Source organism: Catharus ustulatus, chromosome 4 (genome assembly GCF_009819885.2).
Source record: "Catharus ustulatus isolate bCatUst1 chromosome 4, bCatUst1.pri.v2, whole genome shotgun sequence".
Classification (NCBI taxonomy): Eukaryota; Metazoa; Chordata; class Aves; order Passeriformes; family Turdidae; genus Catharus; species Catharus ustulatus.
The window spans coordinates 56,610,747-56,829,607 of NC_046224.1; the positions used below are offsets into that span (position 1 = coordinate 56,610,747).

The 218,861-nt window shown below is 43.2% G+C and overlaps 2 protein-coding genes across 2 annotated transcripts in view; one reads left to right on the forward strand and one right to left on the reverse strand.

The window, feature by feature from the left end:
• SVOPL (SVOP like) overlaps nucleotides 1-4,740 on the forward strand; it is a 12,652-nt gene extending 7,912 nt beyond the window's left edge. The window contains exons 7-12 of the mRNA XM_033058861.1: nucleotides 420-622; nucleotides 1,156-1,267; nucleotides 1,665-1,746; nucleotides 3,217-3,306; nucleotides 3,666-3,779; nucleotides 4,680-4,740. Coding sequence (XP_032914752.1) covers nucleotides 420-622; nucleotides 1,156-1,267; nucleotides 1,665-1,746; nucleotides 3,217-3,306; nucleotides 3,666-3,779; nucleotides 4,680-4,691 — 613 coding nt within the window. The 3' untranslated portion in view covers nucleotides 4,692-4,740. The remainder of the gene's footprint in view (nucleotides 1-419; nucleotides 623-1,155; nucleotides 1,268-1,664; nucleotides 1,747-3,216; nucleotides 3,307-3,665; nucleotides 3,780-4,679) is intronic.
• Nucleotides 4,741-50,594: 45,854 nt separating this feature from the next.
• On the reverse strand, nucleotides 50,595-186,027 carry TMTC1 (transmembrane O-mannosyltransferase targeting cadherins 1). The gene is made up of 20 exons (XM_033058459.2): nucleotides 185,522-186,027; nucleotides 184,940-185,389; nucleotides 172,213-172,390; nucleotides 170,518-170,591; nucleotides 169,199-169,375; nucleotides 134,277-134,358; nucleotides 133,228-133,331; nucleotides 122,522-122,711; nucleotides 110,494-110,615; nucleotides 97,441-97,605; nucleotides 89,120-89,233; nucleotides 74,279-74,422; nucleotides 67,862-67,970; nucleotides 62,907-63,009; nucleotides 59,822-59,957; nucleotides 58,499-58,643; nucleotides 58,258-58,395; nucleotides 57,747-57,869; nucleotides 56,503-56,580; nucleotides 50,595-55,784 (listed from the first exon to the last, which is right to left on the reverse strand). The coding sequence occupies exons 1-20, from the start codon at nucleotides 186,025-186,027 to the stop codon at nucleotides 55,644-55,646; spliced, it is 3,279 nt and encodes a 1,092-aa protein (XP_032914350.1). The 3' UTR covers nucleotides 50,595-55,643.
• Nucleotides 186,028-218,861: the final 32,834 nt, after the last annotated feature.

Sequence of the window (218,861 nt, forward strand, 5' to 3'; positions counted from 1 at the left end):
ACAAATATTATCCCCTAGGTAGTGCCAGTATTGCTGATGGCCTAAGCCTTGGTCAGCAGCAGGAGTTGGCTGGCATCGTCTCTGTCAGGCATGGAGGAAGCTTCCAGAAGCTTCCTATAGAGGCCACGCCTGTAATCCCCACTCACTGCCAAAACCTGGCCATGCAAACCCAATACAGAGCTGAACTATGAGCTGGGGTGAAGTTTACTGAGAAAGAGCAGTGCCTGGACATAGGTAGGAGGGGAGTGCCAGGGACAGGTGAACGCCCCAGCCACCTCTCTGCTCAGGCTAAGGGGTTCCATCATGCAGAGCTGGTACAAGCAGCAGCAGAGACTCCAGGGCACCCAAAACCTGCTGCATTTTAGTTTCCTCCCCCTCCCCATCACAGCTGCACCTCACTGCAGCATTTCTCCCCACAGGCTTGGCATAGCTTTCGCTTACTATGGTGTCATCTTGGCCAGCGCTGAGTTGCTGGAGCGGGACCTTGTCTGTGGCTCTGCAGCCCCACCGCTGCAGGACTCCAGCGATGACTCTGAGGAGAACCACAGCCCCTGCCACTGCCACTTGTTTGGGCCCGCTGCCTACCAGACCATGATCATCAGCACAGTCGGGGAGATCGCACGTAACCTCTTCCCCATCCTTGCCCTGCCATTGCCCTCTCATGATGCTCACTGTGAAGGCTTGAGCTGTGCATGCGCTTGGTGACAGGGGCTGACATGAACTGGGCACTGCTGGCAGCTTCTGGGCTATAAGCCATGGTGCTGCGGCTCCTGGCTCAGCAGGGCAGTCAATGAGGCACACCTCAGGCCCTGGTGCTTGGCTGGGTTGAGGTCAGAGGGAGCAAAACCACCCACGCCTGTGCCGCTCTCCCAAATGTGCCTTCCTTGCATGGCTCAGGACTGTCATTGGTGTCCTGCCTCAGCACAGGCAGTTTCAGGGAAGCACAGGCTTCATCATCTGAAGAGAAAAGTGAAAAACAAAAAGATCACAAGCTTTGGGTGCAGGAAGATAAGGTTCATCCATATTACAGGATGTTTGGTAGGCACTGGGAATGCAGACAGGTATCTTTGAGTCACACTGTGTAAAGTCTGTTAAGACAGACAATTATTGCAGTTAGATTGTCAAATGTTTTATGATTTCCCTTTTTATTTCCAGTAAATCCTGTCAACATTCTCAGCATCAATCTCCTTGGAAGACGTCTAAGCCTTTGTATCACCATGGGATGTACAGCTCTGTTCTTTCTCCTCCTTAATATCTGCACCTCAAGGTACTCTGGCTCAGACTATGGGTCTTGTTCGAGCATATGCAATGCCTCTAGTATTCTCATGTCACCAGTCTGTCAGGCCAGTAATTCTTGTAGGTCTGAGAAAAGCCTCTGACTGGCTCTCCTTTTCCTGGGAAAGCTGTGGCAGCAGATTCTGTGGTGCAGTGGTGTGCAGAGGGATTCACTTGTATTACTGAGCCCACATGGTTTTCCCTAAGCATCCAACACACTGCTTTCTAGCACAGTCCAGAAAACGAAAAAACATGTGTGAACATGCACCAGAAAGAAGTTTTATTTTTCATTAACTTTTTCCCCTTCCATCCTTTCTTTCTTTGTTTCTGGCATCTCTGCTGATGCTGCTCAGTGGCATTAACTCTGCTCCACATGGCTTTCTCTCCAGTGCAGGCATGGTTGGCTTTCTCTTCATGCTGCGTGCCTTGGTTTCGGCCAACTTCAACACCATCTACATTTATACGGCAGAGGTGGGTTCTCCTTGAGGTATGTGAGCTGCTTGGAGTCTTCAAATACCATTTGTGTATACCCAGGAATGCTACCTGCTCATTTAGGACCTAGTTAAGAGTCACTTTCCTTGAACTCTGTGTCTCTGGCATCTTGTTTTCATATTCAAGATTAGAGAAGGAATCAGAAAACCAGCTTGAAAATGACAAGAATAGATGGAAGAGGAGTGCCCTACTAAGCCAGCTGTAACTCAGCTCCTATAAAACACTATTTTTGAGGATGTTGGGTACCACTGTCTTTCAAAACCCACAATCTTTCCCCTATCTAACCCCCACAGAGAGTAAACAGACTACCACTAAAAGGAACATTTTCCAACACTTAAGGGGCTGTATGAGCTAGTATATGGGGTTATAGATATGATTCTTTTCACTTAATGGAAATGATTGTCTATGTTCTGTCCGCAAAAAGTTTTAATCCTTTATAGAGCTTTTGTTTCATACAGCGTTGGAGCCATGAGTTCTGCAAGTTAAGTACAAATTGTTGGGGTTTTTCGTTGTTCTTTTTAAAAAAAACAATTGTATAGAGTGAAATGGATTTCCTTGTTAATTGACTAAAATGATCCAAAGCAAACAGAAGTAGCTCCCTTGCACTTTTAATAGTGCTCTGTAATATTTAAACTTGCACCTGTCTTTAATATCACAATTTTAGTAGTTTTGAATAAGCTGCTGTTGATGTAAAGACCGCTGTTTTAACACCCATACCATAAATCAATTCTGCTCACAATTTAATCCATGATCAAAATCTTTCGAGCCAAGTGCCTGGACTCTTCTTGAATTAACTGACTCAATTTTCTCGGTCCAGTAAAGTATTTAAACAAAGGCTTATATGACTATACTTGCTAAAATCTGCTGATATTAAGAGGACTTAAAGATCAGTAAAATTCATATTTAAGTGTTTAATTGACATAAGTGCTTGGGAGGTGTGAAAAATAAACTAGACAAAGAACATTATTCTAAGCCTGGATATTTCTTACTGGGATCTGTTTTTCTTCCTTCCAAACAAAGGTACTGTTGATAAAAATGAATAGGCAGACTTGGACACTGCAGACAATATTTTTTCTTCCTGCTTTCCAGATACAGGGCCCAGCAGTATAAACAGAATTTTTCCTTTAGCAACCAACCTAATAGCCGTGATTTTGATCATAGAGCCAGGAGATAAAGTGGTCGTAATGGTGCCAAACAGATGCTAAACAAAGGGGGATCACATCCAGCTTTGATTTGCCCTAAAACTTTACTTGGGGAAAAAAAATGATAGATTTGTAATGGCTCAAATGAGGCCCAAGGCAGCTTTCATTTCTTTTCCTATCTTACCCCACTAGCTGCCCTTGGTAACACAATGGATCTCTCTGATAATTTTTTTTCAAAAGACAAAGAAGAGTACAGGTATTGTGGATTGCTGTTGCACTAATCCAATTTCTTTCTGGCCTGTTTTAGGTTTATCCCACCACAATGCGAGCACTGGGGATGGGGACAAGTGGGTCATTGTGCCGAGTGGGAGCAATGGTGGCTCCATTTATATCACAAGTAAGAGCATGCTTGATAATGTTGGTCAACATTGTGCTGAACACTGCCATCAAATACAGAGAGATGTCCCTGAAATTCACCCAAAAAAAAAAAAAAGGAGGATGTAATCAATTCCCTCCCAACTCCGCATACCAAGAAGCTGGGTGGTTTTTGCCAGATGTTGCTTTGAGTAACTCTCCTCACAGACTTCAGCTCACTGGTATTTGATACTTTGAAAGCTCTTAAGGTTCACAAGATACTGGTTTTTATCTATTGTGGAGTCTCTCTGTTATTTGTGACCCTTTGTCCACTCTTAATTGCCAATGAAGTGCCAGCCCCCCACACCAGCAAGCTCCTGTTTGATGCTCTTTGTCCTGTAGGTTCTTATGAGCGCTTCCTTCGTGGGGGCCCTGTGTCTCTTCTCCTCTGTGTGCATCATCTGTGCCATCTCTGCAGTCACACTGCCCATCGAGACCAAGGGCAGGGCCCTGCAGGTGGGTACCTCCACTCCAGGAGCTCCTGGGAAGCTCAAGGCTCTTAGGGACTGCTAGGGGATGATGCAGCCAGAACCCAACTCTCCTGAGGTTTCACAAGCCTGATAGGCACTCACAGGGATGTGCTGCTGCAGCACCTTCAAGCGCTGTTGTCCCGGTTGCCCAAAACTTGTTTCTCGTGAAAGAACGAGCCAAGCTGCCAACCCCAGCCACCTCATTGAAGTGTGTGGGTTTTAGCTTGTGCAAGCCCCTCTTTATATCTCTCTCCAATCCTGACTGGAAGATGCAGGTACATGCTCTGCTCTGCCTGTCCTGCAAGGAGAGAGGACCACAGATGCACAGAGTACCTAAACTACCAAAGTAATTTTGTAAAAAATTCAAGGCAAGAGTCCCCCACCTTCATCAGTCCACCAGCTAAGCACTTGTGGTCAGTGTTTTCTATAAAATAATCAGCCAAAATACTAAGCCCAAAGATTCAAGGGGAAAGTTTAAATTTAGCAGTGTCCCATGTGTAAATCACACAGTTTAATTAGAGGAGGTGGTGAGCAGCCCTGTGATTCCAAGAAATTCATTTATACCAGCAAGGAGATTTTCATGGCACGCAGCAGCATGGTCACACCACTCTGCACTCTGACCAGTGTAGACTACAAGGCCAGAGGCTAAGAACAATCCACATTCTTTAGCAGCCTAGAGCATGGCAGATGTTTGATCAAACCAGTTTATGCAGGCTTCCAAACTAGACTTCAGAAAACCCAATCCTACAAACACAGGGATTGCTTGCCAGAAGTGAGACCTTTTGGATATAGCCAAATACATTATTCTCCACTGTATCCATTTCTGTTGGGTTTTGTGTGCATTTTATTAATTTTATGTATTCTTTTTTTCTTACCCCCTTTTTAGCAAGTAAAATGAGAGCGAATATTTGATGTTGGATTGGGTAGGAAAGAAAAATAAACCCCCTGGAATCGGTCACTTCCCGTGAGCTGCATTTGATGTTGATTGCTTCTTCATACTGTTTCCATTATTAAAAAAGTGCAACTGAACCGTGTAAGAGCCATGATTTATATAGACAAATGGTAAATTTCTCAAGGACCTTTCCCTTCTTATGATTCAATAAACAGATGTTTTCTACCCTTGCTATGAAGTGAGATGAAGACTCTTTACTTCTAGTGCTATCAGTAGTGACACTGCATACATGATATTAAAAAAAAATAGGAACATCTCTAGGTGAATTGAGATAAAGGGGAAAAAAATACATAAAGTAGATACAGTCTCTGCCATAGCAGCTTGAAAAGATACAGTATTTTCCTCAACTTTTTGTGCAAATACCATCTGCATGGAAGTAGTAAGATTTGGCTCTCAAACCACACTACAGTGATGATTTCTGATCGTTGTTGGGGTGATATTTAAGACCACAAAATTAAACGTGACTCAGATTTTTTTCTTATGGATTATTTAAAGAGGGAGAGTTCCAAGCAGTTTCCAGTAGACAGGTAAGTAACTGGACACAAAGTGCAGTCTCCTCAGAGTTTTCCACCTGAAGAATAACTTAGATGTGAAGTTGGATTTTTAAGACTTCAAGTGTTGTGGTGGCAGCACCTCTTTATTTTTTCAATTCTCTGCTACAGTAGTATGCACTGATCACACCTATGTTGCTAGAATGTTCTCTCTCACCATTTTATTCTGCTCCTTAACTTCTCTTTACTGTTTTCTGTTATTCTGGGATAGTATCACTTACAAGCAACTCTCTTCCAGTAGTAAAAACCCAAACCAAACCAAACAACAACAGGAATATAAAAAAGCAAGCAAGCAAACAAAAAAGACTCTGGGCACCCTAAAAATCATGAACAAAAGTTATGTCAAAGGCCTGCTGCAACCACAACTGAGTATTTTTTGGGAGTATCCACTATATTTTAGTGTGCAGTGCCACCCTATGTCAAAGACAGGTAGGCAGGGTCTCAGTGGGTGAGAGGGAAAACTAGGTTTTTTCCTCATGACACACGTACACAGCAGAGAGGCACAGAGTCACTTCAATGCTCTATGCACAGCACCACATCAGGGCCTGATTCTGTTAGTCTGACTGTCAATTTAGTCTTGCTGGAAAAGTGCTCTAAATTTAAGTACACCACTTGCTGAAGGCTCTGCTTGATACAACAAAAAGTCTGCAAAATCAGCTCACAGAATTAGGAAACATTTGGTAAATTTTAAACGGAATTTTTAAAATCAAAATCTTTCATATCTAAAAAGTGCTTTCAAATCATGGAAAGGTCTTCATTATCTATTTATCCTTTAAAAAAGAGGGGACCTTCCATCCAGAGCCGGTCCTGACCATTTCTGAAAGGTCGGTGAGTGGATGACGGGGAATAGATGGACTCACAACTCAGCTGGAAAATGTTTTCCACAGGTCCTGGAGGTTGATTTGGCAGGTGGTCCTGCAGGATTTCTCCCAGAACAAAGCTGCCAGCAACTACAACTCTGCCTGCCTTTGGAACCCAAAATGCCACCTCTGAGCTGACTCCAAAGACACTGGAGGAATAAGATTTTGCTTATTGGTCACCAACCATTATAGCCTCCAGTCGCACGGGCCAACACTGGGGTCTGACTTGTAAAATCACGAATGTCGCAGGATTTCTCCCAAACCAAAGCTGCCATCAGCCAAGACTCTGGCTGCTCCTGGAGCCCCAACACATGTGTACCTTCTCCCTGGGCTAGTAAATCAGCTAGGCCTTGCCATTGCAATTGGGCGTCCTCATGTAAGAGCTTTTCAAAATTTGTTTAGCATATGCAGAATTTTTCAGAGCAGCATCGGTCTGCTAGGGACCAAACCCAATGATTTAGCATCACAAAATTTTTAGTATAAATGTTGCATAATTCAAACATTCTTAAGGAGCCAATTCCTCCTCCTTTTTGTTTTAAAAATAAAATACATGTCTCTTGTTATGAATATGAAGGGAACATTAAAGCAAAACGTTAGTACATTAAAACATTTAGTAAAACAACAAGCTTAGATTAGGCTGGAATAAGTCAGGTAATGTATGTAATTAGCAGTACATGTGAAATTGAAACCAAGTCATTATTAATCCTTTAAAATACTGTACCATCATCCAGAGTCTGCAACAGCTGGGAAACCTCATTTTCAGTGAAGACATGGATAACCATTCCTGGGAAAGGTTTCCAAGTTTATTTTAAAAGTAGGTCCATCTGTCATAAATTCAAATTGCGGAGTCAAAGTGACTTGAATATAGGTTTGATGCAGAAAACACCTGGGTCTGCTGGCAAATTTCCCAACCAGGTAGATCCGGGGCTTGGCCAGAGCCCAGGCCTTACTTGGAAGGGTGTCCCTAACAGCTCTCTAAAAAAAGTCTCTTAATAATAGCAGTTAGGAAATGCCCTAAACACAGCAAACTGTGAGAATGACAGAGATTGTATCTGATTACCAAAAAGTGGAAGCAGCCTTTCCCTCAATAGGTGGCAGCTGAAACCATGAAGAAGAAGGAACAAGAAGGAAGAAAGAGACAATCCTCAAGAACATCCATCTTGTCCTATACTTATTACTGTATTCTAAAACTCCAAATTCAAAACCTTTCACCAAGTGAAATTACACACTTCTATTTTAATTACACACTAGTGATTCTCACTCTATCACTCAAATTTGGAAGACTTCTCCAAGCTCTCAAGTCAAAAGCGGTGCTCTTTTGAGGGTCAGTGTCAGAAAGCACAGAAAGATTAAAACTCCCAGGCTTCAGGGTTCCAACACAGGGAACAGCTACAGAGCCTGTCCAAGGACATGCATCTGTAGATAGAGAACAAAAGAAGAGGTCCCAAAATTACAATTGTGTAGATAATTACACAAATTACATTAAATTTTATGAAATAGCTGGCTATAAGTAAAGTAATAATATCTCATGAATAATTCCCATTAAAAACTATCAGTGAATTCACATTATGAGATTAAAAAAAGAAAGCACTAAACATCTCACAATCAATAACAGCTATAATCTGGAACCATTACTCCCTCCTCTGTGCTATCTATAGAGGATAAAATAGCAGAGATCATAATAAATGATTATGTCAAGTGACTAGTGCAAAGCATTGTCACCTGTTGAATCTGTGAGGAAATCAAGGGTTCAACAAACTGTATCTACTTATATCCATAAGCAGGTATTTATCAATATTGCATCACAGCTGTTTCACTCAGATCTGTCTTATCTCTAGAAGAAAATAACTATATCTTGCAAATTAGACAAGCGTATTTTAACAAAATTAATAGAACTCAGCCTTAACATGATTTCAAAATAATAGATCGTAACATTACTCAAACCTAAAAATACTGAAGCTTAACTTTGCTTACCTTATCATTAAATTAAAACATAACAGAATACATAAATATGAATTAATAAACAAATATAAATTAATGTCTTTTAAATATAAATTAATATATTTAAAAGTTCTAGATACAAAACAACTTATTCTGACTCTATTATCACAAAAAGGTACTGAAAATTTGAACAATACATAATTAAAATGCCACCAACATAAATTTTACTGGAGGGGTTTAAAAGGTGCGACAAGTACGTTGATTCCATGTAATTTAGTTTTGAGAAAAGCTCATAGTAGCTGCAAATATTATTGAAAATTGTCAGTTGTAATAAAGTTTTTCCTGATAAGTGTAAGTTTACTAAGACATTTTAAAGTGCAGTGTTTTCTAATTGCTGTTGTAAAAAGCCAGCATCATTATAACTTTGTTATGGTACACACACACAATTTTTAATCTCTCCAGTAAAAACTGTTAAAAATCACAGTCCACTAAAAGCACAAGGTCAAATTGAAAAAAGTATTTCAATATGTCTTTGAGGCATTCAAAAAAACGACGTGTCCACACTAGGTATCCAAGGAGAACAGCCTCTGGCATGCTGAAATGGTGTAGGAAGGGGAGTTGCTTCAGATCCCCAAATCCGGAGCGGCTGGAGAAGTTGGCGGGAGCCCCAAAGAGAGTTCTCTCTCTGTATAGGGCTGGGAGCCCTGGAATGGGTTCAGAGAGAGGGGCCCACTCTGTGCTGGGGGAAGCTGATACAATATGCCCAACATAAGTATCCATATATTTACTATAGCGACTTCCTCAGCAAAAATCCATGCCCCCGCTTTTCCCAAGATTTGAGCTCTTTAAAGTCACAGTTTGGACTTTCTTCCCGCTACCATGTGTGCGTCCGTTCACTCGCGTGCCATTCCATGTCCAAGTCTCCCACAGGATATTTTTCACAGCTCTTTTTGGCCTGTGTCGCTGCAATTAGTGATGATCACGTCTTCCCACAGTTCACAACCGCTGTCTCCCTCCACTCAATGGCCGTTGTGTTCCCGCGATTCATTGATCGTATCTACGTTCCACGATTCAGTGATCGCTGTCTTCCTGCAGTTCAGGACTGCTGTCTGTGCAGGTGCACGCTGCTCCCGGGAGTTTCTTCAGTTTTTCTGCTGTCAGCAGCCGGGCCATGGCCCTGTCTCTTCCAGACTTTGTATACTGAGTTCCATAGGCTGGCTTGGCTCATTTCACATCAATTCTCATGGCAGCATGCTGTTTGCTATTATGCCAGCCAGCCATCAGATATAACAATAATGGCAAATAATGATGGGCACATTGCAAAGTTCCAGCAGCAAAATGTCCCACGTGAATGTTCCAGCCCACCTCTGTACAAAGACCTGGTGTTTAACTCAAATTGGTTAGTAACTTTTTTGCTGCTCAATTAATTGGTTAGAAGGTGCTTGTGTGTGTATGTGCTAAGATTCTCTCTTTGCACAGGTGGCTACATTTTTTCTTTGTGGATTCTCATGGGATAGAATTCTTGTTTTTGCAGGTAGAACCTGTTTTTCTCACAAGAATAGATTGCTATGCAAACAGATTTTCCTTCTTAGAATTCACTGCTCATGGGAACTCCACAGGTTAGCTGTATATTCAGCTGAGTAAGGCCTGATTTTGTAAGGCCTTTCTTTTATAAAGTTTTACCTATATGCAACACTGGAAAACTGGTAACAATAGATCAGGAAAAGGCTGAGGTACTGAACAACTTTTTTACCTGTCTTCAATGACAGCCTCTCTTCCCACAGTTCTCAAATGGATGGACAGCAGGGTGGGGACTGGGAAAGCAAAGAGTTTTTTCCGTGAAGAAGTAAAAATCAGGTTTGCTTGACTCAAAGGGCCACACCTCTAGAAACAGAAAGAAAAGAAGGCAGTGGTTGTTGCTGAGCTGATCAGAAAACTTCCTAAGTCCCACACATGGGAGATCATGTATTTCCCATGGCTGCAACACGCTGGTGCAATGCTTTCTAGAAACAGGGAGGTTTTCATCACTCTTCCCAGCAAAATCTGGTGTTACAGACTCTGCACCTGGGTATTCCAATAAAACGCCAAATCTGCTTTTCCAGTACAGATCATTATACCCTCAGATCTCTTGGGAACCCAGTGCAAGGGAACCACACCAGCCCTGTGACTGAAAAACACAGTATTTCATATTCTCTTGTATAGGTAAGAAACAGACATGGATTTTGTTTCATTCTCCAGAGATTACTTCAGTGTTTAACGTGGCAGTCCATAAGTTCTGAGCTCATCAATCTGATGGATGATGAGCTTGGAGAGAAATGAATCTGAAAGCTTTGTACAGAACTTTGGCATTTTTCATCACATGTCATCTCACAGACACTTCTTCATCTTAAAATCCTTTGTACTCGTTTTTCTGCAGAAAGTTTCCAAAGGATTCAACTGTCTGAAGCCACAACGGGCACTGCAGAATAACCAGTGTTTCAGGGGCCCTCTGCATTGCTGTTACATTGCAGTTCTGTTTCATACTTGACTGGGAAAAAAGGCCAACAAATTTGTTAACACTGCTCATGAATATCCACATTATACTCTTCTGACTAATTATCCTACTGGCAGAACTTCACTGCAAACATTTCAGATCAGAACTAAGATATTCAATTTTTATCTTGGCAAGGGGATGATTGAACCATGTTCCCACAAACCTCTGCAGAAATTTTAAATATACCTCAGAGCAACAAATATTGCAATGATGAAAATTATCCCAGTCCCAAACAGTTATGTAGTCTGAATGGGATATTCCTACTTCATACACAGGATTTCCTGTGACCTGTGGAGGCAGGGCTATCGTGAAAAACTGCAGTTTGGTGAGAAGAGATAGAGACTACTAAATGCTGTATTAGAATCACCATATAAAATATTACCAAAGGTACTGTAGGTTGCTACCTCAAAACTGCTTTCAGCAGTGGGGTGAACCTACAAGAGAGAGGATTTCATCTTAGCAACATACACGGGATACTTCTGAGTCTCTCAGCAAAAAAGCTGTGAAACATTTTGTCTGTCACAGACTAAAAACTTCCAAAAAGCTAGGAAGAAAGACAAAATGCCCTCCTGAGGATGAAAAAGATAGTTAAAGATGTATTTTCTCAGTGTCAGTATAAAAAGTGTACTAAATCTAAATCAGGACTGTTCCAAATTATACCCCCACAGTCCAGGAGAGAGAGAAACCCCATGTATTGAGGCATTGGTAGGCAAAAAGATAGCAAAATTTAATGCTAGTCCAGGATACCTCCCATTATTTCACCAGCTATTTTAAGAAAATATATTTTATTACTCATGCTTTTTATGAGGGTCTCTTTTATTTTTTAGAAGCTGTGTTGAGAGAATGTTTGCTCTCAGGATGCTAAAGTTGTTTTTGAAATGGCTGCTCTAAATTGTCTAAGGTGGAACAGAACAGGAACTCCTTCTGTCTGAGGAGTGAACAGCTTTAAGATACTCATATTTCTCTTAATGCAGATGGACAGGCTTTCAGCAGAAGCAGACTTCAAAAAAGTGTTTGCTGCTATATCATCTCATTTTATAATCAGAGATTGCTTCTTTGCTTCTCAGAAAATATAAAGTAGGCAATCTAGAAGGAAAAGGTTAAAACTCTGGGGTACAAAAGCATTTAACACCAATACATTGTTTGTGAGGCATTTGTGAGGTTTCTCTTTGGCATGCTCGACTGAAAGGATGAGAAGCAATGGGCACAAATATAGGAACTCCCAGTGACACCTAAGTAAAAGCTTTTTTATCACAATAGTGGCCAGACACTGCAACAGAATGCCCAGAATTGTGGAGTCCCCATCCTTGGAAATATTCAAAACCTCACTAGAAGCAGCCCTTTGCAACCTGCTTCAGGTGACCCTACCCTGAGACTTCCAGAGGGGCTTTCACACCTTGGTGGTCCTGCAGTGCCAGGGTGATGATGGTCAGCCTGGCCCCAGGCAGCCAGATGTCCCAAACTCACTCTCAGGGAATTTTCTAAGGCACTGATGGACATCAGGCTTTCCAGAATATTCCTGTGACGGTTGGTAGATAAGGATTGAAACCAAAGTTAGCTCCAGAACAGCACATTGTGTATCACCTTGTCTAGGTATTTGATGCAGCTGTTTTGGCTCAATTAATTCCAACTTCAAGATGAGACAAAGGTGGAAGTTCAGATGGATTCTAGATTAAGATGCTCTGAAGACCAAAAGAAGGCTCTGAATGCTTTGTGATCTTACTCTGACAGCCAGTAGAGGGAGAAAAGAGAGAAAAAATGGAAAGTCATTCTTGATTCTCTGAGGCTGAACAGCAATTCTCTATCATATAGGCATCAGGACTTCACAGCCCTGGGGTCAAACTTCTTCTGTCAAAGCTATTGTAACAGATAAACCCATATGATATTTAGTTATTCTTGTAGATATTGTAACCACAGTAAACATCCTGCTATGTAGCTAATGTAGAGGACTGAATCCAGTTGTAATCTGTCCTGGCAGCTAACCAATGACTCTGGAAAACTAGATTCAGCACAGTATTCCATACACCTAGAGCTGCATTTGTTGCATTAAAGCCTGTGTTTTGTTTAAACATTTTCCCCCTAACAAGACTGTAAAATTATCAAATGTACCTCAGGCATTCACAAGGATTTTCTCTGATACAAAAAGAAAGATAGCACTCTCAGGTGTTTACTTCCAGCAACTATCCCTGGACTGAAAGGGGTGAGGGGAGAAGATCAGCCCCTCACCCCAAATTTTAATTTTCCACATTTGATGGTAGAGGGGAAGAGTACTGTTCTGAAGCCCAACCACTTGAAAAAGTGAGGACCTCATGAGTGGCTTGCTCATGTGCAATACTGATACAAGTGACCCTCACAAAAGCTAAATTTTCAGGGCCTGCTCCAGCAAAATGCATCACTTCTAACAGAGTTGCATCTGTATGCTGCTTTTTAAAATAGCAGCGGATTATAAATATTTCATTTACTGATGAAACAATAAATTGAAAGATATTGATGGACAAAAACAGGAAAATAATTTATAGTTCAATCTAAAATTAGATCATCCTTGTCTGTGTCCAGTTTCAAATATAGTTGTCCACTTGGCTCTGGTCTGATTACGCCCCAAGGTGAACAGGATCTAGGTCACACTGCTGCTCCAAAGCTGTTCCATCATGAAACTGCACCAGACTTCTCCGATAGTCCCTCTTCCACTCCAGAACTCCATTTTGGCAGTTTTAATAGAGTTCTGCCCTCAAAACAATACTTTCAGAAGTGCATAAATGGTGTTGAGTCCCAAGTGCAATTTTCAGAGCTGAATGTATGGCACATAAAAGCCACTCAATCAGCCCTCAGTGACGTGGAGTCTTCTATACATAACTGCCTCAGGAACAGCCCTTTGGAAAAATTTTGCTAAGGCTTGAGCCTGGCTTTTGATTGAGATGTTCGTGAAACTTCTGTCTGAGGTTTGTAACTTGCCAGGCACACTTCGTCACTTCTACATAACCTTTTCTAGAAGTGCAAAATGTGCACCTTCTGCAAGTCTGTGGGTAGAAGGGTGGGAAAGAAAAATATGGTAGAGATTCTCTCTCCTTATTCTGTTACTTTAACGTGCCAGATTCCCCCCTGTTGAATTTCATGGCAAATGAAGAAACATGTTGTGCACAGTTGAAAACTGCAGCACAATCAAGGATGGAGAGAATTCTTCTGAAAGATTAATAGAAACCTTAAATGAGTACCAAGACGTGCCCACATGGTGGCAGCAGAGGAGCGAAGTGAGGAAACGGCTGCGGGAAGCCCGAAGACAAACAATTAATAACCCGAACCGAAGCATTTCTTAGTTAAGGGTACGCCTAAAAGCATGCACCTTCAAAATTAGGGCTGTGGTCCGATGTGCCAAGCATGTGTGACTGCCCAAACCCAGGCGGGAGACTGTGAGGTCTGAGCACCACGGCAATAAACCAGCACAACTTCACCTGGCACTACTTAGCAGTGCCCTAAGGAGGGAAAGCAGACGTCTAAGTTTGCAGAACACCATGCCACCAGCATAGAAGCACATCTACTGAGAGGGTGTTGAGGCACTAGCACAGCTGCCAAGGGAAGCTGTAGATGCCTCATCCCTGGAAGTGTTCAGGGTCAGGCTGGATGGGGTTTCTAGCGACCCCATGGCAGAGGGGGTGGAACAAGATGGAGCTTTAATGTTTCCAAACCATTCTATGACTGGTTCTCCATCCTGTGCCTCACAGATTTCCCTAACACCCAGCAGCACCTGGAAGCAAGGCACAGATTTCAGCTGGAAACTGAGCAGCAAAAGCAGTCAAAGGGCAGCAAGGACTGCCAAGATTTTCCTCTGTACCTAGAGGTACAAACACAGTGAGATGGGCAGCCTGCCACATATATTAGCAAAGTGGCATTTCCCCCTAAGGAGTCTGTGTTATTGCTTGTAACTCTGGGAAATAAAAATCTCAACTTTAGGGAAACCTGCAGCTCACGTGCCTTTGCTCAAGCAGGATGGAAGAGTTGATGGGGAAAAAAAAAAGTGCTGCAGGGACCTGCTTGGCTTCACAGCCTCGTGTGGAGAACACAAGACAAGGGTGGTCCAGACCGAACCTAAACTGTTCAGCATCCTCCACACAACAGGCTGGCACAACAGATATTCCCCAGCTCCTCACCACATGCATGGCCACTCTCATCTCCTCTCTCCCAGGAGAACTCTTTCATCTGTCACAGGTCAGAAATAAAGAAATATGAGCTTAGTAAAAACAGAGGTGGACAAGAAAAGCCTTCAAACCAGCAAATCATGCTTTTCTAGTCTGAGAAATACATGGTATAACTGAGTCTATTGTATCTCTTAAGAAGTTACCATCTCTGCTTTCCCTCTTGCAAGATGGATGAGTCCATTCTTCCTTCTGCCTCACCATTTAGAAAGACTCCCACAGCCAACCTGGATCTCCAGCAGTCCCCAGATTTCTCACTGGCAGTGGGCCAGGTGGATATTTCCAGCCAGGTCACCTGTGAGCAGATCTTCCAGCAAGTAACAAGGGAGGAGCAGGATACAGCATATACTTTTGCTAACTTTCATGGGTTTTTTTCCTTGGAGGAAAAGAATGCACTGAATTCCACCTGAGCAAGAGAAGGGAGTGATAGAGCAAGATGCTCCTCAGGCTCTTCACAGGAGCTGTATTTCCTGAGCAACTGCTGGGAGAGGAGAGAGACATTTACCAAGGAATTTGGGCCAGGACCCTGCAATTATAGCTTGCTGTAATGAGAAGACACCTACCCATAACACACTGATTTCCAGACTCAGATTCAAAGTCCTTAAATCTGACACAATTCCACCTGGCTGGTCAGAGGCAGCAGTAATGACCCATCACCCTTGTACATAAATGGCAGCAATACAGGGTGATAGCATTTCTGTAAGATGCCTTAGACAAGGAAGTGAAAAGATCTGGAGTTTCAATCTATTTGTGCTTTGGAACCACCTGGGAGATGCAAAACAAGGCTGGACATAGCTTAGGACAGGGTAGTTCAATTAACATCCACCTCACTAAGTGCTTTGAAGTTTAAAAGGCATTTTGAATGGAAGAGAAGCCTGTTCCTCCCAGCTCTGCTGAAGCCCCAGCTGATTTCTACCTTACATAACCACCTCTGGCAATAGACTGGATGTAAGTTAGCATTTACTAAGTCAGAAACCACTATTGTCTCCAAAACTCCATGCTGAAATTATTTATGCTACCCTTGACATGCATGAATTTCAGGACTTGCTAGTCAGCAATAGATTTTTGCTGGTTTTTTTACAGAAATATGGCACTTAATAGGTCCATTTAGGACTAGCAACCCAGCAGCTGTGAGTTCCTCTCGAGCAGGCAGACCCAGCTAATTTCAAAATGGATTGCTCTGCGAAGGAAGCATAGCACTTCCCAGATCACAGAAATTGTTTGCTGGCCCAAGTCTCATATAAAATAGTCTCTTGGTGAGAAGCTGAACAGTTTTAAAAGGTGTCAGAGAAACCATTAGGTGATAAAAATTCACAGAGCTATTTTGCAAGAGAAAAAGCATAAATAAAAAGGGTATAGTTTCTCTCCCAGACTTTCCCATGAGTCAGCTGCATTCAAAGAGATGTGCCACAGCTAGAAATGAGCTAAAGGCAATTAAAAACTTTGGCTGCCTGTGTCAAACCTTCAGCTTGTACTCTTGCACTTTAATCAGAAAAGCTGCAATTACATAAACAGTGCCACTAAATTAAGGGAGAGCAGAGAGTGCAGCCAGTATAGATCAAAGCCTGTATGGGTCTTGAAAAGGAAATAGCAACTGATCCTTGTTGGTGTATAAGAGCATTCATTCTGCATCCAAAACAAACATACATACAAAGAACTGACTCTTGCAGGAAATGTAGATGCTGTAACACAGCTTCCAGCCAGCACAGGCTATTTTACTTCAAGGATATACTGATCTGCTTTTGATTTTGTAAGATTTTAGTTATGCCAGTGTCACAGATTCTTCTTGGAGGCCTCTCAGTCCACAAACAAATGTGATAGGCTACTTAAAGAATAAAAAGGAAGAAATCTGAGCCCCAATATTAAGCACAAAATATTCTAGGGAAAAATAATCAAAATCCACACCACTAATCTTCATCCAGCACTAGCTAAAATGTTTAAAATCTCTGCTTATAAAAGCAGTATCTTGTCATTTCTTGCTAAGCTACTTTTAAGGAAAGAGAAAAAAAATTCACAAAGGGAGAAAAATTAATCAGGAGAACATCCCCATTGCAATTAAGCAGAACTTCCCTCTTTGATAAGACAACCATCTTGGTACAGTAACTGCAAAGAGAAGGACATTTCTGTCAGCATCAGGACGACTACTTGAGGAATTGTGATGAGAAATCTATTTGGGATTTCATAGTCCCATTTCTGTGCCATGAAAAAGTCACACACAGCATTTAAGCAAATCTAACTATTGCCAGCAGAAGCCCTTCTTCTCTCACACAACTTTAGTATAAAACCTCCAGGTCCCATGGACCCAGAAAGCCAGGTGAGTTTGCACTGCAGCTTGGGCTGGTAGAGGGTTTGGTGGTCAGGAGAACCTCCTGATTTTGATGTTGACACTACAGTCACATGCCATACAAGAGTTACAGCTGGTGCAATAAACACTTACTGTGCCCTCTTTAAGCCAAAAATCATCAGTGCTTTGGGACTTGTGCACGAGGAAGGGATCATCTGAAGGGATGAATCAGGAGCAACATTTGCAGTGTGGTAAAGCTGCTTTTCTGCAGAGAAGAGCTATTCTGAAAAATTTAAAAAAGCAGCAATGCTGTGCAGATTAATTTTTGATTTACCCTTGCTTCAAACAAGTCTAGAACTAGAGAAAAGAGCTCATTAGAGTTCACACTAATGGGAATTACTTGTCATACTTAAATTATGTAACTCGCCCCCAACATCTATGCCTCCTTCCTCCGTATTGCAGTGCCTCTCCCTTCAAAAGATGCAAATAATTCCTGGTTCTGCTGTTCTCTTTTCCTCAGGGATATATTTAGAATATAAGAGCCAGACTCACTTGTAAAAAGGTGGAGAGGGAAAACTCCTCTGCACAAAGAGCTGCACCTCAGCCTGGCCTGTGTGTGATTCTTTTCTTACCAAATGCCTCTGTATCAAACAGATGGTCCAAAAGGAGACCATGCAACAGATCTTCAGGGACAAAATAAACAGCAGATACCCTACATGCATTTCAATTCTAGCTCTGCACTGGAAGTCCAAATTATTTTACATGATAACACTTTCCTTAGCAGGTCAGTAATTACACCCCTTGCACCTGGCTGCCCATTTCTAGGTCAGAAAAGAAAAAATGTTCAGAGGAATATTAATTGCTGTCCTTCAGCTTTGCAGAAAACTTCCCTAACCCTCTTTCTCCAGTGAAATTTAAGGTGTAAAGTCCCCTGTGGAAAGTCAGGGGGTTCTGTCACCCCCACAAGCTTGCCTGAGACCCTGGTTTCACCCTGCAGCTCTGTCCATCTCCCAGGGCAGGAGAGCACTGCGTCTAGGATGACACTGTCACTTCACTGGACACTTCACGCTTTCCAAATGTAAGAGGTGTTGAGTGGCACATCAGAGTCCTGAGAACAGGTTTCCTTCTGCCTAGCTCCTCGCCACCAGGAGCAGGCATGGTAGCTCATCCTGCCCCCACATCTTGGAAGGTTTCAGTCAGGATGCTATTCCCCTAATGCCACACACATTTTCTCAACGGGAAGTTTCCCTGGTCTGTGATAAAGCACTACATTACAAACACTAAGCTCCTCTATTTGCACAGCTGAAGACACATTGGGGAAATCACATCTCTAAGCCAAAACCTCAACACATTTGTTGTCATGATGGCAGAGCAGTTTTTTTAAAGGTGGTTATAACACAACAAGTCAGTCATCAGCAACAGCAGCCTGACAAAATACTGCAATTTACAGCACTGCTAGTTCAGGGGAACTATTATTTTGGTAAGGATTGACTGATGTTTTCTGAGTTGTGCTAGGATATAAGCTTTTCTTTCCAAAAGCAGCATAAGATGAGGATAGGAGAAAGAAGGGTTTCTTCTAAGCAACAAATAAATCAAAAGTTACCCACATGATCTTTTAACCATTGCACCAGAACGCCCTGGTGCAAGGGCAGGCTGAAATTTTTCAGCCATTTAGCAGCAGATGGTTGCCAGGTTCACTTGGTTACATGACATCACATTGCTTCATGACACACACTCCTATGTTTATATTTCAGTATTGTCATGGACCATGATGAGCAACACAGAGATGGAAAAGAGCTTGCTATCTTCTATTTAATGAATGGATGTGTATGTAGTGCACAGTAGTGCTGAAACCAGAGGAGATGGATGCAGGCAGAGGTTTCCTGGCTTGTAATTCATTGATACATGCTGATTGGGTTGAGCATTAAAATTCCTCTTCACAAATACACTTCACTTCCAAGTCTAGTTTTTAGCTACCAGTTCACAGGAAACTTTGAGTCAGACACATACCTTCCTTCCCCTAGGAAGGTAAGTCTAAATCCTTTCACTTAAAACAGAGAAAAAACAACCACTTGGCAACAGGAATCGTGTCAGTATGGCCTCCCTAATGTGAGAGACAAGACTAACACCTTGGCACAGATAAATCTCTCTGAAACCTGAAGGCATATTTACCATGGATAAGCCAGCACACTAAGTTCCAGATCACTTCCTTTCCAGCAAGACAACACTGCAGCCAGAGCAGTCCATCTTAGCTCCCTGTGCCACTGCAGCAGCTACTTCCCTTTGTTAAATCAGGTTATCCCGGAGGAACAGGGCTATCAATTCTATTTTGACAGATGAGCACCACTTATGTACAGGACTTGACATTAGCCATGCACCCAGATGCTGAAGGACAGTATTTCCTGGGCACCTTTCAGGAACTGGACAGATATGAGCACTACAACACCACAAGGTTTACAGTAGCAAAAAGAAGATTTCTGAAGCAGGGTGCTCATGTCTGGACTTCAAAAGAGGGAGGGGTTGGAGGGAAGCGACCCAATTCACAAACATTTACCCAGTACACATGACAACTTCTTCATTGAGGAAAAATACACAAAAGCCCCAGACTGCAATACTGGCCAGTTTGTCATGCCTGTCAAACAAATAGATGTGTGGCCACCAAGAGTTTCCCTGAAAAATGAAAAGGAGAGGGCCAGAGTTTGGCACAGGGGCTGGTCAGATGGGTTTCTCCCCTCCACACACTGAGGTGCCCCAAGGAGACATTGGCACCACAAGGTATCTGGCCATGCTGGGGTCACACATGCCAGAGGCCCTGGGCAGTGAGATATCATAAGAGTGATCTCATCTCCCTTGAGTTCATTGCCCTTTCCTTAGCCTCCATCTTGCCTTTGCCTTTACCAAAGTTTCCCAGCTTCCCAATAGAAGAGACAGCCTGGCTCCCAGGTGAAAAATATTTCACACACTGCAGACAACATTCAGGGAGCAGGAGAAATCTCTCTTGGCAGTGCTCCCAGGCTGTCACTGCCCTCAATCAGTCACAGGTACTCTTCTGTGTCAAAGTAACCCATACTTACTGCCAGCTCCTGTCTCTCCCCATCCTGTTAAGCATCTCACAGCAGTGTTTGCTTCATCTCCACCACCTGCAAGCAGGTTTTTGTCACAGATCTGCCTATGCTGGAAAACAAATTCCCATCAACCCCAGGTACAGCTTTCCTCCTCTTCCTTCTGTCAGCCTACTGCTTTTCTTGCTTCTTAGCTCACTGCCTCATCTCTCCATCCCACCAAATATCCCACATCAACACTGCAGAACAGATGAGACATAGCTTTAATAATGTATACATTCCCTTGCTGTACTTGCTGGATGCCTGAGAGCACTGTTTTAATGAATCAGAACAGGCTTTCTACTAATCCCATTGTTTGGGGCCACAGCACAGTCAAACTAAACATATTTTGAAAGTTGTTTTTAAGATGAGACCCTCCAAAGAGACATGGATTTGGGGACTTGAGGGAAGACACTTTCCTCAGGCAGGTTTGACCCAGGACATCACTCCTTCGGCGCAGAATCCTCCCATCATCAGTGCATATAGTTAGAGAGTTCTTAGAAGAATTGTGGAATTTTCCAGGAGGATATGGTGAAATCCATGTGCTTTACAGCCTCCTTATTCATATGCTCTGTGCTCATGCATTGGCTCTGTTTAGATCACATTTCACTTCTGCTTAATGTTTGTCTTCAGTTCCTCTCCTTCCCTTCCCTTCCCCCAAGTCTTGCCCCAAGTTGTGCACAGCAAACTGAGAGGGTAACTTCTCTGAGCTCTGTCCAACCTTTGCACTTTACACATACACACACATATATAAAATCTAAATTACATGCAGCAGAGGGCAAGAATATCCTGGGGTTTAGACAATGGGTTCAACTTAAAAGCTTTTTTTTGAATTCCAGCTCCTGCCATCTCAGATATTAATTTACTACCAGTGCAGAGGTGCATATTGTGTTAGTGCTGTGCATACCAGTCTTTATGGAGGTAAAAAAAAAAAAAAAAGAAAAAAAAAAAAGAACAGGTCTCTAGGGACATGCCTGCTCATTTCTGGTTCATTAACTTTAATGTCATATCACAGCTCTGACAGGTTGTGAAGACAGGTAGAATAGGTGATCTTTGCTATTCTCTAGATCATGTCTAGCCTACACTTACACCTTAAAGTCACATTTCTGATCCTCACATTGTGTTTTAACCAGATAATAGGAAGCAAGCCTGTTCAAAGGCTTGCTGTTCATTTCACTCTTAGCATCACACACTAGCACTGGGCCCCTTGTCAGAGTGTTATAATAATCATTAACCCTGGCACAGCCAAAGGGACTCAAAATGGTACCTGATGCAATGGGTTTCTGCAGCTCCAGGCCACTTCCAGGAGGAAACCCATCCAAACCACTGTGTGTGTGCACACAGCCTTCACAAGCAGGGGCTTGACATCCTTCACATTTGACATGGTTTTCTTATCCCCGGAACTGTTCTGTCAGACATTGGGCAAGGAAAAAGGAAAACTAATACATTTTTTTCTGTCTAAACCCCCTCATAATTCAGACAACAGGCAGAGTCAAAATTTCACTTTTAACATCTACTGCCAAACAGCACTCATGCTTTGACACTTACAACCTGACATCACAGGGACACTTTTGGGAATACCAGTGAGGTCCCTGTGCTCTTGGTACTGCGCTGACAGAGAACCTTAACTTGTGCTCTAAATTTTTCTTGGTATTCTGATCAACACAGGGAGTCCAGAAGTGAATAAGTCATTCACCTTCTCAGCCACCAGACCCCAACACTTATGGAGCCTACACCAAATCCACAGATACTGATGAAACACTCCAGATCTATCATTGGGGTATCCCATAAAACAGAGATGAAGGTTCAACAGAGGCATGTGGTACCTTATTTACCAGGTACACATCAAAGTGCATACTCCATCTCTGCTGCCACACTGCCAACAGCACAGGACGCTGCACAGGAAGGTTTAAGCTGCTGGAGGGCAGCTCTGGAGGTATGTAGACCTGTGGGAAACAGCAATCCCATCTGTTTGCCAGGATTGACAAGATGGCTTAGAAATGTCCCTTGTTTGGAGGCTAGCAGGATTTGTACAAGCTGGCAACATGTCCTGGATAAACAGCTCTTCACAGATTTTTCAGGGAGCCAGGTTCTGCAGGTAAGAATAATTTCCTGATTCTTTCAGTCAAAATGGTATTAATAAAGTGTTTCCATTACAGTAAATCTTCATTTTCCAAAGAGTTTCCAACCATCTCAAGTAACACCAGCAAATTAAACAGTACATAAATAACCTGTATCCACCAGCTTCCACTGATCACAAGAGGCAGAAGAAAGGAAAGGAACAAAATTGGAAGTGAAGAATATATTTACTTTCCTCAGAAACTAGTAAAGCAGAGGATGAATCTGGGTGGAGGGGAGATAAAGTTTAGCAAAATTAACCCACTAAAATATTGTCATTGGTAGAGCTGGTTCAGAGAAATCTACTGAGAATATTAAGGTGCAACACACGCCTCTGCTTCCCCTCCTTCAGCAGTGCTCTGGGTCATGCCATGGGAACTGACCTATTTACAGCGGGCTCCCTCTGCCCCTTCTGTGTGCCCCAGGAAAAGGCACAACCATTTAATAAGAGCAGCCAACCTCTTGAGCAAAAGTTAGCACAGATGGCTTAAGCTGTTTATTTTTCTACTTCCCGTTTAAAGTGTCAGGTTCCAGACAGTGGTTATTAATTAATCAGAGGTCAGTTCCATGCTGAGACCAATCATCCCTCCCAACAAGCACCTGCTTTAAACAAACCAAAGCCAACAAAAAAAGAGTTTAAATAATCAATCATTCCTCAGGGATGTTTCTGTACTTGCTTTGGTGGCAGTGCAAACTGCAGAGGTATAAGGACTACCACCCATATGAAATGCCTGGGGTGAGCACTGAATTAGCTCGCTGCAGTTTTGGATACATCAAAACATGGAAGAGTATCTTGGAATGATCTCAGACAGTAGCTTAAGGCAAAGCACATTCAGCAAATAAACATTTTTATAACAGCAGCACTGCTTTGTGGCTGTTGTGGTGTAACCCCAGCTGGCAACCAAGCCCCACGCAGCCACTGGCTCCCTTCCCCACCAGCAGGATCACGAAGAGAACTGGGAGAGTAAAAGTGAGAAAACTTGTGGGTTGAGGTAAAGGCAGTTTAAGGGGTAAAACAAATGCCATGCATGAAAGCAAAGTAAAACAAGGAATTAATTCACTATTTCTCATGGCCAGGCAGGTATTCAGTAACCCAGGACAGCAGGACTCCATCATGGGTAACAGCTACTTGGAAAGACAAACATTTCCTCCACTTCCTCTTTCTTCCCACAGCTTCATATGCTGAGCATGCTGTCACAAGGTGTGGGATATCCCTTGGGTCAGTTAGGATCAGCTGTCCTAGCTGTGTCCCCTCAGAACTCCTGCTTCTCAAGCCTCCCACAGGCAGGGAGTTGTGGGAAGCAGAAAAGGCAAACCCTCTCTGGGCAACCCCTGCTCAGCAGTAACAAAACCATCTCTATTACCAACACCCTTTTCAGCGTAAATCCAAAACACAGCCACTTACTAGCTACTTTCTATTGAAAAAAAATTAACTCTACCCCAGCCAAAAGAAGCACAGTGACATATGGGAATGGAGAAGGTATCTCATAATTTTCTGAGCTAGGGTTTGAAATTCACCTTGGAAATGTGCGTGTGCACATGAAAAAGCAAACAGATCTATGCTGATGGTGCTGCAAGTCTGATGCATTTTAATCCGAGAAATTTAATTGCTGTGCATTACTTTTGAAGCCTAAAACTGTTGCCCAAGCAGATGTGCTCATTCACACAGCAGTGAGGAGCACAGGTAAGAGAGAAGAAAGGTGATGGGGGAAGATTAGATGTGGTTCAAATTGCTAGAAAGGCAAAACAGCTTGCTTCCACAAAACAGAAGAGACAGACTGGACACGTCTTTCCAAACTCCAAGTTTCTCTGATCTGAGGGATCAAAGTACTAATTTGCTTAATGGTGCCAAGGTAGCTCTGCTCTTCACACAGAAAACTGTCCACTCGTGTCAGCAGCTGTGCCCTTGCCTGGGAAACAAGAGAGCCAGGGAGGTTTCCTTTTGTCTTTAAGCTCAGCTCAGAGCCCAATTAACTGCGTGGGGCCCTGGGCATGTGTCAGAGGTGGAGGTGGGGAGGTGAGCAGTGGTAACAGCAGCACCTGTCAGTATTAGTGCCTAACTAGGGGAAGAACCAGAAGAGAGGTTACAGAAGCATTAACAGACTGAGGAGGGGGTTCTGGTTTTGTAGAGCAGAATGCAAAGGGGCACCTAGATAGCAACAGCTAAGACAGTATCTCATTTTTACAGGTTTACACTGGGAAATGAGTACAGTAATTAGATCACTACTCATGCATTCTTCAATACTCGAGATCTCAAACAGATCTCTTCTTACTAATGGCCATTGCTCTTCAGAACAGATTTATTTTTTTTACTAGAACACCCATACTTTAAGCTTTACTTCTCCACCCTCACCCCAACACCCTAACAGACTACCAGATGATGTTTTCTGTGTAGAGTAAGTTGAGAGAAAGCCTTTCATGGCTGCCACAGCCCTTTGAAGGAAGGTCACTGTCACTGCTGAACCTCAAGATTTTATGGGACAGACAGGAGTGTCACCACAGAAGTTGCCTGTAAAAAATACCAGAATGGGATGTGAACCTTTTCCTCTTGAGGGCCATAAGGCATAACCTTTCAAAACACAGTGTCAGAAAATATTTCCCTCTTTAAAACCCCCTTGACACAAAATCATTGTGTCATTCAGCTTTGAGCACATGCATTAGGCTGCAGACATGGCCAAAAGAGAGCTGGCTATATGTGTAACTGGAATGGTGGGCTTCCTCAAACAGAAGAATAGTTACAGACGCCCACTGTGACCACTACAAGTCACTAGTGGCAAATGCCTGCTGCCTGGACCACTCTGGTCAGAAGAAATCCCTGCCCTTACAGGCAGCCCCTCCCTCAGGCTCCTTTGTGCAAGACACAATGTAATGCTCACAAAACTGCAGGATATGCATATCCTCTGGGTAATAAATCAGTTGGAGTGTCTCACATAACTGAGAGCCAGCACCGAAGAACCTTGTATTCATAAGTGTTTTAACAGTTTAAATTTCCAGTCTATGCTTTTTCTTCTATGTATAGGGGATACTTGCACAGCTTCACTTTCCTCACAATGTCCTACATAATCAAGTTCAACAGTTCCTTAGTCAGACAGGTTCCTCCTCACACTCAGCAGAGCTGTAGGAAAACCTCTCCCTCCATTTGGCTCCCTCTTTTTGACTTGCTGCCTTGTCTCTGGCAAACAGTTTTGGACACACACCACAAATTGTCCTCCTGCGAGTTGGAGTCTGGGAAAGAGTATCCTACGCAAACTTACATAGTTCCAAAGCACAGCCATGCCATGATTAGGACTTCATATCATACAAGTTTGATTGCAAAAGCATTTCTAGGAAGGGAAAGGTATTAGGCTAGCTGACATAACTCCAAGTGTTATCAGAAAGCCCTCCAAGAGCATGAAGAGCACCATGTAAAAATCCCTTGTCTGTCTGCAAAAAAACCCCCAGCATTAATGTGAGCTCTCTCTCACCTAGTAACTCTTTGCTTAGTCCAAATCCTTTGCACACCATCATTTGGCCATGACAATTAGACAGATTTCTTTCAGTCCAGAAAATTCAGGACTTCAGAGGGAGTAACAGATTTTAATGGGGCTACAAGTCTCCTGTGGCAGCTGCAGCACAAAGCAAAGAACAAAGTCACAACGCTGCATATTTAACAATTGGTTCTTATTTCCTAGGGATAGCTATCAAAATGAGAGAAAAGGCAAAAGGGATTGTAATGCCCTTTAAAAAGAGAAAAGAAAAAAAATCAAAGATGGGATACTGGTCCAAATCTATTTTGGTCATATTATTCATGACTTCTGAAGTTAACCTTTCATATGGTTTAGAAGTCTATTCTGCCACATGAATGAAAACTTATCTCTTACCCTAACTAGGCATGATAAGGGAGGAAGAAAGGGAAATGGATGAAAGTGCCAGAAGATTTTTAGTAGAATAGTTTAGTATTGCTATTTTAGTCCCTCAGCTCTGCCACATTCAGACCAATTACATGCTCTGTGGTGCTCTCCAGGTTTGTCTGCTGTTTGTTGAAGCAGGATACTGGCACCCACCAGCTTTCCTAACTCTCTTTGAGGAATGTGCCTGGTTTTCTAACACACACTGAAGCACCCATGGATTCATTAAAAGCCACACCACAGATGTTTGCAGATTTTCATAGGGGAGTTAAAAAAGCCAGAAGAACTTGGATGCTCACCTGGTGGCATTTGTGTCTCACAGAAGTATCCCAGTGACTCCATGACTCCTTTCCAATCTGGAAGGATGACATCCATTTCAGGTTCATCTCAGGAACTTTTGGGGCATTGATAGGTTTTGTCCAGGAAAGAATAAGAATGTAGAGCATTACATTCAGCTTTAACATTAAGTTTTAAGAGGACTTTCACCAGGTACTTGAACAATTCCTATATGTAACCCTCATTGAAACCTATGGATCACAGCTGAAGACAGTCTGAAGAGTAAAACCTTGAAATACTCATTGTAAAAGTTCTTCTGGAAAAAAAAGTGTGTTCAATTAGATGACAAACCAATTAGGAAAACTACCACATTCATATGTTACCAGGCCAGGCTTGTTCATTATAATCCTACAAAACTCAAATTCTCTTTAGCCTTGTTTCAAGCTTCAGCATTTTGCCCTTACTGCATCTCCACTGATAGGTACTTCCCTTGTTATGCACACTAAATTGTTTTCTGGTTACTTTCTGACTCTTTCAATTTCCCAGCCTCTTTTTCCCCTGTCATAACATCATCCTAAAGTTCTAGCTCATTCTGACACTAAAGCCTAATTCTGTGTTTTAGCTGCTGGGTAAAAGTAATTTACTTTAGAGACAGGCACCCACAAACTCCTGTTATTCACCAGCTCTAGAGCAGGAGCGGGGAGAAGGGAAGGAGAAAACAGGCTGTTTTAATATGTTGGCACACAGACACTGGAATCTAGTTTAATATAACCAGTCTTGAAAAACTGCCAGCCATAACAAATGCTATTACACAGCAGCGAGTCTGTGCGCTGGAGGATGCTCCAGGGAGCTGTCTGTGAGACTCCTATTGAGGCTAAACTTTGACTGATGGCCCCATTTCTGATAGCATTTTCCTCTGTACTGCATGTAAATAGTTATGATAGCTAAACTGCTGTTTTCAGCTATAATATATATAATTTTAGAATTTTTGTGTGCTTTTACAAATAAGCTCTTGGAGGAAGATAGTTGTGGAGTGCTTCAAGATCTCCTTAGCATCTCCTCTCTCTTTCCCACTCTCCTGTCCTTTCACTTCCAGCTCAGAGTTAACTGACATGCTAAACTGTAGATTTGGTGGGTGGTAGGTGTTTTCTTGATGAAAATAATATGCCTAGCATGTTCCATCACCCTAACAGTCTTCAGCAGGAAGCAAAAGAGTGTTGTTGTTCAAGTGTCAGGGGAAAAAAAAAACTTCTTCCCCATATCTGAGAGCTGCAATGAACATGCTGATAGCCCTCAACCACACTCTTTCAGAAGTTAAACAGGGCCTCTTCTCTAGAGCAGTAGCCATCACCATTGCTGTGATGTTAACAGGATGAGGGGCTACCCAGAATAGTTACCATCCAAAACTCTCTCCAGGGGCATCACCTAATTTTGAAAATATTTGGAGAAACACATACACTAAAATTCACCCACAGTCCTCCCAAAAGCTGGTGCTGCACTTCTCTACCACACTTTGTCTATCAGCAAATCAGTGTGGATACCTACAGTGATGAAGTTCATCTGCAAACACAATATACTAAACCCACAGAGAGGCACAATGAAGGGAAATGAGGGAAGGGAAGGAAAAAACCCACAGTGCAATGGTGTGAGGAGATGCTGGGAGAAGGAACACCTTCAGAGCACACCAAATAAAATCTCTGCAAGATCAGGTTGAGTTTTTTCTCACTCCTTTCCTATTACTTCCTCCTTCCCCATTTACCTTTTATGCCAACAAGTTCCAGTTAATTCCTTTTGTTTCCAAGTTGCTGCTTGACACAGCACTTTTCCCCCTACATGGTGTACAGACCCTTTAAAACAGGAAACAAAAAGCATTTCCTCCATGTATTTTAAAATGGATATTACCTTGATGTGCTCCTGCTCCCTGCCACACTGCATTTCCAAAGAGATTTTACTTTATGCACAGCATCCCATACACATGCAGATGAGAGACCTCCAGAAATTTTAACTTGCTAGTAAACAGCATTAAAGTTCTCACTTTCTTTTTAATTTAGCTTTCTTTTAATTTGTGAATTGTGTTTACCTAGACTACTGTCTCGGTGATAGGACTGCACCTCAGCAGGATGAAGGTGAGGAAAATAAAGCCTTCTGCATGGAAGTTAATACATTTTTTGGCATGAAGATTCACACCCAGACCCCTCAGCGCCATCCATTCCACCTCCAAGAGGCAAATCGTGTTCCATCATTGTCTCAGAGGATATGAAGGATGGGGACTCACCTTTGAAAACAAGCTCACAATATAGGAAGTTACAGGTCACTTATATGGACAAGCGTCCCTAAGGGGGTGCCCAAACATCACAGTTCATTTCTCTGTAGTCTCTCACTGTTCTCTGAGGCCCTAAAAGGGCTGCTCTCCTGCTGGATCAATGCAGCACACTGACACAGGGATTAAGGTCTTCAGCCAGGCTTACAGCCTGGGCTCTGCAGCTTAACTTAAGCCTGCCAACACATCAGAGCCGTGCAACTGAAACTGGCCCAAGTGAAAGTGGGAAATTTCTAAGACTGAATGTCTTCAGCTGGATTGTTTGTTGTTACCTGGGACTTTTCTTCCTCTCTGACTCTCTTCATAAATCCCAAGAAACTCCTCTTGGCAGTTCAATGATGATATTATTGATGGATACTTTACAATAATCTTTTCCATGCCCTTCAGAGACAGTCAGAGTACCCAAGAGCACTCTGTGCTTCCCACATAACATGATGAGCAAGGAGCAGATATAAATCCCTGGGGCTCTTCTAGCTTCACTTCTGATGTCCATTCTGTGGATAAATGTGTGCTTCAGTGATAAAAGCATTAAGACAAGACAGTAAGAGCTTTTCACAAAACCTGGCAGCCCGGCCCATGATTGAAGACAGTCTAGCAGGTCAATAAAGTGAGTGAGAAATGGGTTTCAAATATTTAGTTTTCTTATTTTTTAAACCTATTCCTCCTCTGCCCCAGTATTACTGGACTTGGCAGAAGCCTGAAGATCCTGATATCACTAGCAAGAGCACAGTTATTTACTGGAAAGGCCAAAATGATAAAAAGCTTAACCTACATACGTCATCTCTCTATATATATATAGATATAAAATATTTAGGAACCCATTCTGATCAGTTGCACTATTTCTTAGGGTTCAGCATTCAAGCTGGTACAAGCCTGCAAGAGCTCTCAAAGTGTACATGATCCCACAGCAGCCCTGTTATAACCTTGGAGACCCAGACAGAGACACAGGCTAGAAGCAAAGAGGGATGAGCTGCTGGGACTTAGAGGAAAGCAGATTTGCTTGCACATTTGCTCTGAGTTGTGCCTTAAATCAATGCTGGGAAAAGAAATAAACAGATACCAGGTTGGTCACATACCTGGGCTAAAAGACCTACCAACCTCAAATACTGACTGTTGAGGAAGAAATACAACTTTTTTTAATTAATCTTGTGACCAGCTCTTGAGAGCTTTTGTCTGTGAAGTCCCTGATTCTCCAGAAGCACAGGAGAGCAGGGCTTGCCTATAGCTTCATGTACACACAGTACATTCAGATTCAGCACTTGTTAAATAAAAGACCAAATCAACAGGGAAATATTTGGAAGCATCTGGGTGGTTATAACAGAGCAGGAGGAGAGAAAACATGACCACTAATGAGAACTGTGTGTCCCTTTAGTGCCAAGCATAATAGGGTTGTTTGCCCCCCAAGACAGCCATTTTTTAAGTCATACCCTCTGCGGAACAGCTTAAATTCTGTGTAAGTGCACTGCCTCCCACACCAAGGTTTATGAGCTCTCTGCTCAGATGGGATGCTGACACCATGCCGTGTCTCTGTGTACCTGCAAGGGATACAGAGAGTGCAGGAAGGGAAGGGCTGAGCCTCCTGCTGGGCAGAGCTCCTTCCAGTCCAGAAGGGAGATAAAGAACATTTGCCTTCTGAGGAAGGTGCTGTGGTGTGAACAGCTCTGTACAGCAGCGCTTGTGAGAGGGAGCACACAGGGCAAGACTACGTGCCTGAACCCATTGAAGAGAGCTCAGGCCAGCTGAGTTACAGGGGAGGTGCTCTTTGCTTCAAAAACCTCCAATGCTCCTCCACCACAGTCTGGGTTAAAAGCAATGAGTCAACCACGCAGTTTTACACAAGGGCTCCTGCACACAGCCCTTTTGGAGGAGGTGGTCCCTGTGCTGGCATCAGGGAACAGCAGGGAACACCAGTGTAGTGTGGGTGCTGCAGACTGGAAGGTGGTAAAGCCCAACAGGCTGAGCCACAAGAGCTCATCTGTAGGTTCATCTGAATAGTTGCTTTTGCACTCAGGTTACTGAGCTTGTCATGGCTTTGAGCTCATCCAGAGATGAGCTGCTCAGCTGAGACAAGCCTGCTTCAGGGTGAGCAAGAGCCTTTTGCATGGTTCCAGTCTCTGCTGATCAGCCCCCGAGCTGCCAGTGATGTCCCCACAGTTGTTGGCTGTGCTGCACTTCCCTGTGGAGAGAAATTATCCCCACCTCCTGCTGCTTACCAGTTCGGGAGGCCTATTTTTATCTCAGTGGTGTGATGCTGTGGAGCTCCAGCATGGATGCCAGTGGGAAGAGGAGGAAAGCACACGCTGCCTGCTGACCAGTTGGTACTGCACAAGGCTGCGAGCAGCGCCGGTAGCACATCCCTCCTCAACAGATTGCTTTTTAAATCGTGAGCAACTGCAGGCTCCAATTTGTTGCCAAAGCTCGTGTCAGCCAGCAACTCAGGGGTACTTTAGCCTTTTCATCATCCTCCCTCCTACACAGTATTGGATGTGGAGGAACATTTAGATGCTTAACAGGCAGGAGAAGGCACATTAGTAGGACGCGGCTGTTTGCTGTGTTTTAGAAGCAGCAGCAAGTTGACAGTATCCCATCCAAATCTACAGCTCTGTTTAAGCAAAGTATGTTTGTAAGAGATTCAGTCAAAAACATGGAAGATAAAAAAGCAATACCTTATTTCAAGGATGGTAAGGGAGATAGAGAGCACAGATTAAGCAACATACCCAAGTGCAGAGGAAACCTGCAACATCAGTGGTAACAGATCCCTGCTCTTCTACTTCCCGTAACAGGAAGTCAATCATATAAAGGTGAGATAAAGGAGCCAACTACCTGTATATTGAAACTCTGAGTCCATATCTCACTGAGAGAACCCTCAGGGCTTTGAACCAAAAGTATGTGGGAGCTGTGTGCACTGCCACAGCCTCCACCTTTGAGAAAGATTGACACCACCAAGTTGAGCAAGTCCCTGCCCAGAGAGCCATTTCAGAGTCTGTGGTCAGCAGTCAGTTGTGTCAGATCCAAGGGGATGTCCAGCCAGCTCCCAGCTTATCTGTGGGGACGGCCTGGCTACCATACAAATGATTACTTGTTTTAGCTTAGGAGAACATTGTCCTTTAGCATCTGTGCTAACATTTCTGTTAGGTCAGTGTGGGACTAAGGAAGATGTCACAAGGAAGAAAGGCAACTGCAGCACAAAGCTGGGGAGTTCAAGTGCTCATCTGACCCTGAGAATGGATCCACAGCACGTTCTTTTCTTTAATATATACTTTAATTTCCTGCTCCTAACTGCAGCATATTTTATTCAGCATGCAGGGGAAAAAAGATTAAATGTATTCCTATCAGCTGAAGTCTTCCATTTTCTGCTGGCAGCAATAGATAAAATGTAGGGTGGGCAGAAACACAAACACTGTCTAGGATTAGGTTTTTCTTCTTAATATATGACGAGGGACAATCACACCTATTCATTAACATAGCTGGTTGTATATGTGCACATGCAGGGAAGGAAGAGGGATAAGGCTCTGGAATACAAAGGTTTTGCATCAGCAGTTTCTTAGTGCAACTACTCTGAGCCAAAGGGAAACATTTCTCTAGAATTACTAATTAATTTATTTAACATGTAAAAAACTTGACTTGAAGCTATGTCTAGAACATTTCTGAAATCCCTCAAATCCCATCAGATTACCCAAGATGAAGTGGTGGACTTCTCCATTTGCCAATGAAACTATAAAGCTAAATTCACCATGACCTGGGTAGGCTCAGAAGGAAAGAAACTTTTGGAGAATAAGAGAGAGAGCTGGTGCAGGGAAGCAGTATGACAGCGCTGGGTTCATGTGGAGTACTTCAAACAGGTTTTTTCCCTCCAGTTCTCTGTATGAGAGCCCTCCAGTTTAAGAACAGGGGCCTCATCTTTTTGTAAGATGCCATCGCATTCATGCAATCAGTGCTTATTCACTAGCAAATGCTACTCTTTCTCTGGCAAAATTTATCCTGCAGACTTCTGAATGTAGTGCTAATTATATCTAGATACATAAATGCACAAGTTCAGTTTAGAGCATTTTCCCAAACTCTCCTGCCCATCAAAGCATGGGGATGGTAGGCATTTTTGCAAGCAGCTACTTTTTACTGAGAAAAGTATCTGTCCAAAGTTTATACTCAATTTGAGGGTCAGAAGTGTAAAACACAAGTCTTATGCTCCTGAAACTCCTAATTTCAAGTAAGCTTTGTTTAGGGGAAAGTTAGGAGGAAAAGGAGGAAGTAGAGACTTGCTGGAGGAATCCACCTAGATTTTTTTTCCTTCATCTTAAATTGCCTTAAAAAGCCAAAGACAGCTCACCATTCTTCAGCAGACCCATCCAGTCCAGGAAAATCCTCATCCTTGAATGGATCCCTGGTTTCTTTGGGCTAGCCCTGCCAACACCCCATCTGACAATGCTGTAAAGTGTAAATGATCCATTTCCCATGTCAAAAACATAAGGGCCAGCAGAACCATCCTAGGAACCAAGTGATCTCATTGGCCTCTGCACTGCTGCAGGTAAGAGAACTGTTGGAATCATATTTGTCCAGAAAAGCCCTCCTGCAGGATCTGGGAATAGAGCTACTCAGCAGCAACCTGCAATGAAGAGACTGATTTAAAGGCTTGGTTATCATTGAATAAGCACAGGCTGAAACAAAATATGATTAGTGTGCTCTTTAGTGTTACACATAATTTATAAGTCTACCATAAGATTACAATATTGAGCAGAACTCACATTTTGGCTTGACATGCCTCAGTCAGAATTACTTTGCTTTTTATTTACTCAGCTGTTCTTACTGACTTGCCTTGTGATTTTGGGGAGATTAGTCAGTTCTTCAACAGTGCAATAATAATTTTATAAAAACAATATAAGTCATAGTTTACCTTGACAAAAGAGTGCCATGAAAAAGAGTTCCAAGCAAGTGACAATGGGAAGTGTTTCACTGGAATCATAGATGGGTCTTGGGAAGTGCAAGTTCTTTCCAGTCCCTTTCCCCAAGTGATCCACAGATATCCATGTGCAGCCACTTTCAAGAGCACTCACCTCTATTTCCTTCCCATGGCAAGAGTCCTGGCCTCCCACAGAAACAAAGCCAGCACAAAGGATCCTGGCAGTCATCCCTCTGGGGCAACTGAAGTAGTGATTTATCTCATAGACCTCATTGTCAAGTACAGCTGCTCATGTCTGCTGCAACTACCCAGCTTGGCTCCCATCTGGTTGGGAAATAAATTTGAGGTTAGGTCTGGGCAGAAGAAGAAAATGTTTTTGAGAGAAATGTAATTTCAAGCAGCATCAAGGAAAATGTTGATGTCATAACTTTAAATGAGGATGCAGCACAGTGGTCTTCACCTGTCTCATCTGTGACTAGGGCAGAGAGGAACAAGCTGCCTTTTAAGTGCAGCTTGGATAGATACTTGTAAATGAGAAGGGGCAAACAATCCCACAAATTATGATCAACGTCCAAACAGGTCATGAAAAGAAATTTTAAAAGGTGCCCGGACCCCGAAAAGCAGATTCCCTACCTCTCCACTCAGTTGAGAAGACTACAGGGACAGATTCCATGGACTTCCTGAGACTGAAGTGAAGTCTTCACTGTGCAAACACAAGTCACTAAGGTTTTGCAAAAGCCTAGCGTGAGTCACTTGAGCTTCTTTCCCATATGTATTTCTTCCTCTTCCCCACTAGGAAGAAAGAGTCATCAAGGTTTTTATAGGCAGATATATTGCTGGGCACTAAGAGAGTAAGATGTTGAGGACACACAGTCATCTCTATTAGATTTTAAGACTTTTTACTGCCAGTAGTAAGAACCAGGTATAAAACATACTTACTTACACTGCAAGTTAGCTGAATGAAACCAGAGTTACTAGATTTCATATCTCATCCTTCAATCTGTGCTACTTATCAGTCATTTTGCCTTGCTGCCAACACTTTTATCTGTACATATAGATTTGTTTTGAGAAATATTACAGGGTCAAATACACCAAAGTCAGCACTTTTAATGGTATTGGTTGGGTTTTTTTTACCTGTTCTGTTGACTCTTTTAGAGGTCTATGATGGTCTCCTGCCACAGTCCAGTGCAAAGGTTTATTGGACATGTATGAAAGCAAACATATTGGAGCTACTTACAGACAGCCATTGAGCTTCCCAATTCAGCAGTCACACATCCCTTCTGGCTCTTCTCTAATTAGTCACTTATTCCCAAGACTGCTGAGCAAGAGCTTCTCACTGTGACAACCGTGTTGCATCAGTTCTGGCTCTGATAGCAGATAGCCCAATTAAATTTAATGGATCCCCTACAAGGAAGACCAGACTGTTCCCATCTCGAAAATCAGTGCTCATGGAGAAAGGGCAGAAGAAAGGTTTTGCAGAGGACAAAAAGGTGTGAATATTATTTATAGCTGTGCCCCCAGCCTGAAGGAGCAGGGGAGTGCACAGCATGGGGAGAGGAGCAGAGGGGGCCTGGGAACATGCTGCTCACACTCACAGCCACACAGTGGGCAGGCTGATGACAGCCCTGTCACACTGGCAATCTCCAAGCAGCTTCAGGGCAGCAGTGAAGACAGCCTCCTCAGCCCCACTAACATGCTAGAACAATCATTGGGGAAAAAACATAGGTGTCTGCAAGAGAATCAGAAAACTCTCCATACCTTCATAGGCAAATTTCTTGTTTTCCTAGACAACCTCACACCATGGATGCAGCAAGGCCAAATATGTAGGAGAGAGAAAATTTGTCTGCTCTGTCTGGAAGAAGTGGGGGTAGGAAAAAACAGTAAATTAAAATTTGAATCCTAAGGAGGAGTTCCTTCAGGGAGCTAGTGAGGCTCAGGTACTGAAAGAGGATCTCTCCCACCCTTCATCCTGGTTCCCTGCTCCCAGCAGGAAGTGCAGGCAACCAGAATAGAAAGGATGTACCACAAGTATGGATATGAGTGATAGAGCACCTGTGAATCACTTTTCATCCACACAAGTGCACAAAAGGGGACTTGAACTGCCTCAGTGCATAATTCTCCTAAAAGTTACAGGAAAGAGCCTCAGACCAAATCAACTGAGCCAAATTTAATTTCTTTACCTAAGGGGACATCCTGCAAATGCAACATTGGTGCAGTTAATCCTGAACCTTCTCTTCCTGCCTCCTCTGTAAGAGGAAGAAAATAAGAGTTAACTCTGACTTGGGTCAATACGTTTGGCTTGTCCATCAAACAAAGTTCCCACTCTGGAAGGTAAAAGTTAGTCGTCTCCTCAAGCAGCAGCTGCACACACTCATGAAGGTAGGAAGCAACAATAGCAAACTGGTCCCCAGGATCAAGGCTCTCCTCTGTAAGTGAGGTTTTCAAAGGAAATATCAGACTGACAGAATTAACAAGACTACTTGCTTCAGGCAGCAGATGTTAGTCATCTCATTTCTCAGCGAGACTAAGAAGAAAAAACACTTGATTATTCACCTCCCTTATTCAGCCAAGGCAGCTCTGCTACAAGTAACTACTCTGTTTTAAAGTTAACTTATCATAATGCAGCAAGATTATCCAGAAAAATAAAGCCAGCTATCGAAGAATAGCTGCAGATGATGTGGAAATTGTCAGACAGAGCAAGCATCTCCACCAACAAATGAACAAAAGTGAGCCAGTCTCTAAACTCTCTGAAGCTGTTCTCCTCATCCCTTTGAAAATGTACCAGCATAGTATTCTCTGAATTCAGCACTGGTTTGGGAGCTGAGAATCCACAGAGATTACCTGCAGGAATGAACAAGAAGCTGGATTTTAAGGATGAGAAATGTCATCCTGTGGCTTTAGCTAATTTAGGTTTCTAAAAAAATCCAAAATCAAAGAGACTTGGTGATTTTCTGATTAGAAAGTAAGAGCAGCCAGAATTAATCTACCATAATTATGCCACATGTACATAAAATTAATCCAAAGTTTCTTATAGAGGAATTTCAAGTAATCTTCAACACACAGGGTGAATGTCCCTCTTTGCACAAAACACAACTCCAAACCAAACCATTGACTTCACCACTATCACAAGCAAAGTCTCTCTAGAACAGTCTACATGCCCAGGTTAAGGACAGAGAGAGCAGCTGCGTGACTTTTCTTCCTAATGAGAGCATTTAGTTTGCATAACATCTGAAGGTCCTGTAATTGCAGCTGGATAGGAAGATTGCACTTTATTCCAGAGGAGCTTTCCTGTAGGAATCTGAATTTCTGATGGCAAAGCTGTGATGGAAAGCATCAAGGGAAATGCTCCAGGATGCTGAAAGCTCTCCCATGAAAAATTCCATATCCAAAATTGTCAGCCTTGTTCCCCCCACTTAAATCGTTCTTTCCAATGGAAACCAGATTTCTTTTTTGCAAATGTAGTGCTAATACTCATGCAGCGCTTGCTAAACACATGCAACTAAATTACCACCACAAAACAGATTCACACAGACCAAATGAATAATAGAAAAAGGGAAAAAGTAGACCTCTTTGCCAAAGATCACTTATCAATGGCAAGCCCCAAGTCAGTTTAAGTCACTTCCCTAGCTTATTTGGTAAAAAGCAAAGAACACCAGCCCCTGATCACTTTACTCTGGTTTCTGTTTGACATGCAGGTCTGTAAAGAGGTAACCAGAATTCAATCCAAATATTTTCACTTCTGAGTATAAGATTGCTTTTCACTTCAAGAATAAATACCAAGCTCTGTAAAAGTGAGCATGGTACCTGGAAGATGATTTTTGAAAAAAGGTAGGCTATTACAACATGCTTTTTTTTCATCCAAGGAGGAAGAACATCTGGAAATACAGAAATTAAAAATAAAATAAAAGGAAAGTGAAGAACATTTCTTTTACTAAAGATTTTCATATTGATAAAACTGAAGCAGATTTAAAGTGAGAAATGAAAAAATATTTCTTTCTGAAAGTGTGGGAAAGAGATGCCTCAGGTCAGCAATTTTTCATTAATGAATTTCCAACAGAACTAGTTACATTTATTAAGAATCCATTCCAGCAGGATTAAACACCCACCAACAAACTGTCCTTTCACTCTGCCTTTCTTTGAACGTTTGTCTTTTCCAGTGACACTTAGAGCAAGATTCTCTCACAGTCTCCTGGGAAAGAGCAAAGCAGAGTCAAAGCCAGATCCAGCAGCAAACACTTTGTGCACTCCAGTGGCTCTGCAGCAGAACCTGAGCCATGGTCCCATACCCAGCCCCGAAAAGGCAGCAGGCTATTTATGGAAAAGCAAGACCTTGGACCAGGATGTGGGACCTCCTGTGCCAATAGCACACCTGGCCATCGTAATGGGCAAAGCCTCAAGGCTGCTGCAGAATTCCTTCCAGAGGTATAGAGTACCATGGTACCAGACAGCATATTTTAGTGATACAACACGCCTGTTTCCACAGGATGGCTAATTTAAGTCTGAAACAATTAGTGCTCACACAGCTGGTTTTGTTCTTCCTCACAATAAATAGTAACTGCATCATAAATGCAGCCCAGGCTAAGTTCCACAGCAAAGTCTTCAAACTGCAGCTGCAAAGAAAGAGGGGATTCTCAAGACTGAAACACAAACTTCATAACTGTGGGCTGGGGAAAAGCTACATTTTGGAAGAGTTTGGGCAAGACTTCTCTTGGTGAGCATGTCACATTTTTCATCAAAACAGTCTGTTGGCAATCTTGGTCTGACTGCTCCTTCCTGTGCAGGGCTACAGACAGGTCTGCAGGGGATGATGCTGCCTAAGCTTTGTCTTAAGGCATTTCAGCTGTCATCTTTCCTGCAGCACTCAATGCCTTGCACCTATGAAAAGTCAGTACCCTTTATGGACTGTCCTTGCAAGAGCTTTTCCTCCAAGCTTGGGAAGTATGTGATTTTTCATTCATTGATTTTGGTTTTAATCCTGACTGCAGGTTCAGCAACAGAGCAGCAGCAAACCAAAGGTCTCCATATCCTCAACCATCCCTAGATTTAACATCGCATTATGGTTTAACCAAAGTAGGCAATTAAGCAGCACACAGCCAGCCACTCACCACCACCACCTCTCCCCACCTCTGTTGGAATGAGGGAGGAAACTAGGGAAAAAATAAAGGAAAAATCTGTGGACAAGAGCAGTTGAAATTAAAAATTATAATAATAATTTTGATGAAATTGAAGACAGCAAAAAGAGAGAAAGAGAGGAATAAACCCCAAGACAGACAAGTGATGCACAATGCAATTGCTCACCACCACTGACCAATGCTCAATCTGTCCCTCAGCAGGGATCAGCAGCTCCCAGACAGCTCCCCCAAGTTTATATACTGGGCTCACTATTCCATGGTATGGAATATCCCTTTGGCCAGTTCAGGTCAGCTGCCCTGGCCACCCTCCCTCCCAGCTTCTGATGCCTCTCCTCACTTCTCTCTTAATAAGAATTAAGAGATACTGGTACTAGGAGTGGAAAGTAGTATCAGACAGCCCATGCACAGGGAGAAGCAGACACTTTGGTATGGAATAGGAGTAGCTTGGGAGGGGGTTGACACTGTATTGAAAAAAAAGGCTAATTCTATTGTTTGCAACATGCTCTCCACCTTCCCTTTACCCTCAGACCTGTGCTGGACTTCAAGAAAAAGCTATTCTGAGATGAGCCTAGTGGCTACAGGTTTCAAACACAACAGTCACAGCTCCCTCCTACAGGAGTTAGAAGGTGATGTCTAATTGACAAAACATGCCCTGCAAAGAATCAGTGACCTGGAAACTTTACAATTTGCAGTCTTGTGCATCACAGATGGTTCCGGCAGGATTTTATTGAATTGCTCCCTTGAACAGTTCTTAGTGCAGAGGTTTAAGTGCAGCTTCTCATTTTATTATCTTTATGATATACTCTGCTGGACCTTCAATGAGCCAGTGGCACTTCATGAGTCTGGGATAAAGCCAGGCTAATTAGCAGAATGAATCTTTCCCTCTTCCACTAACACTGCAACAGCCCGAGCCTGAAACACTCAGACAGCACAGAAGACAATTTAACAAGCAACTTGATTTTTAAGAAAGTCAGGCACACTAAGGAGAGTTGTTATTTTAAGGGGATCAGGAAGAAGAGGAAGAGAGTTTCTATGAAATCAACAGGGTCACTTGCTTCTAAGTCCTTATGGATGGTCATGAAGGTGGGCTATATCCACAGCCAGCTTTGTTTCCATCAGAAACAAACTGTGATCTGGTCCAACTCTGCTGGCAGAGGGGCTGGGAAGATATCCCTGCCAGATTTAATCCAAGGGGCACAAGGAGTTAATTTAAGGGTGGGCTAAACATACATTTATCCAAACAGATCTCCCAGTGGTTCACCAGGCTAGATCCCATAGGGAAGGTCTTGTCTTGGATCAAGAGGAAAGACTATCTGACTTTCACTACCTGTAAAATATTAGAGGCAGTACAAAGAAATTGAGGAGATGGAACTTCAACCAAAAGTTCAACCACACAAACAAGCAAATATTCCCAGAGGATGAATTGCATGACTAAAGATCAACATTATTACCAACATATCACCATTGTTGAGTCAAAGTGCAAAGGCAGCCAGTATGCACAGGAAACATTTATTAGCCCTTCAGAGGGACAACAGGCCACAGTTCTTTGTCTCATCTGCAGTTACCCAGTAACTGTGTGCTTGTAGTGCCATATGACCAATTTTGAACCTAGAGCCAGCCTTTGAGCTGTGTCTCCAGCACATTACTGGCTATGCTAACACCTGAGAAGCTGATCTGGACATACAGCCAGCTAAGCAAGGCTAAGCTCTCCATTTCTTCTCCTACCCAGGGTGTGTAGGAGTACAACACATACTGGAGATAAGACAGACAAGGGCACATAATTATGCACAGTTGAAAGTCATTTTTGAGACACTCATCACACTGGACTAAATGCCAGCACAAATATGAACACGACCCTCAGTTCCAGCTCCCCAGCTCCATTTGGGTGTTTTCTCCAGCTCTTTAGATTCATACTGGAAAACACAAAATGCTTTCAAAGGCCAGATAGATTTGCTGTTTTCCATTACAATCAATTACATTAAATTATACTCAGAAACCCTCACACCTCCAAGGCACCCGGACTTAGCACTCTTCCGTTCAAATAGAGGGACACGTATTTAGGGTCACATCCAAACTGGTACTCTGAACATAATTTACTGAAGGGTCTCGAGGTGATTTTGTCTTCTAGCACACTACAGGTGCACAGGCTAGAAGGAAGCAATGGTAAAGGCAGGTTTCTGCATGGCTGAGCTTGGTGTTTTCAGCCCAACCACAGACTGGGAATGCCATGCAACAGGGGCTGATAACTGATGCCACTGCCTCCACCTGATAAATTTTATCATCCCCTGCTTGGCATCAGACTGCTGGGCAGGGAGCTGCAAGCAGCAAAGAGCTGCCATGAATTTGTTCAGCACTAGTTGGGTCTTCACGCTTTCTCCCAGCAGCAGTAGCTCTGTGCTGTGAGATTGACACCTCCAGCCCCAGGTATCTCATTCCCGTGCATCCTGTAGGGCCTGAAAGCTTCTTTGTGTGAGCTGACACTGATACAAGCAGACCAAAAGATAAAGGGTACAACAGATCCCCAGCTGCAGCATGGCTTGTACAGAATCTGTATTACAAACAGACTTTGTGTCTTACTGCCTTCCCACACAGCATTTTCCTGCCCTGCAAGCAGAACTGGGGATCTGCACTGCAGGGAACACGCAGCCACTGCTGAGAGTGGTGTCCCCTCCGGTGCTGACTGGGGCTTACGAGCCCTGGGAAACACTTCAGGGTGCCATGAGGAAAACTCAGTTTTGGCTACTACAGCCAAACTACAGTCACCTGCTGTTAGGGACATTATGCTCCAAAGCCAGGGGGTGCAGAGTGAGCCCACCTTCTCCAAACAGCAGGATGCCTCGGGAATGTTACTCTGTGCAGGAAGAAGGCTTGGAACAGCAGCCAGGGAGAGAAAAAGGGATAATATATTATTATGTGGGGTACTGCAGTACGGGAACACTGGCCAAGACACAGGCACAGGATACTATAGCTATTCCAAACACAAAGGGCTTAACACTCAGCTGAGAGACACCCCAGAGAACACACAATTTCCTTCCCAAAGTCTTACTTAAGAATCCCAAAACTTTCAGTTGTCGTCCCACAATGGGCTCATATTCAGCCTCCTAAGATATTACATGGCTGCTCCAAGCTCATTTTTAATGAAGTACATTTATGTCAGCCTTCCCTTTCCCTCCTGTGGGCATTCGGCATATGCAGAGCCTTATAGCTCTGCTTTGCAAAGGGTAACACCCACTTTACAGCCCCGTGGTTTCTGCTCCTTGCAGTACTGCTCCCAATTAAGAGGCACCTTCCTGGCTGCAGATAGTGCCCCTTTGAAATCATAATCACTAAGGATCCCTAGGAAAGCCATAATAGGTTGGGTATTAGTTAATACCAACACCTCAGCTTTGATGGCTATGACAGAAATAACACCATCTCTTTAATAACTTGTATTAGGCCTGTAATTATCTATACAGAAAAATACAAGCCACCAGTGGGGAGTCACTAAACCTGTGCCCAGCTATAAAAGGCTCTTCCAATAAGCCATGTGAGCTGCAGCACTTAATATCATGCCCCTCTTCCCCTTCATGTTCAAAGTTGTACTTGATGAGGAGATAACCCCTGATCAGTCCTGCACACTGCTTCAGGAGCACAACAGCAGCTCAGATTTCTAGCTGGCAAGCTTTCAAAGCAGACTTTTCAGAGAGCGGGGCTGATATGCAGCACTCAAGGGGCACTTCACCAAACTGGAAGGGCTGCATTCAGCCAGAAAAAGTGCAGCTTGAGGTGCCTTCTGCTTCTCCTTCAGGGGATGCAAGGGTCAGTCTTGCTATTATAACATGGCTTCTGAAGGAGGACTTTTATATTTAGACCTTTGGGTTTGCCATCCCAGATTAAAAGACAGTATACCTTCCTGCTGAATCAGTGTCTGGAAATTGAACAGAATTGCTGTGGGTGGAGAGGAGAAGGCAGCAACAGCCGGGCAGTTTGGATCCCTGTAGTGCTAAACAGTGGAAAAAACCTCCCATACTCTTACCTGCCATGTGCTGGGCAAGCAAGTCGGAAATGCAGCCACCTGTGAGAAGATGCCTGGTGAGCTCTGGGCCATGGTGCTTCTCACAGGAGTATCCCATCCTCTGGCACAACCGATGCCAACAACACCACACCAGTGTTCAGGTGCCACCAGTCCTCTGACACACAAAGGGGCCTGCAGAGTTACCTTGTCCAAACTCCATTGGGCAGGAAAAGTGACATTTATTTCTGCTCCAACAGCCCCAACCTTTGATGCTGCTCAGTGACATGCCAGCTTTTCTATAGAAGCCAACACAACCTTGCTTGCTTCTCCTATCATGGGAACCTGCTCATTCAGCTGTTACCATTTAACCTCAACCCCACAAATCTAAGCTCTGTTTTTAGTGTCCTCTGATCTGGCTTTTAGTTTGGCAGCCTGCCCTTTCCCATACACAACCCCCATTTTTTCCACAAAGAATATAAAAATGAAAGCCATTTTGCCAACATCAGCTGCAGCACTGATTTGAAAATATTCACTCAAGATATGAATGTGCCAGAGAGCAGGGAGGCTCTCAAGCTACTGCTTGGTTGGAAAAAAATATTCATGCCAGTACATCCCAAGGAGAGAAGTGACATCCTGACCAGCAGCCTACCCTAGGGCAGGGCAGGTCTGGCCCTGTTCATGTTGTTAGGACCAGCAGAGTTTGGCACTGAGCAAACTCCTCTACTGCAACCCATTGCTCAGGGGGTCTGTCTGAGCAAAGGTATCAAAAGGCTCGAGTGTGTGACATCAGGGAGGAGGTGGGAGCTGCCTTCTTTCCAGCCTCCTGGTAGCATTGCCCATGACAGGTTCCCTTGCCCACTGCCTGGAGTCTGGCCAGTGAAGGTCCCATGGTTTCAAAGGTGGTGGCACTGCAGAGATGGAGGTGCTGCTGTTAGAAATGCCAGGGCAGGTCTGGGGAAGAACAAACTACGCATCCATCTCCTGCTCACATCCATAGTCCCACCTGTAAAAGACTGTTCCTGCCTTTGTTATCCTGAAGCTCCTTGTAAAGCCCTTGCTCAGCAAAGTGCTGACAGCATTCTCAGTGCTGTTGCTTCCCTCTCTCCCCAGGAGAGGAGGAGGTTTGCAGGTGGACAGGACAAACCTGCTGTCCAGAGGAGCCAGGGCAGGCAGGCTGTCACTTTGCACACCATGCACAGCACAGAGCCCTGCACCAGGGGCAGGTTCCTGCCACTCAGATCTAGCTGGGGTTGAGGGGTAGCTCCACCTCCTGCAGGACAGGAGCAGTGCCCTCAGCCTGTAAGGATGGCTCTGCTCACGACAGGCTCCAATATGCTCACATGAATATTCACAGCAGCAAAGCAAAACCATCCCTCATGTGCTCCAAGGTCCCTAGCTGCAGCAAAATGCTGATCTGCACATCCCTGCAGGGGCTGGTCCTCTGACAAGCAGAGGAGACCTGAAGGGGTGCTTGAATATCCCATTTGGCAGGAGTCACCTTCTCTTGCATTTTTATTTGTGAAAGTGTCCTTTCCTGTATCCATTACTCTGTTCCTGTGGCAATGCCAGGAGACCCTGCCATCTGACTCACCCTCAGACACCTTGCCCCAACTGCTGGACATAGACTTTTCCAGCCTAGAAGTTTTCATCCCTGTAGGGAAGGCAGATGGGCTGAACCCCACCCCCTGCAGAGGAAAGGGTGCACAAATAAATGCATGGATAACATACTTCCAGGGACACATCCTTAACTCTGACACCCGGAACTTGCCTCCATAGGCTCTGCCTTTGCCTCCAGAAATACTGGAAGCAGGAGTTAATCCAGTTTGCTTCTTGGTGGGCAACACTCTTGTAGCCCTTGGTGAGCTAATTACCCAGGGCTACGGCTAAGGGGAGACCAGTGGCTTTCCAGTAGCTACCTGAGAAGGAAACAGCACCCTTGTAAGAGGGGCACACAAGGACACAAGAATCTCACAAAGCAAGCACAGGTAGAGCCAGAACACAAACCCTGAGGGGTAAATTTCTGGAAATCAAAGCCTAGGACAAGAATTAAACCAAGTGTGCTACTTCAATAAGAATTAAAGGCATGACTGAGGGGACACCGAGTCTGCAACCCTGCAGTGTTGTCCTGCCCTGGGATCTGGCGCTGGCTTTCAGTAACAGGACTTTCAGCCAGTTTCACATTAGTAGCAGAGCAGAGGATTCCCTGACCTCCAGCTGCAAAAGCTGGATGCTCTTTCAAATGGATAAATATGTTTCTTGTTTCATCTGCTATCCATCAAGCCACTGTTGGTACCTGGGAAGCACAGAGCTGCCAGGAGAGGTGCCAGCAGATTTCCCTGCTGCCAACTCAGTAGAGAGAAAAGGATAGTTTATCCTTCACCTTAGCACTCACAGAGCCTCCATGCCATTTTTGACCTTGAAACACCAAGCTCAGCTTTGGTTACCCTGCAGTCTGGGTTCCTAAAAGACGTGTGAGAAGCCTTAAAAGCAAATGAGAACCAAGTCTTTTTGGCCCCATAAACCCTCCTAATTTTGTTATTGGTGCATTTAAGGAGATAAGCAGAGGTCTACATCCAAGAGCTTTATGGTGATTTTAGGCAGCCACATGTAGTTTAAATTAACACTAGATAAGCAATACCCATTACAGTTTTTCTGCATATTTTATAAGCAATACAATGTCACAGTTAAAGTCAGTGCAATCAACTCCAGCAGAGTTTCCATTCAGCATTTCTTTTAGCAATTCAGTAGATAGACCCATGTCACATTTGGGCTATGGGAGTGGTGAAAAAGATATCACAACAAAGTTCCTTCCATGCAATGGAGAAGTAAAATGCCCTTTATTTAAAAAAAAACCCTACACTTTTATACAGTAGTTGGTAGAGCAAGCATAGACATAATTTCATTGGTGTGAAGAAGGCAACACCCCTTGTAAACGTGCTTTTATGAAAACATCACATCTCTCACATATCCAGCAGGCATTTAATCATTGTTATAATTATTTTCTCTCATGTTTCCCTTTGAGCAGCCTGAGAAACAAGGCTGCTTTCTCCCTGGCGTCCAACAGCATCCACAGACCTACTATCAGGGCAGTTACAGAATGAACAGGTGAGCAGTAGATCCCATCTTTACCAAAGGCATTTACCCTCCTCTAGGGATGCAGCAAATGCTCTAGTTCAGGGTGGGACAAAAAAGTCCAGCTGCTGAATTATTGTTTAATTATTGAATTAACACCATGCTATTTCACCCATGCAGCCTCTGGAGATGGCAAGTCCAGGCAGCCTGGCAGGCACTCACTTTCACTTGTGGCTGTCCAACCCTGAAGCGTGGCCTCAAGCATTTTGAATCAAGTTATCAAGGGTTCAGCATGAGCCTTTGCTTCAATGCTTTCGAGTAAATTAAAATTTAGTTTTTTACCACTCAGGGAAAACCTTATTTTCATTTTCTAATCACTTCCAGCCACAAGTAACAGACCCAGTAGTGGCACAGCTCAGCCTTAATCCCAGGAGGCTATTTACTGGAAATGGAAAGCTCCCATGCTTCCCAGCAAAGTCTGACACCAGGACTGCCTGGCAATGCAAATGCTGCACTAATGGGAGCACAGCAACAGCACTGGCAGCATAACAGTGGAGAGCAAAAGCACCGACTAGTTTTGCATGGAATAGAGGAACAGGGAGGTGCCTCATTATGAAGGTTAATCTTGCACATTGAAATTGTTATACCATAGCTACTTTCTCATTATTCAACATTAGTCCTCAGAAAGGATGCTGAAGTTGAACAAGAAACAGATGCAAAGATGACTGGTCTGCAATTACAATATAAAGGATTATAAAAGGGCTGGCAAAGAGGACCCTTATGTCATTGTCCCTGCCCATTAGGAAGTCTTTAGCAAGGCTTGTGAAGCTGGTCTTGCATTGAAAGTACAGAAGCCAATGTGACTACTAAGGGTGGTGGGACAGTGGCCAGGAAGCAGCACTTGCAGGAGGCAGTCTCCTCCTGCCTCAGAAATGCTTCTCTGCATGGCTGCTTAGATGAGTGGGGTCTTTTGAAGACAAAGTCATTTATAATTGGTGGCTGAGACACTTAGAAGAGCCATGGTAGCATGGAGATTTGCTCACCCCGAACCACACCTGGAAAGCAGTGCAAAAACGACTTTCCTCTCCTGAGTGACCAGCATTCAATGACTTGGGGATGAAAAGAAGATGGCATCTGCCTCTCCTCCCCTTTCCCAGAGAAGAGAGTAGCACACAACAGCACAGACCTGTCAAAGCTGCCCTACAGGCTCCAACTCTGCCAAAAACTAACTCAGGTGCAGAGCATCCGCTGGGCTCTCCCAGTCAGTGGGATAAACTCCACACACGACTCCTCAGACTACACAGAAGACATGAAAAAAGAATGTTTTTCAGTGAGACAAGACCCCACATGCTCAAATGCATTACCTCAGGCTCTTCTGGCAGGTAGGGAATTAATGAGACAAATCCCAGGTGCCACAGCTTTCTTGACTCCAGATTGCACTCCAAGATGAAGGCAATTATATGGAGATAAACAAAAACAAAGAAACTGCAACTCTTTATAAGAAGCTGATGTGTGCCAAGCTGAGGTCTCCTGTGAGGTACTTTCATGATGTGTGTGTACAGCCATAAAGAAAAAAAACCATATTTCAATTTCATCCAGTAGCCTAATTATTCTTAATTAAATGCAACTGGGACTAACAAAATTAAGTAACAAGTGTATGTTTTAATGACATCATTAGACTACTCAAAATTTATTTTTAAAAGCTTCTATGCCTTAAATGTTTTGGGATACTTAATCTGTGCCAGTGAAGTCATCATGAAAGATGCCTCTGAACTCAACTGATCCAGTCCTCAGTCTTGGCTTTGGTCTGAAACTCACCCCAAGGACACACAGCTTTTTTACATGGCTTCTGGCACCACTGTGCCTTAGGAATGCGGACAGTGAGCATGGGGACAGTTTGACTTAGGGACAGCTGGGTCTGATTAATGCTTAGATGCTTCACTGAACTGTGCAGTTTGGAATAAATCTGTGGCAATCCCGTGTATGTTTTCTAGGGAAAATGCCTCCAATCCTCACCCAGTAGGGAGTGATGCACACAGTGACAGCCCTGCAAGATCCCACGCTGGGTGCGGGAGCAAGGGAAGGGCTGCTCCCCTGAGCCAGCCCAGAACACAGCCATCACCACCAGGATCACACAGCAGAAGGGATCTCAAACACCTGGGACACAAAGAAAAAAAGAACGGCAGTTTCTCCCACCAGCTGGAGGTCTGCTTCTCCAGGTTGGGGGCTGTGGGACAGGGCTTGTATCAGGCCTCTGGCTCCCTTGCCGAGAAGACGACAGCAGCTCTTACTCAATTCCTGTCAGCTGCCCTGTATCTGCACCAGCTAGAAATCACTCTGTTAATCACTCCTGTCTGATGTGTTTCTCATGCCAACAGGAGGGGTCCCCTGCCTCTCCCAAGCCAAGGCTGGGTGGGATAAGATCACAGTTCCCAGCCACACAAACATAAGCAATACAATGCTCGTGATTTAGGAGATATACTCAGCTCTGGCGAGAGCCTGGAATAATTCACTTGAGACTGGATCCAGAGTGACACCATTCCAGCCCTTCTTAACTTTGGAGCTGATGCCCTCTGTGTAGGCTGGAAGGTGATGCTGTTTGATTAAGGTTAACAAGCATTAGAAAGCTCACTCAGTGCACTGAGGAGCCCTCACCTTCTCGGCTACCCAGACCATCAAACACTCTATGACCTCTGCAGTAACCAGAGGGACTCACCCCACAAGGTTTTGGGGATCCTTGTGCAACTCCTGCAGCACTCCAGGCTGTGGAGGGGCTCAGCTACCTGCTGCCCTGTTCAAACCAACCTCTCTCTGGCCTCAAATCACTTGACTGCTGCAAAGCCCAGGCAATTTTCTAAGCCATTGACCTGGACCAAGCTCTCCCTAGTCCTTGGTGCTGACTGGCTTTTCCAACAAGAGACTGTGGTGATAATTGCTATAGCAGCAAGTCTACTAGTGAAGCAGAAAATAAACAAACTTTATCAAGGTAGTAAATGATGGAGAAAACGCCATTCCCTTAAGTGGTGAGAGAAATAACATCAGCAGCAGCAGCAGGACCAGCACCATGCTGGAGCAGGGTGGGAGGAATGGCAGTTAGCTGGTTATCCCATCTCTTGCCTCAGCAGGACATATGTTTTTAGCACTGGCTTCATTACCAGGAGCAAGTTACTCTGAACATCATCATTCTCTTGCCTGGCTTGAGCCAACTCACAACCTATCTAGTGCTTATTTCCCTCTCTTACCTAAAAGACAAATTATCACATGGGCGTAGAACAGGCCAGGCAGGGAGTTATGACTGCATGAACCACTGCAGGGGGATGTGCAGAAGGGTTTGACCTGGTGTCCCAGGGAGAGCAGTTCTCAAACTCAGCAGGACCAAGCTGTTTGTCTGCATAGCCAAGGGACCACAGGGCAGCCTGCATAGGGAATGGGTCACTTACCTCAGCAGCCAAGGAGGGCTGTGGTGAGTAGCATCTACACAGAAAGGATGCAAAAGCCTCCCAGTCCCCACACAGCTACAGCAAAGGCAGCCTAAAAACCACTCACCAGGGCAAATACATCAAGCTCTGGCAGAACCTGTGATAACTGACTGGCTATTTTGACCTTTTTGGTACCTCAAAAGAGCAGATTACACCAACACTCGCTGCCATAGCCCCCACAGTGGGGCACATCTCCCCACAGATTGTTCACAGGACTCACATTAAGGGAGGCACAGGAGCAGAAAAACGTCCTGCTCCCCCCATAGCTCAGGAAAAGCAACCAGTGCTGGAGCCCAGGCTATGCTCTGCCTCTCACAGGAGGAATAACTCAGCTAATGAGACCTTTTAATATTAATAGAATGAATCAGTGTTAGCAGCTGAGGCTGCAGAGCTGCAATACAGGTGGGTTTGGAGGCTCTCCAGCCATGTCTCACCTGGGGATCCCTGGGCTCTGATGTTTGTAGTTTACTGCCTGTTTCCATGGTCAGCAGCAGGATCTAATGTTCCCCCCTCATCACAGCCACCAGACCTGAGGTGCCTCAGGCCTTGCAGAGGAGCTGAGTGGGCACTGGATAGAAGCTTCATTGTTGGGATCTGGGAGAACTTCTGGTGTACAGCCTGACTTCAGAGCCTGTGATTCCTCTTCATGCTACAGAGCATTTTGGACACATAAGGATAGCAGGAAACACCATGGTGTGTTCAGGGATTTTGATTCTCTTTTGGGTCCATTTTTAATAGAGGTATTTATCACCATTACTATCCCAAGTGAACTCAAATGCTGGAATCATGCAGAAGCATCTAGGAATGTGTGCCAGGAAAAAGGGATTTACAACAAAATTAGTTTCATTTTAATCTCAATTTTTTCTCTTTGCACTCTGTAGATTGGATTGACACATTCCTGATAGAGGCATAAAGGCTGACATGAAGAGCTTATGTCAGCATAAAATGTCCAATCATCAAGACTGTGAGCAGCAGCCCACATCTTTTCTCATGGTCAGGCTCCAAAAAATGTCTGCTCCAATATTTTTATATGCCCAGACTCAAACACGTATGCTCCACAGTTGCTCCTACATGACCAATAATCTGGACTTCAGGGGAAGTAAAATAAAATGTAAGTCAAGTAGAATAAGAAACTTCAGCCCTTCCACCTCCAGCAGAACTTGTTCATGGCTGGTCCTCAAGAAAAAAAAAAAACCAAAACCAGGCACAGCACCTACTTTTCATACTTTTTATATAAAATAGACATTTACATACATTTTCTTTTGCAAAGACTTTGAGCATAACTCCTTGATGTGGAATCTAGCCATAAATCCCATTGTGAAAAAAACAAAGACTTTGCAAATTCCTGCATCACTGACATACATCCAGCTGCTGCTAAGAGTAAATTAATTTTTGAAATATTTTTAATCCACGGGCTGTTTTCTCATGGTTTTGTTTTTGTCTGTTTTTGTTTTCCTTTTTAAAAAGATATGCACAGCCAATTTTAAAAAAATAGATACAGAAATAAGAACCATATGAACAACAGGCAATGCAAACAACTTCTGCATGAGAGGAACACGCAGCGTGACATCCACTTCGCGCAGAGATTTCTACAGCAATACAGTTGTAGAAGCTGTAACTTTTACAGAGGATACCACTGGGGGTATTTTCCAGAAGAAAATAATTTCAGCAAGTCAGTACAAACATGGCAATGAACTTTTGCACAAAGTTATCAAGGTTACCTGAAGCAACTTTGCCACATTAAAACACCAGTGAATGCCAAGCGCTTTTTTTTTCTTTTTCTTTTTTTTTTTTTTCTCTTTTGCTGCTGGGTTTAAATGTACATGAAAGCAAAATGGTGCATTTTGAAATTGCTGCAACAGACTGAAGGTTGAGGGAAAAGCCCTCTAAGGGCTAATTTTTTTGAAAGATTGTGTATGATTGCATATATGAAAGATAGAAATTGAGCACTTGGTCAACTCAATCACATAAAGATTGAAGAGACTTAAGCATACACCAGCTGTTTCAATGAGCTGGAGGACAAGTGGGGCAAAGGACCATATAATAATATTCTAAATTGCTTAATTAACAAATTAGACTGAGAATTATCTTCTTTCATCAAATATTGTACACCATATCTGGCCTGGTTTCTGTATCTGGAGAAGCTTTCATAGTTCTTAGACCATTTTAGGGGTGTCCAGCCTCCCCTGCAAATTAGGCTCTTTATTTTGAATTTTTTATACTTCTTTCTGCCTCTGTACATGCATGCACAGCCCCCTGTCCTCCTTGAGATCTCTGGAATGAAGGCCATTTGCACCCCTGCATTCACTTACTGTTTGGGCAAAACAAACTGCCTACACATTTGCAGGAAAATCTAGTCCAAGGAGTCCATGAGAGAAAGAAAATGCCCCACACTGCATCATTTATCCTGGGGGACAGAAAAGGGATGGAAGCAAAGAATGCTGGAATGTAAATAAGCAATAAAATAAAATCCATCAGCTGCAAATATTATTCATGGGGAAAGGAAAAAGCAACACAATTATTATGTTTCTCATTTAGGATTAAAATGCACAGTGAGTACATGAGAGTCCTGTCTAAGCAGCTTCCCATTAATTCTCTGCTTTAAAATTAGTGAGCACTGAGGTTTAGCCAATGCAACTTGCAGAGAGCATGAACTCTCCTGCACCAGGCAGATCTTCAGCCATTTATTAATTTGCAATCTCTGCTAACCATGCTGGGCACTGGAGTTGGCAGAAAACAATGTGTTTATAACTCATTATTTTAGAAGCTGTGCAATGCTAGAGGAAGAGAACATTTCCTATGATGTATTAAGATAATATAAAGTTATCACAAGGTAAGTTGCTCAATTTATCTTCCACAATAGCATTCCCTTTTGGTGGAAGTAACCCATTTCATATTATACTCTGTTCTTCTTTGCCTGCAATAAACCTCTGACATGATTAATGCCCTGAACAAATACAGGGCTTCAGCATGGGTGCCTACAGGACAGGGAGTCAGCTCAGAACTTCACAAGGGTTTAACTGCTTTGGTAGCCCATGGTCTGAGTCATTCTCCAAATCTGCTGCCAGTTTGCAGCCTGTCATCCTGCATAGATGGGGTATAAAGTGCTGGTTCAGGAACGTGGGCTTCATTATTGAGCTCTCCTCTGTCCCAAACTACCATAAACCCAGCTCCAAAACGTGGAGAGCTGCCCTGCTTTACACATGAGTGTAAATTGATTCAACTGGCATTAAAGTCCCTGGATATATTACCTGCCCCATTCAGGCAAGTGGATATGTCTTGCCTGCCAACCAAACCACCTCCCTTACTGGGAGCATGGTCTCATCTTTCTCCATCTTCTGCAAGTAAGACAGTGTTGCACAAATGGTAATCAATCCTTCTCCAGGATCTGGGAGGGGATCCAAAGCTGTGCTGTACTTCTACACATACACCAGTTTTAGGGGGTCAAGATGGCTTTGATCAGGTTTTAGGACAAGCAGGAGACAGGAATTTCTACCAGGTCTCTCAGGAAAGACAAACCAAGATTTATGCTGAAGTTAAAAACATAAGTCTTCCCCCTCATGAAGCATTGCTATAAAAAATACAATTTCTGTATTTGAAAAAATATGTTTCATTAGCCACTATTTAAAGCCACAAACTGCAGCGAGGCCTGTAGAATATATAGTATTTATTTAATATACCTTTTTGAGGCAAAGTTGATAGCTGATACACATTTTTAAAGGAGGCCTATCTCCCCCCACACTACCCCCCAGGGTTCTCCTGGCTGTTAGAGCACTCTGCAGATGCCTCTTCCCTGGGGGGCTTTGCACAGTACCACTGGCAGGGCTGCAACAAACACTGTTCTGCCAGCCCCCAAATTCACTGCACCACAGCCAGCCTGGGCACAGGGGGCTTTGGGAAGCTGCCCCAAAGACAGGCTCACCTTGGGGACAGGTAGAGAGCTTTCTGGTCCAGGTACCTCTGAATATCCCAGTAAGGAACCATCTACAACCTTTCAGGGCATGCCAGGGAACTGACTGCAGTCAGAGGCCATTTAAGCTTTGGTTTCCCCATCCCATGGGACTGTGCTGGCATGATGCCACACCTCCTCCTGGCCATCCTGGCTGCCCAGGGGTGTGCAAAGCTACTCTCTGCAAGGCAGCCAGCAGAGCACCTGCACTGGGGACCTGCAGAAATGTCAGTTCAACCAGTCCACAGCCACAATAGTCGTGTGAAAAAACAAGGGAGGGTTGTTGACCTAGCCCCAGGAGATTAAACCTGCCCCTGCCTCAAAAACTCAACAGTAAAATAACTTATTCTGATCCCAGTGTTCCCCCTGGGAAGCTGGTTTGTAGGGAGAGAGCCCAAACACTTGTGGTGCCACATCTTCCCCCAGCAATCTTTCTATTCTGCCCAGCTGTAGCTGGCTGGTCTCCTTGGCCAGTGGGGACTAGTCCAGCCTGGTCTCAGTGGGTGCACAGCCATGGCTCTGGCAGGTCCATAAACCCTTGCAGGGCAGACAACTGCACCTGGAGTCCCTCTGAGCTCCAAAAGCAGTTGGAGTCACATCAATAATTCGTCAGTAATTTGACCACCACCTTCAGCAAGACACCACACTCTTCAAATGAAACCAGCCAAACCTCCAGCACATGGCTGAATCATCCTACTGAGGAATTTGGAGCGTGCTGAGGTGCCATGGCCAGCTAAATCTGGGCACCACAGGGTTGCCTGCCACACAGGCTTTTCCTCACAGCTGTGTTTTAAGGCATTGCACACCTAACTGGACTGTACTAATAATGCCAAACCCTTGGGCTGCTGGCCACAGTCAAGCCTGAACAAAACAACTTTTCTGGCAGTTTAGCGCTGCAAGATGACCTACCCTGATGTCCAAAGCCAAAGGCATGAAGCAGGATCCCACTAACAATTCCTGTGAACTGGTGCAAACCCTGCTGGAAGCAGCAGAAGTGCTGCTATTGCAGGGCCAGTGTGGTCCAATGCGCTTGGCAGCCTCTTGCCTTAGAATGATGAGAGGGAATTATTCCAGCATGCCTCACTGGTTCTTCCTTTTTCTAACTTCAGACAATATGAGTCACAATGCCCAACCATGTAGCCAGCTGTGAAGGATATTGCCCCATTCGTATAAAACAGAGAAAATATATTAATTATTTGAATATTATAAGTTAAATAAATAAAGCTCAAAAATAAAAGCCCCAGTTCTGAAGTGAATTTGTTTCCCCACATCAGTATTTAAAAATATAGATTTATGACGGATCAGCTACAGCTAATTTTCTGTATCTCTTAGGGGAGTGGTGAGAACACTTTGACCAAGTATTTTGTCAGTGTTACCACCATGACAAATGGGCTTTGTCCCTGCACACCCATAAAAGAGCCTCCTTCGTACCTTTCCAGGCTAGGAAATGTTCCCTAATCCCTCTGTGGCTTTACTTCACCTCCTATATTGATTAAATATGTTGGTTGTTTTCCATACTGGGGACTGAGCAGGAGAAAAAGTAATCCTGGAGCTTCCCATTGCCTTTGGATGCTTCATTTTTTTTCAGAGTAATAATTATTTGGCCTGGAGGGAGAGGTCAAAGGGTAAAGCTATATGATATTTGACAAAAGTGACATCGTGAACCTGAATTACTAAAAAATTATTGTCTAATGAGTAAAACATTCAGGCTAGGTTTTCCCTCAAAGGATCATCTGTCCTACTTGTAGAATCATCCTTCCAGGGTGATATTTAATTAGTTTCCCCTTTCTTTAGAATGACTTTCAAGTCACATTTAGAGCTGTAAAAGCGACCACCATTTCCTCAGCATTAACCCCTTGGACCTTTTCTATGTGACCATTGTGACCATCTTTCCTGTCTCTGCAGCACTTGCAATGAAGCCCATCAGTGGTGCTCTACATGGATGAGGTGAGCCTGTGTGGAGTAACAGGAGGTGCTACTTCAGCCCTGCTGCAATGAATGAGTGCTTTGTCTTCATGGTTTCCCTGTTGACAACCAAGATATTGAAGGTTCATGTCCCACCACACTCCCAGTGTGACTAACTTGGGCTCAGCCTAGACAAAAATCATGATTAAAGGGTTTTCATTCATGCTTCAGCATGTCCCACATGATCCGAGTGACTCCTGTAACTTTGATTGAACCTAAGCATGCAGTCGACGTTTGCCTTCCATAATTCTGAGTCCTATCAAAGTTCTTTTAGCGTCACTCTGAGCAACAGGCTTCCACCATACTCTTCTCCAAGGGGTATGAGTGTCTTTCTGCTGGTGACTGATTGCTATGTTTGGTCTTTCTCCTGGACTTCTTGAAACCGTTTCTCCAAGCGATCCAGTTTGGCCAGATTCTCCTTCAGCAGCTTGCTATTTGGAACCAGTTGTAAGGCTTTCTCATAGTAGTCACGGGCAGTGATGTAGCTCCCCTGCAAAGAAAATGAGAGTTAAGTCTCATTCACATTCCATACAGAAAGTTAATTTCAAGGGTAAAGTTAAAAACATAATACAGGGGAAACAAGAGTTAAAAAAACCTGACATTGCTGGCTTACAAAAATACTTCTTTATGAAATAGATCACCAAGCACTGTTAACTACATGTGATGAAACTCAACAGCAAGAAATAGCTTTTACATTTTTCTGTAATGTTGCACCAGAAGAGTTAATTTTACTCAGCAACAGGATAGCTTAAGGACATCACACAATGTGACTCCTTAAGACCAAATCATAATGATATGCTAAAGTATTCAAAAGAATAAGCAACCACAGGGTACAATGTCTATTTCCATAATTTCATGCCAGCATTCTGCATTAGATATCTTTATTAAATTAATTAGGTAGAGAAGAACCTTAAAAGTCAACTCATGGTGACATTTTTCTAAGGTAGGTCAACAACTGAAGCAGGAAAGCTTTAGAGAGGAGCAGGTTGTTCCTTGCAGCCTGCACTCTGACAATATGAGATTTGCTTTACCAAGCAACCTGGCTGAGAAATCTGGCTGGAGTGAAGAGACTTCCTTCCTTTTTGGATAAAATATGTCAAGGGACTTGCTGTTCAGAAACATGCAACTCTTGGCAGTCTGAAACCATTTAGCTTTTTGAGCCATAGTCTCTGCACCTGGCAGCTTAAGGAAAACCAAAACTGTCATACCTTGATGTGCTCGATGCCCCCCATATTCATCCATGCCTGTGCTTGGTCTGGGTTGAGTTCCACAGCCCGTTTATAGCTCTAGAGAAACATGAAGTATTTCTAGGTTAAGATTCTGACTCTTCAAACAAAACCAGTGCTGGAGGGGAAAGAGAAAAGCAGTTTCCTCTCCTGAAGCCATTCAAAATGCAATTCAAATTCCTCTCATATGCAATGCACAAAGTGAATTTCAGTTTCTTTCCAGAAGAGGCGTAGAATGTACTGCTTCATGGCTCAGTTCATCTCACAGGGTTTCCCTGCCAATGTGTGCTTTCCCTGCACTGTGAGAGGAGCCACACTTGTGACTCTGTCCCAGCCCCCTGCACCACTGGGGTCTCCTGCACATCAAGGTTCCTTAGGCAGTGCCAAACAAACACAATGCCTGCCAACTACAAGCTAGGTGGTTGCTCTTTATCTGCAAGGCTTTAATTTGGAGCTAGTGGCAGACTCTGGTACAGCCACTTGTGTGGAGGCTCCACAAGGACCTGAGGCCAGTGCTTTCCCTCCCCACTGACACTGAGTGTGGGAGAAGAAGCAATTAGGACATTCTGGAGTCTGTCAAACAGCACTGTTTTTGCACTGTCACAACAGGAAAGGATTTTCAAATCAGGATTAAACATCTCTAGGAATATTGAAAATATTCAGAACAGTCCAAATAATTTTTTTCTGAATCAGAGAATAATGGAATGGTTCAGGTTGAGAGGGACTTTAAAGATTATCTATTTCCAGTTCCCCTCCTACAGGCATTGACAACTTCCACTAGAACAGGTTGCTTCTGCACTATTAATGCTAACATAATTTCTGAGCTATCAAACATCCTACTTCACAGGGTAAGTCAACCTCTCAGTTACTGGCTTCTGAGGTGAAATGTAGCAGCATGCTGAGCTCTCACAGGACCCCAAGCTTCCAGCTAAGCCACCTGGAGCTGGTCACTGTCAGCAAGAGGGGCTGGGGCTGGATAGAGCAAGAGTCAATTCCACCATAATTCTGTACTTCTCAGAGCAGGGAGAGGTATTTCCATACAGGAATGAGGAAAAAAGCTGCAATTAAGTGTGGTAAAGTTAGCTGCCTTATAGCATTCTCTGAACCAGTGATGGAGCTCCTAAGGCCAACAGCCAAGGGTATATGAACCAGGGAGTTTCACACACACTGAGCAAACTCTATCTTTTAGCCTATAAAACCACCAGTAGGTCTCAGAGCAGTCATACCTCAAAAGCCTTGTCAAGGAGATTCTGTTCTCTTAGCTGGTTTCCTTTAGTGAAAAAGAGCTCTGATATGACTTTTGGATCCTTTGGTTTTAGCTGAAGCGCTTTTTCTATAGCTTCAAGTGCCTGTGAAAAAGCAAGAGGACATTGTGTGCCTTCCATTGAGTGCCTCCACACTTCTCATTCTTTTCTCACTGGTATGGACTTCCAGCATAAGAATCATCTTCCTCCTTCCCTTGTTTGCCCTACATCATTAACACACAGGGAAATGAGATTTTTCAATGCCTGGGGCTGATGGGCAGTGGGGCTGACAGCAGCAGGAGGTGTAAGTGATAAGAAAACGACACTGCTTATCTTCAGTCCTATTATGTAGATAAACTGAAGGTTTTAGGGAAGAAATAATCTACTGAGTATGTGCTGAGGCACGTGACACATCCCCAGAGAGATGGAGTGTAAAACTAAACCTGAGCTCTGTGTGTGAGCCCTTGGAACAGGGTATCCCATGCCATGGTACCTTGGCATAGAGCTCCTGCTTGCTGTAGATGGCTGACAGAAGGCGGTAGCACTCCAGACACTCTGCATCCTCATTAAGGATATGGTTCGTCATCTTTTCAGCCTCCTTCGTCCGCCCCATCATCGCCAAAACCTGAGCCTATAACAGAGCCACGTTATGAAGTGTTATCTGGAAAAGCTCAGCCCTCTGTCCCACCCTGGGCTGCTCCCCTGTGGTGGCCCTGCCCTGGTCCCACGCTCACCAGCGCCAGTCGGATGTCCTTGTTGGAAGGCTGCAGCCCTGCCGCTTCCCTGTAAACCTGCAGCGCCTCTTCGTATCGCCCCGTGTTGTAATACAGAGCCCCCAGCGGGGACAGGATCTCAGCCTTCCGGGATACCTTCAGTGCCCTGGAGTTTGGGAGAAAGGGATGCTTCAAGATGGTGTGAGAAGCAAAGCAGAAGAGCGAGGTGGACTCGTGCTGGGATGAAAAACCAAAGCTCTGCACCATCCCAACCTGGGAAGCACAGATTTCAAGTTCTGGGGAGGGATTGTCATCGTTATCTTCATATCTTGATGTATGATTGACTATGAACCACTGAATATAGTACTATCAAAATTAAGAATGTTACACCTGTAGTACATCACAAGCTGCCTACAAGTTAAAAAGAGTAGGTTCCTACGGTGCAGCTCATTTCAATTATTACAGAGAATTATTTCCACCTGCAGAAATTAATGCAGGTCTCCCACCACACAAGCAGAATTTGCTACCCTACAGGCAATTTGGAACCTCCTTTCCCTGGAATCCAGGGGACTTAATATCCATCCCAGGTATTTAGAGTCACCCCCCTTTGATGCTTCACAGATTTCTGTCTAGTAATTAAGGATGAAAGACATCGGTGTCCCTTCTTGAACTCATCTGTGCTGCAGAACTTGCTGAGAGCTATTGTTAGGGAATGTGCCCACAGCAGCAATCCCTCTAGCCACCTGAGAAGGAGAAGGAGCCATCTCCAAAGTGCCCATAAGCCTGCAGCAGGGGTGGGGATGGTTGACAGTGATGACCTGGGGAATGTGAGCACAAACCTATATGCCAAAAATTAAGGCAAACGTACTCCCACCCAATCCGTCCTGCGGCATGCCAGGAGTCAGAGCCTGACAGCTGGAAGACTGCTGGGAAGGGCCAGAGTTCCTAATGGTGCCAAGAGTTTGGAGCTGAGCTGTGCAGCACTTGTGGCTGTTACTGCAGCAACCACAGACCACCTTCAAGCAGGGTGGGAGTTGTGGTAATACAGCCTGCTCCTGCCACCGAGAAACCTCCAACTTTATCATCAGAGCATCCCCCAGCCAAAAGCAGCAGTGTCCATCCTGGGGGCTTGGGAATAGTCCAGGGAAATCAACACTGCCTGAGCCCATACTGCCTTTCTGAGCACTCCCCCAAAAATAGCCAAATCTAGCTTCAAACAGATGAAGAATGAAAGGAGGAAACCCCATGTGTGCACTGATACATCTGCATATCAGAAACTCTTTAGCAGAGACAAGTCAAACAGGGGCAGGAGGATATCCTCTGTCTCCCACCCCAAATCCTCACCTCTTATACCACACTTCAGCCTCTTTGTTCTGCCCCAGGGAGCGGTGAAGCCTGCCCAGGTTCACCATGGCCACATGGTGAGCAGGGCTCAGGAGGATGGCCTTCCTGTAGTGGGACATGGCTCTCTCAGGAGACCCTGGAAAGGAAAACAGCCATTAAACCAGAAAAAAACCTGTTCATCAGAAAAACCCTGTCTCAAACCCAGCACACAGTAATGTTCTGGCTTTCTTTCTTCTGCTGCTCTATGCATGGAAACATTTTGAGAAAGAAATCCTGCCTCAGCATTTTGAATCTAAATGTAAGAAATTTTGAATCTAAGAGTAAGAGAAATCGCTGTCGAAACTAACACTTAGGTCCCAATATTCAGAGATGATCCTGAGAAACAGATTTTCTAGGGGTGGGTTTTTTGCAAGTTGAGGATACAGTCACAACAAGATGAATCCTGACTAAAGCACCCTCTTGATCATGCAACAGTGGGAACACAACCCCTGTGCTAGGGACAGAGCCCACATCAGAGAAGGGGCTGGGGCATATCTGCCATCTCCTGGTGGAGCACCCTTTCACTCTGGTCCCTGGAGAAACAGGCAATGAAGAATGAAGAACAAATGCCACAGTATTCCCCACAACACCACCAGAACTGCAAACACCACCAGCCCTCTCCAAACAGAGATTATTCCCTCCGCCCCTGCTGTGTTGCTCTGAGCTCCAGCTCAGTCTCTGTGTATTGCTCAACAGGATTGGGAGTAGCTGCCAGGGACCAGCTAATTTCCACTCAGGGCAATAAATCCTAGAGCAGAGGTGTCCAGGTGCCTATTTTGGAGCACGTAGGCACCGTCTCTGTGCTGCACAGGAGCCATTGGGTGGCACTGCTTCACTGTGTGAAACTGTGCAAGGTGCTGCAGCCCATGACATCACCGAGCACTACAACAAAATAGAAGCAAAAAGAGAAGTGCAAGATCAACGCACCTGAACTTTATACCCCAATGCCCAAAGTTCTGCTTTTAATATCGTATTTTTAATTTAGCTAAATAATGGTAAAGTATAAAGTTCCAGCATTTCAGCAATGTAAACATTGCACTTTTATCCCAGGGCTCATTTAATTGGGTTGCAAACTCCAGACTAGATAATCTCCTGATGAAAACCAATATTCAAAGAGCTTTGTCCACCAACAAAGCTTCTCAGTGTTGGCATTTTTTAAACCGATTCACTTCACAATGCATTAAATTCCATTTTGAGCTGGAAAATAGATCTTGAAAACAGCCAGTGCCATGCTGTGGGATTTTGTTTTCATAGCTTCACACATCTAGTTTGATTTTTCTGAGACCAACTTAAAAGATACATGGACACATCTCAGCATCTCCTTTAAGGAAGGGAGGAGGAACATCTGTGGAGAGGTTTAGGAGTGTTCAAGATTCACCCAAGGCTGAGGACGTGCTGTTCAAGCTACGACTTTTTCAAAACATCCAGCAGCAGCCTCAATCTTTCCCCACCACTGAGCAGGCAGATGTTTTTGAAAATTATATCTACAAAACATCCTGGGAAGCAGCTGTGCATGCACTTCAGTCCCTCAGCCAGCCAGAGCCCCCCCTGCTCAGCTCACAGGGGTAATGTGCATCGTTAAGGGAGACACACTGCATGTCTGTGACCACTGCAGAGCTGTCTGGAGCTGTGGCTCCCCAGAGCCAACACTTGCTGGAGGCTTGTTGCACAAAATGCTGCAAGTTAATTGACGTGGTGCTTCACAGCATCTCCCTGTGCCGCCAGCGAAAAGCGCAGCCTGTGACAGGCTCACCACCAGGCACTTCCTTCACGCCTTGTCATGTCTCTAGGAGGGTTATTGACACATCATGCCCCAAGTATCAAAAGTCAGTGGGATTTTTTCCAGTTGTTTGTCTGTAGGGAAGCGTAGGAGTAAACCAGGAAATAATAGTTTTGACTTTGGCAGAGTACACAAGTGCAAAAACCAGAAAGTGCTCTGCACTACATTTGAACCACAAATTTTGGCAGGAATAGGACAGTTTATCTGGGTTGGCAAGCAAAGATGAGTGCAACATCAGAGGGAAATTACACAGGAATTTTTTATTATTTGCAAGCTTGAATTTTGCCAGGGCCCGAATTCAGAACCTGAATCTCTTTTGCTTGTGCCATGATACCTCTTTTGATTATAAACACTGATTCCAGTTTTGTATTTGTTTCACACTGATACTACAGCAGAGTGATGGCCAAGTGTCAGCTCAGAGGCAAAAGAGCCAGTTGCAGACTGACACACCATCATCCCTTCTTCCCAAGCACTGCTGGAGCTGGGCACATGTGATGGGGAAAGAATGAGTGGCAACCACACACTTCAAGCCTACACAATTTCATCACTGAGTCTTGGCTCTGCTCTGGAGGGACCACAGTGAGACAACAGCCAGTTTCCACTAGTCATTTGTCAATCTTAGCCTTGCTTATAAAGCTGTCAATAAAAGGTGGCAATTAAAGTGATGCTTCTGTTGTTGTTATGTTAATGCCAGAAAGTTCCAAGGAAGTTGGATAAGAACCAGGAACCCAGAAAAAAAAGGATGCCCTTACAGAGCTCCCTAAAATCAATTCACCCCACAGTGTGTAAGGTTTTGTTTTCATAGATGATTGTGGTTTAAAAGCCCTATGTGGTGGCACTCAAGCCTTACAAAGAGCTGCTTTGTCACAAAGCGGGGCTGCACGTGCTCCAAAGACCATAACGATCCAGCTGAGTGAGTGCCTGTGATTTGATTTGATGTGGCCATGTCTTGCTGGAAAAAAGGCAGTACTGTCAGGGTGCTGCCCAGCTCACACTGAAGAGGGCAACTGCCTGTGTGAAGATGGTGAGAAACATTGAAGGGAACAGCAGGGCTGAAGGCTCCTGCTGCACAGTGCCTGCACTGATTACAAATTCCAGTGTGCTGTGCCCTCTCAGCAGCACAGGGATATTTATTTCCAAGCTACCATGGAGGCACATCTATTGCCTTGGAAGCTTTTGACACTCTTTTAGATGTGTACTGCTGAATAAAATAAATCAAAGCAAAGAAGGCAGAGAGGGAAAAATCCCTTGCTCCCTCTCACTTACCAGTATCAACCAGGAAAACACCATAGTTGTTATGCAGATCGGAGCTCTCTGGACAATTCTCTATGCCAGCCTTATAGACCTCCTCAGCTTCCTTAAATCGTTCCTTGAAAGAGAAGATTTCTTAGCCATGGCAGAAAGGTTCAGCACCATTTGCTGCACACCTGCATTCTGTGACAAGTCCCTCACTGCACGGGAAGCTTGGGGAATCCACAACCACCCCGCCTTCCAAGAGGCCAAAATTTTACCCCATGGCACAGATGTGATATAGCTGCCATTTGGTATCCCAGAGCAATTCAGACAGCTTTTCCCCATGCCTTTGTCACCTGTGAAACACCTGGAAAAGGTGGTGCCTGCGTAATGCCAGTGAGCCCCCAGCTGGGCACATGCCCAGCCAGGAAAAACACAGCAACAGGGATTGGGTTGGCTCTGCTGAGAAGTATCTGTCATCTGGGAGATGATATGTTCTAATTTATTTGTTTAATGAGCATCTCAGTGACTAACTTTTCCCCTCTGGAGCTCTCCTGTTCTTTCCTTAAGCAAGGAGGAAAATATAAGGAATGAAAGCTTGTGTGATGGCTAGGGAGAGAGTGCAGGGGGATAAAGGTAGTTGGAGAAAGACAGAGGATGGTGAAAGAGTTGTGGAAATCTGACAGATTCAGATTAAAATCAGGTGTTGTCAGTGTGTGAGGTGTAGTTCACTGGGACTGATGGGACATGCCACCATGCTGATTCCCTGGATGCACTGAGCTCTCGTTCTGCATGATGCTGAAAATTTCTAGAAAATACAAATCTTTTCTTTGGGAACACCCTGCCTACCAAAACTACCCTACTGGCTGGGTTCTAGCCTGAGCCATGGGCAGCCTGGTCCTGAAACAAGAATTCCTGAAAACAAGACTTCTTTGGATAAAAGAGCAACTTCAAAAGGTTTCTACTTCACTCCAGTCAGACCGTGTGTGCTCACTGCCTGCACGCTCACCAGCACGGGTGCCCTCCTTCCCCCCTGCTCTCAGAGCTTGGCTGTCGGGTGTGTTTGTGGAAGGAGGCTGTGAACAGAAGAGACAAGCACAGTGCAGAGGGGTGTCAGGCAAGCCTCCAGCACCAAAGATGCTTTTCTCAATTCCTCCCTTTCCACTGAGCAGCACAGCCCTACAGCAACAAACTCCACAGCCTCCTGACGAAGCTCCCAAGCAAAATCAGCCAACTGGCTCTTCACTGAGGAGGCCCTGGAGCTCCACACTTGGGAGGGAATCCACACTGAAATAAGAGGTTGATCCACTCCCAGCTATGGATTCTCCTCAAAGTCTGCAAATGGCAGAGCCCCCTGGGCTTTCCCTGGATTTAAAATCTGTACCTGCCAGCAGCTTTTGCTCCACACTGCTTGATGTGAGGACTCTTTTCTCACCTCCTATTTCAGAACTGTTGAGCTGGAATAAATTGCACTGAAAGAGTATGACTTGATCTCAGAATCACACAGTTTGCCACAGTTAAGTCCCTTCACATTTACATGATAAAGGTCAGCCAGCAAAAAAGATAAGTGTGTCATAAAGCACAGAAACATGTTTTTAAAAAGTGCTTAACTTTGGAAATTTTGGATAAATTGATGTGAATTTGACATTATCCTGCAGAGTCAGGAAAAGTGAAGTGATCATCAGAACTGACTAAATTGAAGAGCAATTTTTTGGTGCATATTTTTCAAGATTTATGTATTACTTTCTTTTCCTCTGCTTTTAATTTTCAGCCAATGAATGCAGCTTTGTATGCATGTATGTCAGCTTATTTTATTTACTGATCATAAACCAAATTTTTAAAGCAAGGAAGGGCTCTGTTAAACTGGATTAGAGTGTTTTATGTCAAAATATTCGCCAATATTGATCACTTTAACACTTATATAGTAGTTGCATTGCTTTTTTGGCACCTAACATCCTGACCCTGCATGCCTCAGGCTCATTGCCCAGTTTAACAAAGTGTTTGCATTAAGCACAGTCAGAAAGTGGCAAGGGTGGAACCTGCTATTCCTGCCAGAGCTTTCCCTCCTCACAGCCTCTCCTTTTCTTAGCAGAAATAGAGCTCTAAGTTCATCAAGGCTTGATTCTCATTAACACTTAATAATGCCACTCCCAGACCTTCATGAAACATTCATCAACCTCACAAAACTCAGAAGGCTGGCATAAAAAATGCATGAGATTTTTATGATATTAAAAAAATTATGCATATGAGAATCTTTCAGTTGAACTCCAGGGTTTTAGGTCTGTTTTTCATAAGGCTCAGTTTTTCAGCTTGGTTATGCCTGAGTAGGCTCTCCTCTGCAGCTAAGTGGGTTAAAAAGTTTTCTTTGCTAAGAAACACATACACAAAATCAGTTGAAGCTAGAGCCTAAAAAGAGCCACCAAGTAGCATGAAATGATGGATGAAACTGAAGCTGGGGAAATGGGAAACTGTGGGGAAGCAGTGTTATAATGTGAAAACAGGCAGCAAAAATCAAGGAAAACTGCAATACATTACAACTGAGTTACAATTCCAAGCAGAAAGAGCAGTCAGAAGGGAAAGCATTTATAAAAGGCACAAACAAGCCAAACTGTTCTATACAATGCAGCAGTGTTTTTTTCCATGTCAGCTCTGGCTCCAGAATCAGCTGTCAAGGAGAGAAAAGGGCAATTACATCAAGTTGCAGGTTATCTGAAACACTCCTTTTAGGCCTATTCCAGATTCACCCCCTTTAATATGGGGGGAACATGCTGTGCAGCACTGACCAAAGCAATCCTGGCACTATTTCACTGTTTCCACATGTTTCCCTTTTAGCCTTGGAGCAAAGCTGGAGAAGAAGAAGTTGTCATGGGCACGGTCATCTCATGCAAGTTATTTTAACGTGGCACTTCAGTCTCTCTCTATCACATCCCAGCAAGAGTGACCCAATGGTGCCTTCCCCAGAGCTTCACCTGATGCCATCCTGTCACTGCCTGGCCTCACAGATACCCCTACAGCTGTGACACAGGCTCTGGGCCACAAGGAGACCAAAAAATACATCCTGCAACTTTTAGCCATTTTGAACATTATTGTTCAGACAAAGGGGAAAACCCAAAACTGAAAAAATGAGCTCCTGTCATCATCCTTTGGGTTGAAGATGCCAAAACTTCTGCCTGTACACCTGGAGGGTGCGATTCTGCAGCTCCCAGCCACTGGCAGCAGCAGGTGTTATAGGGCAGACCCTGCTGTGGCCACTAGGATGAATGTGTGAGGCAGGAGGTGCACAATAAAGTAGGCATCTGCTGTGGCTGAACATGGGAAGGTGTTAAAAGTCTGCAGAAAAATCGCTGAGAAAATTGTACTATCTTTTTTGCCAACCATTTACTCAAGTCACAAGAGGATGAACAAACCATATGTAAGAGAGATGAATTACTGCTGGACTTATTAATGGCATTTGCTTTGGGCAGAAGGTCTTGGGACTCTATAATGGTTTTATTGCTCTGCTGACCTTGCAATTGATCATTCTAATTAATAATTTCAATTAATATTAAAACCAGGTATTACTGCAGAGGACTCATTTCCTATACTTGCAGGAGACAATTGATGGGCTTATTCAAAGCAGAGTTCCCATTCAACAAGGCCTGTCTTTAAATTCATACACTATATTTCGAGATCCCTGCAGACAATATTGATAATATTTGAAATTCTCTTAAAAGAGAAAATAAAATAGAACATCTTTCAGTAATTTACATACATCATAAGTGAGTTTTGCAGAGTGCCTACATCCTTAAAGAAGATTAAACAAGACCTCTGCCTATAGTTTTGCTGAAATTCATCCCCTTCCTTTAGAGAGAGAAGATTTCCCTAACCAGAATAATGGAGAACAGTTAAAGATACCATTTTGCTTTGCCTGTATTCAGCAACCTTTTAAGAAAGTTTCAGCACCCCATGCTATGGAACAATTAGATCTGAAAACTGAAGGAGAAAATGTATCAGTTTTAAAAAGGTTTGCAGAGGTATGCTGGAGCTGTGCAGTTACAGGGACCTTGTCATCCACTCCCACAGCCCCAGAGTGGGACCACAGCACAAAGCACAGCATCCCTCATCTGCTGCTGCAGGTGTGGAGGAAAGGAGGGCTTGGCGGTCCGAAGCGTGGGCACTTACACCTCATGGCTCCGTCTGAACTCAAGGGCTTTGTGCCTCAAGTTCTCTTTTCCTCTGTGGGGACAATATTTCACCTCAGAGGGATGTTGTAGAAATAAATTGTCTAACTACAGAGAGTAGGGAGAGCCTGAGTAATGAGAGTGCGGAGCAGACCTGAGAGGAAATGAGTAATTCTGCCTCCAGAGCACAGCCTGGGCCACGCACAGCAAATAAGGCCTGGAGGCACATGAACAATGAGGTTAAACAAAATATTGAACAGCTGCTCATTAAAAGCAACATAAAGCCAGAGAGCCTTCCCATTTCCCTGCTCATGATCATCTCCCACGGTAATCAAGGGCCATATCCCTGTGTGTGTGTGTGTGTGTGTGTGTGTGTGTGTGTGTGTGTGTGTGTGTGCAAGGGGCTTCAGAGGCCACCTGGTTTCTGGCAATCCTTAGCTTTGGAATGATTTATCATGCAATCTCAAGGTTCTCTGTGTAGGCGTGTGTGCGAGGGGAAGATCTCGCCTCTCCTGCTGTCACAACATTCAAGGTGCAATGGATTAAGACTTCACCACAGACGCAGGGAGCTGCAGAGAGGGATTTACTCACAACTTCAGCAGCGATTTAATTCAGAGCCACACCACGTGGGTGTAATTACTCACTGTGTATGAGCTGCCTCCTATCCTGGAAAAGCCATCTGTGGAGCAGCCTGAGCCCTGTGCAGACAGCCTGGACCCACGCCTGCCGCCGTGTGTGAGTGAGGCACGGCTGGCAGTGCAGGAGGTGCTGCAGCTGGGGCAGCAGTGCATGCACACCGACGCAGGGGACCCGAGCTATCCCTGGTACCTGTTCAGCCAACAGCGACGCCAGGCTCGAGTAAGCATCTGCAAACTCCGGGCCGTACTTAATGGAGTCCCGCAGCAAGATTACAGCTTCCTCCTTCTTCCCTTGGGACCTGCAGGAAGGAGGAAAAAACCAGAAAGGAATATTCCTCTAAGTACATGTTTAGGTTATCCCACTGATTAATACTTTAAAGAGATGTGGAAGTGCCCGGCTTGCCCTTTCCAACAAAGACTAAATGATTCATTCCCGCCTCCTCTCCACAATGTGAGCACCCAGCATTTCCTCAGCCCATGGCTGTCTCCAGCAGCTGGGAGGATAGAGGCTTTAATGAATCAGTTAAGTATCTGAAGGGAGAGGATGGAGGCACTGTGATCTGGGAACAGGACGTTCCCTCTCACTTCAGCAGGCTGGAGACGCTGTAACGCTTCATTTCCTTTACTAAAACCTTGAAGAGTCTCTACATGTTCCTACACAAGTGCTCTTACAGATCCACTTGCAACTCCATTATTTTGAAATTGAAATATCTCCAAGTTAAATCTGCCTGGGATCTAAACAATTCCTTAGCAAGTCGACCATTAGGCTAGAGGAGTTCTGTCCTTCAGATCCTAAGGATTATGAACAGAGATAGCTAAGAGGTGGCTGATGAGCTATTTTTTTTCCCAGAATTGCTCTGTGTTTATTGCCATGGAAAATGGAAAAGGTTTCCCTAACAAAAGTCTTGAGATGTTTATTTATTTGAGCTACAATTTCTCCAGTATCGCTCTGTATTTCTCTCCTTTGAAAAATGAGAAGGTTTCCTGAACAAACATCTAAGGATGTTTAGCTGGGCTGAAACAACATTTTCCTTGTGCTGGGTGTACAAAGAATATGAATAGCAGGGCTTAGAAAAAGAAACAAAGGGCTCTGGGGAAACAGAAAATACGTGAACACCTTGCTGCTTTGGCCTTAGATTTCATCTGAGTGGCATGGTCAAGTAACCAGATCTTGTTTATAAGGTGCAAATTTCAGCTGATAATATATGTGGCTTTGCAGATTTTTTCCCTTTCCAGTTGTGTAACTGGAAGAATATTTTGCCTGTGCATTAAGCTAAGTAAAACCAGTTGTGCTAGTCTTTTTCTTCTTCCAGTGGTGTTCCATATAAATTACACGAATGAAGCAAAAACAAATAAAGAACCACTTTTCTCCTACACTAATTAAAGTCTAGCTAGCTTGTCGATTTATAAAACTTCGGGATCCTTTGGCTGGAGTTTCATAACACATTTCTATAAATCAAAACCAGATGACTGCTTAATAAAGGTATTGATGTTTGGCAGAAAATGTAGGAAATGCCCGCTACAGAAATAAAAGGATTAAGTGATCCACTCAGCAGCAGTAAAAGTTCCCATTAACCACAAGCATTCACTCTAAACATGGGGCAGCCCTCTTAAATACTCTTTTATTCCAAAATGGCCTCTTTTATCCTCCATTTGATCCAAGAACAATGTTTGCCTCCTGAAAGTGGGGGTAAAGAGGGAAAGATTATGGCATCTTTTTATGTGACAGACTGCATTACATTAAAAAAAGCAGATCCAGTAGTTTCTCAGAGGGCTTAGGCCTGGAAGATACCAAGTGCTCTGGCCAAGCACTTAAACGTGTACTTAACTTTTATGTATGCAAGTTGAAAATTAATTACTGGTTGAAGTGCTTTCCTGGCTCAAGGCCAACACTTTGCAGGATCAAGGCCGTCTCTTACATAAATCTCCTGCAATTTGGGAGAGCACAAAGCATTGAAAGAACAGTCCAATATAGTAATTTACCATAAACTGGGGATCTGGAGCAGGAATAGTTAGGTAATGTACATCTTCACTGTGATAGAGAGAAGAACAAATTCAACTGACAGGAGCAATCTGTGACCACTTACTCCAATTTTTGCCCAAATTACCCTGTTTTACAGTGCCCTCTCTTGACTTTCTCTCCCACCCAAGCTCAGAGCCTTGCCTCTCCAATCAGCATGCTCAAGCTGAAAACAAGGAACAGCTCTTTCCACCGAGAACATCTCTTCCATATTTTTGCAAGTGACCTGCAGTTGGAGAGGCACCAGGTTAAACTACCCTGCCAAAGTCTGGTGATGCACAGGGCCAGTACTGGAGCAAATTTCACATGCAACAAAAAGTAACCTAGGAATTAGGGCTCTAAAGGATTTGATAACTTTCATATTTTAATTTGTGAAGTTATTTAGACTGTGTTACAGCCAGAAACAGAACTGAACAAAGGCTCCACAACTGAACAAATTTTTACAAGGATACAGAAAAGCCAGAGCCAAACCCTTATAGAGGTATGTCCTCTTATGACAGGACAAGAGGTAAAAAATGCTGGAGTAGGAACATGGGACATCCTGATTAGATATAAAGAAAAATATTTTTCACTTCAAGGATGATCAAACACTGGAACAGGTTGCACGGAGAGATTGTGGCATCTCAGTCCTTGGAGGGATCCAAGATTCAGCTGCACAGAGCCCTGAACAATCTGATCCAATCAGATTTGCTCTGAGCAGCTAGCTTCATCTCCAAATGACCTCTAGAGAACCTAAGTTATAACAATAACCTACGTTATTTTTTCAATCTACTGCAAAAATTAGACTGCCAGAGTTCGTGGGGGTTTTTAACCACAGTCTCCAATGTGCATGTGATGCTGAGGGATAACTGTACCACTTCATGAGACAGAGTATCCTGCATAGACCACTCAGAAAGTCAGATGCAGTACCACTAAACATCACCGCTCAGTTTGCTTCTGAACGAAAGGAAGGAGCATTTCACTAGCTCAAAGGTCTTAAATCTCAACACATCTAATTTCTATCTGATATTTTTTCAGCATCTCCAGACAGTTCCACAAGCCTGTGTCAGCACGCTCACATCCAGAAGCCTGTATCAGAGAGGGCAGACAGTCCTTTCTCTTATGAACAGGTGGGTTTTCTCAACTGGGACTAAACCACAACAACAAATGCTTGAGACACATTGTATGTTACTCTACATCAGAAAGAAAATCAGTCCTTTGAGTAAACTCAAAATTCAGTGGAGATTGTTCCCCTAGAAAATGAAGCCATAGCACTCTCAAAGCATGTGAGAGTTCTGAGGCTTTTCTTCATAAGGAGCAGTGTACTGGATATTGCAGTGCTTTTGGTGTGGACTGATGCAGTACCACGAGAAGTTCTTATCCATTCTTCCTGCAACAGAAAGCTGAGATTGATATTTCAAATGTTCATAATATATATTATTTCTTGTCTCATTACAGAAATACCCACAGCCTATAAATTCCAGAGGTATTCGGCACAATATTTATCTGTACCTCAATGAACCTGAATTTATACAGAAGAGTCAAATACTCAAAACACAAGAAAGCAGCATCAGGCTGCTCTGTGTCACTGATCACACACCATGAAAGCAGAGAGATTTCTTACATTTAGGTAGGCCATCTTTTGGGTCTATTTTAAGTAAGAAATCTGTCGGCATTGTTTAATTATCTGCTCTCCAATATTTATATTACGCACAAAAATTATGACATACAACTTTATTTTAGGATATGTAAACAAAACCAGAGGCTTATTCAGCCATTACCCTGCAATACTTCCTGAGAACATTCATCTTCTGGCACATAGCTGTCTTCTTTGTGTGTAAACAGAAAACAGAAACATCATTTTTCATCTACAACTTCCACAGAAAACAACTTTAAAAATCCACCCTGTGTCCTCAAAAGAGTTTTTACTCAAGTAAAACACCAAGCAATGGATGCTTAAATAGCTTATTTGCATGGGATGATAATGAGAGGCAGATTCCAACATGCGAATCACAAGCCCATCCCTCGAAAATCCTTCCAAAATTCTGGACTTCCCTTCTCTCAGCACTCCAGAGGAGATGAAATCTAGTATCTGCCATCAGGTTTGCACACTATGGTCAGGGATGGGTACAAGGAACTCAACTGGGAATTCCCCATGTCCCAGTACAAACAGTGTTGTTACTGGACAAGCCTTAAGTGTTGCAGATCTGTCTCTTCCTGATCCACTCCATGCTCTGAAGCCTTTGTAAAGAGGACAGAAAATGCTTTCATTGCTTGACCATTTATTTTCTCTCTGACATATGTTTAAAAATCAAAACTGTCTTCATAAGGTCTCATAACATAGCCAGAAAGTAATATCTATCTGTAATATTCTGCAGATTTCCATTTTATTTCATTTATTGCCCACATTATACTAGCATTTAGTGTCTGCAGAATACTGGCTGCCATGTATATACACATATATTTATATATATATGAAGGGATAATTGTAGACACAGCTAGAAAATATAAATAAAGACATCATTGTAGGAGGGGGAAAAAGTGAAATCTCTGCCCTGTACCTGTCTGGTGTCACCTCAGAAGTTACCTCATGCTCCGGCATGGCTGATATTCTTTGCTAAGCTGCTGGATCATCTAGGAAAGGTGCTGGCCAAAGGGTTTGGGATCCCATTTTAGGGGAGATATTCATATGGGATCTGCCCACGCAGCATCTGCTTTACATACGTGCTAATTCCTGCACTGTGAACTCTACCTATTTTTTAGCAGGTTTTTAAAAGCAGAACAGGGAGATAAGGGCACTCAGCTTCCAATACAATTAATACAACTGCTGTGTCCAGGTGCACTACATTGTTTTGGAAGCCTAAAGGAAGTTTAGAAAATGGGAGCAAATGGATGTGGGAAAAGGGCAGGAGGATCATGAGTGTTTTCTTTTGACAAGTGTGACAAGCACCACACACATTTAACATACTGCAAAATGTGGCACCACAGAAGGATGTAGAGCACATACAATCCAACAGGACACACAATATTTAAAGTATCACAATGTGAAAAACATGACATATTGCACAGAAAACAAACAGCAGTTTTAAGAAATTTTCCCCACATGTCTCCTTTGTGCTTTTCCAGTGCAACAAATCCAGTTTTTATCCATCTACTGGGTCATAAGAGCCTTTGACAGGCCAGATTCAAGCATAATTGACATGGAATGTCTCGGTGCTTCTTCTGGCTTAGATCCTTTTGCATTAATATTTTATATAAAAAAAACCCCCAAACATATAGGAGAATAATAACTAAGGCACACATGATGGATTTAAAAGAAATATGTATTTTTAGACACTATTGCCACCTCAAATTAATTTCAATCAACCAAATTTTATGAATAATACAAAGACCTTTATTTTCTCTTGTAATAGGACTATACCATTTTCCTTCCTCATATTTCCAGTAAAGCACTCACCTACTTTCTATTTAAGATTACTCATTTCCCATATTCTAACCTCAAACCATCAGTTTTACTTGTAGTATTATTCTTATAATTACTCTGCATCTGAAAAGATGAGGTAGAACTTCAGCAGCCCACTTAACATCCTTTATACAAATCCACACTCTAAGTTACATTTCAGGACCAGAAAGACCAAGTTTTAATGACAAAGTGCCACTTTAAAACCAGTCCCACACTAAGCCTGTCATGGTTTAAGCAAAACAAAACCCAGTCTGCTCTAAAAGATTTACCTAGACCTATTATCAGCAAAATAAGGGCAGTTCATATCAGCAGAAATGTACTTTTATTGCTGTAGTTTATGCAGTTCCATCAGCAAATACACCACAATATCCTCACAAAAACAAGGACCTTTTTGCTGGTGCTAAACAGATATTTTACTTTTTTAAATTGAACCCTTTGCAGATCTTATCATACTGGCTTCTTGTACAGATCTAAGTTTAGTCTTTGGATGTGGTTAGTCAAATTAATTTGCATGATTATGATTGTCTGTTATTCCTCTTGCTAGAGGCTGACACTCTAAATAACGAGTGAAATAATGAACTCATCAACTTGTTTTTAACTGTCCAGGGATGTAAACAAGCATTCTTTTCAAATCCAGAATTACCTGCTCTGCAAGGGAATGAACCCTCTGCTGCTCTGAGCCTCTCAGTATAAGGTGCTTATGCATAAACTATACAACAACTTCCCATAGAGCTAATGAGGAGAAGTGGGAACTTGAAGAGAGGGATTTTTTTGTATCTGTGTTATTTATTAGCTTGGCATCTGATGCCTACCTTTGAGCAATACAGCTTCCTCTCCTGAAAATGTTCACACATCTCCACCAGGACAGGAATCTCAGGCGACTAGCTAAGTTTAGGCAACTCATTCCTAATGCTCGTTTCGGAACAAATTAATTTCCTACAACTGAAACACTTGTGAACAACACCTCGGGTGATGTGGCAGACAGCACAGGGATATCCAAAGTCAGCCTCACCTTTGTGCTGGCACTCTTGAATGGCACGAAGAAATGACACCATTTCTTCACCAGCTGGCAGAAAAAAACTACTTTGGTGATATGTGTAGGGGCAATGTAAATTTTCCTGGTGCCAGACCGGCATTCAACTTACTTGAGCAGGTTGCCAAGGTTGAAGAGAGCCCGATTGTGCTGAGGGTTGAGCTGAAGGGCCCGTCTGTAGTAGTCCTTAGCCTCCACTACATCTTTGGTCAATGTCCCCAAGTTGTTGAGAGCACTTGCGTGACGAGGGTACAGCCTGGGAAAAATGAAATATTAAGTTACAGATGCTCATTAATTGACAAATAAAGCTGTTGTCACTGACTCTGCCACCAATGCTGTTTGGCACTCAATAAAGGGACTAATGTCAGCCAAAAAACCCTGTTTTCATTTGCTGCAGGTCAGATGGGATCCTGAGGATCCTTCTCAACTCCTAAAGAGATAACAAATCAGATCTTCTCCAATGGTTCCTACATATCTCCAAGGCAAAATGGAATGCTGAACAGTTTTGAAAACCTATCTTACCCTTCAAGCAAAAGGCATAGTGACTAAAGCAGCCTGAATGTTTACATTCAAAATGCTTTTGCACCAAGCAAGAACTGCCTTGCCCAAAATGTTTCCAATGGTAATATGTTTTGATATACACAGAATTTCCAACACAACACCATTTAATATTATTTGTTGGGGTTTTGAATTTTTTTTTCACAATAAATCTAGCAATAAAATGCAAAAGGAAACCTGAAATCAGCCATTGAACAATGCTTTCAGGACCAGGCAAAATGATAAAAGAATCTGGAACCAGACTGCTTAACAGTGTGAATTCTCTAAGCTGCTTGTAGCATTGAGTTCAGTACAGTTCTCCTTTTATCTGATCTGTTAATCTTCACATCTGCCTGTTTCAGTTACAAGATTACATTATTTGGGCCCAATGCTCCTCTGTTAAAATCCTCCGCGAATTAAGCAACAGGTCATGGTCCATTCAGCAGTTCAAAATCTCAAAGTTGTGCTCCTGCATTAATATTTTAGTTTGTGAGTCTTTCAGCAGAAAACTCCAGAGGTGGAAGTGATCCAGGGCTTGATATAAGTATCCAGGACCCTTTGTGTGACAGGTAGGTGAAAACTGAGGGTCATTATGATAAGGAAATACATTTTTGACAGATGCCCACAGAGGACCCTGGAGACCAGCTGTGTGAGAAGGTCTGGGGCTCTGAGGACAAGTCATCTGACAGTTCTTTGCCTTAGGTCCCTGCTCATGGGAAAGTGATGTGGATAATGACATTAAAAGTAGTTGGCTATGAAAGCACAGGGTACAGCATGAGAAGGGGCATTTAAAGGTAGAAGGGATTAAGACTCTATAGTATAGCCTGACTAAAGTTTGCAGTTGTTTTTAATCCAAGACTTTCCATGGTGGGCTTTTCTTTTGCCTGGAGTTTTTCCCTATGTCAGTTCAGCCCTAGGGTTTTCTGTGCTTAAGTACCATGAATAATTTAGCATTTTATACACTGCTGCAACATTTGTATCGGTCACATTTTCACTCCACAGCTCATAAATGATTTTGGCAAGGTCTTATTTGGGGGTGAAGCTGGAAACATTCAAGGGAACTCTGGGAGAAATGGGCATGCACCACTAACAAAACCAGGATGTTTCCTGCCTATTAAGTAAGAGAACAGCCCAAAGTCCATTTTTCACCTAGCAAACAAGAACTGCAAAGCCACATATTTAAGGAGAAATTGTTCAGGGATGCAGTCATGCATTTTTTAAAAACTGGCCTGTTATAATAACAAAAAATATGTGCAATGACCATCACTTATAGCAAATAATGACTACAGTGCCAACATCCCTCCCACACAGGTGAGCATCCCGTCTCTCAGAGGTCACTTCTGCTGTAAGCCCTTGTGCACTGCCCAGTGTCCACACTCACCCCTGCCACCTGCATTCCCTGCTCAAGTGACTTGTGAAGACACCCCTAACTGAACTTGTCACAGAGCAGCAAAGAGAAGCACATTTGTGGTGAGAACAGCAGTTAACATAGAAATACCATCACTGAAGCTCCCCAGTGAGCCTGATGCATTTTGGGGTGTGAGAAGCTTCCTGGGCTTGGAGAAGGGTGATGAGGGTCTACTGTGGAGACTTGACCCTCAAATCCATTTGTCATCTAGTCTACGTCTCCTCAGGTGAAGCAGGCTGGGAGAAATGCTTTCCAGAGCAGCAGCAGGGAAGGAATGGAAAGAGCCAAGCTTGGTTGTTCTTGGGCACTTAAGATACAGCTCTGTGTGATACCTTGACCAGAATCCTGAGCAAAGAACATCTTAGGGCAAATGACCACAGGCTCAGTCTTGTTTCCCATTTTCTCCAAGGGATTTTGACACTGTTTTTGGACCAAGAAAAAGGTCTGGGAGTTATATTTGGAGCCCTTTTTACCAGATGGCTATGATAAAAGTGTGCAATACTTCTGTCAGTACTCACACATATAACAGCTCTAATATTTGACATGAATTCACTTGAGTTATGAGTGGGCGAAAGGATTTCAGACAGTTCTTGGGAAAGTCAGAAACAGATTAACATTTTACAGCCCTAAACCTGATGTTTTTTCTCTCAAACTTTCAGAAATTAATTCACTTCTTGGCCTTTACTGCTCCTTTGGCATTTTAGGCCCAGGAGATTTGCTTGCACCAATTTGGAGTGGAATGAAAACTCAAGATTAAAAAAGGGAATGGATTTCACCTTTAAATTGCACAGTTCTGACCAGCAGCTCCATAAATACACTTCTGAGCTCAGTGCTAAAACCTCTCAACAGCAAATCACAGGATGCAAACACGTCTCCAATGTATCCTGGGTTCTATTTCTTGTGTTTTACATTAATTCATTACATCTCATTGCCCTTTCCAAGAAATGTAAGTGAAAACCCAGAACCTCAGCAAACACAAACTGTCAGCTTAAACCTGCTTAGCATATGGGCTGAAGAACTTACAACATCTACAATTTTACATGTCTGAACAAAAGTTATGAAAAATTTTGACCACCACAAGATAAGGCAGCGGCATCAGGCATTGCCGCTAGCATTCAGTTCTTTTATTTTCTCTCCAAATTTTATTTGGAGTATTACTTTATTATGGTGGTGGAACAAGCTGCCACTCAACTGATTTCAGCAGAACAACCAAGCCTAAGATAGCAGCACTTCTGATAAAGTAATTAGAGCCAGCATCTGAGCCTATGACCATCCATGCAGTTACAGAATCACTGAATCACAAAATGTTTGGGGATGTAAAGGACCCTAAAGACCATCCATTCCAATGCTCATCCACTGGCCAGGAACACCTTCTACTAGACCAAGTTATTCAAAGCACCATCCAATCTGGCCTTGGACACTTCCAGGAATGGGGCATCCACAGCTTCTATGAACAATGTGTTCCAGTGCCTCAACATTCTCACAGTGAAGAATTTCTTCCTAATATCCCATCTAAACCTGCCCTCTTTCAGTTTATGTTGCTTTCACATCACCCTCAAATAGTTCCCAGGAGTGGTCCAGGCATGAGTCCAGATCAGGGTTTGGTCCCAAAAGCCAACTTGGACTTGGCTACTGTCTCTCAGGGGATACACACATTTCTGAATACTGCCAGGTCAACTTATGCCAGTTGACCTCAGGGCTAGAGAATGTGGACCAGATAATTTTTTTATTTATTAATATAGATGACGAATAAAGGACTAGCAGCCCTATTTAAACTACCCTTTGTTCAGGCACACCTACTGCTGTTAATAACAGTTCCCTGGGAATAAAAACACAGGAAAACAATCTTGTGGTAGAATTTACACAGGCGCTTAAAACTTGACCATAAGTTACCAAATGAAGCAACATTTACTCAAGAACTTTCAAAATGGTTTTGCAAGACTAGCAGATACATCAAACTTGTTTGCTTTTGCTGTAGTTGATGTATTGTTGTAATGGAGAGAGACACATGTGCTTCTCCTATTTTGAAGTTATCAGGAGATTTGTGCTGTTTATCAAGACTTCCGGAATTTGTCTCAATGAATCCTGATATCCAGCTTTGACTTATTTTGATTGTAAGTTCTCTAATGCAAAGATCTCGTCCCCATTCTTCATTCATATGAAGAATGCATTTATTTCTTAGAAGGGTTGGAAACACATTACCAGGATAAGGAGGTCTCCAATTAACCTGGAGTCTCTTCGTGCCACAGTAATGACAATACACAGACTTTATTTGCAGATTTCATCCCTGCGCCAGGGGAGATACAGGTTGGATATTAGGAAGAAGTTTTCCACTGAAAGAGTGATAAAGTACTGGAATGGTCTGCCCAGGGAGGTGGTGGAGACACCATCCCTGGATGTGTTTAAAAAAGACTGGATGTGGCACTTGGTGCCATGGTCTAGTTGAGATGTTAGGGCATGGGCTCGACTTGATGACCTTGAAGGTCTCTTCCAACCCAGTGATTCTGTGAATTCTGTGAATTTTATAAACCATCACTCTGAAGACACTGAGATGCAAGAGATTAATTGTTAAAACATATCTAGCTTGATTTGAAACTTCTCTTAAGAAACAAAGCTTTCTATCTGGACATATATAGAGCTGTATTTTCCTTGCCATCACCACTGATAACAGTAACAGTCTTCAGGCAATATCCTCCTTGCTATGCATCTGACTAGCTAGAAACTCCTCTAGGCTTCACCTAATCAAATGCAAGTGCTGCATTATTTATGAAAGAAAGCTGAATTTCATTAAACTTATTCTACAAGTAGCAGTTCATGTAAGAAATCAGTTTATCCTTTCCTTTAGAAATCAGAATAATTTTCTTTAAAAATCTACATTCAAGGATAATTATAATAGAAGTCTTGAAATAGCCAAATTATGGGAAAGCAGCCCATAAAAGCATATTTTAAAGCAGATGGAGATTTCATTTCTAAACAGAAGACAAGTGGGATGTTTTCTTGTTGTAGAATGAATAATTCAAATGGTTCCTCCAATGCTGTATCTGCAATTGTCAGAATAAATTTCAGCAGCCTTCCCTTTAACCACTACAGGTATAGACTGCACAAGAACTCCTGTTAGTAATTATCCCCACTTCTTCAGGTTCGCAAAATTCCGTCTAATACCACTGAGCAAAAGCCCTACTGACTTGCACAGTCAAGAGATTTCCACTTTTCCAAGACAATACCAGGTATAAAATATATACAGCCACCAAAATGTTGATGACCATTCATTCTGCTTTTTCTTTTAATGCTGCTAGTAGCTGAAACATGAGGGTTTTAAAAAAACTATTCTAAGGGCTTTTTTTGGTTCCATATCTTAATTACAAGACAATTACATAACAAAAAAAAAAGGGAGGAAATTTGTTGTCATGACTGCAACCTATGATCAATCAAGAATTTTAATTTTAATTCTTTTAATTCAGATCAAGAGAGACCACTTAATTAACTGGCAAGCTCTGCTCACAGTCCTGCCTTTAAACAGCCCCTAGTCTGGTGCCAGGGGTATTCATGGGGAGGAAGGCATTAGCAACTACCCACTTGCTCTTAAGAGCATTATGTGGCTTTTGTACAGCCATTGCTGTGTGGATAGCAAGTAGCAGAGGATGGAGCCAGACTAACATGCAATTGGCCTGGGAAACTACCATGGACAGCATGGAAAATGCTATAATGTGATCTTTCAGGGGTCTGGGCAACCCCCTCCCGACCACTACAGGAAAAAAGAGGTTATGGAAAGCAGCCCAGAGACACTTCTCAGAGCTGGAACAGTCCTGAGATGTCTGTCACGTGAGGGTGACTCTTCCTGATGCCCCAGCCCTTCATCACTCTCCAAGGGTTGACAATAAGCCTGTTGAAAGCACATTCCCAGTGACTTACAACATGAGTTCTTATAACCATTATAAGACTTGTAAGCAACCCTGGTCATCATTAACCCGACAGTCATGCCACAGCAGCAGTAGCAGAAAGAAAAAACCTGCCTGCATCATCTTGCATAATATTCAAAGGGGCCCAAGCATATTAATTTCTTCTATAAATTAAAATAATAAGTGAAAAATAATTTTAAAATAAATTATTTAGTTGGAGAGAGTTGGTGTGCCTGATTTTTGTTGCCACATCTTTTGATGAAATAATGCATTTAAACTTAGCACTCACAGGGACCATGCCACCACTGAGGCAGCTGTGATAAGTCACCCCTCTGTGCTGCCCTGACAAAAGAGGCAGTGTTACCTCTCCGTGGCAAGAGAGGAGAGCCTGAAGAGCCCTGGGCCAGACCTCTCCCCACTCCTCCTCCATACAAGAGGATACTTCCCCAACAGCCAGTCTCAGCTCTCCTGGTGCCTGTCCAACCCCACCACAAAGCTCAGCATCCATGGGGCTCTCTGCAGCCACATTAAGCACACGAACTCAGGCCTTAATTACCCAGGCCCAATTACTTGCTGGCAGCATGGCAACTTGCTTTTAAGGCACGTTTCGCCCATTCCAATATATACTGTAATTATTGGCATTGTTTTGCCAACGAAAGTAAGGATGTTATAGGAAAAACATTGCTATCTGTGCCAAGTTTTAATACTGCCCATTTTATATTTACTCCAGTATACTATTTCAAGCCAATTTTCCAATTTTAATATTACATCACACTCATTTTCATGTATTTATGTAAGTTCTCAATAAAGCTCTATGTCAGGTTGAATTAAAACATGATTTGATGTAATTCTGAGACCAGTCATCCTTCTGGGAACAATTCTACACTGGCAACAACTCAGGTCATGACCTCATGATGGTGTGGCACCTTGTTTCAAGAGCTGCTCCAGGTGACGTGGAGATGTGGATGGCAGATTCTTTGTCTTCCTCAGAAAGGTTTTCCTTTTGCAAAATTTGAATTTCTTTCTAGGAGGGAGAGGTGATCCTGCAACATCAAGCAGCAGCTGATTTTCTCTTGAAGAGTTCTAGTACTTACATCAGTATTTCCTCAAAGGTAACACCCTTCAGCTTGGCAGAAAGTTTGTGGCAGGCTGGTATTTTTTGTATTTAAAAAAGTACCTGGAAATCCTGTTGAAAGTCAGGCAAGTGAGAGATCTAATGCTTTTAAGGTTCCTTTGACAGCCTCAGGCATAATCTTCTTCAGTGAAAGCGTGACAAAGCAGCGAGACTCCTGGCTGTACACAGCACAGCCCAGAGCTGGGTATTACATCACATCCATTTCCACACAGTCAGCTGCCAGGGGGTCCTGACACAATGCCAGGAACAAGACAGGGACAGATCCCATCCCAGCCTGGTGCATCCCTGAGCAGCGCTGTGGGTCCTCGTGGCTGCTGCAAGGGCCAGCTCAGCTCCTCAGGGAGGTCCTGCTCAAGAAGTCAATGCAGGGTCATGCCTCACCAGCACTGTCTGATCTAACCTGGGATCTCCAGAGGCCAGCTTGGTATAAATAGCAAGTGCTGAGTCACAGCCAGGGATCAGGGGAAGGAAGTAAGGTCCTGGCTTTATGGCTTCTCCCCCTTGCCCATCAGCCCAGCAGGCAGCAAGAGCAGCCCACAGGCGCCCTGCCACCAGCAAACCCTCTGGGCAGGTTCCCAGCCTGAATTGCAGAGCACCCTGATATTGAAGGAAACCTCTCCAGGACAGAAATGGGGGAAAAGAAATAATAGAGAAGCTGAATAAATTTAATCTGTACACTGACAAAAGCCTCATGACTTCTTTGAACCTAACATCCATTAAGGAAAAAAATATCCCCACCCTACAGCAACATCCAAAAGCATGCCATTCAAATAACCAACCAGTAGAACACTAAACAATATTACAATTTATAAATTTTCATTAGATTTTCAAACTTGGGCAGGGATAGAAGCCTGAGAGTTAGAGCTGAGAAGAAGAAACAGGATTTTAAGTCAAACAATATCACAGCTAAATATAAATAAATAAAATATTTCCTGCTAAACTCACATGTTTTCTGAAGTGTTGAGGCAACATGAGGTTATCAAACAGGGCTGTCTGCTTATTCTCTCACATTAAGAATTTATGAGATCCACATAAGTCCTGAAAATCCCAGAAACCTCAACACTCCCAAAGCCCAAAAAAAGACTAGTAATTCACAATGTGCCTCACTTATAGACAATGTGAACAATGCAGGCACCTCCAAAGAGCCCAGAGAATATTGAGGGACCCCACAGCAAACAAGAGACCATCAGGTGAGCCCTTCAACATACTCTCACCAAAGCAGATGGGGGTGAAATCCCACCTGTCATCTCCTGAGGCTCCCAGGTGCCAAGGGAAGCTGTACAGCCCCATACTGTACAGTTATCATGAACACAAGGACAGCAGGCTAAGAAAAAAACAGTGGCTGTGGAATGAGCAACTAACCCTTGGATTTGAAGTTATCATTAGCCAAAAGTGAAAGGTAGACTTGAACTGAAAATACAGCCATAAATTTCTCTCTGCATACTCCATGGAAAAATCAAAATAGATGCCTTGTCCCAGTAAAAAAACAGATTTCATTAAGGGAGTATTTTTCATTACCCAGATTGTTTTTCATCAGTCCCCAATACATAAGAAGGCAGAGCTTTGATGCAGTGTCTGAGGAAGGCTATGGAGCTGTCATCCTCAGAGACAATGGGGTCTTTTCTCTAAGATGATTATTTGGAAAGTCAGCAAGTCCCTGAGGGGCAGCACAGAAGGACCTGCACCCACAACAGGACACCACGGTGTAGGAAGGGACCCCACCTGTAACCATCAGTGTCCAGGGCTGACACATCCGTCTGTCCATCCCAGCTTCTATGGCTCTATACGCACACACACAGTCTTTGCATCAGGGCTTATGGTTGCACTTACACCAGTTCTGTTTTCAAGTAAATAAAAGCCTGTGCAGTGATTGATTGTTATTTTGTCACAAAAAAGCAGAAAATCTGAGCAGAACTAGAGCAGTCCTCAAAACAGGCAGAGATTAGCACTTTATGGAAAACAGGTTCAAATATAAATTCCAATGGCTGAAGTAATTTGGCCACCATCCCATGCAACGTGTTGTAGGTCTCTCATTCAAATTATAAGGCAGCCCTTTCAGCTGTCAATTGCCATTAAAATACTCAACAATTCCATCCAGTTTCAGGACAGCCACCACACATGAAATACTCCTTAAGCCTACTGTCTAACCTTGAATCAGAACACCACACAAAGATATTCCCAGCTGCTTGGATATGATCCACCTCCAGCCCATAACATCCACTAACACAGAGCATTACATGAAATCTCTATGAAGATGTTTCAGGCTTGCTCCAAGGGCCTGACCCAAGTAATATCAGAATGTCAGAAGGGCACTCACGGTTTTGGGAGCAAAAGCAGCCACGGCAGCCACAGCAAAGCAGCACTGTACATTTTTTACTCACTGGAAAAACAGGCTAACAAATGGTGCTGGTATTTTAATTCTTCCCAGAAATAAATCACAGATGGTATCCAAGGCCACCTGCAGTCCACGCTGAGAGGCATTTTCAAGGCAAATACATTGACACACACACATAAAGGGCTGTAAGAACACAATTTTTTTTACTGCATGGAGAGTTCAATTTAACTGAATTTAAACAACCCCAGACACCGTTGATTTAAGATATATAAAAACCCAGCAGGAAGGTGTGTGGGAAAGCTTAGGAAGAAACCTGAGTCCCCCTTACAGCATTAGGACTTCATTTCTAAAATGTTGTGAGGTGAAAGAACAGCCTTGCTTTCTTCCTTTTCCAGCCATTCCAGTGATGCTATGAACCAATTTTGCTCCCTCAAAGGAGGGATACAGATAAGCCACTTACACTGCTTTCCCTTCTCCATCTAGCCTGTGTTTGAGTACTAAGGATACATCATCATGATTTCATGACCCTTACTGATGCCACAAACCAGCATTCCCCATTTCCATGCTGTAAGCAAAACCCTAAGATGTGTTACTTGCAAGTTCTGCAAGAACCAGACCACACAAGTTGCAGCACCAAGTGTTTCCATACTGATTTCTCTGCCTTGTGGCCCACTGTCTCCCCTCTCTCAAGGCTGAACAGCAGAACAGCTCCCTGAACTGCAAAGAAAACCAGCCCAAGAGTTCCTACTTGCTGTCCAGAGGTGCCACAAAGGGGAATGAGGTTTCTGCATGGCAGGCTGGTCCCCTTCCCACTCTGTTTGGTCACCAGCATTTGGCAGGGGAAGTCCAAGGGGAGCCTGTGGCTAGGAACCTGTTGATGGAGATGTACACACATGAAGGTAACGCTGAAGAAGTGTGTGCATTCCCAGGTACACACACCAGTGCGTTTATGTCAATAAATCCACAATATCACACTAGAGAAGGTAGACACCTCTTGCAGGACTCTCTACTGTCAGGTATGTTTTAACATCCTGAAGGCAAACATGAATTTTTAGATGATGACCTTTTCCTAGACACAGAAATATAGCTTGGACAGCACAGAACTATTATTAGCATGTTCATCCAGCCAACTCCAGCAAGGAACTCAGCATCCTCCTTCAGCCCCACCCGCTGATGCTCATATTGATCTGCCCTGGGAGGCACCGCCCTGGCAACAACACAGGGAAGGATGGTAAGAACTGCTTTGGAAATTAAAATGTTGAATGAGTGCAATTGTAGGAGGTAAGGTGAATTATTTTTCTCCCCTCCATTGTTAAAAGGAGATTGATTTAATTGATAACGGATGTTCACCAATTGGGTTTTAAGGATCTGCTGTTTTCCTGTCTCTGCATGTCAGCCCATGTTCATTGCTGAAGCACAATATAGCAGTCTTAACAGTAACACCAAGGCTGGGGAGAAGCAGGACAAAAGCTTGGGAACTATCAACAACAGTAAAAACATCTTCATTAGCACAGCAGAGTTGTTCTTCATATTTGAGCAAGGTTGCACAATCTCATGTTCTCACTCACAAATGGGAGACAAGTGGTGAGAAAAATTTCAGATAAGATCAGCACTCTTTGATCTCCACGAGCAGAGTTTCTCCAGAATTCCTAACAGCCACCAATCTGCAGCAAAAGCTGCAGCAAGAATGTTAAGGCCAGCTTTCAGAATAGCCGTGGTCAACTCACATCTCTGGTGAACTTTTTCCAGCCATTACTTTCCAAAGGAAATAAACCTCAAGGATCTCCTGGCATCACTACCATATGTCAGGCAAACCAATGAAGCAGTCTAATCCAGCAGTGTGTTTTTCTTGTTTTACTGTAGGTAAGCTGAAAGGTTTATAACTCTACAATTGCTGAACACCAGCTGTTTGTTGGGGCTGTTTTATGGGTAACTCATCTGGCATCTCTGAAGAGCTCCATTTCCATCCCCCTTTTAGGAACTACATATAGGAAGAGCTTTTCCTCCACACACAGAATTTTTGTTCTTTTCATTCTCCCCATCTCCAATTCAAACGTTGTTCTCTATTTTTGCATTTCATTTCAGTTTTCATTTTCCCCACTCTTGGAGAACATAATTAGATTGCACTAATTACCCAAGTCCAGCTAGGTCAGGGTGTTGTGTCACTGGTCTCTGGGCTGGGGTGAAGAATGAGTTTTCCGATGGGCCACCTGCAATGGCACGAACAGGTGGTTGTTGGGACTGATTGCCAAGTTTACCTTGGAAACCTGCCCTGCAGTTCCACTGTCAGAGAAAACACATCATTCTTCTCCACCACTTTTCTCCCCTGAAGCTAACAGGGATACACCAACATTTGCCAGCAGAGAATCCCACCTATCTTTGAAAGCAGGAAAGGGAGCAGTTAAAGCATTGGGGATCAACTTCCCCAGGATTTAGTATCCATTGCCTGTATTTCACCAGGTGACTTGTGTGCACCTCAACATCTTTTCCCACAGTTACCAATCCACAGGAGCAACGTGCTGCTTTGCTGAGCAGACACATGGCAACACATGGAAGCGCGTCCTCACCTTGGTGGGGGCGGTGGAATGGCAACTGCTCGCAGTTCAAGCAGCAGCGTGCAGACTGACAAGATCACTTTTATTTACTAAACAATTAAACTCATTCACCAGAGATCAAGCAGACCTGCACTGTCATTTGGCACAAAGCTGGAATAGTGGATGAGCCATCACCCACTGAGGCACTGCAGCTCTCCCTTTCCTATCTCCCAGGAGCTCCCAAGCAGCAAGCCGTGTCCTTATCGACTCCATTTCCTTATTAATTCCCTATTGATCTGCTCACTGAGCACTAGGCAGAAATAATATTTTTATCTTCTGTACTCTTAGCTGTACTGCAATTGGATTGTGAATCCTCCTGAATAGTTTGGGTTTTCTGTAACCTGGGAAGGATGAATCCACCCACACTCACTGGGAGAGCAGGCACTCAGTGAGGGGTACCTGTGGGAAATCATGAAAGCTCGTTGTGTGAATACCTCAGCTGCTCGCCTGCCTAGTCCCTGATATGGAAATTTAGAGTGGTAATTCACCTTTCCAGGGCAAGCCAGTGGCCAGAAATACCCTGAACTATCAAAATCTGCTCAGGGTATTACAGCTGCTACTTCCTTCTCTTTAATTGTGGAGATTGGTCTACAATCAGAGCAGTCTGTGAGGAGCTGGTGTCTGTGAGGATGGATAAACACTTTGACATAGCAGCTGTTTTCTGTGATACCTGTGTATGGCCTGCCACTGTAACCACCTGAGGCTGCCTGTCCCACACACAGCAGCTTCTCCACTGCTTCAACACAGCCATCAAATGTGGGCACCCAGCAGAGGCTGCAGGGCCCACACAACCCCAGGCACTGCAGAAAGGGAAAACACAGACATGACAGAATGTAATTCTCAACAGAAGAACACAGTGCGCTTCTTACTTACTTGTACTGCTTATTACACAGACCCCAAATAATTTCCCTGTGACAGAGGTGGGAAGAAGGAGTAAATATAAGGAAAATGTAAGTGCAGAGATACAATGTGACAAGAACAAGTGGTGCAGCTTCCCAGTGATGGAGACTTCCAATTCCTGGCCTGTGCTTTTGGGCCAAAAAAGAGAATGTGCAAGGGGAGTTTCACTTTTCCAAAGTGCCAGCTAATGCTGAAATTACTGAAGCAAGTTGAGCGCTAGCACCAGTGCCATGAGCCACCAAGCACCTAGAGAGGAGCACGGATGGTTCTGAAGCCCCAACAAGGCTTCAGATGTTCCATAAACAGCATCATCAGCAGAAACTGCTAATACAATCGAGAAAATGTTTGCAATCAGTTCTCAAAACAGACTCCTTCATAATTGAAATACTGCAGAGCAGAAAACAGTATTATAATTAGAATAAATGGGTGCTGCTGAGTTAGAGAAGATCTTTTGTCTGCAAATCCCATTTCCAAAAGCAGAGGCAATGTTGGTAGGAGCAGTTACATTACTCTGTGTGCACCACTGCAGGACTTGGATAATTTCTGTCAGTCCCTCTTCTTTTTAACTTGCAATGGGCTTTTCTGGTAAATTGGGAAAAGTTCAGAGACTAGATAAAGGAACAACTAGAGGACTGCAAAACCGTGTGGTGCTGAAAAACCCAGCACCTATCAAACAGCAGGTTAAGGGAGGAGTCAATCACTCTATGAAAAACAGACTTTTGGTAATGGGATCTTCAGTGTGGCATTGAAAGATGTAAACAAATTCAATGACTGGAAGCTGGTGTTAAACAAATCAGTCTAAAAATAAGGGAGGACATTTTCAACAGCCAATGTAATTAACCTTCAGTACAGTTTACTGATGGTTGTGCTGGATTTTCCATTGCTGCAAACTTTAAAAAAATAGGTTTTTCTAAATGACTTCCTAAATGCCCAGCATGGTAAAACAGAACAGGATGTTGCTCAAAATAGCTGAAAATCACCTTCACCCAAGTTCAGTCCTTTCTCAGTGACAATGAACTCTTGTCCTCACAGGTCAGCCTGGGTGGGTTAGGAGCCCTATGAGAGATTTTATCAGCTGGCCAAAAGACAAAACATACATGCAATTTCTGGAGTTTTCTGTCACATCACATGTCAGGAAAGAACATCTCTTCCACCTCCCGGCATGCCCTATGGAGCTGAGCTCTGCCCTTGCTGTCCATCAGAGCCACTCTTCACCTTGCCCGTCCTTCCCAAACATGTGTCTGCTCTGCACACTCCATCCTTGCTTTCCCTTGCCACCACACCATCCCCCCCAGCCCTTTTCCTTGCATTCATTCCCCAGAGAGGCTTGCCCTTTCCCCCAAGTCCCAAGGACCAGAGGAAGGAGGTTTGGGGAACTGGGGTGACCTGTTTGGTGCACTGAGCACTGCCTGGGGAGAAGCTGAGCTGCATGAACAGCACTGGCAGGAGCAGCAAGTGGAGGGGAGCTGCTCACAGGGAGTGACCCCATCTGTGTGTGAAGGAAGGGTCCTTCACAGATACCACAGGACATGTCCCTATTACAGCCCAGCCATGGACCCTGATTTACCATTCATCTACAAGCAAGGCAATTCATCCTGCTGCTTCAGCTTCCCCCTGTACAGAACCTCAGCAATGATATTTGCCCTGTTACTGCACAGGAGCATTTTCAGGATCAATTAATTTAGTGTTCATGCAAAGCTCTGTGGACAGAAGCCTTAGTGCAAGTAGTAAGTACCATTATTGTTACTGCATTTCAGATGGCTACTGCGCTGACATTTTCCAGGCATGCACCATTAACAATTTACAAAGATAAATGGCCCAGGAACCTGAAAATGCATTTAGGACAACTACCTCCTGCTTACCAGCACACATTCAGCTGCGTAAATGACACCTCATCGCTCAACGTGTAGCTATGGTAACATTTCTATCTCATATACTGAAGTGCACACACACATGTGGAGCTGGAGGGAAGCCAGGCTACCTCATTTCATGACACACAAACACTGAGCCAGGGAACTTTCCCAGGCTCCCAAAGCCAAGGTGCTCCCAAGGAGCTGGGGATGAGGAGCAGCCAACTTGCCCCATACCTGTCAGGAAGGAGATGGGTTAGCAGCAGGAGCCCCACCAGGCTCCTGAGGGACTTACTTGAGAGCAGTTTTGTAGTGGTAGATCGCTTCAATGTTACGGCCCTGGTCTTTCAGAAAATTGGCATAGTTGTAGTGCACCTTGGCGTTGTGGGGCAGGGTCTTCACTCCTGAGCTGTGAAGAGGAACAGAAGTAGGACATTGTCAGCAGCCAGGTTACCCCACCTTCCCCAGGTCCACCTCCTTCTCGCAGTCCCTCCCTTCTCCTGAAAAGCTTGCTCCTAATCCGAGCACCTCGTCATCTCCTGAGCATTTGTGCCAACACAGCTCATGTTAGAACTCTGGGCTTGTCCCATGCGCCAAGTGCCCCGGGCAGACATAAATGTGTGGCAGCAATTCAACTCATCCTGGTCCCTGTCACCGCAGGCACTTCCAGCATCAACGCTGCAATGCTCCCCGTGGCCAGATGCTGCTGTATTTTAAAATCTGAATTACTAAATTGAAAGACCAAAGCCTAAATGATTAATATTTAGAGGGAAAGCACGTAGTACTTTCTAAAAACAAGGTCCCTGCTTAAACCTGAGTGTCATGAAGCATCTTATGAATATCTTAATTTAAACCTGGCACTGCAGATACCAGAAAGAGGGTATCTTTTCCATGTGCATCAGCCACTAGATGGAATGCATGGCATACTCCAAGTACCAGCACATGTGCACTGCTTAAGGCTGAGCAGAGTATGGCCAGGAGGTGAGGGCTAGTGGGACTCACCCTTACATGGCAAAGTAACAATACTACATGACTGAGGATATCTGGCTGCACAGCCACCCCATCCCTCCCCTTTGTCTCCCCTGCCATGTGTAGACTGAACTCTACCTTTGGAATTAATAATGAGGGCACAAAGACAGAAGAAAGCATATGCTTATTTGCTTAATTGAGAGCAGAGAAAGCAAGGTACACCTTGTACAGCCAGAGGAAATGCTGTTTCAAGGTTAAACAGAGAAAGAAATAACAGGAGCACGTACACCATGGAAACATTTCCCCTGCAAGAATCCAGAGAAGTCAGTACTCCATTTAATGGGGAAATCCTTTCCAGCACATAAATAGGGGCTCTCTGAGGTAACGGGAAATAAGGATGGATGAATCTGTTCATGTAAAAGCAGATAAAGTGCTGTTTCTTGCTCACAAGCAGATTCCTGCCAGCTGCTCTCTTTTCTACTCCCAGCAACTCCAACCCTGCTACTTCAGGTAGGAAAAGCAAGGATTAGAAAATTCCCAAGTCTTGCTGCTTTGCCTTGTCTGTGTCTCCTGTTTAACTTCGGTTGCATGGAAGTTAATCATAATGAGACAGGTCACAAGCAGCCCCTTCTGTGGGGTGCACTCCCTCTTGCTCGGGAAGAATGCAAAAATGCTTGCAAAAACGCTTTGAGGGGGATTTCACTGCAGAACAGCACCGAGGAATTGCAGTGGCAAATATGATATCCTTTTGGTTATCTGCAGGCAGTGGTATCCAGCATCACTTCTAAGAGCTTCCAAAGCTTCACCCACAACTGCCTTGCAGAGCTCAGCTCAACACAGCCATGGTTTGCCTACTAAAATTAAAAGTACACCTTGCATTTGGCTTCCTAAATCGTCAGGTATTTCCAAATTACTTACTGGGAGCACTACAGGAATAAGACATTTTGTGACTAATCACTGAATTAAATCAGTTAATTGATGCTATTCTTAAGAGAATGATTTTCTATATTAGTTTTCACAAAGATATACTGCACCAGCAGCAAGTAATGTGTGACTGCTATGGCTGTGTTAATTTCCATTGGCCTTGGGAGCTATTAACTACACACTTACAACCTCTGAGCATTACTGGAATATTAATTCCTATACAGAGAGGGTTTCATTACATCAGCATCAGTGTTACAGGCAGAGACATGGCACTCGAAACTGCTGCTCTCTTAGAGCTACGTGCAAGGAGCTGCTCTGCTACAGCCTCTGCTGAAACAGAGCAGACTGAGCTAATGTTACATATGCACGAGCACTTCAATTCTAATGAGATACAGTTTTAACAGCGAGATGAATATGTTTAAATATTTTAATTCTGGACTGTTTTTCTTTAAGTAGCATTTATCATTAATCCACTGGTCCTGTTTATTAAAACATCACTAATAAAGCTCCTCGTATCTGTGTGCTTCTGCTGGTGGCAGGGGTGACACAGGAAAGGCAGAAATGGGTTTCGGTTCTTAAGATGCTCTCTTCTGCATCACGCTGCTCACACTGACCTATTCATTCTCCTCGCATGGGTGGGGAGGGGGAATGCTTCATTTTGCAAATGCACATAGCAATGACTGAGGCAGCTTGGAGCCTCTGTGCTGGGGGAGGAAGCAAATATGGCACTGGACACAGAGGGGAATTTTAGGGAGAGTTTAGGCAAACACTCCTGTGAAGTGATTCCTGACCAGTCAAGAACACTGTTTGCTCGTTGACAGAGGAAACAATGATGTCCACAGTGAAAGCCAAGAAGGAAAGGGTGGAGAATAAATAACAAAGCAGAACACAATGTTTTTCCATTTCTGCTTCCTACAAGCTTCCAGTCTATCACAATTTCAATATAATTTCCCAATGTGCTTTTCTGAACTCTCCTATTTCCCTGTTCCCCAGCCTGTCACACACATGCACTTCTGAAAACCTATGGCACCGATCTGGCTCCAGCCAGAAATGAGCCCACTGACATTGGACGTCACTTCTCCAGAGGATTTCCTTCCCTTATGATTTCTACGACAGCAGTAAGCGACATAAATGGAAAATAAACAATAGGCAAACCTTTTTACGCAACACTTCCTCCCCAAGGAAAAACAGAAAGCCTATTAACCATAAATCAGAAAAATTAAATACCACTGGTATTTTCCAGCCTCAAATACCAGCATCATCCAAATTCCATTTCAGTTGGGAAAAAAGTCCTGTGATCCTGCCTTGTTTTCCTGAGTGTGTGCTCTGCTCTACAAGGTGACTGGGTGCAGGGCCCAGGCTTCATTGATTTCCTGTGATATCCATATGAAAAGTGCTCAGTTTAGAAGAATATGAGACCACTCCTGCCTCAGCAGGAGCCCTGGGAAACCGATGGTGTCTCCTCTGCTTTGGGAATCGTTATCATCAACAAAGGTTCTGTACAGCAAATTATTCTCTGGATGACACAAACAACCACCTTCCTTGGCCTCCTACCCGTGTACTGATTTCATGATTTCACAGGTGTCTATGTTGGGCCATATTGAACTGTCCTACAGAAGATGGCCAAAATGTAATGGGACTTGCTCTCCTCAGCTGAGCCAGCTTTCAGAATAAACAAAACAACACAGCAGTAAATGCCACTTTTGGGGTTGGAGCAGTTTTTGCAAATTCCTGAAGTCAGCAGACCTGGCTTGGGAAGGAGAGCTGCTGACCAAGAAAGCATCACTTTTGTACAATTCCTTTGGTGGTTACAACTGGGTTTCCAGGCATTGTCACAAACATGGGCAGTGCGTGTGGATGCTTTCCAGGAGCAACAGGAAACATGGCAGCTTGGCAAGCCTTGGAAAGGTCAATACAGCGGATGCAGAGATCAGCCCACAGCTCTCCCCTCCTCCCTGGCTTCAGACATTAACACTGACCACAGTTTGAGTCTGACCTTCTGGCCTGTGCATTCACTCTAGAGGGGTGGTTCCTTAAATAATTAACAAAGAAGTCTTCCCTGATCACCTGCCAACACAGTAAGACAAACTGCTTGGGGCTTCTAGAGATGTCTTGGAATAATATGCCTCAAATATCTCTCGATATATTTGGCCATGTCTTATATTTGTGGTTTATTTGCTTCTCATTTAGTCCTTGCACACACGCTTGCGCGTCTATGTGGAGAGGCATCATTTCCTCAGACAGCAGCATCCTCCCCCATACTGCTGCTTTCAGCCAGGACCTGGCAGGATTTCTGCATCCAGAAAACTTGGTCCCTGGGCTGAAGACTGAATGGCCACAGTGGCCCAAAGATGGCAACAGTGTCACACAATATCAAAATGGGGTAACTTTTGAGAAAGGGACAGAATGGGGTACCAGCACAAAACTAGGAATACCCTGAGTATACAAACATCTCCTGGACCACCATAGCAAAAGCTTATGTAACAGAACAGGCCTCAGCCAAGGGAATCAAGACAGATCAATCCTGCAGAAACAAGCAAAAGGAGGAACATAAAGCAGAGGTGAAAGAAAAAAAAAAAAAAAAAAAAAAAACACTAAGAGGAGGGAAGAAGTGGTAATTAATGAAAGCAGCAACTGAAGAAAGAAAAATGAGGAACTAGGATTGTAAGTTAAGATTCTCCCAGCATGTACTTCTTTAAAAAAAAATAACACACACAGAGAATACCAAGCAGGTTGATTTATGTCTTCTTTCCCACATCTATAGATTTGCTCTGTATCCTCCTCCTGTTCTGTCTATTAACATTTACTGTTGTTTCACATACCTCCATCCACTTCTCCCTCCTCTCCTCATCAGCCTCCTCCTTCTGCACCAAAGAGGAGATCTCTCGCTCCTGGGATGACATTATCCTTTTGCTATACTATTCTTCTTTCACATTTTTTCCCATCAACAAGGAGGGTCCTACCACATTACAGACTTGTGAGATGTGTAACACCTATCAAAGATGATCTTAAAAGGACAGCAAAAAGGCCAGTAAGGGTAAACAGCACAGTAAAGACAGCTATGTTCTTTAAAAAGGAACAGCTACAGAAGGAAAAAGGAAAAGAGTATAAACATCAGCCAGTTAAACATAAATCATAATTAGGTCGACCAAAAGAGATTTAAAGAAAAACTTGCTAAAGCTATCAAAGCTAATAATGAAATACATCAGATAGAGGAAACCTGCCAAAGATCCCCTAAGGCAAATAGATGATGGAGGTCTAAAAGTAGTGCTTGAAGAAGAAAAGACCACAGCAGAAAAACTAAATGGATTCTCTGCACCAGTGCTCACTACAGGGAAACTGAAGGAGTTGCCACACAGGAGCCTCTCCTCACAGGGCAAGACAGAAGCACTGTCTCTAGCTGAAGTGGCAGTAAAAGAGGCTTTAAAGCAAATCAACACCCAGAACAGTTATGAATCCATAGGCCTGGAAGAATGGATCCAAAGAAAATCAAACATGCAGCTATTAGCTGTGGTAGGTAGCCTATAATTAAAATGAGACTGGCACTATGGGAATGGAAGTTGATGAACATGACTTCATTTGGCACCAGGGAAGGGATCTTGAGGGAGAAACAGACCAGAAAGTCTGATTTTCACTTCAGCTGATTTGGGGAAAACCATAATAAATCCTACTTCTAGAATTAGCCTTGCATATTGCAGAATGAAGTTATTTGAGAAGCTCTGATGATGTTTTATAGTCTCAATAGGTACATAGGTGTTATTGAAACTATGGAAAGCCTTTATAAATATCCAAATATAACCTAGTCAATCAAAATCACATACATCAATGTTGAGCACTTAAATGCTCAATTTTTTTTTTTTAATAAAATTCCTCACTAAGGATTTTTCAATTCTTAGTGAGGGATTTTATAAAATATTAAATTATAATATATTAGATTATAATATATTAAATTCTGCAATTTCTTCAAGGCACCATGGAGTAAGAGGGGAAGATCCTCTCATGAATCAATAGTTAGTTGAAGGACAGCAAGCAAAGAGCATGACTACATGAACAGTTTTTGCAACTGGAGAAGAGTGCAAGGGTTCCCAGGAGACATTCAGTGGCACCTGAGCTACTTCAGGTGTTCACAAAGATCTTGAAAGGGGAGCCAGCAGGGAGGAGACATGTTTGCTGATGACACCAATGTGAATCACACTGCAAGAATTAACTACACTTTGTTGCAGAAGGATCTCACAGTATTGAGGACTGAGAAAAAACATGGCACAAGAAACGCAGTGTTGGTACAGACACAAGCATCAGAGAGTGTGAACACACACACTCTAAATCTGCATAAATCTGCACACAGATTAATGTCTCAAAACCTGGTATTTCCAGTCACAGTAGGTGTCTTGGAATCTGCATTGAGAGTGCTTAGAAATTATCACTCACGGCTTAGGAGAGGTCATAAAAGGCAAGCAGAAAATTAGGAGTTAGTAGGAGAAGAGAACAAAAGCCAGAAAGCAGTCCTATGCTATTGTGCTCCACATACCTCTTGAAAGGTGATTCTGGCCTCTTTCTTGAAAGGAAGGACTAGAGTATGAAAGTGCCCAGAGAAGACTGACAAGGGGAATCAGAAATGCAGAACAGCTTCCATGTGAGGGGAGTGCAAGACCAGCTGACTTCAGTGTGAAAAGGAGACAGCCTTAGGTAAAGACATGGGGGTTCAAGGCATGGAGGTGCCTTTATCCCAAGTGACAAGCTGATGGTTACTCACAACTCATTCTGCACACCAGAACTAGGGGACACCAAATCACATGATCAGGCAGAAGGCTCCCAGCATACAGAGGAAAATCTTAGTGTGTACACTCTGTAATTTAATGACAGAGCCCAGTGCACCGGATGCTGTAGGAGCCAAAACTATAAATAGATTTGAAAAAGCAGTCAGCGACATTATGGAAGAAAAGTCCATCAGTGGCTGTTAAAAGCAAAAATAGCAAGTAACTCCTGACTCAGGAAGTCTTTAAAGTGCAGATTACTGCAAGCTGGGAAAGAACTGGAGAGAAGCATTATTGCTGCTGGCCCTGTTCTTAGAGTGCTTTTTTCAGCAGCTGCTGCTGATTGCTCTCGGGGCAGGCCACAATATGAGGTGACCCAGCAGGAATTTAAGAGTTCTGCCATCCCCTCAAAAGCCTGGAGCAGACCTCTTTCCTGGTACTGTCCCCAAAACTCCTGAGCTGAGGAGGGAAACAGCTCAACCTAAGGCACTGAGCCCTGAGTACTGCCTGGGCTACCTCCCTGGAGGTAAAGGTGTATTAGCTCCAGCTCAGAGCTGCACTGCAGCAGTGGCACGGCCTCAGAACTGCAGCTGGCAGTAAATAGTCACCCTGCTTTGAATGGAGGCTGGAAGGACAGAACTCCATTTGTATCCAACAAGCAGACATAACCTTATCCCCTCTTTTGTCACAGACCCCACAGCACTCAACATTATCCCTAGAACACTCCTTAGTAGAAGGAAATCTCCTGTCACCTGCTACAGTTTGACTTCATCATTCTTAAACATGAGTGACCACAGCTGTGCACAACATAACACCACCCCATATGACGCCTGGAAGTCTGCAAATTGAATTGTTATATTCCCACCTCCCCTTCAGTAACAGAGTGGTCTGAATTTCCAACTTGGAAATCCTCCTACTTTCCTCCAAGTGGCCAGGTTTGGACTGGAGGTGTGTCCCATGTGTATTGCTGTTTGAGTTCATGCCTGTCACCATGAGTGCTGTTGCTTAAACAGCAGTGAGGGAGACAAGCAGGGAAATGAGATTGGCTCACTGGGTCAGAGCGTGGTGTTAATAGTGCCAAGGCTGTGGGTTTGATCCCATCCCTGTATGGGCCATTCACTTAAGCGTTGGACTTGATGATCCTTGTGGGCCCCTCCCAACTCAGAATATTCTGTGGATCATGCAGAGGGAAGAAACCCCAGTTCCAGACGTTTTTAAAAAACAGCCCCACTAAGAGAGTTCAAACCACTTCATTTCCTGAAGACCAAAGGGTACACATAAAAAACAATTTCATACTTCTAGTGCTGCATAAATTAAAATATGCTCTGGCCAATAAGTTAGGAAATAAAACTCAACCCGTGTGCAGATCACCTGCGTTTCTGCAATTACTTCACAATTAGACAACTGCTGAAAGCAGCTGGAGGCAAATGCAATACATTTTCTAGCAAAACACAAAATGAAACAGTCTGTTTCAATGCAAGAAAATACATAAATGAGGCTGTTAACAGAGCTATTTGGCAAAGAGTAATCAAATAAAATGAAATATGGTACATTAAGTTTGGCACTTTGTGGCATTTTATTTTTGTCATTAGAATATTGCTAAAGAAATTTCAATATATTCAGTAGCATTACTATGGTATTCTGGAGTGTTGCAAAAAACTTTTGCTATGTCTTTAGAAACAAAAGTATTACACTATCATTAAATCTACAGAATCAAAGTTATTTAAAACCAGCATGTCTTAAAAATGTGCTTGTCAGAACCAAAGTTTGTCCATCAGCATATAAACTGCTGACACCAGTTTTTGCACAGTTATCAGACAAGAGAAAGTAAGTGTCATTTTATGATAATAAGAATGTTAATTAGATCAATGCAACAATAGCACAACTTTTCCTAAAGAAAACGATTCCATGTAATAAACCTACTTTAAACAATATAAAAATGCAAGTATTCTCCTGTGGTCACTCCTACCTGAAAAGCGATTCTCGTGATAGCCAGATTTCATTCTGTTTCACAGTCTTCCAAGAGAAAAGCAGCAGCAGCAAAGCAAAGAGGGCTGGAACAGTGATTCTCCATTTATTTGGCCACGTAGACAGCTTTTTTAGACCGTGGACAAAAAGGATGCAGTACCCCATACTGGGAAAAAAAAAAAAGGAAAGGTAAAATGTACCAAAAGTTGTATTTCAAGTGTCTGGTTTATATGCAAGACCATCCAGTATTGCATTTATTCTACAATTACAGGGGGTTTTGGACTAATGATATTTTCTGGGCTAACAAACTTCAATTCAACAGCAGTTTTTCTCAAGTCACCACACAATTTCCATATTAATCTAAATGATAGACCCGGATGCCAAAAGTACAGTCGCATACATAATACCACCCAGCATAATGGTAGCTTACACCAGCCACAGAAGGCAGCTGCTTTTCTGAACAGCAAGCTAAGAAAGCACCATGTAATAACAGTAATACTGAGCACTACTGGAGCAATGTGGAAATGACAGGCATTTTAACAGGAGGAAGTCTCTAAACAATCCCAGTGGTGGCTGCTATTAATTCCAGTTTACAAATTGTGAAGCTGAGGCAGGAGAGCGAGTGCTGTAGTCAATGTTGCCACCAGGGCAGGTGACAGAGACCACCAAAAGGCAGAAGTGCCTGTCTGGGTCTTGCCCTTCTACATCAAGGCCAGCCTGTCCCTTCTAGTGCCCAGCCCAGAAGAGCTGAAATGTGCTGGCAGATCTTCTTTGCTGCCCTTCCATGAACTGCCACACAGTCATCTCCAGCCCTGAGATCCCAGCACTTCCATGGCTCTCCATTTTCACAAGCCAAATTTGGATAGAAATCTTACTCCTGAATAAATGTGTATCAATCCAGTAATTATTTACCTTAATTCAAGGGTTATGTTAGTTCCTCCAATGATGTCGCTCTGAGCTGGAAATTCAGTGCTTTTGGTTGCCGTACTTCATAATCGCTAATTCTACTTGTGATTTTTTACAAGGAATTTAAATTTCTATTGCTCAAAAATTTCATTAGCTTATCTAGAACTCTGCAGGTTACTTAGCACCTGATTTAGACTTAAAACCTATCTTAGTCCAGGCAGCTCTCCCTGATGAAACAAGGGAGCAGAAGGCTCTCGAATAACACTTGCGGATGATCAATAAACAGGGACAAAAGCATAGCCCTTCCCAAACACTGGCACACCTTGAACCCCAGCTGAATCCACACTTAAAAGCAAGAAGGTTGGAGGTAGAGAGATCATTGCACCTGCCCACACTCTGGCCAGAGATTTACAGGTTTTCCTGGTCTGTACAGAGATGTTCAAGCAACTTCCCAGTAAGAATGCTACAAGGTATGAAAAACGAAGAAGAAAATGTGACCTTGCAGACAAGCATGCAATATAGTGAAATTCGATGTGGAAACCAGAAAAAAGAAAATGTTCCATATTTGATGAGCTCTGTGTGTGCTTCTTGGCATGGCTTCTCTGCCCTCTTGGAGAGCTGGACACGTTACTTAGGCTTCCCAAGGATGGAGAAGGACAAGAATTCTTCCTTTCACTGAGGAAAAAACCTGCCTTTGTTGTACGTTCTGATTAGCACCACTGCATTGTCTCTGGCACAGTACAAGCGCACTTATAGAACACTGAGAGAAGTCTAGACATATGGGGCAAATCCAGAGACAACATCAGATCTGCTGGTCATTCAGAACTATTTTCACAGCTGTTTTTGAGTTTTCCCATTTTTCAGAAGTGCTTACCTATATATACTGCACTATAAAGTGCAATTATGCTTGCACTTTGCTGTAACACATTTCTTGTACTTGTGCTGTTTTTCATTAACTGTTTTGAACATATATATTTATTGCACCTACATTAACTGCAAGCAGATCTTTAGAAATACAGAGATGCTGGTACCAAACAATCCAGCCTTTACAGTTATCAAACCCTTCTTTAAAACCTCTGAAAAGCTATTCTTAGTAATAATCCCTCCCTTTGCAACAAGAAATGCCTCAAAAGCCTGCAGAGGTTTTCACTGTGTTATTTTACCTTTCCTCAATTTTATCCTTCCCTTGGAATTAATCATCTGAAATAAATATCATTTAATTACTTTAGCACAAGGACATTTTCAAAGTAATTTCCCTATACCTTCACGTATTCAAGAACAGACCCTTTCTACAGAATCACAAATGCATCCAGAAAACAAAAAATGCAAACATCAATGTCTTGGTATTTATCAAATCCCATCCCAGCTGTTGGGAATTTCTGCCTTAGCAGCAGGACTCAGTCTGAGGCACAGTCAGCATCACATTACATCTCCTCCACATCTCGTGATCTGCTCTAAACAAAACAGTCTGCACCTATGTATTAAAGCATCTACCAAAAAAATGTAATTATATTACTATTGTTTCCTAATTCCAAAACCACATCACCTGTCGAATTTTACTCCACTTGTTTCACACTAGACCAAACAGTTCCAGTACAGAAATCAGCTTTATCACAGAGACCATGACGTTTTGAACCAGTGAAGCAGCAAACTTGCAAGGATGGAGCTGCTGCAGAAGCAACCTGCCCTGACAGTCACTAGACCTGGAGAGCCCCACACCCCACCACAGTTCATCTCACTTCCCTTGATCCCAACCTCACCAGGTTTCAGAGGAGCCCTTTGAAGCTGCTCAGGCTTTTATCAAGTCAGTAGCAGCCCAAGTAGTGGTACCCTGGTGGAAAGAGCCTGTACAGCTGAGGCTGCACTTGGATGATGAAGGTAACTTGCCAGGTAATGCTTCCTATGTGGTTAATTCTGCTGTGACCCTGCCACTGCCTACAAACACAGAGTACATTTCAAATAGACTTGCTTTTCTTCTCAGTGATGGGGAATTTGACTCCATATCAAACCTTACCACTAGCTCGCCAGGAAATCAGGTTTTACTCACACACAGAGGGGGAAAAAAATGAAAATGTCTCAAAAGGACCTTTCATCAAAGACTTGTTTGCCACTTGAAAAACTTACTCTTAAGTACTACATTCCAGACATCTCAGTAGCTAACTGCATATGTATTGAGGCTGCAGGGTTTGGGGGTTATTTGATTTCTTAGTTAACTCTAGCATTTCCTAGAGAGGTAACCATTTCTCCTGAATGTCCTTTCTCTCAGAATTGCCATACAAATACCTTTCAGAAATACTCTGTAGCAAAACCAAAACAATGGGAAACAAGCAAAATCCCCAAACCACTTTTCTAAGTCCATTTTCCACTAGATTGTTGTAAAACTGCTAAGCTTTTTTGCTTTGTTGTTGTTGTTGGTTGGTTGGTTTTTGTAGGATAAGGAACAGCTTACTACAGCAGTGAAAAGTCCATGCCAGCTTGGTCCCTGGGGTCCGGAGAAACAGCCCACCAAGCTAACATAGTAGAAGATTTCATGTGGGCTCATAATGAGCAAGAATTACAGGAGAACCTGTAACTTCAGAAATTCCAGGATGCAGGAGAAAAGCTGGGCAAATGGGCCAAGAAGCCAAGAGGTTCATGATTCCTTGCAGTTTCAGACTCCTGCAGTATTAAAGTGGTACCTTAGGCATGCCCTGAATTGCAGCGAGGGCCGAGGGCCAGGCAGCCCAGCAGGGAAACTCCCTGTGCTTCTGCCATGTGATTCTGGCAGATTGCACACAGGGAGCTGGGTAATGACACATTCTGGTCTATAATTTCTGTGGTTTGTTAATACTGTTCCACCTGTAAGGAAGCAAAGTGATAGGAGGCACAAGCAGATGGGAATGTGGAGGCATACAGACCTTATTTCCCTTGGTGCTCTAAATGTATTGCCCTATTAAAGCTAGAGACAAAACAGCATATACTTAAGATATGGAAACATATCTTGGGTAATTAGATTACAAATTCAACTTTTCCTTTGGCCATTACTGCTCCTTTCCCGAGGTGAGGCTGTTACTGATGATGCTTGCACACAGCCCTGCTCTCTACGAATCAGGTTTCTCCATTTTAGTAAAAATCAGGAATGGTTTCACTGCATTTGGCTCTTGTGGTGATGGCATCTAATCAAAGCCGCATGTGCCACAGCCCAGGATTATCAGGATGCTCTGCTACAGCAAACTGCCTGCATCAGAAACCATTTTACCTCCTTCAGAAATTGCTTAGAGACCTACTGCTGTGGAAAACTCCTGAAGAGCAAGACATGTTCTAGTCATGCTTTCTACTGCATTTTCCAAGTTGTGACGTGCACGGTCAGAGCAGGCTGAGAGCGGAAGTTCTGAGAGAAACAGCCGGGATGGACACCAGCAATTGCAGTTCCAGCCTTTTCTAACTCACCCAGGTAGTAAAAAGGAATTTAAAAAGGGTGGGAGAAACTATGCAGAAAATATGCTTTCCTCACACTTTTTGGTAATTTGGTAAAATGGTAATTTTGGTAAGATTTGCCATTTGGTAAAATGGTAAGGGTGGATGTCAAATCTTGTGAACTAGTTGTTTGGGGTTTTTAAAATCTGATTTAATCTCAACAAATGTAAACTTGGAGTAAATCCACTGATTTCATCAAAGTAGTTATTCCAGATTTCATAGCTCAGCCTAGATAAGAGTCCAGATGCATCCATGCATACATAGCAGTTTGGGAAAGAGTTGCCTATAAGCAGCTTGTGGAAACATGGAAGAAACACTGCCGTATTCAGGGGCTGCTAACGCAACAAAAGGGATTATATCAGAAGTATACTGAGACTAGAAAATGCACTTGGCTTCAACATTTCACCCAAGAGGCTCTTTCTGGGCTGCAAAACTCCTTCTTGATTTCCAGCAGTTATTTAGGATGACTCCCTTTCCCTCCATAAAAATCAACCCTTGCTTCCAAGCTGCTCTGAAGCAAGTTTAACCCTTGTGTTCATGACTAAATGCACGCTCTGCTGCTGCCCTTCAGAGAGCAGAGAGCACAGCCTTTCATAAAGACTGTCTGCTGCCAGGTTCAAATGCTGAACACAAACATTTGGATTCTCTCCGTTTCATAGCTCCCCACAAGCTTCTAAGCCTCAGTACCACACATATATTACCTGGCAGAACACACTTTACATGCTCCTGGTCCTAGCTACTCCATCTCTGCAGCCTGAGCAGAGGAAAGGCACTGAGAGGAAGAGGCAAAGCCAGCTGAAATGCCACTTGCAGGCAGGGCTGTTGCTGCAAGGGAAGAGACAGTTCATCCCTGTTAAACTCATCAGCTCTGCTCACACTTCTCTAATGGAGAGTAATTGATTGCAAAAAGCACGCTTGGCGTGCCCTGTGGGCTGCTCTGCCTCACTGCAGCAGTCAGATGTGGAAAGGAGTGCTGGCAAAAATAAGCATGGCCAGGATGGTTCTTTCTGCCCCAAAAAGCACTCCAGTGATGAGCTGCACTGGCAGAGTAGCAAAGATGCTGTTTTATGAATAATGTCAAGTTTTTCAAGGTTCAAGCTGTTTGGGCCAGAATGAAATCTGGCCTTTGAAAAAGAATGTTTCCATCTGGAAACAGGGTGTGTTTGTATGTGCATGGTAGGTTGCATTTGGGTCATAAAATCATAGAAACATTAAGGTTGGAAAAGACCTTCAAGATCATCAAGCCCAATTTTACAAGAAGAAAAAAAAAAAAAAAAAACATTTTCTGGGTCACCCAAAAGATCCAAAAACTCAGAAGCTGTGGCACTTCCTGCAAACTGGACCACTTGGATACAAACTACTGTGCCAGGTCAGGCTCAGACCTGGGCGTGCAGTGGGTGCACATGCAGGGTTTTGGTTCTCAAAATCCCCCAGCCATGAAAGCCCCTGTGCTGATCTGGAATAACCACACTCCACTGGCCCAGGCTTCAGAAATTCAGAAAAGTTGACCGTGCACTGACAAGTTTATTGCTGGACTGAGACTTTGCCTCGCAGCTGGTACAAGGATAGCCTAAACTCAGCAAGTTACAGGCTAGATAATGTACAAAAGTTTAAGCACAGCCTAGATCAGGTCTAGATCAAACTGCCACTACCAAGTATTCCAGCAGGTTTACATCAGCACTAATTATCCCAAAAAGATGCTGGGCTGTGGCAGATAAACCTCGATGTCCCAACTCTCAGATGAGTGTCCCATTCTAAAGGGGCAGTTCTGGGCTGCTGTCCCCAACTGCCCTTTTTGTAGTCCACCTCCTTTTGACTGTAAACTTTACCTTGGCTTGGAGAAGTCTTTTGTTTCTTATCTTTTTGTCTGAAGTTTCACTAGTCTGCACACCCTGGCAAGAAGTTTTGGATTAACTAAAACACGGTATTTTTCACGGGAAGATGTGAGTATCACAGTACCAAAACTTTCTCAACCAGCTGGTACTAGAAAGGAAAAACCTGTTAAACAGTCATGTTTTGGACTAAATGTCCAAAGGCAAGGAGGATGTGGGGTGTGTCTCTGTACCACAGAGTAAGCCAGCAGCATTCACTAGTACTGAGTTTTGGGGACAATGGGAAAAGCATTGTTTAAACTGCCTGTCTCTCACTAAGGATGATGTGGAATTGATACACTTTTTCCTGGTCACTAGAGGTTTTGAAAGACGTCAGGAAAACCATCAAGATATAATATTTAACAGACAAAAAAAACCCCACTGGGAAAAAAATCTAATCCCCACAGCTCAGAAGTATCAGTGTGACAACCAAGAACCAGCAACATACTTAACTTATACTGAGCCTGCTGAATAAAATATCAAATTTTCACTGGAATTAAGCAGGCTTTTCCTGGAATAAAGTATGCAGGTCATAATACAAAGACATAGCAAACTATAAACACTGGAAGAATACATGTAACTTGGAAAGGTACCTTATGAGTTAGTGCTAAGACTTTGTCACTGGCTCTAAATTAAAAGCTATGTAGGCCTGAATTAAAGATACTTAGACATGATCAGCTAAGTAATCAAAATGATTTACCTCCACTAGCAATGTGCTCCTCTAGGCAGAACGTGATGTAATTAAAGAAAATGCAGGAACTTTTCCTTATTAGAGAGAAAATATGGACTAGAAATTAATGATTTCACTAACCCTTGAATATCTATTCAACATTTGGACACATTTCCCCTTCCTTCCAAGAAGTCACGTGATAAACAAACCCCCTTCATTAGAGTATTTGAGTCCAAGATTTCACATCCAACATATTTCTACCTGAAATGTTTACAGCTAATACAGAAATCTTCCAGGTTTCTAATTACTATATGAATTATGGAAAGAAAACATTTTATAAATAAAAAAATCCAATTTCCCCAGATCTTATATACTTCAGTGGAGATGAGTCTGTATGCTACAGTTTTAATTTAAATACTGTCATAACTTCTGGAATTCTATAAAAGGAAATAATTTCCCCTTCAGTTCCATCACAAGTCTCCAAAAACTCCATGTAAGAATATTATCTATTAAATTTCACAAGGCATCATGTTAAGGCAAATGTATTACCTTATAAGTAAGAATTCTGCTTTTAATCAACACGACCAAATAGATTATTTCCACAAGATTACATTAACTTAATTTATTTTTAAACCAATATTTTTACCTATCTGTATTATTTCCAAGAGCAGAATAAATGCATTTGAAGGCCTTCCTTTATGTTAATCTACCACAACAAAATCAGAAATCTTTCCACTATAGCCATTAATGCCCATAACTCCACAAAAATTTAGCTTTTTCCTGTACATGCCCAAAACACATTTCTCAAAAGCATGTTTTAAATTTAGTTAACATAATGCAATACAGAAGTCTAGACCAAACATGCCATGAGCTCATCTTTTTCAGCTTTGCAGAAAAATTTCAGTTTTTTTCAGGTTTTTTTACTGCCTTTTGCCAAAATACATGGCACTAGCATCTCAGCATTTCTTCCCTGCATTAACAGAGGCTAGCTGCTTTGATTTCTCCTTGAAGTGTTTAAAAGGAAGGGGCAAGCCTCCAAAGGCAAGAGTTTAAGTTCAGATATGCGTCTGCAAGGTAGCTGCTCACAGCATTTAGCCTTCCTACCAGGAGTTGTTTCTCATTTATTAATGAGAACTCGCTCTACCCCCTTTTGAAGGGCAGAGTGGAGTTACTATCCCTATTTCACAGAAGCAGAACTGGGGTCATTTGCCTCAGCTGAAGTCCCAATCACCTCGCCACGAGCCATTTTTGCAGAGTGCTGCTCAGATTGATACCCTGCAGTGGGAGAGGCATCCTCCACAGAAAAGAGGGACTCAGCTGGGGCTGCAGTCTGGCTCAGTGCCTCCACATAATGGTCTCCCATTTCACTCCTCATGCCCTCAGGTCTGCATCTGAATTACAGGGAATATAATCCAGTTCACTTCTTTTGAACTTTGGCTGCCCCATAGCCCCCGCAAGAACAGCAGCAACAGAGCAGGCAATGAAATCATGTCTGTTTCAAGTAAATGGAACAGGTGTAATTTGGATTCCATACACAAATCCCAAGTGACTTGAGGACTTAACTTGAAAACTGGCAAAATGCTTAATTGTGTTGTTGAATTGAGATCAGGGAGAAGATAAACTGGCTCCACAGAGCCAATGAGACTTTCACCGCTGACTTCACTGGGTCAGTGTTTGACTCCAAATGAAAAGAGAAGCTTCTTCTGTAAATCAGATGATCCTTTACAGGATCTGATCTAATACTGAAAGAATTTGGAAAGGCAAACAGAAATTCAGCTCCTGGTGAACTTGTAGCTTCAAATGACAATAAAGAAAGGAGTGGCACAGGAAACTGAAACCGCATTGCACACCTGGTCTTTAGGAAAATGAAGATAACGTGGAGTACCTAACATGCTGCCAGAAGAGAAGCACCAGTAAGTCCCATCCCCAAGTGGCTGCCTTGTAACCACTGGGCACTTCTGCTCAGAAATTATCATAAAGGCTCATAAAAGTTACAGATGATTCCACCACGTACCAGGTTGCTTATTTCCCCCCTCCAATTGCATCAGTTAATAATGTTTGGGATTACACTAGTTGAAAAAAATGCATTAGCACAAAGGATTAAAACATGCTCTATGCAAAGGCAAAAATTCATATGGTCCCTGCTTTGGTATGGCATGAGGAAAACTTTACCATGATGCATTAATTTATTGAATAATACAGGTGTACTTTTTCCTGGATGCTGGCTTTTTAGCAGATTTTAACATAGATGGTGAAGCAAATGCCACCCTGTATACAGCAGTGATCTTATCTCCTAGTACTTTCTATTAGGGTTGCAACATCAACCCTTGATACAGTGAGGAGCTGACAAAAAACCCAACAGCAACCTGCAATTGCCTGTGCTGGGAAAGAGCAGCTGCACACCCTGCAACCCACTCACTGCAATATCCACCATGAACGAGTGGCCATAAAAATGGGGCAGGTAGCACTGGATTGCCTGTTGCTTTCAGCTAATTGGAAATAACCCACAGAGTGATGCTTTGGTTGATTTGTTGGTCCATATGAGGCTGTGAAAACAGCTTAAGTTGTCCAGCTATGACCCAACAGCTGAGACAGGAGCCACAGCTATCAGGGTAGCAGTGAAAGATGAGGAAAACACAGAAATTGCTCTGGTAGGAGAGGTTTGATCTGATGAGGTGAGGGCAACCCCAGCTCTGTGGGACTGTCAGTGGAGCAGGTAGCTCCTGGACAGCCCAAGAGCTTGCATTGCTGCTCTTGTCTCTGCACAGCGAAGGGCTACACAGAGGAAGAGCTGCTGCTCCTGCACGAGTACAAATTGCTCACCACTCAGAACAACTGCCTGCACTCAGACATTCTGCATTTTCAAACAATTACACTGTCTGTGGGGTTCTGAGCAGCGTTTTCATCGACATTTTGAAGAGGGGAAAAACCTGTAATTTAAGTCTTTCACTGATTCAGCTTTTTAAGTGATGCCACTTTGGAAAACTGGCCCAGAGAGTTGTATCCTGTTTATTACTCCCTTGTTATTTTATACTCTTTGCTCCCCTGAAAACAAGTTTTCCCATCTTACATAAAAGAAAAACAAAAAAAAAATCAAAAACAAACAAGCAAACAAAACTAAAAGTCAAAAGACAATAAATTGTTTTCCAATTAAATTTTTCAAGCTAAAGTAATACTATTATTAAAAATTCCCAATTTAAATGAGTTACTGCTTATAACCTTCAAATTAAAATATAAATACAAGAAATATTTTCTCCAAATATTTCTGTTTAGCTGAACACAATTAAAGAAAACATTCAACCATTTTGACATAGTTTGTATGCTTCTCTCCTGAGGCAGGGCTGCAGACAGAAGAGGAATTGTTCCATCAATCCCCAGAAGGCAAGGCCTAGCCATATAATTAGACATTGAGCAAAAGGCTTATTTCTTTTTTCTTTCTATTTATAATATCTTTTACATAAATCCTTGGGTCCTTACTTAACTTTCATTGAAAAGAAAATGCTTGACATTTTCCCCAGGTACCCAATGAGCAACACTGAATTAGGACTTGAGGCTGTGACACACATACACCCTGTCCCATCCATAAATATGCAAGTGCTACATCCATAAATATCAGTGAAAGGCTACTGCTTGAAAGGGAGATAGGAAAGTGCCTTCCAGCATAAGCCCAAACACATAGATCACCAAATCCTCTCCATTTCTTTGAGGACCTTTCACTAAATAAAACTGCATGGCACCCTCTGACTCACTGAGTTTTATAGACCAAACGGCAAAGGACAGGAAAACCCCTTTTCAAGATGTAACTTGAGAAAACTGCTACAGGCTGTTCTAAATAAAGAACATGAGTGCTTCCTAAAGCCATCATTACTAAATTGCCATCCTCCCTCAGGAAAAAGTGAAACAAAACAAAATCACACTATTTTTGTGCTGCCATAGTCATAAATGTTAGCAGAAGTCCCCCTCACCACCCCTGCAATTTTGAACCTGGAGGATGCAAGAAATGCTCAGCTCTCTCCAGATAATTTGGCAAGAAAGTCCCCACTTTTGCCATGCAGTGTCGGGGTTTGCCTTCCCTGTTCATGCCAGCTACCTGCCAGCCTGGGCTAAGAGCCCAAAAACCAAATGTTGCAAAGCAGGACAGGAGTGATCTGAGTCAAGGTGTGAGATCCAGGGACTGTGACACAGACTTAATCCAGAGTAATTCAATCCTTCTACCACAGTCTTCCTAACTGGGAAAAAAAAAAAAAAAAAAGTAGCAACCATCAATCACCTACTTTGTAGGTCATATATTTGCAAAGCCCTCAGGGAGATGAAAAGCATTATACAAACTATATGCACACATGTTAACGCTGATTAATTTTCTCTGTGCAAACATACCCTTTTTTCTTCTTCATTGCCCCTCCTCTCATTATATCAGCAGTCTCATCTGGAGGAGGAGGAACTGCTGACAGCTGAAGTATTTTCCGCAGTTGTTCTTTTGAGATTCAGAAATGCAACCACTCAACACAGCCCTGTGTTCAGCTGACTGTTTCCCTAATAGCTTTGCTCTTTCATGTGTTTCCTCATTTTCTGTTACATGAATTTAAAGCAATCTGATTTCCAAGTTAATTTGAAATGATGCAGGATCCATTAGTTGAGGGTATCATTTGCAAAATAACTCTGAGAGACAACTTTCACTCACTATACTTTCAGGTGTGCCCTCAGCAAACAAAAGCAGGGCTAGTGATGTGAATAGTCATCAGAATTTGACCTAAAAAGCATCTCTGTGTAAAGAGGCACAGGGACACAACCTAAATGCATAAAAACCTTAGAACACATGCAATAGCTCCTACACAGCCTGAGGTTTACACCGATGAGCAGCCTTTTTGTGACAGTGCCTACACCAATGACAATCAGAACATATACAGTCTTTCAAAAGACTATCTGTAAGCATTTTTCTTAGCATGTTTGGATGCACAATTTCTGAGGAATGGAATGCAAATGTTTTGTGGAATAAAACTTCTGTTTCAATTGTCACAGAGTAACCCAGGGTGAAACTGAGGACTTCTGTTTTGTCATCAGCTCCGCAAATGGCAGTTCCCATTAGATATAATAGAGGCTGGCCCCTTGCACCCAGGGCAGAATTGGGATTTCTAACCTGCAGCATCCAAGATGAAGCATCCACTTATGCTCATGCATGGAACCAACTATACTGGCACAAGTTTCCTAGAGATATTGAGGAATCTCCCTCTTAGGACATATTTAAAAGCTGTTTATAGCTGGTCTAAAGCAACTGGCTCTGCTTGCCCAGGGGATTCGGATCATACAACCTCCCAAGGTCCTTTCCAGCCTAAACCAGCTGTGATTCTGTCAAATGGGCAATAGTCTGGTGTATCTTGGATGAACGGCCTCTGACTGCCACTGCAGCCTCTGGTTTGGATGCTGTGGAGATGTCACAAGTAACACCTCAAAGTTGTCTGTGCGTAAACGCAATCGGGAGCACCCAGATGGCTGAAGTGACCATTGTTAGAGGCTGGAAGCTGAGGGGAATTTCGGAGCACTGGCTGAGGGATGGAGAAGTGGCTGAATTTTCCTTCTCCTGTTGAACAAGTGTGAATATCTCCACTCTTAGATGTGCATGCAATCAGTAGTTTATAGACAGGACCCCATGCGCATATTCCACAACTGAATCCAGGAGCCTTCTGAGACAGGAAAAGTCTCCTTTGTATTTACTGACCACCTAGTGGAGTAATGGAGTGGGAAAGCTGAACAAGAACCTAATAAAAATATGATAGGCTAACCTTCCAGCTGATGTCTTTAAGATAAAATCATTGAGGAATTTAATTTGATAATGCTACCAGGAAAAAGAGTCTTGGAGGACAATCCTCAAGAAACAACACCTCATCTCTGTATTGAACTGTGTCAAACACACCAAAAAAACTGTGTTTAAAAAGAAAAGCAAGGATTTTGAGTAGCTTTGCTCCTGCCAAGCAATCTGCTCTCAGCTGACTATAAAATCTCTTATGCTGTAACGCCAAAACTCCCAGGCAGAGAACACACTGACTCGCAATATAATGTTTGAAATACTTAAAAGCGTAGAAGCAATTATGCCTGCTTTCAGAAAATGAGCTGGTGGTCTCATTAGCAAAAAAAATTCAATTGCAATAGTTACCTCGGCATGTAAAGGACTCGCTCTGCCACCACAAATCCCACCCTGAAGAAGAGGTTGCTGGCTGGGATGAATGGGAAAACCAGGAACAACAAGCCAACCAAAACTTCTTTGTGTTCCAGTTTCTGCAATAATACAAAATTAAACAAGTATCAACTAAAAAAATCCAACTTAGTTCATCTCTAACTTTCCCCTTTCTTCCGAGGGTCACTAAAAAAGCAACTTAGATTAACATTCAGCATGTTTTTGCATTTAAAAGAAATTTCTACAAGACACTAATCTTTGATATTTATGCACTCCTGGTGCATCTAACATGCCCAGAAAGTGCACAAACACTACCCACTGTGTCTATTATTACCCTTGGTATCTTTTCCAAGGTCAGCTCTACCATATGCATGGCACAGCTATCACCTAAGATATAACTCATATTGGTACTATGTAAGTACAGAGTAGTGTGAATGTATACATTAGCATGTTTACAACAGTGTGGCTGTATGTAAATACACAAATGCATATCACATACACACAGACTGCCGTGTTCAATCCTAAATGTTTATAACAGAGAAAAAGCTGTTCAATCAGTCACATTTTGTGTAAAGAAAGCTAGCCCCGAGTGACACATTAATGCAGTCATTTTATCTCTTTCAAGGGAAGTATCTACACTTCAAATGATACTTTCACACACAAGGTCTCCACACTCATATAGAGTCAGAAAATTGAGACATGCTTTATGCTAAAATTAATGTTTTTCACTTGAGCTCAGTTAATGCCCTCCACTTGTACTCACTTTTCTGTTAGCTCACTCTTAGAGGAGAAATGGAATTACCACATGCAATTCAAACCACCTGTGATCCATGGGGCCAACACGGGCATCTGGTGATGCAGTGGCCACTCATCCTGCCATGGAGAGACCCAAGTCTCCCGAGCAAGCTAAGGTTCAGGTTTAGCTCCACCCCAGGAGGGTAAATCAGCTCTTTCTTCTCAAAGAATGACACCAGGATAGAAGTGTAGCTTTAGGGCTGTTCAATCACCCAGGCAGACATCTGTGCTCTCCTGGCTCAGATGCTGCTTCTCACTGTCTGCAGACATCACGAGAAGCTTTGTCACGCTTAGAAACAGATGCAACCAGAATCACTTAATGGTTGCAGCACTTTCTAATTGTTGTGGGTAATTTCTCAGTTTTGGAGAGCAAATTGACTTCTCTTTGCTGGAGGGAGCTACATTCAGAAATGTTGAACAAGATTTTTGAGTAGAGAAATGGAGCCCAATCAATGATGCGGGGCCAAGCGTACAAACTGCGTTGCTTTTGCACAGCTGCAGAGTGCAATGCAGTTACCACTGGTCTAGACAGGGGCTGAAAATCAGAAGTCCTGTGTTGCTATAAAGGGCTAGGAGCAGTTGAGAGAATAGCAGCAATACTTCCTTCAGGTAGAAGAAAGTAAAAGCCTTTTATTAAAGAACCAAACTGCACTTTTATAGACTAGATTGTGAAACGGAGGATTGACAGAAACTGATTGGTTTAAGGAAGACAACACCCTTTGCAAACATGTTTTTACTAAAATATCACTTTTTACACATATCCAGCAGGAGTTAATCATTTGTTATTAATTCTTTCCTATTTTCCTTCGAGCTGTCTGAGAAAATACAAGTTGCATTTTTCCATGGTTTTCACTAGTATCCACAGTCCTACTACTAAAATATATTCAGCCTATTCTATGGGAAAGACAACAAGTCTTTTCTATGGATATCAAAAGCAAGGCTACAAGTCAGGAGGTTCTGATGTCACTTTAGAGGAGCTTAACCACAGGATCACAAAAAAGTGCACGGATTTCCCCTGATTCAAAGAGGAATCAAGAGACAGAGAAAGGAACAGAATTCATGTCTCCAAACTTCTTTATCAACATGTGTTTAAGTAGCATCACAGTTATCTATGGTACTTCTACTATCCACTTTTTCAGTATCTTGGATTCACAGTTCCTAGTACCTACATGCAGTCACAACAGCATCTAAATAAAGTACATTATTCTCAGAGCTGAAGGAGACATCAACCCATAAAGATGATGATCAGAGGTGCCTGGTAATTACAACATAAAATTAACTAGAAAAAAAAAGAGATTAAAAATTTCTTTTCAACTCAACTCAACTGAATTAAAATTACAAGTTCTACCTCAACTTCAACTTTCCTCCCCACCCAGATCTGGAAATATATTCAATTTTTCTCCTGCTATTTGACTCTCCCTTCCCACTTTGTCTGACCTAATTGTGGCACCCATCCTCTGCCACCACTCTATCCCAGAGGTTTGACACCAAAGACCCAGAGGCACAAGAGGTCTAAGGGAGTGCACTGCTAGCAAATACAACATTCTCAGTCCCCAATATATGCACTTGCTCTCAAATAAATCAGCTATCAAATATTCCTCCAGTTGTCGATCATTAAACCAGTAATTGGGAAAACAACCTCTAGTTAAACATCTCTAGGAAGGACACGTTGTTAGTCAAGGCTGCAGCACTGCAGATAAGCAAAGGAAAGTGAATACTAGAAAAAGACAAATAAAAAAACTTGTACATCACATGGGAAAGGAAAATGTGGGAATTAGCTCAGCTGAAGGATTAAATGGTTCTGCATGCCCTTTTTATCCCAAGAAAAAGTCAGAACTCCATGCTAATGCCATTGAGGGCTGCCAGCTCAGTCCTCTGGGCATGGCTCAGAGACAGGAGCCCAGCACACACAAACCAGCCTCACGGAGCAGCAGAATGCTCCACAGTGTTCTTTATTTCTGAAACAAAAAATATCTGGCAGTGCCCTTTCTAAAGCATTCCATTAAGGCAGAGGTTTTTGGGAAGAGCTGGTCCTCAAAGGCCAGGCTTCAGCTGTTTTTGTGCTACGTGTGGCTGTGCCTGTGAGCCAGTCAGAGGGGTACAGGAACAGAGGGCAGCAGGATTTCCCATTCCACACAAGCCATAGGAAATTCTCTCCACTTGTTTTTCTAAATAAAACAAATCCAACCTACATTTTCCAGGCAAAGAAATAAAAAAATATATTAGGACCATTTATTTGGTTTAGCTACTTTGGTCATATGATCCCATGTGGGATAGCTGAGCTAGAGGTGTCAGAATCAGCATCTTCCAGGTGCCATGGCAGCAGTAAAAGCTTTTAAAGAGTAATAGGCAATTTTGTTTGTCTTCCTTTCTCCTTAAAATAAAATAGCTAGGACTAGAAATTATAGATCACTGCATTCTTTTTATAGAGACAATTCCTTTCCTCTTAAAGACAGTGCTTTCTTTTGGAAATACAAAGCTTGCCTTTCTGTCACTGTAGTCTCTGGTGGGGGGAAATCAACAAACACATTTGAATTAACTTTAGAATAATTTCTCTTGTCAAAGACAAACTGATTTCAAATCAAAATAGCATTTGTTATAGTAAATAGCTTAGTGGGAGGGAACAGTTTTGAAATTCACATCTAACTCATTACATTTACGTTTTCATTATATTGTAACAAAAAACCCCCAGCAATAAAACAAGAAACCAAAAAAATTATTTTAAAAAAACAACAAACTTTCTAACTTTCTTTTCACAGTGTTATCAAAGAACTGAAGAGAACTATTTCTCCCAAGGGCAATGCAAAAAAAGTGTCCCACTCTCTCAAACACAAAATCAAATAATCACTCCAAGGTCAAACATGATCAATACAGCAATAAATCTTAAAAACTGCTTCCTTAGCAATTTGGGGGAAAAGGAATAAACTCTAGAATTTACAACCAAAGAGTTCTTTCCATTTTACATACAAGATCTATTCCTGAGCCATAAGTAAGTATTTGCTGACTACCACTAAAGCACAAGTGTGGAAGTGTTACTTCTACATAACTGTCATAACTATGGACTTGCATAAGCCCACCACAAATTCCTTATTTTTCCCCTCGACAAAGCATGGTCTGAGGTGCCAGGTCCATTAAGTCTATGCTGTGCTGGCAGGACTGATGTTCACATCTCCTGGCACCTCCAAGGGCCATGGAAGGCACTGGAAAGCAGAGCTGTGAGGACAGCATTTCCCCTGGCTGGACTAAGCTGCACCTCAGGGAAGACGGCAGCTGGGCAAACAAATCCAAGTAAATTCCATGTTTATACGTGCTTGCCTGTTTGATGGGAAAGCAATCAAATGGGTTTAATTCCTTCCTTTAACAGGTTTGTTTTTGGGAATGAGTCAAGTGTCACCTCTCCACCATTTAGATCCAACAGTTCCATGGAGTAAAGACCTCCTTCCCACCAAAGCCATCAATCCCCTCTGACAGTGAGCTCTGGATGGCCCACTGCAGACAGTGAGATGTTATGCTTGGAACACCTGACTGAATGTGCAGAAAAGCTGCATCCAGGAAAGCTGGTAGTGCACAGCTGTACAAAAGCAGTGATTGCTATTACACATTTTCAAAAACTTCCAGGCCCAGGAGGTAAGTGCATTATCCATCAAAAGACTCAAAGCTGCATGACTCTCTGCAGATCACAGACAGAGGATGACACTTCTTCAGTTTACTCCTAAGATCCATCTGTACAAACCTTTAGTGCAGACTGCACACAACCCTACTTCATCTATTCCTGCTGTACCACTCTCTCATGAAGCCACAGGTGGCTCAGCAATGTGACTCCTCACCAGACTGCATCAAACCACTGGCAGCATCTCACCTGGCAAGAGGTCAGCATCTGCAAACACCCACTCGCACTTTCAACATATCAGCATTAAAGATAAAAGGGATGGTATAGAAGCATGTCAGATTCACTCTCCATTCATGCATAAGGTGATGAAAAGAAAGCATTAAGCTAATCAGGAATTAACCCTAGGGATTGATTCCTTCAAAGGAAAAAAAAAATCTCTGTGGTTGTAAAGCTCACAGAAGCACTGGGTCCAAGTCCCACCTCACTGGTGCACACACAGATGGGCCATGGCAGAGCTGTGCTATGCTCCATGTACCACCTTTAGGTCGCCAGCAGAAATCTGGATGGGACACACACATCTTTACTACTGTGACCAAACAGGAGGGCACTGTGGAGCTATGGTTATTCCACTCTGCTGCCTGTGCCACTGCTTCCAAGTGAATGATGCCAAAAGTTGGGTGTCAACAGATGGTCTGAAAATATCAAGCATTTGGTAAGCAAAAGGTAACTTACCAGCTTCAAAGCTGGCTCAGACACTGTCTTAATCAGTTTGCTTCTAGAAAAAGAGCCACAAATTCTGTAATCATTACACTTTACTAGGAGTTTTATTTTTTCATCTCATTAAAAAAAAAAAATCAGCCTCTTCAGTAGCACCAGCTACTGGAATGCAAGACTTAGTAACTCACTCATTTCCTAAAATAACTGTTTTATTCTTGGTGATCATCTAGTTTTGATAGAAATAGCCATGGATTTCTAATGCTATTTTGATAATCACTGCTGACTGCTTATTAACTATCTGACACACTGATACTATTTCAAGTACAACAGAAACTACTTTCCAGTTCACCAGTGGCAGTACCTATTCAGGAACTGGTGCACAGGCAAACCAGTCAGAACCTGAAACCAAAACCCTGGGGGAAAAAAAAAAAACCTGAAAAAAAATCCCTGAAAGCAGCACTGGCTTCCTCACCCAGAATTATCTGAAAAGAAATCCTGAAGAGACCACTCTAACAAGATCATTCCCTCTGTGTTTCCAGAGGAAACAAAGTCCTGGTCTGCACCGGTGTAACAGCACATTTTTCAGAAATGCTGAAAATGCCTAAAAACTTTACATGCATGAGAACTGTGGGTGCTCACACCTCTGGAAATCTGGCTTTCAATTATGATTAAAGCAGAAAGCAGTCCTCTCCCATTCCCATAACAGGGCACAGAAATATATCCCATAATATTTCATATTATATATTAGTATCTTAGAGTAAAATTTTTATAACCACTATTTTCTTTTTCCCTGTAGAAGTCAGCCACCCATCCATTCAGCTGTATGTTTATGGTCTTTCTCACACAGGTTTCTGAAATTCCCTTAAGATATAAGCTCATTTTCCCGATCCTTAATCTCTGCAACCTCTAATTCCACTTGACAAGCCAATTTAAGCAGGATGAAGAAGCACACAAATCTTTGAAAGAGAAGTGGAACATTCCAAAAGGAAATAGGGAAATCAACAAATTTCTCCAGGAGTTACAATAATCCTTTTGACCTTGTGGTTGCTTTTCCCTCATCCCTTGCACTCTGTGACTACAGGCTGCTTGACTAGGTGGGGAAAACAAAACAAAACAATTCAATAAAATTCAATGCACAGATTTGCAGTACATAAAAGCATGATCATGGAAAAGCAACTTGGTTCATGGTGAATTTGCTCTTGAGAAGGTAACATGGAACAAGAGGAGCCTAACAAAAAACAAAATCCACACAACAGCTTGGCACCCCAGTGTTTAACTAAGGCCAAACAGCCAAGATGAACAATCATTACCTCTCTCACCTGTAAATTTCTTGCTCCCCTTTCACCTACACCCTCCTGCTCACCACTACTACTGTGCCATTTCAAAACCTTTCAGCTCTGAGTAGGCCTTCAAATGCTAACTCAAATCAGAAGAAGAAAATGGCAGAATAAAGAGAGTAATTCAGCATTAATATGCTGAAAATGGGAGAACTACCTGCCCTGATGATAATTACCTACACCACACTGCAGGCAGTAAGAGCCCATTTGGCGAGATGCTGAATATATTCATAGTGAGCCAAATCAGAACTACTTCAAGCTGTGGTTATATTTACTCAGAGTACCACGCTCCAAACCTGTTATTTTCAAACATCTACCGAGCAAAAGAAAATCTGATGCAAAAGGTGTTTTGACAGTTCTTGTGTTTGCTTTTTAAGCCCAAAACAGCAGTAACACACAGACCAAGACAGCTTTTCCCTTTAGCTTGAGTCTGTCAGCTGGCACAGCGAGCTCCCTGGGAAGGCTTCCCTGCTCCTTCCAGCCCCACCAGGGACCCGCACGCAGCTGATCTGGTTGCAGCACTCGACAGAGCAGAAACACGGCCGGCGAGCTCAGAGTGCCTGCAAGGGGTGCCTGCCCCCTTCCTCCAGAACAAGCCACTAAACAGAGTCTTTCTGGCTTATTACTCTCTCCCTGCAGCAAATATTAACAACAGAAGCAGCACAGAAAAAATTCGCTGCTAAGGATTAAGAACATCAGTCCTGACCTTCTCTCTCTATGTGGAAAGAATTCAAGTGGCCCTCAGGAAAATGAAAGCAGGATTTATTTTAAATAGACCTTTTATGGAAATGACTGTGGTTTCCAGCTCATCAGATAGACTCCATCAATAAATAGCCTTATTCACCTTGCTGTGCCTTTGAAGCAGGTATTGTTCTGGAAGTGTTGTGGCATATAAATTTTGCTAGGCATACTTTCTAACTATGCTGGTACTACTGTAGAATATTATAAAAGGCAATTGTTCCCCAGAAAGGTCCATTAGCTGTGATTTATTAATGAAATGCCAAACCTGGGAAACGAAGCAAAGGTCTCACAAGTGCAGGGTAAAGTAAATAGCATGACAGAATACACATAATGAGTGCTAGCAAAAACAACAGAAACACGCACACAAAGTGAAGATGCAAATTCATTCCTCTCCTGGATGGTACTGAACGTTGTCAGCTAAGAAATTTACTCTGAAAGTCACTGAAGAATATTCTCAGATGATATCCACACATATAATCCCCAGATAAATGGCAATATGATGCCAATTACAGCACAAAATAAAGTCATCACAATATGGTATAAAATGCCTTGTCTTGGCTAAGAAGCACCATGCAGGGAAATTCAAAGAGGCAGCATCCCCTTTAAAATTAGATCTGAAATAAAAAACAACCAACTGTAGCATATGAAAGATCAGGATAATACATATGTCAGTCACATGCAGTGAATATAACCTGAAAACCATCACAATTTCCTGTACCATATGTAGCCACATCACACAGAACAGCCAAGTATGTTCTTTAAAAAAGTTATAGAGCACACTAGATGTATTTTTTTTAATTGATGTGAAATGATAGCAGCATCCCCCTCTTCAGACATGAGCAAACTGCTGCACATCACCATGTGCTCCTGCTGAACAAGCACAAGGTGCTGTGAACCACCAGAAGGCAACTTTATAGTGCTTTATAGGTCATCAGTATGAGGTGCAACACACTCCCTCAGACTGGCCAGGTGTAAAAGCCACTGCTTCAAGTAAGGTTTCCAGATCACCCTGTTGAATTAGCCCATTCCATACATGAGTTTTCCCTGTATCAGCCCTCCATATATCAGGTACCACAGAGGAAGTGGAATCCTATCCATCCTGTGATCTGTACACATACATTCACAGCTAAAACTACAGGACAAGCTGCTAATTAGGCAGCGACCTAAAAACGCCATGCAGAGCGGCGCTTCAAACATCTGAAGGGTCTTCCTTTCATGCTCATTGAATTATTATGACATGTCAAAGAAATAACTGTCGTCCTGATGATAATGCCAAGAATTGTCCTCCCTCCAGTTCACCAGGTGCTCCCTGTATCTTCCAGCAATGAAAGGCAGCGCCTTGGGTACCCCAGCAGCCATCTGAAGCACCAGATTTTTTTTCTGACCTTGTGAATGGTATGTTTGCTATCCACTGAGGGAATGCCTAATCCATTTCCTGGTACCTTTGTAATCCATCCAGAAGTCACATCACATCCATTCCTCATAGCCAAGGCTATCTTTGACAATGAACAATAAATGTCATTCTCTTTTCCCAGCTATTAAAATTTCTCTGGGATGCAGGCATTTTCAATAGCGCCCCCAGCCTTGGTCATATCCCCAGCACACTGAAGCAAGTGTGAGGAAGCTCACTGCAAAGAGTTGAGCAGAACAAGTCTTACTTGGGGAGCTGTTAACAGGGAGCTCTCCAGCTGATAAATGAGAGGGATTCGCACTGCGCAGGATAAACGACCCAGAGAACGGAAATTATACACAGGGAGTTAACAAAGCCATTCTTTTTAGTGACCTCCTCATTAAGTAGGTGACAGTGAGGGTGCACAAGCAGGATGAGAAGGGAGGCTTCTCTCTGCAAACAAGCTGGAGAGTTGCCTTCTCTGCTTCTGCAGTTTTCAGCACTAAATTCCCATCCACTAACAGACATATTCCAAGGAAAGAACCCATGGGTAGAAATCTCTCCACTGTTTCTTCTCCTTCTGAGGTATAACAACGTTCACAAAATGAAACAACAAAGCTTTGTGCCTTAGATGTCCTTTATCAGCACCACACATACATGCCCAACAGAGTTATTACCCTAATCACAAACGTCAACAAATTAGCCCTGTTTAAAATTCAACGACTACAAAGGCAGAAATCCAATCCATGCATTCTCTAATTAGAGCCCACACAAAATATTCTGTGAGTCTCCTGTGAGTTTGTGTTGTGGATGCACACACATCACCTCTTGCCACTGAAAATCAGTTCAATGTTCACTGGACCAATGTCTTCACTGCTGCCAAAACAATTTCTGTCATATCCATTCTCCATGCTGCAGAAAGGAAAGCAATCGTGCCACTGAGAATGAATATCAGGTTTTGTTCTGTCTTACTCCTGCAAACCTACACTCTAAAGAGAGAGGCACACAGACTGCATGCCTGTTCACTCTGCAGCCATTCCTTAGGAAATTGCAAACTATCTCTTCCAGGTTAGACCTCGCAATGAAAAAGGAGAGAAAAATGACTGCTAAGACTATTCTGTTTGCTTCAAAAAGAAAGCAGAACATCTTACACTTTATGAAATGTGAGAAATCAACTGATACATCTCGTGCTGCCTCTAAGCTCTAAAACACTAAGTAATAGCTTGTCTGGGGCTTGACTGAAGGATGGTCCTTCTTGGGGGAAGCAGTGCCCTATAAAAGGCCACTGCTGCCGCATTTGGAAAGATGTTTTCCTACAACTCTAATTCAATGAACTGTGCTTGCTGTTCATGTGCCCTGAACTTCCCTCTCCCTGTTATAAAAGGGATTGTTTGAAGTCAAATGACATAATTTATTTCCAGGAAAAGTGCTGCTTCCTGTTTTCTTTCCTCGATAATTCATATCACTCAACCCAACACAATCATCTTCATACCACTGAATGGCAGTACTGTGATTCAGAGATGGTGCTAGTTGTTAAAAATAAAATACAAAATAGCTTCAGAAATGTAGAATTTGAAAAGCAAAATATTTCAAATTATACTTCTAATTATATATATACACATGCTCCATCCTTCAAAGTGTTCAAGGCCAGGCTGGATGGGGTTCTGAGCCACCTGGTCAGGTGGAAGGTGTCCCTGCCCATGGCAGGGAGGTTGGAACTGGATGATCTTTAAGGTCCCTTCCAACCAAACCCTTCTGTGATTCTATACCAAGGGCTGAGGGAAACATGTCCAACTTGCTCCCCAGGAACCATCACCAGTTCCATGTTCACAGTGGGTTTGCTGGAGGCTGCAAGTGCCCATAAGAGCACTTTGTCAAGATGGTTCTAGTTTTACTGGATTAGATACAAAAGCAGATCACTTCAGATCCAATTTATTCAGTGTTTGAGGTTTTCAAGGATAAACACGAAGGAATCTTTAAAATTAATTTCAAAGCATCTATTAAGTAAGTAAGTGCTCAAAGAGGAAAATTCATGCTGTTTAACATGGTCAAGAGCAAAATTGAAGTTCTCACAAAAAATTGCAACTTGTAGTTTCAAATCATAGTGGTATTCATAAATCCAGACAGAATAGTTTTTTTAAAAAGTAATAAAAATATGATAAAATCTTTTTCAAGCAAACCAACAATATTCTTCCTACATATAATTCTGACAGCAGGAGAAGAAATAAAATGCAAACAAAACTTCAAAGAACATGCAATAAGATTTTTCAGAAGTCTTCAGAACTGGGCTAATGAGAATTTTATCATTAACTTCCCTGAGAACAGGATTAAGTCTAATACAAACAGTTCTGAATATCTCTAGCAGTGAGTAATGAAGGCAGGAAGAATATGAGATGATGTACAACCTGCAGGTAGAACTGGTGAATACCTAATAGGGTGTGTTCCCATATTTCCCATACAGTAGCTGTCAATGTATTATCTAAATTAATGACTCTGCAGTCTCAAACTGTTTGGTTCATTTTCTGTCTCTTATCAGGAGCACAGGGAAGACTGCCAGGCTAGACTGAAAATGTACATGACCTGCACATTTTAGCATAACATAGGTATTAAAAACCTGACACCCTTTAACTATGCTTTTCAGCCATACATACATTTAAGGAAGAGAAACTTCTGTACTGTTTCCAAAGTGACTACCAACACCTTTCCTAAAGATGCTTCCATAACTCAACTGAAAGAGAAACAGCTTGTAACTCCCTATGATCCACAAAAACCCCTCCCATGGAAGTGCATACCTGACTTCTGACAAGGCTTGTACAGCCTCACTTTCATTTCTGCAATATGATTAATGGTACCTCTGAAATACTGAATTTGGAAGAATGGCTTACCAACTATATTATTTACGCTAAATAACAATTTCCAGGTCATTTCCCATTTCCCACATTCCATTACTCTGCTGACAAAAAAAATCTTCGCATCAAGTTGTATCCAACTTGTATGTTTAGCTTTTAGAAGTATAGCAAAAGTGCAAATAGAGGAATTGATTTTATTTTCAAAAGGCTCTGCAGATGACAGCTCCCAGTCCTGTTTGAAGTAAGTGACAAAAAGCCTAATGACTATGGGAGAGGCAGAGGTGCTTAACAACTTTGGTGGGGTTTGGATCATTAACAATAATTGAAGGTAGGAGTCCAGGCCAAGTTCTGCCCTCAAATCAGACCAATTAAAGACTGAGACATTCAACTAGAGAGACATTTTCATCAGTTGAGCTTGGTTGCATTAGTTATTACTGGTATGGTTTTTCACCTCACTCCAGTACATTCCAGAGGAAAACATGTGCTTACCAACCATTTCATCTGAAGATTAGGAAACAAAAGATTTTTTTTTTCTTTTTATGTTGTATTGCATGGCTTTTGAGGTTACCTTGAATGCAGCAATGCAGTGTAGGCTGAGTAATGCCATCACCAGCACCAGGAACACTGTGGCTAAGTTCCTCACATCCCAGATGGACTCGACCAAAGGGATGCTGCCGACCTGCCAGTCATAGCACAGGGTGATGGGTGCCAGCAGGAGCCACGCATTGAAGGCCAGAAGGTAGGAATAAGTTAAAAACCTGCAAATGAAAACAGGAATGTAACACACAGAATGACTGACAGCACAGAAAACATTTCCTTCTGGCATTCACCACATACCACACGGGAGGAGGAAACAACAACTAAAACCTGATCAACAACACTGCACCAACCAGCAGCACCACACCTCTCTGCCAACAGAGATGCTGCCATAGGTGAGGGGCACTTTAACAGGTCCTTTGAAGAAATAACAAAGGATCAGTAATATTTACAAGGTTTCTATGCACCAGCCTTTGGAAAACGAACAGAACTTCAGCTGCCATTTGAATGTCAGATTTTTTAAGTGACTTCCTGCCAGCTTGAACAATAAATGAATAACTACACAGGTACATACATATATATTGAACTTTTACACAGTTCACTGCATCATTGCAGCAATCTAAAATATCCCTCAAGCTGGGTTTACCTTACAATATAGGATTTTTTCTATCTGCACAACATGGAGTAAATAAAGTCAGACCCTTCTCTCTTTTCTCCTTGCAAATCAAGGCACAGGGAGAAAATACAGAAAAAAAGAAGGTCAGGGTGATTCTTAGCCAATCCCATTGCAGTTTCTTAGGACTAGGGCCAGATTGCATGAGATGTGCCACAGAAGTGATGGGAAGTAGGGATTTCAAATTGTTGTAATCTTCAATAATTGTTATTCTCAATAGAGAAGAAATTAATGGGGAATGGAAATGAGGAGCATGCTGCCCTCTGAGAAGTATGCAGGGCTTTCAAAGGATTGAAAAAGAACAGCATGTGTGCCCCTGGGTTAAAGAAAACAAGAAGAAAAAAAATCAAACCAGCATCCCTCTCTGCCCCAGGCTTTTACTTCTTGGCATCTACTCACCAAAATGTGCACCTAAAGTTGAAATACTTCTAAGTGCCAGAGACTGCAGATAGATTATTCCAGTAATTGTGAAGTCAACCAAGTAAAATTGTGACAGCCTTCAAAGAGACAAACCCATCCCTGGTTTGAAAATGGAAAAGTCCATATTGTACACAGCACCAAAAATGGCAAATACTCAAAAAAAGCAAAAAAATAACATTCTATACTGCATAGGATTTCTTCCATCTGAGCCTGCTTTGGCAGCTGTTATCACACCCAGTTGCCATGGTACCTTGCAGGTTTATTAAAATGGTAATAAAAGGATGGCAGAAATGTCAAGGCATGTAGACAGAGGATTGTCTCACTTGCCACTGACAAACATGCCCCTCTGTGGTCAAAATGCAGCCCCTTACAACAGCCCTTACAATGGATTTGTGGCAGAATGGTAAGACACTGAAGCTAAGTGTGACTCCAGGCAGGAAGTTTCCAGATGGGTGTTGGGCCCTAAATTTCTGTAAAAACACATTAAAATAACTACAAAGTCAGGATATCAGTTTCTCTTCTCATCCAAAAAACAAACATCTCCAGCAGCACAGTGACCCAAAAGAAAGGAGGCTTACTGAGTTGGAATGCTTCATTTTAAACAGCCACAGAGGCACGTTCTCATTTTCCCACAGATCTTTCTAAACTCCCAATTCTGCAAAGTGGAATATTCTCACATTTTTAAGTCATTTAATACACTTTATTTACATCCCCCACCCCCCCATCCCCGTTTTCTTCACCTTCCCCACCCTGAAGCACTAAAGAAAAGGGAAAGAAAGAAAATCCATCTTCTCTTAACAGAGGTAGCAATTAAAAAGCCAGTTCCTATTTCAGAGAGCATCCCTCAAAAATACAACCCAATTTTGCTCTAACTACTTTTAAAATTTTGATTGTTCACTCTTTCTAAAGAAACAAATGTGTTTTCTAGTCACCACCCCAATCTCTTCAGGCGCATGTTACAGAGAAACATAGCAACACAAAATCTGGTGAGATTTTATCACACCAAGGCACTTGTGACATTATGTGTGGCCTGACCCACCTCTGCTCAGCCACAATAAAACAGACTTCTCCATCAGCCTCAACACATCAGCTCAGAAAAGGCTGCCAGCCTTTATTTACAGCTACTTACTCCAAAGGCAAACTGAGATCCATTTCCAGCTTTCATGCTAAAACAAAAGCATGTCTATTTAGGTGAATCTGAATAATGCCGTGGCATATGACACCGTTACTACAAGTCTGTATATTTGACAGGATTTCCAGAAGCACTGAGTCAGTTTTGCGCTTGATGCTTTAGAAAAGCCCAGGTTTTGGAGGGAGTGTCCTTCTATGCCCTGGCATATAAATATTTTCAATAGGCATCACAATAGTCATACAAGTTTGCATGCAAACCACAGCACACACCAGAAAACCCTCCCCTGCTTACTCAGACTGGGCTGCTGGGTAGAAAGGAACAAGATGACATTTGGGATCTTTGCAAACTGCAGCATTACAATTAAGGACAGACTAGTTGCTTTTCTGCATCTTCACTGATAAGGCAGGAGCTGATACATCCTTACACAGCCCAGAATAAATAAGTAGTTTGCTATCATAACAAATTCAGTCCACTTAAATTAAGAGGTATTCAGAGTAGCCAGATCAGTGTGAGTTAATGCATTTCTGCTGGAAAGGTAGGACAAGCTGCTGTTGAAGATGGGAAGAAAACTCCAGCGACTCACTGATCAGGACAGGTTTGTAAACAAGTGTCTATTTTCAAGTGTTTGTGAGGTTTCAGCCTTCCTTGGGAGCCAAGAACACAACTTGCTGCCAGAGGCAGCTCCCAAAGGAGAAGCACAATTGCTTCATTCCACTATGGCAATAATTAGTCTTTAAATACTCTCTTCCAACAGCAGTGAAATATTTTAAAGCCTGTGACAATCATTAGCACCTGTGCAAAGTCAATTGGTTGGCCTCTGCAGACACCTTACTGGAGAACCCTAGGCCACATCTCCTGGCTGAGCCCAAGCTCCCTCATTAAATGTGCATGTGACATTAGCAGCCACTGTAATCACGATCCATGAAGGCACTGCCTGACTTTTGGAGGCATTTGTAAGCAGCAACAAAGACTTGAGCAGGCTGAGTCAAGCAAAAGTTTAGATATGCCTTCAGCATTGGTAACCTGTCCTTGAACATGATGGATGGCTGTATAAAATAAAGCACTTACAAACTATCGCTATTCTAGCTACTAGGAACAGAAAAATAACAGGATGCTAATAATAGTTACTGACAATCCAGTGCTGCTTTTTATTTATGGCTCTCAAAAGCATATGAAATGCCTTTCCATCTATGTGGTTCTTGTATTGCAAGCTAAGGAGAAAACTAAACAGAGGAGAAAGTTTGAAAGAAACCTCTTACCAAAGCTGACACCTCAAGGAACTAATTTGCAAATTTTGAAAAGACTTGAAGATTCTAAAATCACTCCAGGAGCTAATTACATTTCAGCAGCCTACCTGCAAATGGCAACGAGTATTTTCTTCTAATTAGTTGACTGAATAAACTACATTTGAAATTAATGATCTTCTTGATATTGCTGCAGGTGTCTGCTGGAATTCCAAGGGAGAAAAATTCCTGCCTGTAGCATCTCCCACTCTCTCAGTTAATCCCATGAAAATCAGAGTATTTATATATAATGCTTTGTATTTATGTATAGGTGAGGTCACTGGAAGATTCAGCCTCTTAACTGGCAAACTGTTTTCCCCTAGGCCAGGTAACAGCATTTGCATTGCAGCATTTTTTTTATTTGCAAATTGAACATGGAAATCCAAGTTTCAGTGGGTATGAAGCATTCCTTTCACTTCTCATCGTCTCTGGCATGCTCAGAAAAACACAGCTCCTCCTGTAGGTAGCCAGTGTTGTCATGGCAATCCAGTTTGTTTAGTTCTAAATTTTTTTAGTTTCAATATTCTGTTGCATGCTTTGAGACAAATACAGGATGACTCATATCTAGAACTTGTTGCAGAAAACATCTATTTGAACTGGTTGTTTCTGCTGAAAAAATGAACAAAAAGGGTACTATTCAAAGCCATAACCATACGACAAGAAAATACTTGAGGAATTGTCTGTTACCCATTGCTGTAACAGAGACCAACGAGCTTGGAAAAGCCCTCATCTCAACCTTGCCAAACCTAGGCAATCAGAGTGCAAGGAATGTGAGACTAGGTTAAAAAAACCAAACAAGATTTATAGAAATTTATGAGGCGTTTCCTGAGTTTTCTGATTTTGGAGCAGTATAAGCTTTCTCCCCACAGCACCCAGGGACTGAGATTATAGATTTCTTTCTAAAACTGTGTTACAAGAGTGATCACAAAGCTCTGACTATGTCCCACCAGAGCTGCATGGAAAAGTGGGTGGTCAGTGATCCTATTTTTTCTAAGTGCATATTGTCCTGCAACCTATCAGCCTCCCAGTTCTGGGACAACCCATCCCATTCCTGGCAGGCAACCCTACCCACAAAGACCCAGCAGGATACCCACCTGCAAGTGAAACCTCTCCCAGCACTGGGGAGGCAAACCATTCCCCTAGTTGGGGAAAAATGGACCTCTCTAGAAGGCAGGTAATAAGTGCACTTAACTAGTACTTGGGGAAAAAAGAAGGGGAGGTATGAGGCAGGTGAGGATCTGAAACAGAAGCAGGAATACAGTTTCTGCCCTTTCAGAAGTCACAGACGCTGATTATGCTCTTCTGACATGACCTGTACACTGCCAGGCACTCGGGAGGTTTCAGTTCACTATAAGGGTAAGAAGAGCTTTTTTATTAAGGAAAAGAGCTTCTCATTTGTATTAACAGCTGAACTGATTTCAGCTCAAGGCTCTCTTCATCCTCTTACAAAGCCCTAAACCCAAGTGTGTTTGACAAGTCACTTCACAATAATGTCCTCCTAGGACTCATGTGGCTGCAATTATAACCAGGTGGTGGTATTTCGGATATTGTCTTCAAATTGTATATATTTACACTCCCCCTAGGGAACTCCCAGTCCAGTCATACCTTCCCACACAAGTTTATTTTTCTGCTCTGTATATTCTCAGCCTAAACATTTTCTTTTCAGAGCCTTAGAAGAAAAAAAAATCCCACTCTGTCTATCCAGCTTGTTCAAAGATAGTGGAGTAAACTACACAAACAAGCAGCAGACAGACAAATTCCATTTAACATCCAAATGCGAGTGTAAGCTAGGCAGAAAATACTTGTAACTAGAAGTTTCATCAAACCTTTTGCATTTAGAGAAAAGAACTGCCAATCAGTAGAGGACAGTAGGAAAGACAGGGAATAGCAAGGTAATTCCTCTGGAAGGTGAGGAGTCCCTGGTGCTTGTGTGCACCAGGGACATGGGGAAAAGCAGACTGTGTTGTCTTCTACAGCTACACAGCCTGAAGAGCTTTAATCTGGAGAATGGCTGTCTCTCAGTTGTTTCAACTCCATGACTAAGAATCTGAAAAATACCAAATTCTTTAAGAGTAAAGACTTCGAAAGAGCCTGTGAGTCCCCAGTGAAACCCAAGCCTCCTGTCAGAATCTCAGTCCTGAAAAAACCTGGAATGGGTCTTGCACTGTTTTCCTTCTGCAAACCCCCATGTGCAGTGGGTCAGGACATGCCTTGTCACCGCACCTGATCCTCAGCTCCTCACTGACAACAGCACATTCCAGAGTCACACAGCCCAAATTCCCCAGCAGTGCACATCTGCTTCAGAAGAGGATCACTGAGGCAGCAACAGATGGAGGGTTCTGTGGACAGCCAGTGAGATCCCCAAGAAATTAAAAACTACGTCTGATAAACTCACTGGTATAATGCTTCTGAAAATGGCTCCTATTCCAGAGTATTATCCACCCATTGCTGGTGGGAGCCAAAGGGATGTTTTGGGCACACTGCTTTGCCTCAGAGACTGGCCACTCCCTACCCCTTCTGCATGGAAGTATTTTGGAAAGCAAAATGCTTTCCGGCCTGTGGGAGCCAATGGTCACTGCTTTGGCTGCAGCCTCTCTACTCCACAGGCAGACTCTGGCAGGGAAGGTTTGCTGTGCAAGCTTGCAGCGAGCACCACAGCCCATTACAATGCCTATCAAACCCCAGAGCAGCACTACCAGGATCTATTCATAACACCAAGAACACTTGTATGAGAGAGATGCTGAAATCCTTCCTGTGGCTCTGGGAGCACCACCTTCTCTGCAGTGTGGCCTTTGCTTTGGGACATCATCTTCCAGCCAGGCCTTCCCCCAGCTCCCACCACCCCCTGAAATAAAGACTGCAGTTTATGCTTAATGTATGGGCTGTCTGGCCCCTGGGTAGGCATGAGAGCAATTTTTACCAACACTGTTGTTCTCCCTTTTGCTAGAAGTGATCCCTGAATGCTGGGTGCCTGCAGGGATTATAGGTAGGGCTGAACTTAAAGACCTTTGAGCACATGATAGGAAGCACTGACAAACCAGGCAGAACTTCAGCATTCAGGTAGCGTGTGCAAGCCTGGCTGATTAAGAGCTGATATGTCACAGGGGTCTATTTTAATGCTATTTTCTAGCCTAAGGTCCATGAAAACTCCATATCAAAGTAGTTGCTACACTTGACTTCTATTTCCTTGGCAGAGCTGGCTGGCACAGGGACCCATTTTCCCAGCACAGGTCCATGGCTTGCCTCTCAGTAGTTCATTCCCTTTGAAGTTACAACTGGGATGATTAAATGCATTGCTCAGAAAACAGTCATAAATCTCTGTGAAAAGGATTATGTGCCAGTTTTTATGTATAAGCACTTCTTCAGCTTTCTGCAGCACTGAATTCTCATTTACCTGATTGAAACAGCAAAGCAATACAGAAAGCCAGCTTACAGAGAGAGCAGTTCAACCACAGGACAATGTTATCTCAAGGCAGTCCAAGTAGAAATGCATTAACTATTTAAGGAAGCACCACAAATAACCTGCTTCACGCCCAGGGTGATCAGCCACCAGAGATCACAAGGCAAATGCCAGCAGAAATTAGTACAACTTGACTCCCAAAGACATAGCTTTTTTTAAAAATGGACTTAGAAATTACAGGTAAGATTTAAGCTGTTTCACACAGCTTGAGACATGCTGCACAATGGATTTTTCCCTTGTCTTGCCAGTGTTGGTAATCAAATCTGTTTATCCAGAGGCCTCCTACTTCTTTCCCCTCAAGAAGGGCAGAAGAAAAAAAAAACATTGTGCAAAACATCTGAAGCATGTCAGCTCTCCACTCAACACGCTCCTAACTCTGGAGCTGCACTTTTGGTACACTGCTTACATAAAGGTGGGCAGCCCTCAAAACCTTTCTAGTTGCATTCTCCCTCAAATTCTGTCTGATACAAGCAAGAATGTTTGAACAGAGGTTTGGGATTGGTTTTTCTATCTGAAATGTTGCTTACCCATAGCAGATTTTGAGATCAAAGTCTATGTTCTTTAAGGAAAGGCCACTGGAGACAGTACATCCTGCAGTGCACAACAGCCTGGATGGACAGGCTTTCATGGCAGGGCTTAGGAGTAGCAGGATTTCCAACACCTTCATTTCTGCCTCCACTGAGAAAGGCAATGACGAACTCGTCTCATCTTCTCAGACCACCTTTGCCAGTCAACACAATGAAGGCCATGGAAATGTGGCTCTCATTTATGTCACTAAACTTTGAGGTGATTTGGAAAATTGCTTGTAATTTTAACAATCATTTAGTGAGCATGATGAACAGATGACTGTTTTTAAAGACTGAAAACTTGTCATTATTTTGGCATATTATGCCCTTCAATTGTTAAATAAATCATTATCTGTCTACTTTAATTTATACATTTGTGTTGTCCAAGATTGGATACAAGTTATATAGAACACACAGGCGTCTTCTAGGGCCAACTGAGCCACATCAAAGCAGTGACCAGAAGTTCATGCCAAGTAAAGCACATAAGATGATAATTTTCTCCCAGTTCTTAGGCTGGGGAGTTGGATGAGCTGGAGTTTCTGAGTTGGATGTGGCTTCTGCATATTTAGCAGTCTGGATTTCTTATTTCTACTTGGCAAATCTCTCTTTGAGCCTGCATAAACATTCAGCACACTCCTGGTATCCTGCAGGAAGAAGCTCCCTAGCTCAGCTATCTGCTGCAAGCCACTTCCTTGGCTTGCTTAGAACCTGTCTTCTCTGAGATTCATTTCATACACCCTAAGTTCTACATGCCCATCCTCCTCCACATAATCATGGATGCACAGACCTCTGACACCCCCAGTCCTGTAATGTACACTATATCAGGTCCAAGGGATCACAAATTCTGACCTCATAAGTCACTGCTTTTTCAGCCCCCTAACTTACAGCTAATGTTGGCCCCAATAAACCCTGCAAAAGTTAGAATGCTGTGTCAGGTTCATCCTGTGTCAGCCAAGACCCCAGCTCCAGATCTAACTTCATAAATTTCACAAAGACTGCCACACATCTCCAAAACAGTTTTTCTTTCTTTATTCCACTGTTATCAGCCTTCCTTCTAGTCCCACAGAGCTGGCCAAGCCTTAGGATAATTTTCAATTCCGTTGAAAACCATAACATTTACCCTGGCGAGACATGCACAAAAACCACATTTCCAACTCAAATAAAGACAACTCCTTGCAAACAGAAAACTCCCATTTGTGACCTAAATGATCTTCATAGCTACAAAACAACTTGCCCACTGCCTGAGAATAACCCTTGCTTCAACTGCAGCAATAATGTTACTAATCACTTCAAGAGCACTACCCAAAACTGATCCTTCTTTTAGTTTCTGGTGTCCACACCAAACTTAGCTCTTCCACTGCCTTCTTCCCAACTCAACCCAACTTGCAATTAACATCTTGGCTTCAGGGCTGTATCCTAATTACTGCCATCAAAACCTTGTTGAAGGCTTCCCACACCAGCTCTTCACATATTGCTGCTAACTGTAGCTGTCCACAGCTGAGGAATACAAACGCTCCTGTGGCCCTCCTCTGGATTCACTCCCACAGGTCCATGTGTTTCCTGTGCTAAGGACCCCAGAGCTGGATGTAGCACGCCAAGGAGGGGTCTCACCAGAGCAGAGTAAAGGGGCAGAACCATTTTCCTCAACCTTCCTGGAAACCACACCTATGCCACTTGAGCCTTGCCAGCTCCACCTGACATCCCAGTCAGACTGCAAGATAAAGTCTCAGGTGAGAGCTGTAGTTTAAGTCTGACAGAGGAGGAAGGAAAAGGTTTGTTGCCAATACAAGGGCTGTGGTCAAAAGGTGCATCACGGGCTGTCAGTTCAGAGATGGTCACTGTGGGTCTCAGGGTACCTGCAGGACTGACACTGAGACCTGCTGAAGGGATGGATTTCCTGAATGGAAGATAAAGCCTTCTGGGTAAATTGGCTAAAATAAGGATTAAGATCAAGCTCAGCAGAAGTGGAAGAACTGGGATAATTAAAGGGTTTTAGAATCCCTTCAGAACAGTAATACTGCTTTTTACTGGAATAGATTTCCTTAATTAGGTTTGGAGTAGGTAGGTGTTGCTGGACTGCAGGTGAAGCCGGGGCTGCTGCTGGGGCCAAGGAAGGACATCAGCCAGCAGCACTCTGACTTGTTTTTCCTAAGGCTGTTAATAAAATCCGCAGCGCCAGTGGTAAAAATAGTCACTGCTTCATACCCTGAGAATGACTTAGCTTTTGGGTTTAGAAAACCCTCCCCTGTCATTACAAGAGGCAAAGAGACAAACACGCAAAAGAACATGTGCAGCACAGAAGAGCTAACTGAAATTAGGCCAGGACCATTTGTGACTCAGTGACCCCCATAGCAGCATAAGCATATCAAAAAGGGACAGCAGCAAATCCTTCATGCTGTGCTGCACTGAGTCTGGTATTAATAACTCCACTAGAAACAAACGCGTCAGAGCTTTCCAAACAAGACAATGTGCTTCCTGGAAGCACTATTAGCCCTGATGATAATAGGACCTGTTGCTAAGTTACCATAAAGGTTCCCCAAATGAGATCCAGTCCAATTCTGCAGCAGATGTTGAGTAAGGATTGCTTGATCTTAACCTGTGTCTCAACTGCAATTTCACTGTTGGAATGAGGAGACAGCAAGGCCAGAACATGACACAGAGGAAGATTGCTCCCATTTTCATTTGAGACATCAGGAAATTCCTCCAGAAGGCTCCAAAGTGTCTTTCAGTAGCAGAACAGAGCAAACACTCATGCACATGGCCCCTTCACTGTTCAGTCACTGATATTACACCAAGAGGCATGGTCATCCCCTTTTTATACAAACCAGCTAAAGCCAAAACTCTGAATGTTTCCATCCCACATCTCAGGAACAGCCAGTTTTAAGATTTAGGATTATACCTCAATTACTGGGCTTTCCAGTCCTGTGCTTAGGCAACTAAACAATATTCTTTGGGCTTTGCATAAAAATAAGCACACAATTTTCAGTAAGAAAGTACCTGTAACACAAGGTACAGCAGGACCTACAATGTGCTTTGGGGTTCAAATAGTTCTGGTTGTTTTCTATTCCAGACAGAGCAATACCAAGAAGTAATTAAGATAACACAAGTTTTTTTCATTATCATCTGCAAACCATATTAGTGTAGGAAAATGTAACATCAAGACCATACTTTTCAAAATTTTTGTTTGACTGCTGTCATCATACCTGGTCAGTAAATATGGTGAGAATGAGGCTGGATTGTCCTGCTCTGAAAACATTGGCATGGAACCTCCCATTATCCAGAGGCGGAAATACAACACAAGGATCACCTTCAAAGAAGAACATCTCAGTTAGCAATGCACTACTAAGAAGAGCTAAGGCATCCAGCAAATGTTTTGTTGTGAAGCTCTCCATGTTGTGCAAAGTGAGTCAGCTCAGCACTTCAGGTAGAATTCAAGTTTGCCACCTTAGGGTGACAACCTGCCAACCCTCAGCACAGACAGCGCACTGGGACTGCGTGTCCCTCTTCCATGTCTGCATTACTGACAGCAGCTGACACATCTCAGTACCCACCACAAAGGCAGCATTCTGAAGGACAAATCTGTCACTCTGCTGCAGTGCAGACTGCAGAATTTTGCTATTGACCTCTCCCTAAATGCAGAGGGGAGAGTCATGGATGATGTCTTAAAAGTTCTTGTCATTTATCCGTGCTGGCATAGGTGTAAGGACAAGCTCCATCGGTGCTTCTCATGCTGTGCAATCCTAATCCCTGGAAGGATTTCTGCAAGCTGCCACTCCTTCACCTTTCTGGTAACCACTTGTCAAAGGACAAGCAAGGGGATCTGACTCCTAGCACAGCACAGGGAGCTGCACATGCAGAACATTCCCATGGAAGTGCTGTTTTCTCCTCTGCAACACGTTGAGTCCTGTGTGGAGCACATCAAGCCGTTTTTCTTATGACTCTTACTGAGCCCTGCATTGGCATTAACAGCATGTCACTGACAAGGCAGCCTATTGCCACAGAATCCCATGTATTTAGGACAGGAAATACCTGCAGATGATTACATGGTTGCAAGGGCAACCACTATAAATCAAAAGAACGTTTGAAGCGCAAACACAGTAATGTTCTTGTTTCTGCCCAGCTGAAGTTTTCTAGACTAATTCCCCAGACTAACTTTGTATTAAGATCTACCATCTGAGCTGTCTGATCTTTTGGGATACCACTATGCATTGTTCATTTTCATCAAATACCCAGAAAGTCCATTCATACTTACATAGCTTATCACCAAAGCAGCTCTCTTTAAAAAAGGCCTTGCAGTATACAAGAAATTCTGGCTGTTCTTTGCAGTCAGGTAGCTGAAATATAAGAAAACAAATGTGTGTTGAAGTACTTTGGAAATTAACTCATTCTTCAAGTGGAGAAAAATGTGTACATTGATTTAACCACCCTAAATGCAATAATAATGACATCTCTCCTACTCTTCAAAGGCCTTTCCACAGAAGTAAAATATTGAGACTAGTTCAAGTAATACACACTATAATACATTTCAGTTGTGCCATCAAAATCTGGTTATGGTGTGTTTGTTGGTTTGTTTTTTGTTGGTGTTGGTTTGTTTTTTTAATTTTCAATTAACCCCTTAATCCTCAGAAAAATCCCAGGTGTGTCTCAGTGAGATTGCTGTCTCCAGACTCCCAGAAGACTACACAGAGACATATTTTTAAAAGGTGACTCAAACAGAGCAATTCAATTTTAGACAGTGATTAAAAAGCAAAAACTCCTTGTTCCCAGCTCTCTGCTCAGTCTCCAGAGAGGAGAATAACTATCTAGCAGAACTGATTCTAAGCATTTTTGGGAGTGTATTTCACACGTTTAAGTTTCATCACAAGTCTGCTGACAAAGTGCTATGATAATTAATTGCACAGAGGCAAACACACAGGTGGTTTACTGTTGTAGGAATGTTCATAAAACCCTTCCTGTTTCTCAATGAGTAAAATGAAACTGTATTTGGAGCCAAAACTATGCATTTATTTTAATATAGAGTAGAAGTACTTGCCAAAGTCTAAGGAACTTTCTTAATATATAAACAGTGCCATAACCATGACATAAATTTCATTATAATTCCATTTCCATTGAACCTTACAGATGCTCCATCATTGTAATAAAGCAATGACAAAAAGAAATACAGAAGAGACAACAGAAATATTTTAAGCACATAGTAGGTAAAACTATTGAAAAAAAATGACAACTTATTGTAAGAAGTTATAAATATCAAGTAAACAAAATAAATTCAGAAGGAAAACGCTTGCAGGTTCTTCTATATAACATACAGTCGGTATCAGGATACTCTATTTAAATGATTTACCAAAACTGCAGTTTGTATTGCAACACCTTCAAGCAAGCTACCTGTCCAAGCACGAAATCCTCATATTTTTTTCCTGTAAACATTGAGCATATAAAACACATCTTATTTCCTCTCCAAATTCCTTAACACAGTCTATCATCTGATTGCTTCCACCCTTCAAGTCTTTGAAAAAACAAACTGAAGCACTTCCTAATGCAGCCAAGAGTCTTTAATACCTGGGGTTTTGTTCAAATTTTCTATAGTAGGAAGTTTGCAAGCCTGGTCACCATGGTGAGATGAAGAAAAGATTACACTGCAGAAAAAAAGCACCAGGGCAAAGCCAGCAAGAAACAGAGGCAGCATTTACCAAGATGAAAGAAGTACATCTGGATGCTCTGTACAAAGGAACTGCTCTTCAGAAAACTTTCCTAAGTGCCATGCCTAAAACTAAGGAACTAAACCACACAGCACAGAGCAAGCCAGACAACTTTCAGTCTTTGGAGCCTACTTATTGTGAAATGTTGACATTTAAGCACCAAACCTGACTTAAATGTCAGACTAGTCTTCAAGGGCTGAACGCCTCCAAGTGCAAAGTTTCTTGAGTTCCCACTGATTTTAATCAGGCTGCAGCAAGTACAAGGGAGATGAAACTAAGCCTTCAGCTTTGTCTCCCCATGAAAGGTCAGGTTGGCCTTCAAGTTCTCACCATGGCTCGGCTCCAAAGCCCACCAGAACCAAAGGGAAAGCCTCTCACTGACTTTAACAGCATTTGGACCAAACCCCAGGCTTTTGTCCCCTACTGGAACCCTTTATGAAGCTCAACCCCCTTATGATTTGCAGCAGGAAGTGTTTGGTTGCACTTTGTTTACATTTTTATGTGTGGAGAGAGGAGGGCCCTCTATTCATCACACTGTCTGACTCTTTTCAAGAACCTGTTTTCACTCGCTTTTACTTTTAACTCTCTGCAACACTTTAGGCAGGAATTTTCCATTACAAATGTTTGCTTTAGGTAGAATTATTCTGGGAAAAGATCAACTAGAACAGTTCAGTTCTTTCCCCAAGGTTTCAATTACAGACAGAGGAGCACTTTTATCAGTGTCAAGAAGTCTGCCAACTTCATCCTTGAGAAGCAGTATCACCTCCCACCAGTGACCCAAAACTTATTATCTCCAGGCCCTGAGTTTGCTCTCTTCCAGAGAAGCCACCCACGGTCACGTAATGAAAAGTTCAATTAAGAAGTGAAACTTTTCCATTTTGAGAAAGCTGCTGTCCTGAAGTCTGTCTGGAAACCACAAAAGGTAACATGATTCAATGCTCAGCAAGCCTGCTCTCCACCCATCAGATTGACCTGCAGGAGTGCCACAAAGGGACATAAGTCACACTCAATGCCTCAGAGCTTTAGAAGAACACCCTGCCTTTCCAGAGCACCTTATTGGGCTCCATTTGCGTCAGGGAAAGTAGCTAGTAAAACTAGCTATCCCACATCTGGTGCAGGTGAAAGAACAACACGCCGTTTGTGTCTTAAAACTAAATGAACTGCAAATGAGAACTGGATGAGGAAGTTTGCTGAATGTGAAATGCAGTACCTTTTACATTTTACAAATTGCAGCAGCTTTTTCCATGTAAAATCTCAGCTCGCAAACATATCTAAGGTTACACTGAACTTCGCTCAGACAACTTTAAGATCAGCCAAAGCTCTTAATTTTGTCTTTAGCTAGGAGAAGCAATGAAATTACTATTTTAACAGTTAAACTGTTTTATACCCCTTTTTAACAGCTGTCTTGTAAAAAGTCATTTACAGGTCAGATTTCCATGCATTTGCCAACCTCTCCAGGCTGCCAAACATCCCTCAGTTCATGGAAACCACTCCCTATCACCTGCTCCACCCCAACCAGCACAATTGCGGTGTCAAAAACATGCCAAAACACACACATGCATTCACTCCCACTTGAGAGCGGGTGTGGAACATAGTTAGGGAAAGCATGCTGGTGGTAGCCCCACACAGCAATATGCTACCTCTATAGTATGTGAACATTTCAAGGTGTGGGCCTTCCAGACCTTCCCAAGAAAATTATAAAACTAGAGGAGAAAATCCAGATCCTCAGGTTAGCTAAAAAAGTGTAAAAAGAGCCCATTTGGGCAGAGGTTCCACTTCTGCTTCGTGCCAGCTATCCCACAAAACAACCCAGCATGTAATTGCCTGCTTGCTATCTTTTAAAAGCCTTTCAGGAATATTTCCCAAAGCAACCAGAATCACAACAAACAATAAATCCAAGGAAAGCTTAATAATGCAGGGACTTCCCTCGCACAGTTCGAGCAGAGGCCAGGACAGATATTTGGCAGTCCCAGCTTCCTGAAAAGCATGGCTCATCCTGGAATCAGTTACATCATCAGGACACTACGAGGTTTTATAATTGAAGACAGCAGGGTAGGTGGCCCAGTAAAATTCAATATGGTGCAGTTTACAAGAACATACACTTTGCTGGTACCAGATGGACTCTGGGTTAATCAAAACAAACTTCCCTAAGAAGCAGGCAGCTTTTTTAATTTGCCTGTGCCATTGGAGGCACCTTGAGCTCACAGAACAGTGTCGGGCAGCTCCTCAGCTGCTGTTCATTGCTACGGCTCTGTGAGCTATTGCAGACCACTGTTGGAAACAGGTTTATCCCACACTGCAGCTGACTCAGCTCTGGCATAAAACATGAGCTTGCTCTGTGCTCTCTTTGAAGGCTTTCTCAAGGGAAGCAAATAAACAATTAAGATCTGTAATGGACTCTCCATCAGGAATGTCTAAAAGACCAATATAAGTATGCAGCACAGCAAGTGTTGGTATATCAAGAGATTGTTTTGGCCAGGTCACTTCACTCTGAGAGGATCATTGCTGTCATTTATATTCTTCTTAGGAAACAGATCCATCTCCCAGCAACCACCAGAGTTTTGAACTAGCATTTTCAAGCCCCTAATACTACAGGAAGATACTGGAAGGATGAATAAAAAATGAAGGCTGTTCTCTTATTCCTGACTATTGATAACAGTAAGACACCTCTAATCAAGAACATTTTTAAACTTAGAAGGGGCTATTTTAAGTGCATGTCAAAGCTTTAGGTCATTGATAAATGCACACCTAATCCTAAATCAGCTTGACAGACTCCCCTGTTGAGAATAAGCAAGTTTTACAGGAGCCATATGCTGTCTATAGAGACCATGTTACTTTTCCTACTTAAAGAGGACTTCCTTATCATATGTCCAGACAGCTGCATCTAATATTGGAGAAGTATCTTTTCCATCTAGCTCAGCCTCTAAACCTCCTTGATGACAGTCCTTGAAGAGAAAGTGTGTGTATGTGATATCCCAGGGAGAAAACAAGAATAAAAATCCATCATGGAGTAAAAAGAACTGATTTTTTTTTTTAATCAATATATTCTACCACGTCTGGGTATTTAACTTGCTTAAAGTACTTGTCAATTCAGGGAAATAAAATACCAGTCATAGTTGCAGGTTTTGCAAGCGAGAAGAAAAGCCCTCCTGTTCCTTCTTTATGAGTAGTCTTGACCTTCCCCACAGCATGTGTGTGGCATCTTTGCTCCTTATCTCCCTGGAGAGCCTTAAGCCTCAGCTACCACTACCCACGCAGACCTAGATGCATAAACACACACAATCAGGAGCAGTTTTACAGACCCTTTTGGGAGCCATGGAGAAGTTTTATGAAAGTCACAACTGTTTTAACTCATTTTCACTGATAATGTCATGTATTCTTTGTGTACGTTTTCAATTGTGACTGTATTTGGAATTCTCGCTGTTTATTGGCTTTTTGGGGAAAGCAAGGGCAGGGTGCACACAGCAGAGAAGGTGATCCCACTCATGGCTTTTCCTTATTCTCTGTGGCAGCACATACTTCATTCTGTGTGGGATGAAAGTAGAGGAAGAAAACTGGGAGGAACAGGGAGAGGAGGAGAGGGAGGCACAGTAAGGGATCAGGAACAGAAAGAGAAAAAAGGAAAGTAGCAAAATGCACTTAACAGATCAAAGATGTGACTGAGAACATGAAAAAGGGGTTTCTCTTCATACCAGACATTCCACCAATTTGAGGAGGAGACAAAGTGGAGGAGGGCTAGCAGAAAAAATAAGACCTCATCGAAGTCTGGCTGCCAAATCCCAGGAAACCAAATCACCAAGCCTCCAGTTGAAAGCTTCCATCAACTTCAGCCATTTTATTTTCTCTGCATCACACACACGAGGCATAGGCTCATTTCTCCCTGTCCTAGCCCACTGAAGGGCTCCTATAGACATATTTCAAGTAACTGCACTATAAGCAGCACTGACAGCAGCTTTGGCTGCTCCCTACATTGAGCTACAAATCCCTATTTACAGCTGCTTGTGCTTTTGACAAGCTTTATTCATTCACACTGAAAATTTTCTCTTCCAGAAGTTTATGTTAAGCCAAAACTGTTTTCTTCCTCAAAGGCACCAGGTAAAACAACTCGGCTTTTTCTGAAGAAGCAACCAGAGAGATTTGCCCATGCTGACAACGTTCTGAAACCACTTTACTGGGAAAAATCAGTGGTTCCAGTCTGGAACAGGGATTTGTTGTTTAGTAGAAGGACTGCAGAGATGCTGCTGATTTTGATTTCAGTGACAACTGACTGTTTCTGGGCATGTGACAAGTCACTGGGAAAAGATCTTTATTTGCAGTGCTCACTGTAGCAATTCGCCAGCGTCTCCAGCCCTACCAAACACCATCCAGAAGGAACAGCATCAGACTCTCCCTGCATTGTTCCTGCAGAGCCATTGAGATAGGAAACTCTCTCTCCTGCAATGCCTGTATCCAGCCTGGAGACCACTTGCTTGGACTGCAGAGGGCTGAAGACGTGTCTGAGGAAAAGGCTATGTATGTGTTACAAGGAAGAAGGGGATAAAGGGAGAAGAAAGGAAGGCAGGCAGAAAGAGGAAATGGAGGGGGAAAGAAGATGAGCCAGGAAAATATATAGGCAATATTCAGACCTCTACTGCTGTCAAAGATCCAGTGGCAGTATCACAAAAAATCTGCTACCACTGGAGCTCCATTCACTGGTGTCCCCAGTGAGCACTCAGGAGCTGGACTGAAGCACAGCACACAGGAAAACCCCTGCTTTCCCCAGGGCAGCTCCACTTGCAAAAGCAGCTGTGCTTTCCCTGAACCAGCCTAGCAGGAGCAGATGAACCCAAAACCACAGAGGACTCCAACAGACTGACTGCTGCCTTTGTGGCTGTGCAGGGAAGCTCTGGCAGCACTGGAATACAGCCACCCCCAAAGTACAGCACCACATCCATGGACCACACTCACTCTGCATGCCCAGGCTTGGTAAAGGGGCTGCTTGCACAGGCAGGGAGCACATGGTCTGCACGGCATCTAAAACACTCCCTAATCACAAAAAAACCTATCTTGACAGCTTTTATGTGAAGAAAGGAGGAGGTTATCCTCCTCTCATGCACAAGGTTCAGTTATCCTGAGTATAAATTATTGAGGTGTCCCTGGGAATCAAGTGTCCCAGTAAAAATTTACAAACAAGCCATAAAAGATGTGAAAGCCTGCTGCCTTGCTTTGATGCTCTCTGTAAAGGGTTTCATGTCACTAAACACACACTGGTCCAGCTAGTCTGTTAATTTACAGAAGGTACCATGGTGGCTTTAACATTATATATGTCCAATTAGGGAATTAAGGATCTAACTTTTTGCTGTTGGCTTTGGCAAGGATGCCAACAAGCAAACTTTAAAAACAACCAATAAACAAACAAAAAAAATGTGGAGAAAGGGCACAGAAATCAATGTCTGTGAGACTGTCACTGGTCTTGGTGATCCTCCTTTCTACTTCATGCATCATCCCTAAAGGCACTGATAGGCACTGATAGGAAGCACAGGGCTAGGTAAGAGTCAGCTGGTCCCAATCCCAAACCTGAAACAACTTTTCAAGGAATTTAAAACATTTTACTGGTACAGAGTTTGACTTGAGGAAGAAGGGGAAGAAAGAAAACTTTTACAGGCAAAGCTGCTCTCAATCAGGGCAATTGCTCAGTTGTGAGTTGTTGGGGTTTTTTTCTTAAATATGTCTGCTCAATTGAATTATATGTCATCATTTAGAGTTGGGTCATCCCCCCAAGAAAACCTTTTAGAAATGCTTGGAGAGGCACATAATGTTTTAGTTGTGAGCATTTCTGGTAAATCAAGTAGAAGGGGAAGCGAAAGTCTGGTTTCAGAAGGAAGTATGGGCAGAACTGCAGGGAGATCACCTGAACCACTGGGAAATGTAGCCTGAAGAGTATTGCATTATTTCCAAACCTACTTGTTTGGATTTTGTAAAAAATCTTACATAATTTACTTGTAATCTGAAACTGCTTGAAAAATGCAATTTAAATTCGTATTTTGCACTTAATTGGGGGGAGAGAATCAAGCATCCACAGTTTCAATCCTTGACTTTGAGAAACCAGGATGAAGAGAGAAGCAGTCCTCACACTGCATTGATGGGGAGGAGGACTGTGGACCTTCAGGACAGTAAGACAAAGTGTGTAAGGGGAGATTGATCCCTTTTCAAAAAACTTTTCCCATCCTTCAGCTACTTTAAACACTGCTTACTGCATGCCAGTACTAAATACTTCATGAAGAAGGTATTTCCTTTCCAGAATACTCTTAATCTGACATTTTCTCTACCCCTTCTCTGTCTCTTTGCTTCTGTCAGATTAAATAAAGCAATCCGGAAATATGCCAAAGTCATCTCTAGATACAAAATAAATGGTAAAAAACTCCAACCTTCCTCACTCTTTTTTCTTAGGAAAAAGTCTGCTATTTTTAACATCCTCAAAAATAACTTGTTCTTTTTAAATGTGAATGACATGAGTCTGTTAGCAATATAGTGAAGAATCAAAATAACATTCTTCAGAGCTGATAACCCTTCAGAGAAACTTTTTGATGTTTGCAATCAAATGCAAGTCAATGCCAAAGTTATACTGCAACACAGAGAGAATCTGAAAGAAAACAATTCAAAAATTGGCAGCCAATTACTTCTTTTGTCAGCAGCCCTGTAAGTAAACTGTGCCGTGCTATTACTGTTGGCATGGAATACCAAACACTAGACTTCCAACAACTTTTATCTCTGTTGCTTTTCCGCACAAACATCTACAAATCCTTAAATTCTTCAAATTAAAAATGGACTGGTTCTTTCATCACATACACTTGTGGTTCAGTTACGATAGGGTTCATCTGTGAAAAATAAAAATTAAAATCTGCAATAGCCGGTAAAGATTAGTGGCTTACTTTAAATGGATTTCCTCTGCAAAGCTATTCTTTATATCTCATCTAAACAGATAATAAATGGTAAAAGCCAAAAAGCACATCAATAAAAAAATAATTCTTGGCAGAATTATAAAAAATAATTTAATTTTATCCTATTTTGACCACGATTCAGTCTCATCTACTGCCAGAAAAATAAAACCACAAACGTTCCAGTCTTCTTTAAGGCACTAAGATACATTCACTTTGAACTGCTATGGCAACTTTCAAAAAACAAGCAGTAGCAAGACAACAACACGGTTTTGTAGTCCCCATTTCCACAGAAGTGGGCTTAAATTCTGAAATTTAAAAGCCTGGCAAGCATGAAAGATCCTGCACAGTTTCTCACGAAAGTTTATGGAATATTGTGCTCAGCCAAAAATACGAGCAGCTTCTGCCTTGGGGATTTTGCCACTGCCTGTAACACACCCCTAACCCTTAGCAGGATGGGGCTAGAGGTGACAGTGAGTAACCACACCTTCCCACCTGACTGAGAAACTCTGCCCCAGGCACCCCATGCCAGAAGCACATCACCCATCTGGCTAGAGGGAAGATGCATTAGGAATTTTGTTCAAAGCTTGTTACCTCCAACGCTGAAAAAAAACCAGTCCAGAGGCTCTTGTTGATTTACTCCCTGGAAACAGCAATTTGCATTAAACTAAGAGATTCTTTTTTTCTTTTCTTGTTCTCCTTGACTATTTGCACTATGTTTGATCCTATCCCTAAACACAAAAAATAGCCCTTGTTGAATAACTAAAAGTACCAGCCAGCATGGATAAAATTGCCAACCAAGAAAGACAGAGAGCTGCTGTTATTTCTGTATTTGAGTTATTGATTAAATGTAACATCCATAAAGCAGCCATCAGAATTGCTATTCCACAAACATTCCTAGAGAAATAAAGACTTATTCCAAGTGCCAATCACATCCACTCCTGTGGTTAAAATGTAATTAAACAAGTAAAGGATCCAATATACCTACAAGCCAGACAAAAGCCATGGGAAGCTGAACTGGGGAGTTAAAACTAAGGTAAGATTTTTTAAACATAATTAAAAAATGGGATATATCAATACAGACTGTTGTTTGTAAGTCATTGAAAAAACTTTCAGGTTACATGTATATGTATTATTTATACTCAGGAAAAAGGGCCCTTTTCCAAAATATGTCTCAGGGCAGGAGGTTGCCTGCAGTGTTTTCTGAGGAACAGAGAAGCAGTGGAGTGGAGTTTACCTAAGTGGCTGCTGCCTGTCAAAGCTTCCTCCAGAAAGCACCAGCTCACCCAAGTGCACTTTACTTGAGCAAAGCTATTTTGTCTGCTTCAGTTTCCTTTCCTCGAATTGATAGCTCAGGGCTATGATGGAGAAGACACAAAAGGGCACTTCTCACAAGGGACAGAAAGAAACAGATTTTACAAGATGGATGGAGTGAAACAAGGCAAAGCCTTGATGAACATATTGTGCTTCAGGCAACTTAATAAAACTCACATTACAAAAATCACTATAAATCGTCTGCATGAGTTTAAACTCTTGACCAAACCGTACGTGCTGCATTACCCCATGCGCTGCTCACCTCAGGGACAAAGAAAAGCTCTGCCCAACTCAGCACTACCTATCACAGAGCAATAAAGCCCTTTTTTGGCTATTGAGGGTTTTTTAACTCTAATGATCTTGTTTTAGGGCCCTGAGCAGATCCAGGAATCCCTCCCTTTGCAAACAGCCACCTGACAGCACACCAGAGCAGCTGTCTCCAGAATTAGGACAGAGACATCGAAACACACAGAGGCAAATTGATCCGATCGATCTCTCAGAGAGTTGAGAAGCACACAGTCCCTCAGAGACCTTTATTATTTCACTCTGCAATGAAAGGGCCTGGCAGTAAACTACAGAGAGCCAGTTTTATAAGCTGGGAGGGAAATGATTATAGAACATTATAGAACCGTAGCAGTTCAGGGATCTTCCAGCTGGTTTAAATGATTTGGCTTCCTTACAAACATGTTGAAAGGGGAAAAAAAAGGAAAACTTCTGAAGGTCAGGCATGAGTGCTGTAGGTACCCCATGAAGCAGAGTTACCAATTTATTCCCAAGCATTTAGAGATGGGAAGGGGAAGGAAGGAAGAATAAAAAGGGAGAAAGGAGGTTAGTGCATCCATTTGCAAATATGGATTAAGGAATACTTTAGCACAAATGAGCAAAATAAAGAGAGGGGCCAGAGAACAACACTGAGCTCCCTGACCACTCTGATCCCCACTGACCACGGAAGGCAAACACTCAGGTATAAATTCATATTTTCCCAGGAAAGTGCTGAACTGACCCCACTCTGCCCCAGCTCAAAAGATAACTTTTGCTTCTGAGGGAAGTACCAGCAATTCCCAGAAATTCCCAAGAGAACAAGAGCTGATTCTTTGTCTCCTTCATTTGGTTTCCTATTTTATTACACAAGCTTCGCTATTGTATGCGCCATACATAGTTTTGCAGCAAAGCAGTAACATTCTAAAATGCTTAGAGAGGAAAGAAGTACTTGTTTCAGTTGAAACTTCTCGGTTATTTCAAGCCAGATTTGCAAATAGCTTTGCCAGCCCCGCACTTCACTTTCTTAAGCTCCACAAGAAAAATACATGGAGTTGCATTGACCAGCCTTCAGCAACCCAGGCTGGTGGGCACAAGAAGGAACATCTTAACAGCTTCCTTTTTCTATTCCACCCCTGGGAGAAGTGTGACTGTTACTGAATCTAGCTCTTTTTCTACATTTCTTATTTAGACAATGTCCAAAATGGAAATAAAACATGTTGTTCACTGAGAAATCCTTTCTTTTCTTTTTGTTTTGCATTTTGGGGAGGGAGGGGGGTTTGCAGATGTTTAGGGCTAATAAAAACCAGTGTCATTTAAGCAATGCCTTCTAGGATGTCCAGGTGTTTAGTTTTGTTTTTTTCATTGGGAGGAATCTAGTAAATTAATTTTCACCCTGCTGAGGGTCAGCAGGAGCTTGCTCATGTTCCCTCCTTCCTCCAGGGTCAGGAAGCCACCCTTTGCTTTGGTTCCTTGCCCTCTGTGCCCCGTGCCTGTCCCTGGGCACAGGGCAAGGCTGATGGCTAGCTGTGGGGTTGGACCTGATACAAATGTGATCAGATCCTGTGCCTGCCTCCCCAGGAACATCTGCAGAATAGGGACTGTGTTATACTATATCACACCCCTTGCCTCTGCCATCTCCCAGTTGCACACAAGCTCACTTTAAAAATCAAACGTGCCAGACACCTCATTTATTTCAATTCTCCTTTCTCTCTTGCTGATCTGTCTCCCTGACTCTGCAAGGCCAGATCTGATAAAAATAATGTCAGCATCCAGCAAGTTATGGTAAAGGAAGTCAAAGCCCTACAGACCCCATTCCATTCTCACTTCTTGTCAACAGCTGGCTCTTGCTGACTTCACAGCAGGAACCATAACTTCTTTCCCCTTCTTTATGATTATTTTTTAGAACAACTCTTGGTAGAGAGCCAGCATTTGATGAAGAATGAGACAATCCCACCGGGTGCTATCCATCAGTGTCCTGCCAGCATTTCTGGCACTGACCAACCGAGGATTCAGGATTTACAATGCTTGTGTGAGCACATCACTGCTCAGGATCATCACCCCTCTACCCAGGAGGGGATGCTCCCTCTCCTGCCCTCTCTGCTCTGCCTTGGACAGCGCTCAGTGGGAATCTGACAGGTCAATCTACTCTCACACCACAAAGCACCCCAAGCCACACACTAAAATCCTGGTGAAAGCTGTTCTGAAACCCCTGCAAGAACACTGGCAGAGAGGGGGTATGCAGAAAGGCTGACTTCAGCCAAGGGAAATGAGCACCCCATGCACCCTTTTCAATCAGCAGTGAATGGGGAATGCAAAGCCATCCTCCCCAAGCCATCTTCTGGGGACCCTTTTTCTCTCCATCAACAACAGAGAGCTCATCTCCTGTGGACTCAGTTCCCCCAAACCCTACACTGTCCAGATGCAGCTCAGGCTTAACAAAAATAATTAGAGCAACTACTGGAGAAAAACACGTTCTGGATATGGTATTTCTTGTGCACAAGAGTGCAAGATACTTTCACCTTTTTGGCACACCTGCCTTTGAGTTCACAGCAACTGATGCCAGCTTTGATGGAAAATATCTTGCTAAGCCTCAAAAAGCACAGGGCCAGCTTTCCTTTGCTGCTCTGTGGGTCAGTCAAAGAGACAGATTCATAAAAGGAAAAGCTTCTGTCATCTCACAATACCAGCACACAGACAGGCTGCCTTTTGACAGGGGAAAAAAATAGGAAGACTACAAACAACGTTGATATGGTAACACATGTTTAAAATCAATAATGAGAAGGCCAGAGGAGAGCTTACCCAGAATCTTAAGTGCCAGCCTGTCTTAAAGCACTTTGGCAGAGGCAGCTCTGGAAAAACAAGGTGGAGATACTTGCTTTATGGCCTGCAGCTTGTCTATGTCAATGCAATCACACCTCAGCCATCTGCTTCAGCCAAAACCCAGGGACCAAACAGTTCCCGAGATGCAGAACTTGGGACCACACACCTCAGGTCTGAGGGGAAGCACCTGCCTGCCCCACAGCCACTGAATCCCTCCAGAGCATCCACTACTCAATCACTGCCAGGTTCAGGATGAGCTGCACTGCTGGGCTTCTCAGGAGAGCCACAGATTTTGGTGACTGTCACCTCTGTCTGTACATGTAGGCAAGCTGTCCAACCACACTACCTATCCAAGGGCTCTCCAGGAACGTATAGACCATGGTCATCCTTCTCCCGTCAGAAGTTTCAAGGATTTCACCTCGAGAATGGCAGAGTGGATTAAATCAAACAATCCACAGCAGTGCCTTGCACAAAAAAATGGCAACATCACCACCACTGGAAATTAAATGGGAGGACATAGGACACAAAATTCCTTGCACTCTCAAAAGAAGGAGTTGGTGTGTGTGCTTGGTATAACGCACCTTCACCAGCAAGTAAACATTTTGTAACAAACAGCTTTTCATCCCAAATGGCTTCCCTGCAATTTCCAGAAGCACCAGTTATCCAGCCTCCCAGATGTCCTCGAGCCGCTTCATGGACACTTTTAAAAGCAACTATGTGGAAAATGCAGAACTGTTCCCATGATAAAGCCAGCCATTTAAGAGGAACCACAGATGTGACTCCTAACATTCCTAACACCGATTTCCATAAGTGTACTTTGTAAGCAAGTCAACCATGCCAAAAAAAAACCCCAAACAATGCAAACACCTTTCTTACATTTGGGTCAACACTGAGAAGTGGGTGACCTCTTCACCAGTTTTGTCCTGCTGCTCATTTACATCTCAGTACTGTGGTAACAACCTGAAACAGAGACCTTCAAAGCATTCGTAATGATGACTGGGAAAAAGGGCTTTCCCAGTCAGCCTGATCTGGCATAGTTTGTATAGGACACACTCAACATCTTTACCCTACTGTGTACTGAAAGCAATCCAGAAGGTTTTGTGGTTTCCATCACTTCAATTGCTTAAAAGAAGGATGTGCTCCATCTTTTAAGAGAACAGCTGACACATTTCAAAATTTCCTTTTAATTTCTATCTTGAGAATTGAGAATGGGAAGGCTGTGTAAGGAAATAGTGTTTTGGAAATAAGTTAGTGCAATATGAACATTGCTTCTAAGATTTCAATAGGGATGACTTCTACCTTCAGGAAGAAAGACACCCAACTCCACTTACTGAAAATAAAAAAAAATTTTAAAAAACTGCTTTTATGAGACTAAAGTTTCAGATTATGTGAGTTAAACAAAACCAAGGAGTTTTTGCCTCGCCAAGCTTGGGGTTTTTACCTGTCTTTTTCTAAACCTAAAAACCTGTTTGATTTTTTTTTCCTAGACTCCAAGGCATACACTTTTCTCCAGGAGACTGAACCACTGCCAAAGCCACACTGCTATTCATGGATCTTAACATGCTTTGCGAAAACATTAATTAAAACTCACATAGCAAGAAGAAGGGAGTAAGGCAGGATCTTCTGTTTCAAAGCAAGGAAAACTTCACCACCAAAAAAAGGACAAAAAGATTTGACAACATACCAACCATCTCAGAGAAACTGGGCTGCAGAGAACAGCAGAGGGGATGCTGGAAGGGCAGAGAAGAGCAGGAGGAAGAGTAAACCCCAGTATTTTATCTCTTGGCAGTGCTTTTGCTAGACTGCGCTCTTATTATGAAACATTAAGTTGGTTGAGATTGAAAATGGTGATTCAAGGGTTGGTTTCCTTACTCCTGGCCCTCCTCTGCTTTCTCACCACACCTACACAATTGCTGCATCCAAATACACCATCCACACCATCCCAAACAAAGCAGTTGCTAATTATCGTCTCTCATTACAAGCACATCTCATCTGCACTTCTTTTGAGGTTTATCATGCAGCCATTATTCCTCTCTGCAGCATCATTTCCCACTCAAGTGTGGAAAAATAAGGCAACAGCTATTTAAATGCAATTTGCAACACGGTCTGTGTGCATTAATTTCTTAGTGTCTTCTGGGAAGATAGTACCTAATCCATAAATACACATCCATTTGCTTAACAAATTTGTGGACAAAAGAAAAGTAGAACTAAAGGGACAATTTCATTTCTGCCAAATTTTACACACTCATTACTTCATAATATGCCAGCACCATTCCATCAAAGTGAACTGAAGTTAAGCAGGGCTAGAAAGGAAAATAAAGGGGCTCATTCACATCAGACATAATTTGCTGCTTTTGTAATTGTTATTTCTCTTAAAGAAAACCCCAAAAGCAGGTTCTTGGTGACTGCTCAGTATTCCTGCAGGCAGAAAAGACAACCTGCAAAGCTGTGGGTTCAGCAGAACAACAATGCTTTCCTGAAAGCAGCAGGTCAGGGAACATTGTAATTCTCTGTCCAGGAGGCTGGCACATATCCTAAGCAAAAGCTCTATCCACTTGAGCCACCCAGAGCAAGCACAGCACATGGCCAGGAGGGAGGAATAAAGCAGGGGAAAGTGGGGAGCAGAGCTGCTTGGGTTCTGTTTCTTAACATAAACAGCTCCATAGAATATATTTTACTGAACCAGAACACCAGAAGAGTAAAGAAGAAAGCTGTAACACCTCACACTTGCACATTTTTAGCTCTTTGGACCTCAGTACATAACTGACACCATGGGTGTTACTCAGAGCAAATAGCAAGGCATCCATGCATGAAGTCATTTACTGTCTGACACCAAAGGCTCCTCCTTGCAACAGAAGTGTTCAGTCTTCACATCAGGTCAAGAAACTGTACCACAGAGTCTATTTTTGTTACAGAAAAGAATGTTTTCAGATCAAATTTGTTTCCAAAACAAAGGAATTCACCTCCCAAAGCCTGCCAGGGAGAGGGAAGGACAACATTCCTTCCTCTGCTCTCAGGAAATTACTTATCCAACTGCTGGGAGGTGTTAAGACGACTGAATCTCTTCCTGATGCCAGTACTGAAAGGTGTCAAATGCCTTCATATCACTCTGCTGTCAGAGCACGGTGAGGGAGCTGAGCACCACACATCCAACCTCATGCAGAAAGTTTATTTTGTCTCCTCTGATCCAGAAACACTTCAGACCACTAATATATGCAGCTCCAAGTTATTTCCTCTCTGGCTTTTTTTCCTTTAGCTAAAAAGGAGCTGGTACCATTGCTGAGTGATGGGTGCCTCTTAGTCAGAGCTGAAGAGCCACTCGCCTGAAGCTGGTACTCAGCAGCTGATGGACAGAACAACCCAGCCACAGAGGATTTCCCTCACCCTGAAGCAACCTCAACTCCAGCCCATCCAACAGCAGCTGCTGTACTGTCTCACATCCCCATGGAGGCCAGCTGCAGCCAAGGAAAGACCCAGCTTCAGCTCAGGGCTGAAGAAAAGTCAGTCAGCCCTGGGGCTGTGCCAAGTGTGGGGATGACTGTGTCTACACATCTTCCAAGGAGGACAGAGATGAAAGAAGTGTACACCCTTCCCCCGGAGATTTAGCATCCCTTTCAGACTGTCCAGCCAAAAAGGAGCAAATTGCCCTTGTCCAGTAATAGGCAATCTTTCTATGAGACTTTATGGATAGAAATCCTGGCAAAGACAGAAGCAAAGGCAGATATCCCTCCGTGACACAGAAGCATGCTACCAGGAAAGGAGAGACAATCATCCTTTTCTTAAACTATGATTACGTTACCTCTGCTTGCAGGCTAAATATTTTTTACAATCCTTCAGACTCTGACATAACAGGTAAGCAGCACTCCATTGGCATGGCAAAGGAAGCCTATCTAACACACTCAGGGAAAGGGAGCTGATCAAATGAGAGCTGAAGCCTCTTCTTTTCCAGAAGAAAACAGAAAGCAGCAAGTTTCTTCACTAACGTGGGGAAAGCATTGATATTTACATTTTGGTCCAGTTTCAAGTTTCAGTTCTCATCTCACTTGTTTTGCACTAGTGTACAGCAAGGCATAAGCACAAGCCACTACACAAAATAGTTCAACTTCATTTTTCCTGCATGTCAGTTACCAAGATGAAGCAGAAGGCTCTCTCTAGTGCTTCACTCACCTATAAAATTACCTTAAACATATCTGGTGGGGGTCCTGATGGCATTTTTTTCATCCCTCACATTTGCAGTTGCTGATGTGTCTTGTTCTGTACTTTCTCAAAATGGTTGCAAGTCAGAAGGAAAAGCTTAAGTTTCTGAAACTGCTGAGATTCTCATGGCACTTGACCAAAGGACATAAATAAAAATGAAAACAAGCACTCCGAACATACGCTTCTCTTTGCAAAAGCAAAGGCAACTTCTCTGGAGAGTCTCAGCCATCGTCACTGCACAAAACCTGCCTAGACAAAGCCAGTAAGAAGGTTAATATGTTATTTAATAACAAGACATGGCAATTCTGTGTCCCCTCCCCAGAAACACTTAGGAAAGAAGGAGCTGCTGCTGGATTCTCAGACTTTTACCCCAGTTTTGTACCTTGACATTTCTGTGTGCCCACACATTAACACGCAGGCAGGAAAAGGAAAGAGGATAAAAGAGATGCACAAACATAAGGATTAAGTGGGCGAAAACTGGCTATTGAGGCCTTCAGGCAAGGAAAATAAAGCTTTCCAGGCAAGCTTGTCAGACAAATAGCCTTCCAAGGGGAGCCTTGGAGACAATCCAACTGGACACACACAGCACTGACCTAGTCTATGAAAGGAATTACGTAACTGGCTTGGCATGGTAAGAGGTTCTATGCCTGATAAGCCAAATAGTCCATTACCACCTGATGTTCATTTGACAAAAGTGACTATTTCCAGATTATTTTCTGGATTGCACTGGTTTCCTTAGATTTGGGGCTCTTTTCTTTTACTGAATCAGATAGTATATCTCCCTTCTTGCCAAAGCCACAGCAAGTCCCATCAGAGAAGTAGTCCAATAAAATTAGCATTAACCAGTTGAGAAAGGCCTTTAAACTCAGTGATTTAAAATTCACCAAGCCTAGTTTAAGAAGGTGAGAAGAATCTCAGGAGGCAGGTTCAGAGCTGGTGAGATCTGCACTGCCAACCATCCCATTCCCTAAGCTTGCAAGCTTTATCATGAGAGATACTGGAGATGTGGAAACCTCATCTGTGCTGAACACGAGCAGAACTACAGCAATCTACACCAGCTGTTCTGCTGCAATGACCCAGTAATCATCGTGATTATGTGTCCCACTTCCTGGGGGACTCTGCTAGAGGGATTAGCAGATTGTGATCATCACACTAAGCTCTACTCAAAAAAGCATTAAGCATAAGGACCCAAACGTTCCAAATAATTTCCTGTGTAAGTACCTCAGTGTTTGGGGTGCCCAAGAGAAGACAATTCCTAACTGGCAGAGAGCATTGCCCTGCAAGTGATTGCACAGGGAATCCCACATTCAAAAGCAGAGCCTGGGAGCACCATCTGGACTCACTCAAGAGCCCTGCGACGTTATCCAGTTGAAAAGGCTTTGCTAAATCCTTTGACACTGTCTCCCCAGAGCATTTCCCTGGAGATACTGCCAGCCTTTGGACAGGTGCAGTGTTCATGGGGTAAGAATCTGGCTGATGGCCAGGCCCAGAGAGTGGTGCTGAATGGAGTTCTATCCAGATGGGGACTGCTCACTGCTGGTGTTCCCAGTGGGGCCAGCTGTGTTCAATACCTTTATCAATGATCTGGACAAGGGGATTGAGTGCTCCCTCCGTCAGTTTATAGACAACACCAAGCTAGGAGGGAGTGCTGATCTACGAGAGCAGGAAGGCTCTGCTGAGGGATCAGGACAGGTTGGATCAATGGGCTGGGGCCAACTGTGTGCGATGCAACAAGTCCCAGTGCTGGGTGCTGCTCCTGGGTCACAAGAAGCCATGCAGTGCTGAGAGCAGGCTGTATTGAGCTGGGGGTCAGTCTCTTCTCCCAGGTAACGAGAGGTAGACAAAACAAGAAATGTCCTCAAGTTGTGCTACAAAAGGTTTAGATTGAATATTAGGAAAAATTTCTTCACTGAAAGTGTGGCCAGGCATTGGAACAGGTTGCCTAGGAAGTGTTCAAAAACACCTTGGAGCTGTAGTTTAGCGGTGAACACTAAATTTATGGTTGGACTCCATGATCTTGAGGATACTTTTCAACCTTAATGATTCTATGCAAGTTAGAGTTGTCTTCAAACATAATTTGGGGGATAACCATGCCATACTGAATTGCCAGGACTCCTGCCTTCCCTGAAGGTTCCTTTATGTCCTGACAGAATTACCAGGGGGACACTGAATCACCACATTAAATCAACATCAGTAATCACAAACTCTCATGTCCTCCCATGGCAGGGAGATATCTTTTGTAAAAACATCTGCCTTGAGTTTGATATTAACACAGCTCCCTTTTTCAAGCTCTCACATATATTTTTTTCTTCCTTTACACTTTTTAAAGCAAGATACTAGATAAAAGATCTGCCACACACTAAAATATAAGCTTTGAAGGCAGAAAACACTTCCAGAAATTATCTTAAGAATCATACTGAACTTTATCAAATCTTGAGTCATCGTTCTTTTCATACAAGTGTGCACTTCATTACTTGGTAATGGAACAATAATTGCTCTTCAGTTATGCAAGATGCACCTCTAACTTGTAAGGGGTTTCCAGAGAGGTAACGACAGATGCTTAAAAAGAATCAAATATGGGAATATGGAAAGTAGTTCTGTGAAAGATAATGGTAACCACAGAGTAGTCTGACAGCTGGGTCACAGTCTCAGCTGGTATAAAGGCACAATGCAGATATTCTGGTTTTATGCATTCTTAAACACTGAACCTGAAGCCAAATTATTCATATTACTTTGCACTTTAATCTAACTGAACCTCAGAAATGAAGCATCATCTGCGTAGGTCAACACCTGACATCCCTGCTTTCCTGACATCTTCCTACACGTTCTAGGTAAGGCTGCCAGCAATTCAGCAGAAGGCATTTCTCCCCTCTGAAATTATGCTTCCTGATTATGAAACATATTGGATATGAAATAAAAGTATCAATCTATCTATTTTCTGGTTTCTAAAAGTAAGTTCAATGTAAAAACTGCTAGGAACTATATTGTGAGGGACAATCTTGTGTTAACAGGGACGATCATTCCAAATTTTCTCCACTCCCTTTTCTCCAACTTTACCACTGCGAGCAAGGGCTCAGTGCAGCATTTCAAAGACCACGTGTTTGCTCACAGCCCTTCCAGACAAAATGTCAACTCCAGACTCGGAGCATTTGCGTTTACTGATGCATGGCAGTGCTCCTAAGATCAGGAGCAGCACACCATCCAAATGTCATCTGTGTGTGCAGATGCAAGATCAAGTGCACCTCCTCATATGACTAATTTTCCAATTAAGATTGAAACACTGTTGTGCTAAAAACACAAGAAGCACATGGGAAGAGCTTGTTCGTGCTCCACAGGGATTTATTATCAAAGATACGCTAATTTTACTCTAATACAGTTGGTTTTACTCAACAAAGCTTTTACGATATGTCAATTTTGCGCTGCAAAACATAATTGCATTTTACTGCTTTCAAACAGTTTAGCGTGACATCCAAAGGAAAAAATTTAAAAAACAAACAAAACAAAGATTGGTAAATGCATAGAAAGCTTGCTTCACCCACTCTGATCTCCATGCTGGTGCAGACATATCATTAGCAGGAGCAACAATCTAATGTGAGACTTGTTCCAATCCAAATACATAAACTGCATCACAACAGCAACTGCGGAGTGGATGTACCCAGAGGAAGCCTGGCCTTTCATCTGTCTGGTAGAACGATAAAACAACAATCACAGACTGCAAAACTTTCAGCAAGGAGAGCCCTGTTTAATCTACTGGAAAAAGACACAATGAGAGGCAGTGCTTGGCAGCTGAAATTAGATAGATCAGACTAGAAATAGGGACATTTTTAACAGTGAGAACAGCATACTGCTGTAACCATCCACCTAAGGATTATTTCAAATACTCCCTCACATCAAGTTTTTAAAGTCAGGGCTGCTGACAGATGTGTGACACAGCTCACAGAGAAATGCAGGCTTCCTGCAGTAATTCTTACATTGAGTTCTGTCTCTTGCACCATCCTCTAATTCAGATGAGATGATCATAAATGGTCCCTCTTGACCTTAAAAACCTACAATGACACTCAAGTAATGGTAAAAATTACTTCAAGGAGTTGCATCTCTGCATAACCCAGAGAGATCACAAGCTGTGTGACAGTTCTGCACCAATAGCCTGTGTCATTTCCATCCCATGCAAACAGGCTGAGAGCCACAGGCAGAGCTGGGCTGGACAGCTGGCAGTCAGGAATCAAATTTAGTCCCTCGCTCTTGGGTTAGCAAAAGCTGAAAGAACTGTAAAAAAACTACCATGTACCTTGAAGAAGCACTTCCCCTCCAAAACATCAGCTGCCTGAAGTGTCAAGGACTTTGAAAAGAAAGAAAAAAAACTGGTCTAATTCACATTTCCCAGCAGAGGGTTGCTACACTGTGGTCTTTATAAAAATGGCACAGGAAGAACGACAAAAAATTCTCTCTTCCCTAAATAACTGAGCAAATCTAAAATAGTTAATCCTGGAAACATTCTCAAAAGATTTGCCATGGCTCAACTAACTTTAACGATGATAATTTTTAATTTAATTTAAAGTTGAATATCCTTGTGCAATAATGGCAGAGATGAAGGACTATTAGGGAATAATCTTGTTTACGGATCAGTGAACTCAGAAAATTGCCAAGGCACTGTGAAACATATTCCTTATTCACACCTCATAATTAACTGAGTGTTCTGCTGCAATATTAAAGTCATCTTCATTATGAGAAAGCTGTTCATTTGGGTTGGTAGGCCACTGAGGGGGTCTCATTCATTTCTGGCATTTCCAAACTCCCACTAAAAGCACCTTCAATCCATAAAAACACCAGACTCCCAAAGTGTAAGGGAATGCAGAGAAAGCCTTTGGTCCATGACAGAAGCATAGTTTGTGCAGAGAAAAAACCCACTTCTCTCCTTCCTTAATGTCACCTGGGAGCATTTCTCTTTTACAGGCAATTGAAAGAAGAAAATACAGTTCTCTTAATTAAATCACATTGAAAGGCGCTTTTGATGGAGTCAAGAGGCCAAATCAGATCAAAGTAAATAATGCAACAAATTGTCATATGAAAGCCCTGGGACAGCAGCTCTCGTGGCTTGCACTGTCTAGATCTTAGTACTCAAAAGTGACAAATGCTGAGGCTTTCAGCTTCCAGGAAAGCAGAGGACTATACAGGGGCTCTATCCTTTCAGCAAATTTTGAGAAAGAAATAGCCAATTTACTGTGAAGACTTTTGTTGGGGTAGATCTGCTTAGGATTTGGGAAATCCTGGACTAAGTTTCTTCTTTATGTCAGATTTTATGTTTGTGAATTCGGTCAAATGTTCAAACTTTCTGCCCTTTGGTTTAGAGAGGTAATGCTTCTCCCTGACTGATAGAGCATAGACACGAGGGGATTGTGCCCTTCTGCTCAGCCCACAAGCCTTGCCCAAGGTTTCTTTGAGATATTACTCATGCCTGAATAGTAATTAAGAAGAGAAGGATATATTGTAAACCCACATCTAGGTTACTGAGACCCAGATACAGCAGCTACAGACTTGGATGGTGTCATCTCTGGCCCCAAAATCAGCCTGGCTCAGCTTAGTTCAGCATCTCACTCCAGCATTTCCCTGTAATGGGGAACAGGTCAAGCAGATGCAGCCAAAGCCAGTACACACAATAGAAAACATAATAAAATATATTCTGATTCTTCCATTCCATTTTTTACAGTACATATTACCTAAACAGACTCCAGTCAAAACAAAAGAATAAACAAAAAAGAAAAAAGTGATGTCATAAGTAAGCACCAAAAAAATAAAATGCAGTTTGTGAAAAACAGAACTAATAATACAATGAATAAAAATTCAAGTCCCAGCATCTGGAGTACTACATGATATTCTGAGACCTTCCCTTCCTCTGCCCATTTCCCAAAGGAGCTAACAGAGATCAAAGAGGTACAGGAAAGGGTAATAAGGCTCATCAGATACATTGAATGCTGTCTGCATGAGGAGAGTCAAGAGAACAGGGCTCTTCACCCTGGGAAGAGATACTAGAAAATTATGAAGGGCCTGAGGAAGGGAACCAGCAAAATCACTTTCTACTTCTTATCGCACAAAGTTAAAGGGCTCCCAATGAAATTATCAGGTTTCAAACAAACAAAAAGATTCCTTTATATGGCGTGTAATTAAAATCACAGAACTCACAGTGACAAGAGGGCCTCAAAGTCAGAGGAGAGATGGGTTCTAAAAAGGAAATTAGGCAACTCCACAGAGGACAGGTCCACAGAGAGTCTTAAACACAGTGCTCTAGATACAGCATCCAGACCCAAGGACTCTAAATCAATGCCTGGCACATGTTCAGCAGCCACAGTAAGGAAAGATAACCCTGTCCTGGCCCCATTCCCATTCTTCCCTTCTCTGTAAGCATCTAGTAATGACCACAGTCAGAGCACAGAGCTAGAGGGATCGCTGGTTTGATATGGTGTTCCCACAGTGTTCTTCTGTTATGTTAAATATACTGATAGGAGTTCAACAGACAAATTCTAACTAAAAGGAATTCTTCATTGGGTTTTTTTTTCCCCTTGATGAAATACAATGCAAAAATTCCTCTATTGATATTAATGCATAGCACTACACCAAATGCATGAACAAATGCCTTCTGGGTGGAAAGTTATCCATCATCTCCAAAAGCTTGTATGGGCAATGAATGAAGGGATTTCATTTTCCACAGTGAGTAATTCCATGATGAAGATACCACTCAGGACCACAGGCGGGGTCATGACAGTGATTCCACAATATTCCAGCCAAGATCAGAAAAGGAATAACTGGTCATAACAGATTGATCAGAAAGACCAGCATTAGCAGCCATTTAGACCACAGACCAGGTGACAGCTTTCTATAGTAAAAATTCTTGATGCTTTTACCAAAAACACTTATATTGTAAGCAGTTCATCTGCTGAAATGAATGTGTGACATAATTAACAGTGGAGAGAACAGGGGAGTAGAAGGGGAAAATCAAATTAATTGAGTTTACTACCAGAAAACAAAAGAAACATTTCTGTTTCAAACTTTTAGAGATAACTCACAGGTGCAGTGATACAAACTGCTGTCATGAGATTAGGCAGAGATGATGGTAAATGCAATTAAATCAGCTAATACCAAAATACTCCAAGAGAACTCAAGGCCATCATTTTACACCAGCTTGGTCTCTACAGAAATTCCTAGCCTGGTCTTGAAGGAACTGTATGCATAACAGTGGTGTATGAGGGGATAAAGCTGTGTTTTATGGGAAGGATGTAAAGGTAATGTTCCATCTCCCTTCCACCTCTGATAATTACTCTTTCCATGAATTTTATTTTGAATAATCAGTGGAAAACTTTCTTGTTAAGCTTTCCTGCTTATTTTCCTCTTTGGAAGAACACCCAGAGGGTTTGTTGGCATCTTTCACAGATTAAATGGAGCTGTACTTAATTCCATACTTTTTTTATGCTAGCACTAAGTCCAGCCATAGGTAGCTTCAAAGTAATGATTTTATGTTTAATATTTCCTTATGCCAGAGCTGATTTGCCAAACCAAGGGATTTCACAGGTCACAAAAGGAGAGAACTGAGCAGACTTCAGCCCCCAGCCTGAGCAGATGATCTACAGTAAACATGCTGCCAACCAAAGCTTTGAAGAGGGAACAACTGCATTACCCACATGGCAAAAGAGCATTTACTTTCTTAACAAAACTGAACCTAACTTTTACAAAGGAGGTAAAAAAAAAAAAAACAAACACCACAGCATGTTCCAGTGGAAGATTATCATTTAAACCATTCTATGATCAGTAGTGGCAGGCCATGAGAATTCATAAGGCAAAGCAGGATGTCACCAGAGGTTGCAAGACCTGTCAGACCTGGAAGGCAAATACTCAACAGCAACATTCCAACAGCCCAAGCACAAACCTTGCCTTTCACAGCTTACATTGGCCAATATCTGAATTTTAGCACGGATGTTTGGGAACGTGGAATGCATTTACAAGAGTTCTTTCTGCACTGCAGTTTCCTGGATATTCACATTCTGGAAATTGCTTAAAAGAATAGAAACAAAAAATCTGCATTTCAAAGATCAAGAGAGGAAAGTGTGTTCCAGCATTTCCAAGCCAAGCAGAAGATTAAGGTTTCTAATGCACTCGTTGGAAAAGAATATTGGGATAACTGCATTAGAAATGTGAAAGAGGATTTAATACTCTACTTTAGATTAAGTTGAAGATTAAGTTTCTAGTCAGGGAAGAATCTGTTCATCTTGGAAAGCATACAGGGAGGATGGGAGAAGCATTATGCATGCTAGCAGATTTTTTTTTTTAGACATTTTAAACCAGATATTAAAGCTCAACAGCTACTTCATATTAAAAAAAATTAAAGCAACACTCATCACACAACCAAAACCATCCACCTAAAGTCGCACTTGATGAGATTGGTGTCCTTGTGGTTTTGAGCAAGTGATTGCTTGTACCAGCCTGTGAACACTTAAAGCCAAGTAACTTAGTCCTGAGAGTCAGCTGTCCCTCCCTTAATACATGCTGTGATTACCAGGTTCACAGAGGAGACAGGGAAAGCATCTCTTAATGAGGTAGGTAGTTCCAGATGAGTCCTTTACTCCTGAGAACAGCCTAAAAGTTTCCACAAAGATGTCAAAAAATGTGCCTGGAAGTCAAAGTGTAGGAGAAAAATTGTTCAATTAGATTTGCTATCCAGGGAAATACCTGCAATAATCTTGGTATCATCCATCTTCAGGTGTTGTGGCTGGGTTTTTGGGTTTTTTTAATTTCCTGGGTGGCTGAAATACTGTTCTGTGCCAAACAAACCCAAATTTACTGCAAGGAAAATGACCTGGCAAGCCATTAGGGCTTGTTCCTGTTCCTCAGCTGCTGTTAATTCTTTGACACTGGTTTACAGGGCTTTCAGAGAAAGCCAATGAACACGGGCACGCTGCTGTTTCAAACACTGGTTTAATGAGATTGCCATGAACTGTGAATAGAAAGGCAGTCCTGTGAAGTAAAGGGAATGAACAGAGACTCCTGTGAGTCAGCTCTGGGACACACAGGCTGCACCTACAAATTGGGGATTTCCAATTAGCAGCACAGGGAACAGAAGAGGCTGACGTACAATGAAGTGACTGCAACTGCAGGGCTTAAACGCAATTCCCATTAATGAGAGAAAAAAACCTTCTCCCTCTGCACACGAATGAATAAGCGATCAGCATCTTTCAGAAGATGGGGATAAAAGAAATCCAAAACCACCAAAACCAGTCATTAACTTTTCCTCCTGATTCTGTTTTCTGCAGCACCATTCTTTGTTCCAGACACAGTTTTCACAAAAATGGATTTTCATGAACTAAATCAAAGTCTAAAGAATCTTTAAAAGACTAAATAATCTTCTCTAGAAAGGAAATAAAAAACCAAAAAAGCTAGAACATGTTAAGTCATCATCAGCTAAGAAAAACAACATCAGACTCAGTCTTGTCCCTTTTTTCTGACATTGAATGCACATGAAGGCAAACCACATAATTTATTTGCTGCTTACTGAAATAAACAGGGCCTCTTGGTACTGTCACATATAAATAGTCCAGGAGAAATTATTTACTTTCCTCTTCCTTCTAGGAAGTACTTAAAAGGAGGGAGAGAGGTGTTTTTCTGTACTGCTATCCAGAACAGTGGCTGAAACACAGATCCAACAAAGGGTGTCAAATTTAAAACCAACCCTCTTCTATTCAAACAAGTGCATGCACAATGCCTACTTTTCCAGTCACAAGGAAGCCAAGAATGAGATCAGCTGTGGCTCCACGCCACCCCAAGCACCAGAGCAGAGCAGGCTCCTGGCTCCTGCCTGGCTCTCCACGCTCCCTCCTCCTCAAACCCAGGGAGCAAGCACAGGGAAAACTCCCAAGCTAGCTATAGGGCAGAGGAGAGCTGAGCCCCCACAGCTGGAGAGATGAGGTCAAAAAGAAACTGGGATTTGCAGCCCAGGGAGCAGAAACCCACGCAGAGGGGAGGAGGAGATCAGCAAAGACAGTGAGTACTGAAAGCTCTAGAGGGACCTTGTCCCCATGCTGGGCAGAGCTCCCAGGGCAGAAGATTGAACTGGAGAGATGGGAGGAGTGGGGAGCACGTGGAGGATGCAACAGGCAGTACAAGGACACAGATTGGGGCCCTTGAATTGGCTTGGCAAGGACTTGGGACAGGAGTACGGGAGGGACCTTGGGAGTGGGACTAACACAGTAGCTCTTGAGGAAAGCAGCAAGATCCAAAAGGCAAAGCCTGAGGAGCAAAGACTGGAAGCAATTAAATGACTAAGGAAGAGCAAACAAGATAAAAGATGAGGATAGGCTGCAGCAGATGAGGCAGGACAACAAACTGGGGAGAGAGGAAGGAAAGGGCTGCCAGAAGAAGCTGCACATGCTGGGCCAGGTTCATTCCTCTCCAAGTCTGGAAGGGAACATTATATCATTGTGTCTCCTCTGTCTGCAAATATCTAAAGGAAAAGGTTCTTCATCTCTCAAGACTGACTCCTACAGAGCACAGTCCACAGCTGCCACCAAATAGTCTGCTCGCTCAACCAACAGATGCCCATGAAGTAAAGGCAGAGGTGAATCTGTCTCTTAACATCCACGTGGTACCTCGCTACAAAATTTCTGGCTATTCACTTTACTTGTTCTGAGTAGTAAGGAAGTTACACATAAAGAAACTATGCCAAAAGTACTTTAGAAGAATACAGACCTAAGAAACAAACTGCAAGGAAATACCAACACCCGGCAGTCTGTACACAGAGGAATTACTGAGAAGCTGTAAATCTGTCTCAGAGCAGGACTTGAGTAACACGAAGTAAATAGGGCACAGGGCGACGCTCTGGACCAGGAAGAAACAAAATATCGAATAGTCACTCATTAAGTGAGCCCCATCCATTCTGGGCAATGAATCGAGCAGGGACTGTGCAAAAAAGAAAAAGCTATGTGATACTGTAATTAAAGACTGTCACAATAAAAACACACAACAAAGCCAAAATCAAAGCAGATCTTTCTTACCTGTCAAACGCGTATTTTTGCAACACAATGAGGTCTAAACAAGTCTTTTTCTGCATGCATGCAACCTTAGTCATCACATACCAAAGCAGTGCTGCTCTTAACTAAACTGCAGTCTGCAAGTTCAGTTACTTGTACTGAAAAAGCACTTGAAGATTTCAAAAATTAAGACACATAATAGCACAAGCATGGCTAAGAGAGAATTCTTGGCTTTGGTTTTTTTTGGAAAGGAGACGGAAGACAAGCAGTACATCACACAAATGGAGGTGGAAAAGCAGCATGCATTACTGTGCCTCATCTTCCAGAGCATGCCATGGGAACAGAGAGATGTCTGTAATTATTTTCCCAAGATTACACAAGGTTTCTCTGGAAGACAGTTGCAGGCCAGAGCATGTAAATCCTTGAGTGAATCCAAGTGTAAGCATGGGGGCACCCACATCTCATGTTTCTAGACTCCAGTAGAGCCTTCTGGTAGCCTCAGGTACTATCTGTGCATGGCAATAAATATTGTCACTGACTGCAGGGTAATTCATGGCCTTCAGAAAGATTCACTCAACATTTCCTACATAGACTGTACACGCACAGCAGTAGAGAGAGCTATTGCTCAGACTCACAATGGAGAAACTATCTTAAGAACTGAGTTCAGAGAAGAATAAACCACAGGTCAAATCCACCTCTGCAATCCACCTCCCCAGAGGCAGCCAAACTTCATTCATAACTCAAGCTTACTAAACAGCAAGAATGGCAGAGTCTTAGCAAACGTGCCAGAATTTTAAAAGCTCACACCACCACAGAAGCAGCATCCCACGGATCCCAGGATAGCAATGACACTTACCTAATCTGCCATCTTTCAGCACACACTGTGCTCTCCCTAGGCCTTGGGACTCAGGGCTCCACTTTGCCTTTTGGAGCAAGCTTGCATTGTCCTACTCTCAATTCAATTTTAAATATCAATTAAGGGGGGAAAAAAAAAAGAAATCAGCCTATAGCCAGTGACAATGCAGCACTTCCTTTTCTCTGTTTTCACACAGAGGCAATCCACACCAACTTTGCTCAGAGCATCACAGACTAGGAGCTTGATCCTTTATTTGTAAAATCTCACAACTCTAAGGACATCACCAATGAGAGAGGAAAGAAAAAGCCTAGGGTTGCTCTATTGCTTAATATTCCAGATTACTCATATTGCTTTCCTAAAGAAGAAAACCATTCTGACTTCTAGGCTCCTAGACCTTTTTCACAGCAGACAATCTCAAACTGCCCTGGAATTTCTCCACCAGCTTTTGCACCGGTGTTTGCAAAGCCCTTTAACACTTCCTTGCTATTTCACTGTTGCATGGCAAGGAACTTTCAGGCCAGAGACAAGTATCCAGGTTTTCTGCCTTATTTTGGTCAGGGGCAAACTACACCATAAATAATAGCTACCTCCCTACTGCTTTTCTCAGAGGCACACACTGCTTTTTGCAGCTCTGCTTTGCATATGAAAACCACCATTGACCTCCAGGGTGTGCAAGTACAACTAAGAACAACTTACCAAAAATTTTAAAAAAGTTGTACCACATCTAACAGAAAGTGCTTTTGTTGCACTTTTATAACCCAGGCAGCTTCACACCCATTTTTCTATCAAATACCCTCTAACAAATTCAAGAGAAGGTAAAGTTTGCACACACGAAAGCCCACATCTGGGAAACTGGTCACACTATTCTGTCTACATCAGTTATAAATCTAGGACATAGCATTGCACTGTGTGGTCAGGGGAAGGAACACAAATCCAGCTGAGACTTCCACTTTTTGAACAGTAATTTCATGTTTAAGCAGAAACGTGCTATACTATCATATTAGTCAAAAAAAATTTTTTAAAAATTAAAATCATTGCTACACAAGGATTGGAAATAGAAGTAGCCAGTGAGGAAAAGCCAAGCAATTGTTACTTAGTCCCTCACTGTTTGTGCCAGCGCTTTCCCTCTACCTCTCCCTCTGCTCTTCCCTCATGCTGACGGACAACATCTGTTTCAGCACGAACCCTGACCACGCACACTGCACAGGGACTCAGGGATGACCTCAACATATTTTTTCTCATAGTCTATCAAACTTAGGGCCGGCACAGACATCCCTGGAATGCACCACATTCTGCAGATCATTTCCATCTTCTTTCCCCTTGCTACCGTAAGAGGAAACAACAGTGCCACCAGTTTAGTCATCAGATCACATTTATCCCTGCTATAGCCTTTGGGATTTCATTGGATTTTGGATCAATGGAATTTTGGGCCTGGTTCCCACAATGCTAATGGGTAACGAGCTCTCACACTCTCTTATACACACACAACACAGATTAAAGCGATGCTGTTGGGCACAGCTCCAGCTACACCTGCTTCTTCTGTAAACTAGCAAAAAAAATTAAACTAAAATACATAAATAAAAATAACCCACAAAATAACCTCATGCAACCATTCATATACGTGGAAAATAGCAGCATTAATTCCAATCTATTGTCCACTCCAAGGAAACAGTCTCACCACCAACAGACAAAATAAAAATAAGCTTCTAGGACCCCAAAGAGAAACAGAGATTTTGGGTTCAAAAGTATGCAAGCTATTGTGGAGTCTTGTTTTTGAAGAAGCTTAGACTGCAGTCCCTAGCTATTTATACAGCTCAAAACCTTCAGAGTGATTAGATGGCTTGGAGGTGTTCACATACTGGACCACATTTAGCAAATGCAGAGTATGAGGCACATAGGACATGGCATAACCAAAACCAACTAAAAAATGGAAAAAAGGTAAAAAATTAGATTGCAGTTTGCAGTGGTTTCAACGAATGATGACAAAGAGAATGAGTGACAATTGCCATTGATACTGATTTTCAACAGGACACATACCACACCACAGTGAAAGCACTGAAGCCTTACCCAAACACAAGTACAAGCCTGACATCAGTAAGTTTCTGTCTGTCCTTCCCGATTTATATCATATGGAAAGGCACATACACTCACAAGCCTCTTTCAGGCTTTAAAACCCAGGGAGATGGACCAAACCCACAAGAGATTCTAGTTACCTCATTTCAGTAGCATATGCCAACATTCCCCAAAACTGCAATAAATTGGGGTGATAAAACCTACCATTTCCTCCAGACTAACTCATTCCTTACTCCTGAAGGCAACTAGGACTGCAACCCACAGATTCACTGGATAGCTGAAGAGTAAGTGACAATAAAGAACAAAAATATCTCTGCACCAAGAATTTACATAACTAGCTCCAGTTACTGCTAATTAGACCAATTCCCTTAATTCCTCCATTACATCTTCCTGCATTTTTCAGCTGGCTCTAGTAAGAAGATGTATAATAAATTATTATTAAATAGAAACCTATCTGATCACATTACAAGTACTTAAAAGTATAGATCAGTGCACTACTACTTTATTCTAATTAAAATCTTACAATTAGTAATCTGGTAAACTAAATAAGATACCTGAAGGTACTTCACTGTGACAAATCTGTCCACCAATTTTGGAGCTTCTGAGATATTTAAAGCTTATTCCCCCCATCCTTTTGCCATGCAAGAAGACGTACACAATGTGAATTATAAGGAAAAATTGCATAATTAATCTTACAGATTTGACAGCAACTTCATTTTTTCTTTTTTTTTTACTTCTATAGCAAGGATTTACTTTTTTTTTTTAATACAGAATGTATTTTAATAGACAAATTGTCTTGAGTTCTTCCTACTTCATATCATACAATATGTCAACAGCACAACTCTCACAGGCACACTTCCCTCTCAGCCACTGGGACCCAGCCAGCTCCACTCTGGGTATCCCGTAGCTAACCCTCCCAGAGCAAGTGTGTTGTACACAGCCAGTCACTTGACAAGACAGCAGCTGAGCAGCTTACACCACCATGAGAGCCCCTTTTCAAACAGAAAGCAGCTATGTACATGCAGGGCTTGATTTGCCATGTGCAGAAATCCTTCACAACACTCGAAAAGGCAGCTGCCAAAAAGCAAATGCCAATTGGCAGCGTGGAGAAGCTCGCTCTGAAGCCATCCCACGTGCACGGGCTCTCCAACACAGCTTCTGCAGCCTCTCCTGAGGAGGCTGGAAAACAAGAGGCTTCCCCTTGTGTAAGAAAGGGATGTTCCCAAAAGTGGGGGCAGAGCGAGGGTGTCTGGAAAAAGTACAAAGCAAAGGAGTGGAGAAAGGAGCTGTAGGAAGAAAGGAGGAAACAGCAGTAAGAGAAACAAGGAACAAGATGATGGAACAAGACAAGAAATGTTTTTTAAATCAATAACCTCCTGCCCCCTCTGTTGTGGGCATCAGTCTCTCCCAAGCAGCAAGCAACAGGAAAAGCGGAAATGGCCTCAAGATGTGCCAGGGAAGCTTTAAATTGGATATTAGGAACGTTTTCTTCACTGAAAGGGCTGTCAACAACAGACTGCTCAGTGAAGCACTGGAGTCACCATCACTGAAGGTATTTAAAAGATGTGCAGATGTGGCATTTAGGGACATGGTTTAGTAGTGGCCTTGGCAGTGCTGAGGTAATGGGTGGACTTGATAATCTCAGAGGTCTTTTCCAACCCAAACAATTCTATGACACTATCCATCAGGGAAAACAGAGACAAATACAAGGGTCAAAGAGAACAAAAACACTAACAAGTCCTCAGACATTCTCCTCCTTTCTCCCTTAACCCTCCTTCCATTTTCCCCTGTCTTCCCTCTCCAGTAGCACGAGAAAAATCACAGCAATTTCCGGATAAAAACAGCTAACACAAAGCGAATGAGCTGACATCTTAAGGCAGCCGCGAAAAGCACTGGAGTGGAGCAGGAGTAGGCAGCAGTACCTGCGGATGGCCCAGATGGCTCTGCTGGGCACGGCCAGGGCCGCGCTGGGCTGCTCCTGGGGCGATGCCGGGTGGCAGGGGCTCCAGGCGCCCCGGTGAGCAAAGCGCTGCTTCCCGTTCTCCCGGCCGGACAGCGGCACCTGCGAGGCGAGCGAGCCACACGGCCAGGGCACGGCCGGCCGGGCAGCCCTCTGGGGAATGCCCCCGTTCCTCCTGGGAAAAGGGAGGGAAAGAAGGGAAAGGGGAAAGAGAAGGATTTAAGGACTGCTATTCTTCACGCTTTTACTTACCGAAAGGTTGAATGCTATGAAATCGGCACAACACGGGATCAAAGACAAAAGACAGCATTTCTTTAATCCAAAACAAAGCCTTTGTGTGCTGGGAGGACAGTATTTATTAGTTCCTAACTAGATCTAGAGACCTGACAGCAACAGAAGATGAACATTCCTGTATCCTCTTCCCTGGACCTCTGTTAAGATGGGAAGCACTGTGGTGTCACTCCTAATTTCTTGCTCCAGAAAACAAATGATATTCCACCACTTTTAAACAGAAAACGAATCTGTACAGGCTGGAAGAAGGAGCTGATAAGTTTGCAGCAGCACACAGTAGGCTGTTTGGTTTCTGCTGCCCCTTAAAATCAAATGTAGTCATAAAATCTTGAGCATCATGAACAGAGAGATAATTGCACAAAACACATGCAACCAGAGGAGGTCGGAAAATACAGCACATCTGGACTGAAGAGCTTCATTCCTACAAGCTAAATAGTGCCACATCTGGGCAACTGGCCGCCACTGAAACAAAAAAATGGCCTGAAGAGGCCCCCTGGAATGTGGGCTGTGGGAAGGGGGAGACCGAGGAAAGGAGGGAGGAGGAAGGCACAGATTTTCCTCCAGTTAATTAACACTTGTGTTCCCTTTAGCCAGGCAGCTCCTGAAACACGCCTGTCAGGGTGTAAATGCAAGTGTTAACAAGCAAGCTGGCTGTCAGTCCCCAGAAATCTCCCTGGCTACTTGCCCACCAGTCACACCATTAAGAACTACTTATCCAGTGAAAAGAGGAGGAATCCCCTGCCGATCCATTGTACCTGCCTGCTGATTGCTACTGCTGCCAGAGGGCAGGTCTGAAACGTGGTCTGTCCCCATTAGAGCCCAGGGAAAGGGCCACATAGGGAGGGAAACCAGGATGCTCCTGAGAGTTCCCCTTTTCCTCCCTGCATTTGCTGCTCTCCTCTTGTGCCAGCTCTGTTCATTTAATTCACTGCAGAAACACAAATCCAGTGTCCTTTCTATAACCCAGATACACACAAACTCATGCAGGTTCCAGAGCTGGTGGGCCAGCACCAGTGGAAACACAACAAATTATATGAGGAATGAGAGCTCCCATTTTCAGTAGCAGAGAGCCCTTAGATTCACTCACAGATCTGCACCAGGGATGTTTTGGGAGAGAAACAGATAAAAAACAGCTTCTAATATAACAAGACTTCTGACTTTGAATGGAGATGAAAAATAGCACAGTTATTTGTGACACTGAGTGAGGGATACAAACTCCAAAGTATTTAATTTTTCTCCAGTGACTTCTGAGAGCTACTAATTATTCCAACCAGAACTGTATGGGTATTTTCCCTCTTTTTCCATTCTGAAGGGACAGAAAATATATCAAACCTGGTTTTACTAGTAAATATAATACAATATTGCTAAACCCATGGCATCGTGACTGAATAATCAAGCAGATATTATGAATGGAAGGAGTTAGGACAGAGAAATTTTAAAATGTTGATGCTTCAGTCAGAACTCCCACACTAAAAACAAATGTTAGCCTTGCCAGGGTGAATTCAGCATTTAAGGGATCAGTTCTTCACATCTGATTGATTCACCCAATAAAAGTTATCAGGTAGCAAGAGAGTAATTAAAAAGAAACAAAAAACAAACAAACAACAACAACAATAAACACAGAATGAAATCATGAGCCCCTTCAAATTTGTCAAATGTGCACCATCTAATTCAGCAGGGCAAGTCCATCTTCCCCAGTGCTGTACATCATAATAAGTATTTTAGACTAACAGATGAAAACACCTGAAAAGAACCATGAGCATAACAAGTTACTTACAATTTGAGTCCATTGTAGGAGAGGGAAAAGAAGTCATAAACCAAGCACACACCAAACACAGTGACTCCAGTTTCTTTCACCAGCATTGCACATGTCCCAAGGAATAAACTAAGCAGCAAAAAGAATGGGGAGGCAGTGGGAGGGAAATGTTCCCCAACATAAAGCTGATCCACACTCCTGAAAAACAGAATTTACATAAAATACCTTAACTTCTCTGTTATTTTCAGGTTTACTACAGTCAGACAAATGCAGAGACACTTTTCCTTAATGCCTTAAGATGGCTGACATGAACATGTTAAGACATGAACAATCTAAAATGAGGAAAGGCATAGCCACAGGACAGGAAGGAAAACGCAAATATGGGGAGCTGCTCAAATTCTTGGTACACAAGAGATGAAACAAAGACAAGCAGAAAAATAAAGTAGACTTGAAACAGTCAGAGGAAGGCAGAGTTAGTACAAAGGGGGCAGAAAAACACCTGCTTTCTGTCATGTGGAACACACATGCTTAATTCCCCTTATGGGACAAAGAGCACTAGGCAAGCAAAAATTCCTCCATCCCACCCACACTCCCCTGAGTCAGAGATGTGTCCTAATCATTAACAGACTGGGCAGCCCCTATCACAGGGGAGAAGGCAGGAAAACTGAAATCAAACAGGTAGATTCCTGTGGGGTCACTATGTTTCACACCTTTGAAACCTTCTGAAGAGAACAGCATCGTGGGTTTGTAGCAGACAGCCCCAGAGAGATATAAGCAGTTTTTCCCTGTGGATGTGATGACATGGTGCTATTTCCAAATGCAAACAATGTTATTTCAAACTGAAAATAATGCAAAAGGTGCAGAAAACCCATGCATATAAGCTATTTCTGTATCTATGCTTGTTCAGTTACAGTTTTAGAACAGAGCAGCAAGCAGTGCCAAATTTTCATCTGAAGAGGATGACTAATGGTCTAGACACACTCCTTAACTCTCTCAGACCAGGTGTTCCAGAGTCCTACAGTCACAGCATGCATTTGAAAGGCAAGCACATGTCTGTCTGCTCTTCACTCTACACACAGACAATTTACCTTCTATTAAAAACATTTCTTTGCCATTTTTACAAGCCCTCCTCTGGTGTATGGTCAGTTGTAATGTCAGTGGAAGAGGGACTGGGATTACCAAGGTTGACTTCTGGTTTTGTGGGCTTTTGTTCTCCTAAGCATCACCATGGCTGCAAGCAGGGCCAGGACAGTTCCATACAGCAGAGCTGAGGGAAATACCTCTGCCAACAACCATCAAACCCTTCTCACACTACATAATCGCACAATGTTATCACGTACCTATTATAGGAGAGAAAAGCCAACAGAAAGAGTAGACAGGCGAGGACATCTGCTCTGCCTACTATACCTGTTACCTGAAAGGAAAGGAGACACACAGGTGTAAAAACACATCCAAAAATGTAAAAACACTCAGTGACTGCCTCAACAATCCATGCTCACTGCTACTATTTTAAGCTTTTGATCTTTCAGTGTTATCTTCCCTCAGCATACCAAAATGTTACTTGGATAGTGTAGGATATGCTCAGTTTTGTCAGCTGCATTTCTTGCTTGGCAAAGCAAAGGAATAAGCCAACACTAAAGTCATTCTTTACTTCATGAAGTATTAATAAAGTTACATAGAAAATGCCAGTGTTAAGGATGTTTTAATTTTGTATAATAAGGCTTAGATGAGAAAAACATCCTACTCCCATTACTGAAATTTATTAAAGAAAATTACTTATTATATAAGTAATATCTAAATGAACTTTACCACCAAAAAGGATATGTTACAGAATTTGTTCCTCCTGAACACTCTGAGTTTGCAAGAGTTTTTTCTACAGATTAATGAACCAAATCTTTTTATAAAAAAGGGAATACTGAAGAAGAATGGATAAACATCCTTTTTTACAGTTATTTCTATATCCTATTTCATAAGGATCTAAAAATCACATAAAGCAGATAAAAAGCCCTTTGAAATTTCACCCCTTTTGAGATTACATAATTAAGTTATATTCAGAGCTCTGGCATTTATTTTAACCTTTTAAAGTTCTGATCCAGACAAAAATAAATTCCAAGAGTGCCTCTTCTAAAACCTCCCATAAAATATAAAGCTGTATTATCAAAAGGAGCCTAGCTGATTAGTTCACACAACACAGCACAAGGAGTAACTCCAAAGCTTGTGGCTTTTTGTTATTAAGGTAATCTCTTCTCTAAAGTTCTCAGCCCCAGCAGCTGTTTCCCTCCCTCATTTACAAAGGCTTGGAATGAGAGCAGTGTGATGTCAGTGGTACCTCAGCTAATGAGAGCATTTCTTTTCTACAGCGTGGAGAGCTGGACAGTACCTTTTCTTCTCAAAGACAGCAAAACTCCTTTTAGCTACAGAAGTGTCTCCTCATGCTAACAGACTGCAGTTTTGCAATGATTATGTCTTTAAATGTTTCCTTATAATGAACAGAAAGATTTCCAGTATGAGCTGTTGCACTGTAAACTTATGCTGGTGTTTGTGAAAAACTTTTTTCTGAAAGTTATTCTCCTCACTTTTAATTGAAATAAATATAAATTAATCCATGGGTCACATCACCTCTGCCTGGGAGAGCTCCTCCAGAGCACACATTAATGCTACCTTCACTTTTCTTCCCTAAAATTGATGGCTATAGGAGATGACTGAAGGCATGCAACAATATCCCAGCAGGAGAGCACAGCCTCACTGAGGTCTTTGGTTTCAGAAAACTCATGACTGTCCATTTATTCCCAGAATGGCTGATTAGGACCATCATTTAGAATTCAGTTCCAGAGCACAAAGAATGCAAGTATGAATACACTTTTTTTCTTAATGACTCCTACAAATTTTTTTAAAATAGAGTACATTCTCACCTTCGCTCTCCCACGGCAAGAAATCACAAGTACCACATTCTGTATGACTCAGAGGTTTTCTTGAAAAAAAAATTAAAATTTCAAAGAATGAATTTATTTTTAGCTTTGGTGGCACATACTTACAGCCTCGGTGTGAATGGGATGCACAGCAAAGAAGAGCGCCGTGACAAAAGCAAGTCGACAGTCCTTGAACACAGCTTTGTCACAAGTATACATCAGCACAAGAGTCACCAGACAGTGTAAAATTACATTCACTGCATGGAAATAGAAGGGGTTCATGCCAGCCAGCAATATGTTCAATCTGTCAGGAAAGAAAACAAAACCACTGCTAGATTTGATAGATCTTCTAATAGCAAGACAACTTTCAAATACTCTAAATTATGCCTTTTGCCCCATTTGCAGTCATCCAATGTTAATGCAATTAAACTAATCACTGAAAAGCACTCTAAACTTCTGGATTATTTGATTAAAGAGAAACCATTTCCCCAATTTTTATATTATGTGGCTGTGTTTGGCAACCTTCTTGGCAGAGACGGTAGAGTCCTGTGGCCTCGCAGTGGAGTTCACTGCAGTGAGACCACCCACACCTGGGCTTCCTTAGCAACAAATCACCCTGGCCAACATCATGGCACTTGTCCTATTGCCCTGTTGGCACCTTCTGGGGTTCTGCTGGCCACGTGCCAGCTTTACAATATAGGTAGTTATTTTCTGTTCTAGAATAGACGCTTTTGCCCAGGAACAGCCAAGACAAGGACTTGGTAAGGTGCTTGTTGGCATAATAAGGGCATTTATTCCCCTTGAACCTTCAAAATAGTTATTTAAACGCTTTACTGCCATTGATAGCAAAGATAAGTTAGCTAACATCACCCTTGACTCAGTGAGACAGTTAGGGTTCATTATTTGTGCCAATCATCAAAAAAAATAAAATGTAACAAGCTGTTATGACATTTGTTTGACAGCACGTATTAACACATTCTTCTGGTCACTGTTTTTTACAGCCAGCTTGCTTAACAGCTGCTGACAAGCTTTGCCTTACATGCAGCTGAAGATAATTCTCTTAAGTACTAACAACATCTGTATATTTGGACAAATATATATGTATCTATACAAATGTACACACATACACATGGTGCCTATCTAGGGAAGGCTCCATATATGAACAAGGAATCTGGAAAAATGTCCTTTAACTAATGTTGAAGGACTTTTTTTTTATAAACAAACGACGAGATAACCAGTGAAAAGAAAACTTAATCTAAATATTTTACATGCAGTTGTAAATATGCTATAGGATCAATAATCCTTCCTGTTGTTACTAAGAGACTCCAGGTCTCCCATGACAAGCAGGATGTGACAGCAAGGCCACTGAGCTGTTGCTACTATTAAAAAAGACCTTAGGTTTTTTGTGAAACAGAGGAGGTGTGAAGAAGTTCATGAGAGCCAGACAACTTTTTTTTTTTTTTTTCATAAATAACTCTCTATATTTCTTATTCATCAGTAAGGAAGCACTAGCTGTCCTGGGTTGAATTTTCCACACCAATCCAATTTTACCAGACCAAGAGTCTTACTTGTGCATTCCTGCTGTGCTCCCACTGGAGCGTTTGTGGAGGCAACAGATGAAACCCAGAGAGTTTGTGGAAAAGTGAGATTTTGGCATGACTTGACCTTTCCCTTTGAAGTATGGGTTGATGCAGTTACATTTTGACAAGACATCAGTCTGTGTGATTCAAGAATACATGAAGAGTTGGAGGTTTTTCTTTTTTCATCCCATTTTTCCTGCAAGCCACTTCAGGGCAGCAACATCCATCACTTTCCCTTATTTCTACCAGCACTGAATGACAAACCGCAACAAATGGCAGTAACAGACATCTAGCCAGAGCTCCAGCTGCAAACACACTGCAGCAGTGGAACCCCCAGGCAGGAATCCTGTTTTCAGCACACTGAGAGGAGCAAGGGGCAGCACAGGGACACCCTGCCCCTAAAGGAGCCACAGCTCACTCCAGGACACCTGCAGACGTGCACAATGACATGGACCCTCTGCAGGACACATTCCTTATACAAATGAATCACTGCTGGCTGTAAATCAGCTGGAGCACAGTCCACTGCCCTCCCTCAAGTGCCAAAGTGCCATCTGGGAACCTGACTTCTGGAGAAAGCAGAAGCAGGCAGGTGAGGACAAGTACTCAGGATATCAGGTGGCATGAACTCAGGTACCAGAATGGAAGAGATTCTCATTTAGTCGGCCACGTTGTGAGAACCAATCGCTAAACCCATGACATCTGATAATACTCATCATGTCTGATCACTTCCCATCCTGTAACACAGGTCTGCTGGCAGGAGAGGCAGAACTTCATAGGCAAGGGATCTCCCTACCCCCATCAGGTCCCCTATCCCAAACGTGGGGTGTGCCCTTCACACCCCTTCATCAAGTCAATGAGGCTTGTAAGCTGTGAGTTACCTGATGTAAATTATTGATTACAGCTCTGTAAAAGCATCAGCCTCGCAGCTTGGCTGTTCCCCCGTGTGTTCTTTAAAGAAATTTTTAAAAACAGCAGAAAAAACCACAAACATAATACCACACTATTCAGGTAACTCTTCCACTAAACAGCAAAATCTGACTGCAAGTATGTTTTAAATACCATCTTTGGTGGTCCACGAACACTAAACATGAGTGTGTGCAGGTGCTATATTCACACCAGTGCTTTTTGCTGCTAAAGCTCTTTGTCATAAGAAATTAGGCCACATGGCAATGAAGGAAACATTCTTTCATCCTGAAACAATCCCAGCAGAATGATGTTGAAACATTAGCAGTGGTTAAATTTATTGTCTGTCAAACGGGTGAGCAAATCTGGGTCTTCAAACAGCTCTAATCCAAGTCACAAGAACTTTGCAAAGCTCTCCAGCTCATACAGCCATGGGGGAAAAAAGCCAGCCTACTATAGAATGCCAAATTTGCTCTACTGCTAAGGAACTGCAGAGGAACTTCTGGGCAAGGGAGCCAAGAAGGGAATGGGTAAATAAAAAATTACTTCACCCCTCTTAATCTTTAATAGCCTAACAGAGAGAGTCAGTCTTGTTTACTGGCAGCAGCATGCAGCAATTATGTACAGCAGACGGCTCAGCAAACAAAGGAAGTAAAACAGAGGTAAGAATCTCAAGATTCAGGAAGAAGTGGTCTTTCTCCAACATAATGTTTATAAACAGGAGTTCTGGCAAGCAAAAACTGTACTACACTGGAGGGAGGTGAGGGCAGTATAGTCCTTGTATTTCCATACTTATACTGCCCCACAAATGGGGAAAATTGTACTGTGTAGTCATTTCTGCATGAAGATCATAACCTCTGTCTGAGCTAAAGCACAACTTGCAAGATAAGTCTTATGGCCTTGGTAGAGCACACAGCGAGCAGAGGAGATGTGTTGGGCTGGCCAGGCTGTACTAACAGGCTGCTCCTCAAAACAGAGATGTGTTTGCAAACAGCATCCTAAAGATTTGGGGCTGAACACAGCAAATGATAACACTTCTAGGAACAGAGACCCTTGAAAGGGGAGATACAACCACCTCAGACATGGAGGTCTTTCCTCTGAGGAGCCACCCACGAAACACTTGGAAAAGAGTTTTTATTGCTTTAACATCTCTGCTGGAAGAGTCCCTGGAAGCAAAGATTCTGCTAAACCTCCTGCAAAATGGTAAATGGCTGTTCAAATGCACAGGCCCTCAGAAGACCCAGGGAAAGGAGGAGAAGAGCACATACACCAAAGTGTAGTCTCTCAATACTAGGTGACATTGACAGGTATCTTCTAACAGAGCTGAACAGCATCACCCCAGCCACCACCAAAATAAAAATCTGATTACAGAAATCTCAGCATTGATCACATGTCGCACCAGGGCAGACAGGCTGCACTGAAACAAGCATTCAAGCCAAGACTCAACACTGTTTTTGTGTCCAAGTGCTGCAGCATGTGTGGCTCAGCGTGTCACACCCAAGGCAGAGCACTGCCCAAACTACACGCCCACACAAGAGGTACACCAAAATAAGAAATCCCTTGATTTTTTTAAGGCTGACGGATGTTTTCCAAGAACAGTGGAATAGGCTTGCTTTGCCACCTGCAGCAGTTTTTCTAGTATTCCTCCATCATCCACTCTCACAAAAGGAATTACTCTGCTTCACTCTCAGGAAAACAGACTTCCACAGGCAGCAGCTGCTGAAGGTCCACTGAGTGAAGCCTGTACAACAGCTCTCCAGAAGAAAGTAAATCATTCTGTCTCTTAACAGTAACCTCTGTCAGTACCCTCAGGGGTCCTCCAGAGAAGTTATCAGGGACACATCAATTCTGGGTAAGCCACAGAGAGGGCCTGGAAATGGAGTGGGACTCAGTGGCTTCATCCTCACAGACTCAAACAGAGAGGTCTGTGCTGCAAGAGCACAGGCTCACAGACGAATTCCATACATACCCAGTTACAGTATATAATCACCAGCAACACCCATCCCCCCAGCTCTAATATAGTGCTTTTCATTCACTTGTACACATGAAGACTCATTCAACCTTTTTTAATGCCTCTTATGGTTTAATAATATTGTAAACCATAATTGGAGAGTTTCTCTTTTTATAGACTTTGTTATTATCCCTGGGCAGCTCTTGTTTAGTTTAATCTGTTTTATTATTTTCAAAAGACTAACAATGATACACAACATGTTATGAAATAGAAATGCGCAGGATAATAACGGTAATTTGTTATAGCAAGTAACAGTTACTGGAAAGTCTCAGAGCATCCCATACCTCATAAAACCCCCACAGTTTTTATATGGAAGGCTCACATGCAGATTTATATAAATTAATTTAATACATAAGGATGGATTAAGTTTCTTGTGATGATCTTTTCCTGTTCAAACTGTGTGTTAAATATAGCAAACTTTACGCAAAATTATACCCACTTTCAATGCATGGCGGAATCTCCTTATAAACTCCACAGATGCATGTGCTTTGTGCCAGGAAAATGAGCATTTGCACTCCAAAAGAGGTGCAGCTGCATCAGTGATAATAATGGTTAAGGCTGTATGTGGAAACAGCTCGAAGATTAATGAAAAACCTGTAGCAGTAAACAGAAAATAAGGCCCTTTGCAGTGGTGCTCCTGCAATGGCCAGTTTCCACCACAAAGTGCTGATAATCTTTCCACAGTACAGTACAATGCCTAAGAATTAAATGGAAAATAAGGCTTAAATGGTTTGGTCCTTGATTTGCTGTAATGGCAATGGGTGAGACAACTGAGGCCATATCAATTCCCAAACTGCAGCAATTGCCTCAGAGCACACAAGTCATCAGCTACAAGAGCACTAGTTAAATGCACGCATTCAGAGCAGGCTATTGCTTTCCAGCAGGGGTAGGGAAAGAAAACAGAAATCATAATTAGACTGAGAAGAAGCAGCACCTTGAACGAGGCAAATGTGCCAGGGCAGAATTTTCTAGTGAACCCACAGAAAGCGTGGTTTGATGATCATTCTGTGTTACAAGAGCACCATTCACAAGGCTTTAGGTTTGTCTCCACAAGCAGCCTTAGATGATGGCAAGCAACGAAATTACAGTAGTTTCACGAATACAAGCCGCACGGATTATAAGCCGCACCCCCGGTGCCTCGACAATGTTGCTGTCTTTGTCAATAGATAAGCCGCACCCCGAATATTAGCCGCACTTTCGTTCGTCGCGAGAATTCGTGCGCAGCTTTCACAAATTGGCCAATTAGTAACAGGATCGCGGCATAGCGGGCTTTACTGGCTCGGGGCGGGGCCAGGCAGGCTCGGCCCGCTCATGGTTGCCGACGGGGCCGGGTGGCCCAGCTCAGCGCCACGGCTCGGCGGGGCTGGCCGGGTGGTGCCGCCGCCGCCGCCGGGCTCGCTGGCCCCCCTCTCCCGTCAGCACCGCCCCGCTGCCGCGTTCGCTCGCCCGGCTGGCAGGGCTGCCGCCGCCGGGCTCACCGCCCGCCCCGCTGCCGCTTTCGCTCGCCCCGCTGCCGCTTTCGCTCGCCGAGCGGCGCTTTCGCGAGCGCCGCTTTCGCTCGCCCCGCCGGCAGGGCTGCCGCCGCCGCCGCCAGGCTCGCCGGCCGCCCCCTCCCGTCTGCACCGCCGCCGCGTTTCCTCGCCCTGGCCGGCACTGCAGGCCCCCGCACCGCCGGGCTCCCCCACGCTGCTGGCCCCGATTCTGCTGGGCTTCCCCCGCTGCCAGGCAGCCCCACCCGCCGGCCTTCCTGCTTCTGCCATGCTCCCCTGCACTGCTAGCCCCAGTTCTCCCAGGCTCCCCCGCCCTGCTGGCCCGGGCTCTGCCGCCCCCCTGCCCCGCCCTGCTGGCTCAGGCTCTGCCGCCCGCCCCCCACACTGCTGGCCCTGCCTCTGCCAGGCTTTCCCACCTCTGCCGGGGCCGGCCGGGCTCCAGCTTGGCTTGGGGCTGCCGCGGGCTCTCACTTCCGTGTTGGCAGCTTTTAGAATTTTGTTAATAGATTAGCCGCCCCGGAATATTAGCCGCACTTCCGGGTTTCCACCAAAATTTTGGTCAAATTGGTGCGGCTTGTATTCGTGAAATTACTGTACAAACCAGGCGTCATTTTATCTAGATAGTGAACAAAATGCAGTTTGTCTTAAAAATTATTCTTGAGTAGCATCTCAGCAAGAGCTGAGGAAATTAGCATCTCATTAAACTCTTCAGCAGCCATCCACCAGAGTGTGGAGAGAGAAAGGGAGGAGACATGATCAAAAACCCAAGTTAGGACAGTCACTCATCAAGAAGAGAAAGCAATAGTAACCAAAATCTATTATAAAGTTATTAGTCCTAAAGACAGTATTTCAAACTGGATGTAACAGTTCTCCACCTAATTTGAAGTAAATTTGAAATAAGCTGAGGACTATGAAGGAAATACCATTCAAACTTACAAAGAAGCCAACTAAAAAGAAAAAGGAAGGTATAATCAGTGAAAAGAGAACAGCCTTTTTTCTTTTCCCTTTCATTCTTTAGGTCTGTGAGAAAATAAACAGAAAGCCCAGGAAAGCAGTCAGAAACAGAGCAAGGAAATGCAGATAAATGCCTTTAGCTAACCAGCAGCAGCCAGAGTACTTTATTTTCATGGATTCTAAAGAGTATTGACAAGGATGCTCCTGTGGGTAAGAAGGCTGAGACTTTTAGGTAAAAGATGGCCTAAGAGAATTGATGATGACATTGGTGCAAGATGGAACAGAATGCCCAATGAGACAAAATTCCCAGGAACTGGTAGGTGTTAAACAGAGACAAGTCACCACTGAAGCAAGCAGCAAAGATAAGCATGACTGCATTCACCTCAGCCAAGTCGTTCAGGAGAATTAGAGAACTCCTTCCCTCATAAAAGGCTTTAAATTCAAGAGACAGGTAAATTTTATTCAGGGCTGAGAAAATGTGAAAGCCGACTCCTACATGCTTTGTACACACCTTTCCCACTGGGAGAATCCTCACCTCCAGGCTTGGCTGCAAGCAACATGACAACATGGACCCCCCAGCCAGGTCTGCATCCCATCCCTGGGCAGGGAGCTTCCCTTCATCCTCCACTGCAGTCCTGTTCTCCTTCCAGGGAGTGCTAGCAACCCCAGAAAAACACAGCCCAAACTTACGACCATCAACATCAGACACCTGCTACAAAAATTACATTAGTGAGGGAGACTTCTTGTGCACCTGGTGCTGGGGAAAAACCCTTAGCTTTGAGGCACCAAGCTTTGGAAGACACCTAAAATGGCAGCAAGGCATTCTGCCCAGGGTCGGAAGAAAAGCTTATGTGCTTAGAGACATGTCTGTATATTCCAGCTATAACACAACCAGTCTCACAAAAGCATCTGCTTTTCTTCACAAAGTCCACCTCATCCAGTGTGGCTATGCCAGTACTACATCAGTTTCATGGCAGGTATGACAGTAGCAGTGTGGAGAGTGATTGCCACAGCATAAGTAGAAATAGTAGACTAAGCTGCACAAGAGAAATACTGACACAATCTTAAACATTGTGATGTACAGAGTGAAGAAAATACCTGTGAACTGTGTATTTAACCTGACACATTATAGCTCCACTATATTACCCTGCAATGTCAAGCTGTAATATAGCATTAAATCAATAAAGAAAATGTAAGGTCTTTTTTTCCTTCCCCAGGTTGTTTTAGTTCTCTTAAGCTCCCCGTCCTTGAAACTTATGCCACTGATACAGCTGAAAAAACAGAAAGATCAGCTGTAAACAACTAGATAGATCAGAAGGCTGAGAGTGAGTTATAGAACCAGTACTCTCTTTGGCTATGGTATTTGGCTTTGGTATTTACATCTAACCCAGGCTCACATTCACTTAAGGCTTTGATCCAAAGGCACTGGAGCCTCACTTGAGGCTCTCAATGCCAACCCAGAATACAGAGCTGCTGCTGAAGGTCCCTATGTACTTCCCAGGCAGGTACATACCCAAGCCATCACTGGCTACCAGCCTTGGTGGGCAGACCTGGAAGGTTAACCATTCTGCAGGCAGCACCTGAGCACAGCCCAGACTATTTAATTTACCTTGCTGCCCCTTTTTTTTTTCCAGATAGAGTACTGGTAGGATGGCTCGCCACACAAATTGCGTATCAGCATCTTTTCTGGTGGGAGAGCTGCATTCCCTTTTGCAGCTTATTCCCCCTCCAGCTCCTCTCCTTCCAGGCCACCAGCAGCAGCTGGAGTGGGCACTCTGACACCATTCCCACAGAGTCAAGCACATTCCCAGCAAACAGTCCCTTCCACCTCCTTTGAGGAACAGCAGGTATCTCCCTGCCAGTGCCTTCCTGCCATGCCATCCTCCCAAATCTTGTCACAGCCACATATCCTAGACCTGTCACCACCTTTTCCTTCTGCCCCTGGTGAGCTGTTCCTTGAGGCATCCCTAACCAGCATCTGCCTTGGCACCACCAACGAGGCTGAGCACACAGAGCCTTCACTTCTCTGGCACCTGCAAACCAGGAGGCTCATATCTGATAAAACTTCTTTAAATCTTGGCATACAGGGGATTAGAAAGGCTTCATTCTCACCATTTTCTATCACTGCATACCTCCACTGTGCTGATGATTACACAAAATCTTCATCACCTGTTTGTTTCTGGGTTGGAGAATCTATCTAAATGGGGATTTGGCAGACAGAAAGAGAAAGAAGGAGACAGCATTGAGGATGGTACCTTCTGTTTCAGCAGCTGAGAAACATTTCTAAAAAACCACTGGAAACAAGGAGTAACTGAAGTGCTACTGAGGGAATAAATGATTCAGTGAACTTCTGTTAGTGGAGGCAAGCTGTAAGACAGAAAGCACCCAGTTAAAATATAAAATCCTGGTTGAATTACAGAACTGGCAGTTCTCTTTTTTCCCCCCTCTTTTTTTTTTTCCTACCTTTCATTTTTACATTTTATAAGGAAGACACCAAAAATAGTAACTTCTGAGTCCAAAAAGTTGCCTTCTTTAGAAAGAAGTATATTGGATCACTTCTTAAGAGAAGAAAACACCTGCAGGTAAGTACCTTTAAGTGAGAGCAGCTGGAGAAGAGACCATGAAGTTTTTCTGAAGGAATAAGCAAAACCACTGCCTACCATCTCAACCTGTCACCTAACAGTTACCCATGTGTAATAGGAATGCTTCTGAACCAACGCATTCAACATTCCTTTATTTTATAGGAGTCAAGAGAAAAGGTAAGAGAAGTTCAAAGACACAAACCAAACATCATTTAATTCAAGTCCATATGGAAGCTTTTTTCCCCCCTTCTGATGTTAACCCACACAAAACAGTGGAGCAATTCTGTGAATATTTTAATTTTTGCTTAATGGTTCCAGTGGGCCACTCTTTTTTTTCCTCTGATCATTCATACTGTCAGATCCAGTGTGAATAATGTCAAATACTTGAGCTCTTCTCACAGTTTGGCTCCAGAGCATTAGTCTACTGAAATGAGGACTGTCACTTATGATTTCCAATTCATCAGGGACACTGAACTACTGTTACACAATTTCAGCAATGTCTGCTTCAGATTTTTCTGACAGATGGGTGATAAATTTTTTTAATTGAGATCATTTCAGGAATATGCAGCTTATATGTAGGATATGTTCAGCATAATGAAAAGTCCACAGGGCATTTTGAGTCCTGCCTCTTACTTTCACAGTCACAAAAGGCAGAAAAGAGACTGAGACAAAGTTTCAGTACATAGATAAATCCATAGATATAAATTTCAGCTCACCCTTCACATCTGTTCTGTACAGGCAGTTGGGAGATCTCCCAGATTCTTTAATCTTAATACAGCAAGATGCAAAACAAGCCTTTACAGATGAAAGTTTCATGCAAGAGAAGTAGAACCACTAGGCTGAAATAAAGATTCATGCTGCTATTGAAATGCCTTGGATTGACCAAATGAGCAAGATAAATTAAATAAAACAAGCAAATCCACAAACAATAAAGATACCAGATTATTTGGTCCTCTCTTCCCTCCCTCCTGAACTCATAACACAATTTTCTCAAGTATCCTAAGTGGGTGGAGTAAATTCTAACAAAAGTATTAGCAACATTCATTTCCATTCTGTTACCTATCAGTTTCTGCTGAGCTTTTTACCAGAATCAGGGTAAATCCTTTTTTCCTTCTGCAGGAAGACAGAGAGCAACCAGCAATCTCCTGCTGGGCAAGGCAGGGGCAGATGGTTCAGGCAGGCAGAGCACAGCTCAGCTACAGGTTCAGTGCCACTTAGCAAAAGCTGCAAGCTGACCGAGGATTCCTTGGAAGTACTGGGTTTGGAGGATTCACTCCACCCAGCTCTTAGTATCTTCCTCTGACACCCTACTGGTAGAAATTAAATGGGAAGAATGTGGGAACTGGAAGGCTGGAAGGATAATTGGAACACAGAGGATATAATCTCCCTCTGCAGCCAGGGAAGATAAACGATTCCTTCCCTATTCCAAACGCGATGCCAAGTGGTGAACAAATGACTCTGCCTTTGACCCAATGTCTTGGCCGCATGGTTATTATAAGCACAGAGGATGAAATCTTGTTCACAAAATTAGTGTCACTTCCCTTCCAGAAAGGACTAGGCAGAGACAGCACTTCATCCTTTTTTGATACATACCCCTTTAAACAGCAAAGGCAAAACCAGTTAAAATACATACAAATGGGAACTAGAATACTTAGTTCCCATTTTGTTATTAAAGTTTAAGTTTCTTTTGCTCATTAGCATCACAATCTCAATCCTGCAACCTGATCGAGGATGCCATGTCCAGCACTCCAACGCTAATATTGCATGCAACGAGGTCAGTGGTGATACAGGTTCACTCCTCTCTCCAATTACCCCCAGAAGTGTTGCTGGAGGAATGGATTAATTACACAGATCCCCAAATTATGAGAGTTTGGTCGGACATATGATGGAGAGGGCAGTCGTGCCTGTAACTACCTACTCCCACCTTGCTCTTTACAGAGATTGCTGAGACAGCCTTCAAGGAGAAGGTACAAAACCTGTTCTAAAAAATCCAGTTGGCAAGGGTCTGTGCTATTCAGCTCTCCTTTATGAGGAGCACGCCAGCCTGTGCCCACACAGCCAACACTGACAGCTCTTGGCTCCAAGTGCACCTTTACAACCAAAGAGCAGCAAGTGCTGTGTGTGAGTGCCAAAGGGATGTCCCATTTCCCAAAACTGCTCTTGCTTCACACAAACACTCAATTTCCACATATTCACGAAATTCTATTTATACATCCGGTGTGCTAATGAGTTAATCAGCAGAGTGAACAAGGAACCGGTAACACATCCCCCGGCAGACTTTCCAATGACCATACCCTTTATTCCCAAAGCCTGCCGTAGTTCGTAATGAGCATCTACTGAGCACTAGACATCATTCAGCCACACACCAGCCCTTCCAGCACAGCTCTCTACAAACACATGTATCATTTCTCAAGGCTAAAATGTGCTAAATATTCATCATCATTGATGTTCCATCAGAATAAATTAAACAGAGAACAGACTAACGGAAAGAATGACAAACTGTATGGATTGTAACTGAGCTGATTCGCCACAAATTCTTCTCCTGGGGGAGAGAGACCAGCGAAGGTTTTCTTTTTAGGACTAGCGAAAGTAGCTGTCACTTTATTACTGCTCAACTTCCTTTATTCCTGTAAAACAGAAACTCCTCCTCAACAACTCTGCGCGGTACACAGGGAAGGAACATCTGAAGCAAGGGAGGCTGCAACTCCGTGACTGACACGCCAGGCTGGCAGCTGCCGGGAGGGATGCACGGAACGGCGCGGTACCCGCGGGGCTGACCCCTCCGCTTGGCGCTAACAACAAAGGCACGGATGACTACGGGTCGGTTTCAAAACACAACGCGGCAAGTTTCTGGCACTATCACTCAGCTACGGAGGAAAGGGACTCGAGATAAAGCACAGGAAGAACTTACGGGGAATTCACGTGAGCACCTTCCCCAGTCGAAAGCTCTCTCCGAAACACTCCGTTTTCCCTTTTATCCCTCCCGCAAACCGGGTAAGAGGCGCCACCTGCTCCCAAACAGCCGGGAAAAGGGGGGACTCGCCGGGAGAGCGGCGGGCTCCTCCAGAGCGTCGCCTCATCGCTTCCCTTCTCCAGCAAACTTGCCCCGGGCCGGGCAGCGGCACCGCGCCGGTGGCTGAGCCCCGGGCGCACCCCGTCCCGCACAGCTCCGGGCAGAAATGCTGAATCACGGAGCGAGGGCGCGGGACCGGGGCTGCCCCTGACCCCCACGGGGACCGGCCGCCCCCGGCCGCCCGGACACGGAGCCGGGAGAGGGTCGGTCCGTGCGGAGGGGGAGCCGCCCGCCCACCCCGCTGCGGCGCCGACACTCACTTGAAGGTGAGGATGCAGAGGGGCCGGTAGGACTTGTGGCTGGTGTTCTCGGCCATGCGCTTGCCCCAAAAGTCGTTGGCGAAGGCGGCGGACACGGGGGTGGCCGCCCGCACGTCGGGGTTGTTCACGATGGCCCAGACGTCGTCGTGCACGAACTCGCCCCGCAGGGAGTTGCCGTAGCAGAGGGCGCAGAGCCCCGCCAGCACCACCGCTGCCGCCGCCGCCCCGCCGCGCCGCCCGCCCGCCGACGGGCAGGGGCCCGGCGCGGCTCGGTCCCGGCTGCGGGAGCCCCGCCGAGCCGAGCCCGTCACCATGGCGCGGGGCGCCGCGCTGGCTGCCCCGGCTCCGCCGCCGCCGCGGCGCGGGGAGGCAGCGGCGCCCGCATGGTGCGGGGCGGGCAGCGGGACCGCCGCCGGCCACTCGCGCTCTGCCGAGCCACAGCCCGCCCGGCTGCAAATAAACAGCGGCCGCCTCCCCGCGCCATCCCTTCTCCTCCTCTTCCTCCTCCTCCTCCTCCTCCCCCCCCCGCGCCCCCTCCCTCCCGCACGCATGCTCCTTGCCGCGCTGTCACACCGCCGCCACCTCCTCAGTCCGTCGGCGCGGGGGGCTCTGCCCGCGGTGATGGGCTCTGCTCTGCCCGCGGTGGGCGCAGTGCCGCGGTGATGTGCTGTGCCCCGGCGATGGGCTCTGCTCTGCCCGCGGTGGGCGCAGTCCCGCGGTGATGGGCTCGGCTCTGCCCGGGGTGATGTGCTGTGCCCCGGCGATGGGCTCTGCTCTGCCCGCGGTGATGTGCTGTGCCCCGGCGATGGGCTCTGCTCTGCCCGCGGTGGGCGCAGTCCCGCTGCGGCGGTCGGGTCGCCGCTGTCCCCGCTGTCCCCGGAGACGGGTGCCGCGCTGTCCTGGTGCCAGCGCCTCCGCCGAGCCCCGCGGGCAGCCACCGCCGCAGCTCCCCTGTGGACCGTGCTCACCTGGCCAGCGGCAGCATCCCAGCCGGCTCCACGGCACCCACGCTGCTCCACAGCATCCACAGCGTGCATGCCGATCCGGTATCGATGCTGCTGCACCGCATCCACGCTGCTCCACGGCATCAGTGCTGGCCCACGTCCTCCGCGCTGCAGCGTCGGCTGTGCCAAACAGTGCTCCACTCTGTTTTGCTGGAGGAAATGGCATTTTGGTGCCACAGAACTTGTTTTCTCTACTCTGGTCCATTTCCTGTCTTTATTCTGAAATCATTTGAGAGTTGCAGTGTGTCCATACTCCATACCCTTCCCCAGATGGCCATTCTTGTGTTAGTGTTAAGCCTCAATAACTTAAGGAAAAGCCATGGTCAGATCATCTATTCACCCATATATGAAAACTACATAGTATTAGATTTTTCTAAAACCAGAAAAACAAAGACTCTATTAACGGGGTTTTACCCTTTAAAGAAAACCTTCTGCTTATAACCAAACAAAGCAATAAAACTGCTTGGCAAAGAGACTTTGATTCAATTAGGTGAATGAACATACAGGACACCCTTTGAATTTGCTCCTGAGAAAAGATACACTGAGCAGGGCTCACCAGCAGCCTGCACAGCTCCAAGCTGCTCCCTGTGCGTGCGTGTGAGCCTGCCTGCTCCCGTGTGGGAAAAAGAGGGCAGCGGAAGCCTTGCAAAGTTCATGCAGGCTCTCCAGGGCAAGCCCGCTCCAGGAATGCTTTTTCCCCCAGTGTATTTGGCACTTCGAGTGATCTGGTATTTTCCAAGTGCGACAGAACAGGCTTTTCAGATGCACTTTTGTTATAGCTAAAAATAACAGTTCATTCTGACTAGGACAGTGTGTTTATATCCGAGATAGAAGGAAACTCCACCACAATCAGAGCAATTAATTCAAACTTTCTCTTTAAGCAGCTGATGACATTTAGGCAGTTGGCTGCATGGAGTTTTCATCTGCAGTGGGAGACCACTCGTGACAGTGTGTTGGTCTTCATTTTCACCAAAGTTTCAAAGCCTAGGCATGCAAAGCTAGACTCCAAAGTCAATGCATGGGTGCAGGAAGAGAAACAGCCTGGTATGCCAGAGGCACTAAAGTACCAGAGCCACGAGGACCCAGCAGCTCTGGAAACAATCTCATTATTGCACACATGCCTAAGAGGTGGACTCAGGACTTTTTGTTGATATAAATTAAAATGGTGTTTGGGGAGAGGGGTGGTAGAGAGGAATGGATTGTAAGGTTGATGAAAGCAAAAACAATGTGTGAGATTTAAAGGTTGAAATTGCCTTAGACTAGACTGCAGGTAATATTTTAGATTCTAAGTTACTCAGCTGAACAAAATCTGCAATCCCTTAGCCCAGCTGGGCCTTAGCAGGCTGCCCCTCCCAGCAAGACCCCTGTACCTTTGGTCGTTCACCTCCATGGATCAGTCTGCACAGCCTTTCTCATCAATCTTGCAGCCTTCTGTCCTTCTCCATCGTCCCAGGTTGGGGGCAGCCCGCTGAAAGCCTGCTCCTGCTACAAAACAGGGCCCTGCCATCAGGCAGCTTGGCATGTGGGCAGGGACAGGTCTCTCCATTCATTATCCAGGACTGTGGGACATGTCTCCGCTGTGCCACAAGCCCTGCTGTACACTCCTTCAGCTTAACTAGTTCTTTACCAAAAAAAACTTACCAAAATGCAGAGTTCTACACCAGTAAATGATGAAGAGGTAATAGAAAATAGTTTTCCATTAAGGAATTTTCTGACAATATCTTCTGACAGTATCATACACAGCCATCTAACATCACATAGTACAACAGACACACTCTCTGGAATAAATAGCATTGCTTCTCATACAGATCTACAACATCCCGCTCTCTTCCATAACCCACCATGCTTGATTAACACTGAAAAGAAAGAGATGGCAGTCCTGACCCACTCTTTAGGAATGCACCTACACACACCATCGGCTTTCATCTGGCACAGACCTAGACTTTGCAATGGAGAAAAACCCCATTTGTTTTTAAATTGTTTCTTATGTGCTTATTGAAATGTTATGCATAACATATAATTCACACTAATTTGCCAAGTCCTTATATGACAAGAAAATCTATTCTCACTTCTCCAAGACAGACCAGTTCTTTCTTCCCTCAAGCAAACATTTGACTGAGACAAAGCAATCTCCAGCCAGCCATTGAGGAGAACCTTGCATTCTTCACACCAAGATCACTGAAATGCAAACAGATCATCTTCTACTTTCTCCACAAAGGGAAACACTACCTTGTCATGCAGCAGTCACCATCACAGATTGAATTTGAGATGTTGTCTGTTGCTAGTCCTATCCACCTATAAAGAAACAGCGAAAAGAACTCGGAGAGCAGAAGAACAAATACTGAACGCTGCTGTATTCTGGATGTCAGATCTGTACATATATATGCAGGCATAGACACAGAGGGAAAGGAAAGAGAGAGAAAGAAGAGGTGGAGTGATTTGCTCTGAAGTTGCTTTGCCACTTCCAAAAATATGTTATCTAATAAGAAGTATTTTCTTCTGCAAGCCGTGGTTCTTTCTCTACCTAAAGCAGCCTTGTCATCGCTTCTGAAATGTGAAGCCAAATTGCTTCTCAGAAAAGCCTAGCTGAGTTCTGGAATTGTGTGTAGTTGAAGTACTTCCGCTATTTGCCTGCTTCCTTGTGTTTGAATCACAATTTTTGTGCCAGCTATATAAAAAAGATTAACAAATGGCTGTTAAAACTAGAGACCTTGAAACTAATTATGTGCGATGCTCAAAAAATCCTTGCTCTGCTAATTGAGGAGAGCTCTTTACTTCTAAAGCAGGAAAGTTTTGCCTCCACTTGGAGTAAAACATTTGCAGCCAATGCAAGGCAGGAGACACATTTGAGCAGATACACTTCAAAGGGTTGAGCACTGATTGATCTGCTAGTATCTGACAATCGCAACTGCTCAAAGGTAGAAACTGCAAATGTTTTGAGTTTCAAGCTTAAACGCAGAGTTCTGAAGAGTTTAGCTTTGCATTGACTGATTAAAGTGTAAGAATGCAGTAAATACAATTTTAAGTTAAATTACCATATGGTCATAGCTAGAGGTAAATTTCAAAAGTAGCACATGTAAATAGTTTCTTGCTGTCTGAGCAAATAATTTTAAATTTAAACGAAGTCATTTGGTAACTGGTCCATTTATTTCTGCTTGCAGTCAGTTACTGCAGTTCATTTCAGTTGCCCCAGGATGAAACTCTTTATCTGCCACGCTTAGAATCTTCAGTGGATGCAGATTATGTTCACATGGTTAAAAATGAACCAAGTTTGGCATATTAAATACAGTGTGCTGCCTCTGCTGGAAGAGCTTTGGAGAGATAGAGAGCAATCCGTGTTGCCCTGAACCCCTCCAAGGAGTTCAGTGCAGGTATAATTCTGTTTAGTCAGTAGGATTTGGATTTTAGAGTTACTGGGAGCACTGCAACAGTGAAAGGCTGTACTGAGATTTGCTGGGAAAATCGTAATTCTGACTTTTTCCTTGTTACCAAATTGCTTCTAAGCCTATTCAGGTGACAAAGTTTCTCTTTGGTGAATTCTTCCTAAAGTCCAGTGAAAGTTCCTGTGTTTTTGCTTTCACTTTCAGCTGTGGCCAAGAGCCAGAGCAAGCAGGAGAGGAAAACTGAGTACTTTGGTCCTGTGATCCTTTAGAGACAAAGAAATCTAATATCCTCAGGATGACCTATCCTTTTCAAAGGGGATATAGTATTTCAAGTTCAGCCCACAAGCCCCTATAATCTTTCTCACCATCTTAGTCACAGACTATGCTTAATATTAGCCCTGAAAATTCCAACCCCTCCATATTTACCAAGTGATATCAACAAGAAGGTATCACATAGTAAGCACTGCTTGGTGGATCCTCTTGGATGCTCATTCCCACCCTGACACAGATGGCAAGTAACAGAGAATCCTCTGTGACCCATTTTCACATCCATTTTTCACCTCTTTCATATGCTTGCGCAAAATGAGAGATTTCAAGCTCAGAAAAAGCTTGCTATAGTTGTGACTGGATTAGAGGGAATCTCTTTTTCAGCTCATACAACAGATGAATTTTCTGCCTTTGAAGAGACCTGAGTTAAGCCTTAGTCTATGGGCAGGATTGTTCAGTCTTTGAGCACCTGCATTTGAGGGAATATCCATTATTTGACACTCTACCAGCAAATGGTAGAGTGACTTGGGTTATATAATCTCAGTTTAAATGCCAGGGACAATACAAAAGTGGGACAAACCCCAGTAAAGAGAATAATTGGATTCTTCATCTACTGAGAGGAGGCAGACTATGGCACCGGCAGATGAGATTGCCCACTCCAGCTGAGGAGATCAGTACTTTCCCTTTTTGTGTGCATGACTTGGGTGCTCAGAACTGCATGGTGGAATGGGGATTGGAGGGCAAAAGCATTTTTCTTTCCTTACTGGGCATGGATCTGCACTTTTCCGCTGCTGGAAGCATTGAAGAAGTTTCCCAAAGCCAAAGAAAGTTCTCAGCCTTGCTCTTGCCTGACAGATCTTTTTTACTGCAGCAGAGCGAGGGAAAAGTGCAGGCAATAGGGCTTGAATCATTAGAGTTATCACTTGTAACAGTCATCTATTTATTGCTGATTAACTATAAGACAGTTTAAGCTAAATTTTTATGCACTTCATGGAAATCAGTTAATGACTCAGAACCAAAAAAAATTAAAAAGAGAAAACCCAACCCAAGACAGGCCCACTTCTGGATAAGCAAATGAGGGATTCTTAAGTGATCCAACATTTTTTTCACTTACTTTGCATAGCGCTGGATGACATTTTCACTTTTCCTGGAACATTGTTTCCAAGTACAAGCAGGACATGTGTGAGGCTGTTTAAGGAAAATCCTGGTAGAGAGAAGTTGTTTTAAAAGGCCAGTTTTCCCAAGAAGTGGGCATTAGTAACTCAGACACCATATGCTCCCCAGAGGCTGTGCAAGGACACATGTATATTGTAATGTGGCTGTAAAGTTGGATGCCTCGCTGTCGAGGTCAAGTGCAGGGTAAGAAACTCTGATCAATATTTAGTGGTTGGAATTCATATTGCTCCTGCGGGGAGACACTGGTTTTGGAAGATGAACCTGATTTTGGTGACATAAAGAAGGTATTTTCAACTTGGACTGTACTGAAACAGTTAATTTTTCCTTATACTCAGTCTTCAGAGTTGTAGGTTCCCCAGTGCAATTGTCTCTTGTAAGTTCATATATCAAAATAAACATGGAGGTTAAAGACCCTGAGTCTGTTCCCTATTCAGATTCAGTTGGTTTCGTTTTCTGTGAATCTCTGAGCCAGAATGCAGCAGCAGTCCTCTCCTAAAAGCAACTGATTTGTACAAAAGATCTTCTGGCATCCCTACATTCGATTGAATTGCATTCACTGCAAAAGGTCTGATAAAATCAGACTGCTGGATAAAATCAGGAAATCGCTACATTTATTCTCTGATTACTGGGCAAGCTCAATTTCATCATGGTGAAGTAGAAGCCAGTAGTTGCAATTACCTTTCTTTCTTTTCATCCATTTTTTAATATTTGGGTTTAAGATGGAAAAATTACAAATTAATAAATCTGTACCAAGTCCAGTCAAGACTCTCTGTAATAATATTATTCATATCTCTATTATTAGCAACAGCTGGAATTTTAGCACAAATATTAAAATCTATATTGTAGAATAAGCCACATGGAGCCACTGTAATTTGAGAAGGGTGAAAGTTTCTACAAAAGCTACTGCAAAAGGAATATAACATCTTTTTTCAGGTGACTTCTTTGGATTTCATTTTTGCAAGCAGCTACAGTTTTATTTTTCAATAAAATAACTTCAAATTAGCTTAACTTTCTAGTGTTTATGTTGAACAAACACTCCAGATAAAACAATGCATCAATCATTCACTTGGGGCTCTGCTTCTCTTACGCTGAGGTGTACTGAACAGCTCTGGCTGTGTCAAAGCAAAGGTAAGTCCTCAAGCACAGCCACCACAACCTAAGCCAGCTGTGCTGGCTGGGGAGCTATCCCACCAGTTAGCTTTTGACTGGTTCTGTCCCTGCTGTTTTCCCAAGGCATTTGAGAAATTATCAGCCAGCCAATAAATCAGTTAAAAATCAAAGCAGTAAAACCCTGTCCAGCTTCTCAGAGGAAACAATTTGAAAGCCTGATTGAGGGGAGCAGCATTATGAGGAAGCAGGATGGAGAAGGAGGCAGCTGGGAATGATTGGAGTAGCTTTTCTGTGCTCCCTTTTCCCTCTCCATTGTTTCCACAGACCATGCATCTAAGTGACCCTCAAACTGGTGGGAGGATAAATGGATCACTCCCCAGTGATCCCTGCTCTTCAGCGCTAGCCTGCACTCCTGTGAGTCTGCTGCAGACAGGTAAAATATGTTGCAATACTCAAGGAATTTTTAATAAAAATATTAAGCCCATTCTGAATAGAAGTGATTATTTAGATGTGGAAGCAACAGAAGGACCAGTAGAAGTACTGTGAGTATGGCAGGTGCAGATGACACCTGGGGCATCAAGGTGCCAGCACATCTATGAGAAGCTTATCAGGACCCTCCCTAAACTGCAAAACAGAGTGAAACAGAACAGATTATAGACCAAAGCCCTAAACATGTGATGAGAGGCAGAAAGGAGCAGGCTTAGAGCCGTTCAACACTCAGACAAGGAGAGAAAAATAAATCATAACCCATTGGTGGACCAGGATGAAGAACACATGAGGGCATGAGAGCATGTGCAAATCCTGTTTTGTTTTTGGCTAAAATCATCTTTCCCTCTTCCATTAGCTCACATTGAGATTTGTTACATAGTTACTCCACAGTTCTAGGACTAGAAATATGGCAATGAAAAGAATTATGAGCCATATGCTCTAACAATTCTTACACTCCTTTTATCCAAGTGAATGCAAACTCTTGACTCTCCTGAAATGCTCTAGTGAGACATTGTGTGACTTTCCCCAGTTTTCCCTATGACAAGTACACACTTTGAGCTCAGGGTTTCCAGCTCCTCCTGCTCATGGGGACTGAAGAACTCCCTCCTTTCAGTCTCTCCAAGTAGATGAGTCTCGCTTGCTTTCTTATGCCCACTCACACTCCCTTCAATGTTTCAGATAACTTCTTCCGCCTGATTCCACTCCAGATTTCTTCTCAGTCAGTAGAACTTCTAACCTTTGCATTTCTATTGCTAAACATTTTAAAAAACAAGGTACTGAGCTTTGCCTAGTTTAGTTTACAAAATTTCCCATGACTTCTGCCCAAAGCCATCTGCAGCTCAGCTGAAACACTTTCAGGATCCCTCAATAGGAGTCTGGAAGCTTTTGGAGCCTGGAAGGCACAGGAACCAAAACAAGTCACAGTTTAGGAGCAAATCTAACAAATTCAGTGTTACTGAACCTGCTTGGCAACATGTCTCAGAGTTTTCTGTCACCTCTAGCACTTTACACCTGTCCCTTCCTTCCACCCTTGGGGCATCACATCAAATGCAGGGCCCTTCTCAGGTTCATCTGACCTCCCTGACACATTCTAGGTCCTTCTTAGTTTTTCCTGTGCACTGTCCAGAGGCTCCCAGAGATGCTCCATGGCCCAGCATATCTTAACTACTGCCAAGTTCATGCCACAGCACAAGGAGCAAGGATGCCACCTTTCCTTTTGCAGATTAGAGGTCAGGTGTACTGAGACAGAGTTTCTCTGGAAGCTGCTTCACGAATAATGAGTGATTCTCTGCACAACCTAAGGATTTTTGTGACTATCAATCATCAATATCACCTTCTCAGGGCAAAAAGGCCAGCACTCTCCAGTATAAACAAAAAAGATAATGATAGCACACAAATCATTCTACCAAACCACACTACACCTCTGTACTCTTAGTCCTTCCTTGGGAAAAGACAGAGAGAAAGAAATAATTGCCTGAGAGCCAGTTTCATTTGTATCACTGCTGCTTAAACAGACCTATTGGTAAAAAGGGTAAAAACACACAAAAAATGAATAGTTTTATAAGGGAAAGAACTGGAGAGGAGCCTAAAGGAAAACTCAGGCACAGCCTAACTTCAAAGAAGTGCTGCAGAGAACCATGCTTTGTAATTTAGGCCTATTTCTTGTTATCTTGTTACATAGATTGACAATTGTGAAGAAGAGAAAAAATCATAAAGATGGGGGTTAGTCTTTTTTTGGCATGAGGCTGGCATCTGCCATGGGAAATTAATCCCATGCTAAGCTGCAGTAAGATGAGCTGCTGAGTTTGAATTTGTGTCACTGAGACCGCTTATGCTCACCACTGGTCTATAAACTCTTATTAGTCAGACCTGACAGTGGGTGACATCCTGATGAAAGGAATAGCCTATGGATCACCATCCAGTCACTAACAGTTTATAACAATGATTTTAAATGAGCCATTTTCCAAAAGATTACATACCAAAACATTTTGGGGAGATAAATAAGCAATACAGGGGGATTTTTTTTTTTTTTTTTTTGAAAGGGGTTAGAAGGTCCCAGAGTTCTTTGTCACTGAAATAAGCACATGTGTCAGCTAAATTGGCATTTAGATTCTAGAAAGTGTTCCTTAGATGTTGAGGTCTTGGATACCTCCCAAAAGATTTGCTCTCTGGGCAGTTGAAGCAAAATAAAATTAGAGGGGAAAAGTAGTTCACAGCCACAGCTAGTGTTTTCACTTTTTCTGAATATCACATGGTATGAGATGTTGATGAGAAAAGACGGACTTATGAGGGGTGATTTGACAGAAATCACATTTTCATTTCCTTCATAAAATTTTGCAAGATTTTCTCTCTCTCTCCAGTGGCCACCTTGATGTTGTTGCCTTTTGGAGGTCAATATGATCCTCCCTATGAGAAAAAGATATCCCAAGGCATTTCCTTTTTTCTTTTGCAAGATGCAGACAGAGGATCCCATTAAATTTTTTTAATTTGTTTAACTGGCTTCTAATTTTCCAGACTCCTGTCATTCCATAAAACTGCCTGATGAATGACAGGGCCCTGCTAGGTTTAGCTGGGGTGTAATGTGAGCTCCCAGGGATGGAAACAATAAAACAGAATTTTCTGAGAAGCAGGGTTTTGCCAGACTGCTAGCTCTGACTTCACCACACCCTTTCATTTTTTTAGCTCCAGTTCAGCAAGCTGCTGCTGGATTTTGTTACATTTTCTATCATTATGAGCAATCTTTTCACAAAGTAGGAGAGAGTCCTCTAGAGAGCTCAAGGAATATAGGAATATTTAGGAAGATAGGTGATAAGTGCCATGCTAGGGACTTGCTCCCATGCACAGGAGCCAGAGGATGGGCTGTGGAATGGCACCACCAACGCTCACTCAGCACAGCTCCTAAGAGAGGATTTCAGAGGAATCAAAAGGCAGCCTCTCACCTCCTACACTGGCCTTCTTTGGAGCTGCCCTACACCAAAATCCTCTTTCTTTGCAGTTATCTATACATTTTCAGAGGACTGTGGGTTGAAAAGAAGAAAGGAACAAAGAGTAGATTTCATCTTTCAGTTATCATTGTCTCATGCTGGTTTTGAAAACCAAGTGACAAGGTGTTCACAGCACAATTCAGTTCACTGTCACTAACGTGGTCAAGCCGTCCTGGAAGAGAAGCTTCCTCAGAACTCAAAACTGATTCCTTGGCTTTCTGCATAAACCCAATCAGATCTGACTCAGAATATCCTCCTCAACATCCAGGCCAAGACAGCAATAACTGTTTTTGCCCTGTCAGGCTGCCTGCAAGTAATCCAGTCAGGTCTGGAGCATTATCATTCATAATGAATTGGTCCATCTAGCTAGAAGTGTCACTAAGCAACTGCAACAGCAAAGCCTCCAACTTCGGGCACCACCCTGCCAGCTGTGCCAGCCCGGGCTCCCAGCTGTGCCACCAGCAGCACAGACACTGACCTCTCAGCAGGACTGTTCTTACAGGTCCCAGGAGTGCCAGCTGTTTCTTGCCCTGGCCAAGTACAGCTGCAGTGCACAGCAGAGGTTGGAACAAGGCTTCCCCCAGCCTTTCTGAAGTTTTCATACCGACTTTTTCGGTTTTTGTGTTCCAGGATTTTGAGACAGGAGTCAGACAGGACTTGCTTGGGAGGCAAAATCCTGAGCCATTCCCACTAAAATCCTGTGCCCTCCTGCTGCTGACCTCAGGACAAGATTAACTGCAAATCAACCCTTGAGCAAAATCCCTATGGGAATGGAATAGGACTGTTACTTCTCTGTAGCATCTTGCAGCAGCCTGTGCTTGTCAGAGTCTGCAAGGCAGGAATGAATATGCCCTTACAGTGACAGCACAGGGGATTTCATTTTGGTTTTGGGTAAGAGATTGATAGGGTAAAAACAACTGTGGGGGACAGGTCAAACACAGCTAATGAAAAAAAGTAGCCTCAGTCTTCATCCTATTTTATTGCTTGCTAATAGAGTGGTGTTTGGCAATAGCTTGTGTGTTGTAAGGCTTAAGGTTATCAGCAGACTGACTGCAGAGAGCTAGTTAGAATTCATCCTGCATCTGGGACTGTAATCTGGCAATTCAAATGAAAACATGTACTCTGCATAGGTGCATGACATAGACTATTACTATCATTAATACTGCAATAGTCATAATAAATCACATATTGAGTGTGTTTGTTATTGCAAGGAAAACTTCATTATAATTTCCAAGCTGGCAGCATTTGATTTACTTTTTGCTATCTGTGTAATTAGTTTCCAACTGCAAAAATCTGTCTTGGTGGGGGTAGGAGGTGTGGAGCTACAGCTGCAGCCATTGCTCTGGCAAAGACAGCTTTCCCTTGAGAATATTAATTTTTAAGACAACGGCAAAACCCAAGTAAAATTCCCCTAGAAAGGGGGGGCTGCTTGGAAGGCGCCTCTCAGGGAGCCTCCCCTCGCACTGCTGAGCTGTTTTTGGTACAAGGAGCTCTCTAGTGTCCAGCTGTAATACTGCAGCTCAGGAAGAGGATGCTGTGAGCACACAGCCTGATCCAACATATGTGCCAGTGGAAGACCTGGGTCTCTTCTAGGTCCCTGGTGCTAATGTGCAATGTGAAAAGTGCTACTCAACATCATCCAAACCAATACAGTACCCAAAAGTTTTAAGGCACAGCACAGAAGTCTCCCTCCTCTCCACCTGTTCCTTAAAGGAACTTCTGTTGCACTGCTGAAGTGGCTCTTGCTCAGTCTGTGGGGAGGGCATGTGTGTAGATGTCTGTCTGCATCCAGGCCATGGAAAAACGGTTTAAACCTCTACTTAGCTCCTCTCCAGGGACAGCAAAGTGACTGTGATTTGTGGGTCTAAGTCCATGTGCTCATAGTGGTTTGAGGTAGCCTGTTTGGTATGAGTGAATGCCTAATTGCAACCTCTGACTTTTCATTTATGCACCTGATTATGTGAAATGCTCTCATGCCAGACAAAATATGCTTGTGATCACTAACCACAGAAATAAAATACCAGAATATATGTGGATAGTAGTGTCCAAAGACAAATAATTTCCCTGTCTTTCTAAAGTGGAGACCTTAACATTTTAATTTGCAGTTGGTGCAGGTTTGAGCCCATGCTGGAATAACAATATATTGTCTTCACACTGCTTTCAATGCTTGCACTTTTTTTTCAACACATTCGTTATCAACTCACTAATGTTGAGAAAAACTGATTAAAAATCTCTTTGGTTATCATTGGATATCACAGATGGAGAATAATGACTTGACAAACTGGCAAACTGAGATTATCTGCAAATGTTATGAGAGGCGCTTGAAGCCCTTATAAAATACATCATCATTTTTAACAGCATTTTGCTATTATGGCACCTCCCTTGTGGATTCCGTGGTTTAACATTGCACAAAAATGATGCCAGAGTTGAAGCTTTGCCACTGAAAAGCACCATCTTGTGCTTCCTATGCTCTGCTGCCCAGAGCAAGGTTTATTCCAGAGTAGAAAATAAATTAGGATGCAATAATTAGCTAAATGCATTTCAAAGGCAAGAAATCCCACACTGGGCCAAGATGCTCACCTTTAATCGCTGCAAACAAAATGATGGTGGCTTTCCTGTAAGTTGCTGTGAGCCAGAGGTCCCAACCTTTTGCCTTCAGATGGGTTTGCAGCAGGTTTTCTTTCCCTGCTATTGACCTTCCTTGTCTGAGCTAAGCTTGCAGAGAATCCATAGTTCTAAAAGCTGGAAAACAATTTCAACAATATAAGCCACAAACAACAAAGAATCCTGCCAGATTCAGGTCAGTCATGACAATAATTGTTTTTTCTCCACTTAGCATTTTAGTTCAGTATTAAAGTATTCTTGATAAATGCAAAACCTATCATTACATTATTATATCCAAACACCCTGTGGAATATCTGGGATATGGCAGCCCATTTTCCCTTAATTTTTGCAAACCTGCAGGCATGGTGACAATGGCTTTACCATTTTCAAGGTAGCTTTTTTCCCCTTCTTTTTTAAAGGAAACAAAACAAAAAAAAAAGCCCTGCTGATATTTTCAGACCGGATAATTAAAGGAGGGGTCTGCCTTCTCATAAAACATTTTGTTAAAACATACTCTGATGGTTAATCTCAAAAATGTGGGTTTCTTTGGCCTCTTTTTCCTCAAGAATCAGGTTAAAAGCGACTTTAAGATCTTATTGGAACACCTGCATAATGCAGGGTGCAGGGTTCCTGCAAAGTCCATGACTAATTTCAGTTTTATTTGCAGTGTTGCAGCACACAGAGCCCTCACTCCCTGCTGATTAAATTCAGTGCCCCTCGATTGAGTTCAATTGCTATTGAATTCAAGAGAACTGGACCAGAGCCTTAGGAAAAAAAAAAACAGTTCCTGGAGTCCCAGTCCCCATTTGTCAGGTAGGACTTGGTGTTTCACACTCTGTCACGCTCAAAAATGATAAACTAGAAGACGTGTCAGATGTGTTTTAACAAGAAGAATAAAATCCATAATTCAGGACAGCACAGAAAGCACCTGGTTTTATGCTTCGTTTCCATTTTAAAAAACAGAGGAGGCTCAGAGAGGCATCTGCTGAGCTTCTGAATGGGTTTGGATCAGCTGCAAGTGCCCGTCTGCCAAAGGCAAGTCCAACTCAGACATGAAACCAGGCAATTCTCAGTGATGCTGGGTCAATTTCACATTTACATCCCAAAACCACAGCAAATCTGGATTGGTAGGAAATGGATCTAAAAAAAAAAACCAAAAAAACTAGGGGGGGGGGGGGGTGGGGGGGAGTGTGGGCAGAAGCTTTGTATGTCCTTCACAAAATGAGATTCCTGAATATCAGACAGTTGCAGAAAGGACTTAATCATATGGGGGTTCATTTCTGTATTTATGGATGCAGAAGTATGGAAGTCTCCATCTGATAAAGATTTTCAAGTGGAGAAGAATATCCATGAATAGTTCCAGCCCTGTAAGGTAAGTGTGTAGCTAGTGTAGAACTTCAAACGCTGGGTCCCCACTGCAGCTACCTGAGCTCACTTAGCTACAGCCCGAGGGCACAACAATTTCAGTGGAAACTCCAAGAGTAAATCAGATGTTTTAGACTTCCACTGACTGCATAGAAGAAATGTCTTCATTTGGTTGGTATAGAGGGCCTCCTGAAAAGAAAAGAAAATAAATAGTTACTTGTAGTAAAGAAATAATTAAGTGTTAACCTTTCAGCTCAGCTGTGAGATTTTGTCTCCTCAGCAGGGAACAGTGGCAAATTGATGAAGGAACAGAGGTGGTAAGTCTGGAATCACTTCTGGTCTGCCACAACCAGCACAGATCAATCAGACCTGGCAAATTCATGTTATTTTTCATTGCCCAGGGAATAAGTAGACATCCACCTGTAACACCCATAGACACCAGCAGAATCTAGACAGGGTCCCAAACCCCAAATCTGAAGGGAACCACTGCAAGTAAAACCATCAGGAGGAGCAGCAGTCTTGTAGGCTTGGGGTGACATTGCTAAATGCAGCTCCTGGTGCTCCTGAACTCACCATCCCACCCCACCACGGCTGCCTGGTGAAGGCACTGAATTGTGCAACCACAGCTTCAGAGCTGGCTTGGTCTCTGCTGCTGTGAGAGTCGTCTTGCAAGGCTTGCAAGGTGACTCTGCCCAACACTTCCCACGGATCCTCTTCCCAGGGTGACAAATCTCTGCAGATCTGTAACAACTGCCTTTGCCCTGAGTGACAGTGATGCTTTTGAAACAGGCTCTAAGCTCCTTTACACTCTCATCCCGATACAGAGCTGTGCACATAGGGTGTAAACAACATTAGCAGATCCTAAAACAAGTGCAGATGCTTTATCATCTTTAATAGCTAGGAAGGCACTACATAGAGCAAGATAAATGTGAATTGGTCTGCTCAGACCAGAACTTTGGAGAAGTTCACAGGCTTAAAACCTTAATTTCTACTTAAAAACTAAATAGCCATAATAATTGATTAAAAAAAAATCCCACTAGCTAGTTGACAAGCTCTCTAAAGAATTGTGAAGGCTTTCTTTTGCCAACAGACTAGACACAACAGCACATCCTTGAAAGCTTCTGCCCATCACCTTGCAAACTTGCTTAGATTTTCCTGTGGTCTCATTGGGAGCTGGTGGGATTAGTGTGGGTACCACATCTGAATCCTTGGCAGACCTCCTCCAGCCAGTAACACTGTGGTGGCATGGTAAGTGTCCAGGGTGGGAGACATCAAAAGGCAGAGGATCTGGCCTCATTTCCAGTGTTGGTGTTGCCAGTGTGTCATTCAGCTACTTCTGCTGAAAATTAGTCTCTCTCTCTCCAATTCTGATGAATATTGATGGACTTCACAGCATCAAAAGAAGCAAAGGCAGGACAGCTGTTCAAAGGGACAAACACTTCAGTTCTGGATTGGAAGAAAAAGAGACAGAGACAGCAGAGTGGTTGTGATGAGCCAGGCCTTCTCCCTTACTTGTCAAAATGTGATATACAGACACACTTCCATTCACCCTGTGGCTGGCAGTTCCCACATCCTATGTCCACAAATCTCTCTTGCTAATTGGACTGGCAATATGTGGGCGGCCTCCTCTATAAAAAGCTTCTTTAAACTGAGATGCTTCCCATCTCATTTTAATAAATCATTGCTATAATTACATTCTTTTGCTGCATATTTCTGCAATAAAATCTGTATCATTCACTTACTGGCCTTCTTTACTGTCCAGTTATCATTTTGTCTTGCTTCTGAAGCTGCTTTTCATTCAAAGACAGGCCATTTGCTTTGAACCCCTAATCTAATTCAGCTGCTTTTTCCTTATCTTCAGAGCCTCTCCTCATTCTGTCCATCCCAACAATCCCACTTGTGCCTCCAGCCACTTTTTGCCATCAGTGACCGCTGCAACTCACTCCTGATAGTTCTGCCCACTAAGGCTGTCCCACTGCCTCAAAAGCCATTACACCAGCATGCCAAGTGCCTCTGAAGCTGCCTCTTCCCAGTGGCCAGCTGGCAAAAGCTCTTCTTTACATAACAAAGCCCCTTTGTCGATGGATTTTGCTTCTCTTCATTTGGAGAAGTGGCTGCTCTCCCTTAAGGACTTTAACACACGGTCAGCTCAGCGCGAAGCCAACCCAGTAACCACCATCCCCACCCAAGGGAAAGAGCTTTGCCAGACCCTACAAGAAAGGACAATCTGGGACTGCATTGCCCTCGGGGCTGCGTAGAGAGGGGAAACAGCCCCTGAAACATTTGTGCTGGTTGCTACGAGAAGGAAGTAAAGAGCTTCGGTTTGCTGAGGTTCCTCATAGCTGTAAATTCCCCTTTCACATGGCCAGAACACGGAGAGGATGCCCTGAGCCAGATAATCACACTCCTTTTGGCTTTGGGGTGCAGTCTGGAGAAGTAGCCAGGAGCCCCAACCCTCAGCTTTAAATCTCAATCACCACAAAGCTTCTCTTGGTTTTCCTTTTCCTAAAGGTCCTGTCAGTTCTAATGTCTGGAGGTGACAGGACTCACTTTAGGAGCCATGTTTTGGAAAACAATGCAAAAAAAATTAGAAAGAAGTAAAAATAAACCGGACAAGCTGGAAGGGATGTGGGTCAGATGAAGCAGTGTTAACATTCAGTCTCTGCTTTGCAACAACCAGAGTTTTAGACAGGAATGCATCTTGTTCAATGGCTCTTAAAAGAACTTATCAATTCCTTTTTTTGAGACAGAGCAATTCTTAAAAGTGAAAACTTTGTCATTTGCCATCTCAAAAGCACAATGTAAAAAGTTTAAACATGCGAAGTTACAATGTGGGTTGATATTATACTGACACTTGGTTCGTTTCAGATTCAAAGCAGATCAAGATATGCCTCTTTTTTGCATAACTCCAAGCTCAGCTTCAAACATGTAAGTGAGAAAATTAACATTAAAATGACTCCTTAAACTGCAATTACTTAGAAGATGCAGAGCATGAAGCATTCAAATGGCTCTCACTCAGTGACCCAGTTAAAATACACAGATTTGGTTGCAAACATTTCAGAGACTTGAGGATGTGGAGGCTCTATCCTGCTCCCAGCTTTACTCTACCCCTGGTGCTCTAATGCAGCCCAAAGAAACAAATCCATGTCCAAAACACTTTTGCCTTGAATGCACTTCCATTAGGTTGAGACCTTCCTCAGGCTTTATTAGGGAGCACCACAATACTCGAGAGAGCAGGTGAGTTTTAGAGATGTCAGAGTATCATGTAATCATTGGCAATATGAGGCAGGAACTGGCACTGAAAATTCAACTGCTGTGCCTCGTTGTGAAGTAAAAACATATTACATCAGATAATGGAGAAATAAAATCTCAGTATTTGCTCTTACGTAAGAATGGCTTTGCTGAAGGATGCACTGGTCTCAGAATCGCTGAGAGAAAATTAATTTCTTTCCCATTTATTAGGCATATTTGAGATACATCAAGAAGTGGTGTGAAATAATACAGAGCTGTTAGTGTGAAAACAGTGTCCTTCCTCTGCAAAAGAGCAGCAGAGCACACTATTATGAAACTTTGCCCTCAAGAACCCCAAGTTGCTTGACCTCCTCCTAAAAAATTCTCGCAACAATACCAAGGAAGCAAAAGTGACCAAGCAGAAATCTTTTTCCCCTCTCTCTTTTGTCTCCTTGTCACTAGTCTTCCTGTTTTTAAGGGGAATGCAACTGAGGGAAGCTTACAGCCACTGTAACACCCCTGGCAACACAAGATAATACAAGCAAGAAGGAAGTCCCATGGCACACTTCTCAGTGGGAACCAAAGGGATAATCTCATCAGCTAACAGCGACAGCAAAGGCTTGGTTTTGGTGTGGTTTATCTGCTAGTGGAAAAGGAACAGGATGTATTTGGCAAACATTGCATTCTCAGTGCAGTAACACCCTGTGGCTATATTCCCCTTCTTTCCAAGGCTAGCTTTGGGTTCCATTTCTTTTTTCCCCCCTCTACATCCACTCACAGCCACTTGGCATGGTCTGAAGGAAGCCTATCGCAGCAGTGAGGAGTGTGACCTTTTCTGTAGCTCAGCAAGGATAGGCTACAAACGAGATAAGCAGCCTGATGTTCTGCAGGCTCCTCGCACAGCTCTCCCACTGACATCACTCGGGGAGCAGTGCCAGCACCTCCGACAGCTCCTGGTCACATCCATCTCACAGAGCCTGCGCTCTCCTCCCTCTGCTCAGCTGGGCAGCCTCTCGTGCTGCACTTTTTAATTGCCTTTGCAAGCAGCAGATTGTCTGAAACTGAGGAGAGCTGGGAAACAGTTACCTGCCTGCTGTTGCCCAGGTGGGAAAGAATCCATCAGCTTCTCCTTTCGTGGTAGTTTGAAGGTGTTCCCACCTCTCCTCCAGCCATCTACACCAGCCCTCAGCACAGGGCTTTGCCCTTTCACTTGTGCCAGGGCCAGACAAGTGTGTAATCTGATGTTTGGGGTGGGTCAGGGCGTGAGAGAGCTCTTCAGGAGGGCAGGGACACATGGTGGGGCACGGAGGCTCACAGGGAGCTGGCCAGAGAAGTTTCACAGCCCCACTTCTTTCCAGCTACTTCTGATCTTCTCAGCAGACATGTACCACAGTCCTATCTACTATTCCAGGGACTGGGAGACAAGTAAAGGAGTGGGAACCACTAGTGAGGGTGGTTAAATACACTATGAAATGTATATTTAAGAAGCAGCCATTCAATATAAAGCAAGAGGTCACGTCTGAAATCACTCATTTCTGTAAAAAGAGTTAACTTTTTAATCGGTAAGAAAGCTCTAATGGCATCAATTAAATATAAATATTAAAAGTGATAGAGCCAACCTCTCTGAAGCCACTGAACACTGCACTTGCATTCAGTGAGGCCAGGGTGAGACACAATGTACAGCACCAATACACACCCAGATGTTTCAGGCTTAGGTCTATATCTAAGTTGTAAAAGTTGCAGGCCACACATATTTCCTTTGTAGGAGACCATGAACAGCTGTAACTTGAATATCTTAACAGACTGATAGAGAAATCTCAAACTAGGAGAAGATTTAATATAGGGAACCATTCAGTTGAAAGCAGGAACTACCTTCAATATCAGGGTCTTGCAGAGTCAAGTTTCAGTAACATTCAGGGTCTCCAGCCTCTCTGGCACCTCTTCATCTCTCTCTAGGTAAAAAACTTTTTTCCTCAGGCACAATAGGAATTTTCCCTGGTACAAGTCCTGCCTGGTGCCTTTTGTCATTTCTCTCTGGGCACCTCTTGGCAGCTCTGTTGTCTCTGCACCCCCATTATGTAGTTCACGGTAACCATAAGATCCCAACTAAGTCTTCTCTTCTTAAGGCTGAACAAACCCATCTCCCTCAGCCTTCCTTGAACGTTGGAACCCCTCCCTCCAGACCACCTTAGTGGCTGGCCACTCACAAACATTGCTCCAGTTTCAATGTATCAATGCTCCAGTGTCAATGCTTTTGTCAATACTTTAGGAGCCAGAACCAGATGTGTTACACCAGATGTGGTCTCACAAATTCTTAATAGAGAGCAATCCCTGCTCTAACCTGCCAGCTGTGTTGGCATTATTGCCATTTGTGACTGGTGTGGTTGGCTCTCCTTGTTGAAATGGCACATTTTTGACTCATGTTCAGCTTCATGTCCATCAAGACGTCCAAGTCCTTTTAGTTTAAGCTGACTGCCAGTCAATTAGTTTCCAGCTTGTACTCTTGCATGAGATTATTTCACAGCAGCAGGACTTTGCCTTCTTAAATTTCATGTCTCTGTCATCCAATTTCTCCAGTTTGTTCATGTCCCCCTAAATGACAGCAGCTTACCCTCAAGCATATAGTATTTCCAATATACAAAATAACTGGAAGCAACATCATGGAAGAGATGATAGTCAGCTTAATGGCACTGTACAAACTTAGAAAGGGTAGAATTGACAGCTCTGTTATATTCATCCTTCTGCTGGAAAACAGCCTATGCTGCTCTCCTTCACGGGGTGGTTGATGCCCTTATTTTTCAGGATGAAACCAAAGGGTGATACAGTTTGCAGAGGAAGCTTAGAGAATTCCTCTGAGAAGCTTTAGCAAGGACTAGTAGAATTAAGGTGCCTTTTTATCTCTACCTTCTGTCCCAGAAATCAAAATTATTAGCATAGCCCAAAGCATGAAGCACATCATACAATCTAGCAAATAAGATGCACTTTCCTCCTCTGACCTTAACTCAGTCACATGGGTCAGGCAGCAAAAATGAGCTGCTTAAAATGGCATCTAAGCAGAGTTTCCTTGCATTTGTCCACAGGGAAAAAAAAAAGGAAAAACAAAAAAGGAAACACCAAACAGCTATATTTCTTCTTCAGAGCTGCTTATTCATTCAAATAAAAAGACAACAGCTAAGCAGCAACAAGCAAGAATTAAGGAGAAAATAATGCTGCATTCTTAGTCATGCAAAACCCAAATACCTTTGGCTTAGGGCAAGGGAGAAAGAGGCTCCTCTTCATGAGCTATGCTGACAGCACTATCTGCACCTTCCCCTTGCACACACAGCAGTGGTTTTGACTCAGCCCATTTGGATTGTCTCTCACATTATGTTGAAACACCGTGCAGGAAATCAATGCAAATCAATTATTAAATCCATTAGAAAGAGTTGAGCACATGCTTAGAAAAATCCAAAGAAAATCAGAACTTACCAGCTCAAAGGGAAATGGTGCAGCTTCCAGCGTTGAGATCCAGAAGGCAGGAAGAGCAACAGTAAGGACTCACTGTCTGAAGGTTGACAGCTTTATTGAGCAGCCAGAAATCACCTTGAGGGGCAGCAGCTGTGGACTACCCTCCTCTCCCCCGCCTGGACTTCATGCTCTCACAGCTGTTGAGCTGAATAGATCAGGAAAATCTCAGCACTTTCAAAGCAAGATCACAGCTTTTCCTGAGCTCAGAATAGAGTAGGCTCTTTGGGTCCAGGGTGAGAGAACTGGCAGCACTGCATCAGGCTCCACTGGGTACCATGCCTCCACAAATGGCAGGTACAACCAACCGTGGTGCTCAGGAATCTGGGATACCCTGCAAACTATGTCAGAAAACCTTTGCCCCCACTCAAGGTAGATCTCATCTCTGCAAGGAACAGGTTACTGACATCTGTCTCCCACCAATTTCAGGATTCAGCAGATTCCTGTCTCCCACAGCCTCTCTGCTGTGAGGAGGAGCTGCCTTTGGCTGCCTGCTACTGAGTCTGCAGCCACAGCCACTCTCCAAGGCTCCTCATATCAGAAGCACTGTACAATGCAGGGTAGGATGCAATTAATAATTTTGCTATTAAAAGAGCAATTTCAATTTCCGTGAAACCTCAGGATGTCTGCAAGCAGCTTTCTCCAGGGAAAAAACTATGACCATAAACTTCATCAAAACTAACTTTTTCCTTTAGAGGACCCTCCCCTTGCAACAGCCCTTGCCAGCCTAAAGAAAAGAGATGCTGCCACAGACCACTTCAGTGGCCAAGCTTTTGGCAGTCAGATGGGATATGGGAAATCCCTTCCCCAAATTAGGGCTGGACTGACTGACTTCAGTGCCCTTGCAGTACCCTGTCAGGTAAATGGGGAGGCTTTGGAATCTCCCTATTTTGTGGGACAGGAGAATGGCTACTGTCACAAAGGCCCATGAGCTCCTGTCCTGAGACTTAATAAGCAGGACTGGAAGGTTTCTGCTCACTTTTGAGAGTCTTTAATATTTAATTGCAGGGAGTCATTCCTACAGTAGGAAACAGGCCTTCTGTTGGAGTCGGGATCAAGTAGTTTTGCTCCACTATTTACCCTACAGTTTTTCATCAGAATAATCGCTTAGCACATGGCAATTTCCTTGGGGTTCCTGCTTCCTTGGCTCTTTCTTGTTTGCATATAATTAGAGCATCTACCTTGCTTTCCAAAGAGCATTTCTTTCTCTCCAGAGGGCAAGCTAATCTTCTCATTTCTCCATTTTCACTCAGTGAGCCATCAAATCCAGGAAACAGAGTCTGTGTAGTGGAAACTCACTGAAGTGCTGGCAGCTAGACCTGCCTGAAGGACTTTTTTTGTCCCAGTTTAACTGCTGGGCCCACTTTATTCTTTGGATGAAAAGTACACCATGCAAGTGCTGTTGGCTTGTTGCTCCTGGGACAGAAAAATAATCAGCCTGACCACAAAGAAATTACATACACTGGCTTGTCAGGCATTTCCTCTCCTCAACTCCACATCTCCTTTTGTTACAAAAAAAACAACATAGGGGGAATGCCAAAATGGGAAAGCAAGCCCTTGTTCATCTTTTATGCGCAGTGAACCTGAGCTCACTTACCTGCCAAATACGTAAGGACACCCATGTGCTGTTCCCTCCTGAGTGCAAAGCCACTGACTTTGCTTGGTCTCTGCCCAACAGCCACCCAGAAAGATCCAGAGCAAGTGGAAAAGGCTCAATAAAATAGATGTGCCTCACTCTGAAACAGATATGGCAAGATGAGCTGGCAAGGAAGAAGGAGCCAATTTGTCTCCGGCCCCCATAAAATCCCAGACTGTGTTCTCAGTAATATGATCAGATTTGGGGCTAGATGATCAGATTTGGCAGTTCTAATAGAGTCCATCTGCCAGCACTGTAATTGTAAACACAACCAACATCTGAATATAATAATAATAATAATTATAAAAAGTAATGTTACTATAGCCCACACCCACTGGGATATCTCATTTTTGCTTTGGCTTTAGGATAAAGGATGATGAGGATGTTTGGACCAACAGCTTCATTTCAGCCAGTGTTTCTGATAAGTCTGTCACCATATTTGTCTCTGGAAAATATTAAGCATAACATAGGGCTCATTCCTAGATGATATACAAGCAGCTTGTTTTTCTCATTTCACCACAAATCTTATTTATATATACATTGCAAATAGATTGATACCACACACAGAGCACATCCACAGAGCCTGATTTTCCAATGTTATACTAGGTTTATGATCTTGTAATTCCATAGACTTAAATGAGTTTTACCAGAATAAAGCTGGTTCCTAAAAAGAAAGGATATATTATGGACTTGCCCATATTACTTTGCATCCAACCAGAAATGTTAGTACAGGCAGATACCTGGCAGAGATGAAATAGTTAAATCTGCCTCCTACTCTCTTTCACAAGACCTGATTTAAGTTGCTTGCAACTGTCAAACATTCAGTGTTCAGGCAGAAATTGTCCCTCTAATATGCTTGCCTCAGGCTAAATATTTTTCAGAGAGATTCAGCAAAATTAGCCCAACCATTTGGAGGATGAATTTAGGGAAAACCAAAGTGTTCCTCTAATATTAAGAAAGGCTCTGTCTGCCTTATTTAGAAGTTCTGAAGCTTCGAAGCAAAGCTTTCAGACACTGAAAGGAAGCACTGAGCTGTATCCTATGAGTGAATGGTGCTGCAGCCTTGGAAATGTGTCCACAATCCAGAAGAGATGTGCCCAAATCCAGCAGTTCACACTCAGCTGTTTCTGTGCACCAGGCTCTCAGTCACCCAAGTGTGGAGAGATCTCTGTGCTCACCCAAGGCATCACCACACAGCAAACCCCCAGAGGGTGTTAACAGCACCACTTACAAGGAGTGATCAATGCTGAAAGCATTCTGGGACACGAGCACGTCTTTGCTCTGCAGGCTGCAGTGAACAGAGCCTGCTGAGTTCAGAAGGGCAGAGTTGACAGCTGGGCAGTACGGACAACCAGCAGACTTTGGAGAAGGACAGAAGAAGGGAGTGAGAAACAAGCCCTAAGTTGAGGTTGTGTGGTTATGTTGTTTCTTGTTTGCTTGGGTTTTTTGTTGTTGTTTGGTTGTTTGTTTTGTTTGGGGTTTGTTGTTCTGGCTTTTTCAACAAACAGCTACCAGCAATGCCCTGGTTAGAGCTGCCAAAAAGTCCCTTCTATTGTCTTTGCTTAGGCAGAGCTACATTAATTTCAGCTGCTCATCTCTAAGGAAATACAGAAAATACTGCAGAACAATGTACTTGGTACATGAACAATCTTTAGACAAGAAAGGAACATCAAAATCTAGGTCTAACAGCCCACCACCACTTTGAAGCAGAACCAAGGACCAAACAAGGATTTTCTGTAAAAAATGTCACTGTGGCATAAGACAAACCAGCAGCATGCACAGGGGGCACCTCTCCCTTGGTGACAGCCCCTAGATAGTGCAGGTAGAGGGAGGTGACCACCTTCACAAGAAAGAGAGTGATGGACAGGAGCTGAGGCAGGAGGGATGTCTGTGGATCCACTCTTTCACAGAAACTGGAATCAAAGCTCTTGTTTTCCAGAAGAGCTCTGGAGAACTGATCTGAAGAAATCCCTAGCAAAGAAGGGGACCCACCTTCTTCTATCAGTTCAAAGACCAGCAGTTCCCAAACCTTGCAGCCCAGTGCACACACAGCACACCCTCTATTCTTCAAACAGGATATTCCACCTTTAACTTACATTTAATTTGATGTTTGACATATCTCTTGCAGATGAGCTGCTGATCACTCACTACAGCCACTGACAGACGTGGACTGGAGACCACCCTGCCAGAGAAAACAACTTTTCAGTGCTCTGGCTGCACACTCTTAACTCAAGAAGAAATCTCTACTAGATAGTCTAAATAGCTCAGCCATTTTGCTGGCCCCTGTATGGGTACATATGGTTCCATATGCTGGGAAAGCTGGGTTTTTTTTTATTTGCTCCTAAAACTAAGTGTATGAATTTATACACAAATCAATGTTAAAAAAAATATTAAGGTTGCAGACTCAAGCAGAAGCCAGGAACTGTCTTGGTCACACAAAAAAGAGATCTAAATAAATGTGATTTAATAGCCAGAAAACACTCTCTGGAAGACAGGCTAGATAAACAGAAATAAAAGAATGAGGCTGCTTTTTTTGAGAACAGCTTTTTAAATCATGATCATCTTTCCAGAACATTTCATTCTCTCCTCCCTAAACTTCTGCCAAATTGCAGCTAAGTTTAACATGAAGATTTCACAAAAGGTTAATCTTAGCACCTGAGAAGTAAGCAAAGTTTGAGTTTCAGAGGTGTTTTTCTTAGATCATTTTGAAGAGTTATAATGGTGTAAATTGAGTACCTTAAATTTACCACACTAGAAAGCTGCAGCACTACATCATTCTTCCTGCAATAATTCTTCCTCTATAAAGATGACAAATCCCTGTGGTGGGTCTGCTACAGTGTTGGACTTATCAAGGTGAAATCTGATTTCAGCAGAAGAAGGAAAAAAGATTTCAGAAGGAATGTGTTTAGTGTTCTGCAAACAACCCCATGTCCCACTCCTGCCCCCTCTCCTCTGTAATCAGACACACCCCCAAAAAAAGTGAAAGATGCCTCTAGAGACACTGCTGAGAAGCCATCAGAGCCCAGTCAACAGAAGACACCAGTCAAAAGGCTTTGAATGCTGGCAATACATGAGGGCTTAAAAAAAATACACCCCCCACCCCCCCAAAAAAAAAAAACACAACCCCAAGCCCACTTCCCCCAAAAATTTTAAAATATGGTAAAACCCACAAATTAATACAAAATCAAAATAAATTCAAATCTTTTTCCCTGAGAACTCCTACAAGCTCTGCAGCAGCCTGACTCCAGTCTCCAGTAGGTTTCACAGAGGCTTATGTGCAGGTCAGAATGGGCCACTGAAGCAAACAACCTTGAAATCTGGTGACACTGCTCACACAGATCCTCTCAGGGGGTGAGCAGGGTTTCCAAATCCCAGCCTGGTTGGAAACTTGTAGGGGAAATGACTACAGGAGCAGCACAGGCTGCCAAAGGCTAAATGTAACACAACCAAACTGTAGGACGGTCACAGCTTGAGGCAGGGGTGAGAGCAGAAAGGAGAGAGTGATGAGTAAAGAAAGGCCCATTTAAAATGGAAACAAGTCTCAGTCCTACCTGTCAAGATCTGTCTTTCACCAGTAAAAGCTGTGTTTTTTTTTCCTCAGGAGAGTTTTCTCTAGACCCCCAAAACTGCAGACATCAGTGCAAGCAAGATGATAGCTCTGGAGAAGGGCCAGCAGAGTTCAAAGCCCCTAGCTGGGAACCTAAGCAACACTGACAAGCATTGAAGGAAAATTTATGAGGTCCTGATTGCTAAAAGCATATGTTTGGGATCTAAAAATGTAACAATTATGCCACCCACACTGCTTATTCTTTTTTTGTCTGAGGAGTTTCGGGCTAACATGTTGAAAGATAAAACAACCTGAGCACATTTTGGAAAGGATTTATGGCATTCCCAGACTGACATTTAGAATCATGGCTTGCAGTTGAGCATACTGTTCAACAAGCCACCTGCCTCTATAATTGTCAGTATTTGGGCTCAAACTTGGTTTTCATGTAACTCAAAGCAACTCCAGTTCTTTCAGCTCCTGCCTGTTTATAGGGATGCTTCATGGCACTGAAAAAGACAATTAAAAGTTAAAGTCTTGCGTGATTTATCTTGTTTGAAAGCAGTGGAAAGGAGCATGTGACACCTGCGTGCCAGTAAAGATGCAGGACTGACCCTCAAATTTATTGGTGCTGGTTCGTGCAACCAGCAACCCTGTGAGGAACCCAGGGAAAAACCCACTCATAATGAAGAGCAAAGGAGCACCAGGTGGGGTGAGAGGTGGTATTAGCTTTCCACAGAATTCACAGAATGACCAGATTGAAAGAGACCTTCAAGCTCATCAAGTCCAACCCATGCCCTAACATCTCAACTAGACCATGGCAGCAAGTGCCACGTCCAGTCTTTTTTTAAACACATGCAAGGATGGTGACTCCACCACCTCCCTGGGCAGACCATTCCAGTACTTTATCACTCTTCCCGTGAAAAACTTCTTCCTAATATCCAACCTGTATCTCCCCTGGTGCAGCTTGAGACTTTGTCTCTGTTCAGGAAATTGTAAAGAGTGATAAGGTCACCCCTGAGTCTCCTTTTCTCCAGGCTGAACAAGCCCAGTTCCCTCAGTTGTTTCTCACAGGGTTTGTGTTCCAAGCCCCTCACCAGCCTTATTGCCTCCTCTGGACGTGCTCAAGTGTCTCAATGTCCTTCCTAAAGTGAGGGGCCCAGAACTGGAGATCCCTGAGCCTTTCACAAAACACCAGGGGTGCCCCATGGGGCTCTGTTTGGTTGCGTGAATTCTTCTTCTTACTTCTTCAGAGTAAGTCCTGCAGAAAAGTAGCCATGCAGCCCCATCCATGGGAGCAAGCACGGGATGCAGGGAGGCAGAGGCATGTCAGGACTGCAGTATGTTGGAGTGCTCAGACTGCTCAATCCCTGCACACCACATCCAAGTCCCCAAAAACTGTCTTTCTTGAGGGCCTCCATCCTCCTCAGAAGAAATAAAGACAGCACTTGGAGACAAATTTCTGCCCAAGGGCAGCTGCAGCATCAACGGCTCCAGCGCTGCTTGTAAAAAGCACCTTTGTTGCTGGCTACATGCTCAGGCAGCTTTACTGGAATCATGGAATAGTTTAAGATGGAAAGGGAGGTCTGCAGGACATCTAGGTCAATGTCCTGCTCCAAGCAGGGCCAGCTACTTTAGGTAGGTCTTGCCCTTGTACATTAGGATGAACACACTGCCACAGCTAATCTGTTGCCTCTGAAGGTCAGAGACATTACCTAGACATGTTCTCTAAAAACAGAACATTTGCTACTCAGCCTTAGGGTGTGGATTCTGTTGGGCACCAAAAGCCATCGGCAAATTTACTGCATAACTGTATCACAGTGAAGCACAGAGAGAGCTCTCCACCAAAATCTCATCTCTTTGATAACGCATAATTGGCAATTTCCTGCTTTGCAGGGAAGAAAAAGCACATAAGATTTTCCCTGCAGTCTAGGCACACCAGAGACCAGTGAAATTAGGTGGTGAATATCTCTGGAAAAGGAGTGATATGTTGAGACCATTGTCTCTCTGTAAAATCGCCACATGAATAATCAGGTCAGAAAACTAGTATTTCATAACAGAGACATGATAGATATTGCTCTGCTTTAACAAAGTTCTCTTCCACTTGACAGAACATGCTAGCCAGACAATCATATCTTACTTCATTTAAACATTGTAGTGTCTGAAGGTATCAGGTATCTTCCTGCAACCACCATCACCAAGACTTTGAATACTACAAAGAATAGGGAAAATAAACCTGTGCCTATCATCTCATGCAGTCAGAACTAATAAAAAATTTAGCCTTTTGGGACTGAAAAATTGACAAATTGGTGACATACAGAATGCAAATCATCTTGATAGCTAGCTGAGATCTGCCTGACCTGATCTTCCTAACATGACCACTATAAAAAAAACCCAAAAAGTCACATGTACGTCATTCTTGAAGATCACAGGATGAAAAATTATACATTAGGCACCCCCAGGCACAACTTTTAATGGGAAACACGTTTTACATTTTGTCACAGGTTTATAAATGGTTGTACTCCATTCTTGGAGCTTTTCCTCTACAGTTGACTCTCCCTATGCAGAATAGAGTCCTGCAGGCAAGACTGGGTGATGGTACATCAATTGCTGAAATGAGTTCTTGCTTGACACAGGCAAGATGAGTAGCCTCCTTTGTACAGCCATTACTTGAACATGTGGGGAAAATGAAGCAGAGATTTCTAGAATCACATGAAATCTAATATATAACACAAAAACATCCCATGCTAACAATACTCCTGAGGACAAGCCCTCATGTTGAAAGCAAGATTGTTGTAGATGAAACATCACCTCCTTCCTGCAATTGCACATACAGAAATAAAGTTATTGTATATAAAAGGCTGCAAATCAACATTGTGACTCTTACAGCCAAGGCTTTGCCATTCTGAATAAAGGCATTCTGTCATTTCCTGAATTAAACTGAAACAGAACCCAATGCAAGACAAACATAAGAACAAAAGGGAAAAATGTCCTAGACTACTAACAATGGTTTTTCAGAAAGGTGCCAAAAGGGATGATTGACAGAAGTTACAGCATCAGAAAGCATGTGTTTAGAGATCTAGGATCTTCTCCTTTCACATACTCCTCCCTTGGATGCTCAGTTGGCCTAGGAAATCAAGATGATGCTGGGTGTTGAGACTGTGAGCCTGACTGCCATACATATTCTGTCAGAAGAAATCCAAGAACACATTGAAGTGAAAAATAAATCTATCTTATTCTAAAAAGGTTAAATCTCTAAATGCTACTCACCTACAGAATAGTACAGCTGAGCCTAACATGGGCTCATACTTCATGACAGAAGCATGTAATAAAAGCTGTAGAACTGTCTTTTGCTATCAGCTTTCCTAGGAACTGCTGGATTCAAAGCAGCACTTCAATACCATCAGAGAGATAGTACCCATTTAAACAATCACACCTCACAAAGAGCTTTTAGTACTACAAAACTTTAAACTCTAAACAAATTCAACACATTAATTAAGTAATGAGGGAGACTTCCTTTCAATGTCACTCCTGAGTGTCTCTCTCCTGCCTTCTGACTCCTGTAGCAAGTCAGGCACGTGGTGAAAAAAATATTTCAAGCCAGTGGGTGGCACTCAGTACTATATGTTGGATGTGTTGCTGATAGTTTGAATATATCAGATATTTTTAGGTACTGTGAGCAGCTCTAGGCAATCAAGTATTATAATCAAGAGCATACAGAAGCTCAGCTAAATCAGTTCAGTCAGGATTTTAAGGATTCAGGTTTTGCAACTCTGTCAGTTGATGTGCTGGGATGGTACAAGAGGAGTTGCTCCTTGCTTTGGTGTAGCCATTTTCAGCAGAATTTCACAGGCATTTTCAGAAGAATCATCTTCCTGAGAGCTCCCCACTGTGCTCAGCTTAGCCGATAGCTATTTCCATAATAGCAGCTTTCTGTGAGGAGATATGAAACATGGCTCTAGGTGGACATATTCAGAGTTACCTGCCACGGTGAAAATCCCTGGGTTCCAGTGGGCCACACTATTTGCGAAATGACACAGAGATGTTACAGGCAGGAAGATTATAGAGCAGCCCACCTTTTAAAGATGAGACAAGAACACAACAGAGGCAGCCCCGGCGCGGTGCGCTCAGCACCCCGGACAGCGGCGCGGCCGCTCCCACGCTGCCCACGCGTGTCCGGCACTCGCCTTCAATCCCTGTCCCTCCATCCCTCCCAGCTGGAACGATGCTGACACTGCCACAGCCCAGGACAGGCTTTCCAAACTGCCCCCCTTGGCTGGACCCACACCTGGCAGGCTTCAGCTTTGCGGTGGAGATCTCGGTTTGGTACCAGAGGGAGAGTGTTTCCCCACAGGTAACACCAAGGATTTAGGAGTTACAGATGTGTTCTGAACTGGAGAAAGAACGGGCTCTGTCTGTAGCTGTATTAATAGCTTGCCAATAAAAATCTCCCTAAACTTGCCTATACCTGTGTATCCCCTCAATGCCACACCCAGATCCTCCCACAGCCTGGTTTCTCTATCTGGTTTTTCAGTATGTCCATAAAGAGGTAAATACATTGTACAAATAAACATTATACCCGTTATATGTCCAGTATGTGTCTGCATCTCTCATGAGTGATCATTGCAAAGAAGTGAAGTCTGATAGCAAAACTGGAGACTGGGAAGAATGCAGTTGTGCTTTCTGTGAATCTCTATGCTACTTTTTAAGCACTTTCAGGGTCAGGAATGTGCCTATGCTTTCCCTGACAGTAAAACAAAGTACATGCCTGCAGGTGCCTTTCATAACCCCCAGAAGCCAGTATTTCCCTGTCTAGCCTTTTCTCCTTCACCAGCATGCTCTGTCTTGTTGGAAAAGAACATGGGGGTCACAACCTATCTCCCCTGAAACCTCCAGAGTTCCCTCTGTTCATCTGGATCTCCCATACTCAGATCTTTTGTCAGAGAGATACTTCTTCTTTTCTCCTGTGAATAACAAGCCACCTGCTTCTCTCAGCAAGCAGAATGTATCAGACACCTGCTGACACTCTGCAGTCTAAAGAGCCACTGGTTTCTCAAGTGGGTTCTCCCTTTACACCTTCCCTTTCCCCACAGTTCTATAGTTTGTGATGCCACAGAACCCTACAGTTCATGCTTCAGCTTTTGCCCTGCTCTGAGGAAGTGACATACCCTTGTGATTGAAGCCAACACTCCCTGAAGCAAGCTGTGGTTTCCACAGTGAGAAACTGCATGATAGTCCGACTCATGCCTAATGCTTACTGCTTCTCCTGCTCATATCCTTTCAAATGCAAAGGATAATTATCCTCTGCTGGAAGCAGAGCCACTTCATTCAAGATTATTGCCATTATCATATTTTGAACAAGTCAAGCACCTGCCCTCCTAATGATCTCTGCCCACATATGCCAACCAAGTTATTCTGCTACCCTCGAATTCCCCCTGCCCATCCTACAGAAAGAGCAGAAAGACTGGCTGGATACAATTCTGAGTCATCTTCTCTGACCTCTGAGCTGGCCGTGCTTTGGGCTGAAGGTTGACTAGGAACCTCCTAAGCTCCCTTCTGACATGAACTAAGTTCTGGTTCCAAGTCTTGAAGGAAGGATAGTAACAGAAATTGATAGAAAATTCAGCTCTATAGCATACCCCTTCAAGAGCTCTGTTTCCTGTTTTTTAGGCCTTTCCCCTAGTTCTGAAAGACAGCTCTGGACACCATCTGCCCACAGGTTCAACACCTTCAGTAACTCAGAATCAGAACCTTACACAGCTTTAGGTGTTTCTGTCCTGCAGAGTTCCAAGTTCCTCATGACAATGATCTTTTTTCAAGGTCCTACAACTTCGGTGTTCATAGATTATCATTCAGGCTGGCTGATGAATGTGACTTGAATGCAGTAAAATGACAGTAAAAAGCAAAATTAAAAAGCACCAAAAAGTCATGATAAATGGTGCAATTAAGGCAACACAACGCACTTTAAATCAAGAAGAGCTACAGCTCAGCACCTGGGCAAGGAAAGGTTCTAATTTACCACGGCAAGACAAAGCATATGCATCAAATTAGTCATGTTTCAGAATCTCTCCTATGCACAAACATCAGCAAAACTGACTACCCACTTGCACACAATCAGCAAACAAGATGCGGAGACTTTTCTTCTCTAATTACATTGTAATCCAAGTGTTTCTCTTCCTCTTCAAAATAAACCCACGAGGGGTGCACTCACATTAGCAGAATTCCCCACCCAACATGGATGGTTCATTTCCCTGAGCTTTATGAGATGGAAGCAGGCTTTGCCAGAGGATGTCTTTGAGCATCTGATGCCTTAGGACCACAATTCTGGCTATCCCTCACCCTCCTACAAAAACCCAACAAGACAGACTCCTAATCTAAATTAGGTGCCTAAAATTAGGTAGTGTGCTTATTTTTCTCCTTATCTAACTATTAGCATTCCATATCCTAGCATTCATTTGTATACCATCAAAGGTCCACAGTTGCTGATTTCTGTCCTCTATTTTTCCCTCGACCAAAAGGGGGATATTTAAAAACAAGAAAATGTTATTGTACAAAGTTATGTTGTGAAACAGAAAGCATTCAAAGAAGGATGAAATGCTTCCCTATGCTTTAATATAGCTTCAAAAATTCTTTAGATTCTGAACTGTTAGCTTACTGTTAGGCAATCTCTGGGAGCAGAATAAATCTTGGACTCAGGTGTCCCATGACACAAGCGACCTTGGATGAAAGACACAAAAATGGCAATAAAAAAACAAACTAGCACACATTCTTTGATATTAAGTATCTGGTGCTATATTTTTCTGCAGCAATACTGTCATAAAGTAAAATCCAGAGTTAAAAGTCAACTACAGTTCCATATCCAAATAAAAAGCAGAAGCAAATGAAATCTTCCCCTGCCCAAAACTGGAACAGAGCAAAAATATGGGGATATTTTAAATATAAATACTAAGTATTTACAGTTTATAAGCAAAGTAATGCTGTCTTTTTCTTGTTATAGTTGATCTTGGATGTTTTCTTCATGTTTTCTGTATCTTTTCTAACCTGTAGTACAGTTACAGAATTTCATCATATAAGGATTTGGGCCTTGATTCAGTAATTTGGTCCTGAAACACTGAAAAAAACCTGCACAAAATCTATTTGAAACACTTTTACATGAAAGTGTATCTAAAGAAATAAAAGAATCTCATGATCCATGCTTTACGGGAGTATCTATTGACAAAACTCTAGCACCACTCCACAGCTCTTCCTAATTCAGCAGATCACAAACCCCCAAGAGGTGCACGTGTGAGAAGAAGATGGAAGAATCCAGAATCGCAATTAAGTGAGAAGATTTCCATGTTTACAAAAAGCAGAAGCTAAAGATCTAAGACAACATCCTGATGGCCAGGAAGACCATTGCATTGTGAAGCTACAGAACAGACAGCAAAGCAAGAGGGTAACAAAGCCTAATCAGAACAGAGACGAACACAAGCACTCCAGCAACAGGCAGCCAGGCATGATTTGCTACCAAAAACTGCTGCTACTTCAGCCACACAGTGTCAAAGGTTTGTGTATTTTATTAGGAGAATATCAATCACCAATAGAAAATCCCATTAAACAAAAAATCAAATGAGCCTTCATCAGAC

Excerpts from the sequence above, each read along its gene's own strand:
- TMTC1 (XM_033058459.2), bottom strand. The coding sequence starts at position 186,027 with ATGCCGTGGAGCAGCGTGGATGCGGTGCAGCAGCATCGATACCGGATC. Across the intron at positions 110,616-122,521 it reads ACTGCATTGCTGCATTCAAG|AAACTGGAACACAAAGAAGT; the intron begins GTAACCTCAAAA and ends GTATTATTGCAG. Across the intron at positions 57,870-58,257 it reads AGCAGGAGCTCTATGCCAAG|GCACTTGAAGCTATAGAAAA; the intron begins GTACCATGGCAT and ends GCTTTTTCACAG.